Source organism: Phyllobates terribilis, unplaced genomic scaffold, assembly GCF_046119375.1.
Source record: "Phyllobates terribilis strain yellow unplaced genomic scaffold, ASM4611937v1 Scaffold_11__3_contigs__length_659146591, whole genome shotgun sequence".
NCBI lineage: Eukaryota > Metazoa > Chordata > Amphibia > Anura > Dendrobatidae > Phyllobates > Phyllobates terribilis.
Window position 1 is genome coordinate 458,708,230 of NW_027362771.1, and position 288,358 is coordinate 458,996,587.

At 44.3% G+C, this 288,358-nt stretch overlaps 1 protein-coding gene, 1 long non-coding RNA gene and 1 other non-coding gene across 15 annotated transcripts; 2 read left to right on the forward strand and 1 right to left on the reverse strand.

The window, feature by feature from the left end:
- Nucleotides 1-66,294: 66,294 nt before the first annotated feature.
- Nucleotides 66,295-106,144, reverse strand: LOC141166541 (uncharacterized). The gene is made up of 3 exons (XR_012251321.1): nucleotides 105,784-106,144; nucleotides 71,412-71,465; nucleotides 66,295-66,660 (listed from the first exon to the last, which is right to left on the reverse strand). It is a non-coding gene; the product is annotated as an uncharacterized lncRNA (long non-coding RNA).
- CHD2 (chromodomain helicase DNA binding protein 2) lies at nucleotides 104,203-234,193 on the forward strand. 13 transcript variants are annotated; one of them, XM_073653315.1, is made up of 39 exons: nucleotides 104,203-104,436; nucleotides 106,849-106,973; nucleotides 155,628-155,856; nucleotides 159,013-159,099; nucleotides 162,063-162,121; nucleotides 162,245-162,361; nucleotides 165,693-165,833; nucleotides 167,995-168,128; nucleotides 171,311-171,536; nucleotides 177,428-177,528; nucleotides 178,089-178,133; nucleotides 178,519-178,697; nucleotides 179,670-179,794; nucleotides 181,239-181,455; nucleotides 181,546-181,635; nucleotides 182,549-182,739; nucleotides 183,258-183,446; nucleotides 183,530-183,692; nucleotides 188,875-189,027; nucleotides 192,376-192,447; nucleotides 192,600-192,749; nucleotides 200,744-200,892; nucleotides 201,002-201,098; nucleotides 205,240-205,332; nucleotides 205,462-205,635; nucleotides 206,382-206,557; nucleotides 206,651-206,692; nucleotides 206,780-206,919; nucleotides 209,556-209,694; nucleotides 217,537-217,687; nucleotides 218,497-218,616; nucleotides 218,723-218,845; nucleotides 220,008-220,130; nucleotides 221,090-221,224; nucleotides 224,341-224,519; nucleotides 225,198-225,297; nucleotides 226,492-226,696; nucleotides 227,997-228,243; nucleotides 228,757-234,193. In XM_073653315.1, exons 2-39 carry the CDS (start codon nucleotides 106,912-106,914, stop codon nucleotides 229,067-229,069), a joined length of 5,436 nt encoding a protein of 1,811 aa, XP_073509416.1. In that variant the 5' UTR covers nucleotides 104,203-104,436; nucleotides 106,849-106,911; the 3' UTR covers nucleotides 229,070-234,193. The 13 variants fall into 13 exon arrangements, with proteins under 13 accessions (XP_073509416.1, XP_073509412.1, XP_073509411.1 ...); XM_073653311.1 differs by lacking the exon at nucleotides 104,203-104,436 and adding an exon at nucleotides 105,950-106,163 and having other exon boundaries at nucleotides 106,839-106,973; XM_073653310.1 differs by lacking the exon at nucleotides 104,203-104,436 and adding an exon at nucleotides 105,950-106,163.
- Nucleotides 225,813-225,941, forward strand: LOC141168046 (small Cajal body-specific RNA 14). Its single transcript, XR_012251801.1, has one exon.
- Nucleotides 234,194-288,358: the final 54,165 nt, after the last annotated feature.

The following is a 288,358-nucleotide window of genomic DNA, read 5'->3' on the forward strand; positions in this document are numbered from 1 at the left end:
TGGCCCATATGAATCGGAAGTTGAGAATAGTTGTGAGCGGCCGAGGTGACCCACATTGACCAGTGCGGCCCTCACAAGAAATGAAGATGGAGGACCCCAAAATAACCTGCTCCTTCAATGCAACAAGCATCAACAGAAATGTGCCACCACGTATAACCATCAAGCTTATCCCTCTGAAATGTCTAGAAGATGAAAAAAAACAGAGAAACTAGGAGTTTCTTGTACAAAAATATAACAAAATCTTTATTAAGTACACATGTATACATATTAGCAAGAAGACAATATGGGTAAAAGCAGTGTGCATAAAGAGCAGTGTCAGAAAAAAAAAACCCAGAACAAAAAACTGGTCAGAGGTTATCTATGATTGTATACTAGGTATGGGCCGGGAAAAGCGGAATATTTAAGGCTAATCATAACAGGTTAATCTAGGTAGTGTATATAAAGCAAGTAATAGGAGTATAAGCACACAGCGTGCCTGCTAAAATACAAACTCCCAGGGCCACCATCAACACATATATAAGTATCAGAGTATTGTACTACAAAGCCTAAGACCGCTTACCCTAATTGTAGTGTCCCAAAGATCCTCAGACCCAGTGGCGTACCGCCAATGGCGGCAGACCACGCCACTGCTATGGGGCCCATGGCCGGAGGGGGCCCGTGAGCCGGGAGGGCCCCAAGCAGCGTGGGAACGAGGAGGATAGGTGAGTAGGAGGTTGCGGGACTATGGGCGTGGAGAAGAGGGAATATTCATTCTCTTCAGCAGTGGGCACGGAGGAGCGCTGAGCCGTGGCTCCTGTCAGTGCCCGCTGCTAAAGAGAATGAATATTCACGCTTCTTCACGCCCATAGTCCCGGCGTGGAGAGGAGTGAATGTGCCAGCAGCAGCAGCTCACCTCGGCTTCTGAGAGCGCACGCAGCTCAGATGCCGACATGAGCAGCAGCAGACAGGACTCAGCGCTGGAGCAGAGGCGAGGAAGGAAGGTGAGTATAAGTGTTTATTGTTTTGTGTGCAGTGATTGGGGGATGAGGAGGCCACACATACCAAAATACTTGGATTGAGGAGGCCACACATACCAGGAATGGGGGATTGAGGAGGCCACACATACCAGGATACTTGGATTGAGGAGGCCACACATACCAGGAATGGGGGATTGAGGAGGCCACACATACCAGGATTTGGGGATTGATGAGGCCACACATACCAGGATTTGGGGATTGAGGAGGCCACACTTACCAGGATTGGGGGATTGAGGAGGCCACACTTACCAGGATTGGGGGATTGAGGAGGCCACACATACCAGGATTGGGGGATTGAGGAGGCCACACATACCAGGATTTGGGGATTGAGGAGGCCACACTTACCAGGGATTGGGGGATTGAGGAGGCCACACTTACCAGGATTGGGGGATTGAGGAGGCCACTCTTACCAGGTATTGGGGGATTGAGGAGGCCACACATACCAGGATTTGAGGATTGAGGAGGCCACACGTACCAGGATTTGGGGATTGAGGAGGCCACACATACCAGGAATGGGGGATTGAGGAGGCCACACATACCAGGATTTGGGGATTGAGGAGGCCACACATACCAGGATTTGGGGATTGAGGAGGCCACACATACCAGGATTTGGGGATTGAGGAGGCCACACTTACCAGGATTGCGGGATTGAGGAGGCCACACATACCAGGATTGGGGGATTGAGGAGGCCACACATATCAGGATTGAGGGATTGAGGAGGCTACACATACCAGGGATTGTGGGATTGAGGGGTCCACACATACCAGGGATTGGGGGATTGAGGAGGGTACACATACCAGGGATTGTGGGGGCCACAGATACCAGGGATTGTGGGATAGTGGGGACCACACATACCAGGATGGGAAATTTAGCTGCTGCTGCATTTCCCACCCTAGGCTTCTACTCAAGTCAATAGGTTTTTCCATTTTTATGTGGTAAAATTAGGGGCCTCGGGCTTATATTCGGGTCAGTTTATTTAAAATATACGGTATTTTAAAATCAGTGAGTACGTGGTGCCCATAATACTGCAGGACTATGGCGTGCATTATACAATATGGGGGCTGCATTTTACCCTATGGGGTGTGTAATATACTGTATGGAGGACTATGGGGAGTGCATTATATTCTATGGAGGACCATGGGAAGTTCATTATACTATATGGAGGATTATGGGGGGCGCATTATACTATATGGAGGATTATGGGGGAGCATTATACTATATGGAGGATTATGGGGGGAGCATTATACTATATGGAGGATTATGGGGGCGCATTATACTATATGGAAGATTATCGGTGGTGTATTATACTATATGGAAGGCTATGTTGGGCTATTATAATATTTGAGGGCTATGTGGGTGGCCATTATACTGTATGAAAGCAATTATAGAGTGTGAAGGTTTGTGTGGGGTCCATTATACTGTTTGGAGGGCTGTGTGGGGGCCATTATACTGTTTGGAGGGCTGTGTGGGGGCCATGAGAGTGTATGGAGGGCTCTGTGGGGTTCACAGTTGGGGGATTATACTGCGTTAGGGTCACCATACTTTGCCGTGGGAGTTGAAGTGGGGTACAATAGGGTCATTATACTGTGCATGTGGAGGAATGCACCACAGGGGTATCATACTGTTTGGGGGGCACTTTTGTTGGCATCATACTTTATGGGGCAATGAAAGAGGAATCTACGACTTCAGAAGGAGGAAAATTTCTATGTAAAGGCTGGAAAGTTATGAGATCTGCTCTTCTGTGACACAGACAAATATTTATTTATTTTTTGTGGGGGGGGGCGCAATTAGAGCTTCTGCTATGGGGCCCCATGACTTCTATGTACGCCCCTGCTCAGACCGGTAGCTGGGGTGGATTGGCGTCTTCCCTTTTTCCTAATTGTAGTGTCCCAAAGACCCTCAGACTGGTAGCTGGGGTGGATTGCCGTTTTCCCAACGCACGTTTCGCGTTGCCTGTGCTTTGCTTTCTCAAGGGAAGACTTCCCTTGAGAATGACTTCCCTTGAGAAAGCAAAGCACAGGCAACGCGAAACGTGCGTTGGGAAGACGCCAATCCATCCCAGTTACCGGTCTGAGGGTCTTTGGAACACAACAATTAGGAAAAAGGGAAGACACCAATCCACCCCAGCTACCGGTCTGAGGGTCTTTGGGACACCACAATTAGGGTAAGCGGTCTTAGGCTTTGTGGTACAATACTCTGGTACTTATATATGTGTTGATGGTGGCCCTGGGAGTTTGTATTTTAGCAGGCACACTGTGTGCTTATACTCCTATTACTTGCTTTATATACACTACCTAAATTAACCTGTTATGATTAGCCTTAAATATTCTGCTTTTCCTGGCCCATACCTAGTATACAATCATAGATAACCTCTGACCAGTTTTTTTTGTTCTGGGGGGGGTGGTTCCTGACACTGCTCTTTATGCACACTGCTTTTACCCATATTGTCTTCTTGCTACTATGTATACATGTGTATTTAATAAAGGTTTTGTTATATTTTTGTACAAGAAACTCCTAGTTTCTCTGTTTTTTTTCATGTTTTTGGAGTTACATGGGCACACTCTTACTTATGCATGCTGTTGTGCCCTAGTCTAATATGATCTTGGGAAACCTTTATAGAAATGTCTAGATGTATTGCTTAAGTGCTTTTACTGCTACCAAATGTAAAGATGATCATGTACAGATGTCTGTTTTATAAGTTTTGTTTAGTAAAGTAAAGTGCATCTTCCTACTCTAATCTCTCTCATTCATCTCTATTTCATAGCGTCCTTGCCTGCCTTGCCAAGCCGCAGTATGCGCTCTGCAGTCGAATCTATAAGAGTTAGTTAACAACACACACCCAGTCAGGTACCCTGCTCTGTATTGTTTGAGGACACAGAAACAACCCTCAACCAGGGTGTCCCCGAGTGCTACATAGTACCACCTGTACTATTTTGGGTGCAGCTCTGCATTCATGTAATGAGTTGTTACCTTGAGTAAGACTCAAAGCTGAAATGTTACTTTCTAGATGATGAAGACACTTAGGTGCTACATTACTATAACAAAACTATGATCACTGTAGTTTTCTTTACAGCATTTTTTTAAACATGTATCTCTAAATTATGTGAATTTCATCCTGTATTAAATATTGTATGAGTACTTTGCTTGTTACCACTAGAGGTCAGTACGTACACAACTAAAATGTTCTGCTTTGATCATAAACTGAAGGATTCACACACATTTTCTGAAAATGTCCCATTCACCTGAATGCAGTTTACATAATCTCATGTGTTTAAAGGGGTTGTCCAGGTTTTTCAGGTTTATGTGACGGCAGACTTGTGAATCCTCACATTGCGAGCAGGACGTGATGTGAGGATCCTCCGGTGCCGGTAGCAAGACCGAGCGGTCATATCACCACAAGTATACAATATGCATATTCTTGCCCACATTCCAACTGGACACGCATAGCCTCGCTCAATTGACTTGTATTGAGCGAGGCCAGGCACATTTAGAAAAATGTGGCCAGAAGTATGCATATTGCACATGACCGCTTGGTCTCGCTGCCGGCACCAGAGAATTCTCACAGCGCACGCTGCACACAGGGATGCCATCTTGATTTATTTTATTTTTTCTAGACAACTTATAAAAAAATTACGGACAGACAATATTTTATATGGAGACAATGTAAAACCATAATGAATCCTCCTGATAATACAATAAGTGATCCATGTTTACAGCCCATAATTCTGATATGCAGATGTTAGCTGCATTCACTGTAAACTGTAAAATAATGATAATTACAGTCAAAATAATCTGTATAAGTTTCTGCAGCTTCAACAAATTCACGAACACCTTTAAAAACATTTACAGACAAGGCAAAAAAGTGCCCTATTATTAGAGACTGTCCTGAAATTACTGGATGGTTGGCAACCCAGGCTGCTGCCGATGTGAGGATTCACAAGTCTGCAGTCACAACCCCTTTAAATTCATGACCTTGTGCGTGAACAATACAGGCACAGTCCTCACCTAGCTATATGAGAGTACATTTATTGGGGAGGAGGGTAAAGAGGACCTGTCAAAAATGGCCAGGTTTTTCTCTTATTTTTTTCCCGCTGCCTCGAATATAATATATATATTTTTTTTTAATTTGCAATATGGTTTCAGAGATAAGGAACTTTTTATTTAGTGCTAATATTTATGCTCTTTGCATAAGGGTTGTTGCTCACAGAATTTTCAGGGGGTGCGTCTTTGGGCTGCTCTGCATTATTATATTGTGCAAAGGTATTGTAAGGTGCCCCAGCGAGGTAGTCGTGGGCGAGCTGTGGCCCCTGCTCACCATGGCACCCTACAGACAAGGTGTGTCCTCCCTCTGATGTGCTGCAGTGTATGTGGTACTTTTCACTTACTTCAGACCAGCCAGTCGTGTCTGTCTCCAGGCATTTCTCTTCTGGAACCAGGCCAGCAATAAATTCAGAGGACACGAGATTCATAACCATAACTGGGACTTTACTTGGCGAAGAGGAATATGTACTATATTTACAGGTAGATATAATGGATGAGGCACAATGGGTTGTCATCTTTCCCAAAGGTACTTGTGCAACTTCAGCCCTGGTTCTCTCTTTAAGTGAAGCATCCCTGTTGCTATGTTCTCTAGCCCTAGAGAATGTTCCCAGTGACAGTATAGCCGGATCCTAGTTCTTCTAGCCTTGAGTCCTAGCTTCTACTGCAGCCTGCAGACAGAATGTGCCCCGGGGTCCTCAATGACTCTGTTGAGTTTCTCCAGCCGGCTAAGGGAACTCTTGTGTAGGGAATCTTCGCTCTTGTGATCTTACTGTCTGGGGTATGGGGCTCACGTCTGCCCTAGCAGCCACTATACTCAGGCTGCCCGTACTGTTCCCAGTCCAAACTCTCACTGACTGTTTTTGGAAACTCACCATAGGTTTCCTAAAGTGCCCACCCTCTATGCGCTGTCTCCCACACACAATTAACCCCTTCACTGTCATACATGTCTGCAATCCTACTGGCAGACATAACCTGTCAACTGCACCCAGGACAGTGGCATCTTGTGGCTGGTTATCAATACTACAGCCCACAAGGAAACATTATCAATAAGGCATTTATTCACATTATTCACATCTTATGCCTAACCAAAGCACTGGGTTCCCCTTTACTCTACTGGTTTGATTATCACAACTAACCCCTTAACTGGACCTAACTGCAGCCCAGAGAGATCTAACGATCAGGAACATTCTCTTTTAACTCTTTCAGTGCCAGAGGGAAGCTATGTCCTTCCCCACTACTACATTCCCCCACACTTTAATGATAGTAATCCTCGACCATGCTAGGCAACCAATCACAAATTAACATTTATAACAACTTATCACATTACTAAAACATTTTAGTACGAGACTGGTCCTGATGTCTTCTTCTTATGTGGGTACCGTCCCTTCTTGGTTAGGGGCCCCGGAACAGCAATCAGGACAGTTCATTGTCACAACGTTCAAAACTTTTTCAAAAGTGCCGGTTGGTAAGGACCCCGGAAACACAGTGTCCATGTCCATTTTATTAAGACAGGTCAACGCACCAATAGCCCTTAATCTTCTTTAAGGGCTGCATCCTGAGGCACATGGTCACAGGGAACACCCCATGAGTCTCTTTCTTCCTGGCTCTAGCGGGGGTCACCGGTTCTTCCCTCTAGGCCGCAAGTCTCTTAGTATCAGAGGATGCCCATCCTCTAGGTGTGCCTCAGTGCTGCAAATTCCAGCAGAAAAAGGCATAACAAAACTAAAAATAAAAAGTAAAATAAAAAAGAGCAGCTCACAGGGACACACAACTCAGTACTGCTTGAGGCCTCCTTGGCCTGGGAGGTAGGGAAACAGTCCTCCTACTTCTTCTGGACCTTAAGTCAACATAGGGCGATCCGCCCCCATTGGGAAACAGTCCTAGGTAAGAACCACCACCAGTGGGTCTTATTTTTTTAAAGAAACTGAAAGGTCAACGGACCTTTTTGTAGATGTGCTCACTTCTTCTGGACCTCCCTCGGCTCCTTCATGAAGGTAGCCCAAGCGGTAGAGGAAGGTGGTTTCTTCCAGCTCCAAGGATGGTCAGGTACCTGCTGGGCCCAGGGTCCTCATCCGAGGACGTAGTGTTGCCACAGCTGACCTGGGTAGGGCCATAGCTTGTGACCCTAAAATTCTGGACCATGTGACTGGTGCCGGGTTGTGAATTCCCAGCAGCCCCCTGACCAGCTCTCTCAGCCCCCTCCGGGTGTTTTGGCGGGAGGCTGACAGTGCGCTCCTCACTAGGAGAGTCAGCTGCCTTGCAGCTGGTGAAGTCTTCTCCTCTTCCTCTTCAGACTCCTCCCATCGGCGTCTCCTCTGCTCTTCCTCGCAAGGATCTTCTGCTGTAGGCGGGGGCAGAAATCCCCCGGGGGCTTCCCTAGCCCAACGCTGTAGAACCTCCCTCCTCGCCGGGCAGCGTTGGAACCCTCCAACCAATCCCGTAAGAAGGTGTCAGTCCACTTTCGGCCCTCCCACGGTGTCATTGGGGGATTGCGCATTGTCAGCCGTGTCAGACTGGGCTTGAAGTGTCGCTTAGCAGGAGGTGTATTCAGCACGTCCTATGCCATTTGCCACCAATTAATATGTGCGACTTTTCTCTTGGGGGGTTTCTCCTCCGTCGCACCACCTTCGGGTCTGGGAGTGTCCACCGTTTCCCCGGAGATTGTTGCCAGGGGCGTCGCGAGTGGGACCAGCCATAAGGGGATACATGCCTCACCTACATCTGGCCGTGCTGCGGCTGCTGCCTCGGCTCCGCCGGGATGTTCTTCGCCCTCTGCCACGGGGAAAGCACCTTTCGGCATCCGGCTCCAGCACCACACTCGTAATTCGTGGACGAGCAGGCCTACCTCGGGTTGAGGCCTAGTTGACCACTGGACTGCCACCGGTAGTAGCGGTGTTGGTCCACGGGCAGCGCTTCCGGCTGCGGCCCCTGGGGTGATGATCTCAGGGATATCCTCCTCATCACTCATCTCCATGAAACATTCAGATCCTCCGGCCATAAATTCTATTGGGGACTCGGTTGCAGCACCCCCTTCTCCAGTGCCGAACAAAAAATGGCATTGGTCGCTTACTGGTGACGCGCGTCCTGTGTGTCCGATTTCTCCTCGTTCTGGGCAGGTCTTCTGACGCGACCGCCGCGTCATGCATCACTCTCAGTGGCTCCTCCTTTAGCCGCGCATCCTTTCCTTGACACGCTGATACTCACTGGGCCGGACTTCACTCTGCACTGTGCCCTCTTCTTCACCGTATCTCCCATCCTGGGACGAACCTTCACTGCTGGAACTGGGCCAGAACTCGTAGGGGCTGGACACCTTTTCACGCTCTCCAGGGCCGTCCACTCCCACGATAGGTGGTTCATCTCCTGTTCTTTACCGCCATTGTCGCCATCTTGGAATCCATGCTTTGGGCCGCCATCTTGGGCCGTATGTCTTTCAACACTTTCTCTTCAGTGTTCTGAGTGTAACATACCTGGCGGCGTCCTTGCATAGTGGTCCATCTCCCACTGTGCAAGAGCGCGCACTTGATCTCCAGTCCAGACTGCCACTCTGGCTTCATTCCATGTTGTCTGCTTTGCTTTGCTCTTGCTGTTTAGGGTGACGCCCGCCGAGCTTCCTGATTCTTGTAGCTGCTGCAGACACACCCCTAATGCGTCCTCAGCCTATTGCTGTCTGTCACCTGGTATTTAAACCAGCTGCTTCTTGGAATCCATGCCTGAGCATCTTGTTCTGTCAGTTGGCTTCTAGTCACTGATGTGCCAGGTCCTGTCTATGTTTCCTGCCTTGCGGTATCAGTTCCCGTGTCTGAACTGTGTCCTGTCAGTGTACTCTAGCCAGCTGTCTTTCAGCCTTTCCTGGAGGCTGTATTTCCAGGCCCGTGTGAACACGCTCTTTGCCTGTTAGTCTCGCCCTCTGGGGGCCGCATACCCAGACTCGCTCCTGTATTTGTTGCAGTACAGTCCTGTCTGAACTGTCTCCTAGCTTCCTACCTGTTTTGTCTTTATGTCCGTTTGTTCCCTTTTTCTGCAGTGTCTGAACCAGCACTTGGCTTTACCTAGGCTCGTTCCTGCATTTTGTTGCAGTAACTGTTCTTGTCTGAACTGTCTCCTACTTTCTTCCCTGTTTTGTCTTTATGTCCGTTTGCTCCCTTTTTCTGCAGTGTCTGAACCAGCACTTGGCTTTACCTAGGCTCATTCCTGCATTTTGTTGCAGTAACTGTTCTTGTCTGAACTGTCTCCTAGCTTCTTACCTGTTTTGTCTTTATGTCCGATTGCTCCCTTTTTCTGTAGAGTCTGAACCTGCACCTAACTTCTACTCGTTGTCATTGTACTTCTGTTTGTGAGTTGGAGTCCTTTCGCTACTTCTTTGCAAGTACCTTGTGTGTAGCTGGTTCTGCCTTTCTCTTCCAGTCTGTTCCGTGTGAACAGAGCCCTGTCCCCTTTGCTTTGTCTTTGTTTACCGCTTCGGCGATTTATCTCTGTTCTGTCTTACTTACCGCTTCAGCGGTTCCTGCCCGCTTGGCCTTGTCCGCCGCGCTTGCGGTTTTGCTCTGCTCGGCCCTGTCCACCGCGTTTGCGGTTTCGCTCTGCTCAGCTTTGTCTACCGCGTCTGCGGTTTCGCTCTGCTCAGCCTAGTCTACTGCGTCTGAGGTTCTGCTCTGCTCAGCCTTGTCTACCGTGTCTGCGGTTTTGCTCTGCTCAGCCCTGTCTACCGCGTCTGCGGTTTCGCTCTGCTCAGCCCTGTCTACCGCGTCTGCGGTTTCGCTCTGCTCAGCCCTGTCTACCGCGTCTGCGGTTTCGCTCTGCTCAGCCTTGTCTACCACACCTGCGGTTTCGCTTTACTCTGTTTGATTACCGCATCTGCGGCTCTGAACTCGTCTCCCAGTCTGTACTGGACCCTACCCAGCCTGCGCTCTAGCCTGCCTGTTCCTGTATTCCCCGGTGTGGGTCAACAGCCGTGTCCGGAGTCTGACCTGGAGTAGACCCTAGTCCCTCTGCTCGGTTCCTCCCTGGTGCACTGGCGTCGTATGCCGTCGTGTGACCTTGGTCGGATCGAGCAGATACTTAGTTACGCCCCTCCAGGCACTCTCCGGTTTATGGCACAGTGGAACCACTAAACATGCACACGACAGTCAGTCCGGGCGTGTGCATTACAGCATGCTCAGGCCATGGTTCCCGTTGAGCCCCATGGCCTTCGCTCTCTGAGACGTTTTTCAGCAAATACGTGCATCTAGAAGAAATTTATTTATTTTTATTTTTTTTGCTACCAGCTGAGTTCCAGGCGAATTACGCACCCGTCCAGATGGATCTATCTGCACTCATTCCTGCGGATCCGCCACGGTACTATGGGGATCCAAGACTGTGTCGTGCATTTGTGGAGCAATGCTTGCTACACTTCAAGTTCTACCCTCTTTGTTTTCCCACCGATCGGGTTAAGGTGGGATTCATGATGTCTAACCTAGCGGGTGATGCCTTGGAATGGATCAACCCCCTATGGGAAACACAGGATCCTATCCTCCTGGACCTTCAGGCCTTCCTGGTGGCCTCTCTAATGGTCTTCGATGACCCAATATCCCGGAGCAGCCCCGATGGGTAATGTGTGTGGGTAGCGCACTAGTCCTCCTGCCCGAAGAGACTACTGCCCACCCAGAATCCACACAGGATGACTACGCTCTCCGGAATACTTCTCCCAACCTCAAGAGGCAGTCCAGACATGCTAGGCGTAGAGGCAACCCGTCACGCCAGGGTCTGTCCTCCCAAAGACCTCCTGACCCCAACCTAGAAGTCCCTGCTGAAGCTTCACTTCCCAGTATCCCGGAGCAGCCCCGACGGGTAATGTGCGTGGGTAGGCACCAGTTCTCCTGCCCGAAGAGACTGCTGCCCACCCAGAGTCCACACGGGAGGACTTCCTGCACCCGGTGTCTGATACTTCACCCACTTTAACTGGTGAGCCTGTCCAAGGGTACTCCGAAGCAGTGATTACCTCCGAGTCCGTGCACCTCTACAACCTGGCGGAGGACCCTCTGTTGCCTCCTGAATCCTCCGGGATACCACTTGATAACAAATGGAGTGAGACTTCCCTACACCCGGTACCTGATACCTCGCCCGCTTCGTCCAGTGAGTCCGACCTAGTGTACTCCGAAGCAGAGGTTACCCCCGAGTCTCTACACCCCTCCGACCAGGCGGAGGACCTCCAGTTGTCTCCTGAACCCTTCGGGGTGCTACCTGGTAGCAAATGGACAGAGACTTTCCTATACTCTGCACCTGATACCTCGCCCGCTTCATCCAGTGAGTCCGACCTAGTGTACTCCGAAGCAGAGGTTACCCCCGAGTCTCTACACCCCTCCAACCAGGCGGAGGACCTCCAGTTGTCTCCTGAACCCTTCGGGGTGCTACCTGGTAGCGAATGGACAGAGACTTTCCTATACTCTGCACCTGATACCTCGCCCGCTTCGTCCAGTGAGTCCGACCTAGTGTACTCCTAAGCAGAGGTTACCCCCAAGTATCTACACCCCTCCGACAAGGCGGAGGACCTCCTGTTGTCTCCTGAACCCTTCGGGGTGCTACCTGGTAGCGAATGGACAGAGACTTTCCTATACTCTGCACCTGATACCTCGCTCGCTTCATCCAGTGAGTCCGACCTAGTGTACTCCGAAGCAGAGGTTACCCCCGAGTCTCTACACCCCTCCGACCTGGCGGAGGACCTCCAGTTGTCTCCTGAACACTTCGGGGTGCTACCTGGTAGCAAATAGACAGAGACTTTCCTATACTCTGTACCTGATACCTCGCCCGCTTTGTCCAGTGAGTCCGACCTAGTGTACTCCGAAGCAGAGGTTACCCCGAGTCTCTGCACTCCTCCAACCCAGCGGAGGACCTCCAGTTGTTTCCTGAATCCTCCCGGGTACCACCAGATAACAAAGGGACAGTGACTTTTCTACACCTTGTACCTGATACCTCGCGTATTTCATCCTGTGAGCTTGACAAGATGTACCCCGAAGCAGAGGTTACCCCCGAGTCTCTGCACCCCTCCAACCCGGCGGAGGACTTCCAGTTGTCTCCTGAACCCTCTGGGGTGCTACCTGATAATGAGTGGAGAGAGACTTCCTTGTGTGCTGTTCCTGGTATTCCATCCATTTCGTCTGGTGCTGAGGATGGCTGGATAGGAGGTAGCATCCTAGCTACCCAGATGAGACCAGTTTTGTCTCTTCCTGTGGACAGTAGAAGTAATCTCCTTGAAGAGAAGGATTGGCCCTAAAATTCCCTGCGGAAGATTCTGGCAGGCCTGAAGAAGAGGGGGCGTAAGGGGGGGCGGTACTGTAACATACCTGGCGGCGTCCTTGCATAGTGGTCCATCTCCCACTGTGCAAGAGCGCGCACTTGATCTCCAGTCCAGACTGCCACTCTGGCTTCTTATCATGTTGTCTGCTTTGCTTTGCTCTTGCTGTTTAGGGCGATGCCCGCCGAACTTCCTGATTCTTTTGGCTGCTGCAGACACACCCCTAATGCGTCCCCAGCCTATTGCTGTTTGTCACCTGGTATTTAAACCAGCTGCTTCTTGGAATCCATGCCTGAGCATCTTGTTCTGTCAGTTGGCTTCTAGTCACTGATGTGCCAGGTCCTGTCTATGTTTCCTGCCTTGCGGTATCAGTTCCCGTGTCTGAACTGTGTCCTGTCTGTGTACTCTAGCCAGCTGTCTTTCTGCCTTTCCTGGAGGCTGTATTTCCAGGCCCGTGTGAACACGCTCTTTGCCTGTTCGTCTCGCCCTCTGGGGGCCGTATACCCAGACTCGCTCCTGTATTTGTTGCAGTACAGTTCCTGTCTGAACTGTCTCCTAGCTTCCTACCTGTTTTGTCTTCATGTTCGCTTGTTCCCTTTTTCTGCAGTGTCTGAACCAGCACTTGGCTTTACCTAGGCTCGTTCCTGCATTTTGTTGCAGTAACTGTTCTTGTCTGAACTGTCTCCTACTTTCTTACCTGTTTTGTCTTTATGTCCGTTTGCTCCCTTTTTCTGTAGAGTCTGAACCTGCACCTAACTTCTACTCGTTGTCATTGTACTTCTGTTTGTGAGTTGGAGTCCTTTCGCTACTTCTTTGCTAGTATCTTGTGTGTAGCTGGTTCTGCCTTTCTTTTCCAGTCTGTTCCGTGTGAACAGAGCCCTGTCCCCTTTGCTTTGTCTTTGTTTACTGCTTCGGCGATTTATCTCTGTCCTGTCTTACTTACCGCTTCGGTGGTTCCTGCCCGCTCGGCCTTGTCCGCCGCGCTTGCGGTTTTGCTCTGCTCGGCCCTGTCCACCGCGTCTGCGGTTTTGCTCTGCTCGGCCCTGTCCACCGCGTCTGCGGTTTTGCTCTGCTCAGTCTTGTCCACCGCGTCTGCGGTTTCGCTTTGCTCAGCCTTGTCCACCACGTCTGCGGTTTCGCTTTGCTCAGCATTGTCCACTGCGTCTGCGGTTTTGCTCTGCTCAGCCTTGTCCACCGCGTCTGCGGTTCTGCTCTGCTCAGCCTTGTCTACCGCATCTGCGGTTTTGCTCTGCTCAGCCCTATCTACCGCATCTGCGGTTTCGCTCTGCTCAGCCCTGTCTACCGCGTCTGCGGTTTCGCTCTGCTCAGCCTTGTCTACCGCACCTACGGTTTCGCTTTACTCTGTTTGATTACCGCATCTGCGGCTCTGAACTCGTCTCCCAGTCTGTACTGGACCCTACCCAGCCTGCGCTCTAGCCTGTCTGTTCCTGTATTCCCCGGTGTGCGTCACCAGCCGTGTCCGGAGTCTGACCTGGAGTAGACCCTGGTCCCTCTGCTCGGTTCCTCCCTGGTGCACTGGCATCGTATGCCGTCGTGCGACCTTGGTCGGATCGAGCAGATACTTAGTTACGCCCCTCCAGGCACTCTCCGATTCATGGCACAGTGGAACCACTAAACATGCACACGCCAGTCAGTCCGGGCGTGTGCATTACACTGAGTCGGCTCTTCCCTGTTTTCTTCGTGCGAGGAGCTCGCATCTTGCCGACTATGTAAGGTGCCACAGCGAGGTAGTCGTGGGCGAGGTGTGGCCCCTGCTCACCATGGCACCCTACAGACAAGGTGTGTCCTCCCTCTGATGTGCTGCAGTGCTTTCTACTTACTTCAGACCAGCCTGTCACGTCTGTTTCCAGGCATTTCTCTTCTGGAACCAGGGTAGCAATAAATTCCGAGGACACAAGATTTATAACCATAACTGGGACTTTACTTGGCGAAGAGGAATATGTACAATATATACAGGCATATATAATGGATAAGGCCCAACGGGTTGTCATCTTTCCCACAGGTGCTTGATGCAACTTCAGCCCTGGTTCTCTCTTTAAGTGAAGTATCTCTGTTGCTCTGTTCTCTAGCCCTAGAGAATGTTCCTCACCAGTGACAGTATATCCAGATCCTAGTTCTCCCCACGTCCTAGCCTGGAGTCCTAGCTTCTACTGCAGCCTGCAGACAGAATGTGCCCCCAGGTCCTCAATGACTCTGTTGAGTTTCTCCGGCAGGCTAAGGGGTCTCTTGTGTAGGGAACTTTACTCTGGAGATCCTATTGTCTGGGGTATGGGGCTAACATCTGCCCTAGCAGCCACTATACTCAGGCTGCCCATACTGTTCCCAGTCCAAACTCTGACTGACTGTTTCTGGAAACTCACCACAGGTTTCCTAAAGTGCTCACCCTCTATGGGCTGTCTCTCACACTCAATTAACCCGTTCACTGTCATACATGTCTGCAATCCTACTGGCAGACTTAACCTGAGAACTGCATGCGGGACAGTGGCATCTTGTGGCTGGTTACCAATACTACAGTCCACAAGGAAACATATTATCAATAAGGCATTTATTCACATCTTATGCCTAACCAAAGCATTGGATACCCCTTTACTCTACTGGCTGGATTATCACAGCTAACCCTTTAACAGCCCAGAGAGTTCTAACTATCGGGAACATTCTTTTTTAACTCTTTCAGTACCAGAGGGAAGCTACGTCCTTCCCCACTACTACAGTATATCTAGGTTTTCTGGCACCTGGGGCAAGAATTCAGTTTGGCGCCCCTCCCCAAGTGGTTTGAGTAATTGTCATGTGTAAAATCATTCATATGCGATTTGCACACTTGCAGTCATGTGCCCACTAGCTGCTCTTCCTAATTCTCTCAATGTTCAGTGAAAAGCTGAGAGAAGAAGAAAAGTTAGTTTCACATGACTGTAAGTATGAAAATCGCATATGAGTGAAGTGACCATGTGATGGCTGCTGGAACTAGCAAGCAGAACTGAATCCTGACAGTGAGTATATTACACTCTGCTAATATTGGCATGCCATAGTGCTTCATTTTATAATTAAAGTGCTTGTCCAGGTTTGGGATGAAACTCTGCAGTCACTCTAGGTAACTGCAGACTTCTTAATTCTCACAGCGTATGCAATGCACACTTTTAGGATTCTCACTTGCCGGTGGTAAGAGTCATGTGAGCACAAGTGTGCAATTTGTATACTTCTGGCCACATTCTGACTTGACATGTCCGGCCTTGCTCATTTCATTTTCATTGAGGGAGGCCACACATGTCTAGTCGACACGTAACCACAAGCATGCTTGCAGCTTCGTAACCTCCCACTCTCACCACTGACACCAAAGAATCCTGACAGGATGCAGTGAGCACTGTGAAAATTCAGAAGTCTGCAGTGACATAGAATGACAGCAGACTCATCACAAACTTGTACAAGCGCTTTAATGCTCCTAACAAAAATAAAAATATAAGCAAAATAATAACTTGTGCTAGACCCAGGCTGGCGGTCCTCAGATGTCGGGTCTCACAGGATGCGGTGGTCAGGCTTGTGGTGGTTCCGCAGTTTGCGGCAGCTTGTGAAGCGTTGCAGACCCTCAAGTGAGTGGTCTGAATTGGGAGTATGAGAGGTAGCTCATACCTTGAGAGGTAGCTGTGTAAAGGACATATTAATATTCATGCTATCCAAGTGTAAAGGACATATTGATACTCATGCTAGAGCAACTCCATTTTGTCTGCTTGCTTTAAAATCATGTTATTATCACTCCTTGCATAACATACATTCTTTCCTTCTTTTCTCATGCAACTTTCTCACACTAACCTTTTCTCACAAGAACATTCTGTGTGACACCCTGTTCCCGTTATCTGACTAGTCTGAGCCAGGATGGGTAACCTTGTAAATTTCCATCCTGCGCCGAACTAACGATAATATGACCATATGTGTATTTCCGTAATAATTGTACTAACATTGGTTTAAGCCGGTAGTATGATCGTAGGTGATTGGCTATTGATATACTCAAAACAATATGAAATGCTAAGTAGAAATAAACGGTATTAGAGATTCTCTGAATCCTCCCATACAGAGCATTGCCTCCGTCTGGTTTTCTGTTGGATTGCGCAATCAACATAATAATTTGACACTCACTTGGTCAACCGTGGAGGTACTTTGGTGCCCTCCATCAACAGCTGCTACCTTATAATAAATGACAACCCAACACTACGTATATAAAGGACCCCATGCCTAGTCTGGATAAACCCTGATGAAGGAAACTGCTATAGTTTCCGAAACGTGTAGGTTTTGGTCACACTAGGCTTCCGTACAAGCTTGTACCACGTGCACGTCATGTGCTCTGACTCACCGCAGGTCCTCTCCTGACCTGCCACCATTGTACTCACGAGGCAGACATCGGAGCATCCGAGAGCAGGAAAAGAGCAGGACAGCATCCACTTCAGGGTGTCATAGAGATATAAACCTTGTTTATTCCGCCATGTCAAAAAGATAGGGATAGGAGGTGGTGATAGGTTCTTTAGTGTCCATGGAGATGAGGCTTCATGAGGGGATTGGTTTATTTTTCCCATGTAACCAGGTGAGACATATTTTTTGTATTGAGGTTGTTCATCTATGACCCTACAGAAAGGGATTGGTGATCTGTATCCAGGGTGATGATACATCTCACTGATTGGTTGTTTGGCGTCTTACACCTATGGTAAATGTGTTTACATACTTGTTAAGCATTGTATTTTCCATCTATTTATGTAATGATATATTGTTATAATGTTTAGATGTATTTTGAAATACTCTAATGTATGTTATTTAATGTGTATGTGATGATATTTTAATGGGTGGGCCTTGTGTAGTGATTGTTTTATGTCCATTGACCACACTATATAAGGCCACCATGTTGGATTATGTGTATGCACTTGATAAAGACTCTTTTGAGTCGAAACGTTGTTTAGTCTTTTTGACATGGCGGAAAAAAAGGGTTATATCTCTATGACACCCTGAAGTGGACGCTGTCTGTTTTTCCTGCTCTTATGCTGTTGTTATCAAGTGGGTTCCTTGGACTGTGGAGACGTGCATCCCATGTGTGGAGTGCTGCTAGCTATACCTTTTTTCTGAAGAAATGTTGAGAACCTGTGCCGGTGTGCACCTACTTGTAATGACAGAACACAATATGAATCTGGATATGGGTGAGCCAGAAACCACTGCTACTTTCTCATATACTAAGGATGATGCATTGAGATACTGTCAGGCTCTACTCTTGATATTGCTTTTTTGAATAAACCCACGGTTGATATGTTGAAAAGGTAGTGGGAAAATGAACAAAGGAGATTGATTTCTCTTGATTTACATGTGGCCACGCTGATTGAATACCACAAAGCACATCGGATTCCACGTGGATTGCGTCCACATTTACGACCTACACTATTACTGAATAATGTATAGTTCTGTGCCAAGTTCGAATTGATGTCAAGCAAATATTCATTTGATATAATGCTCCTCAATATTGAATTTCTGAGAGAGGAGATGGAGGTGGTGAGGAGAAGTATTGGTGAACAGGAAAACCAGTTGGTTGAGCAGATGACAGTGCAGGAGTGGAATTCATTGAAGTCTAAATTAGAAGAAAATCTGGTTAAATTTTGGAATGATATTGAACAAACGAAACGCATGAAATGGTTTCGTGATTCTGAGGACTATAGATTGGGCCGTGTGTTCAACTAGCAATTTTCCAATTATACACCATCAAAGAAAGGCAAATTTATACAAAGAAGACAATGTAGACCGCAGGATAGGAATCTACAGGAGTTTGGTTTTACTACAGCAGATTCGGAATCAACTGATGACTCCAATTTGGGTCCTTCTTCTTCCGGTCATTTTTTGGGGAAAAAGAAAGGAGACTTAACCACAGGTCAAGTAAGCACTGGAGAGGAGGCCGCAAGCATAGGAGGCACGAGATGTGGAGGGCAAACAGAAGAACAGATAGACCATGAAAGTTTGGTGGTAAACATTTCGTCTATTTCATTGACTGATGTGGAATTAAGTGTATTGTCCAAAGGCCTCACATTTTGCCCAACCAATTTGGTTGACTGGTTTTAGATTGAATGTGGTCTACAGTGCTTCTTTAGAAGATTACGATTGGCTACATTTTTTGGAGGGTCGGCCGGGGAGAGTCCAGTTTCCCTACTCACGTTACGGGACACTGGTCTCTATAACAGAAGCCATTTTCAGCCACCATCTAATAACCATTTTGTAGAATCTTATATACAATTTGTGAAAAGAGATATTGATAATCTGAGATGGAGAAGGGTATTAAGACCTAAGCAGAATATGACGGCATTAGAACGACGAGCCTTGTTGGGTCTTGGTAATAATAAAAAAATAACTATTAAGTCTGCCGACAAGGGAGGAGCAGTGGTTGTTATGGACACAGAAAAATACAAAGCAGAGATTCTACAACAGCTTGATCATTTAATGGTTTATGAGAAATTATCCTGTGATCCCACCTCTTGATTTCAAACTGAGCTACAGCTTCTGGTCAGTGAATCTTTAGATAATGGACTCACTGACCAGAAGCTGTCTGAATATTTAACTGTTGAGCATTCAGTAATACCGGTACTGTATGTATTGCCAAAGCTCCATAAGCATTTAGTGAATCCCTCGGGGCGCCCAATTGTGTCCGAGAGAGATTCTCTAATTAGTAAATCTGCTATCTTTTTGGACTGTGAGTTGCCAGGTCCTCTCCTGAATCTTGCCTGTTTCTGCCACCCTGGGGGCTGAGTACCAAGGCCCGTTACCTGTATCTGTGACTTCTAGTCTATTTCTGCTACCCTGGGGGCTGAGTACCCAGGCCCGTTACCTGTATCTGTGACTTCTAGTCTGTTTCCGCCACCCTGGGGGCTGAGTACCCAGGCCCGTAAATGTATTTTGTTCCTGTCTGAACTGTGTCCTAGCCCGTTACCTGTTTGTCTCTATGTCCAATCCTTCCCTTTTCCTGCAGTGTCTGAACCAGTACCTAACTCCACCTCGTTGTCTCTGTACTTCTGTTTGTGAGTTCTGTGTCCACTCGCTACTTCATAGCAAGTACCTTGTGTGTATCTGGTTCTGCTTGTCCCATTTCCCTGCCTCCATATCTACCTCCTGTGTTCTACCTATCTTCCTGTGTTTTCCCGTCCCTGTCTGTTCTATGTGAACAGAGCCCTGTCCTGTCTGTCCGCACCTGCGGCTCTGCTCTGCTCTGCCCTGATCCTCTTCCCATTCGCACCTGTGGCTCTGCTCTTCTCTGCCCTACTCCGCTTCCCGTCCGCACCTGCGGCTCTGCTCTGCTCTGCCCTGCTCCGCTTCCTGTCCGCACCTGCGGCTCTGCTTTGCTCTGCCCTGCTCTGCTTCCAGTCTGCACCTGCGGCTCTCCTCTGCCCCGCTCCGCTTCCCGTCCGCACCTGCAGCTCTGCTCTGCTCTGCCCTGCTCCGCTTCCTGTCCGCACCTGCGGCTCTGTTCCTGTATCCCAGTCTGTACTGGTCCCTATTCAGCCTGTTTACCTACCTGCCAGTACCTGTCTGTCTGTATACCTGCCGTGCCTGCCAGTACCCGCTTGTCTGTATACCAGCCGTGCCTGCCAGTACCCGCCACTCTGCATACCAGCCAAACCTGTCCATTCCTGCATTCCTCGGTGTGGGTCAATAGCTGTGTGACTGAGGTCTGACCTGGAGTATCACCTGGGCCTCCTCCCCCATCCCTCCTCGGACCACGGAGTCTATTAAGCCACCGTGCATCTGTGGTCGGATCTGGCGAGGCCCCTATTCATGCCCCTCCAAGCACTCCTAGGTTCGTGGCCCAGTGGGCCACTAATCACACTCACGCCAAACAGTCCGGGCGTGAGCGCAACACTCTATACGTCAATTGCACACGAGAAGGGATTATGTGCTGTGTCTGGAGCGCTATCGGGCTCGGGCATGGAATGGGGTTGTGCACGGTTCGTCCTGGCGCTGCTGGAGTTCATCCTGGGGAGGAATTATTTCCTCTTTAGGGATGAGTTCTATTTGCAGCGCAGGGGTATCGCCATGGGGTCCAATGTGGCCCCCACTTATGCTAACATCTTTATGGCGGTATTCGAGGACGAGCACGTGTACAGCTCCAGTTTATGGTGCCATGCCCAAGCCTGGTGGCGTTATATTGATGACATCTTTGTGGTCTGGTATGGTGATATTGACGCAATTTATGCTTTACACACATTCTCTCCACTGGACCATGACCCTTCCAATGCACCAGGTACTGAAGGGAACGGCGAACAAAACAAGAATCAAAATTTTTGCTACCTGAAATTCCAAATTTCAGCATAGAAAACCTATAACCAGCACAGGAGAGGAGATTAGAGCCATATGGGATTCCAGCAGGATCAAACAGGAACTCTTCAACCCTTCCACACCAAGTGAAAATCAATTCTCTCCACTCAAGTTAAACGCTGAGCGGACTCCAAAGAGGAACTGCGATCTGCCAATCGCTGCGACCTTCTAAACTCAGATACACCAAAGGTGTCAGTAGTATGCAACACATTCATTCTACGAGGGGCCTCCTGACACTCAGGACCAGGTTTATCCGGATGAGCTGCGTGGAAAGAATGAACCAACCTACTGGCATTTACTTCCAATGCTGGTATCCACATTCTCTTCTCTGGACCATAACCCTTCCAATGTACTGAAGGGAACGGCGAACAAAACAAGAATCAACAATTCTTGCTACCTGAAAATCAAAATTTCTATCCACCATGACCGGATGAGTTGGTAAAGGTGACAATTCAGATTATGCAACATATTTTTTGAGCAACGATCTATGAAACACATTGTGGATTTTAAGTGCTTGCGGTAACTCAAGGCGAAAAGCTACAGGATTAATGACGGCGACGACCTTATACAGACCAATGAACCTGGGACCCAGTTTCCAGGAAGGAACTTTTAATTTAATATTTCTAGTAGTAGACAACCACACAAAGTCATGTACACACAGATCCGGACCTGGCATAAGTTTTTTAGCAGCAATGCATTTATATCTGTCCCTCATAACCTTCAGGTTGTTCTGTACCCCTAGCCATACATAAAAGAGCGACAAAGAAAAACGTTCCTCCTCAGACACTTCCCTTCTGAAATTGCAAAACTGAGGGTGAAAAACGTATGCACCAAAAAATGGTGACTTACCAGTGGTCTCATGACAATGATTGTTTAAAAAAAATTCTGCCAAAGGTAAGTAAGATGACCAATCTTCCTCATTCTCCGAAACAAAACACCTAAGGTAGGTCTCTAAGCTTTGATTTATGCGTCCGTTCTGACCGTTTGATTGAGGATGAAAGGCTGAGGAAAAAGATAGATGCACCCCCAGGCGAGAACAAGAAGCCCTCCAAAATGTAAAAACAAACTGGGTCCCCAATCTGAAACCACATCAGCGGGGAAACCCTTGAAGCTTCATGATCTCACTGATAAACACTTGAGCCAAGGTTTTGTCATTCGGAAGAGCCGATACGGCAATGAAGTGTGCCATCTTGCTAAACATGTCTAACACCACCAAGATCACCGTTTTTTCCAGCAGATGAAGGAAGGTCGGTAATAAAATCCATAGAAAGATGTGTCCATGGTCTATCAGGAATAACTAATGGTAGGAGAGACCTGGACAGACGAGTATGCGGGGTCTTAGAACGTGTACAAATATTGCTGATAGACACAAAATCAACAACATCCTGATGTAACTTTGGCCACCAAAAACGACGAGAAAGAAGGTCCAAAGTTTCTTTGCTACCCCAGAGACCTGCAAGAACCGAGTTATGATGTTCTCCTAAAATTTTAAGTCGCATATTTAAAGGCACAAACAATTTTCCTGAGGGACAGGAAGCAGGGGCTCCCCCATGAGCCTTCAACACCTCCCCTTCAAGATCTGAGCAAACGGTGGAAATGACCTCTTTCTCTTGTAGAATAGGAACAGAGTCATCTGAACTACCTCCCCCAGGGAAACTCTGAGACAATTCATCAGCTTTGACATTCTTAACCCCAGGACACTAAGTAACAATGAAATTAAACCTAGTGCAAAATAAAGACCATCTAGCTTGTCTCAGAGTGAGACGTTCACAGATTCCTGGCACAACAGATTTTTATGGTCAGTAATCAGCATGACAGCGTGAGCTGCCCCCTCCAGAAAAGGACGCCACTCCTCAAAAGCCAACTTAATAGCCAGAAGTTCTCTATTACCAATATCATATTTTTTTCCAGCTGGCAATAATTTTTTTGATAAAAAAGCGCATGGACGCCACTTACCAGGAGATGACCACTGTGATAAAATGGCCCCAATCCCCCCTCAGACGCATCAGCCTCAACAATAAACGGTTGAGGTGCCATAGAAAGACATTTCTTCAGGAAAATAAATGCCCGGTGGGCAAGGACTGACCAATTTGAAAAATCTGTGCCCTTTTGGTCCTGTCAGTGAGAGGTTTGACAATCGAGGAAAAGTTCTGGATAAATTTTCTATAGTAATTGACAAACCCCAGAAAACGTTATAAGGCTTTCAGATTTTGTAGAGGATCCCAGTCCAGTACTGCATGACGGACCTTGTACCTCCTGTATGGCGAATACACATTTTTCAAGTTTAGCATGTGGTTGATTTGTCCGTAATATCTGTAGTATCTGCCTGACATGTACCTGATGTGTCTCAAAATTGGGGCGAGTAAATCAAATCTCATCGAGATATACCACCACAAATCTGCCCACCAGATGACAAAAAATGTCATTGACGAAATGTTGAAAAACGGCAGGAGCATTAGTCAGACCAAATGGCATGACAAGATTTTCATAATGCCCTTCAGGAGTGTTAAAGGCCGTTTTCCACTCATCCCCTTCTCTGATTCTAATCAGATTATAGGCCCCCCTTAGGTCCAACTTGGAGAAGCATTTAGCACCAACAATCTGATTAAATAAATCTGGAATGAGCGGAAGGGGATAAGGGTCTCGGATTGTAATCTGATTTAACTCATGAAAGTCTAAACACGGACACAGACTCCCATCTTTTTTCTTGACAAAGAAGAACCCTGTCACCACGGGAGAAGAGGAGGGTCTAATATGTCCCTTAGCAGGACTTTCGGTGATATAATCTTTCAAAGACTGCCTTTCAGGGCCAGAAAGATTGTACAATCTGGTTTTGGGTAGTTTTGATCCAGGGAACAAGTTAACGGGGCAATCATAAGCACAATGGGGGGGGTGGCACCCCTTTTCTTAGAAACATCGTCAAAGTCGGACAGAAAAGAGGGTAAGGTTTTAGAGAGAAGAGTATTCAGGCAGTTATTCTTACAGAAATCACTCCACCTAACTATCTCCCTGGACTGCAAATCAACAATAGGATTGTGCATAACCAACCAAGTAAGGCCGAGTACAATAGGGGTAGGATGGCCTTCAAGAACATAGCAAGAAATTAGTTCATTGTGAAGGGCCTCTATTAGAAGTTACAGTATGCACAATTTGCATAAAACACCCCTGACCAAGAGGCGCAGAGTCAATAGCAAATATGGGGATGGGATTCACCAGAATACTGCAAGAGAGACCGTGGGTCCGAGTAAACCAAGCATCCACCATATTGGCCTCCACCCCACTATCCCACTATCCCAAAATAATTGAAACAATTTCATTTTTCGTACCTACGACAACCTCTGCAGGCAAGACAAACCGAGACACACAGGCGGAGGAGTTATGTACGCCTAGGTTGTAATCCTCCACACAACCTGGGGTCAGAAGTTTTCCGACGACTTTTTTCTGCTTATGAATGGAGGGACAGACTCCATTGAAATGACCCCTTTGACCGCAAAAGAAACAAACCCCAGTCTTATGGTGAACCACAGGAGATCCAGGCGGGAGAAAGGTCCCCCAACTGCATGGGTTCATCAGAGCATAGGGGAGGGATTTCACTCCTAGAGAGTAACACTGGGGAAGGGGTCATCACAGGTCTATCCCTGAGGCATCTATCAATCCAAATGGCTAAGGCCATAGCGGCCTGTAAGGACTCAGGAGTTTCACTCAAATAAGAGCATCTTTTAACCTTTCTGATAAACCCTGACAAAAATGACTTCTAAGGGCAGGGTCATTCCATTTGGTGTCAGTGGCCCATCTCCGGAACTCTGAACAAAACTCCTCCATGGGCCGATGCCCCTGCTGAAGCTTAAGTAGTTTGGACTAAGTAAGGGAGACTTGATCAGAATCATCATATATGAGGCCTAGGGCCACAAAAAACTCATTTACTGACCGGTGCAACTGTAAGTCGGTCGGAACTGAAAAAGCCCAGGATTGAGGATCCTTTTCAAGGAGAGAGACAACAATCCCCACCCGTTGTTCCTCACTTCCAGAGGAACATGGATGAAGCCTGAAGTAGAATTTGCAAGCTTCTCTAAATACCACAAATTTATCCTGCCTCCCCAGAAAACCTGTCTGGGAGGGCCACCTTTGGTTCAGGTTAAGTCTGGCTGGCTGCCGAGACCACTAGACCCGAGGTCTGCTGTTGCTGCTGCAAAACCAATTACCGCAGATCTGTGAATTCCAGAGACAGACTCTGCATTTGTTTTGCAAGAGCTGTGACAGGATCCATGTTAGAATCCTGAAAAGAAAATTGGCTGATTATAATGTCATGCCGGAACAAGGAAATGCCAGGCGTGCAGAGCAAAAGAGGTAAAGAAGGTAAAGGGTTCCCTAACCAAAGGGAAAGGGGAGTGATGAGACACTTAAACACTCACTTGAGACTGCACCCTGTGCTCCCTAATGTCCCTAGACAGGTCCTTCCCTCCATGCGTCGTTGTGTGCCTAATCGCTGGCTGGCCCTGAACTAGCCGTAACTAGTGAGCAGGCCAGCAAGATGCTAGTCACACTGCTAAAATAAGGAAACACAGTGAAAGAGACAAACAGGGAGAAATCAAACAACGACTGGAGCTCCACAGCTTAAACAGGAACAACCTCTCCAAGGAGGTCAGGATAGAATACCTATAACCGGCACAGGAGAGAGTAGGAGTGAGTTTAAATAATGTAAGGGAGTGGTAGCAAGATGCAGCAGCTGAGATTAGTGCCATATGGGAACCCAGCAGGATCAAAAAGGAACTCTTAACCCCTTCCACACCAAGTGGAAATCTATCCCATCAACTCAAGTTAAATGCCAAGCGGACTCCAAATAAGACCTGTGATCTGCCAATCGCTGCTACTTTCTTATACCAGATACCCCAAAGGTCTCAGCAGAATGCGGCACACAGCATCATCATCATGGCACACAGCATCAAAACCCTCATCAGTACAGGAATACATCATCAGAACCAAGAACAGTACAGGAATTCATCATCATACCCATCAACAGTACAGAAATACATCCGTATGACCCTCATCAGTACTCAAATACAGCATCAGTACCCTCACCGGTACAGGACTACATCAAAAGAATCACCATCAGTAGAGGAATACATCACCAGGACCACCATCAGTACAGGAATAAATTACCAAAACCACCATCAGTACATAAATACATAAATACATCACTAGGACCACCATCAGTACTTGAATTTAGCACCAAAACCACCATCAGTACATAGTACATCAATTGTAGTGTCAGGTCAGACCCATATACATTAGTATCACATGAACCTACAACTTCCAGTACATCCTTAACAAAGGTAAGGAGATACTGGAAGTTGTTGCTATCAGTCATCATCAGACTGCGGACTATACAGGAACCACAATACTTCATTATCATAAATAAACATATACCTCCAGGTACCTTGTAGATTACTTTTTGTCTGATTGGAGTCGTTCTCTTTCTTTCCTTCATCTTGTCCACACCATGATGACTTTTCACAGCCACAGCTTGTCTCTGCTTAGGTCATCTTCTCCGGTCTTGTGCAACACATTCAAAGATGATGCCCTTAAAAATAGCAGTGTCATTATAATTCTCCTGAATAAAAATATCTGCACTATACTGTGCCTCTGAATAAATAATTGATCCTCATTGTGTTCCCTGCACAAAATATGACCTACACACTTATCTCTTATGGTACATGTCCTCCACACTGCCCTCTCCTTTCTATACCATTCCCCATCTTCACACTTTCCTCTCACACTGTCCCCTAATACTGCCCAGTTCCTATACTGTGCTCCCTCATCACTCTCCCGCTTCTCGGCATACTGTCCCCTCCTTGCTGTGGCCTAACATTGTCCCCCCATGCTGCTTTCTCTCCATACAACCCCTCTCACACTACCCAGTCTCAATTCTGTGCCCCCTCACATTTTTCTTATCCCATACTGTCTCCTCACACTATTTCCCTCAATAGTCTCCTGACACATCCCCACCACTCCCCATACTGTTTCCATACTCATCCCCCCTCGCTCTGCACACTGTGTCTGCACCCATCCCCTCCTCGCTCCCCTTACTGTGGCCACACCCATTCTGCCCACTCGCTCCCCATACTGTGTCCTCAAATTTACTCCCTTGCTTCCATACTGTCCTCAAATACCCCCCTTCTCCCAATACTGTGTTTGCACCTATCCCCCCTCACTCCCCATACAGTGTCCGCACCCATCCCCCCTCACTCCCTATACTGTGTCCTCAAATTTCCCTCCCTCGCTCCCCATTCTGTGTCCGCACCTATTCTGCCCACTTGCTCCTCATACTGTGTCCTCAAATTTCTCCCCCGTTTGCTCCCCATACAGTGTCCACTCAAACTCCCCCTCTCGCTCCCCATACTGTGTCTGCATCCATCCCCCCTTGCTCCCCATATTGTTTCCGTATATATTCCTTTCACCCTCTCTCCACATACTGTGTGCTCAAATGTAATCCTAATTACAGTTGCATTAACTAGTTTTACAAATGCTCTCTCTGTAAGATATACAGTTTTAGGATTTCTTTGCTTAGTTTCTTAGCATATTGACATGTTTCTATATATTTTTTCAGATATGCCTTGTTCTTGCATTAACAAAGTGGATAGTTATTGCTACATATGTAGAGACATCACTTTGTGTCACAAATGTGAAACTTGACTAACATGATAAGGAAAGCCTACAACCTGAATTTTGACTGCAGAAAAGGAGATCAGGACAAGAGTTGGGCTCCACAAATATGCTACAATAGATGTGCATCACATCTTACCCAGTGGTTGCATGGTAAGAGGCAATCTATGTCTTCTGCAGTCTCAATGATCTGGAGAGAGCTAACTAATCACACTACCAATTGCTATTTCTATATGGTGCCTCCCATTAGGAAAGGAGTTTCAAGGAAGAAGTGGACTTTTCAGCATCCAAACATTTCCTCTGCTATACGCCCAGTACAACATACAGAAGAACTGCCAGTTCCAGTAGCGCCAGAAACATTTTCAGTCAAGTCAAATGAGGAAGAAGAGGGTGCTTGGTGTCATGAAGCAACTTCCTCTCACGACTCAGACTTTCTGTCAGCCAACTCAACTGAACCACACCTTATAACACTAAGTGAATTGAACAATCTTGTTAGAGATTTAGATCTGCCCAAGAGTAGGGATGAGCTCTTAGGTTCCAGGGTACAGCAGTGGAATCTCCTAGCAGGCGGTTTGGATTTCTTAGTTCCACAACCGTGATAAAGATCTTGTCCAATACTTCTTCATGAAGGGCGATCTTGTGGCATGAAACAACATCAACAGTTTAATTGAAGCTCTTAAGATAAATGATAATCCAGAGGAATGGTGGCTCTTCATCAATTCGTCCAACAAGCCTAAAAGCCACCTTGCAGCATAATGGCAACGTGCTACCTTCAATTCCAGTTGGTTATGCAGTCCACATGAAAGAAACCTTTGACAACATGAAACAGATGTTGAGGTGCCTGAACTATGATCAACATTTGTGGCCCCTCTGTGGTGTCTTAAAGGTGGTTGCCCTCTTACTTGGTCTCCAGGGTTGATACACAAAGTACTGCTGCTTTCTGTGTGAGCAGGATAGTCGTGCAAGAGAATAGCACTACAATAAAAGAGACTGGCCTTTCTGACATTCACTTCATCCAGGGAGTAAAAATGTCCTGCATCCAGCACTTGTTGATCCACATAAGATTTTGTTACCACCATTGCATATCAAGTTGGTCCTAATGAAGAACTTTGTAAAGGCAATGGATAAAAATGCAAAAGCCTTCAAGTATCTCATTGATAAATTTTCAAGGTTGAGGGAAGCAAAGATAAAGGAAGGAGTCTTTATTGGACCTCAGATTCGTAAGCTTCTTCAAGATGAGGAGTTTCTTCGTTTGTTGCAAGGAAAAGGCTGTATGAGGAGCATTCACATCAGTGGTAACTAATTTTTTGGGAAACTCAAGAGCAGATTATTATGAAGAGTTGGTGGAAAATCTCCTCAAAACATATAAGGATTTTGGCTGTAACATGTCCTTAAGATTCATTTCTTACATTCACATCCAGACCTCTTTCCACCAAACTGCGGAGCAGTGAGCAACGAGCATGGTGAAAGATTTCCCCAAGATATTGTAACTATGGAGAAAAGATATCAAGGTAAATGGAATTCATCAATGATTTCAGATTACAGTTGTACAATTGTAATAGATGATCCGTGAAGGAGTACAAGAGACAAGCAAAAAAGAGTTGTTACTGAATGAGGACCAAAGTTTGTAGTGCAATTTCTGTAACTGTTTATAATTCGCAATACTGTTTAGACATGTTTTAGTTATTTCAATTGTTGCTAAGTTTCCTCTAAATAAATATCAGAAAATTGGAATAACAAAATATTCTGCATCTTTATATATGCAAAAATAATAATGTTTCAAAGTACTGAAGCGTATGCATTAATTGTATGTAGCAGTAAAAGGAAAACTCTTTGATATCGTAGAACCAAGAGCCAAATAAAAAATGTCATTGTCTGATTTGAATTTAGGAGGTCAAAATGTCTCATTTCATAACTGAACCTGACAATGTTTAAATATATGTAGAAAAATGTGTAATTAAGCTACATACCTCTTTCACTAATTACAATAAATTTTCGGCGTCTTCAGCAAGCTCAGAGAACGGCCCACTTCCACTATGGGGGGTGGCAAAATGCAAACATCGGTGAGTCACTTTAGACCGCCTTATCAAGCAGCCCGACACCCCCCCTCCTGCTGGCTGCGCCTGGGGCAAATGCCCCACCTGCTCTCCCTGGATATGCTCCTGACTCGTGAACAAAGATGTAGAAGCAAGTAGAAGTGAAAGGAGTGAGTTTTTTCAAAATAGTTTTATCTGTCTTATTTTGTATGTATTATTTATTTATTTTACTGACTTATGTAGGGTAGTGATGGGCGAGCAATAAAATGCTCGGGTGCTCGATGCTCGGGTCAAGCAAATTGGAATGCTCAGGCGCTCGACCTGAACAACGAGCCCAATATGTCTATGGGAAACTCGAGCATTTTTCAGGCGGCTCCCCTTGGCGAATCGATGGGAACAGTGCTCAAATGACATGGGAACAGCATGGGGAAGACCCCTGAAAACATTTCTGACTCCCAGGTCACTGCTGTCAACAACGTTGTCAGAGGTATTACGCCACTTTTACGGACTCACAATAAAACATGCAAAACCGAAACCCAAATGGATTTTCCTGGGAAATATTAAGGAACATCCTTTCCAGGGTAATGATTTGTATATAAGGCAAAATAAATAACCAAAAACAAAAATACTCCTCCACACCTTGGGCTATGTTCACACGTAGCGTTTTTGATGCGTTTTTGCACTTTTGAATTGCTTTCAACCATGACAAATGCAAATGCATTCACCGGGAAATGTCATTTTAACATTTTAAAACCTTATCTAACCATCTGATGTGTGAGACATGATCAGACACATCCTGTTTCATTTATGAAGAAGGGACTCTGAAAGTCACAAAACCTATTTTTATAGGGCCATCAGGCGGCCATTACTATTCTTAAAGGGCCAGCAGTCAGCCCTCGCTATTCTTATAGAGCCATCAGCTGGCTATGCTTTGTTGTTCCCATTACTAAAGTTTGGGTCTCCTAAACTGTTATTGCATAAGTAGTGAGTGGCAGGTCTGCCCAAAATTTGGACGCACCCCAATACCCCTTTGAAAATTTGGACGCACCCCAATACCATTTTGTAGAGACTTAGAGGAGGGCCTCCTGAGAACAATGTTCCCATTATTAGGAAGTGGGTCTCCCATACTGTTTGCCTATGCAGTGAATGCAAGGGCTGCCAAAAATTTGGACCTACTCCAATGCCCCTTGGAAGAGACGTAGAGGCCTATAGAAAAAAATGTTCCCATTATTGGGAAGTGGATCTCCTATAGTGTTTGCCTATGCAGTGAATGCAAAGGTTGCCCAAAATTTGGAGGCACTCCAATGCCCCTTGTGTGACGAAATGGACCCCTTTTATATTCAACATAGGATGATTTCTTATTTATCCTGCACTCTCCACCTCAGCACTCACAGACACCGCTGCCACCAATTGTAAGGACACGGGGTCAGTGGGTGCTTTCGTCCGCTGGCCCAACTGCCTTTAGAAAGACAACGTGGACCAGGGCTCATCCCCAACTGAATGCCCGAACTCCTCAACCGTGGGCGGAACACTACTCAGACAAAACAGGGTGAGGGAATCACAATATTAAGGCATTATTGGATCCCCAACAACTAACAGCATATAACACATAACCAGCACAGCACAAATTGTAACAGGCAACATAGTCTCACCCTTCCGCTGGCTCACCAGGGTTTTAGATTCTTCGTATCTCAGATCTTCCAGGACTATTTACTCCAAACCAGTGGTCCCCTTCTTTTGGCAAGCACCCGCCCAGAAAGAAATAATGCCGGAGTTTGGAACTGAGACAGAACGGCAAAGTCTGTAACCAGGTGACCGAAATGTCCCAACCTGGGTTGCGTCCTAGGCAGTCGTTGTTCTCCCATTCGAATCCGAAGATCCTAAATTAGCTGCCTGTCTTCAAGCTAGTGCACCTGCAGTCGGGACCGACATCCCTAGGCTGAGGGCAGTAGACAAAAATCTCCTGGTCAACTGAACAGTCCTCCTGATATACCCTCAGCCCTCATTGCAGGATACCGGGGACTTCACGATTGGTGGAATAAGACTGTCTTTTCATTGGCTTGATCTCAAGTCCCATATAACCATTTTTGGTCGTATTGCAGTCCAGGCAAGGGAGAGCCACATACTGATTGATATAGTCCTACAATGGAATGCTAGTAGGAGACATTCGGTTTGCAAGTTATGACATTAGAACAATGGTGGCTGAGGCAATTTACATAGAGTCAACAATCCACATGGTAATACAATGGCATTCTAACAGAATTAAATTCCTCAGACCTTGCAGAAGAGAGATAATTGCATTACCTAGGTTAACATCACCAACATCAACAAGATTCTAGAAACAATGGGTATACAAAATAGTGTCCAGCTAGATTGTAAGAACTTAACCCATGAGTGGCATATTACGAGTTCGCCACAAAATACCAAATTGTCCGGATAAATAAGAAATCATTCTATGTTGTATATAAAAGGGGTCCATTTCGTCACACCTTGGAAGAGACGTAGAGGGCCTCATGAAAAAATGTTCCCATTATTAGGAAGTGGGTCTCCCATAGTGTTGTCCTATGCAGTGAAAGCAAGGGCTGCCAAAAATTGGGAGGCACTTCAATGCACCTTGGAAAGACGTGGAGGAGGGCCTCATAAAAAAATGTTCCCATTAGAAAGGAGCGGGTCTCCTATACTTGTAATGCCCATGCACTAAGTGTATGGGCTGACAAACATTTACCCCTGGGGGGTATACATGAACATACTGTATAAAAAAAAATTTTACGGACATCATAAACCCCCTTTAAAAAAATTATGTGGGTGTTGCTTCAAGGACCACGGTCACCCTGGTGATATGGTGGTGGAGGATGAGGATGAAGAGAAGGAGGAGGACAAGAGAAAATAGCCAAAATCAGGAAGCGTATACCCATGTGTGGGAGTGAAAAGGTGCATGGGAATACACCTCCCAAAAATGACACTGAATTTGAGTTTGTTACGCTGCTATCATTCGGTGGTGTTGAGAAGTCTGGCTCAGTTATAATTCCACCAGCAGCACTAAAAACCCGCTCTGATAAAATGCTAGCGGCAGGGCAGGCCAGAACCTCCAAGGCGTAGAGAGCCAGTTCATTCCACATCTCCAGCTTGGATACTCAATAATTATAAGGCACAGAGGAATCATGGAGGACATTGGTACGGTCGGCAAGGTACTCCCTCAGCATCTTCCCAAACTTTGCACTCCTTGTGAGAGTAACCCACGCCTCAGGGCCTGTGCGATGGGAGGGTCTGAGAAAACTCTCCCAGAACTTTGACAGTGTTCCCCTGCGTCTGCTGGATTGAAGTTGCGTCTCTCTCGGCTGTACTCCTTGGTTGTCCAAGGAACTGTGACCTCTGCTGCCAGCGTTTTCAGATGGGAATTTTTTTAATAGTTCCGCAACAAGGGCCTTCTGGTACTGCCACATTTTTGTAGACCTGTCCGCCTCTGATATAAAGTTCTCCTTGTAGCGTGGGTCTAGAAGTGTCACCAACCAGTAATGACTGTCACCCAAAATTTGGAGAAGCGAGGGTCACGGGAAAGGCAGCGTAACATAAACTCAGCCATGCTTGCCAGACTGCTAACAGACAAGATTTCCGTGTCCTCACCAAGAGGACGACTGACCATGCTCTCCTCCTCCCTGTCCTCAGGCCATCCACGTGGAACAGATGGTATGACAGTTGTGCAGGTAGTACCGTCTATAGAGCATGAAACTAGCTCCTGTTCTTCCTCCTCCTCTTCCTCATTGTCACCCAATCCACATTGGGATGACATGAGGCTGGGCTGTGTGTAATCTCCCTGTATGGTTCCTTCCTCCATCTCATCGTGCTCCACCTGCAATGCATCCTCTTTGATTGTGAGCAGAGAGAGTTTCAGAAGACAGAAAAGCGGGATGGTTACGCTAATTATGGTGTCATCGCCGCTCACCATCTTGGTGGAGTCCTCAAAGTTTTGGAGGATGGTACAGATGTCTGACATCCATGTGCACTCCTGAGGTCTTATGTGTGGAGTCTGAACTGAATACCGATGGCTTTGTAGATGCTGGTAGTCAACAGCTGCCCTCTTCTGCTCACAAATCCTTCCCAACATCTGCAGTGTAGAGTTCCAACGCGTGGGGACATCGCACACCAGTCGGTGAGCCGGAAGCTGCAAATGCTGCTGAAGCACGGCAAGAGAGGCGGAAGCTGTAGCTGACTTTCTAAAATGGGCACACAGGCGGCGTACTTTGACAAGAAGATCCGGCAGCTCCGGGTAGCTTTTGAGAAACCGCTAAACCAGGAGGTTAAGCACATGGGCCAGGCATGGTACATGTGTGAGCTCGCCTCGCCTCAGAGCCGCCACCAGGTTTCGGCCATTGTCCTACACGACCATGCCTGGCTGTAGGTTCAGTGGTGTCAGCCACAGATCTTCTGCCTGCTCTTTCAGAACTGTCCACAACTCTTCAGCATTGTGCGGTTTGTCACCTAAGCATATTAGCTTTAGTACAGCCTGTTGCTGCTTGGCCGAGGCAGTGCTTCCAGCTTGTGACTGATGTGGTCATTTCGGAGTTGGAGGCTGAAGAGGAGGAGGCTGAGGAGGATGAGGTGCAGGAGCTGTAGACCGTGGGGGCAACCCTGATTGACCTAGGGCCCGCAATCCTTGGCGTCGGGAGGACGTGTTCCGTCCCAAGGTCCGACTGGGTCCCGGCTTCCACTATGTTAACCCAGTGTGCCGTCAGCGAGATGTACGGTCCCTGCCCACAAGCACATGCCCACGTGTCCGTGGTTAGGTGGACTTTCACTGTAATTGCATTGTTGAGGGCACAGCTAATGTTGTGGGACACGTGCTTGTGTAATGCGGGGACGGCACACCGGGAAAAATAGTGGCGGCTGGGGACCGAGTACCGAGGGATGGCCGTCGCCATCAAGTTGCGGAATGCTTCCGTCTCCACGAGCCAAAAAGGCAACATTTCAAGAGCAAGCAATCGCGAAATGTGGGAATTTAGTAGTGTGGCCTGTGGGGCGTTGGTTGCGTATTTGCTCTAGCATTCCAAAGACTGGGGTATGGACAACTGAACGCTGTGCTGGGACAAGGACGTGCTTGCTGATGGTGCTAGTTGAGAGTGTGCAACGAAAGGTGCAGGGCAGGAGGCATCTTCGCATGCACTATGGACAGGGGATTGGCTTGCACGCACAACAACGGAAGAACGAGTGGTGTCACCCACAGACACTGTTCCTGGACCCTGGGGTTCGGCCCACAAAGTCGGGTGCTTTGCTGCCATGTGCTTGATCATGGTGGTCAGGCTGGTCGTTTTGCTACCCCTGCTGATGCTGGCCTGGCAGGTGGTGCAAATGGCCTTTTTGGGGTTATCGGCAGAGTCTTTAAAAAACAACCAGACTCTGGAAGACCTAACAGTTGTACTGGCAACGTCCATCGTGTTGGTGTTACGGGGAACGGTTGCCCGCCTTCTGTCTGCGGCCACCACACTGCTTCTTCCTGCCTGTTGGAGTGCCCTGCCTCCCTCCCCCTGTGTACTGCTGTCCTCGCTCTGCATGTCCTCCTGCCAGGTTTGGTCAGTTACTATATCATCCACCACCTCGTCTTCCACTTCCTCACCCTGGTCCTCCTCCTGACTTTCTGGCAATTGTGTCTCATCATCGTCCACCTCTTGTGACACTTTCCCACCATCGCCTTCGTATGACCGTGGCTGCTCAAATATTTGGGCATCGCTACATGCGATCTCCTCTTGCCCCGCTTCAAGTGGACCAGGCGAGAGGCCCGAATCTATAAATGGAAAAGTGAACAGCTCTTCAGAGTGTCCAAGTGTGGGATCAGTTGTCTCTGGGCACTCGACATGGTGGGAGGAAGGAGGATCAGGGGGAGGAATATGCGGTCCAGACTCACGGCTACTGAGACTTGACCGTGTGGAAGACAGGGTGGTGTTGGTGGTGGCTACGTGACTGGAAGCATTATCTGCTATCCAACCAATAACCTTTTGACACTGCTCTATGTTCAATAGTGGTGCTCTGCGGTCCCCTATTAATTGGAACAGGAAGGTCGAGCAAGAAGATGTGGGTGTTTGTTGTGGCGCAATTTCAGCTTGCCCACAGCCTCGGCCTCTGCATGCACCATCACCATCACGTCCAGTTCCCCGTCCCTTGCCACGTGCCTTGCCCATTTTAAATGGAGGACAATATCTTCCACGCTCACTACAAATGGCTGAATTTACATGTGATCCATGTGACGACCTGTAGGTAACTATTTTTAACAGCGCCGACCTCCTGTCAATGAGTTCACTGACAACACTGCAACAAAATTTAAATGGAGGCCAGAAATGACAATATTTACAGCACAATTATATATGATCCGTGTGACGGACAAACCACAGTTTTAAATAGCTGGCCTGTAAGTAACTATTTTTAACAGCAAACCGGTGTCATTAACTTCACTGACACACTGAAACAAAATTATAATGGAGGCCAGAAATGGCAATATTTTCAGCGCAATTATATGTGATCCGTGTGATGGATAAACCACAGTTTAAATAGCTGGCCTGTAGGTAACTATTTTTAACAGCGCCGACCTCGTGTCAATCAGTTCACTGACACACTGCAACAAAATTTAAATGGAGGCCAGAAATGGCAATATTTTCAGTGCAATTATATATGATCCGTGTGACAGACAAACCACAGTTTTAAATAGCTGGCCTGTAGGTAACTATTTTTAACAGCAAACTGGTGTCAATGGCTTCACTGACACACTCAAACAAAATTTCAATGGGGGCCAGAAATGGCAGTATTTTCAGCGCAATTATATGTGATCCGTGTGACGGACAAACCACAGTTTTAAATAGCTGGATTTTTAGCACTGTAATATGGAAAGGACCTGGCTGTATTCTGCAGTGCCAACAAGCAAATGGCGCAGATAAACGGTGTTCTCTGGATTGATTTTTAAGCAAATAATCAGGATTAAGATAAAAAATATATATAAATATATTCCCGGCCCTGATAGCTGGGCCTATTTCTACAAATATCTGTAAAAGCACCAGCAGACAGAACAGGAATGGACCATCTTGCTATGTGGACTGCAGTCTGCTATATACCCTGCCTGCCTGCCTAGCACTGATATCTCTGCAGCTGGATTAGTCCTCAGAAGGACTGTTAGTTGAGATGGATATGTGTCTCTAATGTAGCCTGGTATACCTACACTACACTTTAGAGTGCCAAACATGCAGGCAGGGGACCCGAGCAGTGAGATGCTCGGGCGAGCACCGAGTAGTAGCGAGCATGCTCGCTTATCACTAATGTAGGGTTATTAATTCCATAGCACTTTACAGACATCATCATTATCACTGTACTCATTGGGGCTCACAATCTAAATTCCCTATCAGTACTATCAGTATGTCTTAGGAGTACAGGAGGACACTGGAGTACCTGGAGGAAACCCATGCAAACACAGGAAGAACATACAAACTCCTTGCAGATGTTGTCCTTGCTGGGATTGAAACCCAGGATCCAAGACTACAGTGCTAACCACTGAGCCACCGTGTTTCTCATTAAAAACATTAGGATCATTACTATAGTTAAGAATGTGAAATGTAAAAAATATACTAGAGATAATGATTTACTTCAACTTTTCTTTCTTTTATCACATTCCCAATAGCTCAGTATTTTATGTTCACATGGTTAGTATTGGGAAGCATTGCCTTGTCAATCTTGGGTCACTCATTTTGGGTAGCCTTCCACAAGCTTCTCATAATAAGTTGCTGCAATTTTGGCCCTTTCCTCCTGGCATAATTAGTGAAACTGAGTCAACTGTATATGTATCCCTTTTTTCCATAAAGAAACCCACGCATACACCATACATACAATCTCAAAGATAGTGGTCGGATTTGAACCTGGCACCCAAGTGCTAACCACTCAGCTGTTCATATCTGTCTGTCTGTCTATTTATATAAAAAAAAAAAAATTGAACCAGTACTATAAGTTGTTGGGTGCTGCAGGGCTGGCTCCAGGTTTTTGTGTACCCTGGGCGAAAGAGTCTCAGTGGGCCCCTTTAACACATACCACGATTCATGATACACACATACCGCAGAGAAATATATATATATATATATATATATATATATATATAGTACAATTCCAAAGATTTCACTTCTTACATTATATGACCGATATCTATTGTAAATTCCACAATAGCTCAGAAACCGGCGAATCGCTCCATACAGAATACTCGCCTTCATGTAACGCTCCATACAGGATACTGGCCCCCATATAACGCTCCATACAGGATACTGGCCCCCATATAACGCTCCATACAGGATACTGGCCCCCATATAACGCTCCATACAGGTTCTTGCCCCCATATAACGCTCCATGCAGACTGTGCCCCCACATAATGCTCCATGCATTACCAATCACGAGCAGAAGAAGGGAGCAATAGATCAATATATTTTATATATCACAAGTTTATTTTATCAAAGAAGTTTTAAAACCATGATAGAAAAAGTTATACATATACATAGGAATAGGACATAACTTAATACAATGGAATAGGAGAACAGTGAGCAGGACTACAGTGTTGTTTAACCCCTAAGTCTAGGGTATAGGGTAATGGGTAATAGAGTAAATATAAGAGGCTACCTTATAGTCAATATGGTGAATCTCATTGAAATAAGTGGTAATAGAGATGTATATATAGTATGTACTATAGGTGTCTCAAATATGAAATTTGGAAGGGTAGGTTACCTGTCAACATTAGGTGTAGTCCTGGATGGTAGATTCTCTCTCTCTTAAACAACACTGTAGTCCTGCTCACTGGTCTCCTATTCTATTGTATTAAGTTATGTCCTATTCCTATGTATATGTATAACTTTTCCTATCATGGTTTTAAAACTTCTTTGATAAAATAAACTTGTGATATATAAAATATATTGATCTATTGCTCCCTCCTTCTGCTCGTGATTGGTAATGCTTAGACTGGAGAGGATCCCCTCCACAACTTAAGGCTGTTCTTTTAGTATAATGCTCCATGCAGGCTGTTCCCCCCACATAATGCCTCATGCAGGCTGTTCCCCCCATATAATGCCCCATGCAGGATGTCACCCTCCCTTATAATGCCCCATGCAGGCTGTTCCCCCCTATATAATGCCCCATGCAGGATGTCACCCTCCCTTATAATGCCCCATGCAGGATGTCACCCCCCCTTATAATGCCCCATGCAGGATGTCACTCCCCCCATATAATGCCCCATGCAGGATGTCACTCCTCCCCCCTTATAATGCCCCATGCAGGATGCCACCCCCGTCCCTCCCTTATAATGCCCCATGCAGGATGTCACTCCTCCAATATAATGCCCACATGAAGGATTTCACTCCCCCCCCCTTTTAATGCCCCATGCAGGATGTCACCAACCCCCCCTTTTAATGCCTCATGCAGGATGTCTCACCCCCCCCTTTTAATGCCCCATGCAGGATGTCACACTCCCCACCCTTATAATGCCGCATGCAGGATGTCACTCCCCCCCCCTTTTAATACCCCATGCAGGATGTCACCCCTCCCGTTATAATGCTCCATGCAAGATGTCACTCCCCCCCTTATAATGCCCCATGCAGGATGTCATATCCCCCCCTTTTAATTCCCCATGCAAGATGTCACCCCTCCCCTTATAATGCCCCATGCAGGATGTCACTCCCCCCCCTTATAATGCCCCATGCAGGATGTCACACACACCCCCTTTTAATGCCCCATGCAGGATGTCACACACCCCATCCCTTATAATGCCCCATGCAGGGTGTCACACCACCCCTCCCTTATAATGCCCTATGCAGGATGTCACTCCCCCCATATAATGCCCCATGCAGTATGTCACTTACCCCCCCTTTAATGCCCTATGCAGGATGTCACACCTCCCCCCCTTTTAATGTCCCATGCAGGATGTCACACCTCCCCCCTTTTTAATGCCCCTTGCAGGGTGTCACCCCCCCCTCTCCCTTATAATGCCCCATGCAGGATGTCACTTCCCCCCCCTTTTAATGCCCCATGCAGGATGTCACCCCCCTTGTAATGACCCATGCAGGATGTCACTCCCTCCCCCATATAATGCCCCATGCCTCCATACATTAAAAAAAAAAATCAAATACATACCTCACTTCTCCTCACCTGCTGCCGCTGCTCCGGACTCCTCAGTGTCGCCGGCGTCTTCCCGCTCTGCGTCGTGACGGCTCAGGAGAGAGAGCAGTCTAAAGACGTCACCGCGTCCTCTGACCTGAGACGTCACAGTCAGAGGGCGCGGAAGAGACCGGAGCTGCTGCGGAGGCACGGGGAGAGGTAAGTATTGTGCCGACTGCCGGGGCCCTGAGCAAGCGGGGGGGAGCGGGCGCTGACACCGCTCTCCTCCGCTCACGGGTCCCATAGCGCGGCGGGGTGCCCGACAGTAAGTGGGCCCCCATGCCTGCTCAGGGCCCTGGCACTTGCCCGGGTGTGCTGGGTGCTGACGCCGGCCCTGGGTGCATGCCTCCTTGCTGATAACCATTCACCTCCATTTGAAAAATGAAAAAAAAATAGAAAAAAGCAGCAAAATGCAATTATGGAGCTACAACACCAACAGGAACAAAAAGAGACAGGTTTGCAAGAATATACTTAATATTATAGCTTTATTAATATCAAATGCCAATCATTTTTGTCAGTATTGTCATACCTCCCAACTTTTACAGAGCAGAAAGAGGGAAAACCATGCGGTGCACACAGCAAATTTTGACCACGCCCTAGCTACACCTCAAGCAATACCCATTTACCATTTCTTTCTACCACTGCAGGGGGAGATGTCAGACAGGGCAGTAGTTATTGCATTTTCACTGCGTTTTTGTACGTGTTTTCCCCCTTATTTGATGCATTTGTGGTGCAGATATGAAGCAGCATTATTAATCTGTTTTTTATAGCACAGAAAAGGTGATTCTGAATGTAAAAAAGAAACTGCAGTTTTTTACATGCTTGTTTATCTAAACTCCACATTGAAACCTCTAGAGAATAAAAAGCACCAAAACAGCACAGATTACCAGTGTCTCTAGACACACAGTAAGCACAGTTTTCATGAAATAGCATCCACTTTGCTTGCACAGTTAAACTCAGCAGAATTTCTGTGCAAAAAAAAAAAGCTGAAAAAATTCATCATTTACGCTACTTTTGAACACAGCCTAAATGTCCAAGCAAAGTAGATGTGGTTTCATGAAAACTGCCCACTGTGCTTCTAAAGATGCTGCTGAATTGTGCAGTTTTGGTGCAATTTTTCCCTATAGGCTTCTATGTGGAGCCTGAAAAAAACGCACGCAAAAAAATACCCAAACCGCATCAAATAAAGGGGAAATCTCTTTAAAGAAACATAGCAAACACTCAATAACTAGAGAACATTGTTATTGTGTCGTGTGGCGCAGACACCTGTGTGGGCTGTTATGATTACAGAGACACCAAATATGTCCATTAGTGATGAGCGAGCACTAAAATGTTCGGGTGCTCGTTGCTCGGGTCGAGCTAACCGTAATGCTCAGGCGCTCGACCCGAGCAATAAGCCCAGTGTAAGTCTATGGGAAACTCGAGAATTTTTCCGGTGCCCTCCCCCTGGAGGTCTGCAGGGGGCCTAAAAATTGCCCAAATCGATAAGAACAGTGCTCAAGTGACATGGGAATAGCATGAGGAAGACCCCTGGAATCATCTCTGACTCCCAGGTCACTACTGTGAATAAGGTTGTCGGAATACTATGCCACTTTTACAGACTCACAATAAAACATACAAAAATGAAAGCAAAATGGATTTTCCTGGGAAAAACGTTAAGGAACATTCTTTCCAGGGTAATGACTTGCATATAAGGCAAAATAAATAACCCCCCAAAAAATGCTCCTCCACACCTTGGCCTATGTTCACACATAGTGTTTTTGATGCGTTTTTGCACTTTGGCATTGCTTTCAATGGTGAAAAATACCTTCACTGGTAAATGTCATTTTAACATTTTACTACCTTATCTGGCCATGTGGTATGTGAGACATGATCAGACACATTCTGTTTCAATTATGAAGGAGGGACTCTGAAAGTCACAAAGCCTATGTTTATAGGGCCATCAGGCGGCCCTTACTATTGTTAAAGGGTCAGCAGCCGTCCCTCACTATTGTTAGAGGGCCATCAGCTGGCTATGCTTTGCTGTTCCTATTATTAAGGAGCGGGTTCCCTATACTGTTATTGCGTATGCAGTAACTGCAAGACCTGCCCAAAATTTGGAAAAACCCCAATACCCCTTTAAAAACACATATAGGGTCTGATTTAAAAAAAAAACATTATTAAGGAGCGGGTCTCCTATACTATTATTGTGTATGCAGTAACTGCAAGGCCTGCCCAAAATTTGGAAAAACTCCAATACTCTTTTGAAGACAGATAGAGGGCCTGATTTAAAATAAAAAATTCCCATTATTAAGGAGCGGGTCTCCTATAGTGGTAATGCCCTTGCAGTGACTGTAAGGCCTGCTCAAAATTTGGAAAAACCCCAATACACCTTTGAAGACACATAGAGGGCCTGATTTAAAAAAAAAAATTCCCATTATTAAGGAGCAGGTCTCCTATAGTGGTAATGCCCATGCAGTAACTGTAAGGCCTGCCCAAAATTTGGAAAAACCCCTTTGAAGAGACATAAAGGAGGGCCTCAGTTAAAAAAATGTTCCCATTATTAAGGAGCGGATCTCCTATACTGTTATTGCATATGCAGTGACTGCAACGGCTGCCAAAAAATTTGACGCACCCCAATACCCCTTTGAAGAAACATAGAGGAGGGTGTCAGTAAAAAAATGTTCCCATTATTAAGGAGCGGGTCTACTATACTGTTATTGTGTAAGTAGTGACTGCAACGGCAGCCAAAAATTTGATGCACCCTAATACCCCTTTGATGAGACATAGAGGAGGGCCTCATTAAAAAAAATGTTCCCATTATTAATGAGCGGGTCTTCTATACTGTTATTGTGTATTCAGTGACAGCAATGGCTGCCAAAAATTTTGATGCACCCCAATACCCCTTTGAAGAGTCATAGAGGAAGGTCTCAGTAAAAAAAAAGTTCATATTATTAAGGGTCGGGTCTCCTATACTGTTATTGCGTATGCAGTGACTGCAAGGGCTGCCAAAAATTTGGATGCACTTCAATACCCCTTTGAAGAGATGTAGAGGAGGTCCTCATTAAAAAAATTGTTACCATTGTTAAGGAATAGGTCTCCTATACTGGTAATGCCCATGCAGTGACTGCATGGGGTGGCAAAAAATTGGACACACTCCAATCCCCCTTTGAAGAGACATAGAGGAGGTCCTCATTAAAAAAAATGTTACCATTGTTAAGGAATGGGTCTCCTATACTGGTAATGCCCATGCATTAAGTGCATGGGCTGAAAACATTTATCCCTGGGGGGTATTCATGAACAGAACATACTGTATAACATACAGAATGTTAGAGGTAGGCCTCTAAAAAAATTTCCTACGGGCATCATAAACACCCTTACAAAAAAATTATGTGGATCTTGCATCCCGGTCACCCTGGTGATATATTGGTGGAGGATGAGGAGAAGGAGGAGGACTACAGAAAATAGAAAAAATCAGGAAGCGTATACACATGTCTGGGTGTGAAGAGGTGCATGGGAATAGACACCCCAAAAAAGCCACTGGATTTGACTTTATGTTCCACTGCTATCATCCGGTGGAGTTGAGAAGTCTGCGGGATGGTGACGCTAATTATGGCATCATCTGCCCACTTCTCAGTTCTTATATGCGGAGGCTGACCTGAATGCTGACGGGCGTGTTGAAGCTGGTACTCAACAACTGCCCTCTGCTGCTCACAGCTGTAGGCGACTTTCGAAAATGGGCACACACACGATGTACTTTGACAAACAGATCCGGCAGATATGGGTAGGTTTTGAGAAACCGCTGAATCACTAGGTTGAGCACATGGGCCAGTCATGGTATGTGTGTGAGGTTGCCTAGCTTCAGAGCCGCCACCAGGTTCTGGCCATTGTCACACATGACCATGCCTGGCTGTAGGTTCAGCGGTGACAGCCACATATCTGCCTGCTCTTTTATAGCTGTCAACAACTCTTCAGAGGTGTGCTGTTTGTCCCCTAAGCATATTAGCTTCAGCAGTGCTTGTTGTCGCTTGGCTGAGGCAATGGTTCAAGCTTCCAGCTGATGTGGTCATTTCAGAGATGGAGGCTGAGGAGGAGGAGGTGCAGAAGCTATAGAATGTGGAGGCAACCCTGATTGACCCAGGGCCCGCAGTCCTCGGAGTCAGGAGGACGTGTTCCGTCCCAGGGTCTGACTGAGTCCCAGTTTCCACTATATTAACCCAGTGTGCTGTCAGCGAGATGTACCGTCCCTGGCCACAAGCACTTGTCCACATGTCCATAGTTAGATGGACCTTCCCAGTAACTGCGTTGTTGAGGGCACGACTAATGTTCTGGGACACGTGCTTGTATAATGTGGGGACAGCACACCGGGAGAAATAGTGGCGGCTGAGGACCGAATACGAGGGACAGCCGCCGCCATCAGGTTGCAGAAAAATTCTGTCTCCATGAGCCTAAAAGGCAACATTTCAAGCACAAGCAGTCGAGAAATGTGTGAATTTAGTAGTGTGGCATGTGGTGCGCTGGCTGCCTATTTGCGCTTGCGTTCCAAGGACTGGGGTAGCGACAACTGAACGCTGCGCTGGGGCAAGGACGTGGACGGTGATGGTTGCAAGTGTGCAACAACAGGTGCAGGGCGGGAGGCATCTTCGCCAGGGGAATGGCGTGCACGCACAACAGCGGAACAGGCAGTGATGTCACCCACAGACACTATTTCTGGACCCTGGCGTTCGGCCCACCTAGTCGGGTGCTTTGCTGTCATGTGCCTGAGCATGCAGGTGGTGGTCAGGCTAGTAGTTTTGCTGCCCCTGCTGATGCTGGATCAACAAAATAATAGAGATCCAAATAGTGTCTCTTTCCTTACGTTCTCACACCCCTTCCTTCCCCCCCTTCCTCCCCTCCTCCTCCCCCCTCTCCACTATTCCTTCTAATCACTTTCGATGTATTCAATTAGCTCATTTTCATTCCACATTTTATATTCAATCCTGTTTTTACATTGTTTTTCACACCATTACACACTTCCCATTCACAACCCTTTTCATCACAACTCAATTTTTGTCCTTAAACACTCTTACAGTCATACACTCATGTATACTCACACATTTGTTTATTACCTTTGCTTAATACTTCCACATATTCATGATCCCCATACACCGCACTTTGCACATTATCCCATTATTATTTTGTATACAACATTTCACAACTCACAATCTCTGACAAACTTGGTATCTCATTTAGCGTCTTTTATGATTTTTTCATCTTGGCCCCTTTTTCTCTTTATTTACACTTATCGGGTCTCTCTATTCCCTTATTGAGGTTGTGGGAACATGCCCCTTCTGTACACCGCTGCCACAATATAGCGCTGCAATGCCAGTATAGTGATCAGCACAAGCACATGCCCAGTTCGATCCTCCCTCGACTTCCGGTCCTGGCAATACAACACCATGCGTTCCATGCGTGCGGTTCAGGTGAGTCTTCAAACACCGCATGTGCTATATCACAGCTGACCACCAATTATTAACCTATGGGAGCGCAGCCAGGGGATATAAAAAGGGCAGGGACAGACTATAAGGTTACGCCCCTTTTGAAAAAGCCAGGGCAAAACGTGCGTCGTCGGGGTGGTGGCCGGATAGCAGGCCTGGCGTCAGCACCCGGCGCACACGGGTAAGTGCCGGGGCCCTGAACAGGTGGGGGGGGGGCACTCGCCGTCGGGCACCCCGGCGCGCTATGGGACCCGTGAGCGGAGGAGAGCGCACTTGCTTAGGGCCCCGGCACAATACTTACCTCTTCCCGTGCCTCCGCAGCAGGTCCAGTGTCTTTCGCGGCTGCTGCACTGTGACGTCTCAGGTCAGTGTGATGATGTCTTTCCACCACGCCCTCTACTGAGCAGTCACAGCGTAGAGTGGGAAGACAATGGCGCAGCTGAGGAGTCCGGAGCAGCCGCAGCGGCAGCAATGAGAGCAGCGGCAGCAGGCAAAGAGAGGTGAGTATTTGATTTTTTTTTTTGTATGGAGGCATGGGGCACCTGCATGGGGCACCTGCTTGGGGCATTATATGGGGCATAATATGGGGCACCTGCATGGGGCATTATATGGGGGCCCAAAGGGCATGGGGCATTATATGGGTGCCCAGGAGGCATGGGGCATTATATGGGGGCCCAGGAGGCATGGAATATTATAGGGGTACACAGCCTGAATGTGGCATTATATGGGGGCACAGCCTGCATGGGGCATTATATGGGGGCACAGCCTTCATGGAGCATTATATGGGGGCCAGTATTCTGTATGGAGCATTATATGGGGGCCAATATTCTGCATGGAGAATTTTATGGGGGCCAGTATCCTTTATGGAGCATTATATGGGTCCATTATTCTGTATGGAGCATTATATGGAGTCCATTATTCTGTATGGAGCAATATATGGGGCCCATAATACTGTATGGAGGACTTAGTGGTGCCCATAATACTGTATGGAGGACTATATTGTCCGGTCTGCACTGTGCGCTGCTAGGATTCGCCGGTTTCTGAGCTTTTGTAGAATTTACAATAGATATCACTCATGTAATGTAAGAAGTAAGTGAAATCTTCGGCATTGTACTATATATATATTTCTCTGCGGTATCTGTGCATCATGAATCGTGGTATGTGTTAAAGGGGCCCACTGAGACTCTTTCGCACGGGGCCCACAAAAACCTGGAGCCGGCCCTGCCGGATAGCAGGCTCCTCAACCACAATATGTAAGTGGCATTATGCTTAACTTTTGACAAACTTACTCTTTCTTTACAAACTTCCCTATGTGCAATATCTTGACTAGCTGATAGTATGTGTCTAATATAAATGAAATATAGGCACTTGCATCTTATTTATTTATTTTTTGACACACTATGGCACTTTGCACTTTTTTTAATTTTGCTGCTATCATATATATTGAGTACTGATATCTAGGCACTAGCACTTTTCAATATTTTTTTACATGTTGCACATTCATATTTATTGGCATTTAAACTCATTTAGGGGTGATTAGAAAATATTATATACTAAAAATTTAATCTGTTATATGCCTTGCTATTTGATTGCTACATATTTTGATACCTTTACTTAATTTTATGTACATTTTATATTTACTTCTAATAAAATCATATTTTTTATTTATTTATGCCTCATTTTAATGGAGACACTATTTGGAGCTCTATTATTTTGTTGATTGATTATTGTTATAGAGGCTATTCCTTTTGATGACACTGTGTATTAATCCCTGCTGATGCTGGCCTGGCAAATGTTGCAAATGGCCTTTTTGGGGTTTTCTGGACACTTTTTAAAAAAGAACCAGACTCTGGAAGGCCTAACAGTTGTACTGGCACCTTCCCTCGTGTTGGTGTTCCGGGGAGCGGCTGCCCGCCTTGTGTCTGTGGCCACCACACTGCTTGTTGCTACCTGTTGTGGTGCTATGCCTCCCTCCCCCTGTGTGCAGCAGTCCTCGCTCTGCATGTCACCTTGCCAGGTTGGGTCAGTGACATCATCGTCCACCACCTCGCCTTCCACATACGCACCCTGGGCCTCTTCCTGACTTTCTAGCAATTGTGTCTCATCATCGTCCACCTCTTGCGACAGTTTCCCACCATTGCCTTCGTGTTACCGTGGCTGCTCAAATATTTGGGCATCACTACATGCAATCTCCTCTTGCCCCGCTTGAAGCTGGCTGGGTGAGAGCCCCGAATTTATAAATTGAAAAGTGAACAGCTCTTCAAAGTGTCTAAGTGTGGGATCAGTTGTCTCCGGGCACTCGGCATGGTGGAAGGAAGGAGGATCATGGTGAGGAATACGTGGACCAGACTCAAGGCTACTGAGACTTGACCGTGTGGAAGACAGGGTGGTATTGGTGGTGGCAAAGTGACTGGAAGCATTATCTGCTATCCAACCAACAACCTTTTCACACTTCTCTGGCTTCAAGAGTGGTGTTCCGTAGCTCCCTAGTATTTGGGACAGGAAGGTAGTTTGACATGATGTGGGTGTTTGTTGTGCTCCCTCAGCAGGCACAGATTCATCTTGCCCACGGCCTCGGCCTCTGCGTGCACCATCACCATCACATCCACTTCCCCGTCCCTTGCCACAAGCCTTTACCATTTTAAATGGAGTGTAATATTTGGCCCGCTCCACAAAATGTCTGTATTATTACCGCAGTAATATGCGGTCACGTGTAACGACCATGGTTTTAGGCTGTGGCCTTGTAGTATAGTATTGGTCACCCCCACCAGTAATATGTGCAGCTGGATTAGTCCTCAGAAGGACTGTTAGTTTACACATATATATATCTATATATATAGATATACAGTGGTGGCCAAAAGTATTGGCACCCCTGCAATTCTGTCAGATAATACTCAGTTTCTTCCTGAAAATGATTGCAATCACAAATTCTTTGGTATTATTATCTTCATTTAATTTGTCGTCAATGAAAAAACACAAAAAGAATTGTCCTAAAGCCAAATTGGATACAATTCCACACCAAACCTAAAAAAGGGCATGGACACTGTTTGAAAAATCAAGTGATGCTTCTCTAATTTGTGTAATTAAAAGCACCTGTAACTTACCTGTGGCACCTAACAGGTGTTGGCAATAACTAAATCACACTTGCAGCCAGTTAACATGGATTAAAGTTGACTCAACCTCTGTCATGTGTCCTGTGTCTTCCGTGCACAGTGTCATCAAGATATTTAAAGCCCATGGCACTGTGGCTAACCTCCCTAGATGTGGACGGAAAAGGAAAATTGACGAGAGATTTCAACGCAAGATTGTGCGGATGGTGGATAAAGAACCTCGACTAACATCCAAACAAGTTCAAGCAGCCCTGCAGTCCGAGGGTACAACAGTGTCAACCCGTACTATCCGTCGGCGTCTGAATGAAAAGGGACTGTATGGTAGGATACCCAGCAAGACCCCATTTCTTACCCCCGAGACATAAAAAAGCCAGGCTGGAGTTTGCCAAAACTTACCTGAGAAAGCCTAAAACGTTTTGGAAGAATGTTCTCTGGTCAGATGAGACAAAAGTAGAGCTTTTTGGGAAAAAGCATCAACATTGAGTGTACAGGAAAAAAAAAGAGGCATTCAAACAAAAGAACACGGACCCTACAGTCAAACATGGTGGAGGTTCCCTGATGTTTTGGGGTTGCTTTGCTGCCTCTAGCACTGGACTGCTTGACCGTGTGCATGGCATTATGAAGTCTGACGACTACCAGCAAATTTTGCAGCATAATGTAGGACCCAGTCTGAGAAAGCTGGGTCTCCCTCAGAGGTCATGGGTCTTCCAGCAGGACAATGACCCAAAACACACTTCCAAAAGCACTATAAAATGGTTTGCGAGAAAGCACTAGAGACTACAAAGGTGGCCAGCAATGAGTCCAGACCTGAATCCCATAGAACACCTGTGGAGAGATCTCAAAATGGCAGTTTGGAGAAGGCACCCTTCAAATATCAGGGACCTGGAGCAGTTTGCCAAAGAAGAATGGTCTACAATTCCAGCAGAGCATTGTAAGAAACTCATTGATGGTTACCGGAAGCGGTTGTTCGCAGTTATTTTGGCTAAAGGTTGTGCAACCAAGTATTAGGTTGAGGGTGCCAATACTTTTGTCTGGCCCATTTTTGGAGTTTTGTGTGAAACGATCAATGATTTGATTTTTGCTTCATTCTCTTTTGTGTTTTTTCCTTGCAAGCAAATTAAATGAAGATAATAATACCAAAGAATTTGTGATTGCAATCATTTTCAGGAAGAAACTGAGTATTATCTGACAGAATTGCAGGGGTGCCAATACTTTTGGCCAACACTGTATATATATATTGCTGTGGAATACCTGACTAAAACCACCAATTCTGTTCCTCACTCAACAACAGCTCTCCCTACTTTGCCAGTTTCCGGGATACACTGTCACAAGCATAGGGTCACTAGGTCTTATATAGACTTGATTGACGCTATGCGGACAGCCAATCACTGTAATGCCACAACCAACATGGCTACGGCATTACAGTGAGAGGCAGGCAATACCTGCATGTTAATTGGCTGTCTAAAGAGCGCCAAACATGCGAGGTGGTGAGCCGAGACTTTGAATAGTCTGCGGGAGGAGGTGGTGGTCCCAGGGGAAGAGAAAGAAGCAGAGGAGGATACGGAAGGGTTAACAATATCTGTAAGTTCCGGTCTGTCGACTCACAGGCGGTTGCCATGGGAGGAACAAATGGAGGAGGATGAGGAGAAAGAGGTGATGGACGTGCATCAGTTAAGAGATGAAGAGGAAAATGATTCCGTCTCTGTTGTCCGTGGTTGCCAGGAGGGGATGGAGGAAGCAAGCTTGAGTGTAATCCCACCACCAACACACTATGGACTTGGACCTCATGAAAGAGACCAACCCATTAGCGCCTTCTTGCAACACTATCTGCAACATGATTGTTGCCCGTATTGTTAGGATTCAAAATAGTGCTGACTACTGGGTTGCCACTCTCTTCGATCCGCAGTCCAAAAGTAAAGTTGCTTCCCCCCCATAGAAAAGGATACGCCCATGCTGCACTATCAAAACATGCTTGAAGACAATCTTGAGAGTGGTTTTCCTCAAGACAGCAGTAAGGCACACAGTGTGCAGGGCTGCCACCAGGAATTTCAGGGCCCCATGCTGGCAAAATTTTCGGGCCCCCTGGAGACTCCGACCAGGCTCCACCCCAGCTCCATATTCACCCCGCGAACCTGCCACAGTCCCATCGCCCACTCTTGGAAAAACTTCACTTCTGCACCACGTCCTTACCAATTACATATTAACAGTTCCCATCAAACACCATATCACATACATAGCCATCAGATTTTGTTTTGGCCAAAAGATTTTTTAAGCCTGCCACCACAACAAGGTAAACTCTTCTGGCAGGGCCCTACTCTACTATAATCTATTAAACATTTGTTAAAATATCAAACACTCTGTTTAAGTTTTTTTAAATTGTTTTTTTTTTTTTTAAGGGAATGTGTCACATACATTTTTTAAAATTACCAATAATACCACATACAAGAAACAAATACTGTCACACCATAGCCAGACCACATATTACCACCACATAGTGACTGAATAATACCACATACAAGGGACAAGTACCTTCACACCATGACCAGATCACATATTGCCACCACATAGTGACTAAATACTGCAATACTGATCATTAATAAAAAAAAAACACATTACTAATATTACCATAAGTGCCATAATACACAGGAGCTCTATATACATAGTATACAGTGTATAGTGTCAGTGTACAGGTAATAGTGACTCATCAGTGACATTATACACAGGAGCTCTGTATATAGTGTCAGTGTACTCAGTGTACTGGTAATACAGGGATCACCGGTGACATTATACAAAGGAGCTCTATATCTACTGTCAGTGTACAGGTAATACAGTGATCACCAGTGACATTATACACAGGAGCTCTGTACATAGTATACAGTGTATAGTGTCTGTATGCAGGTAATAGTGACTCACCAGTGACATTATACAGAAGAGCTCGGTATATAGTGGTAGTGTACAGGTCATACAGTGATCACCAGTAAAATTATACACAGGAGCTCTATACATATACTATATAGTGTATAGTGTAAATGTACAGGTAATACACTGACTTACAAGTGACGTCTCTAGTTGAAGATATTCATCTTCGCTTTGCTTCTTTATCCAGTGCAGACCGCCATCAATTTTCCAGACAGGACTCGTCTCTGCGGAAAATAACACAGTTATCTAGAGCACATTCCCCCATTTTTTCTCCAACTTCTACACCAGATGAAGAAAAAAAGCGACAGAGTGTCGCCCTGCACAGTAACAGGACCCCCCCACTGAAAACAGTATCCTCAAAAATAAATTACATCAGAGCAGTAATAATATCCCTTAATTATCCCCTACAGTAATAATGTCCTACATCCTGGCTCTTGCTTTAATAACATCCCCCATCCTGGCCCCCATGTGTCTCATTCCTGGCCCCATGTGTCTCCATCCTGCTCCCATATGTCCTTCCATCATGGCCCCATGTCTCCATCCTGCCCCTCATATATCCTCCCATCCTGGCCTCATGTGTCTCCATCCTGCCCCCCCTCCCTATATGTCACCATCCTGCCCCCCATATGTCCTCCCATCCTGGCCCGATATGTCTCCATCCTGCCCCCACCCCCCATATTGCGTATTTCAGTAGAAAAAAAAAGTTTCTCCTTACCAGGCTGCGGTCCAGCGGCGTCCTCTTCCTCAACCATTTGAGGCACTGACGCACCGGCACATGACAGTGAAGTCACACGCTGCCAATCTGTGATTGGCTGGCGGCTCCTATTGCAGTGCAGGAAGCAGGTCATGCAAAGCAATAGATTTCAACTGCACGTTCAGTTACTAAACCAGCAGAATCCTGCCTTGGGGCCTGGTGAGCAAAGCGCAGAAGCAAAAAAGTGGGGGGCCCGGTCTGGGCCCCTCCTTGCTTCTGTTCATTAGGCCCCATACGCCAGTAAGGAAAGTAATACTTTCATGGCGGTCCTACGGCAGGAAAGAGAAACTTATCTAGCACAAAATCCAGGGAATTAATTAAAAACTTGAAATTTATTTAAACATGATTAAAAAGAGTACATGTTAAAAAATGCTCTAAACAGCATGCTATCTGACGCATTTCGATCTGTGTATTCTTATTTATAGTATAACAAGTGTTAGCACAATAGATCAAATATATACTGGCTGAACAGGATGTGACATATTAAGACAATTAGAATTCATGAATATGCATGAGCATGTGAAGAGGGACGTTCACATTCACTAATGAATATACAATAAATAATTTTTTATTTTCATGCCATTTGGCATTCTACAATTTAATTTAAGAATCCATGAAGCCTCCTTATATCTTAAATTTTGTAATCTGTCCCCACCTCTCTTAGGGGGAGAATTTTTCTCAATAGCATTAACCCTAAGGTGACTGATATCTCCTCCATGTTGTCTGAGGAAACGCTGTGAGACATCTGATAAACTCCAAATAGTTTGATTTTGTGCATCATACACATGTTCAGAAATTATTTTCTGTAAGGTTCTTGCAGTGCAACCTACATATTGAATTTTGCACTGTTCACAGGTAATTGGCTGGCTGCTCCTATTGCAGTGCAGGAAGCAGGTCATGCAAGGCAATAGATTTCAACTGAACGTGCGTCCTCAGACACACGTTCAGTTACTAAACCGGCAGAATCCTGCCTTGGGGCCTAGTGAGCAGAGCGCAGAAGCAAAAAGAGGGGGGCCCAGTGTGGGCCCCTCCTTGCTTCTGTTCATCGGGCCCCATACACCAGTAAGGGAAGTAATACTTTGATGGTGGCCCTGCCCGCATGTATATTATGAAAGGCACCAGCACCAGGCCAGCATGTATACTATAAAAGGTACCAGCACCAGACCGGAATGTATACTATAAAAGGCACCAGCACCAGGCCAGCATGTATACAATAAAAGGAAAAAGCACCAGGCCAACATGTATACTATAAAACGCACCAGCATGTATACTATGAAAGGCACCAGCACCAAGCCAGCATGTATACTATAAAATGAATGAGCACCAGGCCAACATGTATACTATAAAAGGCACCAGCAGCAACAGCATGTATACTATAAAAGGCATCAGTGCCAGACCAGCATGTATACTATAAAAGGTACCAGCAGCAACAGCATGCTTACTGTAAAAGGTACCAGCAGCAACAGCATGTATACTATAAAATGCAACAGCACCAGGCCAGCATGTATACTATAATAGGCACCAGCACCAGGCCAGCATGTATACCATAAAAAGCATGCTGGCCTGGTGTATAATTCTAAGTATCTCCTCTGGCGCCTATTCTGGTAATTTTGGGGAGTGATTTTTAGGGGGTGTGGTCTTTATTGAGTGTGGTCTTTAGGGGGCGTGTCAAATGTCTGTAAAAATTTTAGGCCGTTCGTGAATTTGAGTCCAGAATTTTTTTTTAGGAGGTTGGCAACCCGGCTGTGTGGCCACGATGAGTTCTGGACGCTGTGTAATTACGTCAAAACGCACCATCCTATAGTTCCAGCAAAGTGGATGAGATTTGTAGAAATCTCATGCCCACTGTGCTTTTCTTTTACTCAGCGTAAACTGACCTGTGATGCATGTTTCGAATCTGCAACATGTCGATTTCTCTTGCGGGTACGCAGAGTTTTCTGTGCAGATTATTACCATAGAATTCTATTAGATGCAAGGTAAAAACACACATGCGCTATTAGTGCATTTCCACTGCGGCAATGCACTAAAAACACATGCAATCTGCACATGACTGTTTCAATAAAGTTTTGTCAAAGCCAAATGCCAGGAAGTATTAAAAACAAAGCAGCTTTTTTTAAATCATGACATACCAACAAGGGACAAAAAATGCAGTGTCAAAAACATGATAAAAAGGCATGTTAAAAAAAAGCACCCAAAAACGCAATGAAACAATGCAAGGAACTTTACTTAATAAATGCAGAACATCTGCAACATCAAAAAGTCACCAAGAGCTCATCGTGGGAGCATAGCCTTACGATGATTTCCACCCCAAAAAGTCAGAATCTTGTTATATTAGTAAATCAAAGATTGGAACAGTATAAAATAAATGTAAAAAAAAAATCTGTAATTATCTTACTACATAAAGAGCTTAATGTTGAGGTGAGTCCGAGAAAAACATCAGCTGACGTTGGAGTGATGACTCTGTTGTCGTAGATGACGACGATGAAAGGGAACATTTTCCTATTGAATTTTTAAATAGCTTAACCCCATCAGGCATGCCAAGTCATTGCCTTAGACTTAAGGTGGGCAGCATTATTATGTTGAGAAATTTGAATACAAACGAGGACACTGCAATGGTACAAGATTAGTTGTAACATCATTGAATAGAAATGTTCTTATAGAAAAGAACAATACCAAGAACCATGATAATAGCCCCATTCAAGCTGCTAGTGCCCCTGCTGTAGATAGTAGCAATAAGACCAGTATTTCCCAAATGCGGGAAAGCCTAACAACGGGATGGTGTAGATGGGCACTCAGTAGAGTTGTTAGGCTTTCCCGCATTTGGGAAATACTGGTCTTATTGCTACTATCTACAGCAGGGGCACTAGCAGCTTGAATGGGGCTATTACCATGGTTCTTGGTATTGTTCTTTTCTTTATTTGTATTGATTAACCAGACTATTGTTATGTGTCTATTTGGGCTGATTTGGGATTCCTGAAGAATATAGGGTCAGGTTATAATAATACAATACCTTATTCCCCATAACTGTATTGTGCACAGGTCACTTTAGTTACAGTGCGTTCCTGGCACTATTGGTGGCTATTAGCCATTTATGCATTATGCAATATTGATCACCAGGGACAGCCTGCGTTTAAATTATATATGCTTTCATAATGTACTTGATTTATTGTGATCATGTTTTGGGATGGTTTCTGAAGTAGATGGGCTCTCTATCAGTGATTAATTCCACTATAATAATTTTTACTTGTGTTTTAATGAATTGGATATATCTGTGACGTTGTTATTTGTATTGACATGAATAAAATTTACATGTGTAATTTTTGTAAGCTATTGGTGTATTGTTTATATTGGGTGATCACTGCATATTAGCATACCTCTTTTCTTTTGGTTACTGGTTATATGGAGCTGGTATGTTGCATGTTGATCCCAAATAGATTGGATGGTGCCCTCCATAGCTTGTACTTTATGGATCTGATGAGAGTTGTCATCACTACTTGATGCCTGTGAATAGCAGAAACTTTACTGCTATTCACTGTCGCCGAAGACATTGGGGAATGAGGACTACATTGGAGGAACTTCATGGGAACATTTTTGATAATAAATTGGTGAATGAGGGTTAGTGTGGGGTAGTCTTTACTCAAATAAAGTATTTTTTCCTGTGAAAAAAGGGGGGACCCCACGTCCTTTTTTTAATTTACTAATTTATTTATTAACATTCACAAAAATATTTGAGAACCAGCCATGGTAAAGCAGACAGCTAGGGGCTCAATATTATCAGGCTGGGAAATTCCATGGTTATTTGGCTCTTCCCAGCCTAAAAATACCAGCCCGCAGCCGCCCCAGAATTGGTGCATCACATTATACAGGTGCATCTCACTAAATTAGAATATCATCAAAAAGTTAATTTATTTCAGTTCTTCAATACAAAAAGTGAAATTCATATATTATATAGAGTCATTACAGAGTGATCTATTTCAAGTGTTTATTTCTGTTAATGTTGATGATTATGGCTTACAGCCAATGAAAACACAAAAGTCATTATCTCAGTAAATTAGAATACTTTATAATGTTGAGGAGGGCCATAGGCTCAAATACTTAATTAACCTCAATACATAGGATATTGAGAGAAAAGACCCACAAAGTGTATTATTTCACCTTACATAAGGTTGTTTAGATCAAAAGATGGCTGCCATTTCCTGTTTTATCACACCATGCTCTGTTCTGGGAGGAAGCTGCATTCTATAGAAGGACTAACCCACCTTGATGACCTCATGGACTACGCCCCTTGATGACCTCATGGACCAACCCCCCTTGATGACCTCATGGACTAAGCCCCCTTATGACCTCATGGACCAACCCACCCTGATGACCTCATGGACTACGCCCCCTGATGACCTCATGGATCACGCCCCCTGATGACCTCATGGGTCACGCCCCCTGATGACCTCATGGACTACGCTCCCTGATGACCAATCAATACATCTGGTTACTCACATTCTGGGCTAACCGAGCCCACATACAGTGTTTATATAAGTCTATGTTAGGGTTGAATTAAGAGACTTGGAGCTGTGCCATAGCTGATCAAGGAGAGCTTACATCCGACTGTGTGTGTCTGATGGTATTCTTTCTTGAATGCACTTGATCATATCCATTAGGCCAGGAGCAGGCAACTAGTGAACATACCAAAGTGTTCACCCTAACAATAACACCAGCTTGAAAAATGTTTTTAAAATCCGAAATGTTGGCCTACTGAAATGTATGTTCAGTAAATGCACTCAATACTTGGTCGGGGCTCCTTTCGCATCAATTACTGCATCAATGCGGCGTGGCATGGAGGCGATCAGCCTGTGGCACTGCTGAGATGTTATGGAAGCCCAGGTTGCTTTGATAGCAGCCTTCAGCTCGTCTGCATTGTTGGGTCTGGTGTCTCTCATCTTCCTCTTGACAATACCCCATAGATCTCTATGGGGTTAAGGTCAGGCGGGTTTGCTGGCCAATCAAGTACAGTGATACTGTTGTTTGTAAACAAGGTATTGGTACTTTTGGCATTGTGGACAGGTATCAAGTTCTCCTGGAAAATGAAATTTCCATCTCCAAAAAGCTTCTCGGCAGAGGGAAGCATGAGATACTCTAAAACTTGGATTGTGTGCCTCTCCACTCTTCCTCCAGACTCTGGAACCTTGATTTCCAAATGAAAATTGGAACTCTGGGACCTTGTGGAGTGTGTCAATGACTGCTTTCTGGACATCTGTCAAGTCAGCTGTCTTCCCCATGATTGTGGAGCTTACTGAAACAGACTAAGGGACCTTTTTAAACGCTTAGGAAGCCTTTGCAGGTGTTTTTTGTTAATTATTTTAATTTACTGAGATAATGACTTTTGTGTTTTCATTAGCTGTAAGCCATAATCCTCAACATTAACAGAAATAAACACTTGAAATAGATCACTCTGTTTGTAATGACTCTATATAATATATGAGTTTCACTTTTTGTATTGAAGAACTGAAATACTCTAGTTCACCTGGTTCACCAATTTATGAAGAAAAAAAAGCCATGCAGATCCGAAGTCGTCCAAAGATTCTGCCAAAGTCCACAAATGTAAACCTGAAAGACATAAAAAGAGAGAAATAAAGACAAGACACTGTCCCTCGTTCATCAATTTATTCTAAAAAAATAAATCCCGCAGCTCCGACGTAATCCATGACGTTCCCATAACGTCCACTGATTTTGGAGTAAATCCTATGGATCCTCGTTCTGAGAACGACGCTTCGTAGGTCACTCCGGGTCAGGCAGCGCTCTGACATACCTGGCGACTGACATCACCACTCTAGCAGGGTCACACAGAGCACAGTCTAACCGGGAGTGACCTACGAAGCTTCATTTTCAGAACAAGGCTCCATTTTTTGCACTACAGAATTGGTGGACATCGTGGGAACGCCATGGATTACGTCAGAGCTGCGGAGTTATTACATTGGTGAACGAGGGACTGTCTCTTGTCTTTAGCCAAGGGGTTAGTAATTGAGAGGTGTCTATGAGACACCAAATTACTAACCTAGTTAAAGTTAAACAAAAAAAAACACAGAAAAAAATACTTTATTTGAATAAAGACTCCCCACACTATCCCTCATTCATCAATTTATTATCAAAAATGTTTCCACGATGCTCCTCCAATGTAGTCCATGTTCCTCGCATCCAGCTCTGGTGTCTGTGAATAACAGTAAAGTACAGCTATTCGGAGGCACCGGGTAGTGACTACAACGACCATCAGAGCCGCCGAGTCTTGCTGCGCTCATCGAAAGCCAGCTGCTCTGATGAAAGTTGTCGTCACTACCTGGAGCCTGTAAAAAGCTGTTCTTTACTGCTATTCACAGATGCTGGACCCAGATGCATGGAATGTTGACTACATTGGAGAAGCTTCGTGGGAATATTTTTGATAATAAATTGGTGAACAAGGGATAGAAAAGTCTTTATTCAAATAAAGTAATTTTTTCTGTGTGTTTTTCTTTTCTTTTAACTTACTGGGTTAGTAATGGGGTTGACTGAAAGACACCTCTAAATTATTAACCCCTGGGCTTGATACCAGATGACACTACACAGCTGACATCAACCCCAAAAAATATTACCCCAATTGCCAGCACACCAGGGCAATTGGGAAGAGCCAGGAAAAGTGCCAGAATTGGTGCATCTAATGGATGCGCCAATTCTGGAGTGGCTGCGGGCTGGAATTTTTAGACTGGAAAGGGGCCAATATCAATGGCAATGCGGACGCACTGTAAAAGGTCCACTGTTTGATAGCAGAAGTTGCCAAGCCCCCCGGCTTTGGGCGGAGGGGGGGTATGTAAGATGGCCGCTGTACAGGTCCTTGAGGGGAGATATGTATCATCAAGGTTGGTAGCTTTGGTGATGTAAGCCCGGAAAAGCATGCTCCAGCATGTATAGTGCTGAGAGGGTTAATAGGGCGTATCAGGGCCGGTTTTACGAGTAGTTATAAAAGATGGGTGGGAATGGCTGCTCACATATACCCACCCCGGGGGCGTGGTTTGGTAAATAAAATAGAGACCAAGAGTTTTATTCAGTGTATGTGTCTGGAGATGTGTGTTGTCTGTGCTAAGGACTTCAGAACTGGTCACTGACCGAAGTGGGCGAACCCGCAATGTTGTATGGACATTTTACTTTGTGTTTACACTTTGTGCCGGAAAAGGCTGTTTTTTTGTTTCACTTCCTAATTCTAATGAAAATGCTTCCTGTGCCTACCTCAACTGCTGCTGAGTGAGTACAAACCCTACAATTGGTGTTAGAAGCACGGGCACGAAACCTAAGAGGCAGTGTGACTGACAATTCCGCATGTCCGGGGTGAAAGCGACTGCAGGACCAAAAGTCATGGAGCAGCTGATAAAGCAACTGGTGCAGGCTAATCTCCAGCAGCAATGATGTATAACAACTGATTCAGGAATATTATGCAGATACTTTAGCAATAAATCAGATAAATAAAATGTAACTTTTAATTGTCTCAATTTTTAAAAATTCTTATACATACAAAAAGTGGAAGTGCTCAACAGACAAAACAAATTTTCAATAAAGGAGAGAGTGACCCGCTCACTCCGCATTCAAAAAATCCAAATTATTTGGACCAGATGGTGATTGTCATCCAGACAAGACAAATAGGACTGTATAACTCAGGAAAGGAAGTCTTATTGCATTGAATGCTATCCCACTATCTCAGACTTTGACCCTTTATTTTTAATAATTGAGACAATTAAAAGTTACATTTTATTTATCTGATTCATCTCCAGCAGCACCATATATGGCGACAGCAGCATCAACAGCAGCAGCAGCAGTGGCAACAGTAGTAGCAGATGCAGCAGCACAAGCAGCAGATGGAACTCCTAGCTGAAGTGATCCGCCCCACCCCCAAGTCCAGGTGATGACACACACTTGAAGAAGACGGTAAGAAGAGCCTTACAAAAGATGACCCCGGATGATGATGTCGAGGCGTTCCTGACGGTTTTTGAGAGGGTGGCGAAGCGGGAGAATTTGCCTCTGAAGCAGGGTGCGGATGTTCTGGCGCCATATTTAACAGGGGAGCCGCAGAAGGCCTATTATGACTTGGCTTTGCAGGACGCAAAAGAGTACGCCAAATTGAAGACTGAGATCTTGGTGCGCTTAGGAGTGACTCTGACTGTCAGGGCGTAACGGGTGCACCACTGGGCCTATTGCAGTGATAAACCTCCGTGGTCCCAAATGTTTAACCTCCTACACCTGGTCCAAAAGTGGTTGCAACCTGAATCTTCCTCTCCAGCACAGATGGTGGAGAGGGTCATAATGGACATGTTCATACACTCCCTTCTGAGGCTGGTGCAATCCTGGATTGCCCAGGAAGATTCCCATAATGCCGATGACCTGGTGAGGTTGGTGGAAAGCTGCCAGGAGTTCGAGAGTGCTTTGGGGAAGCAAGGGGTCGTAGCATCTCCATACTGGGTTTCAGAAAGGGGGGGGGGTGGACACCCTAAAGAGGAAAACTAGAGCCACATTGGGGTGATCCTAGAGCTCAGGAGGGGCCTGAATTGCTGCTAAAGGCACCATCCAATAACATTATTTATTGGAGCAGTCACACCATGGGTCACATAGCCGCCCGTTGCCCCATGACCAACGAGCCAATGGACTGCAGCATAGGATCGCGCTGCTCATATTTTGAATATCCCGCCAGCAGTGCTGTCCCTCAATTAGGCAAGGGATGGCAGGCATGCCCCGTGTCAGTGAATGGAGTGCAAATGACTGGTCTGTTGGACTTGGGGAGTTTGGTAACCCTAGTAAGGGCCACAATTCCTCATCAGCTGATTCTGGGGAAAATGGTGTGCATCCGCTGTATATATGGGGACGCTAAGGACTACCCTGTGGCCCGAGTGGTCATAGACACAAACTGTGGCCCTCAGTTCCATGAGGTGGGCGTAGTCAATGACCTATTGCACCCCGTTATAATAGGGCGGGACTTTGCCTTGTTTTGGGACTTGTGGGGGAAAGGGAGGATGCCAGGTTGCCCGGACAACAGCCAGGACACTCCTGAATAAACCTTGTCGCAGGCTGCTGCTGAAGGGTTTCCCTTTTGTGTGCTTGTTGGCGATGAGGACGAGGCAGCATCCCTGGAAGCCCACATCACTGAGCTGGAGGTGTCCAAGGGAAACTTTGGAACAGCCCAACTCCGGGACTTAACTCTAAAAGGGGTGTTTGATAATGTGTGTACTTAATGCTGTTGCTCAAGAGCGGGGGCTGACACCCGATACCCGTACTTTGCCGTAAATGGGGAGTTGCTATATTGCTATATCGGATCACCAAGCTGATAGGGGAGGTAATTAAGCAGTTACTGGTGCCAGGGCCATACAGACGCAAGGTGTTCGACATGGCCCATACACATGTGTTAGGTGGTCATCTGGGGGTAGAAAAAAAACAGGAAAAGATCCTCCAGAGGTTCTATTGGCCCGGTTGTCACTGAGAAATTGAAAATTATTGTAGGTCATGTCCCACCTGTCAGCTGACCTGCCTGGTGGCTCACTTCCGTAGCCCCTTAATGCCATTGCCGATCATTGATGTGCCATTTGATCGCATAGCCATGGATCTAAATTATTAACCAGAGGGCATCAGTATATTCTGGTACTACTGGACTAACCCGGAGGCCGTACCACTACGTAACTTCTCTGCTAAATGTATAGCCTAGGAGTTGGTCCACATCTTTTCTAGAATGGGGTTGCCTAAAGAGATCCTAACAGACCAAAGGACCCCTTTTATGTCAAGGGTGATGAGGGAATTGTGCAAAACCATGCAAATCACACAACTCCGGACCTCAGTCTACCATCCCCAGACAGATGGCTTTGTAGAAAGGTTTAAAGCGCACCTGTCAGCAGGATTGTGCTCAGTAAACTACATACACTTTCAGGTGGGCGACATTACATTGATTAAAATGATAGCTTGGTTGATGAAATCCGTCCTGTAGATCTTGTGTAATCTTTACTTTCAGTTTGGACATAATGATACACCCGTGCTTAAGGGCGGTCTCTGAGGTGGGCTCTAGCAGGTGCTCTGCTTACATATTCATCTGTATGCTCTTATGACAGCTCACTGATTCTTCAGTGACCAGCCTTCTATTTTACACAATGCATCTAGTAGTACGGGGCTAGGTAAAATAGGAGGCAGGTCAGTGAAGGCACAGTGAGCTGTCAAAAGAGCATACAGAAGGATATGTAAGCAGAGCACCAGATAGAGCCCACCGCACAGGACCGCCATGAAGCACGGGCATATCATTATCGCCAAACTGAAAGTAAATATTAAACAAGAACCACAGGACGGATTTCATCAACCAAGGTATCATTTTAATCTGTGTAATGTAGCCCAGATGACAGTGTATGTAGTTTACTTAGCACAATCCTGCTGACAGGTGTGCTTTAATAAAACTTTGAAGGCCATGTTGAAGAAGGGTGTAGAGAAGGACGGCCGAGACAGTCCATCTATTGCCGTACCTTCTGTTCTCCATCAGAGAAGTCCCACAGGCCTCTACTGGATTCTCCCCTTTTGATATGTTGTATGGCCGACACCCCCGTGGACACCTGGACGTAGCGAAAAAGACCTGGGAGGCGGAGTTTACACCCTACAGGAGTGTAATCAAACATGTGGTCCAGATGCAAGAGAGGATTGCAGAGGTGATGCCCATTGTGAAAGAACACCTCCTCAAAGCACAAGAGGCACAGTCAAGGGTATACAATAGATCGGCAAGGGTGAGACACTTCAACCCTGGAGATCGGGTACTGGTAGTACCTACAGTGGAGAGCAAATTCCTGGCCAAATGGCAGGGCCCATATGAAGTAGTTGAAAAGGTGGGCGACGTCAACTATAAAGTTCACCAACCAGGGAGAAGGAAGCCCTACTGGGTGTACCACGTCAAGATGATTAAGCCATGGCGAGATAAGGAGCCCGTTCAAGCTCCGTATTTAGTGGTTAAGTCTGAAGCCGACGTGAAAGAAGTCAAGGTGGCAGAGTCGCTGTCACGTGCCCAAAAGCAACAGGGCCGAGAGTTGCTACATCAGAACAGAGACCTGTTCTCAGAACTACCGGGTTGTAACCAAGTCATAGAGCATGAGGTTCTCACGTAGCCTCATGTCCGGGTAAACTTGAAGCCATATCGGATTCCCAAAACCCGCTGAGAGGTGATCTCGAAAGAGGTGAGGTGGATGCTGAGTCTGGGAGTCATTGAAGAGTCCAAGAGTGGCTGGTCCAGTCCCATAATCTTAGTGCCGAAACCAGATGAAGAATGGCGGTTTTGCAATGACTATAGGAAGCTGAATGAGGTCTCTAGGTTTGATTCGTACCCAATGCCCAGGGTAGATGAACGGATTGAAAGGCTAGGGCTGGCCAGGTACATTACTATCCTTGACCTCACGAAAGAGTATTGGCAAATTCCTATGTCCCAAGATGCCAAGGAGAAGACGGCTTAATGCCAGACGGTTGTTTCCAGTTTACAAGGATGCCGTTTGGGTTGCAAGGAGCTCCGGATACCTTCCAGAGAGCCATCAACAGACTCCTAGCTTCCCACAAGAAATACGCAGCGGCCTACCTGGATGACATGGTGATCTACAGCCAGGATTGGGTAAGTCATCTGAGCAAAGTCCAGGCGATATTTGATGCTCTACGGAAGGCGAGGTTTTCCATCAACCTGAAAAATTGTGCCATGGGCATGGAGGAAGCCAAATACTTGGGCTATGTCATAGGCAGAGGCGAAATAAACCCACAAATAAATAAAGTTGATGCAATCCAGAGTTGGCCACAACCTCTTTCAAAGAAGCAGGTCAGGGCGCTCCTTAGCATAGTGGGATACTACCGTCGGTTCATCCCTAACTTCACCATGATAGCCGCCCCTCTGACGGACCTCCTTAAAGGGACAAAGTCGGCTATGGCTAAGTGGTTTCCAGAAGCTGAGACGGCCTTCCAGGAACTCAAGCTAGTCCTATGTAAACAGCCAGAGCTGGTGGCTCCAGATTTCTCTAAGGAGTTTGTGGTCCAGACGGACGCGTCAGATGTCAGACTGGGTGCTGTCCTATCACAAGAGGTGAATGGGGAAGAGCACCCCATAATGTATTTAAGCCGGAAGCTGACATCCTGCGAGAAAAATTACTCCATAGTGGAAGGAATGTTTGGCCATCAATTAGGCGTTGGACACTCTAAGGAACTACCTCTTAGGTAGGAATTTCAGGCTGGTGTCAGACCATACCCCACTAAGTTGGATGAGGTAGAAGAATTGTAACAATGCCCGAGTGACCAGCTGGTTCCTAGCCCTTCAAGATTTTAGTTTCCATGTAGAGCATAGGCCCGGGAATCTGCATGGCAAAACGGACGCACTGTAAAGGGTCCACTATTTAATAGCAGAAGGTGGGCAGAGGGGGAATATGTAAAATGGCCACCGGACAGGTCCTTGAGGGGAGATATGTATCATCGAGGTTGATAGCTTCGGTGATGTAAGCCCGCAATAGCATGCTCCAGCACATATAATGCTGAGAGGGGCGTGGTTTGGTAAATAAAATAGAGACCAAGTGTCTTATTCAGTGTCTGTGTCTGGAGATGTGTGGATCTGTAGTGTGTTGGTCTGTGCTAAGGACTTGAGAACTGGACAATGACCTGAGCGGGTGAACCCACAATATTGTATGGACATTTTACTTTGTGTTTCCACTTTGTGCTGGAAAAGGCTGTTTTTTTGTTTTGCATCCTGAGTGGTATATGCTGTCTTAATAAACTAGCCTGGATATTCTAATGAAAACGCTTCCTGTGCCTATCTCAACTGCTGCTGAGTGAGTACAAACCCTACAGGACCTTCCCAGCCTGATAATATCAGGCCATGGTGAGTGGCCATCCCGTCCATCTCTTACAACCACTCACAAAAAAACCAAACCCTGTCCTGGCTGATTAACCTCTCAGCACATGACATGCTGGAGAGAAACTTCTGGGTTTCACATCACGGAAGATAGCAATCTTCGTGATACATATCCCCCCTCACATACATTTCCAGTGACCCTGTCACAAGTTACAGTGGGCATGCTTCTAAAAAAAAACAACTCAGATCCTGCTGAAAATGTGATCCGATAGGAGAATGAATCAAAAGTGACAATTAATATGAGTCGCTGACGTCACTTTTTCCTGTTATCACTTTGCAAAACTGGCCATCACAACTAAATGTAGAAAACACTTGCCAAAATTTTGCTGATCACTTTACCTCTTCATTAATATATGGAAATCTGTTTTAAAGGAAAACTTCAGTGAAAACTGATGTTTGCTATAAAACCTATTATTGTCAATAGACATTAGATTTTTGGTTCCCTTTGTGATAGTTGAAGAAAAAGTGTTGACCAGTTTTGATATACCTTCTTTTTTTTTTAAAAGCATCTTCTCCCTGAGATATCCCTTTTTGAAATAAAAAAGAATGCATTATAAGAAGCCAAGCAGGTTTCACCTACCAATTATTGTTAGTGTGGATTTAACTAATCTTTTTTTCTCCATATTGTATCAGGCGCTACCAAGCAGATTTTGCTTGTTACATGAAACATTCAGTAGAGGGCGCTCTTGTTTTATATTTTGTGGTTCTATTCGTAAGTGCCCCATACTCCCTTGTTTCTATACTTGTTATACACAGACTGTGAACATGAGTTATTTTCTGATTTTATAGCCCTTACTGAATTATTTACGGCACTTGGATCATAAATTCCATCTTGTCTATCGACTATCCCCTGATAGCTTTCATGTTGAGGTACTGTTCAAAGACCACACAGCATAAGATATGCCTCACACCTTTTAAGATGGTGAACCAGGGATACTTGTAAAAATAATTCACTTTTTCATGGATATTTATACACTTCAATAGATTTACATTTACACATTTATACATTGTTGTAAATATTTGGTCTAATATATGGCTAGAAATAAAACAGGTGCTTTCAGGATCATGAGCAAAATATGGTTTACTAGTAATGAAACCCCTTCTGAGTAGGAGGAAATATTGAGTTTAAGGGGGTTAACTTCATAAAATAATATAAAAAAATACATATTTAAAGCATGGACACATTTGTTTGTTAGCTTCTTTATGGCATTTTTGTTTGTACATGCTGCAATTTTAAATAGAATGGTCCTGCTGCACTGCTCCCAGCACCCCAAACTATGGGGCCAATTTCTCAAGATTGGTGTTTTTTAGACGAGTCTAGATCCATGGTGAACTAGAGAAAGATTAAAGGGGTTGTCCAGGTAATCTTTCTGGTTTGGCTTCTTATCCTAAGACATGTGGCAAGGCTCATTAAAGGGTCAATATCGACTTTTAGGATTACTACCTCCAATAGGTGTTACTAGAGTTCTAGTACGCTCCCACACTGAAGAGGTTATAGGCATTATTCGGACTCCATAACTAGATTGAGTGTGTGGGATGCTTGAGAGACTGTTTCCGTGGCTCTCTATGTACTGTTACTCACAGAGTGATTTCATCAGATAGCTTGAACTCAATTGCAGGAGGAGTTTTATTTTCCAGCAGAATTCTTGTAGTTATGCACAAGTACAGTAGGTAAAAAGAACTTGTTCTGAACCAGAGATGCAGACACATGTGCTTCTTAACATGACTGATACAGAATGAGGAAGAAGAAGGGAGGGGTTACTGACATCAGTCACATGGAGAGAGGGAGGGCAATTTCTAAAAGGGGTAAACCCTATTGCAAGGAGGCATAACAACAACACAATGATAATATAATACGGTCTGTATGGTTCCTAAATCATGGTATATGACAATCCCTGTCTGAATTCTTTAGATTTCAAGATAATTCCATTTTGACACGATGTCTTCCAACAATGTCCGCCGCTATTTTTGGGACCTGAAAGACAAAGAAGAAACAAACATGCAACAATAAAACTGTAGAAAACTGAAAAGTCTAATTTACGGTTGGTGGCCTGTAGTCTACAACAATAGTAGGATAATTTAAGTCCAATCGGAAACCCATCTTCGGATTGGGTAAACCGCAACATGCCAACACTTCCACCACCCCAATAATCCAAGTAGAGAATGTTTGAAGTTCTAACAATGTAATAGAAGGAGAAAAGTATTTCAGAGAATCAGTGCGAGATATATGTAATAAGGAGAAAGAGCGCCATCTGGTGAGCATTTCAAGTTTGGATGCTGGACCCGGTCAGGTGACCTCCAGCAGAGAATTTCAAAATTTAACGGTCAAGCGCACAGTGCCTGAGGTGATTTCGGCGCCAGACACAGAGAGAGACGTGACGCAGGCCGGATGCGCTGAAGAAACCAGCGAGAGAAACCGGGGTGAGAGACCCGTTAGGCAAGACGGGTGGCTGCCGGTGAACAAGTGCGGGATTCAGCGCAGCGGTTCCCCGGGTGTCACAGCTACGGAAGAGGACCGGGACTTAGATTCGACATTAAGGAAATGTACAAGACCCTCCTACCCACGACGTGGTAAACCGCCCCGATTGACAGGACAAAGAGAGGATAGAAACTAGTCATGCCGGAGAGATCACGTCAGCAAAAGCCGACGAGTGTCATCACTGAATAGGGCTGTCACTTCAACCGCTCCCTCACGGTACCAGGAAAAATCGGGTTTAGGGTATCAGGTTGGGAGGGGGACGGGTGAGGTGCAACAAGCCAAACGGGATCTAATTGACTTTGTCAGAAAAAGATTTAAAGGCCTAGCGGGAATAACCGGAGACCCCCGCTAGGGCCATTTGCAGAATCGATGGACTTCAGTGATTAATCCCATATTTGGGTTAGATAGAGTATTTTAGAGAAGGATTTTATTGCTATTGTTATTGCTATTGTGATGTATTGTGTGTTATTGCTATTGTTATTCCTATTGTGATATTGTTCTCATTGCTAATAATTTTACATATATAAATTGTTATTTATAGCTATTTGACGGCCCTCATTTTGTGACTCGGCGCATTGCATTCTGACACCTGCATTACAACACAGCTGGAGGTATGTGGAGGTATGCTTGCCGCCGTGAGCTGTGTCTAGCCATAGAGTCTTACTCAAAGTGATATCCTCTTTTGACAGAGGCAGAACAAGTTCAGTAACAGGTTAAAGGAAAACATGTGGCGAGCCACCTTTTCTCCCCTTAATCCCACCTCTTGAGTCTTCCCATCATAGCTAGGCATAACCTTGGGGATAGGCATAACCTTGGGGATAAGACCCATTGGCCAGTCATTATGATGAGCCTCTTTATCTTTAAGAAGGACAAGGTCTCCTTCTTGGAGGTTAGGCCTTGACGTCTGCCATTTGTGACGGCCTTGAAGCATATGTAATTATTCAGTCTTCCAGCGGTGCAAAAACACATTGGACAGGTGTACTTGTTCCACTGGCATCTGAGAATGTCACTGTGTTCAAAATTCCCTGGAGGGATTCTGCGCAAGAGTAAGAATTATTGGAGCATCAGGGTCCGATGATACCTGTACTAATGGTCTTGGATTTATAATAGTAAAAACTTTGGTTAAAAATGTGACCAGAACTTCATGGGTGACAGGCAACTTGTGGTCCAGCAACATCAAATCGATGATTCTTCATGCGATACCAATCAAACGTTCCCAGGATCCCCTCATATGTGATGAATGTGGGGGGTTGAACACCCGAGGTGCACCCATTGTCAGTCAAGAAGTTGTCTGCTGCAGTTCCTTACTAGCTCCTACAAAGTTAATGCCACAGTCAGACCTAAGTTGTTTGACAGGATGGAAAAGAACTTTCTGAGAGCATTAATGAAGCAAGAGAAATTCATGGATTCAATCACCTTATTGAGAACTGATCGGATGCTAAGACAGGTGAACAGCATAGCCCACTGCTTAGTGTTTACGACTCCACCATGGGTCTTTCTCATAACAACCAACCATGGGCTAAAGATGTCTACACCTACGTGTGTGAGTGGCTGGTCTGTACTTAGCCGATCTGCTGGGAGATTCGCCATCTGTTAATGTTGGTGTTTTCCTCTTAACCCTTGACACTTAACACATCTATGGAGCACTGAGGAGACACATCTCTTCATTCCCATAATCCATAATCCAGGTGACCTGATGGCACATATAGCAAGCTGTTTTCCTTGACGCTGCACTCATTCATGGTAGTGACGGACAAGTAAAGTAGAGATGTATTTCCAACCTGGAATGATGATTGTATTCTGCTCTTTATTGCATAGATCAGACTTCTCTATACGACCACCCACTCTTAGCAGTTTGTGATGATCAACCACTGGGTTCAATTCAAGAAGTGTTCTGTTCTTGGACAGGCTGGTACCCTTTGTGATACTGTCAATCTCAGGAGGATATTCCTCTTGTTTTACACACTTGATGATGACTCGTTCGACATGTTCGATGTCGGCAACAGTAGGGAGTCCTTTACACATATGCCAGCCACAACACTCTGATGATTTGTCGCTGGTAAAGCATTGAGTGATATGAATAGGATGAGCTATAGCCCGCACAACAGCTGGCCAACTTGAGAAATGCCCAAAGCGATAAGACTTTAGCTTCAATTTTGGTATCACAGACCAAGGCTGCGTTGCATGGGAGGAACATCAAAGCCCAGAACGAGGTTCTTTAAAGGGGTATTCCCATCTCCATCATCCTATCCCAATATGTAGTAGGTGTAACAATAATAATATTAGCAAATACCTCCAATTAGAAATGTAGTATAGTATTTTTGATTCGCTATGTCTCTTTCCTCATGTGCAGGCATTGCAGGACCTTAGGTATCCATGGTTACATCCACTGATAAAGTGACAGTTAGTTAGCTAGCTGCTAGTGGTCGTACCCGTGGATACCTAAGGTATTGCCTGCACATGCGGTAAGTGACATAGCGAATCAAAAATACTATACTACATTTCTAATTGGAGATATTTGCTAATATTATTATTATTACAGCTACTACATATTGGGATAGGATATTGGAGATGGGAATACCCCTTTAAAGAACCTCGTTCTGGGCTTTGATGTTCCTCCCATGCAACGCAGCCTTGGTCTGCTGTGGGACATTAAACAGGACACATTCACATTTCAAGTGTCCACCTGTGTCTTATGTGTTGTGAATAGCATCTATAATCCTCTCGGGTTTATAGCACCCATCACCATTCAAGGCATGATACTGCTGAGACAGTTTACCACCGAAGGCACGGATTGGGACACTCCGCTACAGTCCTAGAAACAACGTTTTTTCAGCATTTTTTCACTACCCATTACTTCCAATGGGTGAAAAAAACTGAAAGAAGTGACAAGCTCTATTTTGCAAAAAAAAACATGCAAAGCACAAAATCCTGATGAAAAAAACAAGATGTGTGCATGAGATTTCTGGAATCTCATAGACTTTGCTGGTACTGTAAAACGCAGCTGCAATTTTGCATGAAAAAAGCATCAAAAAACGCTGCAAAAAACAAGATGTGTGAACATAGCCTTACTGTTTTGCTGCTGCTGGAGGTGGAAAAAAATCTTTTTCTTCCTGTATATTACAAAATACAATCTGTTCTCACATTCCCTAATAGCTCAGTGTGTTATTAGGTTGATTCCCAAGTGAAAGGTTACTGGTTCGAATTGAGTAGCAGCCATGAAGAAGATTTCCTAAGAAAAGAGAAATAGCATCGTCCAGCTCAACGATAGCGGACAAGAAAATTGCATCATGTGAGTGCCATGACAGTTGGAAGAATATGAAATGAAGTTCATCCATCCATTCAAAAGCCAAGAGGTGGACATCCAGGCAAAATATCGGAGTCAACAAGTTGACTCATCACAAGGTCTATCAGTTCTGGTGCAACAAACACTGCGGTGGAGGTGGCTTGTATGCTTCATAATAGTGAGATCACAGACGTCCATGCAAGATCGTGTGATGCACATTACTCAGGTCTGGAATGTTGGCTTGAAAAAAGGTGAAGAAGCCTCGACTTCAATATCTTCATAAGAAGCGTAGTCTCGAGTTTGCAAAAAAGTATGAAAAGTGGACAGTAGAAGATTGGAAACAGGTGATTTGGAGCGATGAGACGATGAGACTAGGCTATTATGAGTGCTAGTGGGTCTGGAAGAAACAAGGGAAAAAGGGCTAACGGATCAAGAAATTGAAGGAACTGTCAAGTGCGGTGGAGAAAGCCTGATGATATGGCGTTGTTTTATAGCCAAAGGTGTTGGATACTTGAACATTATCGATGGTGGTCTCCATGCTGAGCTATATCCTACAAGATGAGTTACTTTGTACACTCGAATACTTTGGCTATGAAAAGGGCGACATAATATTGCAGCAGGACAACGACCCGAAATATACGTCAAGATTGGCGAAGAAATGGGTCAATGACAATGAAGTAGAGGTGCTGTATTGGCCCCCACAGTCCCCAGACCTCAACCCAATCGAACACTTGTGGGTAGAGTTGAAGAAAGAGCTGTATACATACCCAAGTGAGTCGACCAACTTTGGGAACGTGTAGAAGAGACCTGGGATCAGATTTCGGTCAAGACATATTTGAATCTGATCTAGAGCATGTCCAGAAGAATTTAGGCAGTGTTGAAAGCTAAATTTGCAAAATACTAACAAAATACCAAAAAATTAAAATTGGCCAAAAAGAGAATAATACACTAGTATACTTACAAAAGAATGGCACAAAAACAGCTGCTGGTAGTGGGACAGGCTCGGTGTGTCAACCTGTCAAAATCATAGATAGATGAAAGTAGGTTAAACTAAAGCACTAATAAAGATAAAAAGGAATAAAAATAGAAAGTACGGTGATCTAAGGAACCAATATGTAGATAGAGCACGTATGAATATAAAGAGCTAGTGCTACACAAATACAACGCACAACACAACTTAACTGAGGCACCCTCCAATGGGTGTATAAATTTCCACTGGTATAAAGCAAAAGTAAATGCCCGGAGTAAATAGTCGTACGATGCAGGGGATCTCAGGGTCCGACATATCCCCTGATCAGTTGAAGGGAGACTACTGGATAACTTGTCTGACACAGTAGATACTGTATAAAGAAGGCAGGTGTGATGCCTGCTGTAAGTGAGCTACTCACTGTTCACAATCATGCAGCTCCCGAGATGGCGTGGTGCTGACAGCAGCTCCAGTAGGCTGAGGTCCGTCGCGGGAGTGCCGTCCCGTAGATTCACCTCTTTGTGTCTCTCAAGATGGTTGAATCACAGCACGCTCCGGCCAAAAGCGCTACTGCTGAGTGGCAGCACGAGCGGGGGGCATGGCCAAAAGTGACGTCACAGCCACAAGGGCTCACGGGAACTCAGTGCGTCCACAAAACCTACATGTTTTGAAGGAGATACAGTCCTTCTTCATCAGGGTGGGGGGCCCACCCAGGTAGAGCAGGATAAAATAGCCTAGCTAATTGGGAGTTTCCTGTCTAGCCAGTTAGGAGTGCATGAGAGGAGGGAAAATTAAACGGATCCCATAGATAAGGTGTGGAGAGAAAGCTGTTAGGAATCATAAAGTGACAAGTGCACATTAACCCTGATGTTCTGTTCGGTCAAAAATGACCGAATTTGAAAGTTGATATTTTTTTAAATATTCATTATGCGGTTCTGAAACTTTTGGTTAATTGACATTTCCTCATTTGAGGGGTTCTTACTATGGGTATTTTTTTTTTGTTTACTTTTTGCTCCACGTTTTTTTTACACTTGTACTGTGTAAAATGACAGATAGCCTTTTATACTAATTTCCAGCCATTTTTTGAGTAAAATAAAGGAATTATAATCTTATTTTGGACTATATTGCATCTACTACTATTTATCAATTTATCTAGGTCCTTTTGGTCCGTGCAGATTTACACATACATACATTTTCAAATTACGATACAGCAGATGGATTCGCTTCCAGTATAGTTATGTGCAAAAATGTTTTGCTGTATCTTATTTACCCTGCTGTTCATATAGAAATAGTTCAATTCAGTTGTCAACATTTCACATTGTAAATGAAAAGATTTTCTTATTTCCTTGTGTTAGCTTGTTCTACTGTATTACTGTGCAATGCTGACCTGAAAAGAGCACTAATAAATTCTGACTGTAGATGAACAACTGGTGTCATTCAGAGGTAGGTGCCCATTCAGACAGTATATTCCAAGTAAGCCTGCAAAAGGCAGCAAAAGTTCATACGCTGTAAAGGCTCAGGTATACATAGGAAAAAACACTGAAGAAAGAGCTGAAAAAAATCAAGGTATGCGAGTAGTTTTGTATTTGACACACGTACTCAAAGGAGAAAATGTTAGATGCGACAATTTTTTCACATCATACCAACTGGGGCAGATGTTGCTGAAAAGAAAAATGACCATACTGTTAGAAAAAATAAGCCAAAACTGCCACAAGGTATCCTCAGTAAGAGAGACATTTATAGTTCTATGTTTTATTTTACTAAGGATACAACAGTAGCTTCTTACGTCCCCAAAAAACACAAACAGGTCATTCTGATGCGCACAGTGCACCATGATAGTGCAATCAGTAATCGAGAAGACAGAAAGCCGGACATGATTTTACATTACAATGCCACAAAAGGGGCAGTTGATACGCTAGATCAACTCATAGGCACTTACACCTGTAATTGCAAAACAAATCGGTGGCCAATGGTTGTTTTTTAACAACATTCTTGATGTGTCGGCATACAATGCATTCGTGTTATGGCGTAAAATACACCCAAATTAGAACAAAAATAAACTATATAAAAGAAGAATTTTTATAGACGAGTTGGGAAAATCACTGGTTAGCCCATATATCGAAGAAAGAAAAGTAACACCCAGAGATGATGGAGCGGCAGCCATTGTCCACAGGATCCAACAGCACGTTAAACAAAGTGAACCAACGGCTTCCACCGGCACTGCTACGATACCCACGGCCTCCACCAGCAATGCAACCAGCCTAAAACGGACACGATGCGCCTTCTGTCCAACATCAAGTAATTACAAAACAAATGTGATATGTTGCAGTTTTGCAAAATACTTATGCAAAAGACATGTAAATTATACGAATGCAAAGAGTAAATTTAGCACCGTGAACCTTATTTACCATTTTATATAGAAAAAACTGTACTTTTTATTTATTTATTTTTTAAATATATTTACATACAGTTTGACGTTATTAGTTATCGTTTACAGTTATATAAAGAATTTTTTTTTTATGTGTAAATGTGCAATATGCATGAATATTGCAATAAGGCCATGTAACATTTTTTGCTACAAAAAAAAATAAAAATTAAGTTTTTGATTTTATTTTTCATTTGTTTATGAACAACCATGTTCTCATACAGTATAATAATGCAACAGGTATTCAAATAAAACACTTACATTAGCTAAAAATCAAGACTTTAATAGGTCCGGTCAAAAATGAGCGGAACATTATAAGTGTATAGTAGACCCGAACATAACAGCAGGGTTAAATAGTTAAAATATAACAGTTTATTTGTGTTTATTTAAAATATAGATACAATATTCTCCCTAAAGTGTACTTAGTGCATTGCTATCCTTCCTTACTTAAAAATGTACACTGCTCAAAAAAATAAAGGGAACACTTAAACAACAGAATATAACTCCAAGTAAATCATACTTTTGTGAAATCAAACTGTCCACTTAGGAAGCGACACTGATTGACAATCAATTTCACATGCTGTTGTGCAAATGGAATAGACAATAGATGGAAATTATTGCCAATTATCAAGAAACCCTCAATAAAGGAGTGGTTCTGCAGGTGGGTACCACAGACCACATATCGGTTCCAAAGCTTTCTGGCTGATGTTTTGGTCACTTTTGAATGTTAGTTGTGCTTTCACACTTGTGGTAGCATGAGACGGACTCTACAACCCACAGAAGTTGCTCAGGTAGTGCAGCTTATCCAGGATGGCACATCAATGCGAGCTGTGGCAAGAAGGGTAGCTGTGTCTGTCAGCATAGTGTCCAGAGGCTGGAGGCGATGCCAGGAGACAGGCCAGTACACCAGGAGACATGGAGGGGGACGAAGGAGGGCAACAACCCAGCAGCAGAACCGCTACCTCCGCCTTTGTGCAAGGAGGAACAGGAGGAGCACTGCCACAGCCCTGCAAAATGACCTCCAGCAGACCACAAATGTGCATGTGTCTGCACAGTTAGAAGCCGAGTCCATGAGGGTGGTATGAGGGCCTGAGGACCACAGATGGGGGTTGTGCTCACAGCCCAACACCGTGCAGGACGCTTGGCATTTGCCACAGAACACCAGGATTGGCAAAGTCGCCACTGGCGCCCTGTGCTCTTCACAGAGGAAAGCAGGATCACACTGAGCACATGTGACAGACGTAACAGAGTCTGGAGACGCCGTGGAGAGCGATCTGCTGCCTGCAACATCATTCAGCATGACCGGTTTGGCAGTGGGTCAGTAATGGTGTGGTGTGGCATTTCTTTGGAGGGCCGCACAGCCCTCCATGTGCTCGCCAGAGGCAGCCTGACTGCCATTAGGTACCAAGATGAGATCCTCAGACCCCTTGTGAGACCATATGCCGGTGCGATTGGTCCTGGGTTCCTCCTAATGCAGGACAATGCCAGACCTCATGTGGCTGGAGTGTGTCAGCAGTTCCTGCAAGATGAAGGCATTGAAGCTATGGACTGGCCCGCCCATTCCCCAGACCTGAATTCGACTGAGCACATCTGGGACATCATGTCTCGCTCCATCCACTAACGTGACGTTGCACCACAGACTGTCCAGGAGTTGGCGGATGCTTTAGTCCAGGTCTGGGAGGAGATCCCACAGGAGACTATCCGCAACCTCATCAGGAGCATGCCCAGGCGTTGTAGGGAGGTCATACAGGCACACACAATACTGAGCCTCATTTTGACTTGTTTTAAGGGCATTAAATCAAAGTTGGATCAGCCTGTAGTGTGTTTTTCTACTTTAATTTTGGGGGTGACTTCAAATCCAGGCCTCCATTGGTTAATAAATTTGATTTCCATTGATGATTTTTGTGTGATTTTGTAGTCAGAACATTCAACTTTGTACAGAACAAAGTATTCAATGAGAATATTTCATTCATTCAGATCTAGGATGTGTTATTTGAGTGTTCCCTTTATTTTTTTGAGCAGTGTATAAGGCTATGTGCCCACGATGCCGAATTGCTCCGGATTTTTCCTGACCATTTCTGCATCTCCCTGGCAGAAAAAACGCATGCAGATTTTACATGCGTTTTTCCTGCCAGGGACAAACGGAAGTGAAGCGTTTTTCACATGCATTTCCGCATGCGGGTTGTCAAGCGCTTTCCAAGCGATTTTAGCATCACTTGGAAAGTGCTTGACACCTTGGTCACACTATATAAATCCATGCAAACGGCATGGATTTATATAGTGTGACCGAAAATAAAAAATAAATATTATACTTACCTTCTGATGGCCCCCAGTGTCCTTATCCGATCCGTCTTGGCTTGCCGGCAGCTCGCGGTAGACTAAAAGGACCTGCCATGACAACATTTAATCATGTGATGGGTCACGCGACCGCCGACGTCAGCGGTCGCGTGACCCGTCACATGACTAAATGACGTCACCGCAGGTCCTTTTAGTCTACCGCGAGCTGCCGGCAAGCCAGGACAAGGACACCGGGGGCCATCAGAAGGTTAGTATAATGTATATTTTTTATTTTATTCTTTTTTTACAGGTACTATGGTACCCGGGTCTGGAGGAGAGTCTCCTCTTCTCCAAACCCGGGTACCATCCGCACATTGAACCGCATGTTATCCGCATGTACAGATGCAGTTATGCGGATGAAATGGGGTCCAATGCAAGTCAATGGCGGGGAAAACGCCGAGATTCCGCGAAATAATTGGTAGTGCTGCGTATTTTTCCGCAATGATAATCCGCTGCAGAAATTTCCGTAGCATGTGCACAGCACATGCGGATTATCATTGGGGAACATGGCAGACCTTCTACCAAGCGTTTTTTAAGCGTTTCTGCAGCGGAATTGCCGCTGCGGAAACGCTTAAAAAACGCAGAGAGGGCACACAGTCTTAATATCATCTAAATTGCATCTGGGGATATATGTAAATAAAAAAATATATATATACAGTACAGACCAAAAGTTTGGACACACCTTCTCATTTAAAGATTTTTCTGTATTTTCATGACTTTGAAAATTGTACATTCACACTGAAGGCATCAAAACTATGAATTAACACATGTGGAATTATATACTTAGCAAAAAAGTGTGAAACAACTGAAAATATGTCTTATATTCTAGGTTCTTCAAAGTAGCCACCTTTTACTTTGATGACTGCTTTGCACACTCTTGGCATTCTCTTGATGAGCTTCAAGAGGTAGTCACCGGAAATGGTTTTCACTTCACAGGTGTGCCCTGTCAGGTTTAATAAGTGGGATTTCTTTCCTTATAAATGGGGTTGGGACCATCAGTTGTGTTGTGCAGAAGTCTGGTGGATACACAGCTGATAGTCCTACTGAATAGACTGTTAGAATTTGTATTATGGCAAGAAAAAAGCAGCTAAGTAAAGAAAAACGAGTGGCCATCATTACTTTAAGACATGATGTTCAGTCAGTCTGAAAAATTGGGAAAACTTTGAAAGTGTCCCCAAGTGCAGTTGCAAAAACCATCAAGCGCTACAAAGAAACTGGCTCACATGTGGACCGCCCCAGGAAAGGAAGACCAAGAGTCACCTCTGCTTCTGAGGATAAGTTTATCTGAGTCACCAGCCTCAGAAATCGCAGGTTAACAGCAGCTCAGATTAGAGACCAGGTCAATGCCACACAGAGTTCTAGCAGCAGACACATCTCTTCAACAACTGTTAAGAGGAGACTTTGTGCAGCAGGCCTTCATGGTAAAATAGCTGTTAGGAAACCACTGCTAGGGACAGGCAACAAGCAGAAGAGACTTATTTGGGCTAAAGAACACAAGGAATGGACATTAGACCAGTGGAAATCTGTGCTTTGGTCTGATGAGTCCAAATTTGAGATCTTTGGTTCCAACCACCGTGTCTTTGTGCGACGCAGAAAAGGTGAACGGATGAACTCTACATGCCTGGTTCCCACCATGAAGCATGGAGGAGGAGGTGTGATGGTGTGGGGGGGTGCTTTGCTGGTGACACTGTTGGGATTTATTCAAAATTGAAGGCATACTGAACCAGCATGGCTACCACAGCATCTTGCAGCGGCATGCTATTCCATCCGGTTTGTGTTTAGTTGGACCATCATTTATTTTTCAACAGGACAATGACCCCAAACACACCTCCAGGCTGTGTAAGGGCTATTTGACCAAGAAGGAGAGTGATGGGGTGCTATGCCAGATGACCTGGCCTCCAAAGTCACCAGACCTGAACCCAATTAAGATGGTTTGGGGTGAGCTGGACCGCAGAGTGAAGGCAAAAGGGCCAACAAGTGCTAAGCATCTCTGGGAACTCCTTTAAGATTGTTGGAAGACCATTTCCGGTGACTACCTCTTGAAGCTCATCAAGAGAATGCCAAGAGTGTGCAAAGCAGTCATCAAAGCAAGAGGTGGCTACTTTGAAGAACCTAGAATATAAGACATATTTTCAGTTGTTTCACACTTTTTTGTTAAGTATATAATTCCACATGTGTTAATTCATAATTTTGATGCCTTCAGTGTGAATGTACAATTTTCATAGTCAAGAAAATACAGAAAAATCTTTAAATGAGAAGGTGTGTCCAAACTTTTGGTCTATACTGTATAATGTTGAGATAATGTAATAAAAATAAGGATAAAATGTGAATAAAAATAAAAGTAGATGTTCCACATTTTATAAATCACTATAACTAAAAACTGTTAATCCTAAATGAACATAACAAATACAGTGAATGGTAAAAAATTATAAAATAGTTAAAGTTGGACCCCCTGTGGGACAATGGAAGTTACTGCATCTGTTCCCATTTCACATCCGCCCTCCCAAGAAAAAAAATGTTTTTGTTTATATAGCATCCAGAGTTAAATACATGAAGCATTCAACTCTGTATTCATAAAATAATATCAAATAAGTATATATATATGATGTTGTTCCTATTATGTATTCACATAAGTGACTAGCCTGCACTCGCCAATGGTCAAAAGGCATACAACTCAGTCTCATGGTTTAGTCCCTTTGGGGGGAGATCGTCCAATGTGAAGATCCAATTTAATTCAATTCAAGGAATTTGTTTTAAAAAGTCTCCCCGTGTCCAATTCCCTTGGACTGTTTGTATCCCACAAAAATGGATGTCAGTGCATGATTGGTTATGATTTTCAGCAAAATGGTGTGACAGCGGGTGACCCTTATAGCCCTTACTGATGTTGTCTAAATGATTCCTTATTCTTTTTGATAGTTGTCTTTGAGTGCGGCCTATGTATATTTTATTACACGGACATTGGATCATATATGTTACTGCGGTCGTGTAGCATGAAATTGCTTCTTTGATGGCAAATTGGTTTGTGGCACTTGTGTAAAGGTGGTTTGAAGAATTTTCCTCATTTTGGTTCGAATGCAGCAGGAACATTTTCCGCATGAGATATAGCCTATTTTTCGGGATAGAGAATTAATTGGGTTTGTAGCAGATGTTCCTTCTGTATTGATTCCCGATTTAATTGAGGGGGCTACAAGGTTGCCTACAGTTTGGGCCTTTCTGTATACAAACTTTGGGCGGTCTGGCAGTAGGTCACCTATGGTTTTATCTTGTCTAAGGATTGACCAATATTTAAGGATAATGTTCTCAAAAATCATGTCTTCTTTATATGCACTTTGTCTGACAAGTTATTCATTAGTCTCCCTTCAACTGATCAGGGGATATCTCGGACCCTGAGATCCCCTGTAACTTACAACTATTTACTCCGGGCATTTACTTTAGCTTTATTCCAGTGGAATTTATACACCCATCGGAGAGTGCCTCAATTAGGTGTAGTGAAATGAAAAGAATCTGCATAACTAATCATATGTAAAATAGTTGCAATTCAAATTTAGGTATGAGATAGTCAAGATGATTGTCTATAAAATGATGGTAGTCTCACATTTGAAGAAGTAGTGGATGGTGAGATATGGAGCCTGAAAGTCAAAAGTTAAAAAATTGGTATCCTTTTACTTGTCAGTGTACCTTCATCCGGTAATCTGTGACCTCATTGTGGATGTCATTGTCCTTGTGCCATAGGAACTTGATGTAGTTTCTACTGTCTTCCCTGATGATAAAACATGACAAATAATACCCCTTTCTGTTTTGGTGATTGTGCCCAAGCTTATTTATGTCGCCAGATGAACCCCAAACATTAACCCCTTTTTGGCATGAGGCGTAATAATACGTCTCTGTGACCTGGGCCTTAATGACCAGGTAAGTATTATTACACCTCACCGATCGTACCCTCACAGAAGCTGTGCGGGCGTGATCGCAGCCGGGTGTCAGCTGATTCTGACACCGTTCCCGGCACATTAACCCCCGAAATGCTGCGATCAAAGTCGATCGTAGCATTTTGGGAGCTGGGAGAGGAAAAACAGCCTCTCTTACCTTGCTAACAGCGCGGGGTCTCGATCGTTGCCATGGTGACCCGATGTTGCCGTGACGACATTCAGGTCACCAGGCATCAGGAAGTTAGTTAGATCATGCGCAGTGCACGATCTAACTAACTTGTGCCAGTGCAGAGCTGACAGCCTGAATAGCACAGGGATGCTGCTGCTGCATCCCTATGCTATATAAGCGATCAGCATGCAAAAAATGAAAGTCCCATAGTGGGACAAAGTGTAAAAGTATCAAAAAGTGAAAAAAATGAAAGTACCATAGTGGGACAAAGTGTAAAAGTATCAAAAAGTGAAATAAATGAAAGTACCATAGTGGGACAAAGTGTAAAAGTATCAAAAAGTGAAATAAATGAAAGTACCATAGTGGGACAAAGTGTAAAAGTATCAAAAAGTGAAAAACAAGTGAAAAAATTGTAAAAATATAAAAAGAAATGAAATACTAAAACAAAAATAAAAATAAACTGTACCCATAAATGAATATTATGAAAAAAAACAAACAATAAAAGTACACATATTTGGTATCGTCGCGTCCAGAACGACCTGACCTATAAAACTGTCCCTCTAGTTAACCCCTTTAGTGAACATGGTAAAAAATAAAAAACAAAGCAAAAAACTATGCTTTATCATCTTCCCGCCAAGCAAAAAAATGTATGGTGTGGGCCATAATGGAAAAGTTTGCGGAATACCTGTCCGGATCGGAAGTAAATGTACGAACCGATAACAATACAATCGCCCACCTGAAAAATGCGAAGCTGGGTGCAGAGGTGGGTTGCGAGAATGTCCAAGTACCAGTACAAGATCTCCTATCAGTTGAAAGCTGAGAATACGCACGTAGACACACTGTTCAGAGTAACCCAGGAATGTCCAAAGTATGATGCAGACAAAGAACTGGAAGGTGACAAGACTCCAGACTTCAAATGATTCACAACAGCTGTAGTAGCTGCTCAAAAATCAGGGGAAGAATACCAACCCACTCGGATCTTGGGATTCCCAAAGGATGAGTAGGTGCAGTTACAACAGTCTGATCCTGAGTTAGTAGAGTTGCGGAAGTGGGTCACTCTAAATCAGAGTCCCATAAGGGAGGCAAGAGCAGCTTTATCCGCCAGTGGCAAGTGGTGGTCCCAGAAGGAATGGCAGTAAGCTTAACCAAAGAAATGCATGAGAGAGAAGCGCACTTTGAACCTGAAAGAACCTTCCGGTGGTTGCAGCGGCTGGTATATTGGCTCCAACCACGCCGAGCAGTGGAAGAAATTTGCTGAAGGTGTCGAGGGTGTGAGCTGACCAAACCCCAGAACAAATACACCACTAGACGTATTGATGGTCAACTACTTAATAATTGGTTTGTTCTATAATGGCTACTAATTCTGCCTGACAATGACTGATCACTTCACCAAGTCCGCAGTAGTGACTCCAACCAAGGATCAGATGGCAAAAGCGGCCGTCAGGGCTATATGTCGGGATTTTATCCGTGTGTACAGGTGCCCGAAGAGGATACACTCGTACCAGGGAGCCTGTTTCCAAGGAAAAGTGATGGAAGAATTACACCGACTCTACAGCATTGATAAGTACAGAACAACAACGTATCATCTACAAAGGAATGGAGCCTGCGAATGCTTCAATAAAACGTTGCTGCAAATGTTGGAACGTTGGAGGAAGACTGGAAGATGAGGTGGCCAAATTTGCCTCTGAGTTGGTGTGGGTATACAATTATCGGGTCCATACCACCACCAGGTACACTCCATATATGTTGCTGTTTGGTTGCAATGGAGAAGAAATCACTGAATTAGAGATTGATCCTGAGGACGACTGCATGCGTAACAGTCCGAGCACCTGGGTCCGGGAACATAAATATTGGCTTCAGACGATGAGATGACTGGTAGAGCAAACATTTTGGGAGCTGGATCATCCGGATGTAACCCCAGGAACTGCTCCAGCCAGGAGATTGGGTGCTGGTACGAGCCAAAGGGCCTAGCAACAAACTAGATTATTGCCGGGAGGCTGTGTCCCACCAAGTAACGAGGAGAGTCCACCCCAACAACCTGGTGAACGAAGTCTGACCTGAAGGAGAAGAAGAGGCTGCTGGCCGAGTGTTGCACCCTATCTCTCAGAAACAAAAGAAACTAAGAAGACTGAGTCCCCAAAAGAACAGCATAATGCCGCAACGGGAGGGCTGTCAGCAACAAGGATGAATGGTTTTTCGTGCCATCGGAACCGCAGGAAACAACGTCACCGCCCACAGCAGAACCAGAAAACGGGCCTGAGGATGAACCTCCGAACAAAGCGCTTGAAGTTTGGACATCTGAAGATCCTTCTTGCCCAAGGATTGGCGAGCTAAAAGAAGAGAGGAATGTAAGGGGGTAGGGAGTCGAAGATGTGGTTCATCAAAGTTTCACGGCACTTGTGGCCAAATGTCGCCATCTACCGAGGAAGTCAAATAAAGTGGAACTGGAAGATGGAGGAAGTGTTTCTGGAGGGAAGAATTTGAGGAGAACACGGGGTCAGGTAGTAGCTGTGGCACAGTTATCAAATAGAAAAGGGCAGCAGGGCGGGAAGGCACCTGGCGCCAACCAGTGAGAGAGTAAGGACATGTGAAAAGTGGAACGCAGAGGCAGAGCGACCGAGGAGTGGCTGGGGACCTGGACCTTCGGGACATTGTGGGTCAAGCACTGAGGCCCAGACTGTGTCGGTCAAGACCCGAAGATCCAAAGCTGGACGTCGCCGGTCAAGCACCGAAGATTGAACTATGATCACTGTACTGGGAGTCTGTCATGGTGACCAGGAGATGCTAGTGAACCGGGCCGTTACTTCCAGCGTAGACTCACGGTACAGGGATTGGGCCGGGGCGGTGCAGCGGAAGTGACCGGAGCTGGCCAGTGTGCAGAGCGCACAGAGTAATAAATGACTGGCTATTAAAGACTTGCAGCTTAGAGAGAAATACTGGTGGCCTTCTTTAGTGCCAGTATAATAAAACCTATTATAATGATGGGCCTATTGCTGTGAGTGCCGCACGTGAAAGTTAAGGCAGAAGGACATTAAAGCGCTGTTCACACTGAAAGAATAGAGAATAAGATATTAAGTTAAATTGTTGTTATTGCCGTTACTGCTAATATTGTGTGACTTAATCCCCTGTACCCAAATAACTGTTTCCGTAATTAACACCTTTATTACTGTGTTGGGAAAATACAGAGCTTAGTTGGTTACTCCCACCTCATCTCTATCTGCGTGTTGCATCCTAGTACCCTGTTCACAAATACACTATGTAGCAGCAGAATAGTGATTGCGTCTCTGGAAGTGACTGGAATATAAAACATGATTTCCATTCTTTTTTATGGCAGCCCCAGCTTCTCAGTCAGCTGTGTATTTGTACTAAGTATGTAAGTGTATGAGCAGTGCTAACTTTCACAAAGAAAAAAAAATCATGGACAGTTCTTTTTTTCTGCCAGAGACTACAGATGGCACCTTTTTTTTTGGGAGCTGTCTCTGAATTTACATACGGTTGGCATCCCAGGATCTGGCTCATAACATACGGGTGTTCATTACAGACTTTGCACTCCAGACCAATGACAACAGCCAAATCAGTAGTGATAAAGAGTATATTCTGTCTATGAAATTCAAAAATTGCCCTGCAGAATCTCAAGATTAAACAATTCTATATTGTGAATCACTTGTAATTCACTGCAGCGTACAGTAGGGGGCAGATCTGCTCAAGCACAGGCTTTTCAAAAGTGCATTAACTAAATCAGATCATGCTTAAAAATCATTGTCATATCTCCCACGTAAACCGGAAATGTCGCTGACAACATGCATGATGCCTGGGGACCAAATGATCATATTAACAATCGTTCTGTCCCCATAAAGTTTGTATACACTAGTGTAAAAGGGCCTTTAAAAAATAGCTGATCGATTTCTTATATTATCAATCAGAGATCTGCCCATGTGACAGATTTAAGTTATATATTATGCATGCAATGAAAAGCAATCGTGAAAGTTATACCAACATATACCATCCAAATGTATGCCAAAAAGACAGATATATAGGTCAGGGACATTCTCCAACAAAACTGTAGAGCCCGTAAGTGGTGAGACCCTAGCCTTATGAAAATGGAGTACTTGTATGGCAGGGTACAGGGTTAAAGTGAAGCTATATCTCTAGGATATGCTGTCACTTTCCAATCAATTGGGGTCCTGAGAATAATGGGGTGAAGATCTGATTTATTGCGACGGCCCCTTCACTTTTTTCCTTTTTACAACAGAGACCCGCTGCTCATATTCACTTGATTGAATCTGTGGGTGGCAAGGGTTTCCAGGGCACCACTGTGCACGAAAAGACTGTGAAGGGGCAGCAGCCTTGAATCTACAATGCAGACACTTTCTTCTCAAGATTGGGTGAGGGTCCCAGAGGTTCGATCCCCCCACCGAATATAAAGTGATGCCATATCCTTGTGGAATACAAAACCTAGACCTCTAAATAAGGATTCAAGTGCACATAAAATAACATGGAGGCAATTCAGATTCTCGCTTAGCTATTTCTTAGGGCTCGCTCCCACTTGCGTATAAAAAGGACAAGTACAATTCGATAAAAAATCAGATTTCTCTCGGACCAATGTTATTCAATGAGGCCGTGCAGATCTGCGTATTTTTTTCTCAGCTGTATTCTGCATGAGAAAAAAATCGCAGCATGCTGCCATTTCAATCCAAAATCAGTACAGTGAGAAAAAAATCGGGTGCCATACGGACCATCAGAGTGCCATCCGATTTTTATGGATACATTACAATTCTGTAACATAGTAAACTGTAAATTAATAGCTGCTGAGCAAAGAAACGTATTGTATACGGACAGCACACGGACGACAAGTGAGAAAAAGTCGTCCCACTCTCATGGATGAGAATGAGACCGATTATTTATACGCGTGTGAGAAAACCCTTATTGTAAGGAAAAAGCTTTGTAACTCAAAAAAATGGCTGGATTTTTCAGTCTTACTTTCTCCTCACAAATCCTGAATATTCCTTCTAGGTATAGTTTAAGCTATAAAAAAAAAAGATGCCGGCGCAGCAAAACTGACAAGAAAACCATCAGCGAAGCCGCTTCAGGAAGAAGACCACCAGCTTTTTACTGAAATGTCATAAAGACGTTGTGCGCACACACCATAATGGGGCAGATGGATTTACTTTGGCCTCCATATTGGTTGTGTCCATCTTTTTTAGGTGAACACAGAAGAATGGGATATACTAGAAGAAGGACACCACGGGAATGGAGGCCAAACAGTGTCAAAAGTGACACTATCTGCCCCATTATAGTGAACCCCATATAGTCAGGGGTTCCATTTCAATGCCTGTTTTTTTGTGATTTAGGGCTTGTGCACACACTGCATTTTTGCAGCATTTTTCAAGGACAAAAAAGCTGCACTTTACAACAGCAGTAAAGTGAATGAGATTCCTGGAATCTCATACTGCTTATTGTTTCCTTTTGGATTTGAACCGTCAAAGCATTTTTTCAGATCTGCAGCATGGTAATTCTTTCAGCATTTTTACATAGTTTTTCACCCATTCAAATAATTAAGAAAAAATTGCCAGTAAAAATCATCAAAAACTCACTTATTTTACCCAGTTTCCATGCGAACACTCAGGTTTTTGGTAAATCTACTGCCAATACTCAATAGGTGCACATACTCTTGGACAGAAAGCCTGACGCAGTCCTCATGGTAGAGTGCAGGAAGAATGTGAACTGAGCCTTACTATTTATCAGCCAATAATGACTACATACAATATAACTATCTGTAAATGGCCATCACAATTCTTTCTTTCCGGGTGAAATCATCTGTTTAATTTAAAATGTTTGCTCATTTATATAAGAAGGACTGCAGTATATGAACTGTGAAGCCGACAAACACTCCATTACGAAAAATGGCGTTTTTGTGCTTCAATGGGCATTTAGGGAATGAAGTAACTGAATGTCGATCTGAATGCAGACAATATTCTAATGGGGAATCCAGTTTTACAAGTATTTAAAGACTAAACAAGTATTTCTTGGCAGTGCAAGGGTTACGTCCGCTGCTGCAGTAAACAGGGCTCAGACATGCCCCTTATTAGGAGACACCCTGCAGTAAATATCATCCAATCAGCAGCCCAGGCCACGTGGCAGGATTTAGTAATGTGTTACTGGTGCATCATGGGAGATGGGCTTGGCCTGTGCTTGGACCTGCGGTTGCTAGGTGACCGTTTTTGGTATGCAGCCTGTGGGGGCACTTCTGTGCCTTTTACACTACAATTTCTGCTTGTTCAAATTAACTCCTTAGATGCCGATGCAGCTGACATAGTGCGTTGCTGTGGTACGGTACAAAGTGGGAATAAATAGGGCTTTTTAGATTCAGATGTCAGATGTATATTCTATAGTGATCCTTGTTCTGTCAGCAGAGCCCGGCGAGGTCCGGGTTTTGCATCTGTAACGTGTTACCATCAGCTGAAAGCAGATTTAGATTCTTTTTTATCTATTTTATATACATATACAAATTGAAAAGAATGACTGAAAAAAAGTGATGATAAACTTACAATGCCAAACATATCTATAGGCATCAAATCTGTGTCCTTGTGACATAAGCTGAGCCAGTATGCATTGGCATTAGAGATGGGCAAAAAGATTAGAACTATACTGGTCCACTTACTAGGCCCCTGCAACGTCATCCTGGGCACATCTGCCATTTACTAGGCCCCAGCAACATCATCCTAGGCACCTCTGCCACTTACTAGGCCCCAGCAACGTCATCCTGGGCACCTCTGCCACTTGCTAGGCCCCTGCAACGTCATCCTAGGCACCTCTGCCACTTACTAGGCCTCTGCAACTTCATCCTGGCCACCTCTGCCCCTTCTTAGGCCCCTGCAATGTCATCCTGGACATCTCTGCTCCTTACTAGGCCCCTGCAAAGTCATCCTAGGCACCTCAGCCACTTACTAGGCCCCTGCAACGTTATCCTAGGCACCTCTGCCACTCACTAGGCCTCTGCAACGTCATCCTGGGCACCTCTGCCCCTTCCTAGGCCCCTGCAATGTCATCCTGGACACCTCTGCCGCTTGCTAGGCCCTTGCAATGTCATCCTGGACACCTCTGCCCCTTACTAGGCCCCTGCAACATTATCCTAGGCACCTCTGCCCCTTACTAGGCCCCTGCAACGTCATCCTAGGCACCTCTGCCCCTTACTAGGCCCCTACAATATCATCCTAGGCACCTCTGCCCCTTACTAGGCCCCTACAATGTCATCCTAGGCACCTCTGCCCCTTACTAGGCCCCTACAACGTCATCCTAGGCACCTCTGCCCCTTACTAGGCCCCTGCAACGTCATCCTGGGCACCTCTGCCCCATACTAGGCCCCTGCAACATCATCCTAGGCACCTCTGCCCCTTACTAGGCTTCTGCAACATCATCCTAGGAACCTCTGCCCCTTACTAGGCCCCATGCAACGTCATCCTAGGCACCTCTGCCCCTTACTAGGCCCCTGCAACGTCATCCTAGGCACCTCTGCCCCTTACTAGGCCTCTGCAACGTCATCCTGGTCACCTGTCACTAGGCCCCTGCAACGTCATCCTGGGCACCTCTGTCACTTACTAGGCCCCTGCAACGTTATCCTAGGCGCCACTGCCACTTACTAGGCCCCTGCAACGTCATCCTGGGCACCTCTGCCACTTACTAGGCCCCTGCAACGTTATCCTGGGCACCTCTGACACTTATTAGGCCTCTGCAACGTCATCCTAGGCACCTCTGCCACTTACTACGCCCCTGCAACGTCATCCCAGGCACCTCTGCCACTTACTAGGCCCCTGCAATGTCATCCTAGGCACCTTTGCCACTTACTAGGCCCCTGCAACGTTATCCTAGGCACCTCTGCCACTCACTAGGCCTCTGCAATGTCATCCTGGGCACCTCTGCCCCTTCCTAGGCCCCTGCAATGTCATCCTGGACACCTCTGCCGCTTGCTAGGCCCTTGCAATGTCATCCTGGACACCTCTGTCCCTTACTAGGCCCCTGCAACGTTATCCTAGGCACCTCTGCCCCTTACTAGGCCCCTGCAACGTCATCCTAGGCACCTCTGCCCCTTACTAGGCTCCTGCAACGTTGTCCTAGGCACCTCTGCCCCTTACTAGGCCCCTGCAACGTCATCCTAGGCACCTCTGCCCCTTACTAGACCCCTGCAATATCATCCTAGGCACCTCTGCCCCTTACTAGGCCCCTACAATGTCATCCTAGGCACATCTGCCCCTTACTAGGCCCCTGCAACGTCATCCTGGACACCTTTGCCACTTTATGACGTTCTGCCCTTTTAAGTGGCTGAAGCGCCCGGGATGTTGGACACAGAGTTGCCACCTCAGAAGTGGACTCTTAACTCTGGCTACAATAGAGAACCGAACTGGACTCAGGAAGAGTAGTTTGAATCTATTTGCTTACCTCTAATCAACAAGTCTTTTTTTCATGATTTGTGTACTATATTGGTAACTGCTGTCTTATAATAAAATATACATTACAAAGATGTATACAGGGGCTGGGAACCTCAGGACAGTGGGCAGATTCCTGGGGACCGCGGTACTGAGGCTTGCAGCTGCGCTTTGACAGCTGCCGGCTCTTTAATTTCTTCTTGCTGTATGAGCACACGCATCACTACTGAACGCTGCAACGAGTGCAATGAAAGATTATGTCCGAACACTAGCCATTGTCTGGACGTACAATTCCAGGGAAGGTAGGCACCACGCTGTAAGTTGTGGTGCACGTGGAAAGCAGCACATAGAAACAAAAAATCCCGGCACTCACGAGTAGATTAATGCTCTTTAATAGAGATCCACATTCGTATGTGAATCTCCATTAAAGAGCATTAATCAACACGTGAGTGCCGGGATTTTTTGTTTCTATTGTATGGACATACTCTGCGGGTGGAGTTATCACGTGATGCGTCATGGCCCACAAAAGAAGACAGTAGCGGCAGCGTCTCCTCTGATGTCTATGCCACAGCCTCAGTGTCTCCTGTGATGTCTATTCTACAGCCCCATGTCTCCTGTGTTGTCTATAGCGCATCCCCAGCATCTCCCGTGATGTCTATACTGCAACTCAGCATCTCCTGTGATGTCTATACCGCAGTGCCAGTGTCTCCTGTGATGATTATACCGTAGCCCCAGCATCTCCTATGATGTCTATACCGCAGTCGCAGTGTCTCCTGTGATGTCTATGTTGCAGCCCCATGACTCCTGTGATGTCTATACTGCAACTCACCATTTCTTGTGATGTCTATACCACAGCCCCAGCGGCTCCTGTGATGATTAGCACATTAAAGCTGCACTCTGAAATGCTATAATATGTAAACATTGAATATATGAAATTGCATTACTGCTGTAGAAAATGTTAAAAAATGAAGTCACTTAGCACATAAATTGGTCAATTCAATTCAATTCTCCTGTGATTTCTATACTGCAGCCCCATGTCTCCTGTGATGCGTATACCGCAGCCCCATGTCTCCTGTAATGTCTTTACTGTAGTTCCATGTCTTCTGTAATGTCTATTCCATAGCCCTATGTCTCCTCTGATGTCTATGCCGCAGCCCCATGTCTCCTGTGACGTCTATAGCGCAACCCAGCGTTTCCTGTGATGTCTATTGCGCAGCATCTTCAGTGATAATTATACCGCCGCCCCAGTATCTCCTGTGATGATTATACTGCAGCCCTAACATCTGATGTGACGTCTATACCGCAGTCTCATGTCTACTGTGATGTTTATATCGCAGCCCCAGCGCATCTTGGCACTCCCGGCCCAGAAAAGAATACAGCAGTGGAAGCTCCAGCGTCTCCTGTGATGTCTATGCCACAGCCCTAGTGTCTCTTGTGAAGTCTATGCTGCAGCCCCAGCGTCTCCTGTAATGTTTATACCGCAGCCCCAGCATCTTCTGTGAGTCTACACCGCAGCCACAGCATCTTCTGTGAGTCTATACCGCAGCCACAGCGTCTCCTGTGATGTCTATACCGCAGCCCCAGCATCTACTGTGATCTCTATACTGCAACCCAGCATCTCCTGTGATGTCTATACCACAGCCCCAGCATCTCTTGTGAAAATTATACCACAGCCCCTGCGTCTCCTGTGATCATTATACTGCAACTCCAGCATCTCTTGTGACGTCTATACTGCAGCTCTATGTCTAAGGGTCTCCTGTGATGTCTATACTGCAACCCGGCATCTCCTGTGATAATTATACTGCAGCCCCAGCGTCTCCTGTGATGTCTATACCGCAGGCCCATGTCTCCTGTAATGTCTATACCGCAGCCCCATATCTCTTGCAATGTTTATACCACAGGCCCATGTCTCCTGTGATGTCTACACCGCTGCCCCATGTCTTCTGTGATGATTATTCAGCATCCCTAGTGTCTCCTGTTATGTCTATACTGCAGCCCCAGGATCTCATATGACGTCTAAACCGCAGATCCGTATCTCCAGTGATGTATATGACGCAGACCCATATGTCCTGTGATGTACAGTACAGACCAAAAGTTTGGACACACCTTCTCATTTAAAGATTTTTCTGTATTTTCAGGACTATGAAAATTGTTGGTCTACTGAAATGTATGTTCAGTAAATGCACTCAATACTTGGTCGGGGCTCCTTTAGCATCAATTACTGCATCATTGCGGCTGGGTTCTAGTTGAACAATTAGTACAAAAATTCCCATCTGACAACACTGGCGGCAAAGGTCATAGTTCTTTGGACAACCTAGGAACAGAGATGAGGGAGACACACACCAGGTCCAACAGAGGCAAAGGAACACTATCAAAGGTCTTGGACAGTTTCATTAGACATGCCCAGCACCCAAGCCCTGATGTGTGGGGTACTCCGACAAGCACGGAAAAGTTTTAGAAGATGGTCAAGGAGTACCTAGCCGACCATACCAGCGTCCTCTGTGATTCTTCTGTGCCGTACAACTATTGGGTATCCAAGCTGGACACCTGGCAAGAACTGGCCCTCTACGCCTTGGAGGTGCTGGCCTGCGTTTTGTCCGAGTGGGCTTTTAGTGCTGCCGGGGGGCATATGCCTGTCAAATGAAAAGGCTGACAGGCTGACTCTTATCAAAATGAACAAGGCCTGGATTGGCCCAGACTTCTCAACCCCACCGGATGACAGCAGCGGAACATAAAGCCAAATCAAATGTTCCTTTTTTTTCTGGTGTATTCCCATATACCCCTTCCCACACAAACAGGGGTATGCGGTTCATGGTTTATTCTTTTTCGTGTCCTCCTCCTCACATATCAACAGGGTAATCATGAGACCCTCGGTCCTAATTTTTACAGGGTGTGTTTTATGCCCTCCTTCATCATTTTTAGAGACGACAGAGGAGCCGGGTCCCAGGAGGCAGGGTCGCTGCTGAAGGAAGCTGGCGGCGGCAGCAGTGGGGCAATGCCGCGGGCCCCAGGCTGGCAGGAGGCGGTGTTCGGCGGAAACAGGAGTGGGGAGATGCTGCGGGCCCCAGGCTGGTAGGAGGGGGTGTTCAGCGGAGCTCAGCGGTGCGGGGGCTCCGCTGACATTTTGAGAAAGCCGGAGCGCTCGCACAGTTGAACACCCCCTCATACCAGCCTGGGACCTACAGCATCGCCTTACTCCTGCTGCCACCAGCTTCCTGCAGCAGCGACACTGGGACTCTGCTCCCAATTATTTGTACCTGTGTACCTGAGATTGCATCTGTTGAAGGAGTTTCATGATTCTGTCTTAAGTGGTCATCCTGAGGTCACAGCTACGAGGAAAACTATTGCTAGACGCTTTGGTGGCCGTATATATATATAATATTAAAGATTTTGTATCTGCTTGTGAAGTTTGCACACGCGCTAAAGAATGTCATAACCGGCCGGCCGGGGAATTGGCTTCATTGCCATATCCAGAAAGACCGTGGACTTGTCTGTCCATGAATTTTATTATGGATTTGCCACTGTCTACTGAGAAATCTGTTATTTGAGTGGTGGTTGACTGATTCAGCAAACATGCTCATTTTGTTCCTTTGACGGGGTTACCAGTGCCGAGACACTCTCTACGTTGTTCAGTTGTCATGTTGTGAGATTGCATGGAATTTCTCTTAACATTGTGTTTGATTGGGGAGTGCAATTTGTCTCTAATTTCTTGACAGCTTTTTGTAGGAAACTGGGGATTGACTTATCCTTTTCCTTTGCCTTCTATCGTGAAACCAACAGTCAGACAGAAAGGACAAATCAATCTTTGGAACAAATTTTAAGGGGTTTTGTTGCGGCTCAGCAGGAGGGCTAGTCTTCATTTTACCTATTGCTGAATTCGCTCAGTGAGGTTTCAGTGGGTCAGTCAGTCCATTGAAATCTCACCGTTTTTTGTAATTATGGTTTTCATCCCCATTTTGCTAAATGTTCTAGAATAAGTTTTGAATGTCCTGAGGTGGAGGCTGCCATACAGAAACTTGGGAATGTCTGGAGTGAGGTACAAAAGAATATTGGGGCCGTTAAGATTCACCAAAAATGGAAGGCTGATAGAAAACGTTTGGCGGGTCCTGTCTTTAAAGTAGGAAATAAGGTTTGGTTTTTGTCCAAAAACATCAAACTTAGGATATGTGCAGACTATCCAGAGCCGGCTGCAGCCCCGAGGCTGCGGAGGAGCCGCCTCCGGCTTCAGCTCATTATGCAAATGAGCGCCGGCTTCCTTTTTTTTTTCACATGCAGACTTTCCTCATAGAGATTAGGTCTATCGGGAAAGCACCGCATGCGGACCCGCAGGAGAAATTGACATGCAGCGGCCTGGAAAGACGCGCCGCATGTCAGTTTCCGCGGGTGTGCCGCAGACGCATAGTGCGCATGGGATTTGTATAAATCCCATCCACTATGCTGTAACATCTGTCCGCAGCCCATTGCACTTGCGCTGCGTCCAATCCGCAGTGAAGACTGATCGTGTGCACATACCATTATTAAAGTACCATTGGTGAAGTTATGTCCAAAGTTTATTGGTCCCTATGAGATTCTAGAAGTGGTCAAACCGGTGGCTTTTAGGTTGCAGCTTCCTCCATCACTTCACATCCCTAACGTCTTCCACAGATCCCTGTTAAAGGAGTTTGTCCCTTCAATTTTATCTCCCTCATCCCCGCCTCCTCTGGTTTCTGTCGACTGCAGTTCAGAATACGAGGTACAGAGAGTCGTGGATTCTCTGAGGGTCCGAAATTCCCTCCAATAACTCATCCATTCTTTCTATGAATTTGAGTGCATTACTATTGTTCATTGACAGGTATTACTACCAGTGTTTGTACTTGTACATCTGTTCTTCTAGCATCCTCAGACATCTTCCGGCTATAGAAATGTTTGCCAGTAGTTTCAGCGAAGCACATAATTCAGATATCAAGATGTTCCCCAAAGAACGATGTAAGCTGAGGAAGTTTTTGATTCTCTTCAACTCTGATTTTCATGCATCCTAATAACCAATTTGTGATATTGGTCTGAAATCTTTGATAACCTCAAAACACCAAAATTATATTAAATTCGAGAAATATTCCACAACTAAATATAAAAACCTTAATCTTATTTTAAGTGATCATAAAGTTTTACAAGTGTCTGTGTTATTGTAAATGTATCCAAAAGCCAAAATGTGGATGAAATTAAAAGAGTCTGTATCATCTTTTTCCTTCAGGGTAGCAGGACTCTCCTGCCTCCTGCTCCCTGGAGGGGGCCAGTGCATTTCTGAAGATTGACAATTATATTTGCGCCACTGTGCGCTCTCCATTGCTGCTAGCAGAAACAGCTTTGCCTCTGCAGCACTGGAGAAGCACAGGGGCACTGAAGCCGGCAGGATCCAGAGATTCAGCCAGCTTCAGAGCAGCCTTTGCAGACTCTAAAACATAGAGCGAGTGTGTTCCTTTCCTAGGGAACTGCTTACCTCTGAGACTGCAGAGGTGGCCGGTAGCCTAAGCTTGTCTCCAATCCTGTTATAAGGTCCCCTTGTCCTGTAATAATGTCCTCTGTTATGTAATAATTTCCCCAATCCGGTAATAATGTCCCTCACCTTGTAATAATGTCCCTTGTCCTTTAATAATGTCCCCAAGCTTGTAATAATGCTCCTTGTTCTGTAATAATTTTCCCCGTTCTGTAATAATGTCTCTTCTCCTGTAATAATTGTCCCAGTCCTGTAATAATGGTCCTCAACCTGTAATAATAGTCTGTAATAATTTCCCTCGGCCTGTAATAATGTCCCCTATCCTGTAGTAATGTCCCCATCCTGGTCCCATCAAATAGTAATGTCCCCATCCTGGTCCCAACTTATCATAATGTTTCTATCCTGGTCCCATCTTATAGTAATCTTCCCATCCTGGTCCCATCTTATCTTATAGTAATGTCCTCATACTGGTCCCATCTTATAGTAATATCCCCATCCTGGTCCCATCTTATAGAAATGTCCCCATCCTTTTCACCTTCTTGTAACAATGTCCCCCATAATGCTGCTCTTTATATACACCTAGAAAAATTATTCTCATCTGACCTAGCTCGGCGAACAGCATCCTCTTCCTCCTCCACAGCCGGGGCGCTTAGCAATGACGTCATGTGCGGCCGCACTGGGACACCGACGTCAGTTTCTGGCTACTGATTGGCCAGTTGCTGGTATTGAGGGGCACAGAGCCAGTCTCTCTTGGATGCTCATTCCGTTGAAAAGGAGCAGTGTCATCGGCGAGCCCCTGGCTCGCTGGACCCGATTGTCTCAGGGGCCCGAGGGCCACACAAAGGAGTCTCAAACCTGCGTGATTTAGACCCCTGGTTTAGGACATAGGCAATCTGCTACTTTTGGTTATATTACATTCACAGTATTTTCTATTTTTACCTCGGTAACCTGAAAAAGAGGACTGCTTTGTTATTTCCTCTCCTGCTGCTCTTTGGTACAACCCTGCAGAGTACTGGCTTGTTGTGAGAATGGGAATGATAACTATGGTACCTGTAAACTTATTATGTTCAAAGCATATTATCAGCACTGGGGTCCCGAGCTCAAATCCAACCAAGCAGAACATCTGCATTGAGTTTATAAAAAGGTAGCACCCTATGCCCTGATGCAATAGTCAAACTGTCAAGGATTCTCAACCGGGGGGGGTCATGCAGATCCCACCACTGTTACCACTTTGTCACACATGACACCAGAGAGATAGAATCATAGAATGTGAGAGTTGGGGCTCGCTCTCACTTGTGATGCAATCAGACGAGTGCAATCCGATGAAAAATCGGATTGCACTCGCCCCAATGTTACCCAAGGTGCAACTCACATCTGCTATTATTTTCTCATGCCGATTCGGCATGCGAAAACAATCGCAGCATGCTGCGATTGCATCCTCAAATTGCATTGCACGCACCCATATAAGCCTATGGGTGCGTGTGAAACATCGCACTACACTCGGATAACACCCTAGTGCAGTGCAAGTCCCGCAGATGCCAGCAACAGAGGAGATGGAGAAATTGATTTCTCCGTCCCCTCTGCAGCTGTGCTGCGATCCTCTCTGTGCGAGAGGAGAGGATCGGAGCACTGACATTCGGCTCCCGCTTGCAGCAGAGCAGGAGCCGAATGTCGTTAGCATATCGCATCGGATGCCATACACTAGTGGGACCCCTGCCTTGGAAGGGATCTCTATGTCCAATCCCCTGCTCAATGCAGGATTTACTAAACAATCTCAGACAGATGTCTATCCAGCCTCTGTTTCAAGATTTCCATTGAAGGAGAACTCACGACCTCTCGAAACAGCCTGTTACATGACTGTGAGGTGCTCATTGAACACGCTCACTGTCAATTTTTGTTTTCTAATATCTAATCTGTATCTTTCTTTTTCTCCCTTCAAGAGGCTTCTGATAGCTTACTGGAGTGTTCTTGACATTGATATTGTCGACTATGAGTGTGGTGATTTAAAATATCTAAACCCCCATTAATCCCTTTTCCTAATCCTCCACTTGCCCAACCCCCATCAAAAACCCATACCAAAGAATAACAGACTCAAAAGGTTGGATAAATATCGGCCACAGTGGCCTTTTATTATAACATTACAAACATGGATAAACATTATAAACGTGCTTAGGTCCTTGAAGTTCAAAAATTTGGTGACCACCTCTTTAACCAATCAGCGATTACTCACAGCCGCTACACACAGGCTCAGGAGCACCAATAACCCCAAAGGGGTTGTAAACGGATAACCGCCAACCAGGGGCATGACATTTCTTTGCCTTAAGCCCCAGAAATCACCAGACCCAAAAAGGTATCACAAAGGGATCAAGGCCTGATGAATTGAATGAACCAATTTCGTAGAAGAAATTTTAGAACCACTCTCCATAATCTTTGAAAATTCTTGGAGAACAGGAGAAGTCCCAGAAGACTGGAGAAGAGCAAATGTTGTTCCTATTTTCAAAAAGGGGAAGAAGGTGGACCCAGGGAACTATAGGCCGGTGAGTCTGACTTCTATACCAGGAAAGATCTTTGAACAAATTATTAAACAACATGTATGTAAGTACATGGATAAGAATGAAGTGATTAACCAGAGTCAGCATGGGTTTGTAACTAACAAGTCATGTCAGACTAACTTAATTTCCTTCTATGACAGAATCACTGACTGGGTGGATCAGGGAAATGCTGTAGATATAGTATATCTTGACTTCAGCAAAGCATTTGACAAAGTATCTCACACCATCCTTATTGAAAAAATGACCAAGTATGCAATGGACCAGGCAACTGTTAGGTGGATTCATAACTGGCTTAGTGATCGGACTCAAAGGGTGGTTGTAAATGGCTTCACATCCAGCTGGATGAATGTCTCAAGTGGGGTACCACAGGGCTCCGTCCTGGGACCTGTATTGTTCAACATCTTTATCAATGATTTAGATGAAGGAATTGAGGGTAAACTGATTAAATTTGCTGATGACACAAAGCTAGGAGGGATAGCTAATACTAGAGAAGAGAGAGAGAGGATTCAAAAAGACCTAAATAAACTGGAGCAGTGGGCAGCAACCAACAGAATGGTTTTTAACAGGGAAAAATGCAAAGTACTACATCTGGGCAATAAAAATGAAAAAAGCATATACAGAATGGGTGGAATAGAGCTAAGCAACAGTACATGTGAAAAAGACTTAGGTATACTAATAGATCATGAGTCAACAGTGTGATGCAGCAGCAAAAAAGGCAAATACAATTCTGGGATGTATTAACAGAAGCATACAGTCTAGATCACGTGAAGTCATTATCGGTCTTTACTCCTCTTTGGTCAGACCTCATCTGGAATACTGTGTACAGTTTTGGGCACCACATTTTAAAAAAGACATAGACAAACTGGAGCAAGTTCAGAGAAGAGCGACCAGAATGGTGACTGGTCTGCAAACCATGTCCTATGAGGAACGGTTGCAGGATTTGGGATTGTTTAGCTTGCAAAAAAGAAGACTGAGAGGAGACTTAATAGCTGTCTACAAATATGTCAAGGGCTGTCACATTGTAGAAGGATCATCTTTATTCTCATTTGCACAAGGAAAGACTAGAAGCAATGGGATGAAACTAAATGGGAGGAGACACAGATTAGATATTAGAAAAAACTTTTTGACAGTTAGGGTGATTAATGAGTGGAACAGGCTGCCACGAAAGGTGGTGATTTCCCCTTCAATGGACGTCTTCAAACAGAGGCTGGACAGACATCTGTCTGAGATGATTTAGTGAATCCTGCTTTGAGCAGGGGGTTGGACCAGATGACCCAGGAGGTCCCCTCCAACTCTACCATTCTATGATTCTATGATTCTATGATTTAACACCACCTTCAAGGACCCTGATACATGCCACCACGAGAGCATTTGAATCCTCAAATACTTGAGACTCCCCCTCTCCTTGAAGAATATGGCTTGCTAAATGCAATGCTAAAGTCCATATATTTATACCTATGGCGTTCAGATGCACGCCATCTGCTAGCCAAAAATTCCCCGAACTGTCTTTTAAATCCCAATGCCTTACTGCAACCCCCCCCATTTCTAGACACGAAATTCGAAATTGCTCGATTCACCTTCTTCCAGGCTTTATTAATCTTTTCTACCGACCGTGCATTTTGCCATACTCTTTGTGGAACGATCTCCGACCACACTGTTACTAACCCCGGAAATGAAGTCCGAATGCAAAGAAAATCGTGCTTCATATTCTTTATCAACTCCCTACATTGATGAACCCCCAAGTCACCACCTAAATGCAAGCATAATATGTTAGGGGTGCGGTAAAAGCTCACAAACTTATGCACTTCCTGTAGCAACTTGTCCCACCCCATACCATGCAAACCGAGCCATCGAACCACAGCCTTGTCTCTTGAAAAACCGATCGAGCCGATGTGCGGAGCGACAGGAGGCAGAATAGCGCCCCAATGAACATACAAATGGCCCATTATCCAAACCAAAAGGGTGGAACCTGTATAGAAAACAACGCATTAAACACAAAACACAAAATACGATCAGTTTACTGTGACGACTGAATCCAGACGGAATTATGATAAGAAACGACGTGATTCCCACCTACCAATTCTTTTTACACTCTCTGGACTCAAACCACATACTGCTGACTCCGTAGCAGCCCCTATCCGGAATGAACGCGGAGCGAAACTAGAGGGGTCTAAACCCAACCGACTTAAACAGCTCCTAAAAACTTACGTGAACTGGTACTTATATAAGAAGGTCCCGTCCTCATGGCACAGCAATGGGCCCTCCCATCTCCGACTAACACCCTTAGTCATAATTCCAAACTTTTTCCTGTGGCCACTATGTCCTGAGTGAGCTAATGGCACCCAGCTTTTTTCCTAACCGGAGCCACCAACTCGCCTACTCTTAAAGCGCCAAAAAATGCCAATGAAAAAGCTAACTGGAACTAAAACACTTCATATTGTGAATGACAAATCCTCTTTAGCTCTGTTCCTAAGCATTCCAATAGCTCGAACGAAACCGAGAGCCGACTGTCCTTCCGAGCTCTACCCCTACTAAAACCTTTCATGGCTTGTCGAACCAGGAAGTGTTTTGTAATGTCCGTATACCGTCTAGATTTTAACCCAATAGTCAAACCTGGAACCAGCCGATTCATCTTGGACAGAGACCAATCTTCTAAAGCTCCCTCGCTTAACCACAACAGCAACAGTCCTACCTTATCATCGTCAGACGCAACCTGATCCACACAACCGAGACGTTTTTTCTACAAATCCCACACAGATTGATAGGCAGACCAAATACTACTCAACAGCGATGCGCCGATCAATGGTTGTGCTGCTCGAATGCCAAACTTCATAAATCCTGTGGGCACTCCAGACCTTTCTCTGATGCGTTGGGAACCAGTGACCGGAAACTATGCCACTGGAAATGAGAGAGAGCATCAGTGACCGAGTTCTGTACACCGGGCACATGCGAAGCAGTCACACAAGCATTCAATCGTAAACATTCCAAAACTAAACAACGCAATATCCGAATTACAGGAGGGGAAGAAGCCGTTATGATGTTTATTGCTAGCACCACGCCCATGTTGTCACAATTGAACCGCATCTTCTTATTTCGAAAATGCCCTTCCCACAAACTTTACCGCTACCAAAATTGTGGAAATCTCCAAAAGAGTCACGTTTTTAACCAAACCCTCTGAGCGCCACTTCTCCAGCCACTCACTTGCCCTTGAAAATAAGCTCCAAATCCTGTACTCCCCGCTGCATCGGTAAACAATTCTAAGTCAAAGTTGTACACTACCTCATCCATCAATAACGAACGACTGTTATACAGCTCCAAAAAGATCGCCCACACCGCCAGATCATCTTTATGATCCTTCAACAACCAGATATAGTCGCACTAGCCAATCTATGAGAAAAGACATGAGCATAACTCTGCATGCAAAATTGAGTTTTCCTAGAAGTAATTGCATCTCTCTCAACGTTAGCTTCTTTACCCGCAGATCCCTTAGCAACTTCCACTTTCAATGCTGAAGCCCTTTCTTCCGGTAAATGAAACTCCCACCTCTCTGAGTCAATCAAAATGCCTCCTAAAAAACGGATACAAGATGTTGGGCCTTCAGTCTTTTCTAGAGCCAACGGGACTCCAAAGAGTTTCGCCACCCACTCCATGGTACCCAACGTTGACTCACACATCTTCGAATCCCCTGGACCAAAACACAAAAAATCATCCAGATAATGAATGATAGGTGCCCCACCGGACACATCCCATACAACCCACCCCAAAAAACTGAAAGCCTCAAAAACCGAACAGGAAAGGGAACAACCCATAGGCAAGCACCGATCAACAAAATAAACGCCTTCCCAAAAACAACCCAAAAGCCGCACGCTCTCTGGGTGGACTGGTAACAATCTGAAGGCAGCCTCAATATCAGTCTTTGCCATGAGCGCTCCCCTTCCAAACTTACGGACCCAACGTGTCGCCTCATCAAACTAAGTATACACTACCGAACACAGTTCAGGCGCAATGCCGTCATTAACCAACCTTCCCCTTGGGTATGAAAGGTGATGAATTAGCCGATACTTGGCTATTTCTTGGGTACTACTCCCAAAGGGGAAACAACCAAGTCTTTAAATGGTAATTCGACAAACGGCCCCGCCATGTGGTCCAAAACAACTTCCTTTTTACATTTTTCTGACACTACCTTCGGATGGCGGTAAGCAGACTGTAAATTCTTCCTGTTGCATGGTATTTCAAAGGGTGGGGGTGGTATCCCAAACCCTTCCTCAAAACCTGAAATTAAGAGCTCCGCCTTAACCCTGTCTGGAAATCTACTTAGAAAAGGAAGCATCTCGTGCAGTTTCACTGGAATTACCGGGAGGGGGGGGGCTTTTCCTTTTGCTTTCCTGAACCTTTTCACCCCATGAAGTGACCCGATACAGTAGGAAAATACGTACTTAAATTTACAACTGGTTCCAAACTTGCACTGGCTTTCAATGAACTGCCAGGATACCCCCTGATTTTTGACAACCGGTCTGCTCTGATTGATTAGTGCCCCCTGTCCATTCAGTGTGGCCGGAGAATCCGCCCCCCCCCCCCCGAAAGGGATGGCCAAACCTAGCTGGCGCCATAACTCTCAACCATAGGTCTATATCCTTCTGATCCCACCTGATTGCTGGCCTAATCGCTTTCCTTTGTCAAAACTGTTCGTTGTAGCTCAACCAGGTCTGACCCTCGTAAACTCGGTACGCTTCCCCTATAGAGTTAAGATAGCAAAAAAGGCCCGAATAGTTCTCCAGTGATTTTTCCCCTATAACACTTGCCAAAATGGCGAACGCTTGCATCCAATTGGCAAATGTCTGCCAAATCAAACGCCATCTCCGCTTTTTCTCATCGTTTTTACTGCCAGTAGCTACTATAGATGATAATCATGCATACTTCTGAAGGGGCTCTAAAATCATATCTATCAGCCTCAGAAATGAGGCCGGGGCCCCATTTAACCCAAAAAGCAAGACAACATAATGATAGAGACCGTCCGGTGTAATGAAGGCTACCTTTTCTTTTGCCAACTCTATCAGAGGCACCTTCCAGTAACCCTTGGTCAGATCGAGCGTCATGAAATACTGGGCCTATCCCAGTCTCTCAAACAGCTCATCTACCCGGGGTATTAGATAAAAGTCAAACTTTGACACTTCATTCAATTTAAGGAAATCGTTCCAAAACTGTAACGATCTGTTCGGCTTTGGAATCAGTACAACGGGGCTAGCCACTCACTCCTGAACTCCTCTATGACTCCTAGCTGGAGCATTTTTTTTTACCTCCTCCGCGATGGCTTGCCTCTGGCACATGGTACAGTTTCATTCACACCCTTACCTGAGGCTTAGTGACAATGTCATGTCGGATCAGAGATGTACGGCTGGGCAGTTTTGAGAATATGTCCTTACTCTGCTGCACTAATATCCGATCCTCCCGTTGCTGCTGTTTAGAAAGAGCTTCGCTTATCTTGACCTCGTTCCCGGCCTATTCCCGGGCCAGTGTCAGAGGATCCAAAGTAGATACGACCGGAGTTGCATCGGTAACCATACATTCCCGATCTATCCACGCCTATAACAAATTTACATGATATACTTGCTAGGGTTTCCTCTTCCTGGGCTGATATACCCTGTAATTCACCTCCCCAACCTTTTCCCTGACTTCATATGGCCCTTGCCACTTGGTCATGAACTTACTTTCGGCAGAGGGCACCAAAACCAATACCCGATCTGTTTTTTAAAGGACCCGACTGTGGCCTTCCTATTGTACGCTCAGCTCTCCACTGCCTGGGCACTGATGAGATGTTCCTTTACAATAGGCATCACAGCCACGATCTGCTCCTGCATATTCGCAACGGACTCTAACACGCTTTTATGGCAGGTAGGCTCCTGTCCCTAAGTCTCTTTGGCAATGTCCAGCAGGACCCTGGGATGTTCGCCATATAATAGTTCGCATGGAGAGTTCCCTGTTGAGAACTGCGGTACCTCCCGGACGGCAAACATTAAATAGGGCAGTAACATATCCCAATTCTTAACATACAGTTGAGTGTTTTGTTAAATCTCTCCACTAAGCTATCTGTCTGGGGGTGGTTCACCGACGTGCGCAATTGTTTGATCTGGAGTAGCTTACACAGTCCCTTTGTCACCTTGGACATAAAAGGAGTCTCCTGATCCGTAAGGATCTCCTTAGGAAGCCCAAGACAGTAAAACATGGCGAACAGCATGGCATGGCAATAAGTTTTGCCATGGTATGACGAAGCAGAATTGCCTCCAGGTAATGAGTGACATAATCCACTACCACTAATATGTGTTGGTGGCCTCAGGCTGAATTTACTATTGGCCCTACCAGATCCATGGCAATCTGCTTAAAAGGTATCTCTATAACAAGCAGAGGAACCAGTGGACTACGGAAATATGCAGTGGGTGTGGTCAGCTGACACTCTAGGCATGACACACAAAACCTCTGAACCTTGACATAAATCTCGGGCCAAAAGAACCACTGCAGAATACGCTATTACGTCTTTTTAACCCCTAGGCAGCCTCTCAACACGTGTTTATGGGTCAACTCAAGCAGAGCCTTGCGGTAAGATTGGGGCACTACCAGCTATTCTATGACTTCATCCCGGATTTTGTCAACTCGGTATAGCAACTACGGGTTGACAACCATACAAGGAAAAAACTCCTCTGCCTCAGGTTGCTGAGCCACCCCATTTATTTCTATCACCCTTTCCTGTGCCAGTGTGGGATCCTGGAGCTGAGCTGATCCAAAAGTATCCCGGATACCTACAGCTCTGGGATGGATGTGGTTTCTTTGAATTCTGCTGCCAAAACATCTAGGGGAAACCTATTGGGATTACACTCTTTCTTTACAAGTGAAGGTGACCCCTACGGCAGGTATCCTTGACTCTGAATCTTTGGGCTCCGTGCCCGGACAGACCTTTACCATGGGACGGTTGGCTTTGTCCTCCCACAGAGACCAGAACAGGGGCAAGTCTCTTACTAATATAGTCCCATAAGAAAGGATCTTTACTAATGCCAGTACGTTTAATCTCCCCACACGGGGTGAACAGGGTATCCTCTGCCATGGGATAGTCCCAGAGTTCCCCATGTATACAGATGACCCCAATTTTCCCTCCAGTGAGTTTTTCCCCAGGATCAATGACCCGTGAACGAGTGTCACTAGGCTCCAGTAGACATAACAGCAGACGCTGGGGCTGCGATATAGACAACATAGGAGACATGGGACTGCGACATAAACTTCACAGGAGAAGTTGGGGCTGCGACATAGACATGACAGGAGACGCTGGTGCTGTGGCTTAGACATCACAGGAGACGTTGGGGCAGCGGCTGCTGGTTTCTTCTGTGGGCTGGGAGCACATCACGTAATAACTCAGTCAACATATGTCCAGACACATGCTCATGTCCGGACGTAATCTTCTGTTGCCAGTCTGACAGCGTTCAGTAGTGAACACTGCGTGCGCGTGCTCGCTAACAAATTAAAAGGACGACAGCTGTCAAAACACAGCTGCCAGCCCGAGCCCTGAGGTCCTTGGGAATCTGCCTGAGGGCCAGAGAAAAGGTCATCACATGCCGTAAATGGCTTCCGGGCTGAGGTTCCCCAGCCTCCGTATGTATGAGGGATATAATTGTGAAAGAACAGTATCGTGTGGACAGTATGCAAAGGTGAAAAAGTACGGTTCTAGGTCAGTATTCATCTACTGGCGGTGGTTTTGTCGCTACATTCATTTATCAATAGTGGTTCTGGTGCGGATTCATGTACTGCTGGTGGCTCTCGTGATGCATTCATGTACCGAAGGTGGTTCTGGTGTTGTATTCATGTACTTATGGTGGTTCTCGTGCTGCAGTCATGTACGGACTGTGGTTCTGGTGAAGTATTCATGTACTGACAGTGGTTCTGGTGAGATATTTATGTACTGAGTGGTCCTAATGCTACATTAATGTACTGATGGTGGTTCTGGCGCCGCACTCATATGCTGACGGTGGTTTTGATTACTTGGTTCTGGTGATGTATTAATGTACTCATGGTGGTTCTGGTGATATATTCATGTAAATACCCTTTTTTCTGCTGCCCATGGGATTGGTTCAGTATGAAAATGTGGCTCTTGAACAAAAAAAATGTTGTGCAACCCTGAGTTAAACTGTGCAGTAGTGCAGGGAGACTACCGCTCTCTGTTCTGTAGACTGCAGGTCACTTTAAGCCAGCAGTTTACAGAACTGATACACTGCACGTAGACGATGTCAGAGACTATGACAGCACGCTAGTCTGCCCTGTGGACTCGTCAGTATCCTGGATTAGATGAGCATATGATGTTTTTTTTTTATTAAAACTTGAGGTGTGACTGTGGGGGCATCATACAGTATGAGGTTTACTTTAGGGGGGGCCTGAACCAGTGTGGGGGATCCTCATACATTGTAGGGACTACTGAGAGGTCCATTATATAGTTTGGGGGCTAATGCGGGGTCCATTTTACAGTTTGGGGGCTAATGCAGGGTCCATTACACAGTTTAGGGGCAAATGTGGAGGCCATTATACAGTCTTGTGGCTACTGTGGTGGTCATTATACTGTTTTGGTGAACAGTTGGGACATCATACTATGTTTAGGGGACCTGTGAGAGTATCATACTATGTATAGAGAACCTCTGGGCTCACCATACTACATATAGGGAAGCTGTGGTGGCATTATATTGTGTATATGGAAGCTGTGGGCCACCATACTCTATATAGGGGAGCTGTGGAGACATCATACTCTGTATAAGGGAAGTGTGCACATGGCCTCAATCATGGCTTATGTATACCTGCGCCAATTATCTACATCCCATTTCCCCCATGATGGTGTTTCCATGCTTGATGTCTTGTGCTGCTCGCCAGATCACATACTTCACTTATATGACTGTATTTCTCCTTTAGTCACTAGCTTCTTAGACTACGCTGGCTTGTTTTCCTTTGGTTACACCTTATGGCCTGATGAAGGTCTGTCACACAACGAAACGTTATTTGTGTTGCATTACAATTCCTAATTGCTTCTTACCAGTAGTGTTAGCTTTCCTCTGTACACTAGCCATGGTGGTCCCTGTCTCAGCACCGCATTCTACACAGTGATGTGTATTCCTTCCCACTGGAGAGGGGTTTACCTCCCCCTTCAAGGAAAATAGACATTTTAAAACCTTTTCCTCACAAAATGGCTTACTTCCTGTCCAGAGAGGAAGTGATGTATCCCGGGGATTGCAACGTTTACTGAGGGATGGAGACAAAGGAGGCTCCTTGGCTGCAGTGTGTGGCCAGAGCAGGGTGCAGAGCCCTGTCCCGGTGTCGGGGTGGCCCTCTGCCCTCCTGGGGGGCCCCTTCCTAGGCCTGTGGTAATGGTGGCGAGGAGGGGGTGGGTCCTCAGTGCATCACCTGAGTTCTGGGGTAAATGTACAGAGTGTCAATCACAGGCAGAGCTCAGAGCTGGGAAGGAGCTACAGATGGCGGCTGTGCCTTAGAGCCTCCGCTCCGCGCTTTCCCTTTCACTTCAGGGGAACTTTGTGGAACTTGTGCCCCCTCCTGAGCGCCCCTCATCCTCCGGGACCCCTGCAAGGACCTGAAGCCCCGAGTGTCGCCGCTTTTCTCGTGTTTTTTCCCCGCCGCTCCGGAGCCGAGGAGTCTCGTTGTTTTCCAGCTCATGGCGCACCTCCATATTTGTGCGCTGTGATCGTCTGCCTCCCTCCGCCTGCCGCCGACCCCCGGGATCGCGCTCTCACCCTCTGCCGGCCTCGGCGCTCGGATTCTGACCCTTTTTACTCTGTTTTTCTCCTTTTTATTTCGGTTTCGTGTATTTCCCTCGTTTTCCCGATGTCCGCAGTCCGCTTCCCCCGGGTGTCGGATCATTACATTTTCTGTAATCACAAATCTCCTGTCCGGGCGGGCGAGGCGGCCGATGTGGAGCTGTCGGCGGCCTCCGGTGCCCGATCCCCGGCCTTCAGTGCTGGTGCTTCCCCTAGCAGTGAGTGTGTGTGCTCGGAGGGTCTGTGTGTACATATGAGGGGCTGCGGATGTGCCCGGCGCTGCCGCCTGCTGCAGAGGGAGACTTTACCTCTCTTTCAGCCTTTGACAGCAAATACCTGGGCATCCTCATACTAGCAAGGCCGGCAGCCTGCCCCCTGCCCCGGGCACAAAGATGATGAAGAGCACGGAGGAGGAGGACGGCGGCGGCGGCTCAGCGCGGAGCAATGCATCCAGGTAAGGGGATTATGGGGGTGATACTGCTGCTGGCATCACATCCACTGCTGCCACCGTCATTACCCCCCCCCTATATTTCTCTGTAGCCCCGAGTGAAAGCACTACAACTCCCAGCATGCCCCGAGAGTGACTGCTATGACCTGCTGGGGATTGTAGTCCCACTGTACCTGCAGAACCACAAGGTGCAGACCACTAGGTATATTTTGTACCTTTATCCCAGCTCTGACCTTGACTGTCATTGCCACACCCTAATTTTGCTGGGCACTATAGAGGCCCAGAGACCCCTGCAGCCTCCTCGCCCCTGCCAGGGGTTATTACCTGTGCAGTCATGTTTGGGGGGGATTGCTGCTGGTTACATGACCTTGTTACATTGGTGGTCTCTGCTGCATTGCACCATTTCTTCTCAGTAACACTTTATATGGCCTCGTTCAGTATTTGGTTAGTATGTTACCTCAGTATTTGTAAGCCAAAACCAGGAGTGGGTGATAAATACAGAAGTGGTGACGTGTTTCTATTATACTTTTCCTCTGACTGTTCCACTCCTGGTTTTGGCTTATAAATACTGAGGTAAAATACTGACCAAATACTGAGCGCGTGAACGTGACCTAGATGTTACTACAGACCAGGCCACAGATCGAGCCTGGGAGTAAAGTAGCTGCTCTTCCAGGCCCTGTCCTGTCTCCTGGGAGCATCATGTACATCCAGCTCCTTGTCAGTGTTCCCCGGGGCTGATACTTGTACCTGCCGTGTATGACGGCCTATGGCGTGTGCAGATGGAGGCGTATTTTTATTATTAGTGCCTGCTGCCTATTTTCCTGTTTGCTCATTATATATATATATATATATATATATATATATATATATATATATATATATATATATATATATATATATATATTTTTTACTCAGTTCGACGTCTGTTGTATCTGTTTATTAATAGTTAATGTACGTCTATTACCCCTATATCTAAATGTTATGTTTTCATTATTATATTTTGCCATGAAATATGTTATCATTTATAGTATTTATTTGTACCTTTTTTTTAATATGTAGACTATAAACCTAAAAATGGCACATCCCCCATTTAGTATGTATCCAGGCTTTTGGCCCGAATACTACCATGGTTAATCATCCAGTACCATTGACTATTATCCTTGTTGCCCATGGGTACAGGGATGAGATCTGTGGGTCTTGTGGTACATTTCTATTTTCCTCTCGGCTGCTTCCTTTTTTTATTAAAGAATTTATTTGTATTTATTTTTTTTTAAATCAAATGTTTATTTAACAAATCATCAAGAGAAACAACAAATATTTGGAAGAAATACGATTATACATCTCATACATATTTGCACAAGCATTTGCTTTAAATCCCCCCCCCCCCCCCCCCCCCAAATAAAGCAAAACAAAAAAATAAAACAACAAAGCTCAAATTTAACTCAGTTACCCACCTCCGTCCACCCCTCCCTTAGCCCCAACAAACTTTCCCTCCCTTTCTGGTGCATATCAAAACAAAGAATTAAAATTTTAATATAAAGCTCATTTCATGTGAACCCAAAATATTTCCAACATACATGTGCTTGGTGTATTATGGCTGAATATTGTACATTACACCGCTATTATAGAGATATCAGTATGTTATTGGTGTATTATAGCTGAATATTGTACATTATACCGCTATTATAGAGCTATTAGTATGTTATTGGTGTATTATGGCTGAATATTGTTATTATACCACTATTATAGAGATCTTAGTATGTGGTACTGGTGTAATATGGCTGTATATCGTTCTACTGCACCGCCATTATATAAAGCACACGGTGACCAGCTGTGCAGCCGTGCTTCATGTTATCCCACACTTCCTCTAATGATACATACACACTTTTATACACTGTGGCTATGGGAAGCTGTGATATAACACACCTGACATATTATGGCAGGAGTATACAGGACATGTCTGAGGTAATGTGCTATGTAGCCTACATATATAACACTGGGCTTTCCTGCATCAGAGCCCTCACTCTCCTCTGTCCTTGGCGTACATTTTGTGACTGGCAGCCATTTTAGAGAAATGCCTCAGATGAAGCTGTAGGTGTTTGTCATGAAGAACGGGTGTTTTCTGTGATATATGAGGAGAGAAAACAGATGCTTGCGAAGAGGCATTGTTACCAGTGAACATGTGAGAATGCATATTGAAAAATATATCTATTAAGTTTGCCGTAACATAATTATATTGCCCAATTAGAAAAAAATACACAAATATGTGCCAATTCACAAAAGGAGCTCCGGGTAGAGCAGTCGGTAAACACTTAGGGCCTAGTGCTACAGAAATCCCTTTTAAAGGGAACCTATCATGTAAACTGTCCCCAGGTCATAATTAGTGGTGTCATGTGCATCACTAACATGCTTTTTTTTCATGAAAATCAGCGCTATAATCATTTGCCAAAACCACTTTATATAGTTATATCTTACTTGCTCGTTCAGGGATAGGGGTGTTTGAATTCTGTCCCCGTGTTTGCGGTGACGTCACCTGAATACTGGAGTTCAAATTCCGCGCTTGTGCAGTGTGTGCGCCACTATCCGCGCTTGCGTAATGTGTATTTCTAAGCCGCGCTTGCGCATTGTCCATCGGCTCCCCGCGCATGCGCTGTGACACTGTGAACTAAACACTGCTTCATGGCGCATGTGCGGGGAGCTGGTGGACAATGTGCAAGCGCAGCTTAGAAATACACATTACGCAAGCGCGGACAGTGGTTCACACACTGCACAAGCGTGTAATCTGAGCTCCAATATTAAGGTGACGTCACCGCAAACACGGCGACAGCATTCAAATTGATTGGACGGTGACCACCATGACTGAATGCAGTAATGAACACCCCTATCACTGAACGAGCAAGGAAGATATAACTATATAAAGTGGTTTTGGCAAATGATTATAGCTCTGATTTTCATGAAAAAAAAGCATGTTAGTGATGCACATGGCACCACTAATTATGATCTGGGGACAGTTTACATTATACAAATGACATGACAGGTTCTCTGTAAGGCCCTATAAATAGTCGCCTGCCTGACCGTGGAGATTGGCGCCCTATGGACGCAAATTATTATTATAGCGCCATTTATTCCATGGCACTTTACATGTGAGAAATGGGTATACATAGCGAAAACAATTAAAATAATCTTGAAGAAAACGTGACGGCGACTTGTACAGGAGGAGCGAGGACCCCGCCCACGAGGGCTCACAGTCTACAAGATATCGCCCTTGCTCAGTGTCGATTTGCCTTGAAATCCCTATTGGTCCCTATCGGCTCCTATACTAGAAAAATATCCGCCTTTACATACCAGGCCAGGAGGAAAAATACCATATATCTTAATCTATACTTCTCTGGATAACCGAATACTTTAAAGGGAATCTGTCACCAGGTTTTTCCCATATAAAGTGGGGCCAGGACCTGTGTGCCCTCATATATACAATATTCTAGAATGCTGTATAATTTCTCAATGTGCTCTGCATAACACAAAAAAAGAGCTTTTATTATACTCCCCTACAGTGCGGTCTGATGGGCGTCTCTGGTCTTGATCCCACACCACCTCTTGCCATCGCCTTACTTCTTGCTTAGTATGGTTGACTTGTCCTACATCATACACAGTCCCCAATCGCTCTCCTGTGCAGGCGTACTTCTCTGCCCGCCGAAGGCAGAGCAAAAGTTCTGTAGTGTGCCCTTTTCCCGCGCATGTGCACAACAGTACTTTGCTCTGCCCTCATCAGGGCAAAGAGGAGAACACTGTGTGGACCATGCAGTAGGGGAGTATAATAAAGGCTCTTTTATTTTTGTGTTATGTAGAGCACATTGGCGACTTATATATTGCATTCTAGAATACTGTAAATAAGGGCATACAGGTCCTGGCCCAACTTTATATGAGGAAAACCTGGTAATGGGTTCCCTTTAAAGAAATGATATTATAATGTGGCCCCTATATCAACTAATCCCATCTAACACTTACTGCCCCTTATTTGCATTAGATAACACTATGGCATAAACCACCAAAGAGGATATTCAGCCACTGGGCATTATTCAAGGTGTCAGAGAAATTCACGTGTTTTTATCTGGAGGCAGCGTTATTATACATGAAGGGGGAGTTACCAGTGTGAGAGAAGTAACCAACACAGAACAGGAGAAATGAAATTTGTCTTCATACAAACACATTTTTGCAGCTTTCTGAGCTCTGCTGTATTGTAACAATATTACAACCCTGTCTGCCTGTGATATGGAAGCTGAGCGGAACCTGCAGATGTGTGAGGTATAATCACACACAGCTCTGCAGTGAGATCAGGAGAGCAGAGAAGGGTCATCACACATCACACTGGTATCTCCCTCCTTCATGTAAAATGAGCATCTTCCCCAGAGCCTGGAAGAGATCATTTATATCAAGTCATAAAAGATGATTTCTCCACAACAAGGCATCTGATATGAGGCACACAGGGATCACTCTCCCCTGCAGTCTGTAACCTGTATGCCCATATTAATGGGTTGGAGAGCTCACATGTGGGGACAGATTCCCTTTAAAGTATTCAGTTATCCAGAGAAGTATTGATAAGGATATATAGTATTTTTCCTCCTGGCTTGGTAAACTAAGGGGGATATTTTTCTAGTACAGGGGCTGATAGGGATTTGAGGAAAAATCAACACTGAGCAAGGGCACCATTTGAGTCTATCTGCCAACCTCTGCAGTCAGGCAGGCGACTATAGGGCCTTAACAGGGATTTCTGTAGCAATAGGCCCTAGGTGTTTACATGCTACTCTACCCTGAGTTCCTTTTGTGCATTGGAACATAGTTGATGTGTATTGTTTTTAATTGGACAATATTGGAATTATTTTAAGGCATGCCTAATAAATATATTTTTTAATGGGTAAATAAATTCTGTGATTGTCTCGAGAGGTTTACCCTGTACTGTTAGTCTTTAATTTGATATGTGAGAATTCCATGGAGATTAGGGCAGGAAAGCTGCTACTTTCAGCGTTTTCTGCATTTCTATTTCAGTCACAAAATGGCTTTTCCTTTGTGCTGCAGCACTGGGCTGCCATTCTGTGATGCTCTGCGCTCTCCACACGCAGGAGGAGGAAGTTGCTTTCTAGGAGTTCAAAGGCCATCTTGTGCCTGCTGCTGCTGTGATTGGTTGCTGGGCCTCCTGGTAACTGTGGCGTCAGCAGTGCGGCGGCCTGCCCTCCCCCGTGTGATATCAGCTGTGCCTGCCACTCCCAGCTCAGTCAGCCAGCTGGAGGCAGCCTGTGCTCCTCTGCAGGGTTATTACATACATGGACCGCAGGCACCAGTGCACACATGCTGCATGTCTTATCATACACATGGTAGAATTGTTCCGTATCTAGTTTTCATGACACTTTTTAGGCTAAGTGCACACGATGCAGAAATGTTCCGGATTTTTCCTGAGTGTTTCTGCATCTCCCTGGCAGAAAAAACGCATGTGGATTGTACATGTGTTTTTCCTGCCAGGGGCAAGCGTAAGTGAAGCGTTTTTCACATGCGATTTCGCATGCGGGTTGTCACACGCTTTCCAAGCGTTTTTAGCATCACTTGGAAAGTGCTTGACAACTTGGTCACACTATATAAATCCATGCTTTGCTTCATCCCGGCCCCGTCTCTCTGTTCACTGCGCTGATCAGGGAGCACAGTGCACGTCACAGGGCCCTGTGACGTAGAGGGGGGGAATATGATAATTAAGCATATAGGCAGTGATTGCTTGGCGTCCCCCGGACGCCAAGCCTGTACAAAATAGAATTGATTAAAGCACTTTTCTCTGCAATCAAACCTCTACTATGGGCCATACAGGTATGTATAGATTTACTTTTCTATACCCTGTATGGCCATAGTAGAGGTCTGATATCTCCCAGGGGGTGACAGATTCCCTTTAAGTGTAACTTGTCCATGATTGTTAACCCTTACCACAGCTTTAACACTGAACCTGGTTAAAAAGGGTGTCCGGTTTAAAATGAAAAGACATGATCATGTTAGCTTCTGGCAGAATTAGTTTTCTCTGCAGAGCTCGGAATGCTGAGCCCTGTATAACCCCGCCCACACCTTTTGATTAGCAGATTTTGGTGTACATAGTATATAGACAGTAAGCTGCTAATCAGTGCTGGAGGCCTGGTTGGACCAGAAGGCAAGTGGGCAGCTCCTATAAGTGACACATCACTGTAATAAAGCTCTCTTTCACTACATTATGGTGTCCTCAGATTACATAGCAAAAACCTGCTGACATATTGCCTTTAAGAATTCGACTTTCCTCCTGAACAAGGATCCTATAATAGCTATTGACACTGCAGTGAGCATTACAGATCTGGATTCTCCACCAGCTCTGTATCACTGCCTCTTAAGCTGAAAAATGTATCTGGATGTATAGTTTATTAGTAATAATCTCTGATGCATCCCTAGGAATGCACTTATTATGCAGCACAATGCTGCTGTGCTGCAGGCGCACTCCAACAGTAGGTTACCTGTCCTAATTTCATGCAAAATATGTTTTCACAGGGAGTGGTGTAATAAGTGACCTTGAGGCTCCATACTGAGAGTGCAATGGGACCTGACTCCAGCCTGATTGCTGACCATTTTAAGCAGTAAGTTTAGAACATGACAAGCTAACAATCATTTTAGTCTTCGTAAAACACTAGAAATATATTTTAATAATACGGAATAGTAGAATAACCCAGTAATGTCACAGTGCAGGAATACTACACACAGCGATGTCACAGTACAGGGATACTACACACTCTACCCCCTGAGCAGAGCCCCGTCCTTCGGGGTCAGGTGATGGTGACGTCAGGGAGGCACTCAGTCGTTAGCATGTTGCCGCTGTACGGTGATAGGGAGGCAGCACAGCTCGGAGAAAACAGAAGTGCTGAGATGGACGAGGCTGCAGTAAGATGGCGGGTGGAGAGAAGGGCAGTAAACACAGGCAGGGAGCCCTAAGTTCTCAGTACTAGAGTTGGAGACTTGGGGTGGGGGCTCAGGAGTAGATTGTGGGGTTTAGGGGATGCGGGATGGGACTCCCCGGCTGTGTGTGAGGGTGAGGACTGCATCATTTAATAGCGCTGGAGAAGGAGGCAGCAGCCTTTGTTCACAGCTCCTCACCGGATAGTCCGGGAGCTCGGTTTGGTGGTGACTGCTGACCTTTCCCGGAGCCCGTGCTTTTGTCCCCTCCATATAACACTGCACATGTCACACACTGAGGGGGCGACTGCTGACTCTTCACCTGCCAGGTCTAATTTTTATGTATGGAGATCTCCCCATTATGTTTGCAGTTAAGATCCAGGGGTGCTGGGTGCCCCCCAGCTTTGTCTGCGCTCTATTACATAAAAAAAAAAAAAAAACTAGTATCCCTGACTCTGGAGGGAGGGTGGGGATATCATTTTAGCTTTTGGTGGATAATGAATTTTCTGCTTCTATTTTAGAGGAATTATTTTAAAAAGGCCGGTCCAGATTGTTCTGTTTTGTACCTCCTATTCCTATGTCGTATTTATGGTTAATGTGATGTTTCTTGTTCATTATATAGTTTCTAGATGGGTAGGACACTTTATATTCCATATAATGTAGAGCCCACCCCCAGTGCAATATCTGCCGTATTTCCTTGGATAGACCAGTAATATGTATATTTACAGGATTTCTTTTTTTTTTCTGTTTTCAGGTGGATGCACATTCTCAGCCTTTATTTGTAGAAGTGAGTATATGATTGTTCTTATTACACCTTTTATTTGTTTGGAATAATGTTTTTGGACCTTCCAGCTTTATATTAACGATGATTTCTTTATTCGCAGCTAACCAAAAAATAGATGTACGATTGACTGCAGAGCGATGCCTGTTACCAGGTGTGTCTTCATTCTAGAAATGACAGATTATCTCTTCTATAGAAAAATATATTTTTTATTTACATTTTATACAAAGTAAAATATTTGAGAAAAATATATACTTTTAAACTTATTTAATTTTTCAGTAACTTAGTAAAAAATAAGACTTTATTTAGTAATTTGTTAAAGGTTTACAATTACTGTTTAAGTTATTCTCACAGTGGATGTTTTACAGATCCTCAGAATATTAAGTACACATTACAATCTGTATGTATTTTTTTTTTCTAGTAATGAAATATTTATGCAACTTTTATTTACCTGTATTGATATAGGGTCTTGAGGTTTATTTTGACTCTATTTCCATGAATAATGGGGTGCCCTTTGTGTCTTTCTGCACTTTGTCAATTATCCAGGCTATTACTATTGGGGTTTCACTTTCCACAATTATACAGGGCGTCATAAATTTACATTTTGTTTTTTTCGTACAGATCTGATAGTTTACATTTTTTTTGGTGGTTTAGATGTTTTCTAGAATTGCATATTAATGTGCCAGGACTTGGTACAAACATTTCCAGCAGAAACCATATGACTGCAAAATTATCAAAAGTCCAAAACTATAGTTATTAGCTGCGAAATGGGATGTGGAGCAAGCATCTTTTTTTTTTGTACAAAAATGCCTGTAGTAATGTGAACACATCAAAAACTGGTGTAAACCAATCATTGCTTTGCGTACATGCAGACAACCATTCAATATTTGATTATACATTGTGTATAATATATACTATATTAAAGTACAATATATAATTTTGTATATAAAAATAGTGTTTTTGGTTTTTTTTTTTGTTTAGAAACAACTGTTAAGAGTTTTTGAAATGCCTATTGAAATGTTGTTTCAGTATCGAAAATGCCTTTTAAGTGGCCTAAATATACAGAACATTATTGAAAATGGCGCTATACTATAAATTGCCAGGTTATCCATTTCAAAGTAATAATGTACAGGGGAGGGACATGAAAGGTTTCATCCATCTATCAAAAAATACTGATTACACAATGTGAGGTATCTGCCCTACTACATGCCCAGTTTTAATTACTAATTTTTTTTATGCAATTTGCCTCTTCAGAGAGGAGGACAACTTGAACCCAGAGCCACCTATTGGAAGTAGCAATCGTTAAAGTCAATCTTAAGCCTTTAACAAGCCTTGCCATATGACTTGGGATAAACGCCAAAGCAGAATCTCAATTTGCAAACGCGGTGTTGCCTCTTATCAGTGCAAAGCATGAGATCTGATTTTGCTATATGCAAATTAAGATTTTGTTTTGACTTATCCTAAGTCATATAGCAAGGCTCTATAAAGGGTCGATATTGACTTTTAGGATTGCTAATTCCAATAGGTGGCACTAGGGTACAAATCCTCTTCCTCTCTGAAGAGGTACTAAGCATATTTAATTTCCCAGAGGAGCATTGCAAGGCTTATAAGCCTTCTAACATTGGCATGCCAGGCTAGGCTTGTCACACTCTACAAGGAGAAACCTTACCCCCTTAGATCCTACTTTTTTTAAAAAAAAAATTTAATTTTCCATGTATGCATCTTGCTCGCGCTTTATGAACCTTACCCAAAATGCAAATAAAATAAGTATATTTACATTTCTAAAATACATATTTAATGTGTATGAATGACTCCGGCTAAGAACTTGTGGACCACTTGTGTCATGAATTTATGAAACATTACTTTGGTATTGAGTTTAATCTCTAAACTAAATACAGTGAATGCGTAAAATTGGTGTGCTTTTTTTTTTTTTTTTTTTTTTTTTTAATTTACTTACACATTTTATTGTATTATCAAATGAAATCGTACTTTTAGAGTAATCATTTCTCATTCTCTACTAAAGAATCAAATGCCTGAGACCTTTTGTGAAGAATGTCCTCTACTGCCCCTGGCATAAGGCCACTAAGGTCACACAGCTGGAATCATGAGGCCTTCGTTCTGTTCAAAACTCTTGAGCCTCATTACAGTGAGTTTTGTCTCAAACTCTAAATATAGTCTGTCGGGTTACAGGAGGGAGGTGGACCTTTTCAAGTAGCAGTTTTCCAACCCATAAGCACTATTGTATTAAAAAGGGGGGTTATTCCACACATTAAAAAATATATGTAATTTTTTTTTTTTATATTTCTATTACGGCTCTGGAGTAATCCAGATTTATTTACCCCTTATCCATGCAAAAATACACAATCTCTTAAATCTAAATTCTCACCCTTTTTAATCATTATTTATTCCTCTACAATTGTTGGTCTCGTGTCTTCCTATGGTGGGAACAGCTTGTCCCATGTGACCAGGAAGCAACAATTTCCCAGCAGTGCATTGTAGTCATCTTCTGCCAACTCCTGTGCTCCTATCTTCTTCCTGAGACTATTAGAGAAAATGGTTCCTCACACCACCTCAGTGATCCCGGTAATAAACAGTTAATCGGTGTAGATGTATAGATAATTATTTAGATACTGTAATTCTCCACATTGTATTGGCCTCCTGACTGTCAGATCACTATGCAGCATGAGCAGAGAAGTTACTGAGCATGTGCGTCCACCACTGTGTGGTCACCGGAGAAATGGCAGTACACTACTACAGATGAAAGTGTAATGTATCTTCCAAACACACTTTTTTTTTTTTTTTTTTTGAAAACTACTTCTATTGAGAGAAACGCTGTAAGTGAATCTAGACCTGCTACTCCCAAGCTCTATACGAGAGCCAAGTTAATGGTGGAGTCAGCAGTATCTGGGACATCATGAAAAAAGTTAAAGTTGTAATGTTTAAGTCTGTGTTAAAATGATGTCGCTATTGGAACAGCTGATACTTTTTCTTTAGTTAAGCTGCGTTAGACCTTATGTGGCAGTGCCATTTTAGTTTAGTGGATTCCAGATGGGACTGATATATCGCATCAGTCTTTCTAGTGTCTTCCTTTTCCAGAAACCCAGTCCCTACTAGTCACTAAATCTCCTGGACATATCCATAAGATTACCAGATTCTATGAAAACAGCCGAATTTGGTAAGAATCAACAGTTAAATAGGTCTATGGCCGTCAAAAAAATGCTGTAGTTGTCATCAAAAGTGGGGGGGAGAAGATGTGAGAACTGCTATTGGCAATGTGCCTCAATGTGTTCAACTAGTAAAGGAAATCTTTATCAATACTAATACTTAGCTGAGAGTCTTAACATGTGTCTTATATAGTATCTACCCCCAAAATGATATCCATGCAAAAAATAAGCCCTCACACAGCCCTGTATCCTGAAAAATGAAAATGTTAAGGGTCTCTTTTGTTAAGGGTCACTTTTCAGTTTCAACGCACTTGAGTTATTTCCCACTTTCCAGTGCATCACATGATAAAATGAATTGTCATTCAAAAGTACAACTCGTCCTGCAAATAACAATCTCTCATACGGCTATGTGGGTGGAAAAATAAATTCTGGCTTTTCAAAGGAGGGGAAAAAAAAAAAAAAAAAAAAAAAGGGAAATGGCCATGACATGAAGGGGTTAATAGCAGTGGATCATGTCTTCAGCACCAGACTTGTGAATGTCCCTGACTGCCAAGGTCATGAGCAGAGGAGATGGCTCCTCTATAAATAGGCCTAGATAGAAGAAGCACAATTGTTTAATATAGGATAGTTATGAAACCATCGCCCCGTGGACACTTGCATTTATTTATTAATTTTGTCAGTAATTTTTTTTTTTTTTTTTTCTTGCACCTTTTAAATACTTATGAGCGTGTGTGGCCTTGTTTCCACATATGTGGCTTGCTGTATTTTGGTGGTATGTCTGTGCAGATGGATACATGCCTTTTATATGTGCAGCCAGTATTCTACAGAGCTCCATGCAATATAATCTTTAGGCCGAATTCAGACCAGTGAAACATACACGTCTGAATGAGACCTTTAGTGTTTTCCTTGTTTGGGAAAAAAATCTTTGTTCATCTGACAAGCATCAAAAGCCCATTCCTTGCTACCTCTTGGCTTTAAAGGGAACCTATCACATGATAAACGCTATTAACCTGCCGATTTGGGGTTAGTCTGCAGGTTAATAGCATTCTGAACCTCCCCGCTGGCACTTAGACCCCCACTGCCGGGAGGAAATTAACTTTACTACTCCTAGTAGCGTTCGGGGTGGCGCCGTCACGGTTTCATTCACCACTCTTTGTATAATGAGCGGCGGCTGTAACTGTGTCCCCGGCCCTGACTGACAGCGGGATCAGTATTGGCTGTCAGTCAGTGCTGGGGTGCAGTAACAGCCACCACTCTCTATACACAGAGCAGTGACTGAACCCTCTCTGGCACCACACATGTGACTAATACCCAAAAGCTACCGGGAAGAGTAAGGTTCATTTCCTCCCAGGGGTCTAAGTGCCAGCACCAGACAGGCTCAGAATGCTATTAAAGGGGGTTATCCACTACTAGGACAACCCCCTTTTGAACTAAATGTTTGTCCCCGATTTAAAATAAAAACCTACACTCCTCCTTTGCTGGTGTCGGCACTCTAGGTCCTGGGGCTCTGGTGCGGTGGAATGTCACGTGGTGCCCGGCGTCCAATCAGTTCTTGCGTCACTGACCCCACCTTTCGGGCTTTTTGAACATGAAGAGGAAGCCAGGGCTGCAGCTGATATCTCACTTCCACTTCATGTTCAATTCCGTACAAAGGCGGGGGACAGTGACGCCAGCGCTGATTGGACGCCGGGCACCACGTGTCATTCCACCACACCAGAGCCCCAGGACCGCGAGTGCCGACACCGCTGGAATGGTGCCTGCACGGTAGGTGAAGGCGGGGGAAACAAAATTTATACTCTCCTCCCGTACTGACGTCGTTCCAGCGGTGTCAGCACTCGCGGTCCCGGGGCTCTTGTGCGGTGGAATGACACATGGTGCCCGACACCCAATCAGCGCTGGCGTCGCTGTCCCCCGTCTTTGTACAAAGTTGAACATGAAGCGGAAGTGAGATAAGCTGCAGCTCTGGCTTCCTCATCATGTTCAAAACGTCTGAAGGTGGAGCCAGTGACGCTGGTTCTGATTGGGTGCCAGGCACCACGTGACATTCCTCCGTACCAGAGCCCCGGGACCTCAAGTGCCGGCACCACTGGAACGGTGCCTGCACAGGAGGGGAGTATAAATTTATTTTTTTATCGGGGTCAAACATTTAGTTCTAGAAGGGGTTGTCCTAGTAGTAATAGTGTTTTATTATGTGACAGGAGCCCTTTAAATAACTTGCACGCAGCTTATGTCACTTGTGATATTTTCATTAGCTTAGGTTCTCTACCCTGAATCTAATTGCTGTGTTCTAGTAGTCGGTTTTCTAACTTTACTTTATTTTTTTTCCCATCAGACCAACGTGGATCCTCTATTTCGGTGAGTTTCATTTCCTTGTCTACAGTTTTATAACATGCTGTCTGTTTTTGAGCTGTAACCTTCTTTTTTTTATCAATAACTTGAATATTGGGGCCGATGTCAAGAGTAACTCCTCACAATGTGACTGTCTTGCGTTGTTCTTCCTTATACATGGTGCAGTACAGCCCCTACACTGCAGCAGCTGGAGGCCTTGTTACCCCTCCCCATATGGCAGCAATTGTCATTGTACTCTACTTTTGTAACCTTTCTGCAAATCAGGGCGTTGGTTAGCAGGCTTAGTCTTGTGACAACAAGGCTGTGGTTGAATGGGAGAGGCTCAGATTGTCATTGGAAATGAAATCATTTATTTTCGGACTCATGATGTGGCTGGCCCCCTCACTATCAGTATAATTGGGGACCACGAAGTAATAAGTTATGACTGGAGTTGTTCTTTGACCACATCCCTCTATACATCTACGATTTCTATGTTAGATTGTTGTAGCATTGAAATATTCTGTAGTGTAGCTGGGTAAGGGCTGCCGTATACACAGGGCTGTCATCTCACTACACAATCATGGTTGGTGGGGATTTGGCCAAATGCAAATGAAAGCTGGAGTGATTGAGCTCCGCAATAGGTGGCTCTAATACGTACAGAATCCTTTGTATGTTGAGCTCTGTGTATAGGGCAGTCCTTTCAGTTCTGTTACCAGCCACCGGCTCCATGAGAACTGGGCTGTGTTGGCAGCTGCTAGTATGCGGTTTACTAGCTTCTGTCATGAATCACTGGGCACTTAGTCCAGGTTGTAATCAGCATAGTAGTGTAATTACCGATTTGCCCTTTTGCTTTTGTATGTCTCCTAAAGGGGAATTGGCAAAGGTACTTATTCTTAAAACAGTTTATCTAGTGGCAGCATATCCTGCAGGGTTTACAGACTGTCCCCAGGGAGGCTCACAAGTTCCCTATTGTGTGCATAGTTGGGGCCACATGTCAGACATTTGACTCTTCCAAGAGTCATATGTACTTGGGTTCTGGGTTGCCTTATATTTTGCTAATAAAATTAGGGCTGTGAAATACAGGTAATTGTTAGCTGATCTCTGCAGCAGTGAGCTGAAGTCGCATCCAGAAAAAGTGGTGGCTAAATGCCACAGACGGTTCTGACAAATACTCAATTAATATGGGCACTAAATGTGAAGTGTGCGCTCTGGAGTGCAGACACCAGCGGTGCCGAACACACTGATAACTTACACTGGGTACTGCCAAGGTGCCCAACAGATTCATGGAGCAGATACGACCAGTGTCTTACAAAATCTGCTGCGTAGGCTCAAATTTCTGTGTGAGCTCTTCAAAGGATTGTGGATTTCTTAATGTGGCAGTGATTGAGGCAGATGTATTTTTCTCTCAAACACTACCACTTCTGACCTGTCTCATGTTGTAGCAACTCTTCTAAATTGTAAAGGAACAGAGTGGAAAATGATCCAAGCAGCTCCTCATCCTCCTGTTACCTCAACCTGCCTTGTACTGCATTTAAATCTGAGAAATATACTATTCTATGTTTCAGGAGTCTGGTTCTTTCCTCTGTTTCTGTTATTATTTCACAAACTTGAAATAATAATCTGAAGTTGCTAAGTCCACTTCTTTGTAGTCTGCCAACCAAAAATGGGGCTTAATGTTACCCCAGTGTCTTATATAGAAAGACGTATACCTATCTTTATTTCTAGATATTCGATTTACCTTTTAGCCTCGTTTCTCAAACCTGAAATTGCTGCGTACAGAGGACAGCAGACGGTATTTAAGTGCACAGCCGAAAGGGTTAAAATATACGTTCAGGTTTGGCAGCCATTTAATTTGCGCTCTTCCTTTGGAGTAGGTGGATTTCTGGATGTGTTATGGTTTCTACTACATAAGATCTTTTAACATATTTCTTATTTAATTGTTGGTGGTCCTAAAGATTTTTGCCTTGTAAATATTGGTCAGTCATATTTTGTGCATCCCTTTCTCTTTGAACATGACTTGCTATACTTTCCTAAAATGTAATTGACAATATTACTGGATTTAAAGGGAAAAAAAAAAATGGAAGAGACCAATGTAACCTGAAGATGATTTACTATAAGTATCCGGTGTGCGGGCTCTTACTATGTCCTTGTAGCACTTTCTATAGTTGGGGTGTGCACACAGTGACTCTGAGATGTATCAATGCGTTTGATTCTTATGTGATCCTAATGCTTCAGATTTTAGTGGTTTGTGCTTTTTAAGCAATCTGTCTAATTTTAAGACTTAGTATGTTTTTGTGCCACTTATTAGTTTGCTTACTTTGTAAGAAATGTGCACCACAATTTTGGCACATGGTATAGCACGTTAATCCACACTCCCTAGAGAGACCATTTGTAAAGTATCTAAAACCCCTCATAAATTTGTTGCATGTCATTGAAAGTTGTCTTTTTTGTGTAGCTTAATTAATATGTAGTCTACCTAGTAACTTCAGCCATGCAAACTCTTAAAGGGGCTGTTCACTGCTAGGACAACCTCTTCTCATCCCTCATGTTTGGCCCTGTTAAATTGAAAACGCCTATACTCTCCTCCGGCTCCAGTGGTGTCGGCAGTCACATTCCCGGTGCTCACGTGAGGCTGTCATGTGAGCCCTGTGCCCAATCAGCACCAGTGTCACTATCCCCGCCTTCGGACGTATTATCAGCAGGAAGGCAGGGGCAGTGACGCCAGCACTGATTGGGCACCGGGCTCGCATGTCACAACAACCTCATGTGAGCCCCCGGAGGTGTCGACATTGCTGGAACAGTGCTGGATCGGAAGGCGAATACGTGAGGGTTTTTCTTTTGTTTTTTAACAGGGCCAAAGGTGAGGAATGAGAAGGGGTTGTCCGAATAGTGGACAGCCCCTTTAATTGCTTGGCCACACTGTTTTGCAGGTTGCTATAGTTTGAAAACTGGTGGCTTTCATGGCCTCCTGTGCGCTCACACTTTTAGTACTTTAGCAAGATGTTTTCAGAACCTGCCTGCCACTATAATAGTTGTTTGGTTCATAGAAACTTCAAAGCAACATGAAGTGGCGCAGTCATAGGACAATGTTTATGATACTACTAGTTGGTAGAACCAGCTGTTTGCATTAAATGTGCCGTACATATTATAGTGGTTCAGAAGCTGTCATTTCAGCATGAATGATGTTTTTGAGGCCCTCCAGGAGGATGTAATGTAATTTGAATGTTCATGGGGGATGTGGGTTAATTTTAGAGTCTATTGGATTTCATACTCTTCAGGTGTATGTGCCCCTTCAGTAGTTTGATTGGCATTGCCAGAAATGTTCTTGGCAGTGCCGCTTGTTAGTTTCCTGATATAGATAGAGATAGATATATATATATATATATATATATATATATATATATATATATATATATATATATATATATATATATATATATATATATATATATATATATATATATATTATATATTATATATTATATATTATATAAATTTTCCTCCTCAGATGGATGCCTGGTTCTGTTTTTTTGTATAGTGGTTTTGAACATGAAGTTTAACTTTATAGTGTGCTTTGTATAAAGGCTTTGCCTACTAAACTCTCCAGTGTTGTGCCTGGCGAGGTCTGTCTTTTTAGAGCACCTTGGTTGCTAATGCAGATTTTTGTGCATGTGTCCATTGCAAGGCTAGCAGTAAGCACCTTGAAGCTTCCTTCTGCTGTTCAGTACCAGGCTGAATCCTCTTCCTACCTTGTTAATGATGCGTATTCAGCCGGCTTACGAATTCGCTTGTGCAGAGCACTCTCCTTGATTGAACACGGCTCTGGCATGTTTGTGCTCCATGTTGAGGTTACCATGACTGACTGCTGGTCCACAAGTTGCGTTCACATATCTGCATCTAGCTAAAACGCTTGTTTGGTTTATTGGGATGCATCAATCTGGTTCCAATACACAAATATGGTTTCATTAAACTTTTAAAACTTAATTTATACTAATGGCGTTTTACGAAGATGGTGAATTGTAGTTGGAACTCGAATCTTCAGTTGAGAACGCGCTGTACTACTGATTACGTGGCTGCCGCACTGGTATTGATGTGGTGCCAACAACACTGGGATGTGTGAAGTTGCAGTCTTATACTGGATCACCCTCCCCAGACGCTTGTGTGGGTGCTCTTGCATACTCTCATTTCAGTTGTGTACTTTTTAGCTGCGTCCCTTATTTTGTGTACACACACTGCGTTTTTGCTTAGTTTTTTTCATTGCAGGTTTTGTCCCAAAACCTGAAGGGTTTCCTTATGCCAGCAAACTGAATGAGAACACCTTGCTTATTTGTGACTTGCAGATTTTTGGGGAGATGTAAACCTGCAGCATGTCAATTCTTTCAGCATTTTTGCTGCAGATTTCACCTATAGTACTGAGTGGGGAAAAATCTGCAGCAAAATCACACATTTTTTGCCACTGTGTTTTTCCTGCCAAGAGATACAAAAACTTCTGCACCAAATATTAAATGTGTGCACATACCCCAGTAGTCAATGTGGTCACCAATAACTTGGGAGAACGGCTGTCGGAGCTTTGGAAACCATGATGGGTGTGTGATAGAGCTGAACTCTTCTGTGCACACTTCCTGTCAGGTGATCTCTACTCAGGACCCCCTCCACATATACATGAGCAAGGGTCACATGACAGGAAGCCAGCTGCTATTGTCCCTGGCCTTCAGCAAGAAAATATTTACATTGTTTCAGCCGGAGAGCAAACAAGGTGCTAATGGACACTGTCCTGCCACAAAGTCCCCCCACTTCTCACAATTATTATTTTTAGATTTACTCTGGTAATGGTATTCTTGTTTTAGAGATTCACGCGTTGTTGGCCTGCAAAAGTCTGTGTGGAATGTACATTAGTTTGAGAGTAAATCCTATTACGTGGTCCAATATCTAATGCCTGGCCTCATGTTGTGCTCATTGGATACCCATAAAGGGGTTGTACAAGGCTGGAGAAACATGGCTGACCTTCTCCAGAAACAGCAGCGCACCTCTGCATGGCAGATCAGTCATACAACATGTGGACAAATGTGCTACTATTTATGGCAACCAACATTTCTATTCAATTTATAGTCCTTAAAGGGGTTTTCCCACGAGCAAAAGTTCATTTTAATCAATCGATTTTGGGATAACTTCCACAATTGTATATGTTTTAAATAAAATATTCCTGTGCTGAGAATCTTATAAATGTGCCCCTGCTGTGTACTGTGTAATGGCTGTGTCTGACCGTACAGGAACATGGTCTGATTATACCACATCTCCTGGGGAGGAAGCAAAAGAGTATACAGACAGGACAGCAGGGGATCACAGCTGCTGCTTTTTGTGAGGTAAAACATTTCCCTGCTTGTTTTTAAACAATGTTTTACTTCAGAGAGAATCATTTGCGATCCCCTGCTGTAATGTCTGTACACACCCCCCATCCCCAAGGAGATGTGGTGTGATCAGACCATGTTCCTGCACGGTCAGACACAGCCATTACACAGTACACAGCAGGGGCACATGTATAAGATTATCTCAGCACAGGAACATTTTATTTAAACATCCAATTGTGGAACTTATTCTAAGATCTATTGATTAAAATGAACTATTGTTCGTGGGAATACTCCTTTAAATGCCCCTAGAATGTTGGAAGGATGGGATATCCATCTCAAAATTGTGCCACTTCTGTTCATGCACTGTGTCTGATATTGCAGCTCTGCAACAATGATGCTCTATGGTGATTTATAACATTTGAGCTCTAGAAATTATTTCTGAAGGCGAGAATTGCACTACTAGGTTTACGTTCGACTATGCCATATGAGACTAGACTGAACTATACCACTATGCACGTTCCACATTCACTTGCCTCTTAAGTTATTTTATAAAAGTGTTAACCTGACCAGACACATTGCCTGCCATCTTTGGTTAAAAAAAAAAAAGTCTGCACATTAGACCCACAAAATAAATATGCCTGCTGGGTGTGCGCAATTTATATTGTTCTGGATGTGAATGAGTCCATGATGCTGTTAGACAAATTTTTGTCTAGAGATATTTTGAAGACCTTCTTTTTTTGGATGACTGCTTTAATAACGGGTAGAAATGTATCGACAAACTTTCCAAAAAGTTAGGTCCAGTATCTTGGCCATCTGACTCCTCGTGGTCTAAGTTTTTCTTGACTGCAGTTCTCATGTAACCCCAACAGGCCATGATTTACCCTATCCCACAGGGCACATGGGGGCAATTATTTGTGCACTGATTTATATTCCCGATGCTATCCTAAGGAAGTGCTAAAGACGTGACTTGTTGGGGGAAGGACTGAAACTGAGAAATGTTAGTCTTACAGATTTGCCCATTTAATGAACATTCCCTAGAATGTGTACTCATTAATTTTGCGCTTTAACCAATCATGATCAGAAGTCCTCTGTAGCTAAAAATTATGTATTAAAGAGTGACCAAATTGTTAAAGATTCAGCATTCATTTTGATAAAGCCAGAATCAGGGTGGACCTCAATGGATGCTGAAAAAAGAATAACAAAATTATAGACTGCACCCTTAATGTCCACCTCCAGATTGGGAGGGGTCAGGGTCCTGAGACCTCAATCAATGGCCCAAAACTGATCTGAATGGTGCTGCACAGCAGTTGTACATTCAGAGCTCCTGCATGAGTGAGTGCACATAGTGTATGGGCTCATACATCGCTCTATGTGGGAACTTGGCACGTCTGCTTACTGAGCAGCACGCTCCAGAGACGTTTTTGAGCCATCAGTGGGAGTCTTAAGGTCCAGGACTCCTGATTTGCTGCTCATGTGAGGAGAGAAAGATATTTAAAGAAGCACTCTCATCAAAGTTTTTATCCTATTAGTCATATTATATGGCACTGTGTACAATTGCTCATTTTGCCTTCCTACCCAGTAGATTCTTCTTTTCTCTGCTCTATGTAGAAACAGGAAGTCTTTTTTTCTGTACAAAACTGACTCCCATCTTCAACCCCTGACCCATCTGCCCTGCCCCTCCCACTGCCAGAGACTTTTGTAGTGATTGGTACAGGGAAAATGTACCTCCTGTTTCTACATAGAGCTTAGAAGGATTCAGCTAGTCAGTTTATAATCACGTGATGTCATAGACCTAATGGAAAAGATGAGAATTAACTGGGTAGAAGGGCGAAATGAGCAATTGTATGTACACAGTGCTATATGATTGCAATATATTAAGAGGATAGAAACTGATGGGAGTGCCTCTTTAAGGTTGTAACAAAGCGAGTAGCTGTGATTGGTATTGGTAACTGTTCATTAGGAGAAACTTCCTAATGTGTTGAAATTCCCCCTCTACATTCGTTTTTGGATGGTCCCAGTTATCCGTCCCTAATTTTTCAGTAACAGAAATTTCTGCTGCAAAATCTACAGCTTGGGTGTTCAACTTTAAAGTGTTGCTCTGGTGCTGATCATATCCCACTGATGGGGGCATGCATGGTCGGCTCCTGCCCTAGTCATTAGACTGTTGGTGGGATCAGCAAAGATCAGCCCATGATGCTGAAGAAAGCGGCTCTGGGGCAGCCCTCTAATGCTGCATATACCCATTGTATGGCTTATTACACGGAGTGCCGGGAGGGTATGGTATATTTCAGTAGAATGGATAAAACTAATTTTGTGTAAGATTTCCTGTGGAATACGTCCCTCTGCTTCACTTACACTTGTCTGATGGCTGAAAAGACGTGTTGAACCAATAACCGACTGCTGTTGTTGGAGCCAGCTATAGACCTGATCCGTCACCTGTCATCACCCCTGCTATATCGCTTTATTGAAGGTGGATACACCACAGCTATTACAGAATAAAGCCTTCATCCATTCCTGTACAGAAATAACTTTCATTTGTGACTGTATGGGATTGCTTGGTTTGGTTTTTTTAGTGTTTTTTTTTTTTTTATGTACAGTGTTTGTGATTTCTAAATGAAGGTGTAACCTAAATCTGGCTGTAAATATGAAGGCTGCTACTGAGGGTCACTTGCAGAGTACCTTCCTCCCCAGTAGGGAGCATCTCTGCCACAAGTTTTCCTTTACTAAACCCTCAGGGCAGATGGAAAATATGAGGATCACGGTTTAACCAGTTTCTTAACGTTTCCATTCAAGTATGGCCCATAAACGAATTTCTTGCACTGCCTATAGGTCCTAACTTGTGTTCAGTTGGAAGCCCAGAGGTGTAATGAAGCTTCTGGTCCCTACCGTGCATCATTTATAAACATGTCTTGGCTGATGAGCTTTCAGGATCAGGGGCAACTGCAAACCTTGCACCCTTTTTATATAGCTACACCGCTATTGAGCGCTTCAAAGAAGGATTGTTGGGTGTCCCTCCCACATCAGGAGGTGAGTGGCGGTGTCCCCACATACGTGCCAGGGCGCTTATGGTTGCTGCTGCTCATCTTCTGTGTGGCCATGAGTGCCACTGGGAAACCCCCTTGTATGGTGTAGAGAGGCAGGTCTTACAGGGGGCCTGACTGCAACCCAAAGAAATGTATGAAACTGTCCTGTGAGTGACTTGTCCCTGGTAATTCCCACATGCCAATGGCCTTTCTTTTTGATTTTTCAAAGACCTCAGAGACCGTGTGCAGTTGAGTGGAGTCTACTGACGAGAAGTGAAGGACGCTTGTACTTGTGTCAGCTGCTTGGGGCTAAATGGACTCGATAAACTCAAGACATAGTGAGCTTCTCTGCCAAAGTGCCAAGAACGTGGAGACCTGGAACAATACTACCTGCCATGACCTTGTGTTGTAAATATTTTCTTTTCGATTTCTTATTGCCGACTGTCACGACTGTTCAATAAAGAGAAACTTAATTCACCGTAGCAGTCTGGTCTCATTCTTGGTAGTGTGTACGTGGGCCAGTGTTGGCCACCATTACTCCATTGGTCTTCAGTGGGTCAATCTTGGTTTTAGGGCACAATGTGTTACTTGGTGCTCCAATTTAGCAATTATGTGGGAATATGTATAACTGGTAAGAGATGGGCACCAAGCATCTCATGGTGTATACAAATGGTAGTCCGTACTGTACAGTGTCACTGCGAGACATTCAGGAGCAATAAGGACCTGGTGACCGTGTGGAGAGCGTGAAAGATCTGAACGTGCTGCCTCTGTCTTCGGAAGCCACCAGCACCATCAGCACAATGATAAAATGAACCTGTACTGCCCCATGTTGGCAACTTGTGAGTCTTGTGCCCAGTCCTGACTCTACTGTGGTCATCTGTATGGGATGACGGCCATTACAGGGTCTCCTCCAGAACAGAATTATTTCTACGTTCTTCCAGGTGGGCGCTACTCTGTTAGTATGGCTCTTCAGTACCCCATGGTGTTGGGAGGCCATTATGGCTTGACCACCCTACCACACTGGCACAGCATGAGTCTGTGGGGTGGGTATAACTCCTCCCATTGGTGCCCATTGTATACCCATATACCATCCATTACTTGGAGAGGGGTTTACCTCCCCCTTTAAGCAGCCATTTTAAAACCCTTTCCTTACAAAATGGCTTACTTCCTGTCCAGAGAGGAAGTCATTAATCCCAAGGACTGCAACGTTTACTGAGGGATGGAGACAAAGGAGGCTCCTTGGCTGCAGTGTGTGGCCAGAGCAGGGTGCAGAGCCCTGTCCCGGTGTCGGGGTGGCCCTCTGTCCTCCTGGGGGGCCCCTTCCTAGGCCTGTGGTAATGGTGGCGAGGAGGGGGTGGGTCCTCAGTGCATCACCTGAGTTCTGGGGTAAATGTACAGAGTGTCAATCACAGGCAGAGCTCAGAGCTGGGAAGGAGCTACAGATGGCGGCTGTGCCTTAGAGCCTCCGCTCCGCGCTTTCCCTTTCACTTCAGGGGAACTTTGTGGAACTTGTGCCCCCTCCTGAGCGCCCCTCATCCTCCGGGACCCCTGCAAGGACCTGAAGCCCCGAATTTCACCGCTTTTCTCGTGTTTTTCCCCGCCGCTCCGGAGCCGAGGAGTCTCGTTGTTTTCCAGCTCATGGCGCACCTCCATATTTGTGCGCTGTGATCGGCTGCCTCCCTCCGCCTGCCGCCGACCCCCGGGATCGCGCTCTCACCCTCTGCCGGCCTCGGCGCTCGGATTCTGACCCTTTTTACTCGTTTTTCCCCTTTTTATTTCGGTTTAGCCTTTTTTCTCCCGTTTTCCCGATCTCCGGAGCCCGCTTCCCCCGGGTGTCGGATCAGCCCATGGAATAGACAGGTGAGCGTCCGATCACTGCTGCCGCTGGGAATCGCTCATTTCTGCACATTTTGAGCTATTTTCTGGCATTTTTCTCACTTTTCTGTCTGATGACGTAATCACAAATCTCCTGTCCGGGCGGGCGAGGCGGCCGATGTGGAGCTGTCGGCGGCCTCCGGTGCCCGATCCCCGGCCTTCAGTGCTGGTGCTTCCCCTGGCAGTGAGTGTGTGCTCGGTGGGTCTGTGTGTACATGTGAGGGGCTGCGGATGTGCCCACCATGTGCCCGGCGCTGCCGCCTGCTGCACAGGGAGACTTTACCTTTTATTCAACTTTTGACAGCAAATACCTGGGCATCCTCATACTAGCAAGGCCGGCAGCCTGCCCCCTGCCCCGGGCACAAAGATGATGAAGAGCACGGAGGAGGAGGACGGCGGCGGCGGCGGCTCAGCGCGGAGCAATGCATCCAGGTAAGGGGGTGATGGGGGTGATACTGCTGCTGGCATCACATCCACTGCTGCCCACCTGTCCTGCTGCCCCTGCCCACTATGTGCTACCTTACCCCCACCCATATTCTCTGTATCCCCGAGTGAAGACACAACAACTCCCAGCATGCCCCGAGAGTGACTGCTATGACCTGCTGGGGATTGTAGTCCCACTGTACCTGCAGAACCACAAGGTGCAGACCACTAGGTATATTTTGTACCTTTATCCCAGCTCTGACCTTGACTCTCATTGCCACACCCTAATTTTGCTGGGCACTATAGAGGCCCAGAGACCCCTGCAGCCTCCTCGCCCCTGCCAGGGGGTTATTACCTGTGCAGTCATGTTTGGGGGGGATTGCTGCTGGTTACATGACCTTGTTACATTGGTGGTCTCTGCTGCATTGCACCATTTCTTCCCAGTAACACTTTATAGATGTTACTACAGACCAGGCCACAGATCGAGCCTGGGAGTAAAGTAGCAGCTCTTCCAGGCCCTGTCCTGTCTTCTGGGAGCATCATGTACATCCAGCTCCTTGTCAGTGTTCCCCGGGGCTGACACTTGTACCTGCCGTGTATGACGGCCTTGGCGTGTGCAGATGGAGGTGTTTTATTATTATTAATGTCACTTATTGTCATTTTTGCCCATATTGTCATGACATTATGATACTTGCATACATACAGCCACCACTTGTGTTATTTATCTGGTTCCCACGGTTCATATCGGAGTTTTCTTTTTTTATTTGAGAGCATTGATTTATTTTAATCACACTAGTTAAGTGTATTTGTGTGTGTATGTAATACATAAATATATATATGTCATGAACAGATATTATACATATATACATGCATATAGTACTCAGTGTGATGTGTATTGTATTTGTTTATTGATATAGTTATGTACATCTCCTATGACCCTTATTTCTAAATGTTATTTTTTCATTATTTTGCCATGAGATATTTTATTTATCATTTATAGTATTTATTTGTATGTTAATATGTAGAGTATAAATATAACATGACACATCCCCGTTAGTATTTATCCAGGCTTTTGGCCCAAGGACAAACATGGTTAATCATCTAGTTCCATTAACTATTTATTTTCCTTTTTACCCATGGGTACAGGGATGAGATCTGTAGTTCTGTGGGTCTTGTGGTACATTTCTATTATGCTCTCGGCTGCTTCCTTTTTTCTTTGAAAGAATCTCATTTTTAATATAAAGCTCATTTCCTGCAAACCCAAAATATCTTCAACATACTTGTGCTTTTTATAAGAGAGTAATTGGTGTATGCGTTACTGGCGTACGCCTGAATATTGTATATTATACTGCTATGAGAGATATTATTGTATTATTATTTAAAGCACCATTAATTCCAGGGTGCTGTACGTGTCTTACATACATAAAGTAAAACTGACAGACTTGTACTGAGAGAAGTAAACATACAGGAAGGCCATGCTGACACATCAGTATTTGGTCAGTATTTCACATCAGTATTTGTAAGCCAAAACCAGGAGTGGGTGATAAATACAGAAGTGGTGACGTGTTTCTATTATACTTTTCCTCTGATTTGTTCCTCTCCTGGTTTAGGCTTATAAATACTGAGGTAAAATACTGACCAAATACTGAGCGTGTGAACGTAGCCTTCCACTGAATATTGTTCTGCTATTATAGAGATCAGTGGGATAGTGGTGTAATAATGCTGTGTATCAGTATATTAAACCGCTATTATAGACATATAAAATGTTACTGGTGTAGTAATGCTGATAGTTGTTGTTCTTACACTAATATAAGAACGGTATAATAAGAATATTTAGACATAATACACCAGTAACCTACTGATTTCACTATAATATACAATTCTCAGTCATACACCAATATTGCTAATATGTATATAATGGTATATGTGATATTGCTGTATGGTTGTATATTATAGGGATATTAGTATGTTATTGGTGTCATGGCTGAATATTGTACATTATACCGCTATTATAGGGATATTGGTGTATTATGGCTGAATATTGTACATTATACCGCTATTATAGAGATATTAGTATGTTATTGGTGTATTATGGCTGAATATTGTACATTATACCGCTATTATAGAGATTAGTATGTTATTGGTGTCTTATGGCTGAATATTGTACATTATACCGCTATTATAGGGATATTGGTGTATTATGGCTGAATGTTGTACATTATACAGCTATTATAGAGATATTAGTATGTTGGTGTCTTATGGCTGAATATTGTACATTATACCGCTATTATAGGGATATTGGTGTATTATGGCTGAATATTGTACATTATACCGCTATTATAGAGATATTAGTATGTTATTGGTGTATTATGGCTGAATATTGTACATTATACCGCTATTATAGGGATATTAGTATGTTATTGGTGTCTTATGGCTGAATATTGTACATTATACCGCTATTATAGAGATATTAGTATGTTATTGGTGTATTATGGCTGAATATTGTACATTACACCGCTATTATAGGGATATTAGTATGTTATTGGTGTATTATGGCTGAATATTGTACATTATACCGCTATTATAGAGCTATTAGTATGTGGTACTGGTGTAATATGGCTGTATATCGTTCTACTGCACCGCCATTATATAAAGCACACGGTGACCAGCTGTGCAGCCGTGCTTCATGTTATCCCACACTTCCTCTAATGATACATACACACTTTTATACACTGTGGCTATGGGAAGCTGTGATATAACACACCTGACATATTATGGCAGGAGTATACAGGACATGTCTGAGGTAATGTGCTATGTAGCCTACATATATAACACTGGGCTTTCCTGCATCAGAGCCCTCACTCTCCTCTGTCCTTGGCGTACATTTTGTGACTGGCAGCCATTTTAGAGAAATGCCTCAGATGAAGCTGTAGGTGTTTGTCATGAAGAACGGGTGTTTTCTGTGATATATGAGGAGAGAAAACAGACGTTTGTGAAGGGTCATTGTTACCAGGGGACATATGTGAGAATGCCATGGAGATTAGGGCAGGAAAGCGGCTACTTTCAGCGTTTTCTGCATTTCTATTTCAGTCACAAAATGGCTTTTCCTTTGTGCTGCAGCACTGGGCTGCCATTCTGTGATGCTCTGCGCTCTCCACACGCAGGAGGAGGAAGTTGCTTTCTAGGAGTTCAAAGGCCATCTTGTGCCTGCTGCTGCTGTGATTGGTTGCTGGGCCTCCTGGTAACTGTGGCGTCAGCAGTGCGGCGGCCTGCCCTCCCCCGTGTGATGTCAGCTGTGCCTGCCACTCCCAGCTAAGTCAGCCAGCTGGAGGCAGCCTGTGCTCCTCTGCAGGGTTATTACATACATGGACCGCAGGCACCAGTGCACACATGCTGCATGTCTTATCATACACATGGTAGAATTGTTCTGTGTCTAGCTTTCATGACCCATTTTACTTTTTAGAGATTTTTTTTACTGATCCGTAACTTGTCCATGATTGTTAACCCTTACCACAGCTTGAACGCTGAACCTGGTTAACTAACTGGCTGCTATTAATTGCTTTATTTCCTGTGTGACACGACTTCCGTTTCCTAGAACGCTTTCCCCATGTGCATCGAGTTCAGTATAAATGAACCCATTGACCTCTTTCTATTCACTCATTTTAACCCTTGAACTGAACCGTCCCCTCACCTTTGTCTGCATTTCCAATTTGTTTTTGTTTGTTTTTTCCATACAGACTCGTGACTTTTTGGATTTTTTTTTTTCTATTTTTTTTTTTTAAATCACAATATATCAGAAAGCTAATCCAATTATTTCTATGAGACTCTAACACTGGAGTTAGGTGAAGCGCACACAAAGCAGGTGTAATTTGTGGTGGACCGGATGTCAGTAGTAGGCGACCAGCACACACCGCCACGTTGTGCACGGGCGCACAAGCTATGGGCGCATAACATTTTACAAACTTGTGCGAACCCGCAGTATTCCATAAGGAAGACTCCTCAGGACACATCAGCAGTTTTTGTCTTGAAGTTTTTTTTTTTTTTTTTTTTGCAGCATTTTTTTTTTAGATTCCCGAATGCTGGTTTATTATTTTTGACCATTGGCGTTTTTCCTAGCAGTTTTCCATAGCTTTTGTTTTCTCGTTTTTTTTCTGTTTACTGCCATTCTTCAGTCCTTTTGAATTTTTCCACTCAACATTTTAAGAAACTCTCAAAAAGATGCATGGGGTGTCTTCGGCGCGGAGACGCCTGGAGATTACCCGCTCACTTTGTGTATCCGCTCGGCGTAGTTTGCAGATGCACAGCAAGTCATTTACACTGAGAAATGCTGCTTATGTTCATTCTTTGGAGTGCTTTTTGGTCAGGTTACAGAGGGAATCCACCTGAAAAAGAGGTGGTGTGCACATACCCTAATTTTTACATAGCAGTTTTTGTTTTAAGCTTGTATTTAAGTTCCTGGGGGAGGGGAACATCTAATTAAAGCACCAAAACATCACTAAACCGTATGTGTTTAGGTTTCCTGGGCCTTTTGTTTTTCTGTGGAATTTCTGCCCTTAGGGGCTTTGTAGTTTTCCTTGAGGTGCATGAACCCTCTACTGCCCTCTGACATTGGCACAGGTAAGCATGCAGACAGTGTTGTGCAGAGGCTTTGTGCTTTTCTCCAATCTCCGACACCATATGCATTAGCCTGCAAACATAACCGTATGTTGTGGAATCTGACCATCACTTATCATGGAAGCTTTAGTACAACTTATAAACGTTCCCTAATTTTTTATTTTAATGTCGTAATCTCCCTGAGGGCCTCTGTACACGTTGCAGATTTGTCTTTTTTTTCAGTGCAGATTTGTCAATGAACCTGAAGGGTTTCCTGATGCCAGCAAAGTGAACAAGAATCCTGAAGCCTCATGCACATGTTGCTTATTTGTGACTTAGCGGGTTTAAATCTGCGGCATGTCAATTCTTTCAGCGTTTTTGCTGCAGATTTCACTAATACTAATGAGTGGGGAAAAGTCTGCGCCAAAAACACTGCAAAAATATGGTTATTGTACTCTGCGCTTTCCTGCCTGCTGAGAGATGCAGAAATTTCTGCACCAAATACTTAGTGTGCACATACCCTAAGGATTGGTTTCCCACACGAGCTGATTTACCTTTTTTTTTTTTTTAATGAGAATTGTGAAGTCTCATGGACGCACATTACCTATCTCACATGACTAGCTTAGATAATTGGTTCAGCGGACTGCATCACATGATTGGCTTAGAAACATGGCTTAACAGACTGCATCACGTATAGCGGGCTTAGATACATGGCTCAGCACACTGCATCACACATGACTGGCTTAGATCCACGGTTCAGAGGACTGCATCACGCATGATCGGCTTAGATACACAGATTCACCACACATGAAGGGCTTAGACAATCCGCTCAGCGGATTGAATCCTGCATTACTGTCTTATATACAATGCTCAGTGGACTGCATCACACATGACAGGCTTAGATAATTGGCTCAGCAGACTGCATCACACATGATAGGTTTAGATACACAGCTCATCGGACAGCATCACAAGACCGGCTTAGATACATGTCTGCATTACATATGATGGGCTTGGGTACATGGCTCAGTGGACAGCATCACATGACAAGCTTAGATACATGCCTGCATTACACATGATGGACTTAGATACATGGCTCAGCGGACTGCCTCACACATGACTGGCGTAGATACATGACTCAGCGGTCTGTGTGACACATGTCAGGCTTAGATATATGGCTCGATGGACTGCATCTACTAGATGCATTATGTAAAATAGGAGGCAGGTTGGTGAAGGATCAGTGAGCGGTCATAAGAACATACAGATGAATATGTAAGCAGAGCACCGGATAGAGCGCCCCCCCCCCCCCCCCCCCCCGGAGCACGAGCATATTATTATCTCCAAACTGAAAGTAAAGATTACACAAGAACCACAGGACGGATTTCATCAACCAAGGTATCATTTTAATCAGTGTAACGGCACCCACCTGACAGTGTATGTGGGTTACTGAGCACAATCCTGCTGACAGGGGCGCATTAAATGTCGTGCACAGACACTTAAAACACCAACAAGTTAAAATGGAAGCGCCCAGCGGCAGAAAATATATAAATAAATATGTAAACACGACATTTTATATTGTTTTTCAAATAAATTATTGTAGAATTACTAATTCAAAAATCTAAATGACAACACATTTCCTTTAAGGCATTAATATCCTGTTTACACAGGCAGACTGCGCTTCAGATGTGCACAGAACAATCAAATAGATCGCTCAGTGCACATAGGTTGCCTTGTTCTCGGCAGCACAGGTCCTGTTCGCATCAGACGATGTGCTGCCAAGAACAATGATCCTTTGTGCTGGCCAGAAAATCATTGCACCTGACGAATGAGCATTTATCTTTTCGTTCCTGGGTTATCAGCAGCTTGTTTAGACTGCACAATTATTGGGAAACGAGCGCTCCTAGGAACACTTGTTCATGATAAGTGTAGTGAAAAACAGGCTGTTGGTCACCTGACGACCGATGATACTGGTTTATTTGGTGAAGTGATCTTTTGGTTTGCCCACAAGATTATTGATCTGTGCACTGTCATATGTAAACAGAACCTCAACTGGTGAGAACAATGGCAACCTATGTGCACTGATCCATCTATTACAGATTGTTCAGTGTACGTGTGAAGCAGGGCTGTGGAGTCAGTAAACCAAACCTCCAACTCCTCAATTTCCATCACACTGACTCTGACTCCCTCATACATGGCTCAGTTTAAGTTAGCATGTGTTCACACTGATTTCTTTGGAGCAGAAACGCTCCAAATCCTCCTTAAATACTAAAAACTTGATTGTGGTGATGTATTAATGTACTGATTGTGGTTCTGGTGATTTATTCATGTAAGTACCCCTTTAAATTTTTTTGCAGCCCTTGGGATTGGTTCGTTATGGCATTGTGGCCCTTGGCAGGGCTGTGGAGTCTGTAAGCCAAACCTCCGACTCCTCAATTTCCATGACCACGACTCCGACTCCCTCATACATGGCTCATGTTTAAGTGATAAATTTACTGTAGCTCAGATTAATCTCAGCTAAAAGTCTAGACCCTTAGATCAGGAATAGGACAGACATTTATAGGACATTTCATAACTTTCCCAAATAATTATGAAAAAAATATTCCCCACCAACTGCATTGAACTACTGTACCCAATTTATTATACATTTTAGAAGTTTGAGTCGGTCCATTTTATTTAGTCTCTACCAAAATGGACTCAGACTCCGCCTCCCTGATCTGAAGAGGTGTCGGCCTGTTTGAACAGGCTATTAACGACCATTGACCAGAAAACATGTTTTCGGTTGGTGGCGTTCTTAATGCACATCACACAGTGTAACTGCCCCCTCAGGCCTCCTTCACACGTCTGAAAAACCGGTACCGGTGTCATCAGTGTTTTTCTCGTATGGATAAAGAAAGAGGTAAATTGCAAAGCTTCACCTATACTTTGCAATGTTAAACATGCACAGCACAGACACATGGATGCCATCCGTGTGCTGTATGTGTTTTATATGGACCCATAGACTTGTATTGGCCCTTGTCATTCGTGCTGCCGGGAAAAAACGCACATGTAAAGAGCACCATAGATTATAATGGGAACATGTGGTATCCGTGAAAGAAGCTGATACCACATATACTGAAAACACTGACATGTGACGGAGGCCTTACATAAATGCACCCATACATATATATACAGTGGGTACGGAAAGTATTCAGACCCCTTTAAAATTTTCACTCTTTGTTTCATTGCAGCCATTTGGTAAATTCTAAAAAGTTCAATTTTTTTCTCATTAAAGTACACTCTGTACCCCATCTTGAATTAAAAAAAAACAGAAATGCAGAAATTTTTGCAAATTTATTAAAAAAGAAAAACTGAAATATCACATGGTCATAAGTTTTCAGACCCTTTCTCAGTATTGAGTAGAAGGAGAGGCTTCCGTCGGGCCACTCTGCCATAAAGGCCCGACTGGTGGAGGGCTGCAGTGGTAGTTGACTTTGTGGAACTTTCTCCCATCTCCCTACTGCATCTCTGGAGCTCAGCCACAGTGATCTTGGGGTTCTTCTTTACCTCTCTCACCAAGGCTCTTCTCCCATGATTGCTCAGTTTGGCTGGACGGCCAGGTTTAGGAAGACTTCTGGTGGTCCCAGACTTCCTCCATTTAAGGATTATGGAGGCCACTGTGCTCTTAGGAACCTTGAGTAATGCCGAAATTCTTTTGTAACCTTGGCCAGATCTGTGCCTTGCCACAATTCTGTCTCTGAGCTCCTTGGGCATTTCATTTGAGCTCATGATTCTCATTTGGTCTGACATGCACTGTGAGCTGTGAGGTCTTATATATACAGGTGTGTGCCTTTCCAAATCAAGTCCTATCAGTTTAATTAAACACGGCTGGACTCCAATGAAGGAGTAGAACCATCCCAAGGAGGATCACAAGGAAATGGACAGCATGTGACTTAAATATGAGTGTCTGAGCAAAGGGTCTGAATACTTATGACCATGTGATATTTCAGTTTTTCTTTTTTAATAAATTTGCAAAAATGTCTACATTTATTTATTTTTTATTATTCAAGATGGGGTGCAGAGTGTACTTTAATGAGAAAAAAATTTAACTTTTTAGAATTTACCAAATGGCTGCAATGAAACAAAGAGTGAAAAATTTAAAGGGGTCTGAATACTTTCCGCACCCACTGTATATTAGATATATATTTTTCCCTTACATTCAGACGTTGAGTTATGATTGTAGCTGCAAAAACACTGCATGTTTTGGTGAAATTTCCTGTAGTTTTCAATGTTTGTGTTTTTCTACAAGTGAAACATTAATTTTGCATTAAAACATCACGCTGGTACTTTGTGGCAATCTTTTTTTAAACTGCACCTCAATGTCTGAATATACCCCAAAATCTCTCACATACACAGGTTATTTCTGTGCTTCAACTCTATCTCTGATCACTTCATTTATTTAAAGCCACAGCTGCAATCATGGCATTTAATGTTTACTAGTGTGACAACATAAATCACAGTATTGCACACACTGTAAATGACTATTGTTAGGGAATAGTTTGCATTCTGTAAACTTTCTGTTTATGTGAATATCAGTGTAATGTAAAATATGAATCATAATTCATCAAAGCTTTTCCAGTTTGGCATAAAAAGCTTTGAAAAGTCAACATTTTTGAGCAACTTTTGGTGTTTTCACACCACTTTTGCCCAGCTGTGACAGTGTGAGGGGATGGGTCACGTCGAGCGGTTCGGTACCTTATGTCACAAATCTTACTGCAATCCTTGACTGGAGTAAGATTGGTAGCGAGACGCACACAAAGCTGCATGCCACTTTTCGCCTCACCTAAGCCCTGTCACCACTCTCTCAAACATACCCTGACAGGCCTGAAAAACTTTTGTTTTAAGCCAAACATTTTAACTCCTGCCACACTGGTAGAGATCTAGTTGTTACTGGTTATTTGTTTCCCTAGCAGATAAGATATCTGATCTTCAGGGTCAAAAGATTTGTCTGTAGCTTTTCAAAGGCATTATCCAGTGTGATCCACACGTGGGTAAGTTTCTGTGAAGTCAATCTGAAGATGGATGCAGATGAATTTTGTTTTAAACCCTCCTGAACTGGCCTTAGGCTGCGTTCACACATTGCGTATTTTCGCGCGCTTTTTGAAAATACGCAATGTGCTTTGTGTCTGCCAGCAAAGTGAATGGGAAATTCACTTTGCCGTTCAGACACTGTGTAATTTTACGCAGCGGGAAAGCGCTGCTGGGTAAAGAATTGGCATGTCAATTCTTTACGCAGCTGCGTCCTGCGCTTTCTTTCTGTTGTGCCCATTATAAGCGATGGAATTACGCAGCGGTGTTCACACACTGCGTAATTCCATCGCTTTTTTACGGAGGCGCAGGATGGATACTCACCTACCCGATGTCAGGGGAGAGGCGCCCGGTCCGCTCCAATCCCGCGCTTCCAGCATCTGCCGGTGAGCTGATCAGCTGTTAGCTAACCGGCTTGTAACCGGCTTCTGGTCAGCTGATTACAAGCCAGTCAGCTGATCGCTTCACGGCAGATGCTGCAAGCGCGGGACCGGAGCAGACGCGTCTCTCATCCATCGGGTAGGTGAGTATCCATAGTCTGTACATACACTGCTAGGGACACGCACACGACACATAGACACAGACAGTACACACACGACACACAGACAGTACACATGTCACACTGAAATGAAGTGTGACATTACACATGTCACCCTTCATTTTCACACTGCGTTTTTTGCTGCGCTTTTTTACGCAGTGTGTGAATGGAGGTGCTTTTTTTACCTGCTTAAAAAAACGCAGGTAAAAAAAGCAGGAAAATACGCAGCGTAAAAAAACGCAGGGAAATGCGCAATGTGTGAACGCAGCCTAAGATTGTGTTTGTTATGTTAGCCCCTCTGATAAGCAGCTCACTGTCCATATACAGTGTATATAGAAAGCTGTGGTGTGGGCGGCGTTAGCTTTCTGAGCTCTGCTACATCTAGAAATTCTGATTGTGTCACAATCGCTGCATGCATGAAAACTTGCCATGCATACCAGGATGGAGGTCAGGGGTGCCATGCATACCAGGATGGGGATGAGGGGTGTCATGCATACCAGGATGGGGATGAGGGGTGTCATGCATACCAGGATGGGGATGAGGGGTGTCATGCATACCAGGATGGGAATGAGGAATTCCATGGATACAAGGATGAGGATCAGGGGGAACCATGCATACCAGGATGGGGATGAGGGGTGCCGTGCCCACCAGGATGGGGATGAGGGGTGCTGTGCACACCACGATGTAGTATTGGGATGCCATGCATACTGGGATGAAGGGTGCCATGCATACCAAGATGGGGATCAATGGTGCCATGCATACCAGGATGGAGGATCAGGGGTGCCATGCATATCAGGATGGGGATGAGGGATGCCATGCATACTTGGATGAAGGGTGCCATGCATACAAGATGGGGATCAGGGGGGTCGTGCACACCAGGATGGCGATGAGGGGTGCCGTGCGCACCAGGATGGCGATTGAGGGGTGCCGTGCGCACCAGGATGGCGATTGAGGGGTGCCGTGCGCACCAGGATGGCGATTGAGGGGTGCCGTGCGCACCAGGATGGCGATTGAGGGGTGCCGTGCGCACCAGGATGGGGATGGGGGCCACTTATAACAGGAAGGAGGGGCCATATATACCAGGATGGAGGATATTAACAGAAACATTATTCCTATACCAGTGTCAGCAACAGACCCCCCTCCCCCGTAACAGTGCATCATGACCACATTTTTTCCTTAATTTTTTTTCCTATTTTCCTCCTCTAAAACCTAGGTGCGTCTTATAGTCCGAAAAATACGGTGATTGATAAAACTTACAAATATCTATCTATATTAAACTACACTGCTCAAAAAAATAAAGGGAACACTTAAACAGAATATGACTCCCAAGTAAATTAAACTTCTGTGAAATCAAACAGTCTACTTAGGAAGCAACACTGATTGACAATCAATTTCACATGCTGTTGTGCGAATGGAATGGACAATAAATAGAAATTATTGGCAATTATCAAGACACACTCATTAAAGGAGTGGTTCTGCGGGTGGGGAACACAGACCACATCTCAGTATCAATGCTTTCTGGCTGATGTTTTGGTCACTTTTGAATGTTGGTTGTGCTTTCACGAAAACTCGTGGTAGCATGAGACGGACTCTACAACCCACAGAAGTTGCTCAGGTACTGAAGCTCATCCAGGATGGCACATCAATGCGAGCTGTGGCAAGAAGGTTTGCTGTGTCTGTCAGCGGAGTGTCCAGAGGCTGGAGGCGCTACCAGGAGACAGTACACCAGGAGACGTGGAGGGGGCCGTAGGAAGGCAACAACCCAGCAGCAGGACCGCTACTTCCACCTTTGTGCAAGGAGGAACATGAGGAGCACTGCTAGAGCCCTGCAAAATGACCTCCAGCTGGCCACAAATGTGCATGTGTCTGCACAAACGGTTAGAAACTGTCTCCATGAGGGTGGTATGAGGGCCCGAAGTCCACAGATGGGGGTTGTGCTCACAGCCTAACACCGTGCAGGACGCTTGGCATTTGCCACAGAACACCAGGATTGGCAAAGTCGCCACTGGCGCCCTGTGCTCTTCACGGATGAAAGCAGGTTCACACTGAGCACATGTGACAGACGTGACCGAGTCTGGAGACGCCGTGGAGAGCGATCTGCTGCCTGCAACATCCGTCAGCATGACCGGTTTGGCAGTGGGTCAGTAATGGTGTGGGGTGGCATTTCTTTGGAGGGCCGCACAGCCCTCCATGTGCTTCCCAGAGGTAGCCTGACTGCCATTAGGTACCGAGATGAGATCCTCAGACCCCTTGTGAGACCATATGCTGGTGCGGTTGGCCCTGGGTTCCTCCTAATGCAGGACAATGCCAGACCTCATGTGGCTGGAGTGTGTCAGCAGTTCCTTCAAGATGAAGGCATTGAAGCTATGGACTGGCCCGCCCATTCCCCAGATCTGAATCCGATTGAGCACATCTGGGACATCATGTCTCGCTCCATCCGCCAACGTCACGTTGCACCACAGACTGTCCAGGAGTTGGCGGATGCTTTAGTCCAGGTCTGGGAGGAGATCCCACAGGAGACCATCCGCAACCTCATCATGAGCATGCCTAGGCGTTGTAGGGAGGTCATACAGGCACGTTGAGGCCACACACAATACTGAGCCTCATTTTGACTTGTTTTAAGGGCATTACATCAAAGTTGGATCAGCCTGTAGTGTGTTTTTCCACTTTAATTTTGGGGATGACTCCAAATCCAGGCCTCCATTGGTTAATAAATTTGATTTCCATTGATGTTTTGTATGATTTTGTTGTCAGCACATTCAACTTTGTACAGAACAAAGTATTCAATGAGAGTATTTCATTCATTCAGATCTAGGATGTGTTATTTGAGTGTTCCCTTTATTTTTTGAGCAGTGCATATACACACACGCAGTGGGAAAAATAAGCATTTGTTACACTGCCGTTTTTGCATGTTTTCCCTACCTACAAAGAATGCAGAGGTCTGTAATTTTTATCGTAGGTATACTTCAACTGTGGGACAGAATCTAAAAATAAAAAAAACAGAAAATCACATTGTATGATTTTTACTTAACTAATTTGCATTTTATTGCATGAGCAAGTATTTGAACATCTACCAATCAGCAAGAATTCTGGCTCATAGACTTGTTAGTTTTAGTTTAAGAAACCCTCCTACTCTGTACTCATTACCTGTATTAATTGCACCTGTTTGAACTCGTTACCTGTATAAAAGACACCTGTCCACACAATCAATCATACTCCAACCTCTTCACCATGGCCAAGACCAGAGAGCTGTCTAAGGACACCAGAGACAAAATTGTAGACCTGCACAATTCTGGGATGGGCTACAGGACTATAGGCGAGCGGCTTGGTGAGAAGGCAACAGTATGTTGACATAATTATTCGAAAATGGAAGAAACACAAGATGACTGTCAATCTTCTTCGGTCTGGGGCTCCATTAAAGATCTCGCCTCGTGGGCTAAGGATAACTCTTAAGAAAAGTCAGGAATCAGCCCAGAACTACATGGGGAGGACCTGGTCAATTACCTGAAGAGAGCTGGGACCACAGTCTCAAACATTATAGTTAGTAATGCACTACTCCACCATGGATTAAAATCATGCAGGGCACACAGGGTCCCCCTGCTCACGCCAGCACATGTCCAGGCCCATTTGAAGTTCGCCAATGACCATCTTAATGATCCAAAGGAGGCATGGGAGGTCATGTGGTCAGATGAGACCAAAATAGAACTTTTTGGTATCAACTCGACTAGCCATGTTTTGAGGATGCTTGCAACCTTAAGAACACCGTCCCAACCGTGAAGCATGGTGGGGGAAACATGATACTTTAGGCATGCTTTTCTGCAAAGGGGACAGGATGACTGCACCGTATTGAAGGGAGGATGGTTGGGGTCATGTAATGCGAGATTTTAGCCAAAACCTCCTTTCCTCATTAAGAGCATTGATGATGGGTTGTGGCTGGGTCTTCCAGCATGACAATGACCCGAAACCTACAGCCAGGGCATCTAAGGAGTGGCTCCATAAGAAGCATTTCAAGGACCTCGAGTGGCCTAGCCAGTCTCCAGACCTTAACCCAATAGAAAATCTTTGGAGGGAGCTGAAACTCAAGGTTGCCTAGCGACAGCCCCGAAACCTGAATAATCTGTATGGAGGGGTGGGCCAAAATCCCTGCTGCAGTGTGTGCTAACTTGGTCAAGAACTACAGGAAACGTCTGACCTCTGTAATTCCAAACAAAGATTTCTGTACCAAATATTAAGTTCTGTTTTTCTATTGTATCAAATACTTATTTCATGCAATAAAGTGCAAAATAATTGTGTAAAAATCATACAATGTGACTTTCTGGATTTTATTTTTAGATTCTGTCTCTCACAGGTGAAGTGTACCTACAATAAAAATTACAGACCTCTCCATTGTTTGTAGGTGGGAATTGGCAATGTATCAAATACTTATTTCCCATGTGTGTATATATGTGTATATATATATATATGTGTGTATTTACGGTGTGTGTGTCAAAGAAATCTATATATAAAATCTCATCTGAATAGCAAAATCCCGACTGTAGCAATTCTTCCACTTGTCACTGTATACACAGGCATCTGAGTATCCACAGCTCCAGATCTTTACTGGGATATCAATGACAAGAAATACTGACTAGAGTATCCAGTTATAAGAAGTTCTGTAGAATCGAGGAGATGTTTTCTGCTCAGCTGGTGAGCATGGCTGTCTCGATGACTTAGAAGGGGTATTGAGCATGCACAATTCCTTTTAATGCTCGTTGGCACAATTTATTCCAGGGGTGCACAACCTTTTGTAATCTAAGAGCCACAGAAATTGAACTTTTCCCTAAGGCTCACAATAAAAAGGGGCATTCCTCTTGGAGACAATTATGTTATACCAAAAGTATATGACATAAATGTCTGATTGGTGGGTGTCAGTGGCCCCAACTGTCAGGAGAGCAGAGGTCTCCTGGCATTGAAGAGCTTGTTGAAGGACACACAAGAAAAAATTGAAGGAACTTACACCCTATTCTGTGTGTGCACATGACTAGCTATGTGTGACAGTCACTAGCTGTTTGGTCCAGTTCCATACCAAAGCCAGCCCCCTTCTCTTCATCAACAGTGATAGAAAAAGGGGGCTGAAATGGGGACACTGTTCTTATAACTGGATACTCTAGTCCGTATTTCTTGTCATTGATATCCCAGTAAAGATCTGGAGCGGTGGATACTCAGATGCCTGTGTAAACAGCGACAAGTGGAAGAATTGCTGCAGTTGAGATTTTGCTATTAGGATGAGATATAAGTAATTGGTGAGCACAAGGGATTGGTAGATGAACTGGAACTGTAAGGTCAGGGTTGATTAGGGCCTTGTTTAGTTTTAGTGCTAAAACTAGGAGGAAATCTGGATAGTGCTTTATGCTGAAGGAACATAAAGTGGCAAAAATAGGGTTCATTCGTTGATGGTATACTGGTGAGCATAGCTGCTTCCCAAGCAGTTGACCTGGCCTCCATTCCCGACTAATGCAATACTTGATTTTTTGGGGGTTATAGTTAAATTAGTGACAAAATGTACAATTGGGGGAGGAAGGTTGAACTTGGGGACTTAGATGTTTATTCAACCTATGTAATTGTAACTATGTAAAAATCTTCAATAAAACAGGCTTACTTGGTAAACATATTAAGTGCATATTAATTTGCACAAACATTTTGAAACTTTTGGTATTTTCACACCGAAGTAGGCGGGGTATGGCCGGGCCTGGAAAACCCCACCCAACAATTCTTTAAATGTTATGCTAAAAATGTACTGCAGTCCCCGACTGGACTATTCCTGCCAGGTAGGTGATGTGTATACAACACCAGTCTTCAGAGGAATTTACACTGCAAAATAATCATGAAGCGTTGTTAAAAAATACCTGTTTCACGATTATCTTCCCGTGTAAACAGGATGCCTATCACCCTATTAGGCCACGGCCCCACTATCCCTATTTGGTCAGTATTCGGTCAGTATTTTTTCTCAGGAGTGGGAGACAAACCAGGTGAGGAACATTCAGAGAAAAGGTGTAATAGAAACAAGTCACCAATTCTGCATTTATCACCCACTCCTGGTTTTTGCTCACACTCCTGAGAAAAAATACTGATAGTGGGGCCTGAATGAGAAAAACGCTTGTTCATAGGGTGAAATGATCTTTTGTGCTGGACAAAAGACTATTGTTCTCAGCAAGGAATTCGTCCTGTGTAAACAGGATTAGCCCCGCAGAGAACAATGGCCTATGTGCATAGTCTAGTGTATCGTTTACTTTGGTCTGCCTCTTCAAATAGGCATTCAAAGGACTGCCGATCTTTAAAAGTTTACCGATCTGCGGTCATATTGTGCCACCGGATGGTCTGTGTAAATGGATCTCTACTGAATCAGGCTGGTTGTGTGTAAAGCCCCCGTCTCACATAGCGAGATCGCTGCTGAGTCAAGGTTTTGGTGACGCAACAGCGACCTCACCAGCGATGTCGCTATGTGTGACACTTTGCAGCTATCAGGCCCCTGCTGTGAGGTCGCTGATCGCTGCAGAATGTCCTGGACCATTTTTTGGTCTTTGCCCTCCCGCTGGTCAGCACACATCGCTGTGTGTGACCAGCGGGACCAGCGATCAGGCTGGTAACCATGATAAACAGCGGGTTACTGGGGGCACACGCGCACTTAGTAACTCGGTGTTTATCATTGTTACCACTCTGCTACGGTGAGCGGTAACCTCCCGCTCACCGTAGCAGGCTCGTAACCATGATAAACAGCGGGTTACTAGGTGCGCGTGTGCCCCTAGTAACCTGCTGTTTATCATGGTTACCAGCCTGCTCCTGCTTCAGCAGGCTGGTAACCAGGAGCAGGACATCGTGGAAAGATTATTTCCACAATGTCTCTGCTCCCCTGATCGCTGGTTAGCCTGCCTGTTTGACAGCTCACCAGCGATCACATAGCGACGCAGCAACGATCCCTGACTGTAGCGTCGCTAAGTGTGACGGGGCCTTAAATAAGGTCACCTAATCTTTGATACTAAAAAAAAGCCACAGCACAAATACCTGTGTAACCCTTCAGTGGAACATGCATCTATGTAGTTGGACTGGGCTGTCGTTTGGAAGGGTAAGTTTTGAGACTGGATGAAATGCAATACCCACACATGAATAGTCTCAGTCTGAAGGAAGGGGGCCTTTATTAGAGAAAATAACTTTGTAGTAACTACAGGGATTGGACTCTAGGGCCCTGAGTTAAAGAAGTTGTCCAGTACTTTTTATGATTGCCCCAATGTATTTACCCTGTGATTATAAGTCTTTTTGTAATTACCTTTGGTAATCTTTATTGCCTGTGAGCGGCGCTATCCTTGGCCGCTCACAGTCGTCTCGTGACACCCGTGGTCCAAGAGCCAGGGCTGTGGAGTCTGGAGTCTGAGCCCATTTTGGTGGAGTCTGTATAAAACAGACCAACTGCAACTCCTAAAATATATAATAAATTGGGTACAGTAGTTCAGTGCAGTTTATGGAGAATATTTTTTCATAAGAATTTGGGAAAGTTATGAAATGTCCTATAAATGTCTGTCCTATTCCTGATCTAAGGGTCTAGACTTTTAGCTGAGATTAATCTGTGCTACAGTAAATTTATCACTTAAACATGAGCCATGTATGAGGGAGTGTCGTGGAGTCGGAGTTGGAGTCTGCGTCATGGAAATGGAGGAGTCGGAGGTTTGGCTTACCGACTCCACAGCCCTGCTAAGTGCCATATTGCCATACTGAACCAATCCCAAGGGCTGCAAAAAAAAATTAAAGTTGTACTTCCATGAATACATCTCCAGAACCACAATCAGTACATTAGTGCATCACCACAATTAAGTTTTAAGTATTTGAGGAGGATTTGGAGAGTTTCTGCTCCAAAGAAATCCGTGTGAACACACTTTAACTTAAACTGAATTTTTGGAGCAGAAACTCACCAAATCCTCCTATAAAAATACTTAAAAATTAGAGATTTGAGATTAAGCTTTAACATAGCCACGAAGCACGTTATGGATTGCTATATGTGTTGAAGATCAAAATCACTACCAGTACATGAATGCAGCGCCAGAACCACCGTTGGTACAAGTATACAGCACCAGCATAGTGGAGTGATCAAATGCAATGTCAGGTAAGCCTCATATATAATTGTATTGCTTGAACCTACAACTCCCAGTGTGTTCTTAACAATGGTGAGGAGATACTTGGAGTTGTTACCAGCAATCATCGAACTGCGGACCATACAGGAAGCACATCACTGATTAGATAGTCAGTATCACAAATAAACATTTAAATCCAGGTACCTTACAGGTGACATCTTCTCTGATTGGAGTAGTTCCCATATCTTTTGTCTCCATGTACTACAGACACCATGATGAGATTTCATGCCCAGATCTTCTCTCTGCAGACCAGGGCTGTGGAGTCTGTAAGCCAAACCTCTCCTCAATTTCCATGACACCGACTCCACGACTCCGACTCCCTCATACATGGCTCATGTTTAAGTGATAAATTTACTGTAGCAGAGATTCATCTCAGCTAAAAGTCTAGACCCTTAGATCAGGAATAGGACAGACATTTATAGGACATTTCATAACTTTCCCAATTCTTATGAAAATATATTCCCCACAAACTGCATTGAATTACTGTACCCAATTTGCTATATATTTTAGGAGTTGGAGTCGGTCCATTTTATACCGACAACGACTCCACAGCCCTGCTGCAGACTTCCCTCTTTTCCGTCCTCAGCAGCACATACCGACATGGTGCCCTTATTAAAAATAAAATTATCATTATTTTGCCCCATAAATAAAAATATCTCCCATGCTGTGCTCCTGAATAAATTCCCTTCACTGTGCTTCCTGTACAATATATCCCACCCCCCACACTGCTTCTCTCTATAATATAACCCTCTCCATAATATTTCCCCCCCACACTGCCCCTCTCATCAATGTTCCATTCCCACACTGAGCCTCTCAATAGTATTCCCCACCCACAGTGCCTCTTTCTATCATATCCCCCCACAGTGTCCCACTCCATAATATACCCCCACTGATTCTCTCCAAAATACAGCCCAAATTGACCCTTTCCATAGTATTTCCTCCACACTGCCTCCCTCTTCATAAAGTCCACCCTACTGCCCCCCACTATATTGTACCCCCTTTCACAATTCCACCCATAATGTGCCTCGGCAGTTACACAAGACCCTCCCCTGGCCCCTTCATGTAAAATGATGAATAAACATGTTTAATCTTTGGTTCCTTCATAGAACTCTTACTAAGGTCCAACGTCTCCGATGCCTTTGCGGCTCCGGCAGCAATGTGATGACTGTCAGCAGTGTGCTGACCTCATCACACTGCTACACGTCGGGGCCGGGACTGACAGGCGCTCCTCTGTCCCGGTCTCAGTGCCGTCTTTCAGACGTGAATTCATTTGTTCATAAAAAGAAGGGAGCGGAGCCTCCCAGACAGCTCCGCGGGCCACAACACAACATCCTTTGGCGGGCCGTTGTTGTGAAGTCCTGTGCACTGAGACAACTGTAATGTATCATCCAGTGCACATAAGCTGTCATTGGGCTTGTTGGCATAGGACAATGCGTTGCCGAGAACACTGATTTTTTTTTTGTTGTGCAAACCAAAAGAGAATTTCCTTCGATTGGGTGATCGGCAGCCTCTTTAGACTGCATGGTTATTGTGAAACAAGCGTTAACATAAGTGCTTGTTCACAATTGCCGTAGTGTTAGGCTATGTGCTGCACATGTTGAGTATTTGATTTCAGAAATTACTGCAACGATTCTGCATCTCTAGGAATTTTTTGGCAGCAAAAGACTCAATGGAAAATATGCCTGTTTTTGGTGCTTTTTTGACTGATTTAAGTGAAGTGAATGGTGAAAAATGCAGGGCAAAAATGCACAGAGAATTGCCATGCTGCAGATTATTTTCTGCACCAAATCTGCGAGTCACAAATACTCAACGTGTGCATAAGGCTGAGTTCACACGATGTGTATTTCATGCGTTTTCGCAGTTGCGGAAACGCCGCGGAAACGCATGAAAAACGCATGGTAGAAGGGAAGCAATGTTCCCCAATGGAAATCCGCATGTGCTGTGCCCATGATGCGGATTTTTCCGCAGCGTGAACGCTGCGGTCAAAAATCCGCAGCATGTCAATTAATTTTGCGGAAACGCGGCGATTTCGCCGCCATTGACTTGCATTAGAACGCGCCAATTCCGCAAGACAGCATCTGTACTTGCGCTATTGGCGCGTTCTAATATGCGGATGGTACCCGGGTGTGGAGGAGAGGAGAGTCTCATCCACACCCAGGTACCATTAAAAAAGCTGTAAAAAAAGAATAAAATAAAAAATAAATGTATTCTTACCTTCTGTCGGCCCGCGTAGCGCTCCCGCTTGGTTCCCGGCACTTGCAGTGAGTTGTAGGACCTGCGCTGACGTCAGAGTCATGTGACTGGTCACGTGACGCTGACGTCGGCAGGTCTTTCAATTCAAAGTTGCCGGCAGCCGGGAACTTTGTAAAGCAGGACAGCGCGGGCCATCGGAGGTAAGTATATACACTCTCTCGGGTCACACTATATAAATCCATGCTGTTTGCATGGATATATATAGTGTGACCTAGTTGTCAAGCACTTTCCAGGTGATGCTAAAATCGCCTGGAAAGCGCTTGTCAATCTGCATGCGGAAACGCATGTGAATCTGCATGTGGATCCGCATGTATTCTGCAGGAAAAACGCATGCACAATCTGCATGCGTTTTTTCTGCCAGGGATATGCAGAAATGATGCAGAAATTTTCTGATTCATTTCTGCATCGTGTGCACATACCCTAACACTTCAGGGTTCTCATTCACTTAGCTGGCTTCAGGTTTTGTCACAAATCCGCGCAGAAAAAACGTGACAAAAACCCACCAAATCTGCAACGTGTACACACAGCCTTATTCATGTCCTGTGAACTTCTCATCCGGTCTTTTACCTTGGTAAGCCTGTACATTTTTAAGCAATGAGCCTGATGGCCTTGCTGTATATGTATCTAGTTATTGGTTATGCTGGCAAATTCCTGTCTTCAAGCTGAATGTTTCTGGCGTCATAGCTTGTACTTAAAGACGTTTTCCCACGAACAAAGTTAATTTTAATCAACATTTTAATCAATAGACGTTTGAATACTAAGTTCCACAATTGGATGTTGAAAAAAAATGTTCCTGTGCTGTGAACGTGTATATATATATATATATATGCCCCTACTGTGTATTGGCTGTGTCAGACCCTGCTGTCCTGTCTGTATACTCTCTTCCTCCCCTGTCCAGGAGCTGTGGTATGATCAGACCATGTTCCTGCAGGGTCAGACACAGCCATTACACAGTACACAGCAGGGGCACATTTATAACATTATCTCAGCACAGGAACATTATTTTTTAAATGCATCCATTTGTGGAACTTATTTTTATTCCAAAAACCATGAATTAAAATGAACTTTATTTGTGGGGAAAACCCCTTTAATGCACTTTGTTTTTGGTCACTGTCTGGCGTTCATGAGGTATATGTCTGACATTGGCCACAATCTGAATTGATGCCCTCCACTGTAGGGACCCATTGAAAGAAATTGTGACACTCTGTATAGGAAAGCACAGTCTGTTGTGCTTTTCGTGCTGTGGAGTCGGTAAGTCAAACCCCAGACTCCTCAATCTCCCTGACTCCTGACTCCACAGCCCTGCCTCAATACTGAGCGTGTACATAAAGTGCAGCACTGCCTCGCTACTGAGCGTGTACATAAAGTGCAGCACTGCCTCACTACTGAGCGTGTACATAAAGTGCAGCACTGCCTCACTACTGAGCGTGTACATAAAGTGCTGCTCACATTCATCTCAACGAAAAGCCAAGATCCTTAGATCAGGAACAGAACAGACATTTCATAACTTTCCCAAATTCTTATGAAAACATTTACAGCACATTCTGCATTGTACTATTGTACCCAATGTATTATATATTTTAGGAGTCAGTACATTTTATTCCGACTCCACAGATTACTATACAGTTATAAACTGTATGCAGACGGGACACCAAAAGGACACACATGGCCTCTCTATAGTAAGTGTGACCTATGGGAATGTTAGTATATGTCGCTAGCTTTTTCTGGTGTATACATTCAGGCAAGTACAAAAACATAGTGGCCATTAAACGACCACCGATCGGCTATACACAAGCCATTTGGCAGTCATTTATCCGACCAGAATTCTGTCACATAGAATACAATCGCTGTTGCGGCACATGTCCTGTTTACATGAGCAGTTGGTGAAGAAGTTCTTATGAACACTGGTTCCTCAGTATTGGCTCACGTAAGTGGGCCATTAAGGAAAGAATAACTGAGACGTTAGGTTCTCCATACACTTTAGATGGCTGTCAGTCGATCCATGGCTGTCTCCCTCTACTTTTCCATGCACAGGAGCACTCAGCTGGCCGAGCGCTCCTGTACTCTCTATGAGAGCTGCTGCCGGACACCAATGGTGGCTTATCTCTAGAGAACAAAAGGATAAGACATGCCAAATCCTTCTGTCTCCCAATGTCATCTGTTGGGGGGACAGCCGGGGTCTTCCAAACTGTTGGTATCAGCGGATTCGGCTGCCATCTAATGTGTATGGGGACTTTACCTTGGTTATGAGGCTGTAAAACATCAAACTTGCTAAAGGGGAAAGTTTATGTAAGATCACATCTGTCGCCCTTATATATAATATACACATACACCTTATTACATACTAGTGAAGTATAACAATATAACTATTTAATCTGACTTGTACCATCATTTTTTTGCCTTTGTTATTTGTAATTGATTTCTGAGATGTTTAGTATTTAATGTTGGAGACTTTCTCCATTTTGAGAGGAGCAGCAACAGCTGCTGGAGCAGAATAGTCTTGAGGATTATATTACAAAATGGCGCTGGTGTCGGCTGTCTACAGTTCCCTCATGAACCTCTAGTGTGCTTCTCCTGCCACCTGCTGGCAGTAAGCTGTATAGCGGAGCTGAGCGCACTATGCTCAGTATGGGGCTTTAGTCAATATCTGAATAATTCACCTTTTGAAAAAACCTGCTTTTCCGAATGAGACAGTCCAAAGGCTCATAGTGAGACTGTCCAGTGCAGTCAGGTGACCGGCTATATATATATATATAAATATATATATAAAGACATACTGATGGGGAATCTAGATTGTGAGCCCCGATGGGGACAGCGACGATAATGTATGTAAAGCACTGCGGAATATGTTAGCGCTATATAAAAATAAAGATTATAAAGGGTTGTTTCCATCCTCTAAATAATGGCATATGGATAGATCATGGATTTACTTTATAATATCAGAGGTCCGACTTCTGGGACGCTCATTGATCCTCAGACTAGAGGAGATACAGAGCTGTGGAGTGTAGCTGTGCAGGGACCTGCAGCCAGCCCCCTTATACAGGGCCACATGGCCATACCCCTTGCAGAATGTGTCCGTGATGCTACTGCTCAGTGGACATCAAGGGACTCAGGGCTATACCAGATCAATGTCCCCTTCAGACCCCCACAAATCATACTGTGATGATGGATCTTGGCAATGTTAGATAGGAATATGGTAATGTAAAAATGTCCTTCGCTGTTGGAGTTTTCAACTCAAGAGCTTAGTTCCCCATAGTATTATTATTTCCTGTTATTTATAATGTGCCGAGATATTCCACAGCACTGCATAGAGATTGTCATCCACGTAAGTCCATGCCACCATACACCAATTCTCTTCTCATTATGTATTTGGAATATGAGTTGAAGTATCCAGAAAAGCACAGGTAGAGAGGAGTGTCGTATTCCTATAGGGTTATGTGCACATGGCATATCTAAGACGCTGGCGGAATGGCCAAGTTTTCCAAGGCAAAAAATGCTTCGGGAAACTGCCGTCATTCATTTTCCTGAAGCGTCTTTGCCAGGTATCAGCCATTTTTGCCGCAGAACCTGTATTGGCTGGAGCCAGCGCTGCAGCCTATCGCTGAGCTCAGTGGTTCTGCTGATGTAGATGGTAATGAACGTCTGCAGCGCTGTAGATGTGAAGTCACTGCTGCAGCCTATACACAATCCACTTGGGCAGCGGCAGAGACTTAAGGTTGGATCGGGAAGAATGATGAGAGTCGGCTGATTTTCTTATTTTTATCATGGCAAGCATGTTTTTTTTTTTTTTTTTTTTTTTATACAAAACCATGAAAGTAAGAGCCCCTCTAAAGTTGTGTTAATGTCCCTGTGGAGTAAACTAAACCACACTGCAGTACATACAGTTATGTCAGGGCACACATACGTTGGAGCGCAACATGGAGGCATCCCAAACTGAATCCAAATGGGCCGTACTGTAGTAGTTGGGGTCTATCTGATGAGAGTCGTATCCGTCACAGATGTTTGTTTTTTTTTTTTGCATCACTTCTGGAACAGAAAAACATCACCAAACACTAGTGTGAATCTAGCCTGACATAGGTATTTTGCAGATATCTGTGTAGATTAGCACTCTGTAAACTTTCAGTTACGTCTTACTTATACATTTCACCTCCCTGATATAGCCATTCAGCATCGGAAGAGTCCAATCACTCTGCGTCAGAGTCAGGCAGCCAATCAGAAAGTGAGCAGGCAAGTGAGCAGGCCAGCGGCGAATCCAACAGCAGCTCTGAGTCCTCAGGGAGCCAGTCTGAGTCCGAGTGTGAATCCAATGGATCCAAAACACAGGAACTGCTCTCCGATGCGAAAGAAAAGTCTGTTCCCAAAAAGGAGAGGCTGGCCGACGTGAAAAAGGTAAGATCTGTGGTAAAAGCACATCTTAAAGCAAACCTGTCATCGGGATTGTGCTAAGTAAACTACAGTGTCAGGTTGGCGCCATTACATTGATTAAAATGATACCTGGGGTGATGAAGTCCGTCCTGTGGTTCTTGTTTAATCTTTACTTGCAGTCTGGAGATGATTAGATGTGCTCCAGGGCGGCCTGTGGGTGGGGCACTGTTCTTATATTCATGCTCATGTGTTTATATGTCAGGTCACTGAACATTCAGTGACCTGCCTCCTATTTTAAATACTGCGCTTAGTTCAAATTGTGGTAAATAAAAATTGTTTTCAACCCCAGGAGAATGGTGCTTGCACTGAAGCATCTATCGCTTGCCGTGGCCCTTTTGCTGGAGCGAAAACATTTTTTTGCTCCAACAAAATGGCACGCGTCACGGCCATTTTGCTGGAGCCAAATTTTTTTCTTTTGCTCCAACAAAATGTCCGCGCACGTGTGCAGTAGCATTTATCTGTCAGCGATAGATGCTCATGTGCGGGCGTCTCTGCCATTTGGTTGGATCAAAACATTTTTTTTTAGCTCCAGCAAAATGGCTGCAGCGCGTGCGCTATAACATCTATCGGCAAGTGGTAGATGCTACAGTGCATGCGTTGGCGCCATTTTGCTGGGGTTAAAAAAAATGTTATTTACCACAATATGAACTGCGCAAGCGCAGTATTTAAAATAGGAGGCAGGTCACTGAATGTTCAGTAACCTGTCATGTAAGCCCATAAGCATGAATATAAGAACAGAGCACCACATAAAGCCCCACCCACAGGTGCAAATTAAGATTACACAAGACCTACAGGACTGATTTCATCAACCAAGGTATCATTTTAATCAGTGTAATGTCACCCAACTGACAGTGTATGTAGTTTACTGAGCACAATCCTGATGACAGGTTCGCTTTAAAGACATTTGCTTTTCTATAGATGCTGATTGAAGTAATCGTTCCTAAAACTGCTTCTTTACGAGAAAGTAATGACAAAAGCGCCTATATTAAAACATGATTTTTCCACGCTTTTACAATTGTGTATACTAAGGTTTATTAGACTAACATCAAAAATTGTGGATTGACGTTCTGTATAAGTGAACGGTCACATGGAAAAATTATAAGTTACTTGTAATGTTGGAGCAATTTAGGTAAAACTGGCAAGAATATATTATTTAACCCTAGAATGCATACCTGGGGCCTCGCAGGCCCGCCCTGTTAATTGTTTTCTATTTTCTGCAAGATTACTTTAGTTAGAATTTTGAAACTCTAGGTATTCCTCAGGTATATAGTTGTTTGTCATTTCCAGTTGTTCATTTATTTTTATGTTACAGGCATTTTCGGTATAACAACTCTTTTTTGAAAATACCCATTTTTATGGTCATGCGTTCTAGGGTTAATACACTGTGTTCCAAATTATTATGCAAATAATATTTTCTCAGATTTTCCCAAATTACCTATATGAGTTGCAGTCATTGTAATTTTCCAGTCAAATAACTATTAGAGTACAATTGAAAGGTTTTTGTACAAACTGCCTATGATAACAGTATATTTTTTAAAAAATAAAACACTCAAACTGCACTCAAAATGCATGTTCCAAATTATTATGCACAGCAGAGTTTTCAACCTTTTCATTTTAATAAAAAACAAAAAAATGGTCATTTTTGAAATTATAAGCATTAGCAGGTTATTACAAATTGAAATCAAACAGTTTTCAACTCAAAACTTTATTCTAGGTGATGTTACATTTGCACATAGGACCGCTTGTCCGAAAGGAGCTTCTGAACTCTCTCGTCCATTGAATTTGTCAGGTTTTGGATGGTTTCTGCTTCAATTGTTTTGCATGAGGACAGAATACCCTCCCAGAGCTGTTGCTTCGATGTGAACTGCCTCCCGCCATCATAGACACTCCTTTTGATGATGCTCCAGAGGTTCTCAATGGGGTTGAGGTCAGGGGAGCATGGGTGCCACACCATAAGTTTGTTCCCTTTTATGCCCATAGCAGCCAGAGATGCAGATGTGTTATGTGCAGCATGAGACGGGGCATTATCATGCATGAAATGATCTCGATGGTCTAGATGGATGGAGTGGAGGATGGCTGGTTGATGGACACCCCATGCAAACACTCCTACGGCGCTAACAAGGAGGAGGTGGAGTAATGTTTTGGGCTGGAATCATGGGGAGAGAGATTGTCGGCCCTTTTAGGATCCCTGAAGGGGTAAAGATGAACTCCATAATGTATGTTGAGTTTCTCAAACAGCACTTCCTTCCATGGTTCAAGAAGAAGAACCGTGTATTCCACAGCAAGATCATTTTCATGCATGATAATGCCCCGTCTCATGCTGCACATAAAACATCTGCATCTCTGGCTGCTATGGGCATAAAAGGGGACAAACTTATGGTGTGACCCCCATGCTCCCCTGACCTCAACCCCATTGAGAACCTCTGGAGCATCATTAAAAGGAGTGTCTATGATGGCGGGAGGCAGTTCACATCTAAGCAACAGCTCTGGGAGGGTATTCTGTCCTCATGCAAAACAATTGAAGCAGAAACCATCCAAAACCTGACAAATTCAATGGACGAGAGAGTTCAGAAGCTCCTTTCGAACAAGGTGTCCTATGTGCAAATGTAGCATCACCTAGAATGAAGTTTTGAGTTGAAAACTGTTTGATTTCAGCTTGTAATAACCTGCTAATGCTTATAATTTCAAAAATGGCAATTTTTTTGTTCTTTATTGAAATGAAAAGGTTGAAAACTCTGCTGTGCATAATAATTTGGAACATGCATTTTGAGTGCAGTTTGAGTGTTTTATTTTTTTAAAAATATACTGTTATCATAGGCAGTTTGTACAAAAACCTTTCAGTTGTACTCTAATAGTTATTTGACTGGAAAATTACAATGACTGCAATTCATATAGGTAATTTGGGAAAATCTGAGAAAATATTATTTGCATAATAATTTGGAACACAGTGTATATTGTCTTTTTACCCTCATATTAGTAACTGTATGATACGATTCTGAGTTGGAAACAAATTCTGGAATATCGCATTCAGAAAGACCAAGCCCTAGTCATTGTTATTTGTCCATTTGTGCCATTAGGCAGTATAATAACAAGCAGGTCATCTTCCCAATATTTTTTTAGATGTGGGAAGAATACCCTGATGTGTACGGTGTAAGAAGGTCTAATAGGAGCCGACAAGAGCCTTCAAGATTTAACATTAAGGCCGAGGTAAGAAGCGACATCGCAGGAGAGGAGAGCAAATGCAATGTAATTCTCCATCATTTAAACTATGTGAGACAATGATTTCCCTGCTCAGAGGCCGATAATTTAGGATTTATGTTAAGGCATACAAGGGGTGCAGACCTTTCCATGATATTTTTATGTGTTCCTTCCACTTTTGGATTTGGCTTATTATACTAATGTAAAACGCTGACCGACATACTGGTGTGTGAGAGTGAAGTTAACAATATTGGATGTCGTTGGCTGACAATGGAAAGTTGTAGGTCAAGTAGTAATATATTGATTTTTCCAAACCTTAAAGGGAACCTGTCATGTAAAATAACACTATTAACCTGCAGATATGTGGTTAATCTCCAGGTTAATAGTGTTCTGATACCGTGTGGTGCCAGCACTGAGAGCTCCGCTGCCAGGAGGAAATAAACTTTATTCTTCCTGACAGTGTTCAGGTTCCAGTCATAGGTGTGGTCCTGACAGCAGGATCAGCATTAGTCCTGGCTGTCAGTCAGAGCCGGGGGCGCGGTAACAGCTGCTGCCCTCTATACACAGAGCGGTGACTGGAACCGTGCTGGCGCCATACCTACGACTGAGTGCTGCTGGGAGGAATAAAGTTCATTTCTTCCTGACAGTGGAGCTCTCAATGTTGGCATCGAATGGTGTCAGAAAGCTATTAACCTGCAGATTAACCCCATAGCTGCAGTTTAATAGTGTTATTTTACATGGCAGGTTCCCTTTAAACAGATTTTATGCTTGTATAATTTTGACGCTATTTCACACAAGTGTAACACCGTTGCATTTCTGTGTCTGTATTAGGAGTGCTAGTCCCAGCCCATCTGTAGATTTAATGACCTGAAATACCTGCATTGTATGGGATCCATGATGTTGTATGTTCAGGTCAATACATCTGCAATTGGTCTCGAGCTCGTAGCTGTAATATGGGCACAGAATTGTGACTGTATATTTCTCCTGTGACATTGGCCTCACAATATATGCTCACGTTTGCAGACTCACTTGTGACTAACCATGTGGCAGGGCGGCATCTGATCCCAAAATGGCGACTATGCAAGAGAAAGCATTTTATGTTTTGTTTTTTTTGAGTATGATAAGTGTAAATCAGTTGCATGACAGTATGAAAGTGAGCCCCCATGTTTCCCGATCTCACTTCTTCCTTTGTGGATAAGTTAAAGACATTGTTTACGTGCCGCCTTTGCCAGCAATGCTGGGTGAGCTCCGGGACCGCATTACCACCGCTCTAATGGCCATCGACTGGGACAGGCTGCAGAGTGTTTGGGTAGAACTGCATTACTGCATAGATGTGTGTCGTTTGACAAAGGGAGGACACAGAACATTTGTAAACATTATGTGCTAAACTTGGAGAGTTTGTTCGTTATCCTGTGCCATTCACTATTCTGTATGTAATACATTTTGAAATAAACCTCTTTATTTCATCTTTTATGATCATCCTGTATATATTTGTCAAATTGACAACAGCACACTGATCTGCTTTCAGGGAACATATACAGCTGGTGAAATAAGTTGTATGACCTACATGATTTTTAAGAACAGCACCAAGTCTTCTAGGCATGGAATGAACAAGTTGGTGACATATTGCAGCATCTATATTTTTCTATTCTTCAAGAACGAGCCCTTTTAGAGTCTGGATGCTGAGTGATGCTCGATTTTGTCTCTTCAGAATTCCCCATAGATGTTTCGGTTGGATTCAGATCAGGAGACATACTGTTGGGGTGTACTCATTGCAACACCAAAAAGGAAAAGTCATGGGATTATGGAAATGACAGGATGGATAGACATGTTATTGATATGCGAATGATGAAAAAATAGAAGCTGAATTCTCAAAACATCTCAATTTATTCAGTATCGAGTATGAGTGCTATGGCAGAAATACACGCACTTACACACCTTATCTGCTATTAATGAGGTTATTAATTGTTGTCTGAGGAATGTTCTGCCACGCTGAATGCACTTGGGCAAGTTCATAAAGATCTGCTGCTGTCAGCTACCCTGTAAGTGCCGACCAATAATGTCCCAGATTTGCTGGATGAGAGACGAGTCCTATCCGGAGGCCATGGTAGTGCATTTAGGCTGTGCAGGCTGCTCACAGAAGCATGAGCATCATGCGGCCTGGTGTTGTCGTGTTGATAAAATACCTCATGGGACACTTTGGAGAAATGGCCATACCACTTGTTACATGACCAAATCAGTGTAACTCCGACCTGCGTATCTGAAATGAAGACTAGAGGGTCAGGCTACCCTACATTTTGCCAGCCCATAACATAATCCTAGGAGTCAGACTGTTGTGACATTCCCTAGTGAAGGCTTCTTCATGGCATTGTCTACATGGTTTTGTCAGATATGAAGAATGGCATGTAGTGATCCTTCTGTACTGCAAGTGACATTAGATGCCACATACCAAAGCGAATGCATGCCATTGAGACAGATGTCCAGCTACAGGTTTTCAATTGACTTTACACCACCGCTCTCAAAGATTATCATGGTGCTATCCTCTTCAGAGACCCACTTTTGTTTTGGATGCTATATTAGCCGAGATTGGTCTGGAGACTATAGACAACTCCATGAGAAGTCTTCACAAGGGATTGTGAAAGTGTCCCAGGAACCATTTTTCAACAGGACAACACTAGGCTTCATGTTGCTTGTGCAATTGTGAACAGCCTGCGTTGGTCTAATTGTGCTTCCATGGTCTGCAATGTAAGTGCTTGTATTTCTGCCCGTCACAATACTAAATAAATTGAGATGTTCTGAAAATTTTGTTTCCATTTTTTCATCATTTGCACATCACTAACATGTCTTTCGATCCTGTGATTTCATTAATTCCACGACTTTTCCCTCTTCTTAGTGCTGCAGTTTCAAAGTTGAAGAGTGGATGTATATGTTACATGTATGTGCCTATTATTTACTTTGGGCTGTTTTTTTAGACTACAGATTCTGAAAGTGAAAGCCCACGGAGGAGGAGTACAAGATCAGCCTGCAAGAAGTGAGTATTTCTCATCCCCAGCCATATGGCATGCATTGCAGCCTTTACTATTCCAGCACTCAAAGTTTCATCTCTTTGTCTTTTTAAATTGAAGTTAAGTTAATACTTGTGCTATGTTGTCAGGGAGAAGAAAAAAGTTTCGGATGAAGATGATGATGAAGACGATGATGATGATGCTAGCAGTGGCGAGAGTGACATTGAACTGCCAAAATCTAGATCTAGACAACTGCCTTCTAGAAAGTATGTGTGACTATTTTATGGTTTCCAATGACTCCCATCTCTGATGTGGAGTTAGAGAAATTGTCCCTAGCACATATCTCTTAATATTTACAACCAAAATAAAACTATACTCGTAAATGGAACATTCCTAGTGGGTATAATTCATGTAGGGGTTATAATTATATCCACTATATTCGGATAGGTATAGTAATGATGTCGTCATATTGATGGATCTGTCATAGTGATACTTTTGTCTCTCAGATATAGTATATACTGTAATTACACAAGTATGCAGAATTTGGGTTTATGAAAATATTTTCAAATCGAATGACTGATTCTTATGTTTTCTTATGCCCTGATTTAAAAAAACACTTCTTTTTTTAACCATCACGTATGAATTTTGCACAAAACATGCGTGACATTATGTACAAGCGAGATGAACAAGAACAATCTTTATTGTAGCCAAAAATATACACAATATTTATATATAAAATGTGTTTTCTCTTTAAAGCTTCTCTTGCTACATTTTCTCTTGTAGAAGGCCTGCGGATCTTCCATGTGAAGCATCCAGCAGTAGTCTCTCATCATGTTCACGTTCCATTTCCTTGATATCCTGATGAAATCTTTCTCCTTGCTCTTCACTAATAGCACCAAGGTTTTCAGGAAAGTAGTCCAAATGGGAATGTAAAAAATGTAACTTCAAATTCATCAGACAACCCAAGGTTTTAAACGTTTCAGCATGTTCTCGACGATGTTCTTAAATTTTGGATCTTTGTCATTGCCTAGAAATTTCTTCAAGACTTCTTTAAAAGAATCCCAAGCCCTTTTCTGAACAGCTTTCAATTTTGTTTTGAACACGTCGTGTTTCATGAGTTTCGGAATATCTGGACCCACAAAAAAAATGCCTTCCTTCAGTTTTACTTCAGACAGTCCCTGAAACTTGGTACACAGGTACTTTAAAAGTCTCTCCTTCTTTCGGTAGAGCTTGCACAAACTGCTTCATCACTCCAAGCTAAAATTGGAGGGGTAGCAGGAGAACTTTAGTGGAATCAACTAGACTTTCTGCAACTATGTTCTTGAGTCCAGGTTGCAAAGATGTTCACGTTGGCCAACTTTTTTGGCTCCAGTGATGAGTTCTATCCTGGCTGTTCCATTCACACAAAAAGCATGGGTACTTCGTGTTTCCTTCTTGCTGCCCAAGAAGCAAAGAGAGAACTTTCAGATCACCACATATTAACTGTCCTTGATCCTCGTAGTTAAGTTTCTTGAGAATAAAGTCTAAAATCTCATAGCTTTCCTTCAAGTGCACAGAACACCCTACAGGCACTGAAACATACTTGCTGCCATTGTGCAGTAGCACAGCTTTCAGACTTTTTTTTGGATGAATCAATAAAGAGTCTCCACTCGCTCACATTATACTCAATGTAAAATTTTTCCATCAGCCCAGGAACATCACTGCAATGCACAAGAGCACTGTTTTGAGAAAAGTGTGGAAGGAATTCCTTTTCTCTGCTTTTGCATCCTGAAAACAGGGACCAGGAGCTAGCAAGTTTTTTTCTTTTAGTCCAGAGCCTAAATGCTCTGCAGAATGTTTAGGAAGGTCCAAGTCTCTGACCAAATCATTTAATTTGAGCTGTAAAAAAAGCTGTGGTTCATTGGGACAAGCGTGAAAGTCTTCATCGGAATCCTGCTCTTCATTTTCTGAATCAAGTGAATCTTCAGGATTCTCCGGAGGTGAAGGGACAGGTATTCCTGGACTGTGAGGCACAAGGCGAATCACTGACGGGAGGTCCGGGTATATAATTTCCTTCTTATTTTTAGCATTAAATCCCTCCACATTGCTTGTACAAAAGTAGCAGTCACCGCTATGATTTTGCAGTTCCCCCCAGGTCATAGGTACGTCAAAACGAAAGCTTTCTTTCTTCCCTTTAGACAACTGTCGTAGTTCCTCTACACAAACAGAACACACTACATGTGGAGCCCACAATTTGTCCTGGTCACCTAGGTTTACACCAAAGTACGCATAATACACTTTTTTAAAGAAGTCTGTAATGTTCCTTTATTGTTCACTACAAAACAACTGCAAATGTAGCAAAAGTTGTCGGGTGAATTACAACACCCCCTTGTAGCCATTTCGATAACATTGTTAGAAACAGAAGCTTAATCCACCACAACCACTAAATACTGAAAGGAATTGTGTTAAGCACGCCACCACACTCTTATGAACTCTTTCAAAAAGAAAATCTAGAGAAAAAGATAAATTCCAGGTTTATAAAAAAAACATAAATGTATTTGACAGAATTTAAAAGCTGATTGCATAAATCCATGGTGTGATCCAAGAGCAACGCGTTTCAGACGCTCTCCTGCGGTCTTTCTCAATGCGCGCCAGAACGCCGGAGAGCGTTTCAATTGTGTTGCTCTTAGATTACAATCAGCAATCACAATAGATTGTGAGCCCTCGCGGGCAGGGTCTTCGCTCCTCCTGTACTAGTCGCCGTCACATTGTGTTCAAGATTATTGTAATTGTTCTTGTATGTATACCCCTTTTTCACATGTAAAGCGCCATGGAATAAATGGCGCTATAATAATAAATAATAATAATAATATGCATAATTTTGTCAAATACATTTTTGTTTTTTTATGAAGCTGGAATTCTTTTTCTCTGTATTTTCTACGTGAGCCACACGTTTTCGCTGCTTCTGCATGCCATGAGCCATTTAGGCGAGAGAGTTTAATTTCTCTACTGAATGAAAATATGCCTTTGCTCCCCATAGCAACCAATCACAGTGCTGCTTTCAGTTCTTATACTGCTGAGGTAAAATGAAAGCTGTGCTCTGATTGGTTGCTATCGACAACGCCACACTGTTTTGAATTGTGACTAAAAAAAAAAATCTGTCTTTACTGCCCATAACAACCAATCACAGCGCAGCTTTCATTTCTTGTACTGCTGAGGTAAAATGAAAGATATGCTATGATTGGATGCTATGGACACCCCCACACTCATTGGAAGCTGGGTTAAGAAAATCTGCCCATAGCAGCCAGTTTGCAGCACAGAGTCCATTAATTGCTTACCAATCTAATGCCACCAAAATCATCCACCAAAGGTCACGCAAAGGGGTCAAAGTATGGTGCAAGAAAAAGCCTATGAATCAGTGTTTGTGAAAAAAACGTACGTGATGGAATTTTTTCGATATTTTTACTGAGTTCAGTGATCAAAGGTATATCAAAATCACCTCTTTTCAAACCATTTTACCCTTGCAGACCCGTGTTATCATACAATTGTATCCGTTTATAGGTTACTGATTCTTGAAAAGTACTAAGTTAAAGTTATTTTTTCTTTTTTTAAAAAAAGATCATTAAGAGGACGAAATCTAAGGAAACCACAGCGGGGGAAGAGGAGAAAGGCCGATTCCAGCGAGGAAGATGATGATGATGATGATGACGATGATGCTCCAAAGAGACAGACACGGCGAAGCACAGCCAAAACTGTTAGGTGGGTACACCTCTTAAATTGCCTGCCCATAACTTGGTTTACGTGCTTACTAAGCAGGGGCAGATACACTTGGAGTCAGCCATGGACATGCGATAGCTGTGGATTGAACAGTCAGCCACAGCTACCAATGGTGGGATGTAGATAATGGCTACCGGTCTCCCAGAGGACAAACCAATGGACTGCATTTAGTAGAACACAACCCGTCCAACTCTAATTTCTGTCAGGTTGTCTCTATAGACATATTCATGGTAGAAATGGTCATCATCTTTGGGTTATGCTGTTGTAAAAGACTTATGTTTCCTTTAACACGTACGTGATTGTTACTTGGAGGAACACTATACAGTGTTGCATAACAGGAAAAGAACTTTGCACACAGAAAAGTAGGATCTATATGGGCACCAGCATGGATAAAATAAAAAATATATTTATTGCATAAAAGACTACGCGTTTCAGAACCGGTCTACATGTACCCAATGTCGGAGAAAGCAAATTTGAAGTTAGTGTTCCTATTATTCTCAAACTAGCTGCTTATCTATTGTTAGAAACATCATTGAATCAATAAATCTCAAGTAACCGAGAATATTTTTATTTATATTTAACCCCTGATGCAGCTGTTGTGAAACACATGTTGGGTCTGTTGGTGGGTGAGCTGTTCATTTCCATGTACTATTGACCTTTAGTGAGTATATTTTATGTAATCCCTGGTATATATATATCCACTACCTATTGCTACTTAGCATTATTTACTCTGTTCTCTTACTAGGGACTCTTCTTTATCATTGCATCTTTAGAAATTTTATACATTGAAAATACTCTATATGCATTTTATACATTGAAAATGCTCTATATGCATAGTTATGGGTTATGGGCATTGATTAATAAATTTATTTATATGTGATGCATTTACTTTGATTCATTAAATCTATTCATTCACATTCATGGATACTTTTGAATAGCTCACCCACCAGTTGTCATTGTTGTCTGCTCCTGCATTTCGGTTCTGCTTTGATTACATTGTATGATTATTTTAAACTAAAATTGTTTCATTAAAAATATTGTTTTTCATAATAGTCTTGTACTTTGTTCCTGCCATTTTGTTGTTCTTTCTTTTTCATATTAGAAGCATCAGTAACAATAAAACCATACAAACATGTTACATAAAAAGTATTAAATGTAGGCACCAAAACATAAAATAATATATTCATGCGTGGTTTTACCACAGCCTTAAAGGGAATTTGTCAGTAGGATCAACCATCCTAAGCCATCTATATGTGCTTATAGGTCAAAGTAAGTTGACTAAAATGATACTTTCACATCTGCAATCTGATGTCTTATTGCAGAAAAAGCCACGTTTTTCTTATATGTAAATGAGCCATTAAAATCTATGGGCCGGACATAGAGCTCCCTGAGAATATGCATCCAGAGCTTATTTTTAATTAAAGGGAAAATTACTAGTGTGAGACATGTAATGACTGACACTTTTCTCTCATAATCACACAGTGAGATCAGAACTAACAGTATAGCAGACGTGAACTTGTTACAAACATTTGCCGGAGCACTTGTACTCCCATAGTGCTGGCAGGTCTTCTGCAGAGCTGTGCCTGATTATAACCAACACAGTGCAGCAGAGTTGAACTTCATCTCATTGCAAACACATTCACAGTGATGTCAGCTCTGCTGTACTTCCCCTCCCCCGCACTGGCTGCCTGATTATAACCAACACCGTGCAGCAGAGTTGAACCTTATCTCATTGCAAACACATTTGCAGTGATGTTAGCTCTGCTGTACTGACCCACCCCCCACACTGGCTGCCTGTGGAATGGAAGCGGGTAGCCCTACAAAAGGACACCTTTTGTGCAGATGTGTCAGTACAACAGAAGTGAACTTTGTCTCCTTACAGTGTTAGCTCTTTTGCATGTAGAGCATGCATATAGGAAAATAATGGATTTGTCTCGAATAAGACATTGGATTGCAGATATCAAGGTAACATTTTATTCAACTTCCTGTGACTTACATGCCCATATAGACTGCTCTGGAAGGTTGATTCTACTGACAGATTCCCTTTAACAACATATACTGTATGATAATAGCATTTAGTTAATGTGATTTGAAACACAAAGATTTGTATTCATTTACCAATGTTATACTTCTAATATTGCAGCTACAAAGAAGATGATGACTTTGAAACAGATTCTGATGATCTGATTGAAATGGCAGGAGAGGAAGCAGAGGAGCAAGAAGATAATCATGAGACTATTGAGAAAGTATTGGAGTCCAAGACTGGGAAGAAAGGAGGTATATTTAGCAAACACAAGACGCACCACTGCTTTCTATTTGTGCCCTGTATTTGAAGGAGTCTATCCTTAGGATAGAGCATCAATGTATGATCGGCCGGGATCCCGCACCTGGCACCCCCACCGATCAGCTGTCATCGGTGCAGGTGGCCGCCGGCAGGAATTGCTTATCTGCGGTGCTTGGCCGTCAAGTTGCAGTGGCCGGCGCTTGTTACTGCACATCTGCCTCTTATTCAGTTCAATGGGAGGCGGATGTGCAGTACCCCGCGGTGGCCACTACAGATGGACGGCCAAGCATCACAGGTAAGGACTTCCGGCCAGTAACCGCTGCCGCTGGCACCGAAAACAGCTGGTCGGCGGGGTGCTGCATGTGAAAGTAGTGCAAAACCCCTTTAAAGAGACGCATAGGAGGAGAACTGCTGATTTCTAATTGTGCCCTGCTTTTGCAAGACACACAGGAGGAGCCCTATTGCTTTCTATTTGTGCCCTGCATTGAAAGAGACAGGCCTAGGAGGAGCACTGCTGCTTTCTAGTTGTGCCATGCATTTAACCCCTTAAAAACATCTGACGTACTAATACGCGTCTGTGCCCTGGGACTTAAGAGCCAGACCCGTATTAGTACGTCATCGCGATCGCGCGCTCACACAGGCTGTGCGGGCGCGATCGCCGCCGGGTGTCAGCTGATTGTCACAGCTGACACCCGGTACTATGTGCAGGGAGCGGTCCTGCACCGCTCCCAGCACATTAGCCCCTGCGATGCTGCGATCGAAGTCGATCGCAGCATTGCGGGGGCAAGGGGAGGTGATCGCAGATACTCACCTCCTCTTCCGGCTTCCAGCGCTGTCTGCAAAGGCTTCCCGGGTGTTGCCATGACGACCCGATGACGTCATGACAACATCCGGGTCACCAGACAGCAGATTCATAAATATGAAAAAGTTTTTTTTTCACTTTTTCATTTTTACGAATCAATTTGTGAAGCACCTGAGGGTTCCAAGTGCTCACTATGCATCTAGATAGGTGCCTTGGGGGGTCTAGTTTCCAAAATGGGGTCACTTGTGGGGGAGCTCCAAAGTTTGGGCACACAGGGGCTCTCCAAACGCGACATGGTGTCCACTAGCAAATTGAATGGAAAATCGGCTCAAATTGTTAGCGGACGCCATGTTGCGTTTGGAGAGCTACTGCGTGCACAAACATTGGAGCTCCCCCACAAGTGACCCCATTTTGGAAACTAGACCCCCCAAGGCACCTATCTAGATGCATAGTGAGCACTTGGAACCCCCAGGTGCTTCACAAATTGATTCGTAAAAATGAAAAAGTGAAAAAAAAAACACTTTTTCATATTTATGAATCAATTTGTGAAACACCTGGGGGTTCCAAGTGCTCACTATGCATCTAGATAGGTGCCTTGGGGGGTCTAGTTTCCAAAATCGGGTCACTTGTGGGGGAGCTCCAATGTTTGGGCACACAGGGACTCTCCAAATGCAACATGGTATCCGCTAACAAATTGTCGGCTCAAATTGTTAGCGGACATCATGTTGCGTTTGGAGAGCCCCTGTGTGCCCAAACATTGAAGCTCCCCCACAAGTGACCCCATTTTGGAAGCTAGACCCCCCAAGGCACCTATCTAGATGCATAGTGAGCACTTGGAACCCCCAGGTGTTTCACAAATTGATTCATAAATATGAAAAAGTGTTTTTTTTTTCACTTTTTCATTTTTACGAATCAATTTGTGAAGCACCTGGGGGTTCCAAGTGCTCACTATGCATCTAGATAGGTGCCTTTGGGGGTCTAGTTTCCAAAATGGGGTCACTTGTGGGGGAGCTCCAAAGTTTGGGCACACAGGGGCTCTCCAAACGCAACTTGGTGTCCGCTAACAATTTGAGCCGATTTTCCATTCAATTTGTTAGCGGATACCATGTTGCATTTGGAGAGTCCCTGTGTGCCCAAACATTGGAGCTCTCCCACAAGTGACCCCATTTTGGAAACTAGACCCCCCAAGGCACCTATCTAGATGCATAGTGAGCACTTGGAACCCCCAGGTGCTTCACAAATTGATTCATATAAATGAAAAAGTGTTTTTTTTTTTTCACTTTTTAATTTTTACGAATCAATTTGTGAAGCACCTTGGGGTTCCAAGTGCTTACTATGCATCTAGATAGGTGCCTTGGGGGTCTAGTTTCCAAAATGGGGTCACTTGTGGGGGAGCTCCAATGTTTGGGCACACAGGGGCTCTCCAAACACAACATGGCGTCCGCTAATTATTCAAGCAAATTTTACAATCAAAAAGTCAAATGGCGCTCCTTCCCTTCCGAGCCCTCCCGTGCGCCCAAACAGTGTTTTTTCCCCACATATTGGGTATCTGCGTGCCCAGGGGAAATTGCACAACAAATTTTGGGGTCCATTTTTTCTTGTTACCTCTGTGAAAATAAAAAAAATTGGGTCTAAAGTAACATTTTTGTGAAAAAAGTTAAATGTTCATTTTTTTCTTCCACATTCAAAAAATTCCTGTGAAGCACCTGAAGGGTTAATAAAGTTCTTGAATGTGGTTTTGAGCACCTTGAGGGGTGCAGTTTTTAGAATGGTGTCACTTTTGGGTATTTTCTGTCATAAAGACCTCTCAAAGTGACTTCAAATGTGATGTGGTCCCTAAAAAAATGGTTTTGTAAATTTTGTTGGAAAAATGAGAAATTGCTGGTCAACTTTTAACCCTTATAGCTCCCTAACAAAAAAAAATTTTGATTCCAAAATTGTGCTGATGTAAAGTAGACATGTGGGAAATGTTATTTATTAACTCTTTTGTGTGACATCTCTCTCTGATTTAAGGGCATAAAAATTAAAATTTTGAAAATTGCAAAATTTTCAAAATTTTCGCCAAATTTCCGTTTTTTTCACAAATAAACGCAAGTGATATCGAAGAAATTTTACCACAATCATAAAGTATAATATGTCACGAAAAAACATTCTCAGAATCAGGGGGATCCGTTAAAGCGTTCCAGAGTAATTACCTCATAAAGTGACAGTGGTCAGAATTGTAAAAATTGGCCCGGTCATTAACGTGCAAACCACCCTCGGGGCTTAAGGGGTTAAAGAGACACATCTAGAAGGAGCACTGTGTTTTTCTGTGTGCTACAATTACTGTTTTGTTCTTCTGGAGAAGTAAACCAATTCAATATTTGATTTCAGTTACTGGAGCCCCGACAACTGTGTATGCAATGGAAGAAAATGGGGACCCCTGTGCTGACTTTAATCCTGAAACTGATGAAGGAGAACATCAGTTTCTTATAAAGTGGAAAGGCTGGTCTTACATCCACAGCACTTGGGAGAGCGAAGAGGCTTTACAGCAACAAAAGGTTAAAGGCCTGAAGAAGCTGGAGAACTTTAAGAAGAAAGAGGATGAAATTAAACAATGGTAAATTTGGATAAATCTATAAATGCTTGGTACAGCTTCTTTCTTGTGATATTGATGTTGTGTGCAGCCTTTTTTGTTTCCTCACTGTCTGATACAGAACCTTCTGATCAGCCAATAACAGCAATTTCAAATGAAATTGCCTGATGTCCAGCTATGATGGATGCTATAACTGCTCAGATCATAGGTTGGTGCTAGGTAACAGCAGTGTTAGCAGCCTCAGCGCTGATTGGTGCGATCAGACGATGGTGTCCAATCGACCAGTGATCAATAGGGCAGTTTGACCGCACTGTACTGCCTAATTTCAGTTTGGAGAAGTGTACCGAGCAGTCATTGCGTCGTTCTTCTGGTCACCTGCTGGGACTTGTGGTGCCACTGACTATTTTAGACTGTGCCATCATTTCTGCTGCTGCCGTTTGAAGAACTGAGGATTGAAGACATTCCTGATCTGTTCCTGTTCTCTTCTTTTTTCTAATCCACTTCAATCCCTCTCCCTCCTTTCGCCCCATACCACCTGTCCCTAACCCCTTCCCCAACCCCCCTTCTGCCTTCTGAGCAGTACTTGATCGCTCTATTTTTGTCATTTTTTTCCTTTCCTTTACCTCCGTGCATGTGTCCTGCAGCTGCTGAGTGCTTATCAGTGACGCACATCACTGACCAGCATTTATGCTCACTTTTGGCTTAAGACTTTTTTTTCATGTCCATTCCCCCCACCTGTCTGCCACCTCTGTGCGAGCATCCTGCAGCTGCTGAGCACTGATCAGTGTATATCCCCCCTCTCCCCACCACCTTTGTGCCACCTCCATGCATGCGTCCTGCAGCTGCTGAGCGCTGATCAGTGTATATCCCCCTTCTCCCCACCACCTTTGCACCACCTTTGTGCATGCGTTCTGCAGCCACTGAGCACTGATCGGTGACGCACATCACTGATCGGCATCCGGTTGATTTTTGTTTTTCAAAAAGTGCAACAAGAATCATCAAATAGAAATAATAATTTAGATTAATTGAGAGCTCTATATTAGGGACAGTTTAATCCACAATAAAAATATACTGTAGTAATCAGTTTAAGCTACAGTATTTTTTACTAAAAATGTAAGCACAATTAATGTCAGTTAAAATTTTAGTGGAAATTATTGTAATTATTATTTTCTATTAATATATAGAATCAGAATTAGTGTAAGATAGTTGCAAGCGCTCAGTAATTTATTTTTTTTTTTTTACTGATGTCCGTTTAGTAATTGTTTCAGAATTGTAGAGAAAAATTATTGTAGTAATTATACTACAGTCTTTTTCTACTACATAAAATTGTTTTTACTGTCATCCCTTGAGTAAGTTTTTTTTACAATTTTTTACAAAATTTGTATTATTTTTTTCTATTTTTAGCTTTTTATTTCTAGATATGTTTATCCCACACACACACACCACCCACATGAAAAATAAAATGCCCTGCTCTTCCCAAAGACTGTATTCAGCCAAGGAGGCATACGCCTTCCTTGCCTCCGACACTGATAGTGAGGGAGAGGATGCCACATTCCTTTATTTTTCCTCCTCTTCGTTCTCCAGTGATAATGAAACCCCAGGACAGCAAATGACCCAGTGCCCATCGTTAGTGACCCCCTATGGACCTCACCCCCCCGAAGATTATGATCCACAGATTGCTGAATTTTGTGGCCTGATCAGGAATCCGATTTGACACTGCCGTCCTCACACAAATCGACTTTTTCAAAGTCTTCTTCTCTGAGAATTTCGTAAATCTTATTGTGGCTCATGGAAATTTAAATGCCCAACAATTTCTTGCCCAAAACCCCACTTCATCATTTGCCAATTGGACTCCCATAGATGCAGTAGAAATTATGACGTTTTGGGGCCTTGTTCTTCACATGGGGTTAGTGAAGAAGCCAGAAATTCAGCAATATTGTGTTGACGTTTTGTATAACACTCCAGTATTCCGCATGGCTATGACCCGTGAGGCTGAGTTCACACGATGCGTTTTTAATGCGTTTCCGCAGCGTTTTTGCAGCTGCGTAAACGCCGCGGAAACGCATTAAAAACGCATGGTAGAAGGGCAGCAATGTTCCCCAATTGAAATCCGCATGTGCTGTGCCCATGATGCGGATTTTTCCGCAGCGTAAACGCTGCGCTCAAGAATCCACAGCATGTCAATTAATTTTGCGTAAACGCGGCGTTTTCGCCGCCATTGACTTGCATTAGAACGCGCCAATTCCGCAAGACTGCATCTGTACTTGCGTTATTGGCGCGTTCTAATATGCGGATGGTAACCGGGTGTGGAGGAGAGGAGAGTCTCATCCACACTCAGGTACCATTAAAAAATCTGTAAAAAAAGAATAAAATAAAAAATAAATGTATTCTTACCTTCTGTCGGCCCGCGCACCGCTCCTGCTTGGTTCCCGGCACTTTGCAGTGAGTTGAAGGACCTGCGCTGACGTCAGAGTCATGTGACGGGCCACGTGACGCTGACGTCGGCAGGTCTTTCAATTCAATGTTGCCGGCAAGGGAGAACGGAGTGTAAAGCAGGACACCGGGGGCCATCAGAGGGTAAAGTATACATTTATTTTTTTATTTTTACCATTCTCTCGGGTCACACTATATAAATCCATGCTGTTTGCATGGATTTATATAGTGTGACCTAGTTGTCACAAGCACTTTCCAAGTGATGCTAAAATCGCCTGGAAAGCGCTTGTCAATCCGCATGCGGAAACACATGTAAATCCGCATGTATTCCACAGGAAAAACCCATGTACAATCCGCATGCGTTTTTTCTGCCAGGGAGATGCAGAAATGATGCAGAAATTTTCTGCTTCATTTCTGCATCGTGTGCACATACCCTGACGCCTTTGAGGCCATTCACAAATATTTGCATTACAACTTCAATGCACAGTGTCCTCTCCGACACTACACCAATTTTGACCGACTTTTATTCTGCGTGCCCACGTAGCGTTTTTCAAGCGTATATGCTGCGGAATTTCCGCAGCGTAAACGCTTGTGAAAAGCTAGGTAATCCGCTCCCCATGGTCCTCAAGGGGATTCCGAAAGTTCTATGCACATGCTGCGGATTTTTCCGCAGCGTTTATGCTGCGCTCAAAAATCCGCAGCATGTCCATTAATTTTGCTTTTCCGCAAGCGGAATTGCCTTGTGCAATGCATTAAAAAATGCAAGGCAATTCCGCATGTGTAAAATGCGCGATAAACGCACGAAAAACGCGCAATAAACGCGTGCGGAATTCCGTATGCGTTTTTCCGGGAGAGGACTTGCAGAAATGAAGCAGAAATTTTCTGCTTCATTTCTGCAACGTGGGCACATAGCCTTAAAAATTCAGCCGGTCATTTTTCACTTCAGCAACAAGTTTGCTGAGGTGTGCGCTCCCCAAAGGGACATCTGCTTAGATGATACCCTAGTGCACTTCAAGGAGGGGGTGGGCTAAAATTCCTGCCCAGTAAGAAGGCAAGGTATGGTATAAAATTGTACAAACTGTGTACCTCAGGGTACACCCAAAGATTTAGGGTTTATGAAGAGATTGAACCCCTCCCCCACTTTGTCCTGGGAGTGAATGGGAAAATTGTGTGGGAATTGGTGCACCCACTGCTTGATCAAGGTTATCACCTCTACGTAGATGACATTTATACCAGCATCCCACTTTCCAAATCCCTCTCAGCGAGCTATCGCAGTCTGCGGTACTGTACGCAAAAATCAGAAAGGCCTTCCTAAGACACTAATTGGGTAGCTGCTCTAAAAGGTTGAGAGCAGAGCCCATTGTAGCGACAACATGCTGGTGGTCGAGTGCAAGGACAAGAGGGATGTCCTTTTCTTGACCACTATACATGGTGATGGCAGCACCCCCACCACTGTACGAGGTACCTCTACAACTTACCAAACCAGACGGTGTCCTAGGGTACAATAAGAACATGGGGGAAGTCGAGCTCTCTCATCAAGTCCTCCAGCCGTATAGTACCATGAGAAAAGCCAAGGTGTGATACAAAAAGCTGGCGGTGCACATTGTACAGATGGCAATGTGTAACACTTTTGTGCTATCACAATGTGCAGGCCAGACAGGGACCTTCCTTCAGTTCCAGTAGGGGAGGTAGTGATCAAGGCCATAATATTTGCAAGACAGGGGCAGGTCCCAATACTTCTGGAATTAAAGGTGCCCCTATAGTACAAGGGCAACATTTCCCCTGCAAGGTCTCTCAATCTGGAAAGAAAGAAAGGTCATAAAAAAGGTGAAAAGTGTGTTACAGAAGGGGAATAAGAAAAGACACCATTTTTCAGTGTGACACCTGCCTTGACAATTCTGGCCTGTGCATAAAAGACAGTTTCAAACTGTACCACTCATCCATGGACTACTAAATTTAATTCTGATTTATTCTCATTTATTGCCTGACTTGATGTACTCTACATAACTTACATATGCCAACCTGATGTAATCTACACAACCCATATATGCCAATACATTATAAAATTCACATAAAAGCTTCACATGTAAAGCGCCATGGAATAAATGGCGCTATAATAATAATAAATAATAATAATACAAGGAAAACCAGATATAAAACTATCGTATTTTTCCGACTATAACACACACCGTACCATAAGACGCACCCCAAATTTCGGGGTGGAAAATAGGAAAAAAAATATTTTTATAAGATCGGGGTCCATTTTATAGTCTAAATAGGTATCTTACCTGGAGGGTAAGGGGTCACAGGAGGCAGGGTCCATTAGTGGAGGAATGCTACGGACCCTGGATGCAAGAAGCCGGTGCTCCAGCAAGGGGGAGTTACGGTGGTGGTGAAGCAGGGCCCTCCGTTCCCTCCCTCAGGAACCCGGCAGCTGCAGCAGAAGAGGTGAGATGCTGCGGAGCCAGTGTCTGGCTGTTGGCTGGGGACCTATTACCTGGGGCTGGGTACCTGGGACTGGTACCCGGGCCGGTGTCTTGCTGTGAGCGGCGTGGCGAGCGGCTTCCGGTGCCCGCGGCCATCTTTCTGAAGCTGTGATCTACAGGAAAATGGCTGCCGGCTCGGCAGAGCTCATGCGCCGGCTTCGGCGGCCATTTCCCTGTAGATCACAGCTTCAGGAACATAGCCGCGGACACCGGCCCTGTACCCGGCCAGATACCGTCCCACCTCACCTCTTCTCCTGCTGCCGCTGCCTTCCTGATGGAGGGAGGGAACAGAGGGCCCTGTGATACCGCTCCACCACCACTGGTAAGTTACGTTCGGACCATAAGACGCGCCCCCCATTTTCCTCCCAAATTTGGGGGGGAAAAGTGCATCTTATGGTCCGAAAAATAAGTTATATATCAATACACCACTAGGTCAATTTCAATATAGGGTCACTTGAGAGGGGGGGGGGTTTCTTCTGTTTAGGCACCACAAGGGCTCTGCAAATCCAAATTTTGATATTTTCACAAATGCAAAAAATATCGACCTAAATTTGCCACTAACATGAAGTACAATGTGTTACAAAATACAATCTCAGAATCACTGGGATATATTGAAGCGTTCCCGAGTTATTACTACATAAAATGACACTGGTCAGAATTAAACAAATTGGGCTGAGCAAGAAGGTCAAAACAGGCTGGGCGGTAAAGGGGTTAAAGTGATGGTATAACTGATCTCTGCTGTGTAACTTTATGGTTGCCTAATTATCGCTACATTTAGCAGGAGAGACCAAGAGGCATCATCCCAGGTTGTCTATGTATCAAATATAGCACCTACATAAAGCACAAGTCATCCCCACAAAACAAACTTGTCCATCAAAGAAAAATGTAAAATGTTAGACTGCAAATAGAAAAAATAAAACTTGTATTTTTCTGGTCTTTAAGGGGTTAAACAGCAGGTCCCAATGTTTAAAATCAATATCTATGTTTTATTGTTAGGATAGCAAAGATTTCTCCTGAAGATCTGGAGTATTACAATTGCCAGCAGGAGCTAGCCCTGGAACTGAACAAGCAGTACCAGATAGTTGAGCGGGTCATAGGTAAGTGCATTTATACTAGCGACAATAGGGGGGCCTAGCAATGAACTCCCTTTATTGGTTGCTGACATGCGTCCACAGTGTTTTCCAGAAATCACCACTAGGGATAAAACAATGCTCTGTACGGAGCTCCCCCTAGTGTTGACTGCGGGCAGACAGTTTTTTTCTATAGCCGAGAATTTAGGATTTATGGGAAAGATCATGAGGGTCATTCTTATAATGCGCCTGTTAACATACAGGTTTGTGTAAAGTGGCCGGGGTGGAGAACTTCTTTTTTTATTTAAAATAAAATCCTCCTGTTTTAAGGTCCGATCAGGTGTTGTTAAGACGAGCAAGATTCATCAGCAGGTTGTTCCAGCTAGGTGAGGACATTACAGGGAGATACCGGCGCACGTCCTGTACCGTGCATTAGCCCAGCACATCTGTACAGTTACAGTGATCCTTTAACATAATAAAAATGCAGATTAATGTGACTTATAACTGGGTTCACCACAGATGTGGATTCTGGGGCCTGGACTGCAATGCCAGCATTGATAAGTAATGCTCTGTATGTTGCTTTACAGCTGTGAAGACTGGTAAATCTGCCTCTGGACACTCTGACTTCCCAGGTAATATATCCTACCACAGCATGTAGTATATAACACAATACCATCTGGTACTAGTTTTATGTCTTTCTCTGCTGTAAATGTTCTTGATTTTTAACTTCCAATGTTTTGGGGGTACTTTATACTCGTATAATTGTGCTTCTTATTTGACTTCGGCTTGCCATGTTTTTCTTCTATTTTGCATGTATTTGTTAATTAAATTTATAAATTTCAATAAAGATTTTATTACGATTTTAATACCTTCTTTTTTATTCTGGTTTTCTTGGCAATTTAAGTTGGATAATCTAATTTATAAAATAAAAAAAAGTCTAGCTGCGTGATATTGTGTTTTGTGTGAGTAGTATAGCTGCCGTCTTGGCACATTAAACACTTATAAATTGTATTGCAGTTCACAGCAGGAAGAATTCCTCCTCCAACGAGCCCGACTACCTCTGCAAGTGGATGGGTCTGCCTTATGCTGAGTGCAGCTGGGAGGATGGCGCCCTCATAGGAAAGAAATTCCAACACTGTATTGATGGCTTCAATAGCCGGAATAACTCAAAAACCACCCCTGTGAAAGACTGTAAGGTGGGTACAGTATTCTGTGCAAGTTACACTGACAGCTGTCTCATTGTAGACCATTCCCTTCTAGTCTCCATCTGCTCTAGCTGAGCCCACACTTTACACAGTGGATGCTTGCTGTGTTGTACCGCTGGCATCTGCCTCTGATAGCAGTGACTGGAGTTCGCTCCAATTGCTGCTGTTCAACCATTGACATCAATATTTAAGTAGATCCTTACTGCCTGCGTGACATGATACTGGGGTGCCAATGCTTTGTCTCTGCCATCTTGGTGCTCCTATGAAAGCCAGTCACCTTTTCCATATTCAAAAATTAACAAGTTAAAAAATATATTCGATATCGCCTTCTATGAAAATATAAAATTCGTACTGTAAATGCCATTAAAAAAAATAAACACCAGAATTGCTGTTTTTCGTCCAGTAAGAAAATCCAATAAAATGTGATCAAAACATCATATGTATCCAAAAATGGTACTAATAAAAATGAAAGCCCCTCAAAAAAAACAAAACAAGCCCTCATGGGTCCATCAATGGAAAAATGAAAAACAAATTACAGATTTAAAAAAATGGTGACACAAACCAATTTCTTTCCTCTATTTTTTTCTTTATACAAAGTGCTAAATATCTATGACCACAGATACACATATATACTGTACTATAAAAGTTTGATGTCTCTGTAATTGTACTGACCTAGAATTAGGTTTCTAGGTCACTTTTACCATATAATGAATGCCATACAAACAATGGCAGAATTGCTTTGTTTTTTTTTCACTACTTCACCATGAATGGTGTCATTCAAAACTACAACTTGTCCTGCACAAAAAAACAACTTTGTCAACCGAAAAATAAAAAAGTTATGGCTCTTCGACAAAGGGGAGGAAAAATAAGAAGCACAAAAATGGCTTTAGCTTGAAGGGGTTAATGAGAGTGTTAGATGAATTTCTAGGTATAATAATTTCCTCTCTTTGCTGTTTTGGACAGGTCCTAAGACAGAGACCACGGTTTGTGACATTGAAAAAGCAGCCCTCCTATATTGGTGGTGAAGGTCTTGAGCTCCGTGATTACCAGCTTGAGGGTCTCAACTGGCTAGCGCATTCTTGGTGCAAGTATGTGTCGGTTTTCAGCTTTGTAATATGTGCTAGGTTTGTGTGCACACCTTGGTTCATTCTGCACAGTTTTAATTGTATGTGATAAAAAAAAAATATGCGACTTTCCTGTATAACATTCCTCTGTTTTGGACTTAACCCTTACACCCCCGGAACAATTTTTGTTTTTTCTTTTTTTCCTCCCGTTCTTCCCAGAGCCGTAACTTTTTCATTTTTCATCAATATAGCCATATGAGGGCTTGTTTTTTTGCGGGACGAGTTGTACTTTTGAATGACACCATTCATGTTACCATATAGTGTACTGGAAAATGGGAAACCCAAATACGGTGAAATTGCAAAAAAAAAAGTGCAATCCCACTATTTTGTGTTTTGAGTTTTTTATTTACCATGTTCACTACATGGTAAAACTGACTTGGCAATATGATTCTACTGGTCAGTATGAGTACACAGATACCAAATATGTATATATATTTTTTTTATTTAAGTGGTGAAAAAAATTCAGAAATTTGTATGAAATTTTTTTTTTCTTTTGTCGCAATTTTTAAGACACGTATAATTTAAATTTTTCATAATATGGGGCTGTGTGAAGGCTTATTTTTTGCGCCCTGAGCTGATACCATTTTGCCCTCCCGCAATTTATAACCAAACTCTGACAGAGGCATTTAGCAAGCAGTGTCATGGGGGCACGTCATTCCATCCGCCCATTGGTGCGGCCGTGACGTGATCGCGGGTTGCCGATGGGTTGCTATTACAGCCGGGGGTCTGCTGAAGACCCCTGTGCTTGCCATTACTGAGCTCCCTTGAAACTGTCTGTGGCTGGGCTTCAAAGCGGACCGTGATTTCTACCATATGCAGCGATGCTGTGGCATTGCCGTATATAGCAGCAAGCGATCGGATGATCGCAACTCAGATCGGAGAATCAAGAATGCCAAAATTACGTTTTTTTTTGGTTACTGCAATTCCGCTAAAAGTGCTGTAATAAGTGATAAAAACATCACTTCTATCCCAAAATAGTATCAATAAAAACGTTGTCTCGTCCCCCCAAAAAAATAAGCCGTCACACAGCTCCATGGACTGAAAAATGAAAACGTTACCGAAAATGGCGGACATGTTTAGAATCGCCATAGTTGTACTGATGAGCAGGACCATATTGTGAGATCATTTTTACCACTAAATGTACCCCGTAAATAAAACTCCAAAAAAACAATCTCTGAATTGCGTTTTTTTCACTGTTTTTTCCAATATACTATGTGGTAAAATGACTGGTGTCATTCAAAAGTGCGACTAATCCCACAAAAAAACAAGCCCTAATATGTCTATTTGGACAGAAAATTAAAAGAGCTATGGTTCTGGGATGAAGGGGAGGTAAAAACTGAAATTGGTCCCATCGTGAATGGGTTAGTACCTGAAAATAAATGTATTTTTCCCTTTTTTTTGGCCACAGGAATAACAGTGTAATCCTAGCAGATGAGATGGGCCTGGGAAAAACTATTCAGACAATTTCCTTCCTCTCCTACCTGTTTCACCAGCATTTGCTTTACGGCCCATTTCTTATAGTGGTGCCCTTATCTACTCTAACATCCTGGCAAAGAGAATTTGATGCCTGGGCTCCTGAAATAAATGTGGTGGTTTATATAGGAGATGTTGGAAGTAGAAATACGGTAAGTAATGAACCGCACTACAAGAATACATCTGTCCGTAATACATGTCTCGGTGAATAAACCAATGTGACTGTCTTTCACCTGATACAGATAAGGGAGTATGAGTGGGCTCATCAACAGAGCAAGAAGATGAAATTTAATGCACTGCTAACAACATATGAAATTCTGCTGAAGGATAAGGTGAGCAGTGCGGACACTTCTATCTCCTAGGTGTGTGCTCGTACTGGAGACATGGCTCCACCGATCTGTAAAACATCAATGTGCGTTTGATGGATTGATCTGTTTGATGTTTTTCACTAAGTGATGTAAGGCCATACACCTTAGATTGGGGTTGGCAGAATGATGCTTTGTACAATCCTTTGTCCGGCAGCCATCTCAGGTGAACCATTGCTCTTGTTTCTGTATGAGAAATCCACCAACTAACATGTCGGCTGGATGCTAATTTCCTGGAGAATGGTATGATCTGGAGTCTGCCTATTGACATCCCCCGGACAATCAGTTGACTGGCGCTCCCATATACATTAGACTGGCGGCTGTACGCATCATTATTAGCAGGTTCAGCTGGCATTAGTCTAATGTGTATGGGGACACTTAGGCCCCATTAAGTGTGATTGGTGATCTGTGTTTTTCACGGATAGATCACATACCCAAGTATAGTCTATGGGCATGTTCATAGGAATCACAAGAGACTTGTCCGTTTTAGATCTGATTTGCAGATTAAGCTCTACCATTCAGGGCAATCGGTCCATCAGAAAACGGACAAAACATGGATAACCATCAGTGTGTCATATGAATGCTGTTTGTTTTTTTTCTGTCAAATGGGTAGGAGACTCTTGGAAATGTTGTGGTTTTTTTTGCATGTGATTAAACCAATGATAAATCTCACATGGATTGTAAAAATGGACACACAGACTGAAAATAGATCCAGAAATACGGTCTGCCTTATCTTATGTGCAAAAGTGGGACATCTGAATTAGGCCTAGTTACGAGTTTAAGAGTGCAGCACCCAATGTTAATTTAGGTGTCAAAGAGCAATAACAGATGAACAGATCCCAATGTTATTTTGTAATATAACTCCTTTTTTTTTCTGAAGGCTGTTCTGAGCAGTATTAATTGGGCTTTTCTTGGCGTTGATGAAGCACATCGGTTGAAGAATGATGACTCCTTATTGTACAAGACCCTCATAGACTTCAAGTCCAACAATAGATTGCTGATTACTGGAACGCCCCTCCAAAATTCTTTGAAGGAACTCTGGTCACTCTTGCACTTTATTATGCCAGAAAAGTAAGAACTGCATCTTGTCCATGAGCCCTAACTCCTTGCACTCTAACTGCCAATTTGTAATGGCATCCTAAACATTTCGCAGTTCTTGTACTTTTAGCAAAACTGTCCATTTGTAGAATCTAAATTTGGGAGGATGAGGGGTTTAGTTATAAAATGTACAGTGCACCTTTATTATCTAGCTAGCTGGCAATATGTCCTGGCTCTTCACACATATATGAAGTGGTACATTACCTCTTTAGTGACTGTTCGTCTTTTATGTGCACTTACTATATGGAACCAGACCTGAACCCACTCCTTACGGTGCAGGTGCTGGCTGTGTTATACAGCCGGCACCCCAGAGTAACTCCTGCAATCGGAGCTAGCTCCAATCACAACAGTTTCGCCTTGACAGTGACATTTTTAAGGTTAGGAACAGAGAGATGGGGGTTATTGCTCTTGGAGGGTGAGAAAGACAAATTAAAAATAAATAAACAATGTCTGTGTTTCTAAGGGGTTTAACAATTGTTCTTTATTTTCAGGTTTGAATATTGGGAAGACTTTGAGGATGAACATGGAAAAGGAAGAGAAAATGGCTATCAAAGTCTCCACAAAGTTCTGGAACCATTTTTGCTGCGAAGAGTTAAGAAAGATGTAGAAAAGTCTCTTCCAGCTAAAGTAGAGCAGATCCTCCGCGTAGAGATGTGTGCTCTGCAGAAGCAGTATTACAAGTGAGTTTTTACCTTTTATCATTTGTGGCACTGTGCCATCTCTTTCCTGCTCACAGCACCTCTTTTTCCATATTTTCATGAAGGTGGATCTTAACAAGAAATTACAAGGCTTTGTCTAAGGGAACAAGAGGTAGCACATCTGGCTTCCTTAACATTGTAATGGAACTAAAAAAATGCTGCAATCACTGCTTCCTTATCAAATTCCCAGAAGACACAGAAAAAGAAACCAAGCTTGAAGGGCTACAGGTCCGTGAATTATAATGTGTAGTGCATGCCTGCTATAGTACCCAATAAGCTGCTCCTCCTTAGGCCTTCAGTTTGTGTTGTGAAGTCTGATGACAGATCTGTTTTTTGATCCCTACAAAAAAAAAAAAAAAATAGATTACCATTAAGAGGATTTATTACATTAAATGTTGTGTACATGTTTTTGTAATGTGTATCAAGGGAGCAGCATTTTTCTTTTTTAAGTTGTGAGCTAAAGTATGAAGGTTCTATGCATCAGAGAATAAGTCAAACCTATTTTGTTATATAGTACTGTAAACTGAACGTGTTCACTCCTCTACCACCTGTACTGAGGAGAGTGCAGAGCAGAGGCGGGCAGCCTCCACATCTCAAGACATGGTGCATTTCCATGCTGCATGTGTGCTTTTCCCACATGCTGAAATAGTAGGGAGTCCTTGAGAAAAATAGTGTTAGCATATCGGAAAAATGGGGATTTTTTGGTACTTACCATAAAACCCTTTTCTCGTAGCCTTAATTGGCAGACTCAGGAAATCATGGGTGTATGCTGAAAGTTGCTTTAGGTAGAAAGGAAGATACTGGATGGAGACCACTTCATCATGGAGAAAGACAAAAAACAGAGAGCGACAGGAGATCTGCCAGCTGGAGATTGGTCTAATGGAAGTAATTGCTACCAGGAAAGCAACCTATCGGAGTAGCAGAAGCGAGATGTCTCGTATTGGTCAATGGAGAAGCCTATAAGATGTCAAGATCTGGATGAGATCCAATGGATCCAAGAATGACTGTCAAAGAGGAACCAAGTGAGCTATACCCTGAAGGAAAGACCTGACTAGGGACCTAGAAACCAGATACTTTTAAAAAGAAATAGTCACCAGAAACTCATCCCTTGTGGAAACTGAGAACCAGGCCAAACTCAAGACCCAGCTGCAAGAAAACTAGAAGACCCAGTAGAGAGTGGCGACATGCTTGGATACACACGAACAAAAAAGTTCCAAATACGAAGATGGGAATAAGACGGGGAGGGCATCCGAAAAACTGAAGACTTCAGAAATATGGCTTCAACAGCCATGTTGTTAAAGTGAATAACTGCAAATACGGGTAGATGACAGGTTCTTGTAAAAGTAGGTCTAGATGATCTGGCAATCCCCACGTAACATCTGTGGAAAGGTTTGATTACTTATTCGCCCCAGTTCAGGGCCATGAGGATGACGTGAACACCTTCCGACTTGATGTTTTTGAGCTTGAACAATTTTGGTTCAGTCTGAATGGCATCAGATCGATGTCTGGAGTACCCCAGCACAGAAAAATCTAGGGGAAGACTTCCAGGTGAAGAGATTGCTTCCCCACGTATAGCCCTTTGTGGCTTAGGAAAGCTGCAGCATAGTAGTGTACTTCAGGTATGTGGACTGCTGAGATTGCTGGAATTTTTCACTTTGCCGAGACAAGAACCAGGATTGTTGCCATGGCTGGACGACTTCGCATTCCTCACTATGGATCGTGATTCTTTTAGAATACCCTGAAATGTGGACTTTGGGACTTCTCACCTGAGAAGACTGGCGTCCGTCATCACCCTCTGCCTTAGATAGGAAGAAAAAGAGCAGCCAATGCGATGGAGGGGAGAGCCCTTCCACCAAAACAGAGCTTGCCTGATGCTAGGCAGGGGGAGAATATAGTCTTGTCCCAACGTGAGAGGAGGGCAAGCTGCAATGGCATGGTAAGTAAATTGAGCAAAGGGAATATTCTCAATCGCAATAACCATCTTCCCTAGGATGATCAAGGGGTAATGGCAATGGGCGCTTCAAGGAACGGATGCTGTTTAGAGGAGCAGACATGGAAGTTTTCAATTTGTCAAAGACAATCCATCTGAAGCGAGAAAGTGTTTCAAGGATGGTCTGCAAACTCTACAGGTTCTTTGAATAAAAGGGAACCTAGCTAAGAATATTGTCCAGGTAGGGAATCCCAGTTCTCTGGCACACAAGAGGGTCATGATGGCGGTCCTGATCTTTGTGCTTATCCTTGGGCTGTAGTGATCTGGAAATGAATATGATGGACAGCGAAACGGACAAAAAAACCTCTGATTTAACTGTGAAACATGCACAGTGAGTGGATATAGTTATCTGACTGTCCATGGAACCTGAAGAATTTCTGTCCTCTTTGAAGGCTACCACGGAGCGAAGAGACTCCATCCTGAAGCTGTGTAGTCAGGTCCTTTTATTCACAGCTTCAGATCCAAAGTGGGCCGAAATGAGATGTCTCACTTGGGACAACAGAGGGTTGAATAAAAAAAACCTGTAAAGCACATTTCCTGTGCATCCCTTCCCCGCCTAGTGTAGGGTCATGCAGATAAACGCTCTGCTTATTTGAAGGGAGGAAACGACCTCTGATCCAAGTTTCTTTAGTCTCGGGATCCATGCATCTCGGCCGGAAGAGGAGAAGATGACCGCTTACCCAAAAAGGTTCTCAGGTGGGGGTGGTTTGTAACTGTGGAAAATTGTTGCCTCTGCAAATGGAGGAATTGGATGCTAGGAAAGACTTGCTTGCAGGACGGTCTCTTCATCCCTTAAGGGGTGGCGGCCTCTCTCGGCTGATGGAAGAGATAAAGATGACACTGATGTAGTTTTCGTGTGTTAGCAATACGATTAGACCAGCCTTTATTAGTAGTGTGCTCTTGGGCTGTCCGAGGTGATCCTTGTCTATTTTGACCCCAATCAGGCAAGAGACATGAAAAGTTAGTAAGAGATCCTTTGGATCAGATCATGCATTTTGACTTGAGCAAAGAACGTGATTATATTGCCACAGTGTTGTTTAAAGAAGAGTCAGCAACATGTAAGCGAAATAAAGCAGAGATACTTACCCACATATGTAATCTATTCTGTGAGGTTCAACAACTCAGTTAGTTGTAGGAGCCCTGGAAAGGATGCCTTGGCACAGGATACTGGCCAAGCATTAACAGCCCTGCCAACCCAAGTGGCAGTGAGACCTAGGAACAAAGCCCGACCTTGCGACTTTACTGGCAAGGGCAGACTCAGCCAAGGATTCCACATGTGTAGCTTTCCCTGAGAAAAGCCACTTTCAAGCATGAGAGACTCATGGTCTTGGATTACTGAAAGACCAGGGGAACACCTAGGAGGGTTAAAACCTGCACGCGAAGAGAAGCACTGGAAAAGAATACAAAATTTTCATACAATCCTGTCTGTGCAAACATTTGAGCACCTGACCATTCTGAAGGACACAGTGTCTGCAGGAGAGGAGGGACCCGTTTTCATGACATTCATGGCCTGCTTCACCACTCTGACAAGGCTGTTGTATCATGTCTCTAGTTTGAGCGCTAGGGCAAAGTCCAGGTCCGACTCCAAGTTGGAATGGTGGTTCAATTCTGTTGTGACCGAGCCTTGGAGAGAGGAGAGCAAGATAGTTAGTGCCAACAAAGAGGCATAGAGAGATGGAGATCAAGACGATGAATTTGCTCAAAGCAGCTTGGACTACTGCCACGATCAGCAATGTTGATTCAGAATAGCTAGTTGGTCTGACTCACTCAGGGTAGTGGACAGCGTATCAGATGATTGCCGGCATAGGTAAATGCACCATACCTGTGGCCAAGGTATGGACACAATGGTTGAATTGGACACTGATGGGGGCAGAGTAATTGCACTACAGGGAAAGGACACGCTCTCAACGTAAGCTATGGGAGAGCCGGCCAAGTGTAAGCAGGTCTCAACAGTTGGCCCGATGTGATTACTTCGCTGACGTGGGATGCAGACAATAATGTGACCGTGGCAGTCTGGTTGGGCTGGCTTGCCCTGTCCTCTTTAAGAAAGGACATGGCAGGACTGAGGGTTCTGCAAGGAAGGGGAGAGCTGATGCCAGGTGGTTGGGGGGACACTTCTTGGATACTGCGAGTGTCGGTCACTGGAGGGGCAGACTGCCTACTTGCTCCTTTGAAGGAGCTCTGCTGGACATGGATAATCCCTCTCATCCAGGCTGAGGACCTAGTTCAGAGGACAGCACACAGAAGCATTAGCTCCCAAAGAGAACGGAAGGGGCGGACACAGGCTGAAGAGAGGGAAGTGAGCCTGCTCATGAGCCCGAAAAGGGCTAGGAGAGCAGGTGTGTGGCCCACTGGAGCAGGCTAGGTCAGAAGTGAACCAGGAGCCAAAATTAATGGACCGGCTCCAGAAACACAGAGGCCCATATGCACAGACTAGGCCGCAACTGAAGCTGGAGCCTAAATCAGAGGCAGCTAAGCCGCAACTGAAGCCAGGGACTAAAATACTCCCTGCCCTGGGAATGTATCGGAGAGTCATCAGGGAGTGCTGCAAGTTCTGAAAACGGGCCAGAAAAACAGAAATCACCAGTATGGAAGATCCCACATCAAGGATTGGTAAATCTGTATAATTTTTTTTATTGTTTTGAGGAAAAAACGAAACAGGAAAAACCGCCAGCAGCGAAAAAAAGCTAAAGTGTGCCAGTCCAGTGGGGAACGTGGGCCAGAAATGCCAGTGCAATGCAGAAGAACGCAAGCAATGGGCTATACTCGCCTGTCCTGAACAGACTTGTTCCTGTGGGATCATGATGGATTCCGGGTGTTAGGCTTGTTTTTGCTCTGTGCAGTGTGCCACACTTTAGAGGGCAGGCAGGAGACTAATTGCAAAAGATTGTTTGCATCGGTATCTGCTCACCAGCTGCGTCAATAAAGGGTCCTGTGATCTAGATGGAAGAGTGACCCTTCTGTACCTCCACCCCCCCCCCCCTTCCCCATTATCACATTATAATGGACTCCACACAGCCCTCCATACAGTATAATGGACCCCACACAGTGCTCCATACAGTATAATGGCCCCACATAGTCCTCCATACCGTATAACGCACACCTTATGATGTCGTCATTGCGTCCGCTGCGCTGAGACATCAGATACAGAGGGAGAATGATTGTGTCCCCCAATGAGGTGACTGAGAAAACTCACTTTTTGTCCCATAATCTAAAAACTTATATTTCATTATATATATGGTTTAAATAATGTCTTCATTGCTGATACACTCCCTTTAAGACTACAATATAGAGCCAAGAATCCAGCATATACACTTTTGTCAGGCACCAATAAGCCAAGTTTTAAGAGATGAAGTTATCTAAAAGTTTTTTTTTTAATGAAAACATTTGATAATAAACAGCTTTTTCTTTTTCTTACAGTCCTTGATAAGGAGCAGTGGGAAACTCATACTTTTAGACAAACTGCTGACTCGACTGCGTGAAAGAGGTAACCGAGTGCTCATCTTCTCTCAGATGGTGCGCATGTTGGATATCCTGGCTGAATACCTCACCATTAAACACTACCCTTTTCAGGTACGGCAACGAAGAAAACTTTTGTTAACATATTTGACATTTGTGAGACTTGTCTAGTGTTCAACCGGAATAACATTCGACATGGCTGTATTGGGAATTCCTATAAAAGTGAATGTTGTGATTCTCGCACGCAGAATTACCCCTCTACCGATGGTAGCGACCATGGCACCTGGCAAGAGGGGAGGTCTAGAGACCCCCTGTTGTTGAGGTTCTACTCCTAGCTGCAACACCCACATTTATCAGACATTAGGTCATGCCGCAGTTTCTCTAATCCTGGCTGTCATTTTTGGCAGATGTTAAGGCATTGATAGTTGCAAGCAGAGATTTGGCAAACCATGGGGAATAGATACAGAAAGAATATTAGAAAATGGTAGAACTTTTTTTATTATACAAAAAAAAATTATTTTGCTTTTTCCTGTAACCATAATGCCCTATACATGCCAAGTAAATTGATTGTTTGTTTTTTTTGCAACAAATAAAAACGCCTAAGGCTGTGTGCCCACTATGCGTTTTTTAAGCGTTTCCGCAGTGGCAATTCCGCTGCAGAAACACTTAAAAAAACGCTTGGTAGAAGATCTGCCATGTTCCCCAATGATAATCCGCATGTGCTGTGCACATGCTGCGGAAATTTCCGCTGCGAATTATCATTGCGGAAAAATCTGCAGCACTACCAATTATTTTGCGTAATCACGGCTTTTTCACCGCCATTGACTTGCATTGAATCGCATAATATCCGCATGACTACATGTGGATATTAAGCGATTCAATGTGCGGATAGTACCCGGGTCTGGAGAAGAGGAGACTCTCATCCAGACCCGGGTACCATAGTACCTGTAAAAAAAAAAGAATTAAAATATACATTATACTTACCTTCTGATGGCCCCCGGTCTCCATAGCGATGCGTCCTGGCTTCCCGGCTGCTCGCGATGGTCTAAAAGGACCTACCATGACGTCATTTAGTCATGTGACGGGTCACGTGACCGCTGACGTTGGCGGTCGCGTGACCCGTCACATGACTAAATGACGTCATGGCAGGTCCTTTTACACAACTGCGAGACACCGGAAAGACCGGACGCACCGGAGAAGGAGACCGGGGGCCATCGGAAGGTGAGTATAATATTTATTTTTTACCATTCTTTTACGGTCACACTATATAAATCCATGGCGTTTGCATGGATTTATATAGTGTGACCAAGTTGTCAAGCACTTTCCAAGTGATGCTAAAATCGCTTGGAAAAGCGCTTGATAACCCGCATGTGAAATCACATGATCAAAACGCTTCACTTACGCTTGTCCCTGGCAGGAAAAACGCATGTGCAATCCGCATGTACAATCCGCATGTACAATCCGCATGTACAGTCCGCATGTACAGTCCGCATGTACAGTCCGCATGCATTTTTTCTGCCAGGGAGATTAAGGCTGTGTGCCCACGTAGCGTTTTTCAAGCGTTTATGCTGCGGAATTTCCGCAGCGGAAACGCTTGTAAAACTCTAGGTAATCCGCACCCCATGGTCCCCAAGGGGATTCCGCATGTTCTATGCACATGCTGCGGATTTTTCCGCAGCGTTTATGCTGCGTACAAAAATCCGCAGCATGTCATTTAATTTTGCGGAAACGCAGCGGAACTCCCGCCATTGACTTGCATTGAGACGCATAGAAACCGCGACTGTACATTTTTACAAGCGGCTTCTATGCGTCTCTATGTGCGGATGGTACCCAGTTCTGGAGGAGAGGAGACTCTCATCCAGACCTGGGTACCATTGTACCTGTAAAAAAAGAATAAAATAACAAATAAAGTTTATACTCACCTGTCCGGCATCTTCTCTCTGAATGCCGGCATCGCTTGAGGACCTGCGGTGACGTCACAGTCATGTGACCGCAGGCCCTTCACCGCTCTGTCTCGCGATATGCCGGCAGCCGGGAACCAGCCAGGAAGCAGCGCTGCTGCACACACCGGGGCCTCGGGGGTGAGTATAGCTTTATTTGTTTTAATTTTGCGGTTCACACTGTATAAATCCATGGTGTTTGCATGGATTTATACAGTGTGACCTAGTTGTCAAGCACTTTCCAAGTGATGCTATCGCCTGGAAAGCGCTTGTCAGTCTGCACGCGGAAACGCATGTGAATCCGCATGTGGATCCGCATGTATTCTGCAGGAAAAACGCATGCACAATCTGCATGCATTTTTTCTGCCAGGGAGATGCAGAAATGCTGCAGAAATTTTCTGCTTCATTTCTGCATCGTGGGCACATAGCCTAATTCTCCCATTATCTGCCCATTTAATTTAGACTGAGGACCTCCTGCTATTGCCATTGTTCCACTGATCATGGAACAGTTAATAGTAATAATAATAATCTTTTTATTTATATCGCCAACATATTCCGCAGCGCTTTACAATTCAGACAATTTACAGACGGCACTGTCTCCATTGGGGCTCACAATCTACATCCCCTATCAGTATTTCTTTGGAGTGTGGGAGGAAACCGGAGAACCCGTGAGAAACCCACGCAAACACAGGGAGAACATACAAACTCCTTGCAGATGTTGTCCTTGGTGGGATTTGAACCCAAGGCTGCAGTGCTAACCACTGAGCCACCCTGCTGCCCTAGTTCTTTTTATTCTGTACCTCCGACCTTACAATGTCATGCCCCCGTTAATAAAGGTGAAAATTTTCCCTTCAACTAACTGAGTATATATCACAGAGCTTCTCAGTGGGCGTTTGCTTTCTCTCCTCGGATGCTGGCCAATCAAAAATGACCACGCCCACAGAGAACCTCTATGGTCTACGCCCAGTTGGTTGAAAAGAAAATTAGCACCTTTATTACAAGAGGCATAACTTTGTAATAGAGGGGCACAGAACAAAAAGGAAAACTGCTCCAGAATCAGTGGAGCACCACCAATAGGAGGAGGTACTCCGTTTAAATGTAAAAAATCCAATATAAAGTCCTCTTTATTATTTTCTTGGGGTTTAGGAGATAATGTTTGTTCCACGCAAAATACTCTACCTACCTGGTCTGTCCTTTCACATGTGATTAGAGGAGAGGGCAGGATTTTTGCAATTTAAACTAACTGGTAATAAAAGAATAGTTTAATTCTGACAGAGGACCCCCAGAATCTTGAATTAATCACACATGCTAAACCTAAATGTGAGAGCGGCCGGACTGAGCAGCAGTAGTCAGGAGCTAGTTGCCCAGCAGACTGTAAGCTGATCTGTGGTCACAGGGTGTCTGTCTCCGGGGGGTTCATCAGCTGCACGCAGCACCAAGGTTATTTTTAATCCTTCAGTGTGATACGCTGGCATTGCAGCGCTCCTGTCATCCCCTGAATCACATTTTTGTTTATTTGCAGAGACTGGATGGCTCAATAAAGGGAGAGCTTCGTAAGCAAGCACTGGACCACTTTAATGCCGAAGGCTCTGAGGTTAGAGAGTGTTTTATCTTCTCCCTGATCTGTGCTTGTAGCATGGCAGGCAGCATGATGTCATACTTTGTCAGGCATCTTCTGTCTTGTGCTGCAATAAGGTAACAGGAAAATCCCACAATGTAATAACAGTGCCTTTCTTTAATATTTAGGATTTTTGCTTTTTGCTGTCTACACGTGCTGGTGGGCTTGGAATAAATTTGGCTTCGGCTGACACTGTAGTTATCTTCGACTCCGACTGGAATCCTCAAAATGACTTGCAGGCCCAGGCCAGAGCACACAGGATTGGTCAGAAGAAACAGGTAGCAAGCTGGCACATTCTGCAATAGATGCCATGTTAATGTGCCATTTCTTGACTTATCATAAAAATGAAAAAGTAATACAAATCCTTTTAACAGACAGCGGTTACATATAGACTAATGAGCTTAATAAAATGGGGATCCTTGATTCGTTTTTACCATCTGGGAAAGAAGGAAGGAAAGAATATTGTAATACTGTTATGAATCATTTGTCCACCAGAGGGCACTGGTTAGCTGACTATGTGGAGATGATACAAGACTTGGTAGTTCTCCTAGTCTGAATCAAGGTTACACTAAGTAGGACATGTGAGGATCGACACGTTAATAGTACGGGTGGATTAGTATTGTGGATTAGATGTACTGTCAATTTCTTTAGCTGCTCCAACATGTTGATGGGAACAGCAACAGAAAAAAAAATATTTTAACTCAAAACACATGAGATCCATAATATCAAGGTAACACATCACACTGTGTGACATTCAACACTATTGACACTTCTGTGCATGGTTCAGTCAGTATCACGACTTTAAAGGGGTTGTCCACTACTCGAACAACCCCTTCTCAATCAGCAAAATAACAACACTTCTACTCACCTCCGATGCTGATGCCGTTCCAGTGGTGTCTGCACTGGCTCACCCAGGGCTCACATCACATATCACATGTTATGTCACCCCAGCCCTGCAGCCAATCAATGCTGGCTTCGCTTTTCCGCCTTCACATGAATCAAAGTCAAGAGGAAGTGAGCGGCCAGCCTCAGCTCTAAGTTTTTTGTTTTGATGTCTGACTTGTCCGAAAGCAGGGTGAGAGAAGCCAGCGCTGATTGGCTGCAGGGCTCGCGTGACATAGCCATGTGACACAATCCCTGGGAGAGCGAATGCCGACACCACTGGAATGGCATCGCAGGAGAGAGTAAGTGTTATTTTCCTGGGGGCAAACGTGTTAATTGAGACTGGGTTGTCAGAGTATTGGGGACAACCCCTTTAAAGAGAACCTATCACACATTGTACTTGCAGTCCAGTCTGTGGACAGCGTTGTAAAGAGAAGGAGAAGTTGCTATATATTTTTGTTGGAAAAGATTCAGTATAAGTTCTCTTTTATTCTTTGAAATCCCTGATGTGTGTATGAATGAGTCAAGTGGGCGGTCCTATTCAGTGATTGACAGCTATCTCTGCATGCACAGTCTTACAGGGAAGACTGTCATTCACTATCTGCCCACTGGACTAATGCCGACAAACATCAGGGATTTCAATGACTAAAATGCAAGTTTTACTAAAACTTTTCTCTATAACATCCTGCCTGCAGATCAGCATGATTTTCAACATAACAGGTTCCCTTTGAAGGGAGTCTGTGAACACAAAAAAACACTGTTCAAATCAGAACCTTATATGGGGACATAGCCCTAATAAAGCGTGCACCTTTAGTGTTCAAGTCCATTACTGTGTTTGGCACAAATCGCTCTTTATTCAGATATGCTAATGAGGTGCTCAGTGCACTTAGGGTGTGGCCAAGCAGTTCAGTGCACCTTTTCACCTACTTGCTTTTTTTTTTTTTTTTATCTATCTCTGTACTACTCTGAGGGCTGTAAACCCAGAGCTGTGAATCAAGGACAACGAGGGTGAAGATACAGATTTAACATGTAGGTGGGAAGATGCACTGAGCTGTTCAGCCACACCCAGAGTGCACCAAGAACCTCATTAGCATATTTGAATAAAGCTCGATTTCTGGCAAATACAGCTATGGATTTAGACATTAAAGGTACAGTTTGTATTAGGCCTTTCTCCCACACAAGGTGCTGTGTTTGTTGTGAATAGTTATTTTGTGCTCACAGACTCCCTTTAAGATGGAAAGGCAGATAATTAGCGTATCCTCTATCTATATGAAGGAGGTGCTGATGAAACGGACAATTAATGCCCTGTAATTGCATACAGGATTAATTCATCGCACACTCGTAAGCTGCTGTAGTTTATTTACAGGCAAAAAATCAAAACAATGGTGGAGGCGACAGTAAGGGCTTATTAATTACATCGCTACTGCAAAAGAGATACATGACATCAGAATAAGAGCATAACAAGTGGAGCAATAAAAAACAGTGAGTACAAACCACATCCAAATGGTGGGAGCCAGAGGGAAGTGACCATGGGGAGGAGAAGTGGGGGTGGGTGGGGAGCATGGTAGGGGAATGGGGGAGGAACAGGGGAACAGTACAAGCGTAAACAAAAATATATAGATAGTATGTACATTATTAAGCAGTCACAGAGTACCCATAGAGCAAGGGGTTAATAGAAAAAGGGGTATCCTTACTTGTGCTTAGTTTTGACCATGAGCCAGGTATAGGGCAAGTGCCAAGGCGTGTGGTTCAGAGCAGAGCAGTAAGGGAACATGTATTAGTGCCATAGAGTATACTGCTAGGAGCACAGGTGTAAATGGCTGCGAAAACCTTTTTTAATTTGTACCAAAGCCTCTCTGCCTGTATATATCTATAACAAAAGTGGCATAGGTTAGAGGGGCGTTCAGTGGTAATGGGTGACCATGGTAAACGCTTACAGGTGAGGGCAGATACCTGGAAGAAATTGGAGTAGGTGCTCCTGCGTCTGTGACGTCTGACTGGTGGAGGTCCCACCTGCGATTGCTGGGGCCTAGCTCCTTCCAGGATTGGAGTTAGTGAGGTACTGATGGCGCCATTTGTATAGGGCGCCGTGCGCTCCTGGACGTACGGCACGGCCGGGTGCGTGGCTCCGGAAGTGACGCGTCTGTCCGGAGTTAGGGGGAGGGGGGCGGCCGAGGGTTGTTATGATTATAGTAAACAAAGTACTGCCCTAGGGTGGCGCATGTGCGGACCGTAGTCAGTGGGAGGTAGTACTGGGGCAGCGTAAGCGTGGAGTTACAAGGCGCACTCAGGGTGTACGGAACCACAGTACCATGGTAGGGGAGATACAATAGAAGGACCTAGACACATGTGGAGGGGGAGTGGGGCAAGATCATGGCATGGGGGATACAATTTGTAGCAAAACCTGGAGCACATATAGTTCCAGGTATCTGCCCTCACCTGTAAGCGTTTACCATGGTCACCTATTACCACTGAACGCCCCTCTAACCTATGCCACTTTTGTTATAGATATATACAGGCAGAGAGGCTTTGGTACAAATTAAAAAAGGTTTTCGCAGCCATTTACACCTGTGCTCCTAGCAGTATACTCTATGGCACTAATACATGTTCCCTTACTGCTCTGCTCTGAACCACACGCCTTGGCACTTGCCCTATACCTGGCTCATGGTCAAAACTAAGCACAAGTAAGGATACCCCTTTTTCTATTAACCCCTTGCTCTATGGGTACTCTGTGACTGCTTAATAATGTACATACTATCTATATATTTTTGTTTACGCTTGTACTGTTCCCCTGTTCCTCCCCATCCTCCCCCATTCCCCTACCATGCTCCCCACCCACCCCCACTTCTCCTCCCCATGGTCACTTCCCTCTGGCTCCCACCATTTGGATGTGGTTTGTACTCACTGTTTTTTATTGCTCCACTTGTTATGCTCTTATTCTGATGTCATGTATCTCTTTTGCAGTAGCGATGTAATTAATAAGGCCTTACTGTGGCCGAAACGTCTACTGTCGCCTCCACCACTGTTTTGATTTTTTGCCTGTAAATAAACTTGCACAATTATAGCAGCTTACGAGTGTGCAATGAATTAATCCTGTATGTATCCCTTTAAGATGGGACCGTATTATAAACATTAAAATATCCAGTTATTTACTCAGGACGTCTGATCGTAGATCCCAAGGAATAATAATGGCTGGTATATCGCATTTATCCTTTTTAACACAGTGAGTGATTGGGGAAATGTACGCTGCCTACTGAATATAAGGATCATAGTTGTTCTGACGTATAATATAACCATATACAGCTGCCCAACGCCCCTATGCACGTAGGTGGATACAGCGTGCTTATGCAGTGTGCGAGACATGGGACTGGCAGCCATCCCATATGTGTTAGGTTAGAGAGAGAATAAGGTCTAATTTGGATGGGGTTTTTGTGTACAAGAAAAACGGTCCACTTTTCATCAGTATTGTTTATTGGATGGGTAGCCATTGTTGGTCCGTGCGTGCATTTCTAACACCAGTGTGTTTTTTTTTGGGTGTTAAAGAAAAAAAAATCAATGGTTCTGCGCATTAAATAGTAAAATTAATTCAGTACTCTGATAACATGCCGATTTTTCATGGACAAATTCACTTGAACAGACAAGTTTGATGTACAAATAGGATCGAAAATGGACATATCTCTGTTTTCCATTTGTTTTTTTTTTGTTTTTTTGCAAACATTTGATTCCCTAAATGCGGATATGTGAACATGCCCCATAGACTTTAACCCCTTTCTGACGTATGACCTAATAGTACGTCTTGGTGACCTGGACCGATTGGACCAGCGGTGCGGGGCAATCGCCGCCGGGTGTCAGCTGATAGTCACAGCTGACACCCGGTGCTATGTGCAGGGAGCGGTCCCGCACCGCTCCCGGCACATTAACCCCCTCAATGCTGCTATCGAAGGCTTCCTGGATGTTGCCATGACGACCCGATGTCGTCATGACAACATCCAGGTCACCAGACAGCAGGAAGATTCTTTGGTCATGCGCAGTGCATGACCAAACTATTTTCTCCCTGTGCAGCGCTTACAGCCTATATAGCACAGGGATGGTGCTGCATTCCTGTGCTACACAGGCGATCAGAATAAAAAAAGTGAAAGTCCCAGAGTGGGACACAGAATAAAAGTCCAAAAAGTGTTAAAATTTTTTTAAAAAAAATAAAATAAAAAAAATAATCCACCAAAAATAAAAATATAATGTACCCATCAATAAATATTATTATGAAAAAAAAAAACAATAAAAGTACACATATTTGGTATCGCCGCGTCCGGATCGACCTGACCTATAAAACTGTCCCACTAGTTAACCCCTTTAGTGAACACGGTAAAAAAAAAAAAAAAAAAAACGAAGCAAAAAACAATGCTTTATCATCATACCGCCAAACAAAAAATGAAATAACACGCGATCAAAAAGACGAATATAAATAAAAATGGTACCGCTGAAAACGTCATTTTGTCCCGCAAAAAACAAGCCGCCATACAGCTCCATCATCTGAAAACTCAAAAAGTTATAGCTCTCAGAATGAAGCGATGCAAAAAAATATTTTTTTCTATAAAACAGCTTTTATTGTGTAAAAGCGCCAAAACATAGAAAAACAATATAAATGTGGTACCGCTGTAAACGTACTGACCCGAAGAATAACGCTGCCTTATCAATTTTACCACACGCGGAATAGCATAAAAAAAAAACATAAAAACCAGCAATTCCACAATTTTTTTTTGTTTATTCTGCCTCTGAAAAATCGGAATAGAAATAATAAAAACATCAAGTCATCCCGCAAAAAACAGCCGTCACATGACTGTTGGCCAAAATATTGAAAAGTGATAGCTCTCAAAATATGGCGATGCAAAAACTAGATTTTGCAAAAAAATGCGTCTTTTTGTGTGTGATTGCTGTCAATCATAAAAACACGATATGATTCTAGTATCGCTGGAAGAATAAAGTTGTCTAATCACTTATACCGCACGCGGAACGGCGTAAAAAATAAACTCTAGGGTTAGGGTTGTGATGGGGTTGGGATTTTTTTCAGAAGAAAAAAAAAGATGGCGATATGGCGACTAGTGTTGAGCGCAAGTGCTCACTTCTTGAGTTTGCATCAGGTGCTCAGGAATGCACAGGAATGAGTCTCGCGGGTGCTCAAGTGACATGCTCGAGTCTCTGCCCCATATGCTTCGTGGCCAAAAAAACCTCGCGGGGATTGCCTGCCATGCACGAGTGATCCCCGCATGTTTTTTTGGATGTCTCAGGGTATGTGCCCACGATGCGCAAATGAAGCAGAAAATTTACGCTTCATTTCCGCATGTACTTTGCCGGAAAAACGCATACGGATTTTGACATGCGTTTTTCGCGCGTTTTGCACATGCAGAATTGCCTTGCGTTTTCTACTGCATTGTAGATGGCAATTCCGCATGCGTAAACTCACAAACAATTGACATGCTGCGGAATTTTCCGCACATCAAAAACGCTGCGGAAAATTCTGCAGCATGGGCATTACAATTGCGGAATTACATAGGGGACCATGGCAGAAGGCTTAACATGCTTATATCATGCGTTTACACTGCTGAAATTTCCTCACCAAATACGCATGAAATACTTATCGTGGGCACATACCCTCATAACCATGAAACATGCGAGCGGGGACTCGAGCATGTCACTCGAGCACCCGTGATACATGGTGCATACCCGTGCACCTGATGCAAACTCAAGTAGCGACCACTTGCGCTCAAGACTAATGACAACTTATTCAATATGATGACCTAATGTTATCAAATTCTGTGTCGTACCTCTGGATTCAAAATGTTCACTATACCCCTTGATAAAATCCTTGAGGGGTGTAGTTTCCAAAATGGGGTCACATGTGGAGGGGTTTCCACTGTTTAGGCACATCAAGGGCTCTCCAAACGCGACATGGCGTCCGCTCTCAATTCCAGACAATTTTGCGTTCAAAAAGTCACACAATGCTCCTTCCCTTCTGAACTTTACCATGCGCCCAAACACTGTATTTTCCCCACATATGGGGTACTGTCGTACTCAGGAGAAATTGCACAACAGTTTTTGGGGTTCATTTTCTCCTCTTACCCTTGTGAAAATAAAAAAATTGGGGCTAAAACATTATTTGTGTGGAAAAAGTTTGATTTTTTTTATTTTCACGGCTCCATGTTATAAATTTCTGTGAAGCACATGGGGGTTCAAGGTGCTCACCACACATCTAGATAAGTTCCCTGAGGGGTTTAGTTTCCAAAATGGTGTCACTTGTGGGGGGTTTCCACTGTTTAGGCACATCAGGAGCTCTCCAAACGCAACAAGGCGTCTTCTAATTATTCAAGCAAATTTTACATTCAAAAAGTCAAATGGCGCACCTTCCCTTCCGAACCCTGCCGTGTGCCCAAACAGTGGTTTTCCCCCACATATGGGGTATCTGCATGCTCGAGGGAAATTGCACAACAAATTTTGGGGTCCATTTTTTCCTGTTACCCCTGCGAAAATAAAAAAAATTGGGTCTAAAGTAGCATTTTTTTTAAAAAAGTTAAATGTTAATTTTTTTCTTCCACATTTCAAAAATTCCTGTGAAGCACCTGAAGGGTTAATAAAGTTCTTGAATGTGGTTTTGAGCACCTTGAGGGGTGCAGTTTTTAGAATGGTGTCACTTTTGGGTATTTTCTGTCATAAAGACCCCTCAAAGTGACTTCAAATGTGATGTGGTCCCTAAAAAAATGGTTTTGTAAATTTTGCTGTAAAAATGAGAAATCGCTGGTCAACTTTTAACTCTTATAGCTCCATAAAAAAAAAAAAAATTTTGGTTCCAAAATTGTGCTGATGTAAAGTAGACATGTGGGAAATGTTATTTATTAACTATTTTTGTGACATATCTCTCTGATTTAAGGGCATAAAAATTCAAATTTTGAAAATTACAAAAAATTTTAAAATTTTTGCCAAATTTCCATTTTTATTCACAAATAAACGCAAGTGATATCGAAGAAATTTTACCACTATCATGAAGCACAATATGTCATGAAAAAACAATCTCAGAATCAGGGGGATCCGTTGAAGCGTTCCAGAGTAATTACCTCACAAAGTGACAGTGGTCAGAATTGTAGAATTGGCCTGGTCATTAACGTGCAAACCACCTTCGGGGGTAAAGGGCTTAATTGGTACTTGTTGTATACATGAAACACTGGCATCTGCATGAGAACTGCAGCGTTTTCTGACTTTATTTCCATGGACAGTTTTATTATTCGAGTTCTCTTATTGTGACACAAGTGCAGTGCCTCATTAGTGGTTATAGATCTGTTTTAATGTCACTTACCTTTACCTATAGGGACTAACAACATGTAATTCTCTTACCGTACAGGTGAATATTTACCGCCTTGTAACAAAGGGAACAGTAGAAGAAGAAATCATAGAAAGGGCAAAGAAAAAGATGGTTCTTGACCACCTTGTAATCCAACGTATGGACACCACTGGTCGGACTGTGCTGGAAAATAACTCTGGAAGTTCAAAGTAAGTACACCCCAAACTCATGAGATCTGGTCAGCATTCTGTGTTCTCTTTCTACGTGTGGTAACCATCTATGTATTAGCCAACAAATGACAGTGGTTCTTTGTTCTAGCTCCAACCCATTTAACAAGGAGGAGTTAGCTGCTATTCTTAAGTTTGGAGCAGCAGACCTCTTTAAGGAACCAGAAGGAGAGGAATCAGAACCCCAGGTTAGCGTCACTTACTGTTTTGTGTTCGACGTAAATGGGCTGATGTGTTTTCAGAGTAATTCTTATACAAGCCCAGTCAGAATAGCACAAATATCATCCCTATTGTGCACAGAGGTCCAGAAAGTCACGTGGGAATCTCTTGATATGTGCTAATTTATAGACTATATCAGGAAGTAATAAAGCTACCGCAAAGTATAGCAATTACTTTATTTGCTGCTGCTAGTATGAATTGGGCCTTATTGTGTGGATAATCTAGTAATTTCCGCCTTGTGTAAAATCAGCCTTTTTTTTTTTATCTAAAGCTAGTCAAACACATGGATATATATCGACCAAACTCCGCAAGACCAGCAGTTTAGATTGTGTATCCGAATTCTCTTATGATGGCAGTTAGTTGAAATCATCACCAGTTTGGGGCTGCTCTTTTTACATAGTGGATAGCCTCAGACTGGTGACTCTTCTAAATATAAGCTACTGTGAAAAGTGCACAGAAGTAGCCCTAATGCAAGCAAAGTTTGGCCCGAACTTCTGGGCTGTGGGAATCCTGGCATGTAAAGAGGGAATCCACAACCCTCTGAAACCCTCACCCCCTCTCCTTTGCTTCGAGAGAGCAAGACCTCTAACTCAGCGCTGCCGCGTACGTCGACCGGTAACATTATTAGAGCGGTTATCGTTCAGCAACATCTTAAAAAAGTATTAAGCAGAAGTCGGTTAGAGTAAAAAGCGCGATCTTGCTCTTTCACTGTGAAAAGGGCATCTGAGAATTGTGGAATCCCGCTCTGCACTCTGGAACCCCACTACCCAGAAGTTCGGGCCCTTTCGGGGGTCATTAGGGTTGCTTTTGAACACTTGACAATAACTTATATTTAGAAAAAATGTCACCAGTCTGGGGCTGCCCACTGGCCTATTAAATAAATGTGCAGCTCCAGAGGGATGATTGGTACTCTTTACATATACAGTGGATATAAAAAGTCAACTCACGTAAAAAAATCATACCAAGAAGAATCATTTCAGATTTTTTTCCACCTTTAGGCTGTGTGCCCACTATGTGTTTTTTAAGCTTTTCCGCAGCGGCAATTCCGCTGCAGAAATTCTTAAAAAAATGCTTGGTAGAAGGTCTACCATGTTCCCCAATGATAATCCGCATGTGCTGTGCACATGCTGCTGAAATTTCCGCTGCGGATTATCATTGTGGAAAAATCCGCAGCACTACCAATTATTTTGCAGAATCGCGGCGTTTTCGCCGACATTGACTTGCATTGGACCGCATGACATCCGCATCACTGCATCTGTACATGCGGTTAAATGTGCGGATGGTACCCGGGTTTGGAGAAGAGGAGACTCCTCTGCACCCGGGTACCATAGAACCTGTAAAAAAAGAATAAAATAAAAAATAAATATTATACTTACCTTCTTATGGCCCCCGGTGTCCTTTGCGATCCGTCCTGGCTTTCCGGCAGCTTGCTGTGGTCTAAAAAGGACCTGTCATGGCGTCATTTAGTCGTGACCCGTAGCCGGTCGCGTGACCAGTCACATGACTAAATGACGTCATGGCAGGTCCTTTTAGACCACCACGAGCTGCCGGCAAGCCAGGACGGATCGCTAAGGACACCGGGGGCCATCAGAAAGTAAGTATAATATTTTTTACCATTCTTTTACGGTCACACTATATAAATTCTTGCCGTTTGCATGGATTTATGACAACCCGCATGTGGAAATGCATGTGAAAAACGCTTCACTTTTGCTTGTCCCTGGCAGGAAAAACGCATGTAAAATCCGCATGCGGTTTTTCTGCCCGGGAGATGCAGAAACGCTCAGGAAAAATCCATTAAAAACAAACTGAAGTCTTTTTGAGGACAAAAATAACAAAACTGAAATAATGTGGTTGTATGAATGTGAACACTCACTTATAATTGACGATGTGGTTGTGTTCAGAATTAGCCAATCGCATTTAGACTTTTGTTTAATAGTAGTCCGTACACAGCTGATATCATTTACAGTGATTCTCGTAACTCCATATAAAGTTTAGCTGTTCTAGTAGGATTTTCCTGACATTTTCTTAGTTGAATTTTACTGCCAAAGCCATGGTCCGTAAGCCGCTTATAAAGCCCCCGTCTCACATAGCGAGATCGCTGCTGTGTCACGGTTTTGGTGACGCAACAGCGACCTCACCAGCGATGTCGCTATGTGTGACACTTTGCAGCGATCAGGCCCCTGCTGTGAGGTCGCTGATCGCTGCAAAGTGTCCTGGACCATTTTTTGGTCGTTGCCCTCCCGCTGGTCAGCACACATCGCTGTGTGTGACCAGCGGGAGCAGCGATCAGGCTGGTAACCATGATAAACATCGGGTTACTAGGGGCACACGCGCACTTAGTAATCCGCTGTTTATCATGGTTACGAGCCTGCTAAAGTGAGCGGTAACCTCCCGCTCACCGTAGCAGAGTGGTAACCATGATAAACGGGTTACTAGGTGCGCGTGTGCCCCTAGTAACCCGATGTTTATCATGGTGACCAGCCTGCTCCTGCTTCAGCAGGCTGGTAACCAGGAACAGGACATCGTGGAAAGATTCCTTCCACGATGTCGCTGCTCCCCTGATCGTTGGTGAGCCTGCCTGTTTGACAGCTCACCAGCGACCACATAGCGACGCAGCAACGATCCCTGACAGGTCGTATCGTTTTCGGGATCGTTGCAGCGTCGCTAAATGTGATGGGGCCTTAACACAGCAAAGGGATCTCGTTGAAAGTTATCAGTCAGTAGATAAAATTTCCAATGCATAAGATATACCATGGAACACTGTGAAGAAGAGGCTTAAATTGGGCACAACATGACATTAACCTATAACCGGACGTCTCTCAAAAATTGATGAAAAGACGAGAAGAAAATTGGTCTGTGAGGGTGCCAAGAGACCTTCAGCAACATTAAAGTCGCTACTGGAATTTCTGGGAAGTACTGAATGTGATGACAATCTTCATATGTCTGGACTGTGGGGTACAGTGGCATGACAGAAAACATCCAAGCGCGGCTATGTTTTGCAAAACCTACATCAAGTCTGCCAAAACCATGTGGGAAAGCAAGTTATAATTTGATTGGGTCAAGGTAGAATTTTTTGGCTATAATTCCTAAAGATATGTATTGCGCAGAGCCAACACTGCACATCACCAAAAGAACACCATAGCCACGGTGTATCATGGTGGAGGCAACATTATGCTATTTTGGTGGAAACTGAGGCTTTAGTCAGAGTGAAGGGAATTATGAACAGTTCAAATATCAGACAATTTTGCATCAAAACTTTCAGGCCTATACTAAAAAGCTAAAGATGAAGAGGAATTTCACCTTTCAGCACAACAACCCTAAACATACTTACACATTAACAAAAGAATGGGTTCTCCATAAGAAAATCAAAGTTTTGGAATAGCCCAGCCAGAGCTCAGATCTGAATCCAATTGAAAATCTGTGGGAGATCTGAAGAGGGCTTTGTACACTGGAGATGCTCTCACAATCTGACAGATTTGGAGCTCTACTGCAAGGAAGAGCAAAGATTGCCAATTCTAGATGTGCCAAGCTGACTCCTACCCAAAAAGACTGAATGCTGTCATAAATTTAAAGGGTACTTCAAAGTATTAGTTTAAGGGGGTGCATATTTATGAAGCCTCATTATTTTAGTTCTTTTGTTTGCGAGTTTTTCCACCTGGAAATATTTCAGTTTATTTTTCAATTGAATTGTACAGATTATGGGCGACATTGAAGGTGGAAAAAGTTCTGAAATTATTCTTCTTGATATATATTTTTTAAATACTAAAAATCTGGCATTTTAGCAGGAGTGTGTAGATTTTTTATATCAACTGTACATGTGATATACATTTTTTACTGTGTCCCTCTTAGTAGGAAAGCTCCTTTCTATAGAGTATGCTGATGTATGTAGCCCAGTGCATGCTGAGAAACATGTGGGGGCACGTGGATTCGTTCTGTGTGCGATGACTCTTCAAGTGTGAAGTAAAGACAAGATGTACAAATCTTTATTTCTACTGTTCTGCACTGGATCTAGTGTTAATGACAGGATCTTTGCAATCTCTCCAGTGTATCACTTCTGTCATCTAATCCAATTTTTTATGATTTCTCTTATTTTGTATTATTCACCAATAGGAAATGGATATTGATGAAATTTTACGTCTAGCAGAGACCAGAGAGAACGAGCCGAGCTCTAGTGCAACCGATGAGCTGCTGTCTCAGTTCAAGGTAAGCTGCGACTCCAGTATCGATTGATGGGAGTAATGTCTACTGCACATTGTGCTGTCAGAACCACGCATATAAGGCCATTGGGGTAAGGACTTGTAGTGGATAAGGTCATTCTGCGTCCTATTTCAGGTGGCTAACTTTGCAACCATGGAAGAAGTGGAACAGGTGCCAGAAAACCAAGGGCAGATAGATTGGGAGAATATCATTCCCGAGGAGCAGAGGAAAAAAGTAGAAGAGGAAGCCCGGCAGAAAGAGTTGGAAGAAATCTACATGCTTCCTAGGATTCGAAGCTTAAATAAAAAGGTAGAGCCTGGACTAAAGATCTTAACCCTTTCACGACTTGGCCATTTTTCATTTATTCGCTTTAGCCTTCTCCTCCCTTTCTTCCAAGAGCCATAACTTTTTTTTTTTTTTCTGGCGATATAGACGTATGAGGGCTTGTAATTTGCTGGACATGTTGAAAAAAAAATTCACTTAAGTGGGGTAAAATGGTGAAAAAAATAAAATCCTGCCAAGGATTTTGGGTTTTGTTTTTCCAGCATTCATAATACAGTAAAAAATAACCTGGTGATGATGAGTAGTTAAATACAATTCAGAAGTTTGAGAAAAGAAAAAGAAAAATGGTTTATCTAATTTCTGAGACCTGTCACATTTTTTACGGTTTTGTCGATGTAGCTATGTGGGGGTTTGTTTTTTGCATGGTGAGCTTATGTTTTATTGGCACTATGTTGGGGTACATATGATGTTTTTATTGCATATTTGGGGAAGGTGCAATGGTTTGAAAATTGCAATTCTAATGTATTTTGTTTTATTTCTCTTTCCAATGTTTATCGAATGGTATAATTAATTTTATATTTTCAAAGGCTGGACTTTTTGTGGACACGACAATACCAAATATGTATATCTTGTATTTCTTTATGTTTATTAGGAAAAGCAGGTGATTTTTTCTTTTTAATGTTAAAACTTTTTTATAATGTGTGAGTAACTTGTATAAAATGTCATAAAACAGAAAGGCTAGTTCAGCCCAGTTGACATCAATATATTCATAGGCCCAGGCAAATGAAAGCGAGTCCGATCAGGAATCCAAGCAGAAAGCTCAGCGATCCTCTGGCTCCGATAGTGATTCTGATGACTCGGATGATGACCGAAAACCCAAACGCAGAGGACGTCCCCGCAGTGTTCGGAAGGACACGGTGGAGGGTTTTACAGATGCAGAGATTAGGAGGTATCAGAACAAGCCTTTATTCTTTATGATGCTTAGCTGATCTATCTGAAAATATGATTTCCAATTGTACATTGTTGATTTTTTTTCTGTTAGGTTTATAAAAGCCTATAAAAAGTTTCCCACTCCACTTGAAAGGTATGGGTCTTATTGTTGCATCTTTAAAATTGAATATTCACTTTCCATGGCACTAAATTGATTATTTTATTTTTATGTCTGTTCAAGGCTTGAGTGCATTGCACGAGACGCAGAACTCGTGGAGAAATCGGTGGCAGATCTGAAGAGATTGGGAGATCTTTTGCACTCTAGCTGTGCTTCAGCTATGCAGGAGTTCGGAGAACAATTGAAAGAGAATCCAACTGATGGTATGCGGCTCCCTAATAGATAAAGAAATCTATATATATAATCGTCTTATCCCGTCTGTCTGTCTGTCTGTCTTTCTGTCTGTCTGTCTGTCCAGGAAATCCCGCGGCGCTGATTGGTCTGGCCGCGGCCAATCAACGATGCGGGATTTCAGAAAAAGATGGCGGCCGTTAGCGGCTCATCTGCGGGACGGAGGTCAGCGGCGATGCAGCGGGGAGATGAGCGGCGCGAGGCGCTCATGTCCCCGCTGCTGGCAGCACAAGTACCCCGACAGGCAGCGCCGCTCACCTCCATGCGGCTAACTTCGGGAGATCAGCGGCTTGGCCCACTGATCTCTGGAGGGCAAGTGTGAACGGAGGACCGGGGAGCGGCGCTGCGGGTCGGGATGCTTCTGCTGCGAGTAGCCGCTCATCTCCCGGCTTCTCGCAGCAGAAGTAGCCGCACAAGCAGCGCCGCTCCCCGGTCCTCACTAATACGACGCTGATTGGTCGCTGCCAGCTGCGACCAATCAGCGAGATTAGCGCCAAATTTAAACAACGCTCTGCTGATTGGTCGCGGCCGCTAGCCGACAGAGACCAATCAGCGAGATTGGCACCAAATTTAAACAACGCTCTGCTGATTGGTCGCCAGCCGTGACTAATCAGCGATTTTGGTGCCAAATTTAAACACCGCTTTGCTGATTGTTGCCGGCTGCCAGGCGCGACCAATCAGCGAAATTGGCGCCAAATTTAAACAGCACTCTGCTGATAGCTCGCGGTTGCCGGCTGCGACCAATCAGCGATTTTGGCGGCAAATTTAAACAACGCTCTGCTGATTGCGCCCAGTCGGCTGCATACATATTCTAGAATACCCGATGCGTTAGAATCGGGCCACCATCTAGTGTTTTAATAACTGTGGATATAGTCCATCGTAGCCAGTCAGATTACATCTTTCACTTTGTAACATGAATTGAAAAATGAATGATGATTGGGGGTTTGCACATAACTGATTCAGTTTGTGGCACTAGTTTTTTCTTTCCCTAAATGTATAGTCATTTCAATTAGTGTCTGTCTAAAGCATCACACTCATGTCATCTCAGTCTAAGGCTATGTTCACACGTTGCGTCTTTGCTGTGTTTTTTTCCTGCTCTCTAGGCAGAAAAGAATGCATGTCAAAAAGGCTGGTGTTTGGTGCGTTTTTCAGGATCCCAAAGTTCAGCTTTGCTTTCACCACAGAAGCATGACAACAGATCTCTAATGCAAGACATATGTGAAACCATATTAACCAGAATTACAAATGTAATAGTGGGGGGAGGTGAATTGTTCAGGAATATTTTACCCAAGACATTGACAGTGCATTGAGTATGTAGAACACGGTTTGCTTTCACACTTTGGTCTGCCTTTGAGTTGCTCAGGCATTGTTTAATTTCACACCTTGGTTGGCCACAGGTATTGCTCAATCTCACGAAAAACGCTGCAAAAATGCTGAAAGAATTGACATGCTGCAGATTTAATAAATAAAATGAAGCAGTTCTCAAATTCAGTCAAAAAAAAAAAATAAAGTCTGTGTATGGGATTTCTGAAATCTCATAGCTTTTACTTGTACTGTGAAACACAGCTTCTTATTTGCATAAAAAAACGTTGCTAAAAGGTTAAAGGAGTTGTCCACTATTTTCACATTGATGCCCTATCCGCAGGATAGTGCATCCATGTATGATCAACCGGGGTCCTGCAGGCGGCACCCCCGCCGATCGGCTGTTATCGTTGGTGGTGGCTGCCGGCCGGAAGTCCTTACCTGTGGTTCTTGGTCGTTAAGTTGTAGTGGCTGGCGCTTGTTACTGCCAGGGCTGTGGAGTCGGAGCTCATTTTGGTGTAGTCGGAGTTGGTATAAAATGGACCAACTCCGACTCCTAAAATATATAATAAATTGGGTACAGTAGTTCAATGCAGTTTGTGGGGAATATTTTTTCATAAGAATTTGTGAAAGTTATGAAATGTCCTATAAATGTCTGTCCTATTCCTGATCTAAGGGTCTAGACTTTTAGCTGAGATGAATCTGTGCTACAGTAAATTTATCACTTAAACATGAGCCATGTATGAGGGAATCGCAGGTGGAGTCGGAGTTGGAGGTTTGGCTTACCGACTCCACAGCCCTGGTTACTGCATATCTGTCTCCTACTCAATTGAATGGGAGGCGGATGTGCAGTACCCTGCGCTGGCCACTACAACTTGCCGGCCAAGCACTGCAGGTAAGGACTTCTGGCCGGCTTCCGCCGCCGCCGTCACCGATAACTGCTGATCGGCAGGGGTGCCGCATAAACCACGGATAGCGCTCATACGAGAAAATCGGTCCTGTGCACGAGCCCTAAATCTTCATCATGTCAATTCCTTGTGCAAATTTTGAGTGTGGATTTCACACTGTACATTGCAGAGGATGAGATACTCGCCAAATTAACGGATCTACACCAAAATCCGAACATAATATACACTTTTTCAGTCACGTGATCATACCCTTAATTACCCGTAATTTTGTGATAAATCCGCATATTATTGACTGCGCCACTGAGCCTTTTTGGAGGGTAATGTAGATCTGATTAGGGAGGTTCAGAGGTAATTATGAGTATAATTATTTTTTTGCTGTTTTTGTGTATTTGCTCTAGGTAAAGGTCCTGGTAAAAGAAGGGGCCCAACTATTAAAATTTCTGGCGTTCAAGTGAATGTGAAGGCTATTATTCAACATGAGGAAGACTTTGAAATTCTTAATAAATCCATTCCTAAAGATCCAGAGGAAAAGAAAAAGTGAGTAGTGTTTTCCACATTGCTTGTAATTTTATGTGAACAGGATGGTCAGGTGTCTTGATAATGTGCTGTTTGGGACTGCTTGCCTATAAGCTACAGTATTGTGCAAATGTTTCAGGCAGCTGTTGGGAAACAATTCTGCAAAGTAAGAATGCTTTATTTTTATCAATTAACAAAATTATTTGAACAAAAGAGAAGTGAGCGCCTTTCATCTTCAAAACCGCATCATTTCTTCTAGGTACACTTGTACACCGTTTTTGGAAAAACTTTGCAGGGAGTTTGTTCCAAACATGTTAACATACCACATATCTTTTGTGGCTGTAGGCTTGCACAGATCTTTCTGTCTCTCCATGTAATCCCAGACAATCTCAATGATGTTCAGATCAGGGCATCACTTCCAGGACTCCTTGTTCTTCTTTCATGTCACAGGTCATACACCATGGCAAGTCTGAGCATAGTTTCATGACACAAGGTAGCTATACTGCATCCACAATATCTCTTCCAGGCAAGCATTTCCAAGCAGACTGGCTTCAAGATGTGCTGTTCAAACTCTTTGAAGCACCAAGAAATGGACAGTAGACACAATGGTCGTTCAGTGAAACTTATTGCAGCAGATGAAAGACATATCTTGTTTACTTCCCTTCGAAATTAGAAGATGTCCAGAAGTGCAGAACTGGCAGCAACTAATGGGATATCTGGCAATAATTGGTTTACATGGAACAATTGTGGCCAAAAAGCCATATCTTCAACATGGAAAGAATGCCAAGCAACTAAAATATGGACAAAAGCATGGGAACTTGTGTGCTGAAAAATGTCAGCAATTAAAAATGAGTGTCTGCATGCAACAGTTAACCCCATAACGCTCAATGACAGACACTGCACGGCATGAGCGGGTGTAAGTTAATGCTCCTTGCCGTGCAGTGTCCGTCATAGCTTTGAACTGGCACAGCGTTTAAACACGCTGTGCCAGTTCAGTGCCGACAGCTGTCTGTGACAGCTGAGCGGCACGAGAAGGGGTGCAGGGACCCATGCCGTCAGTCCCTGCACCCAGATCGCTCCGATCGGTCAGTCAATCTGACTGACCAATCACAGCATGATAGAGCAGGAGACGCTGAAATTTGCGTGTCTGCTGCTCTATCAGTGCCAGAGCTCCGCGCTGCCAGTGGCTGAGCTCCGTCTCTAAACAGCCAGGAGCAGTGACAGCGCCCCCTCCTGGCTGTTAACCCCCTGAATACTGCAATTGAGCGCGATAAACAAAAAAGTACACTTATTTGGTATTGCCGCGTCCGGAACGACCCAATCTATAAACGTGTCACACTAGTTAACCCTTTCAGTGGACAGCATGTAAAAAAAAAAAAAAAACACGAGAAGCTATGAGTTTTCATCATACCGCTGGAAAAAAGTGGAATAAAACACGTTCAAAAAGACGGATGTAAATAAAAATGGTACCGCTGAAAACGTAATCTTGTCCCACAAAAATCAAGCCACCATACAGCTCCATCAGCCGAAAAATTAAAAAGCTACAGTTCTCAGAATAAAGCGATGCAAATATAATTATTTTGTCTATAAAAGTTTTATGTAAAAGCGCAAAAACATAAAAAAATTACATAAATGTGGTACCGCTGTAAACGCACTGACCCGAAGAATAAAGCTGCCTTATCAATTTTACCACACAAGTAACAATAACAACAAAAAAAAAATCCTGAATTGTTGGTTTTTGTTCATTCTGCCTCCCAAAGATCAGAATAGAAAGCGATCAAAAAATGTAATTTGCCAGAAAATGGTACCAATAAAAACGTCAACTCGTCCCGCAAAAAGATAGCCGTCACATGACTGTCGGCCGAAATATGGAAAAATTATAGCTCTCTAAATATGGCGATGCAAACATTCGTTTTTGCAAAAAAAAAAAGCGTCTTTTAGTGATTGACAGCTGTCAATCATAACCCGATATGAATCTGGCATCGCTGTAATCGCACTTACCCGAAGAATAAAGTCGCCTAATCACTTATACCGCACGAGGAACGGCGTAAAAGATAAATAAAACCAATTCTTCACCTGCTGCAGATTTGTTTATTCTGCCTCCCAAAGATTGCAGTATGGCTCGGCGCACATTTATCCTGCACTCTGCATTGAGCGCTTACACCGGAGTTTCCGTGTAAATCTCTGAAATAAGTGATTTAGACGGAACCCATGACGGAAGATTCCCTGTAATGAGGCAGATGGAGGCACTGTGGACGCCGTCTGGCCTATGATCTGGCAGTGTCCATCATTTTAGGCGTGCATAAAAGCGCGGTCAGCCACAGTTTTGTGCACCTCTGAAAAAAAGGATAACGCTGAACAGAGGCCAGACGAAGTCCAGAGTAACTCTGCTGCCTCATCTCATTATAGTGAATGGATCCCTCAGGGGTTTCATCTGAATCCCGTCATTCGGAGATTTAGATGGAAACCCCAAAGTAAGTGCTCCGCGTAGAACGCCGGATAAATGTGATCTAAAATGTTATGTAAAATGTTCCCAATAAAAACTTCACATAAAACCCCCTACTCATGTCTGTCATGTGTTAATGGAAATATAGGGGGCTTCCACGTTACAGGTAGTACAAAGGCTCTGGAAAAGCTAAATGGCTCCTCGCCCCCCAAAAGAAATTCAGCAAATTCTGCCCATCCAAATTCGCCCTCCCTTCTGAGCACCGCTGTGTGTCTAAATCACATTTAGTGTCCTCATGTTTGGCAGGGGTATTATTTCCAAAATGAGGTCACTTGAGGGGGGATTCTGCTCTTCTAGCATTTAGGGGCTCTGCATATGGAGTCTGCAAACTATTCTAGGAAAATCTGCGCTCCAGGAGGCAAATAGCGCTCAGTCCATCCTGAGTGTCGCGGTGTGGCCAAGTAGTACTGTACAGCCACATATGAGGTATTGCCACATTCAGCAGAAATTATGGGACAAATTTTGGTGCCATTTTTATCCATTATCCCAGTGTGAAAATGTAAAATCTGGGGCTAAAACAAAATTTTTGCGGTAAAAATGTAATTATTTTTTACTCACTGCCCAATGGAATAAAATTCTGTGACACACGCTTGGTGTCAGTATGATCCCTGCATCCCTAGATGAATTCATTGAGAGGTGTTACAGCACCTCAGGGGATCTCCCAGTGGGTCATGGCACCCTCAAACCATAACCGTAAAATCTGTACTATAATATGGTGCTCTATCCTTTCTGACCTTTGCACTGTGCCTCAAAAGTAGTTGCCAATTACATGTAGGGTATTGGCGTACTCAGGAGAAATTGCACAACAAAATGTTACCTGTTACCCTTGTGAAAATATAAAGTTTGGGGCTAAAAGAAAATTTGTGATTTTTATTTTTACGGCTCTACGTTATAAATTTCTGTGAAGCACCTGGAGGTTCAAAGTGCTCACCACACATCTAGATAAGTTAATTGAGGGGTCTAGTTTCCAAAATGTGGTCACTTGTTGGGTTTTTTCGCTGTGTAGGCACATCAGGGGCTCCCCAAATGCAACATGGCATCCACTAATTATTCCAGCAAATTTTGAATTGAAAAAGTCAAATGGTGCTCCTTCCCTTCCGAACCCTGCCGTGCGCCCAAACAGTGGTTTTCTGCCACATATAGGGTATCAGCGTGCTCAGGAGAAATTGCACAACAACTTTTGGGGTCCCTTTTCTCCTGTTACCCTTGTGAAAATAAAAAATTGGCGGCTAAAAGAAAATTTTTGTGTTTTTTTTTTGTCACGTCTTTATGTTATAAACTTTTGTGAAGCACCTGGGGGTTCAAAGTGCTCATCACACATCTAGATAAGTTCATTGAGGGGTCTTGGTTCCAAAATGGGGTCACTTGTCGGGGGTTTCCACTGTTTAGGCACATCAGGGGCTCTCCAAACGCAGCATGGCATTCGCTGATTATTCCAGCAAATTTTTAATTCAAAAAGTCAAATGGTGCTCCTTCCCTTCCGAACCCTGCCGTGTGGCCAAACAGTAGTTTTCCGCCACCTATTTGGTATCTGCATGCTCAGGAGAAATTGCACAATACATTTTGGGGTCCATTTTTATCTGTTACCCTTGTGAAAATAAAAAAAAAATTGGTCTAAATTTAATATTTTGTGAAAAAAGTTAAATGTTAATTTTTTTTGTTCCTCATTGCTTCAGTTCCTGTGAAACACCTGAAGGGTTAATAAACTTCTTGAATGTGGTTTTGAGTTCCTTTAGGGGTGCAGTTTTTAGAGTGGTGTCATTTTAGGGTATTTTCTGTCATATAGACATCTCAAAGTCACTTCAAATGTGATGCGGTCCCAAAAAAAATGGTTTTGTATATTTTGTTGGAAAAATGAGAAATCGCTGGTCAACTTTTAACCCTTATAGCTCCCTAACAAAAAAAAATGCTGGTTCCAAAATTGTGCTGATGTAAAGTAGACATGTGGGAAATGTTATTTATTAACTATTTTGTGTGACATATCTCTCTGATTTCAAAGCATAACAATTCAAAGTTTGAAAATTGCAAAATTTTAAAATTTTCTCCAAGGTTCGTTTTTTTTCACAAATAAACACAAGAGTTATAGAAGAAATTTTACCACAATCATGAAGTACAATATGTCACGAAAAAACAGTCTCAGAATCAGGGGGATCTGTTGAAGCGTTCCAGAGTAATTACCTCATAAAGTGACAGTGGTCAGAATTGAAAAAATTGGCCCAGTCATTAACCTACAAAGTGGCTCAGTCCTTAAGGGGTTAAGCATGGTTGGAGGTTCCTTGTAAGTTTGCGTCTGCATTTCATCAGATGAAGTTGGGAATTTGGTCAGGATTAATGGTGTCCTCAGTATAGAGAAATACAGGCAGTCACCATCATGTAATACCATCAGGGAGGAGTCTGATTGGCTCCAAATTTATTCTGCTGCAGGAAAATGACCCCAAGCATACAGCCAATGCCATTAAGAGCTATATTTAGTATAAAGGTGAACAAGGAGTCATAGAAGTGATAATACGGCCCCCACTGAGCCTTGATTTCAGCATCATGCCGTTTGTCTGGGATTACATGAAGCGACAGAAGAATTTGCACAAGCCTACATTCACAGAAGATCTGTGGTTAGTTCTCCAAGATGTTTGGAACAAACGCCCTGCCGATCCTTCAAGAATGTGTGCATGTGTACCTAGAAGTGATGCTATTATCAGGGCTGTGGAGTCGCAGTCGGTGCTCATTTTGGTGGAGTCGGTATAAAATGGACCGACTCAGACTCCTAAAAAATAGAATAAATTGGGTACAGTAGTTCAATGCAGAATGTGCTGAATATTTTTTCACAGGAATTTAGGAAAGTTATGAAATGTCCTGTAAATGGCTGTTCTATTCCTGATCTAAGGCTACATTCACACACAGCGTTTTTGCTGGGTTTTTTGAGGATACGTTTTTCAGCTGCAAAAGCAGATCAGCTTTTTAAAAAACCGCATCACCTGAAAGGTTTTTGAGCTCATAGATAATGTTTTCAATAGCGAAAGCGGATTAGAAAAACGCTGCACAAACTGACATGCTCATTCTTTGTGAGGATCCGTTTTTGAGCCCAAAAACGGATCCTCACAAAACGATGTGTCTGAATATCATATCTTGAAACCCATTGACTTTGCTGGGATACCCAGAGTCACTGCATTTTATTGCAAAAAACGGATCCGCAAAAAACGCTGTTTGTGAATCATGGCCGTAGCCAGCGAGGGGCAGCTGCCCCCCCTAGAAGCAGGGGCACGCACCTATCAAAACTCACTTGTATGCTGCACCGGCTCCAGCCTGCAGGGGTCAATCTCCCCTCCTCTGTCCTGTCTTCTGCCATCTTCACCAGAGAGAGGAGGGGGAGGGGTGCCTGCCTTGCCCAGGATCCGATTCCTGGTCCCCGAGCTGGAGAAAGTGAGAAAGTGAAAGTACTACTGCTCATCTCTGTCACAGGAAGGTAACTAATGCTAATATTGTAGGTGATTATTATGTGCTCTCTGTGCAATGTGTGAACTATATGTGCGATATGTGCAATGTACTATTTGCTGTCTGTAGCTGTCATCTGTCTATCACACTCTATCCCTCCATGTATTCATCCCTCTATCTATCCATCTAACTATCCCTCCATCTATCCGTTCATCTATCCTTTCATTTATCCCTCTATCTATCCATCCATCCCTCTATCTATCTATATATCTATCCATCCTTTCATCTATCCCTCCAGCTATGCCTCCAGCTATCCATCCATATGGCTATCTATCATCTAGCTATCCATATATTTATCCATCCATCCATGTATCTATCTATCTCTCCATCTATCCATCCCTTTATTATTTTATCTATTCCTCCATCTATGTCACTATCTATCTATCTATCCATCTATCCATCTATGACTTTATCTATCTATATATCCATCCTTTCATCTATCCCTTCATCTATCCATCCATATGGCTATCTATCATCTATCTATCCATATATTTATCCATCCATCCCTGTATCTATCTATCTCTCCATCTATCCATCCCTCTATCTACCTATCCATCCCTCTATTAATCTATCTATTCCTCCATCTATCCCTCCATCTATCCATCCCTCCATCTATCTATCTATCTATCCCTCTATGACTTTATCTATCTATCCATCCCTCCATCTATCTATCTATCCCTCTATGACTGTATCTATCTATCTATCCATCCATTTATCCATCCATTTATCCATATCTGTCTATCCATATCTTATCTGTACCAAAAAGAATGAAGCTCTGACTGAGGTAGCAGTTGGGATGAGTGGCCTACAGGAGGACTGCCAGGCGCAAGAGGACTTGGGTCCTGACAGTGCTACTGCTGCCATATCTTCATCCTCATCAGATGAGGAGTTTGACTTTGACAAGTATTTGGATGACATGGAGCTGGCAAAGCGTTGCCGCAAGGAAAAAGATTTCACTCCTTCTCCTATAGCCAGCAGATTGACCATATTTCAGCAAAATTTTTCACTTGCTCTCAAATAAATAGAAAAATGTAACCGTTCATCAAAACTGACTGTGCATGAGGCAATTCCTTTATACCCTGAAATTGTTAGAGATGTGGCCCATGTGGTTACGGCTTTGCCTCCAACCCAAGTTAGTGTAGAGAGGTTGTTCTCTAGCTTTAATATTATTAGGTCAGTTTTGAGGTCATCTATGAAGGAGGATCTGATGGAGGCAATTCTATTTCTTAGAACAAATTCATAGACTGCACAAATGTTATTTAGTATGTTTTTGTTGAAAACAGTTTTTTGCCACTTACATAGTTTATTACATATTTACAATTTATTAGAGTTTTTTGTGTTCTAAAGTTGTATTCCAATAAATATATATATTATGTTCTATCTAAATATCTTGATTATTGTATCATAAAAATGATTAAATGTCTGATGTTCACATTGTACTACAATACATTTTTCACTTAAATATAAGCAATGTATGTTGGAGTCTGAGTCGGTGTAAGGGAAATTGAGGAGTCTGAGTCGCAGGTTTGGCTTACCGACTCCACAGCCCTGGCTATTATGAAGGCAAAAGGTGTTCACGCCAAATATTAGTTTGATTTAGATTCATCTTTTGCTCAATTACTTTGCATTTTAATTGATAAAAATAAACTATTAACACTTCTATTTTTGAACTCATTATTAGTTTGTAGTGTTTTTCCACACCTGCCTAAAACTTTTGTACAGTGTTGCATCTAGAGTATGGGGAGCATAGAGTATGCTTCTGAACAGTACCATGCTCATAGACTGCTCATGAAAAATAGAGGTGTCTCCCAATAGTATGTCCCCACTCATGGTGCTGTTTCCATGCCTTCTGCCTTTTATCATCTCAGGTTCCAGTTATCTAGTCGGGTTAAAGCTGCTCATTTTGATGTGGATTGGGGTGTAGAAGATGACTCCCATTTGCTCTTGGGAATTGTTGAACATGGCTACGGAAACTGGGAGCTTATGAAAAGTGACGCAGAGCTGAAGCTGACAGATAAGGTAATAGTTTTATAGTTTTTGCCTTTTTTTTGCAAACTTTTCATTAGGGATTCTCACGTGAACGTGAGAATTTATGTACCATGGTTAATCGCTTTCTAGCAGAAAAAGCAGCACATTTTTATGGTTTTGCCACTGCCTTAGTCGGCTTTATGTCTCACGGAGAGACGTAACCTGTCCATATGCCCTATTCAGCTATAAGAATATCATAGAAGGGGTCTGATGAACTAGAGCCCTCCTTGTATTACATGAACAGCAATTCCTTTGATTGTCCACCATGTAATACTTCATTTCCACTGCAGGGGAATTGCCTGGCTGGCAGCAGGAGAATAAGCTGTGGCAATCATAGCCCCAGCGGCAATCATAGCCCCAGCAGCCTTACTTTGAGACAGGTTGTCTATGATGAAACAGCCCATTGAAATAGTTGCAGTGGTGTCAATCACAGCAATGAAATTCAGTGGAGTAAGTTTTCAAAAAATCAGAAGGCTGCTGTACCTAATTGTGGGACTGGTTGTTTGCGGCTAGTTGTAGGCATATTCCCATTTACTATGTTGGCAGTGCTGATCATAGCTAAACAATCTGTTTATATACCAGTATGTTGTTGTGGAAGCATTATTCCAGTAACTGAAGTATATTGTATTAATACAATAAGGGTTTTTCCATCTAAATTGATGACATGTGCTAGTTATAAGCCAACACTTTACAATATAGCAAAGTGCCTTTCAAATCATATGCTAACTATAATAAGGAGAAATCTAGATGTGCTTCATGTATGAATTCTTCATATATTAATAGTAGTCTTCTGTGATTAGATCTTACCTGTGGAGACTGAGAAAAAGCCTCAAGGAAAGCACTTACAGACCAGAGCAGACTACCTACTGAAACTCCTTAAGAAAGAGACAGAAAAAAAAGAAGGCGGTCCGACAGAAGAGGTGAGAGCGTTTGCAGTCATGTTATTTTGGTATGTCATGTTGTGTGTGTGTGTGTGTGTATATATTTTGTTTGCTAGAAGTTTAGGCATATTTGTCTATTTAATAGGCAAAAAAGAGAAGAAGGCCACGTGCAAAGAGAGATAGTGCAGGCAAAGTGAAGGATGAGCATGGCAATGAGATCTCTTCACCTAGGCTTTCTGACCACCCATCAGAAGATGCAGAAACCAAGGTGTGTACACTTCTTTGCTGTCAAAGTTGCACATAGGCATAACTTGAGACAAGCATGTTTTCTTCCCCCAACACACAAGTAAAGTCTCCAGACTCGGCTGTGGGGATTGATGTCCCTTCAGTCACAGGAGTGCGGTTGGCTACTAGTGCTGCGTGGTTAGGTTTGGCGTTCAGACAGCATCTCTGTTAATCTCATAGCTATCTAATCTGACAGGTCAGTGCACGGTGTAGGTTATTTACGTTCTTGCACAAAAAAAGTTAGAAATTTGTTTTCCCAAACTGTTCCCATGAAGCTGAGAGCACACGTCTCTCTTGAATCTCTGCCATAAATGTGTAGCAATAGGATTTCCTTTAATCAAGACTAGTGCATAAAGTGGTGCCAGCCCAATAATCCTCCTCCTGTGCAGATGGCAGGAATACGTCTTGTGCTGACATTACCTCCAGAAGTAGTGAGTGTAAGGACAGCACTGTCTTTACGCTTCAACCCTTTCTAGCACGGGCTCTTACGCTTTTTGTATTGAACTGTTTTTAGCACTTGACGTTGATGTGGCAGACCTGAATAATTGTGCCATCCTATGGCAGTGCTCCATGTCAGTGTGGCCATTCTCCTGTTAGTGTTTAGTTCTAGCCAATACATTGCTTGATTTTATGGCTCTCATATAGTGCAGCGGCTTCAAACCTTTAGAATTAAAAACCCGCATTCGATACAATGGTAGATAAAAATCACTCTTCAACTGTGTAGACCAATTTGCCATAAAGTAGAAAATAAACTCTTCCTGCCCCCTAGTGGCGATACTTGGTGCTGCAGACTCGCATTGCATACTATAATTTAGTTTATATAGATAATTACACCCAAATTATTTTCCATTGTAGACTGACAGACTAGTGATGAATGTTTTGTCATATAGCTGCTTCCTATTTAGCCAGTTTATCAGGACACCTTGTAGGGATATTTCATCCTGTACAGTGTTATCTCCTGTGAGGATAGAATGGATGAACATGCTAATCAGACGAGGTGCTAATACTTTTGCATATGTGGTGTATGTAGGTCACCTATGAGCCTTTCTGTGACATTAAAGTGTGCAGCTTTTGTTTGTCTGTGCCTGGCAGTCAGCGATCTATCTCAGTGCTGTTAGACTAATGTAAGACTTTCTTTTCTCCAGGACGATGGCTCTCTAAAGAGTCCAAATAAGAAGAAACAAAAGAAAAAAGACAACAAGGAAAATAAGGACAAACAGAACCAAAAAAAGGACAGCACCAAAGAGAAGAGGAAGCCAAAGGAAAAGGTATACTTTATGGTAACATTTTGTAGCCACTATTAAGCCCCCCTCCCCTCCCATACACATTAGGCTGTATGGCTGAGTTTGGCTGATAGTCGAATGTGTGTACAAACCCCAGATAATTTCTTGTTATGGAAAATATTGATAGGGCATGTCCGATTTTGAACTGCCGATTGCATTGTCTCCTGGAGATAAGCCGTTGCCAGACATGTCTGACAGCGACTTTCTTATAGAGAACATAGGAGCACTCATTCGGATGAAATGGCTGCTGCCTGAATAATTAGCAGCCTTCTAATGTGCATGGTAAAAGTTACTGTCCAGCACCCCACAAGGCATCTCACAAATGATTGACAATACTATGACAGTTACTACCTTCATCGATGAGTTACAGAAGACCTAAACTGCAGATTTACAGCAGAGGTCGTGAAAATAGTAAAACAAGGCTAAGTACAATCTGCATCTGTGCAATTAGTTTACTTACGCGGCCGGAGATTTTCTTGACATATACTGTAATGTTTACATACACCCCCATTCACCAGACAGAGGCCAAGAGTGTCCTTTCAGCCCATTTCTGGTCTATATACATCTGTATAATATTTGGGTTTAGTGAACAGGAGAGTCAACAGTCTGGGCTTTCTGAAACAGAAGGCCGGTACATTTTAATTTTTACAATGCTTTCCTATGGTGAACGAATGCCTAGGCATCCACCCTGATTGGCCACTGTGGGGTGTATGTCTCTTGAGTGTACATGCCCAACAGGGACTCAGACGCAATGTGTACCTAGCCTTAGACTGGAAAGTCCCATAAAGCTTGCATGATGCTAAAAGACTAATTAGAGCTACCTGTAGTCTGCGGTGGAGAATGTGCTATAAGTTCTGGGTAATGTTCTGCCTGGTCATTTATTTCACCTTATTAACGTTAGTTTTGATGACTGTCCACTAATACGTTTTTCTCTTTCAATGTAGTTGAAGCGGGCTGATACCAAGGGTGGTGCCCGGAGTAGAAAGAACCAGGGACCCGTCCACATTACGGCCGGGAATGAGCCTGTCCCCATTGGGGAAGAGGAGGAGGATGATCTTGATCAGGAAACCTTCAGTATTGTAAGGATTTTTTTATTTGAGATCTGTAATCTTGTAATTTGTATTACTAGGTAATAACTAGGTAACAACCTTAGAGGTGACACTTCCCACCATAGTTATAGCATTCACTCTTTGGTGGATACTTCTCTGGGTGCTATGTTTAGTAGGCCGCCATTCCTTCACAACACAGAAAGATAAATGCGACTAACATTGCTCACTTCACACTTTTGGTCATATGGATGATTCAATGTAGTGATGATGACTGGTAGGGTTGAGCGAGTATGTTCTGTCCCGAGTATGCTTGGGCCGAGCTCCGAGTATTTACAGCTGCTCGGTGATATGGTTGAATCGCTCCCGTGTGCATGATTTGCAACTGTTTGACAGTTTTATTACATGTGAAGAATGTCTATTTCTAACACATTCCTCACAAGTAATAAAACTGTCAAACAGTTGCAAATCATGCACACGGGAGCGATTTAACCTTATCAGCTAGCAGCTATAAATACTCGGAGCTCGGCCCGAGCATACTCGGCAAAAGGGTTAATAGAACATACTCGCTCAACACTAATGATGACCCGTGTTCACACAACCTTGCAGCATAGAGGAGTTGTTTAATACATGTGTATGTTTTTTTTTTTTTAATTAAATGTGGAGGACTGGATCAATCTGTAGTGGTTCGCCTTTTTGGAGTTTTTCTTACATAATAGAACAAAAGAGCAAACAGTATTTCTCATTGCTCACTAATGCTGTCTGGCAAAGTTAACCTTGCCCTTAACATACTATGGGTCTAATATCTTAACCAAAACCATACAACACCCATGTCAGGCACCAGATATCACATACTTTATCATGAGAGAATGCTCCTCATCACCTGGGGACTAATGTGGGTCAAAGAGGAATCAAACCAAGGTTTCCATACCATATCAAATTTTTCAGGACAATGTCTATAATTATATACCACCCACTCATAGGAAGCTGCAGTATTTACCATATTGACCCAGTGTGAAATTCATTGGGTCTTCTATCCATCCATCTCATGGCGATAGCCTTGTGAGCCAAAAACGATGTTTCCATGAGAAGAGTGCAAGGGTAGTGAGGCCAGGTCTCCTCATCAAGGATTCCTAATAAACACAACTTAGGGCAGAGTGGTGTATGATTTCCATGAGGATAGCTATGACCTCATTCCAAAAGTCTGCAATAGGAGGGCATTACCATATCAGGTGTATAAAATCTGCCGCCTCTTCCCCACACCTATGGCAATCCGCAGTGGTAGATATACCCATCTTACTACATAAAGAGCTTAATGTTGAGGTGAGTCCGAGAAAAACATCAGCTGACGTTGGAGCGATGACTGTTGTTGTAGATGATGACGATGAAAGTGAACGTTTTCCTATTGAATTTTTAAATGGCTTAACCCCTTCAGGCATGCCAAGTCATTGCCTTAGACTTAAGGTGGGCAACATTATTATGTTGTTGAGAAATTTGAATACAAAACGAGGACTCCGCAATGGTACAAGATTAGTTGTAACATCATTGAATAGAAATGTTCTTGAGGCAGAGATTTTAACAGGATCAGCTGAAGGTGATAAGGCATACAGAGATATTTCCATGTGATCTGCCCTGGACAATTCACTTTTTGAATTGGCAAACATCTCTATAATCTTCTAAATTTTCCTTAATGCCATTTACTAATTTATTAATTATGACAACTTTGTTGTTTATTGTGTAAAATGACTGAAAGTAGATAGACATGGGTAATTTGAGTTAGTTTTTATTATGTAGAGCACACTTTTCTAGCTCCGAAACGTATTTGTTTCGGAACTCGGGCTACTAGTTTTATATAGCCTGATAGGTGTCAGGTAGCTTTAATGGACTATATACATTTGGACTAGCTTGTTATTAATTGCCGGTGAAACAGATCGTGGGGAGGTCAAGGCCTCGCTCCAATTCTCCTCTGATGGAGAGGTTAATACTGTCCTCCATTTGGCATCAGCCAACAATGGCAATGAGGAGCATCTTGCTTAGCAACTGGGTGTATCAAAAGGAGATCAAACCTTTGGGTCTGTGGCTCCTTAGAATGCCTATCAGGGGCTATGAGGATATAAAAATATTTCCAATGTCTGGGAACTGGGTATTTAGGGCATGTTTTAGGGACTTGATAGAGCTGTTGACATTGATCGAAGGAAACAAGAACACCCTGGATATATGCACCAGTGTCTTGAACCCTATGTTCAACCAAAGCTGAGCATCTTGTGAATGTAGCAATTTGGGAAGAGCACTGTTATGTCATAAGGGGGACTCAGCTACTGTGTCCTTGAATTGAAAAATCTTTTTGGTGGCTCTCCACACTTGAACTGCAAGTCTGTGAATTGGCAAGAAGGAGCTTCGAGTATTGCTCTGGTGCCTCCAAGACCCCCATAGAATCAAACAGTGCTCAAGGTGGTGTTCAGAATTAGGCAAATGAGTATTTGCTATCCAGTGTTGTAGAAAGCGAAGTTGGCCAGCTGAGTAGTATAAGGAGAACTCTGGGAGTGCCACACCTGCCTCATCCCTGGGTTTCTGAAGAGTGGTCAGTTTAAGTTTGTGTCGGTTTGAGCCCCATATGAAGGATGCTAAATGGGAATTGATCATGGTAAAGACCTTCTGTGGAAGTGTGGCGGCTGAATGTGCCAGAACATATAGGAATTTAGGGAGGACTATCATTCTGACATTGATTCTCCCAGCTCCTGACAGAGGGAGGGCTCCCCATATCCTGATTTTCCCCTGCAGGTATGACAAAAAAGGGGTTATGTTTGAATCACGTAGTTGCATGTTATTTCTTGCTATATGTATGCCTAGATATTTAACGTGGGATACTATTCGTAACCTTCTTACATCTTTAAGAATAATGTTCCACAAGGTTACATGTTATGAAGATGTTTTCAATCAAGACGTTGTTCAATCCAAAACAAAAAAGCACCCACGTCTTCAGTCCCCCCAATTCAACAGTCCCCTGCAGGTCTTTATTTACAGACTACTTGTGATCTAGTGACCCCTGTAGCTAATCAGTGGCATTAGCGATCACATATTGTACTACTGACACTTTTGTTTAGTTTTTTTCCCTTTTTAAGTTTTTCTAAGCTATTCTTTATTTTTAGTGCAAGGAGAGAATGAGGCCTGTGAAGAAAGCCCTGAAACAACTGGATAAACCTGACAAAGGCCTGACTGTCCAAGAACAGCTAGAACACACAAGGACTTGCTTACTGAAAATCGGAGATCGCATCTCTGAGTGCCTTAAATCCTACTCCGATCAGGAGCAAATTAAATTATGGAGGCGGTAAGTGTATCCTCTGCTGCTTACTGCTGGCTGCTCATTTGTCAGAAGTGTTGCTTTTTACTTTATTTTGAACTGAACCCCTGGGGATGTCTGGTGGTCTTCAGTGTTGATTTATCAGATTTTCTAGTCATAGTAAATAATAAAACTCTACAGAAGATCTATTGTCAGCCTGCTATGCTCAGTGTACCCAGCATCACCACACTTTGTCTGCCATTATATATAACTTTATGAAGGATCCTGTTATATTGCAGGACTTGCCTTGGCCCTTACTGCATGGTATAATATTTGGCAGCAAAGCAGGCTCTTATAGGAGATTGGAGAAGGTTCCTGAAGTTTTTCTCATGTCACTGCGTCCTGTCAGGTTAATATGTGACTGGATGAAGAAGAGATCTTCTGATCACAGAATTGGGGTCTCCAGTTTTTTAGTGGGATCAGTTTGTCAGTTTTTCATCATCTTACAAGGTGTACAGTAATGCCTTGTGTGATATCGGTGATGGGGTGATAGTGGCAAATTGAGACCACAACAAGAAATCGCAAGCAGTTTCCGACAGGTTGAAGGATTTCTAGCGATCCACTATTAAGTAACCTGACTTGAAAGATATTTGCATTGCTGGTTTCTCTAATGAGATCTGTGAATTTGGTTATTTAATCCGAATTCTTTATCATTTTCCTTTATAGGAATCTCTGGATTTTTGTCTCAAAATTCACTGAATTTGGCGCCAGAAAGCTACACAAGTTGTACAAGATGGCTCATAAAAAGAGGTCACAGGAAGAGGAGGTAACTACTAAATGCAGAATATATATTTCCGTATGCTCCAAGGAAAATGTCTGCTGCTTTCGGATGTGCGGTGTCCTACTTGAAGCCATACTTGCCTCTGATACAACTAGAGGGGACAATGTCTCCAAGCCTTCCAGCTGAAAATGACAATATTGTTAACCTTTAGATGTAGACGTACAGTCTGATACCATGTGATAGGTTTTCCAGGATGGTTTATGATCGGAGCATTACTGATTTCTTCCAGATATTGAGCAATGACCTGCGTCCCTGTAGGGTTATATGGGAATGCTGGTCAATGAGTCTTTGTAAGGCGTGCTTTACAGATGTAAATAACTATGGCCCTAAAGTTCAGAAGCTGCTGGTGTCCATTGTGTCTGGCTATTGTTATGCAGATGAAGGGCTGCATAGAGAACACAGTGTTGGTTCCCAGCCTGCTTTGTGGAGCAGTGGTGGCTCAGTGTTAAGTGCTCTGCACACGGTGTCCACAGTCCAGAGTTCGATTCCCCTAGTAAGACGTGGCAGACTTTGCATTGTTGCATTAATTAGCGGTTTAATGTGACTTCAGTCTGCCACATAAATGAAATGGTTCCTGCCGACAGGGCCTGTATAGACATCGGGCTTCCTGTGCGATGGCTCCAGACATAGAAATTAGCTCATCTTTCCATTTTTAAATCCACAGATTATTCATGTTCAGGTTTGTAAACGAAATACGGTGCATGGCAGTAGAGGTAAAACCTGTGCTGACCAAAGCCGGGATATCAGATTGGCTTCACATGTGTATTACACACAGAGAAGGAAGAGCCGCTGGCCACATCCTGTGCTACACGTGTCGTCGAAAGAAATATATCCCATCCAAACCCTCTTGTCGTTATGGCCTGTGGGGTCTGGTAACACTTCTAGATGTCAGAGTTCTGCCAATGATTGGTTCCAGGACCAAAGTCTTGTGTCTCTCATGGATAGTATCCATATACCCCTCCATATAGTATTTTATGACCTATCCTAGGATAGGCCATCAATGTAAAAGTATCAGGACAACTCCACTAATGCAGTTTATCCATGATGCACTGCTCTCCCTACTTCGGGAAGCGCAATATTGTACTGACGTAAGTCTAAAAGCTGACGATACTTGAGTACCTGACTGTAATATAACAGGAGCTGGGTTTTCATGGATTTTTACACTACTTTGTTTCCAAGGAGCAGAAGAAAAAAGATGCACAACCAAGCAAGAAACTTTTCCGGCCCGAGCCATCCAGCTCCAGCCATGACTCTGTGACCTCGCAGCCTCATGGTCTCCATATGCCACACAAGCCTCATGTTATTCTTCCACCACCACCCCAGATGCATGGGCACCAAAGAGAGAACTACGGCAACCCTAACAAAAGGCCGTTCAATAACGCAGGTGAGTGAGAACTACACAACAGCTGCCGGTACTCCGCTGACAGATGGTGTTTTCCCGCTGATCAGCAACTACATTTGCTTTTAACCCCTTCACGACCGGACCAATTTCCATTTTTTGCGTTTCCGTTTTTTCTTTCCCTTCATCCCAGAGCCATACCTCTTTTATATTTCTTTCCATATAGACATGTGAGGGCTTGTTTTTTTGCAGAATGAGTTGTACTTTTGAATCACACCATTTTATTTTACCACATAGCGTACTGGAAAACTGGGAGAAAATTCCAAGTGGGGAGAAATTGGGGAAAAAACGCAATTCCAACATTGTTTTTTGGGAATTGTTTTTATGTTGTACATTTTATAGCAAAAATGACCTCGCAATATGATTCTGCTCAACAGTATGATTATGGCGATGCCAAACATATCCAGTTTTTATATTATTTTAGTGGTGAAAAAAATATCTGAAGTTTGCAAAAAAAATAAAAAATAAATGTTTGCGTTGTTTTGCCATTTTCTGAAGTCAGTAATGTTTTTATTTTTCTGTCGATGGAGCTGTGTGCCAGATTATTTTTTTCAGGGTGAGATGACATTTTTATTGATACGTTTTGATCACTCGTTACAGCATTTTTTGTGGAGTTGCAGCAACCAAAAAACTTAATTTTGGCGTACTTGAATTTTTCCTGTTTACAGTGTTTAACCATTGGGTTAATTATTTTTATATTTTGATAAATGGATTTTCCTGAACAGGGTGATACCTCATATGTGTGTATTTTTTTTAATGGGGGAATAAGGGGTAATTTGAACTTTTAGGTTGTTTTGTTTTTTTTTTTTCATATTTTTTCTTTTCACTGTTCTTAATAGTTCCCTTAGGGGACTTGAAGCTTTGATCATCTGATCGCTTGTGCTATATACAGTGATGTCTCAGCTGACCCCCTGGCTGTCATAGCAACTCATCGGCGACCTGTGATCACGTCATGGGCGCATGGAATGACGCTTCCCCATGCCAGTGCGTGTTACATTCCGCTGTCAGAGATTGACAGCGGCATTTAATCCACCCGCGATTGTTAGATGCAGGTCCTGGCTGTAACACACCGCCATGACCTGCCGAGTATGGGGTGATCTCACCCTCTGAGCCCGCTCCATACACCCACTTCCAACTTGCTCTGTACATGTACAGTGCATGTTGTGAAGTGGTTAATGAATCTTTTGCGTCTTCTGGGTGACGGTCACGAATGCAATTTGAGAGATAGACATAATTATTTATCTTTGATTCATTTAATTTTTGTTAACCATTTTCTTTTGCTCAGATCGAGGCGAGTGGAGAGATCGGAAATTTAATTATGGGGGCAATAATAACCAGCAATGGAGTGGGGACCGTCACCACCAGTATGAGCAGCACCGATACAAGGATCATCACTATTCTGACCGGCGCCCTCCTGGTGATCCTCGCAGGAATTCTGCCAACTACAGGCCCAACACCGCATCTCGTAAAAGGCCCTATGAGCAGTATAATAACGAGCGAGATCACAGAGGTCACAGGGAATATTACGACAGGTATTGGTCATTGATCTACCATATTCTTTCTACTTAAAGGCGTTCGCCGAAAAAAAACAAGTTATCACTTATTGACCCAACAAGTTAACACTTATTGACCCAACAAGTGATAACTTGTTGATTGGTGGGGGTCCAGCCTTTGGGACTTGCACCACTTTTATCGGAGCAGCAGTGCGCATGATTGCCCTCTACTCCATTAATCCTTATGGGGCTGCTGAACGTTGCCACCTTATGCAGACTGAATGGAACAGCGGTAAGGGAATCCATTTTGTAACAGAGATAAAAGTGAGAATAAAATTTCTCCATTATGTGAATCGATGTGGCTCCCAGTGCATAGACCCTACCAATCAGTAAGTTATCAACTATTCTGTGAATAGATGATAACTTGTTTTAACTGGAGGACCCCTTAAATATTTCCTTTTTTTTTACAGTATCATCTCTAGGAATAAGAACTACAAACTGTATAAAAAAGAGTGACTATTATTTTCTGACGTTTTATTTATGTTTCCACAGACATCACCATGACAATAAGCGGAGGCGAGCAGATGAATTTCGTGGTCAAGGTTATCATCAGCAGGACTTTAGGCGAATGGGGTCTGACCACAGGCCACCTATGGGATACCATGGCCAAGGACCTTCTGATCACTACCGGTCATTTCATCCAGAAAAATCTGGAGATTATAAAGGTTCTTCCCAGCAGTCGTCATCTCTTTCAGACCCTCGATCTCCTCCTGCTCAGAGATCCCCTCATGATACAAAACCTCCCTTGGACAGATCATTAGAGCAGAAGGGTACAGACTACAGTTGGAATTCCCGGAGAACATAGGGAAGACTTCTATTACAAGCCCACAATGGCCACTTGCTAATGGTGGACCTTGCTGCTATAGACTGTGCTCATCTGAGAGGCCGGAGTCCTGGTATACTAACATGTGGCATATGGCTTCCTCTTCCGGAGATCCCACCTGTGCCAAGCATATAAAGTGAACAGATACATTTCGCTTGTTGGGTTTTCGATCATTTCAGTTCTGTTTCCCTTTGGGGGCTTGGGTGGTATATCAGACTCTTGCATTATAAAGTATTCCTTGAAGAATGGGCGGCAGAGTCAGCAGAATGGGATTCCTGTTGATGTGTAGTTCAGGGCTGTGAAGACTTGTCCATGAATGAAGTCTGATGCGTTTTATTGACATAGCAAGTGTCTATCAACTATACTTGTGCACAAGTGCTCACATCATCGTGCTTTCTAATAGATGTGGATACAGTGAAGAAAATCCACCAGATGGTTGTACACAATAGGGTGAAAGGGAAAAAAATGCTGCGGACCGGACAGCAAACCTCTTTTACCCATCTAACACCGTAGTAATCCCCCCCCAAGATTGTAGATGTATTGGAAGGTTTCTTGAACATATTCACTGATACCCGCACACATTACGTTCCCACATCATATCTACTTACCACTTCAGTATTTTCTACAATCCGGACCAGGGTAGCCATACTTCAGTATCCATCACCCTGTGTGTAGCCCCTGATAATACTGTACGGTTCCTATAATTGCACATGGACATAGCTGTGCAGAATAATCCTGGCCATATAGTTTTACTAAAACTCTGCTGTATCGCCCTAGTATGACCCTTTTTAATAACTGGCACCAAATATGTAAGAATATGTGGCCATCCCTTTTGCTTCGACACTTTTTTATGGCACCTTTCATTGAAAGTGAAAACTTTCAAAATATCTATTTGGAATAAATGGTGTACTGAAATCCCCAAAGTGCTGCTGCTACTGCCAAAAAAAATCCCATGTATATAGAATATATAACCTTAAAGGGATTATTCAGTGTTAGAAAAAAAATGGCTGCTATATTCCAGAAACAGCGCCACACTTGTCTGTAGGTTCTGTGTGGTATTGCAGCTTGGATCCACTTAAGAGAAAGGGTCAAGCAGCAATACAATACACAATCTATGGACAGGTCCAGTACTGTTTGGGGAGAAATCAGCCATGTTTTTCTAATCCTGAACAATCCCTTTAATGGCTTTGCAGTATTAGGAGGCTGGTATTACCAGACGTATGGCTGTATGTGCCCGTGCGTTCTCTGTCCTTCAGACATCTGGGGCAGGGAGCAGGTAATATTTCCAATCATGCTAAATGTTGGGCTAATCTGGATTAAACTTGGCAAATATTCTCTCCTTATTACTTTCCATACTTATTATCTTCCATATTTCATTTCAGTTGCTAGAATAGTTTTCAGCAATGATGAAATGGAAAAATGTTTTTTATGTTCAGGTGTGGAATATGAAGGTAAAATAGACTTTTGGAAGAGTCCGTAGGGTATGGTCTACAGAACTGTAATTGGACGATTGATGATATATTACAGTAACAGCATTGTGGATACAATTCTATCAGATTTCATCCTCACATTGCTGAAAGATGCCATATTGATGTGGTGCAGATTTTTAATCCACAATGTCAATTTTTGTTGCAGATTTTAAATGTTGGATTTTACCCCCTTTAATGAGCGAGGTGAAATCCAATGTGAATCCGCAACAAAAAAAAATCTGCATGAAACGTTTGCTATTAACTTCCGCTCATTTGCACCATTTTTCATTACTTTTATCTAACCAGGGCTGAAGTTCTGTTCCAATATAATTTCTTATTAAATCTTCATAGCGATCAGTTCAAAATATGATAACTGGCTAGTACTTGCGTCTGCCACTAGAGGGAGCCTGGGAGCTTACCACATATTGTGTTTGTATTGAGTTCATGGCTCCCTCTAGTGGAGACTGCCAGTAGTCAGAATGCTATCCTTTAATTCTATATTTCTGGAGAAATAGATTAAAACTAAGTGATGAATTTGCCTGGTTCTGGCAGCAGTTCTAATTAAATATTCTGAGCCATTCTGCCTGAATAGACCAGAAGATTTAAGTAGAGGCACATCTTCTTAATTAAATTGGAGGGCAGGCTCAAGAGACTATTTTTTATGTGTGTGTGTGTGTTCATCTTTGCATTATTTGTATTCGCTGACTATAGTGTACATTTGTATAAGAAGTCTGTTAAAAAACGACTCCATGCTCCTATTCCTATTTTCATCTGTAACTGACAGTAGGATACATCCTATGTTGGACTGTCAGATTGAGGGACTGCGCACTTTAAGTGCAGGTGGAGCAGACCTCCGCTTGATCTGATGCAGGGTGAGAGGTTGCAACCCTCAAATAATGTCATGTAATATACTGTAATATAATACAGTACATGCAGATGCATCTCTTGGCTTCTTGCATATAAGTACATTTAAATTAATGGGAGTTGCATAAAAACCCTCAATGAGCAAACCTCAAACCGTAGATGGTTACTTGGGCTTTTTGATGCTTTTTTATAATTTTTTTTTGTTAGATCTGTTTGCTTCCAGGAACAGCGCCACTTTTCTCTACAGGCTTTGACTGGTATTACAACTCACCCACTTGGCTTGAACTGGGGTGGCACTGTCTGTTGCACCTTCCACATATTAGTATACTACTATGTTCCACTAACATATAATGAACAGTAAATTAATGGACTATAATCAAGACTTTACTGTGTGTCATCCTTGTATAATTTGCACATTAGTATTAGACTGAAATAATTCAGAGATAAATGATTAATATTCTCCCACTTCTGCAACTACAGCAATGAAAAAATCCTAGAGATTGTATTAATGAGGTATTCCTACATGGCCCGGTATTAATCTGGAAATGGTCACAATAAGTGTACAAGTGCCTTAGTAATCGTGTCATACCGCTCTGCTGTAGAGAAGCCATGACTAGCTGCCATGTTCACCGCTCATCTTGTGTTCTTGTGCTGTAATCTGTATGATCATAAAGAATCTTCACATCAAGTATTTTAAGTAATCTGCATCTTAAAGGGAACTTTGTATTTTCCCGTGATCGCTGCATGTTTGCGTTGCTGTGAAAAAAGGTATCTGATGTATTGTGAAGGCCGTGCCGGTATACCAGTGTCCAGCATTGTGAAGGCCGTGCCGGTATACCAGTGTCCAGCATTGTGAAGGCCGTGCCGGTATACCAGTGTCCAGCATTGTGAAGGCCGTGCCGGTATACCAGTGTCCAGCATTGTGAAGGCCGTGCCGGTATACCAATGTCCAGCATTGTGAAGGCCGTGCCGGTATACCAGTGTCCAGCATTGTGAAGGCCGTGCCGGTATACCAGTGTCCAGCATTGTGAAGGTTGTGCCGGTATACCAGCGTCCAGCATTGTGAAGGCCGTGCCGGTATACCAGTGTCCAGCATTGTGAAGGCCGTGCCGGTATACCAGTGTCCAGCATTGTGAAGGCCGTGCCGGTATACCAGTGTCCAGCATTGTGAAGGCCGTGCCGGTATACCAGTGTCCAGCATTGTGAAGGTTGTGCCGGTATACCAGTGTCCAGCATTGTGAAGGCCGTGCCGGTATACCAGTGTCCAGCATTGTGAAGGCCGTGCCGGTATACCAGTGTCCAGCATTGTGAAGGTTGTGCCGGTATACCAGTGTCCAGCATTGTGAAGGTTGTGCCGGTATACCAGTGTCCAGCATTGTGAAGGCCGTGCCGGTATACCAGTGTCCAGCATTGTGAAGGCCGTGCCGGTATACCAGCGTCCAGCATTGTGAAGGTTGTGCCGGTATACCAGTGTCCAGCATTGTGAAGGCCGTGCCGGTATACCAGCGTCCAGCATTGTGAAGGCCGTGCCGGTATACCAGCGTCCAGCATTGTGAAGGCCGTGCCGGTATACCAGCGTCCAGCAGTACTTCCAGGGATTGTCACTACTGTGCACAGTGGCCAGCTTGGATTGTAGCTGAATGCCGTGATCCCATTGCTCGCTATGTGCAACGAACGGTTGGGCTGTTTCGTCTGCAGCTTTTATAAACGGTGATTTAATTTTTTATCTTTTTTTTGTGACTTATTCATACATGGTGATTGTTGAAAAAATTCTGAATTATGGGATAATGAAATGCAAAAACATTTGATATTTATCGGCTTTCTGAACTGAATGCAAGCTACGTATAATAGACTGATAAAGGCCTCATAGAAACCCTCAAACATTTCTATGTCCTGTTCAGAAATCAGATGCAAACTTTAATTGGTGCATTATCCAGTATAAAGTTTATTATGGATTTGCAGGCTCTTGGTCCATCAGCCTAGTCTGTAGTCCACAGTCACCGGATCAGAGCCCTACGAACTTCGTACCTCTCAGCATCCACGGTACTTGTACTGATTAGTAGGCCCGACATGACATCATGCGTGCAAATCTCCACAAATAACATTGTGCTGGGTCTACTAATCGGATGAGGATGCCAGCAAGGAATAGGTCTGGTTGTAATCTCATGATGGGTCTGCTGGACCAGGGTTTTCGGAATCTTTTTGCTCTGCTCTAATTTACATATAAATTCAGGATATTCGCTCTGCATCAGATGAGCGCTTTGTTCACCACTTTTAACAGCTGTAGCAGATTTGTCACCGGTTTTTCCCAAACCAGCTTTGGATCTAACAGGTTCCCTTTGTATACAAAAGCAAAACAACACAGGTTGATCACTATGTTCTATGGCTATACTGATGTTATATCACCATATAAGCTTATAGTGACCCAAGTCCAGTTTATTTAGAATTGCAGGTGTTGCAGTAAATGACATGCATATTACAGCCGTGTAAAATAGGCCTTAAAAACACTAAGGTCCAGAACAGATTAACTCATTTAACCACAAAAATGGAAGTATTTGAAACCTATGAGAACCTAAAACATTGTCTTAGCGCCCTCTCTAAATACAGACACGACTAGTAAGGTATGTTGTTAATAATTTATATTTGTGAAAAGGCCATTTTCTTTGTGTTTTCCTGTGTAAATAGATTGTTTATATAGTATGTATTAAATTTTCCTACATTGTAAACTGCTGTACATTTCATTCTTGTATATTAAAATGTGATTGAAGTTTTTTCACTTTGTGTTTTACTTGTTTTGTTGCTTTTTTCAATTTTTGATGTAATGATGCAAATGGTCACATCTTGAAATGCATTATTAGCAAGTGTGCCAAAGGGCTGGAGTCAGACCAAGGAGAAATTAGTATAACCTGTCCCAAATCTTGCCCACTGGCATTAATTGTGGGTAGAAGTATCAGTCAAGCTGCTGGAAAGTGAGCCTTGTCCCTGTCTTCTTAGAAAGAAGGCGCTCTTTGATTCTTTGGACTATCAGCTTCACAGAGGGGACATAAATTTATGACAATCTTTATCAATGACATAATTGTGAAGGTTTATGTAAGGCACTTCACATGTCAGTCTTCAAAACAGGGCTTCTCAAACCTTTTCTACTGAGGCCTTACTGGACAAAGATAATGCCTTACACCTGACTGACCAAGAGGATAATTGAAAAGATGAGCAAATCGATATGCAAGGCACTAATCCAGTGGCCGCGGAATTTTCCCAGGTCAGATCCATCCTTGATCTACGGGTTCAACAGATTTGTGCGGGTCTGAAGTTTTCGCATGGAATCCTTCTGGTCTGTAGTTGCCACTGGAGTTAGGAGAATTTCTGTCTTCAGTTGGTATATGCAACATGGCTCCATTGCTAAGTTCCACCAACATTTTCATGATAAATGATCTGGTCACTCCATAGGCTGAGTTCTCTTATCTCTTCTTACCTCTCACTTTTCTGGTCTGTGTTGGATGTTCCAGTGATCCTCGTTGCATCGGTCTGGCCTTGTTGAGCATGGTGCTCTGATCTAATCCAACTAGTTGCAGATGCCCATGGCCTTTTCCCCCTCATCCCAATGTTTTTTTGCGAAGCCCTACTATAGCTCATCTGCTTTTAAAAATTTTCTTTCATCAGTTTAAGCACGTTAAACTACCACATCATGGAATAGTGGCTGCAAAGCTCTGTAAAACGTAGTTTCTAAATTATTTCTCTGTTGAGGAGATATTAGCTTGTAAAGTTTAGGTTATAATCTATGATGGGTTCAGCTGGGTGTCACTCAGAGATTTGACCAATCACAAGCAGGAAGCAACACACAGGTGGAAAAAGGACACACCCTCCACTCCTCACTGATCTCTTACAAAGCCTTCCAGATGTTTCACAGTGCTGTCAGCTCTCAACACCCACCCTCGCACTAAATGGGGAACGGTTTGTAGTGATGCATAACTCTGTTCTGCTTTATCTCTACACAGAAACTGCAGAGATTAGTGAGGAGAATACGGCTTGTTTTTTGTCTGCCCTGCATGACCTGCCTGGAAGAAGTACATAGCCCCAGAGACATATCTGTGGTAACACCCAGTTGAACTTAACATAAATGATAACTGAAACTTTACAAGCTTATATCTTCACAATGGAGTGGAAAACTTTTAAAAATAAAACTATGTTTTACTCAGCTCTGCAGCCACTATTTAACATGCTAGACCTGATGAAAGATCCTCTTTAACAGCGCTGTTGTTTAAGCCTAGGGCTCTGAGATCTTAAGGTCTGTCCAACTTGGTTGTTCAGACCATGCTGAAGGCTCGCAAGACTTGAGCTGCCAAGGTTTATGACTGTACCTAGAGGTCCTACTTTGCCTAATGTGAACAAAAGGACTTCCATCTCGTGTTTTTTTCCATTCTTAGAATTCTCTCATTTCTTCAGGCTTCCCTGGATGCAGGTCTAATCTTCACCTCCCTGAAGGAGCAAGTTTCCACTCTCTATTCTTTCAGCAGAAGCTGTTCTTTCGCAAACATTAAGACTTTCCTTCAGGTAGTGGCTCATTACGCCACTTCTTACAGACACATTTAGGACCTCAGTCTTGTTCTGTTTGTGCACAAGAGTCTCGCTTTGAGCCTCTCTACAGAATTTCCCCAAGATTCCTTTTGTGGAAGGTAACATTTTTTGTGACCATTTGCAAGGTGTCTCAGCTTGCTATTCCTTTTTGGAGAGCTCCCTTTCTTCATTTTGTCCATCTACTGTTCGTCCCCAGGAGCGTTTTGTCCATTAATCTAGAGTTATCAGGGCCTATATTTCGGTTACGGAGGCCTTTCAGTGTTATCTTTTTGTGATTCCTGAGGGGCCACACAAGGGACTGTAAAGCCTCCAAAACAACCATTTCAAAATAGATCAGATCAACTGTTGTGGTAGAATACAAGACCAAGGGCAAATCTGTGTACTTTCAGGTCACTGGTTATTCCAGAAGGGCAGTTGGGAGCCAATTTGGTGTGTATGGTACCAGTAGCATTGTGTGCCATAATGCCAGTCTGAGGCATAGGTTATTGCCAGGCAGTCTGCATGGTTAGCTATTGTATTGTTTCCCACTCTCTGGGACGGCTTTAGGATGTCCCACTGTCATTTGTGTTAACGAGAAAATTGGATTTTTGACATACTGTAAAATCCTTTTTTCATTGAATACTTTGGCGGACAAAGCTCCCACCCTATTCCTGGTGTTCCTGCCTAGGGATCACTTCTTGTTGCCTGTGGCTTATGTGTTGTTCTTGCCCAGGTTCAGGTCAAGTTGGTTCTTGCTTTTTTTTTATTTTAGAATTGTTTCTGGTTTTCGGCTTACTCTCCTACTTCCTTTGGCACTACACTGAGCTGCTTTGTGTCTGAGGAGAGGGTATAGCCAAGCCTCTTTACGGCAGAGTGTATACCTGAGGTTCTGTGTCCCCCAATTTATTCAATGAAAAAAGGATTGTGCAGAATATGATTACTGTGAAAACTGCCAAACTGCCTCGCCGGGTGCGCCTCACCAACAGCTAGTTGTTAGCCTCACAGTTTGAGAATCACTGTCCTAGGGTAGAGGTAGCCAATTCACATTAATAGTATAGTACTATCGGAGTATGCCAATTAACAGTACCATCAAAATGCTGTCATTTGACGTATCTCGGAGCCAGCTTGATAAAATCTCTCTGCTCTTGTCACACATGGTGTGTGAAAGACTAAGTGCAACACAAAGGGAGGGCGAAAGGGGGGAGTGGAGACCTCTTAGGCTGATCTGATATCACCCTGTCTCCACTGACGTCCCTATATTGGTTCCTCACCAATCGCCGCACGTGAACCTAAACCCTGTATTTCCCTAGCGCTTGGCCCTGGATAGGGAAGGGGGGATGAGCACTAGTCGATCCCCACTAATGACTAAAAACAAGGGAGACAAACACAGGGGAAAGTAGGTTAGCTTTAGCCATCTTCAGAGAGAGATCGCCAAGCATCCTCCTAGCACCACAGAGGAAGATACCAGTCTGAGAGCTCAAAGCATTCACAAGGAAACATGTGAGTATCACCGGCACCTTCCTGCTGCATAGTGAAACTATTTAAACACCCAGGTTAGGGTGTCAATTAGAAGGAAGGAGGTAGCTGCTGGGTCCTAGACTGAAACCACTAAGAAGGTGTCTGTAATGCCAAACGAAGAGATCTTCTGCAACCAACTGCAGGGCGACTGTCTGTCACATCTGACACACCCGTGATAGCTCTAGTGAAGCCTCAGCATTTCATGTCTTAGTTAAATGCTTTGCATTGAATTGTCTACAGTGTTGGAGAAAAAGCAAAAAATGCAGGTTTGCTCATGAACTACTCCGGTACCCATCCATGCCAACCTGGGTCTGATGCACTGACAATATTGATGTCACTTGTGCAAAACATTTTATATCTGTATATGGTTAGTTTGATTTCTCTATTGCTTCACTGGGAGACACAGGAAACCATGGGTGTATGCTGCTGCCACTAGGAGGCTGACACTATGCATAAAAAAGTTAGCTCCTCCCCAACAGTGTACACCCCACCAACTAAGTTAATCAGTTTAGCTTAGTGTCAGTAGGAGGTGGACTTTGGTCTTTCTCTAGACCCAGATCTACCTCGGCTTTCGTAATTTTCCAGTAACGTCTGCACATCTTCGGTGTAGAGAATTGGACTGCCGACTTTCTCAGTCTCGAGGGTCTCACGGCGGGAGAATGGTCCCTTCATCAGGACGACTTTCTTCAGATTTGTCTGAGGTGGGGCACTCCGGATGTAGATCTCATGGCATCCCAGCTGGACAAAAAGGTTCCACAGTTGGTCTCCAGGTCCTGCGACCCTCTCGCTGTGGTAGTCAACACACTGGCGATACCCTGGTCGCAGTTCGTCCTTCCTTATCTGTTACTGCCTCTTCCCCCTTCTCCCCAAGCTGTTGAAGAAAATCAAAGCAGAAGGTGTGCCTTTCATTCTGATAGCACCGGATTGGCCTAGGAGGTCCTGGTATGCAGAGGTCGTCAATCTTCTTGGAAGCTTCTAGACAGACCAGATCTGATTTCCCAGGACCCCATCTTCCACCGGATTTTTTGGTCGTTTGATTTGACAGCGGGTCTGTTGAAACTGCGGTTCTAAGAGCGTATGGGTTTTCGGGTCGAGTAATTCAGACAATGATCCGGGCTCGGAAGAAGTCTTCATCTCGAGTGTATTATCGGACTTGGAAAGCCTTTTTCTGTTGGTGTGAGGCTAATCACACCACGCCTATGACCTTCTCCCTTTCTTTGATTCTGACTTTTCTTCAGGCAGGACTTGACGCAGGCCTTGCTCTCAATTCTCTGAAGGGTCAAGTTTCTGCACTATCGATTCTCTTCCAGAAGAATTTGGCTTCTCGCTCTCAAGGCAGAACTGTTCTTCAGGGTGTGGCCCACGCAGTTCCTCCATACCGAACGCCAGTTGATCCCTGGGACCTCAACCTAGTTCTGGAGGCCCTTAGGAGTTCCCCCTTTGAACCTCTATGAGAAATATCTCTGTCTTTTCTTTCTTGGAAGTTGGCTTTCCTGGTGGCCATCACTTCCATCAGGCATGTTTCGGAGATGGCGGCTCTTTCTTGTTGCTCGCCTTTCCTGGTTCTCCACCAGGACAAGGTGGTTTTGCGACCGGTGCCCTCTTTCCTTCCCAAAGTGGTTTAACACCTTTTATCTCAATAAGGACATCATCCTCCCTTCTTTTTGTCCACCTCCGACTGACCCTCTGGAATGCTCCCTGAATAGGTTGGACCTGATCAGGGCAGTTCAAGTTTACCTTGATAGAACCACCCCCTTCCGGAGTATGGATTCTCTTTTTTGTTATCCCTGAGGGGGCGTGGAGAGGCCTTCTGGCTTCCAAGGCTACGATTGCTCGCTGGATCCAGATGGCAATCTTGGAGGCGTAGCGGACTAAGAACAGAACGCCTCCCCCTGGGATTAAGGCCCACTCTGTCCAAGCGGTGGGTGCCTCCTGGGCTGTTCGTCATAAGGCATCCGCCTTACAGCTCTGCAAAGCGGCGACCTGGTCTTCCGTTCACGCATTGGCCAAATTTTGCAGGGTCCATACCTCTGCTTCGGCAGATGCCAGCCTAGGTAGGAGAATTTTACAAACGGCAGTTGTTAGTTCTCCGACCTGAATGGAGTTTTCTGCTGTTTCCCTCCACAGGGAATCTTTGGGACGTCCTATGGTTTCCTGTGTCCCCCAATGAAGCAATAAAGAAAACAGGATTTTTAGTTACTCACTGTAAAATCTGTTTCTCGGAGGCTTCATTGGGGGACACAGCACTCTCCCATGTTTGACAGCTTTTACTGACTCTTGTTATATGGTTACAGTTTGTTTTTTATATATTTCTCTTTAAATGTTGCTTCTCCTACTGCTTGTACACTAACTGATTAACTTAATGCCGGTCGGTGGGGTGTACACTGCTGGGGAGGAGCTAACTTTTTTTTTTGTGCATAGTGTCAGCCTCCTAGTGGCAGCAGCATATACCCATGGTTTCCTGTGTCCCCCAATGAAGGCTTTGAGAAACAGATTTTACGGTGAGTACCAAAAATCCTGTTTTTGTTACAAGCACATTGATACAAGAAGGATAATTGTTGGATACAAGTCAATTGCAAATTTTGATTTTTGATTTTAACGAGCAAATTTTAGGAATATTTTGGTGAACATGATCACAGTATCAATGCAAGTCATAGTTTGTCCACCAGGGGGAAGCATACGCCCATATTCAAACTTGTGAAAGTCAGACGGGATGAAAAGAATTTCACTGGGCCTGCGGAGCGGTCTTTATTTCATGACGGTATAGCCAATGTTAGTCAATGCTATTCAATTTTTAACTTTTCCCCATTCCAGAAGAGATGACTAATAAAAAGTAGTCCAACTGTATGATTAGTGTGGTGTTACCTGTAGCTTTTCCCATCTCGCACCAGTATTTAGAAGTCTGGATGAAGTTATTAAGGTCCTGTAAATATTATATTTTAATCAAAAACTCTTTTTACAATAAATGATCTAAATTTATTGCATAAAGCCCCAGAAGATAAAATTCTACACATCATCTATAGTATCATCATGGTGGTAACAACCGGTAGAATAAGTTTATAACATTATTTATGTTGGTCGGTGTATGCTGTAAAAAATAATACAAAGTGTAGCAGGATTGCATTTTTTTTTTATATACTAATCTTTATGTGCTAAAAACGCAGCTTGTGCCATGGCAAATCACAGCCTCAAGCAGAAACATTGAATAAAATATTAAAAACTGACCAAAATAGCAAATTACTCATGCGCTGGAAGTTTAATGGGAACCTGTCACCAGATTATTCCCATATAAAGTATGGCCACCACCATTAGGACCTTTTTTTTACAGCATACTGGAATGCTGTAAAAGAAAGTCCCCAATCCAGTCTGCAGATCCCAAAAAAGGTCTTTTATTATACTTAAAGGACATGGTCCAGTCCAATGGGCGTCTCTGGGCTGACCTGTCGTCTCCTCTCTTCTTGTGATCGCCGTCCTTCTTCCCTGCTTCGTGCGGATGACGTGTCCTACAAGGATGATCCACACAGTGTCCTACAAGGTCCTAATGGTGGTGGCCGTACTTTATGTGGGGAAAACCTGGTGACAGGGTCCCTTTACAGCCTTGAAGAAAAACAGTTAAAATCAATAAAAGAAATACTGACAAATTCTAAGTTGGTCTCATTTCCTACCATTCAGTTCATTGGGCAAAAAGTGGTTAATAGGCTGATGCTGAACATTTTGTGTGTTATTTTTTTGCTCATTTCTACAACTTTCGATTTGAAATCCGACATATAAAAAGTGCAACCCACTGTCCGGGTTTGTGAAGTGGGTGAAAAAGTGGCAACACTGCTTACAAAGTTTGAGCATTGCACATCAGCTATACAACTGTGTATCTGCCATTAAAAGATTGGAGCAAACAATGTTTGGAAATACTTTGGGTCCAAAGTTTGAGAAGAGGAAATTAAATGTAACTAGGAAGTATCCGCATGGTAAACAAGACAGAGGGAATTTCCCTCAGGGAACAATGGTAATAGTCAGAAGGATCCATTTCAGAGACCTGAAAATACTAAAATATGTCTACCATACCATTTACACAGACTGACTGCCGACCAGCTAAATGTAAGCCAATTGGCAGTGGCTTAGTGGCCTACAGGCTGACCATGCTTCTCTGTGTATTTCGTTAAAGAAGCCCTCCCATCAAAATTTTTATCCTTTTAATATATTGCAATCATCACATTATACAGCACTGTGTACTTACAATTGCTCATTCTTCCTTTCTACCCAGCTAATTGTTCTCTTTTCCATTAGGTTTATGACAGGGGCGGACACAGACTGTAGTGGGCCCCTGTGCAAGAAATTTTGGGGGGCCCCCCCTGCCCTTCATAAGGCAACAAAGTTATGTAAACATAACCCCCCATGTGCATCTCTCACCCCCCCATGTGCAGCTCTCATCCCACCCATGTGCAGCTCTCACCCCCCGTGCATCTCTCATCCCCCCCATGTGCATCTCTCATCCCCCCCATGTGCATCTCTCATCCCCCCCATGTGCATCTCTCATCCCCCCCATGTGCATCTCTCATCCCCCCCATGTGCATCTCTCATCCCCCCCATGTGCATCTCTCATCCCCCCCATGTGCATCTCTCATCCCCCCCATGTGCATCTCTCATCCCCCCCATGTGCATCTCTCATCCCCCCCATGTGCATCTCTCACCCCCCCATGTGCATCTCTCACCGCCCCCATGTGCATCTCTCATCCCCCCCCCATGTGCATCTCTCATCCCCCCCGTGCATCTCTGATTCCCCCCACTCCTAGTTAATTAATTGTATTTAAAAAAAATAAAACTTGTTATACTTACCCCCATGCAATCCCTGCAGAATCCTGGCGCTCGTCCACGTCGCTGCCACCAGGTTCTCCTGACGTTCGGCCATGTGACGGCGCCACATACATAGCCATCAGCTTTTGTTTTGGCCAAAAGATTTTTAAAGCCGCCACCACGATAAGGTAGACTCTTCTGGGCGGTCCCTACTCTAACCTATTAAAATTTTCTTAAAATATCCAATACTCTTTTTAGATATATTTTTATTTAGTTTTCTTTAAGGGAATGTGTCATATACATTTTTTTTTTAAATGACCAATAATACCACATACAGGGAATACCGCCACACCATGACCAGACCACATATTACCACAACATAGTGACCGAATAATACCACACAGAAGGGAGAAAAACTGCCACACCATGACCAGACCACATATTACCACTACATTACTAATATTACCACCACATTACTAATATTACCATAAGTGTCATTATACACGGGAGCTCTATACATGGTATGTATAACGTAAGTGTCCAGGTAATCTAGTGATCACCAGTGAAATTATACACAGGAGCTCTGTATATAGTGTCAGTGTACAGGTAATACAGTGACATTATACACAGGAGCTCTGTATATAGTGTACAGGTAATACAGTGATCATCAGTGACATTATACACAGGAGCTCTGTATATAGTGTCAGTGTACAGGTAATACAGGGATCACCAGTGACATTATACACAGGAGCTCTGTATATAGTGTCAGTGTACAGGTAATACAGTGATCACCAGTGACATTATACACAGTGTACATGTAATAGACTGACTCACCGGTGACGTCTCTAGGTGAAGTCCTTCATCTTCGCTTTTCTCCTTCATCCAGCACAGACCGCCATCACGTCTTCCAGCCAGGACTCGTCTCTGCATAAAATAACACAGTTATCTAGAGCACATTCCCCAACTTCTACATTACGCAGCTGAATACAGACGTGCATCCACCATCAATATATGGTTAGTTATTAGGCAACCTACCATTCCAAATATAAATTGTAATCCACCACTGTGCCCCCATTAACTGTAAATAGGCACTTAATATATAATTTAATTAGAACCTCTACTCTTTCCGCCAATTTGTTACCAGTCACACTCCTGCATCCGCAACGCCCCCTACTCTATACTTCCTGCTCCCCGCATTCAATATTTACATGCACCCCCTGCCCCAATTCATTATATCATGTCCGTGCTCTCCCCACCCCATCATCATTTATCATTTACTCTCCCCCACCCCACATTCGTTATGTGCAGCTCATTATCCCCCTACTCCCAATTCCCCCATGTGCAGCTCTCAAACCCCCCCCATGTGCAGCTCTCATCCCCCTCCATGTGCCCCTCTCTCACCCCCTCCCCCCCACATGTGCCCCTCTCTCATCCCCCTCCCCCACATGTGCCCCTCTCTCATCCCCCTCCCCCACATGTGCCCCTCTCTCATCCCCCTCCCCCACATGTGCCCCTCTCTCATCCCCCTCCCCCACATGTGCCCCTCTCTCATCCCCCTCCACCACATGTGCACCTCTCTCATCTCCCCCCACATGTGCATCTCCCATCTCCCCCCCCACACATGTGCATCTCCCATCTCCCCCCCACACATGTGCATCTCCCATCTCCCCCACACATGTGCATCTCCCATCTCCCCCCCCCACACACGTGCATCTCCCATCTCCCATCCCCCCCCCACATGTGCATCTCCCATCCCCCCTCACATGTGCATCTCCCATCCCCCCCCACACACATGTGCATCTCCCATCCCCCCCACACACACATGTGCATCTCCCATCTCCCCCCCTACACACATGTGCATCTCCCCCCCCCACACACATGTGCATCTCCCATCTCCCCCCCACATACATGTGCATCTCCCATCTCCCCCCCACACACATGTGCATCTCCCATCTCCCCCCCCACACACGTGCATCTCCCATCTCCCCCCCACACACATGTGCATCTCCCATCTCCCCCCCCACACACATGTGCATCTCCCATCTCCCCCCCCACACACACACATGTGCATCTCCCATCTCCCCCCCCCACACACATGTGCATCTCCCATCTCCCCCCCCACACACACACATGTGCATCTCCCATCTCCCCCCCCCACACACACATACACACACACACACACACACACACACACACATGTGCTTCTCCCATCTCTCCACTCCTAGTTAATTGTATTTTAAAAAAAATAAAACTTGTTATACTTACCCCCATGCGATCCCTGCAGAATCCTGGCGCTCGTCCAAATCGCTGACAGCAGGTTCTCCTGACTTCCGGCCATGTGACGGCACCGTCACATGACCGGAAGTCAGGGGAATCATGAAGGCGCTGCTGCAACAGCGCAGCTCAGCGCTGAAATGTCCCGGACCCGGCGCATAGCATGGGGCCGGGGGCCCCATGAGGAGAGAGACGCACAAGAGGGGGGCCCCCGAGGGGGCCCCTACCGGCCGGGCCCCATACTAGAGTCAGGGCAGTCATGCCCTGATGGCGGCCCTGCTGGAGGCTGGAGGGGCCCCCTCTCCCTCGGGGCCCCCGTTCAATGAACCGGCTGCACGGGCGGTAGTTCCGCCCCTGGTTTATGACATCGCATGATTAAAAACTGACTAGCCGAATCCTAAGCTCTATGTAGAAACCGGAGGTCAATTTTCCCTGTATGAGTCATGAGTCACTGCAAAAGTCCCTGGCAGGGGGATGAGGTAGCAACTGGGTCAGGAGGGGAATGATAAATAGAGGGACAGGACTTCATGTTTCTACATAGAGCAGAGCAAAGAGAAGAATTAGCTGGGTATAAGGGCAAAATGTGCAATTGAAAGTACACAGCGCTATATAATATGATGATTGCAATATATTAAAAGGATAAAAACTGAGATGGGAGGGCTTCTTTAATACTATCGTTCATTGTTCTCGGCAGCACATCTTCTGTTTATACGGAGCAATGTGCTGCCGATAATGGGCCCATTCAGACTGTCTGACTGGCTAAATACAAGCTGATCAGCAGTTATTTAACAACTTGCTTAAACAGACTGATCACGCTTCTATGTGCACAGAATTAATTCTATCGTTATGGGTACATAGAATATCATTGTTCTCGGAAGCATATCTGTTTACACAGAGTGATGTGCAGCCAATAATAACTTTTAAACTTGCTTAAAAATCATCTCACTCAATTGAGCATTTTGCTTGTTTATTGGGTAATTGTCTGTATGTTTAAGTTGATAATTGGAAAACAAGCATTCTTAATGGGCCTTAACTCCTTCCTGACATTAGACGTATAGTTTCATCCTATGTCATGTCTCCATGTATGATGCAAGCTCAGTAGCTGAGCCTGCATCATACCTGGCAGGTGATGACTGTGTTAAATAGCCAGCATCTGTCTCTAACAGCATTGAGTTGCCCACTGCTGTTTACCCTTTCAATGCTGCTGTCAACCTCTGCATCGCTCTAGGTGTCCACTGGCACCCTGCAATGGGATTGTGGTATGCCGATGAGTTGCACAGCAGCTGGTGCTCCCGTGAAGGCCAGTCTGTGGCTGACGTTCATAGGAGACCGTGATTTTTAGTATATACTGCAATACTGTGGTACTGTAATCTCTGGTTGGGAAAAGGTTAACTAACATTGATCTTACAATCTACAATGTCCTTGGGCACCTTTTACATTGAGGGATTTGATTTATTAGCCAAAAGTGGACATTGATTTATTGTCAAGGAATAGGCCTCTAAGAAGGGAAGAGTCTTGAAGGAGTATATGACAAAGAAACCAGCACAGCAGATAATATGACACCTTCCTGTTTTAATGTCATCTAAATTAAAATCTAATGTTCATATAGTTGGAGCTGTGGAAAACAATCATGTTTGCTTACTATCTGATAGGTGGGGATATGGATCCTGGGACCCCCACAGATCACTTAACCCGGTGGGCATAAGTACTCCCTTGAGAGCATGTAAAGCAATGTACGGGCTCAATGGAAAGTCTATGGTTGTGTTCAGCACACTGCTCACACTGGTGGATAAGCTCAGCGTTTCTGCCCCTTTGATAGATTGATATATTAGTGAAAACATGCACTGACTGACAATATTCCAAAAAATTGGATTTATTTGTAACAATAATCTCACGTTTTTTAATACATGTTTACACTAGGAGGTATTACAGTACGTCTACAAGCCATCACTTTTAAGCTGTCATAAACATTTCAATCAATGGCAAAAGATCGAATTATCGATGGTCGTGCTGTTTCACATAGTTAAAATAAGGAAGTTCACATATTTTAAAACATTATGTAAGTTACCTCTAAATATTTAACTCTTTTTATAACCCAGATGAAAATAGCTGTCATAAACTATTTTCGCTGGACCACACCTTAAAATTTTTTAAATAATAACCAAATGCATCCTGATAATGCACCACCATGAGAAATCTATTTTATAGGAAACGTCCATCATCTTGGAACAAGTTTTTTGTTTGCAACAGTATTAGCCTCAACCAAGTGATTCCAGAAATAGAGATGGGGTTACTAAAGTATATCTTATTGCTCTAATAGGCATCTAGTCATTCAACAGAGGCTATTGACTATATATTCTACATGCAGGGCTTGTAGATTGTCCATTATCATAATAAATAGTATATAAAGTACAGTTCAGGAGGCGGCGGCAGTGGCAAAGAACATGACTAATACCCCCAAATATTAATAACAGTATGTAAAATAATCGCAGGCTGCAATTACCCGCCATGTATTTTTTTAAACAATTAAATCAACTTTTTCTTGCAGTTGTAAATTTGAAACAACAGTGACAGCTATGATGACATCACAAAGCACATGACATCACAATTGGAGTAGAATGTATAAAGTTCTGTGCCGGAGCCATCTTGTATCACTAGGACCTAGGACCTGACAGCTGGAAGTGGACAAGTCCAGGTAGGTAGCTCTTTACTTTTAAGCTTTGGTGTGCTTATAGCATATCCCCCAGATTTATCATAGATTCTCTGGAACACCCTGTATTAAGACATTTTCAGGACAACTCCTTGCCTAAATGAGGAGTCACTGACTATCAGTTGATATTAACTCCTTAAGGACCCTGGGATTTTCCGTTTTTGCATTTTCGTTTTTTGCTCCCCTTGTTCCCAGAGCCATAGCGGTTTTATTTTTTGGTCAATATGGCCGTGTGAGGGCTTATTTTTTGTGGGACGAGTTATACTTTTGACCAACATTACTGGTTTTACCATATCGTGTACGGGAAAACGGGAAAAAAATTCCAAGTGTGGTGAAATTGCAAAAAAAGTGCAATACCAAAGATGTTTTCTTTTTTTTACCACGTTCACTGAATGCTAAAACTGACCTGCCATTCTTATTCTCCAGGTCAATATGAGTTCGTAGATACCAAACATGTATAGGTTCTTTTTTATTTAAGTGGTGAAAAAAAATCCAAAGTTTGCTTAAAAAAAAAATATGGCACCATTTTCCGAGACTTGTAGCGTCTCCATTTTTTGGGATCTGGGGCCGGGTGAGGGCTTATTTTTTGCGCGCCAAGCTGATGTTTTTATTGATACTATTTTGGGTAGATCCGATTTTTTGATCGCCCGTTATTGCATTTAATTGCAATGTTGCGGCGACCATAAAACTTAATTCTGGCGTTTAGAATTTTTGTCTCTTGACGCCGTTTACCATTCGGATTAATTCTTTTTTATATTGATAGATCGGGCGATTCTGAACGCGGAGATACCAAATTTATGTATGTGGTTTTTTTTATTATTATTATTTTATTTTGAATGGGGTGAAAGGGGGGTGATTTAAACTTTTATATATATATATATATATATATATATATATATATATATATATATATATTTTTTACACTTTTTGCTTGCTTCTATAGTCTCCATAGGAGACTAGAAGCAGTAACTGTCCGATCGCCTCTGCTACATGGAGGTGATGAGCAGATCACCTCTATGTAGCAGAAATGCTCCTGTGCTATGAGTGCCAACCACTAGGTGGCGCTCATAGCGATCATTACATGACAACCACTGGGGTCTGCTGCAGACCCAGGGTTGTCTTGCCCACCCATCAGTGACCCGCGATAACATGACGGGGTCACCGATGGGTGGTGTAAGTGACGTGCTTCCGGCGCGGCGCTGTTAAATGCCGCTGTCAGAGATTACCAGTGGCATTTAACTGGTTAACAGCCGCGGGTGGATCGCGATTCCACCCGTGGCTGTTGCAGGCACATGTCAGCTGTATAAATCAGCTGACATGCCCAGTCCAGTATAGGCTTGACGCCGGAGCCCTCATTGAACGGGGGGTGATGGCCTGGGGCGTACTAATATGCCCCAGGCTTTAAAGTGGTTAAAGGGTATGGCAGCTGAAACCCTTAGCAATTAGCCGCTATATTGCTGGGGAATTCACACAACAAACGAAAAGGAGTATATGATTTAAGCAAAAAATTAGAAAATGTTTATTGATAAGCGTACATATAATTTTTGACAAATTTGGTTAAAAACGGGACAGCAAGGAGTAGAATGTAGAAATCTCGCACACAAATGGGGTAACAAAAAGTGCTCAGGAAAGAGTCACTATGAACCAGCATGTATGGTCTGCAGGTGGCATCTAAACAGTGTAAAAAATACTCATGCACAGACAGGCATAATGCATTTAGTCTCTATAAGCAGAATAAAACTAATGCTTCCAAGTTAATATAAAAGGTGCTTGCACAGTACAACATGCTAGTGGAGCAGCCAGCAGGGTCATAAACGCATATACATATAAGTAAACATTATAGGACCCAGTGGTCAGATAAAGACAATCATGAAGCCCTTGGTTTATCTTACCACAAGATGTGTGCAGAGAGGGTGGTAGAAGATAAACCAGGTGCAAGGCAATCCCCACACGAACCGCCAACAATTAAACAATTAAATCAACTTTTTCTTGCAGTTGTAAATTTGAAACAACCGTGACAGCTATGATGACATCACAAAGCACATGACATCACAATTGGAGTAGAATGTATAAAGTTCTGCTTCGGAGCCATCTTGCATCACTAGGGCCTGACAGCTGGAAGTGGACGAGTCCTCTTTACTTTTAAGCTTTGATGTACTTATAGCATATCCCGCAGATTTATAATGGATTCTCTGGAACACCCTGTAATAAGACATTTTCAGGTCAACCCCTTGCCTAAATGAGGAGTCACTGACGATCAGTTGATATTAAAGGGTATGGCAGCTGAAACCCTTAGCAACTGCTATATTGCTGGGGACCCGTTTTATTTCGACATATAATCACGAATGGCATAACGAGAGCTATATTAGAAAAGCATTGGCCCATTCTTAAGACAGAGCCTTCTCTCCAATCGAGTCTTCCCACCGCATCCCTGATGACACCAAGATGTTGTAGAAATTTAAAAGACTTACTTGTCAAAAGCCACTATACACCTCTAGCGGCAAATTTGTTCGGGAGTAGTTGTCCCACTTTGGGGTTTTTTCCATGTGGCCGCTGCCTGGCCTGCAGCAATGTCATCCGTAGTTCCTCATTCTCTTCAGCGGATGGACTCCGCCATTTTGAAATAAAACATCATATTACATGCACCAGTATGAAAGTAATTTATTACGCAACTTGTGAATGTTCTAAAATTTACATTGGACTCACGTCCCGGGAACTAAGAGTACGTGTGAGGGAACACTTGAGGGACATTGCTGGGGCCAGGTCAGTGTCCGACATGTCAGAATTAAAAACGATTCCCCGACATTTCAAGATGCATCATAACTGTAGCCCCATATCCTTTCGGGTGAGAGGAATTGATCTCATCCATACTGGTATATGGGGAGGAGATATAGGCAAACGCCTGGCACAATGCGAGACCAGATGGATTGTCACTCTGGGGACGTTGGCACCATCTGGTCTTAATGAGTCACTTAGCTGTTCGTCCTTTTTATAATATTGACACATTTGCCATCACTACCACTTGGATGTATATCTATGCGCCATTTATTTTTGTTTGTTTTTAATATCTATTTTAATACTTTGTTGTGATTCTCTCTATTTATGATTTTTTCTGTTGATTTACCTGCAGTTCCTTTTTATTGCTCTAGATCATATTTTTTGACCGACCTTCACACGGTATTGGCTGCATGTTTTGGTGAATTATGGATTTATGATATCTACATGGAGGATATATGGATGATGAGTCGGGATGGACATCAGCGACATTTGCATCAATTTATATATACTGTTATTTATACAGCAGGCATGTTGAATTGACAATCATATATATGTAATTTTTGCTTAATGGAATGTATTTATACTGTCAACATGTTTTTCTGCTGTTTTATGTAGCTCTTTATTCTCCTTTCCTTCTTGTTCTCTTTCCTCCTCTTTGTCTTCATGGTGGCCCATGACTTTAGGGCTTGATAATGCTTTGGACTTAATTGTACCCTGAAGCAAATCCCTATATTTGTCTTGTCATATACTCACCGTGGGAGCAGTGTGCGTGCCTCTTTTCTCCTCCCCTGTGGGCGCGCCACCCCCCGGCGTCTCTATGTTGATCCCGGCAGGCGCAGATGTCTTTGGGACTCCCGGCCTGCTGTGATTGGCTTGACAGCTGGAGTGGGCATGTCGCGGGTGCGGCGATCGGCGCACGCGCCGGGCGGCTGCTCCTATTGGTGAGCGGGAAACCATGTGGTATGGTCACATGGTATGAAGGTCCTGCAGGTAATTCATTTTCCTCACTTCCCCTTGAGAAAGCATGCGGGCGGCACGCGAAACGTGCGTTGGGGCTCAGTATATCCCAGCCTTCTGCATTCCGCGCCGGGCCAGACTTCCCCTGACTAATGGGTAAGGTTACTAACTCATGGGGGCGCAATATCTTCTAGCCTTTTGCACTCCGGGCCGGGCCAGACTTCCCCTGACTAATGGGTAAGGTCACTCACTCATTAACTCCTTAGGACTATTTGGGACACAATTATTATAAATCAGATAAAAGATATACTACAAAAAAATGTATTATATAAATCTCTATCTATGTTTGCCCCATATCCTAGATTCGCTGACAATGTGATGACCAAACTTTTGGTCATTTGGATCTGTACCCGGAATATGTATTTCATTACCACTTTTGTCCATCATGTTTATTTCTTTGTGATTTTTAATCAATTTTTTCAATAAAAACATGTATACTTTTTAAAAAAAGAGAGATACTCCTTTATTTCTCCTGTTTGATATATAATTTGTTGGAGTATATAGTTATATATTATATGCACAAATGATCTACAAAGATCTTATTTAGACCAATTAATTATGCCCATGGGATTTTCTTTAATTATATTGCTGGGGAAGTAGCGACCCCTACAGGACACAGTTTTACATGCCCCCTAAAGTAGGATGACAATGTAATAATACATATGTCTGGGTCAGCCTCCACCGAGCCAGGAAGTAATGGCGGCCAATGGCCAGCAGGCCGTCCTCAGCAGAATAAAAAGGGGTAAGTTGTAGAAGAGATACAAGATCAGCCCGTCTCAATAAGCAATGTCCAGACTTCAGGTGCAACAGGAAAAAAAAAATCGCTTTTACTGGAGCAGTTTATGATAATGATTACAGCTCTCCTCAGTTATTCATTACACTCAGCCAACAGCCCCTCATGGTGTGATGAATCCAGTTCTTTTCCGGCAATGTATAGCAGCTCTCCTCACTCCCGCTGCATATAGCACTAAACGTGCACTAAAACTTCTCCTCTCAGCATGGACCTTAGCATCCAGGGCACCTCAGGCTTACAGGAAAGTACCTCATTTTTCTTCCCACCGCAGGCAACTAATGATAATATCAAGACATCCCACGTCTGATCCCTAACTGACGTAGTCTGGCAGTTGGGCCCATCTTGAACCGTGCAGGACACTATGTCCCATGCGGCTGCACAGATTTTGCTGTTGTCCCAATAGCGACCACACCAAAGGCACTGGCTGGCCTCCTTGATCTCCAGCACCACTCACTCCCAGGAGAGCAGGGTTGCTTCTCCTGGGCTTGGTTGTTCTCCTGTGGGGGGGGGGGGGGCTGCTACCCACCACACTTCACAGTAGCCCTTACACTAATTACAAGTGTGTCTGGAAGAAAAGCTGAAGAGCTGGCTTCTCACACCATCAGAGTTCACAGACATTTGTGACGCCTGACTCCGCAGGGCGCCACACTTGTTGGGAGTCTTCCAGCTCTTTGCATTGGCTCCTCACTATGGAAGTCTTCAATGGAGCTCGCCTTTTATGCTATCTCTATGCTATAGTAAGGCATGTAGACAGGGGATGGTCAAGTTTGGGACATCTTTATGTGGCTCCCATTTTTGGGTAGCTTTGCCATTTACGTGGACAAATTTTATCTTTTTGTAACAGGAATCTAGTTGAAAATGCTATCATTCTCTGTTGTCAGCTCTTTTGTTCCTGTTGAATAAGAAGGTAACATTGAAGTTCTAGCTTACTGCGGTCAGGAATGGCAGTATGGAGTCCTGTGTTTCTTTTAGTACATAGAGCAGTAGGTAATATAGATAAAATAAAATTTTTAAAATGAGGTAGGGGTTTTGTCTTTTTATTACATTTTTTTGTTGATGTTGTAAGCTGGATCCACAAAAGAGCAGTGACCGTTCTGATAACATCACAGGGCATGTGACATCATCGACATTCCATGACATCACAATTGGAATTGAATGTAAAAAATTCTAAACCTGAATCATTTTGTGTGTTAAGACCCTAACAGCTTGAAGGAGACCGCTCCAGGTAAGCATCTCTTCACACAATCTTGGGGGCCTTTTTACCCATCATGTAGCTGAGGGTTATTGTTGTGAAGTTCAGAACTGTACCATTTATCCCGCAAAAAATCAGAGCCAACACCTCTGTGTGATGTGTTCATTCCTGTGAATGTGAAGGTAATGCCTTTACAGAAAGACATTTCTAAGAAATGTCTCATAAGCCTCATTCAGTCTTTAAGGTGTTTTTTTTTTTTTTTGCGTACAGAAAAAAAATCGGACCATACCGGGTCCAATTTTCAACCAATTACGGTCCAAGTCTCTATTCAGATTATCAATGTGGAAACAGTTTTCTCTTATGAAAAAAAAAAAAGATAGTTACTTACGGCAATTTGATTTTCCTGAAACCCATAAAAGCATCTGAGAGAGTGGCAGCCACCCCTATCACTGGAGAAAGAGCCAAGAGCACAAAATAAAAAGTCAAATCCCACTTCTTCCTTTCCAAGAAGTCAAGTAGGAGTCATCATTATTCTTGTTATTATGTATACATTACCCCAAGCCTATTCTTCATTGTGAAAAGAGAAGATTGATAACCACCACCAACTACAAGTCAGAGGGAGGGAATAAATAGGGGTGTGGCATGGGTTTGAAGAAAATCAAATTACCATTAAGTAATTATCATGTTTCCCCTCATCAAGGCTGTATTTGGTGTACTGCTGCCCTAGGCACTTTAAGTGGGCATGCCCCCTATTGGTTAAGTCAGACTAAGGCCTCATGCAGCAGTCAGTGTTACACATATACAGTAAGTTCTATCTGTGTTTTTCACGGATACAACAATTACCCATTGTAGTCTATGGGGCAGTTCACATTTCCGTGTTTTTTTCACAGACTGTGTGCCCGTGTAAAACTCAAGGAGACATGTCTGTTTTTTTACAGTATAACATATGAAAAGTGCTAATACCAGTCTAATAGTCCAGAAAAAACACATATATCGCACGGATGACATAAGTGTACAGTCAGCGTGATTAACATTGCAAACTATAGGACAAGTTTTATAATGTATTTATCCATCTGTGAAAACCACCGATGATACTCATGGTAAAAACAGGCACACGGACCGTACACTAATGACACCAGTACCATTTTTACACGTATGTTTAAAGTAGTCTGTTCCCTGTCCAAACTGCACAATGTTCCTGCACATGGCCTCCACACTGTCCACAACTTCAGTGCCCCTCCCCACGTTGTCTGTGCCCCCTTTAATCACCGTACATAATGTGCCCTCATGCTGTTTCTCATGTACGGCTCCCCCGTTCCTGTGTCCTCAAACTGTCCTTACTTTTGTATACTGCCTCCTGAACTTTGCCCTTACTTTGTAAACTGAGTGAACACCGTTATTCACGCTTCCACAGTTCACAATAAAAGCTCCTCACATCTTCAGCTCCACTATGGAGCACTTACCTTTTCCCTCGTCTTCACCTCCTTTGTGGTGCTCTATCACACAACAAAGCCTGCACACCCACGCAACTCTCTGAGATCTCACATAGCCTGATCTTCATGCACCCCTCTCTCACAGTCTGCACCTATTACACACACCCTCAACCGACAGAGCCTGCACCTCCACACATCCCTCTCACAGTCTGCACCCCTCTATTTCACAAACACACACACCCTGCACCCTCATATCCTACACCATTCTATCTCACGCACCCTGCACCCTCAGGCACCCCTCTATCCCACACATCCTGCACCCCCATGCATCCCTCCTATCCAACACACCATGCACCCCCATATCCCACATAGCCTGCACCCCTCTATCTTACAGCCTGTACATGCACCACTCTCACAGTCTGCACCACTCAATAACTAAAGCACCCTGCACCCCCTTGCAACTCTCTATCTTATGCACGCTGCACCCCCTTGCAGCCCTCTATATCATATAACCTGCACCACCTCTATCTCACGCTGCACCCCCTTGCAACCGTCTATCTCACACACTGCAACCCTTCGCACCTGTCTATCTCACACACTTTGCATCCCCTGGCACCTGTCAATCTCACACCACCTTCACCCCCTCTCACCCCTCTTTCTCCCACACCCTGCATCCCTCTTACACATTATCCTGCTGCCCCTCTATCTCACACACCCTGCACCCTCTGCACCCCTATATCCGACACACTGTAGACCCTGCACACCCCTCTATCCCACACACCCTGCACCCCCATATCCCACATACCTGGCACCCATCTATCTCACAGCTTGTACCGCTATGCACCCCTGTCACAGTCTGCAACCCGCTATCTCACTAACTCAAGCACCCTGAGCTCCCTCGCATCCATCTATCTTACGCACCTTGCACCCCTCTATCTCATGCACCCCTGACACACCTCTCTAACTCATGCACCCCCTCGCACCTCTCTATCTCACACAACCTGTACCCCCCTCTTACCACTTTATATCATGCACCCCTCGCACCCTTCTTTCTTACACACCCTGTCCCGTCTATCTCACAGACCCTGCCTCTGTCTATCTCACGCAGCCTGAACCTTCTCATGCACCCTGCAGCCGCTCACATCCCTTTACCTCATGCACCCTGCACCCTTAGTGCCTATCTCACGCAACCTGCACCCCCTCGTACCCCTTTATCTCACACACCCTGCACTCCCTCGCACCCCTCTATCTCGTGCACCCTGCACCTCCTCACACCCCTCTATCTCACACACCCTGCACCCTCTCGCACAACCTCTGTCTCACACACACCATGCTCCCCCTCATAACTCTTATCTCACACACCCAGCATCCCTCTATCTCAAACACTCTGCACCCCCTTGGACCCCTGTATCTCTTGCACCCTGCAACACCACACACCAATCTATCTCAAGCACCCTGCACCCCCTTGCATCTCTCTATCTTGCACCCGTCTTTCTTACGCACCCTGAACCCCTCAATCTCACACACCCTGCACTCCCTCAGTCAATCTATCTCATGCACCCAGCACCCCCTATCACCCGTCTTTCTCATGCACTCTGCATACCCTTGCACCCATCTATCTCACGCACCCTGCACAACCTCGCACCCCTCTCTCACACACCCTGCACCCCCTCACACCCATCTATCTCATACTCCCTGCACCACCCTATCTCACACACCCTGCACCCCTCTATCTCATGCACTCTGCACCTTCTCCCAACCATCTATCTCACACATCCTGCATCCCCTCGCACCTGTCTTTCTTACGCTCCCTGCACCCCTCTATCTCACACACCCTGCACCCCCTATCACCCGTCTCTCTCATGCACCCTGCACCCCCTCAGATTATCTATGTCACACACCCAGCACCCCGTATCACCCATTTATCTCATGCACCCTGCACCCCCTCGCACCCCTCTATCCCATGCACTCTGCACCCCCCCGTACCCCTCTATCTCATGCACCCTGCACCCCCTTGCACCACTCTCTCACTCACCCTGCACCCCCTCACACCGTCAATATCACACACCCTGCACTCCCTCATACCCCTCTATCTCACACACCCTGCACCCCTCTATCTCAAGCACCCTGCACAACCTAGCACCCCTATATCTCATGCACCCTACACAACCTCGCACCCCTCTGAGATCTCACGCACCCTCCACCTCCACACACCTGTCAATCTCACATGCCCTCCACTCCTTCGCTCCCCTCTATCTCGTGCACCCTGCATCCCCTCGCACCCTTCTATCTCATGCACCCTGCACAACTTCGCACCCGTCAATCTCACAAACCCTGCACCCCCTTTCACCCCTCTTTTTCACACACTCTGCATCCCTCTCACACACCCTGCTCTCATTCTTTCTCACGTGTACACTCTGCACCCCCTCTATCTCGTATACCCTGCACACCCCCATTACCCACACACTCTGTACTCTGCGCACCCCTCTATCCCACACACCCTGCACACCCATATCCCACATAGTCGGCACCCCTTTATCTCACAGCCTGTACCCCCATGCACCCCTCTCACAGTTTGCACCCTTCTATCTCACTAACTCAAGCACCATGAGCCCCCTCGCACCCCTCTATCTTACGCAACTTCACGCACCTCTCTATCTCAAGCACCCTGAACCCCTACACACCTCTCTATCTCACAGACCCTGCACTCCCTTGCACCCGTCTATCTCACACACCCTGCACCCCTCTATCTCATTCACCCTGCACCCCCTTTGCCCCCTTGTTCCCCTCTATCTCCTGCACCCCCTCACATCCCTCTATCTCACACACCCTGCAACCCCTTTCACCTCTCTATCTCACGCACCCTGCACCACCTCGTACCCCACACCCTTCTATCTCATTCACCCTGCATCTCATTGGATTCCTGTATCTCACACACACTGCACCCCCATGCACCCGAGTATCTCACGCACCCTGCACCTTCTCCCAACCATCTCTCACACATGCCGCACCCCCTCAGACAATCTATCTCATGCACCCAGCACCCCCTATAACCAATCTATCTCATGCACCCTGCACCCCTTCGCACCCCTCTATCTCATGCACCTTGCACCCCATCGCACCTGTCTATCTCACGCACCCTGCACCCCCTTGCACTCCTCTATCTCACACACCCTGCACCCCCTCACACCCATCTATTTCACACCCCCTGCACCCCACTATCTCACACACCTTGCACCCCCTCACACCTGTCTTTCTCACGCACCCTGGACCCCTTTATCTCACACACCTTGCACCCCCTCTGACCATCCATCTCATGCACCCAGCACCCCCTCGCACCCGTCTATCTCATGCATCCAAGACCCGCTTTCACTCGTCAATCTCATGCACCCCTCTATCTCACAGACTGTGCCCTCACACACCCCTCTCACAGTCTGCACCTCTCTATCTCACTAACTCATGCCCTGCACCCCCTTGCACCTCTCGCTCATTCATCCAGCACCCCTTTATGTCAAGCACACTGAACCCCACCGCACCACTCTCACACACACACTACACCCCCTCAGACCCCTCTGTGACGTATCCTGATCCCCTCGCACCTGTCTCTCCCGCACACCCTGCACCCCCTCTTTCTCGCACACCCTGCACCCCCTTTATCTCGCACACTCTCCCACCCGTCCCTACACCTTCATGCAGCCCTCTATCCCAGACACCCTGCACCCTATATTTCACATAGCCAGCATCCCTCTATCTCACAGCCTGTACTCCCACGCACCCCTCTCACAGTCTGCACCCCTCTATTTCACTAACTCAATCACCCTGAGCCCCCTGTATCTTACTCACCGTGCACCCCTACGCACACATCTGAAATATCTCACGCACCGTGGATACCTCTATCTCATGCACCCTGCACCCCCTCAGACCACTCTCTCATGTATCCTGACCCCCTCGCACACACCCTGCACCTCATCTATCTCACACACTCTGCACCCTCAATCCCACACACCCCGTGCAACCCTCTCTCCCACCCATACCTACACCTTCATGCACCCCATATTCCACATAGCCGACACCCCTCTATCTCACAGCCTGTACCACCACGCAACCCTCTGTCTGCTCCCCTCTATCTCACTAACTCAAGCACCCTGAGCCCTCATGCACCCCTCTATCTCACGCACCCTGCACCCCTACACACATGTCCATCTCACGCACCTTGCATCCCACTATCTCACACACCCAGCACCCCCTCGTAACCCTCTATCTCACGCACCCAGCACCCCCTCGCACTCCTCTATCTCACGCTTTCTGTACCCCCTAGTAACCTGCTATCTCACACACCCTGCACACCCTCGTACCCCTCTATCTCACGCACCCTGCACCCCGCTATCTCACACATCCTGCACCCCTCTGTCACAGACCCTGCAGCCCCTTGGGCCATCTATCTTATGCAGCCAGCACCCCCCTCACACCCGTCAATCTCATGCACCCTGCACCCCCTTGCACCGCTCTCACACACCCTACACCACCTAGTACCCTTCTATTTCATGCACCCTGCACACCTTTGCACCCTTCTATCTCATGCACCCGTCGCCCTTCTATCTTACACCCCCTCGTACCCCTCTATCTCACACACCCTGCACCCCCTTGGACTTCTGTGTCTCACACACCCTGCACCCCCTCTCACCTGTCTATCTCATGCCCCCAGCACCTCCTCGCACCTGTCTCTCATGCCCCCAGCACCCGGCAATCTCACGCACCCTGCACCTCATTGCACCCCTATATCTCACACACCCTGCATCCTCTCACGCAACCTCTATCTCACAGACACTATGCTCCCCCTCATAACTCTTATATCACACACCCAGCATCCCTCTATCTCACACACTCTGCACCCCCTTGGACCCCTGTATCTCATGCACCCTGCAACCCCACACACCAATCTATCTCAAGCACCCTGCTCCCCCTTGCATCTCTCTATCTCGCACCCCCTCGCACTCTATCTCACACACCCTGCATCCCCTGGGACAATCTATTTCATGCACCCAGCATCCCCTCGCACCTGTCTATCTCACGTGTAGCACCCTGAGGACTCGGCTGCTACAGGGGTATTGCACCTCAAACCAGAGGTGTGGTATTCCACTCCCGGGTAAGGATGGAGTGTGGAACTGAGCTCAGTAGGCTGCATGCACTACATACATCCCATTTCCGGGGGACAGATCAACGGTACTCCCACCAGTATATGTGCAGGTACGACAGCGTCTGTCCCTGGCTGGAGTGGGAGGGGGATGGAACATCCCAGTAGTGTAGGGGCAGATAGGGGGAGTAGTCTGGGTAAAGATAGGAGCTCATTGGGTGCTGGTCACCTGAGCTCACACATAGAGGGAGTATATAAGGTGGGCACCATCTTAGGACAGGGTCAGTCAGTCAGTCAGTCAGTGAGTCAGCAGTAACTCCAGGAGAGGAGAAGGAAGAGAGACCCAGAGGCGCAGGACGAGAGGGGACCCCAAGATCCCAGAATAAGGACAAAAGGGTGAAGGGTCGGCAAAAGGGTACCGGATCCCAAGCTGGCGGAGGCCAAAGCAAACCTTAGCCAGGAACCGGAGGTCGTGGGCAAGATTTGCCACGACCCTCACCAAATCCACCAGAATGGCACACCGAGCATAGGGTCAGGGAAGCCAGAGAAGGTTCAACCACCAAGAGACCCGAGGGAGCCGGACATAGGTGGATCCCTGGTGAGAACGGCAGAGAGAGAGAGAAGAAGGGAGCTCAGGACCATACTCAGGAATTGCCCGGGAGTTGACCGAGTCCCGCACCTGGTGGACGCAGCACGGCTTGGGTGGTCACTGCTGTACAGAGTGACCCGAGCAACACCAGTGAGTAAAAACCCTGAAACTGCATTTCATGCCTCTGAGTCTCCTTGCTGCACCTTCACAACCACCATCCTCCACGTCTGACCCCCTGAGGCTATACCCCTCCCGTTGGGGGTTATACTACTACAGCTGCACACACACCACCAGCCTCAGCGGACCATCCTGCAGCGGCGGCCTTTTGACCGCAAATCAACGGGTGACGTAGTCGACACTAAGAACATCTGCAAGGACTGCCGCACACTGAGTTTGACACCCTGGGCACGGACCGGGTCACCGCCACAAGGACTACTACCCCCATCGAGATCCGGCTCCGGGTATCCCCTACAGCACTGGCCCAGGGGGCGCGTCAACTTTTGGCGTAGTCGGCAGGATCACGTGCCCGCAACCATCGGGTACTGCGTGCCTGAAGAAAAGTTCGCATTTACCTCAAAAAGAAGTCTCCCGCCGGTTCCGGAGGGTCCCCGCCATCGGACGCCATCTCGGATCAGTTCCCGCCGTTTGTCCGTCATCTGCAGTCTTTTCCCGCCATCTGCAGTGTTTCCCGCCACTGGGAAGCGGTTCCCGCCATCTGAGAAGATTTCCCGCCTTGGCAGAGCGGACGCCATTATGGGCGTGCCAGAGGATGGCAAGAGGCCACCTCCCATCGTGGGCCAGGATCGGAAATGGCGCCAAAAGTGGAAACCGCCCCCACCAGCAGAGACTGTGATGATTGATATGTCCATCAGCGTGAGGGAACTGCCCCTGGAACTGGCAATCACAAAGTTGCCCCAGGACGACCCCCAATGTGGGCGGATACAGAACAAAAGGAAGAAGATGGGAGCAGCTTGGAGGAGTCTGGAGAGGAGTCTGGAGAGGAGTCTGGAGGAGCCGTACCCGGAGATGGAGGGAGAGGCAGGCAGCACCGACCCAGTGGTCAGGAGCCTGTTGCAAGCGACAACCCCAGAAGGCCTGGTGGAGATCCTGGCGCAGCTCCCCAGAGATCGGGAGCATGCACAGACCGCGCTGGAGGGCCTCGCACGAAGGATGGCCCGGGTGCAGCAGGAAACACTGGCGGAGTGGACTCGAGAGATGGCCCTGCAGGCTGGAGCTTGCCAGCGAAGCATGCCACCCGCAGCGAGGAGCAAGTCCACCTCTGAGGACGGCGAAGGAGGGACGACGGCCGGAGACGACGCCGCGGAGGGAGCCGATGAGATGAAGGCAGGTAATGGGGACGACAATATCCCGTGCCCAGAATTCGTAAACCTGCCCCAGCTCCCCGTCGCAGAGCCCGAAGCCCCACTCACCGTTCCCGTAGCCGCTGCGTCATCGCTCCAAGCTAGGCCTCAAGCGGCCGGAGCCGCGGCCACGCCCCCTGTGACGTCACGCGCCTCAACCCTGAGCGCGGCCAAGCAGGAGACGCCACCGGCCTGGTCGCAAGGCCGAGTGCCCCCGGGCGCCGCAGTGCCAACAGCGCCCTCTACCTCCACTGAGCCACCGGCCTGGTCACTGGGCCAAGTAACCCCGGGCGCCGCCGTCTTCACGGTGCCCTTTACATTCAGGGTGCCCCAAGCCTGGTCGCAAGGCCTGGTGAACCCGGGCGCCGCCACAACAGCGCCCTCAACGTCCACAGCGCCACACCTGGGTGAAGACCTATTTGCCCAGCACACATGCCCGGATGGGCAGCCCTTTGTGTGGCCACCGGAGTATTACCATCCCCGACTCCGGAAGGAAAGACCCCTGGATGAGCCCCTGATCCCGGCTCCGGCGCCCGCCAAGATCACCCCACTCTCGTTGGAGGAAGCACAGTTTGCGTGGGACCCCACCGGAGAAGACCTCATCGGGTTCACTGAGGAGACCCGGGCAGCCGCAGCCCAGCGTGCGGAGTGCTGCCAGCAACAATTGGAGGTTTTTGCTAGAGAGCGACGAGAGAGGCGGGTCCGCGAGGAGCGGCTCCAAGTGAAGAGCGCCGAGCAGAAGAGCCGAGCCCGCAGAAACCCCCGTGCTGCCCACGGTCCCCGTGCCAGCGGGACTGTAATAAAATTCCAGTTGGAGCACGGGTGGGGTTTCATCCGGGACCACAAGACCCCCGGCGACGTCTTTGTCACCCGCAGAGACGTTGAAAGTCATCTGCCGGAGGGACACAGAGGTCGTGACCTATACCTGGGTGATGAGGTCACCTTCACCCGGCATCAGTGCGCCAAGGGCCCGTATGCCCTGCACGTGCATAGACTTACTGAGAAGGAGCTACGGGGTGAGGAGGATCAAGAGGACCCGGACGGGTCTAAAGATTACCCTCAGCCAAGAGCACACCGCCACTGATGAACTGTAAATAGAATATGTAAATAGTTACCCGTGTGGGTACAAAAACTGTTGCTACCAAAGTGTAGTCCCCGTCGGGACCAGCAAGTGAATACCCATGTGTCCCTATCCCTTAACAGGCTGAGGACTGTGAACAGCCATTCCTTTTCCCCACTGGCCGAGGACTGAGAGCGGCTATATTCCCCTTTGTACATAGTTGCGCTTCTTAAAGCGCCCCCTACCGGTTTTATAGGAAAGCTGTGTTTTTCTTTCCAGAGGAGACTGTTGCACTTTACCCGGTCACAAGTTGCACCGTGGCCGGAGGAACAAGAATGTTTATATGAAAAAGTTTTATGCTGATAATGTTTATAATGTTTTATATGGTTATGATGTTTTTGAAAAAAAAAAATTTGTATGTTTGTGATGTTTTTATTCTTTTACAGCCCGAGGACGTGCTGTGATTTACCAGGGGGGAATGTAGCACCCTGAGGACTCGGCTGCTACAGGGGTATTGCACCTCAAACCAGAGGTGTGGTATTCCACTCCCGGGTAAGGATGGAGTGTGGAACTGAGCTCAGTAGGCTGCATGCACTACATACATCCCATTTCCGGGGGACAGATCAACGGTACTCCCACCAGTATATGTGCAGGTACGACAGCGTCTGTCCCTGGCTGGAGTGGGAGGGGGGTGGAACATCCCAGTAGTGTAGGGGCAGATAGGGGGAGTAGTCTGGGTAAAGATAGGAGCTCATTGGGTGCTGGTCACCTGAGCTCACACATAGAGGGAGTATATAAGGTGGGCACCATCTTAGGACAGGGTCAGTCAGTCAGTCAGTCAGTGAGTCAGCAGTAACTCCAGGAGAGGAGAAGGAAGAGAGACCCAGAGGCGCAGGACGAGAGGGGACCCCAAGATCCCAGAATAAGGACAAAAGGGTGAAGGGTCGGCAAAAGGGTACCGGATCCCAAGCTGGCGGAGGCCAAAGCAAACCTTAGCCAGGAACCGGAGGTCGTGGGCAAGATTTGCCACGACCCTCACCAAATCCACCAGAATGGCACACCGAGCATAGGGTCAGGGAAGCCAGAGAAGGTTCAACCACCAAGAGACCCGAGGGAGCCGGACATAGGTGGATCCCTGGTGAGAACGGCAGAGAGAGAGAGAAGAAGGGAGCTCAGGACCATACTCAGGAATTGCCCGGGAGTTGACCGAGTCCCGCACCTGGTGGACGCAGCACGGCTTGGGTGGTCACTGCTGTACAGAGTGACCCGAGCAACACCAGTGAGTAAAAACCCTGAAACTGCATTTCATGCCTCTGAGTCTCCTTGCTGCACCTTCACAACCACCATCCTCCACGTCTGACCCCCTGAGGCTATACCCCTCCCGTTGGGGGTTATACTACCACAGCTGCACACACACCACCAGCCTCAGCGGACCATCCTGCAGCGGCGGCCTTTTGACCGCAAATCAACGGGTGGCGTAATCGACACTAAGAACATCTGCAAAGACTGCCGCACACTGAGTTTGACACCCTGGGCACGGACCGGGTCACAGCCACTCGGAGACTACAACCCCCATCTGATCCGGCTCCGGGTATCCCTAACAACATGGCCCAGGGGGCGCGTCACACGCACCCTACACCCCCTTGTACCTCTCTATTTTATGCACCCCTCTATCTTACACGCCCTTACACCCATCTATCTCACACACCCTGCAACCCCTTGCACCCCTATTTATCACGCACCTTGCACCACCTCATACCAGTCTATTTCTCACCCCCTGATCTCTAACACACTCTGCACTACACTATTTCACACACCCAGCACCCCATCTGACCCCTCTATTTCACACACCCTGCATCCCCTAGCAAACATTTATCTCACGCACCTCACAACCCCACACACCCCTCTCTCATACCCTGCATCCCCTCGGACCCCTCTCACACCCTGCACCCCTCTATTTCACATAGCATGTACCCCCACACATCCATCTGTTAGTTTGCACCCCATAGCCTACACAACCTACACCCCTCTATCACATACACCCTTCACTCCCAATGTAACCCTATTCCCTCATTATCTCTCACAAGTGACTCAATCTCCTCCATCTTCTCTTTTACCATATTGCTCCTTCTAAGCGACAAAACTCTGTGGTTCTTCCCCCTCAAATAACAGGATCATGACGTCATCACAGGTCCTGTACCACTCGGATGTATTTTCTTCCATTTGGGCAGGAAGCTAATCAGTGCCCCTCTGTCCCTGCTGCGTATTTGCACATAGAATTCCCCCTCTCCCCTTAGAAAAAGACAGGTTTTGCTACTTGGCCCAGCGAAGAATAAGGCGGTTTAAAAAATAATATATTTTTTCCTTCACGATGGCAGTGCCGCCCCCCGAAACCTGCCACCCTAGGCACCTGCCCTCCAGTGCCTAGAGGCTAATACTTGCCTGGATGTTATAGATTAAAAATTGCAATATATCTGCTTAGTGGCAAAAAATTGTGCCAGGCATGCGCCTCTGGAAGCATGCACCCTGTAAATTAAGTAGGCTCTACAGCAGGGATGGGCAATTAATTTTCCCAAGGGGCCACATGAGAGATCGTGACTGTTGTGGAGGGCCGAACCAATAGGCTAAAATTAATTTTGATCAATATTAATATTAACATATGAATATAATCATTAATATAATAATTAATATTAATTGTATCACTTAATACTGAGCAGAATTAAGTATGCTGACATCCTGCTATATACCATTTGAACCCCACAAAGCCCCCCCGTGTCCAGCACGGGAGCCTCCCTCCATGTCCAGCCAAACATTCAAAACACATAAAGAAGAACACCACATACTTACCATTTCCCCGGCGCTCTGCCTCAGCTCCTGTCTGTGATACACTGATTCTCCGCAGTGCACAGCTGCCACGATGATATGACGTCATCGCGTCAGCTGTTTCTCACGCTGATTGGTGGAAGAGGGGGGCGGCGGCCCCTCCTCCACTAATGCATTCACTGAGGACAGATATTCACCGCGGATGAAGACAGCTGAGCGGTTACAGTGGGCGGGGAAGGGCACAGTGCAGTCCGTGGGCCACTGTTATCAGCCCCTTGGCTGTCTCGGTCCGCGGACCGGACTGGAACAGCCAGAGGCTCGGATGTGGCCCGCGGGCTGCACTTTGCCCAGGTCTGCTCTACAACAATCCTAAACATGTGTATGCTAACCGCAGTTATGCACACTGTGGGGCTCAGAAGGAAGGGGAGCAGGCGTAGCTAGGGTTTTGGATTGGGGGGCGAAACTTCTGAGTGGGACCCTAACCAGGTAACCCTGATTACAACTATGGTGGTGCACCCTGATGGTGGGTTTAGGGGAACCTCTGCAGATGACGATGCTGTTACTTTAAAAAAAAATCTCTATACAAAGATCAACATTAAATGGCCATATCGTGACTATATAGTTCTAGATACTGGTGCTGCAGAACATGTAAGAGATTAGAGTACAGTTACAGATAGTGACTTACAGCTGACACTCTTTCTGGTGGAGTCATTCACTTTTCCTGTCTTTTTCAGCTGGCCTAGACCAACATGACAACTTCTTCCAGCCAGGACTCTGCTGAGGAGATTACAACAAATATGTATATGACTTCTCACATTTCCAGCACTGTCCCCATCTATCCCCAACCTGCACAAACGCCTTACCCTGCTGATACCCCAATGCTGAGCCACTGCTGTTGTATGTGTCCCTATTACTGCACCTACTGTGTGGTATTGTGTACCTTCTAGATGGTAAAACAAACCTCTAGAATATGCACTGCTCAAAAAAATAAAGGGAACACTCAAATAACACATCCTAGATCTGAATGAATGAAATATTCTCACTGAATACTTTGTTCTGTACAAAGTTGAATGTGCTGACAACAAAATCACACAAAAATCATCATTGGAAATCAAATTTATTAACCAATGGAGGCCTGGATTTGGAGTCAACCCCAAAATTAAAGTGGAAAAACACACTACAGGCTGATCCAACTTTGATGTAATGTCCTTAAAACAAGTCAAAATGAGGCTCAGTATTGTGTGTGGCCTCCACGTGCCTGTATGACCTCCCTACAATGCCTGGGCACTCTCCTGATGAGGTTGCGGATGGTCTCCTGTGGGATCTCCTCCCAGACCTGGACTAAAGCATCCGCCAACTTCTGGACAGTCTGTGGTGCAACGTTACGTTGGTGGATGGAGCGAGACATGATGTCCCAGATGTGCTCAATCGGATTCAGGTCTGGGGAACGGGCAGGCCTGTCCATAGCTTCAATGCCTTCATCTTGCAGGAACTGCTGACACACTCCAGCCACATGAGGTCTGGCATTGTCCTGCATTAGGAGGAACCCAGGGCCAACCGCACCAGCATATGGTCTCACAAGGGGTCTGAGGATCTCATCTCGGTACCTAATGGCAGTCAGGCTACCTCTGGCGAGCATGTGGAGGGCTGTGCGGCCCTCCAAAGAAATGCCACCCCACACCATTACTGACCCATTGCCAAACCAGTCATGCTGAAGGATGTTGCAGGCAACAGATCGCTCTCCACGGCATCTCCAGACTCTGTCACGTAGGTCACATGTGCTCAGTGTGAACCTGCTTTCATCTGTGAAGAGCACAGGGTGTCAGTGGCGACTTTGCAAATCCTGGTGTTCTGTGGCAAATGCCAAGCATCCTGCACGGTGTTGGGGTGTGAGCACAACCCCCATCTGTGGACGTCGGGCCCTCATATCACCCTCATGGAGTCGGTTTCTAACTGTTTGTGCAGACACATGCACATTTGTGGCCTGCTGGAGGTCATTTTGCAGGGCTCTGGCAGTGCTCCTCCTGTTCTTCCTTGCACAAAGGCGGAGGTAGCGGTCCTGCTGCTGGGTTGTTGTCCTCTTACGGCCCCCTCCACGTCTCCTGGTGTACTGGCCTGTCTCCTGGTAGCGCCTCCAGCCTCTGGACACTATGCTGACAGACACAGCAAACTTTGCCACAGCTCGCATTGATGTGCCAACCTGGATGAGATGCACTACCAGAGCAACTTCTGTGGGTTGTAGAGTCCGTCTCATGCTACCATGAGTGTGAAAGCGCAACCAACATTCAAAAGTGACCAAAATATCAGCCAGAAAGCATTGGTACTGAGATGTGGTCTATGGTCCCCACCTGCAGAACCACTCCTTTATTGAGTGTGTCTTAATAATTGCCAATAATTTCCATCTATTGTCTATTCCATTTGCACAACAGCATGTGAAATTGATTGTCAATCAGTGTTGCTTCCTAAGTGGACAGTTTGATTTCACAGAAGTTTGATTTACTTGGAGTTATATTCTGTTGTTTAAGTGTTCCCTTTATTTTTTTGAGCAGTGTGTAATGACACAAGTGTGCAAGTGTGACGACACAGCTTCTAATCTTAATCAGCCAGACATCTAGATTTGTTAAGCAAAGAGAAATACACTTTTTTGTTTGTGTTGACTTGTGAATGTATGTGTATTTCTGTGGCTAGTCAAGAAGGACATACTATTATTTGTATAAACTTGAATGTTGATTTCTCTTCGTCTGGGAACAATAATGTTTGTTAATATGCTTATTACATATTAGAATGTAAGAGAATTGAAAGAGAAAAACAAAGATCAGTCAGACTCTTCAGAACAGCAGCTTGGTAGCATGGCTCGATCCAGAGAGACACAGATTTGGATTCTGCAGGATTCCAGCCTAAGGGTATACAGCCCTGACTGGAAGGATGCGGATCTGCTCCATTGACCAGCAGAGAACCCATGGATACATTTAGGGAGACCAGGTTGGGATGATGAAGTCACCTGGCCCCATGGATATGTTGTTTGGGGTTGCCAGGTGGGACCCTCCGGTTGCCTGGAACCCATGGAGACATTCGGAGAAGACAGATTGTGACCAGCCGGTCATCGGTCCCCATGGTCACTCTCGGAGAGGCCAGCATGGGACCCTCGGGTCTCCTAGCCTTGTACCTCTATTGACTGTCAGCTTCCTAAGCTTGACGCTTCCTCCTCTCTGTGGGGGCCCGCCAAATGCGGGGGACCACTGGTTGTGGTAGTTGGCCTTGTAAGTCCCAAAGTCGCAGTTGCTCTATTCTCGGCGGGCCAGAGGAAGGGTGAAACTTTGTAATGTTGTACCATCTTGAGTATTTGCTGGGACTGTTCTGTTTATTGTCCGTTTGGTGGTTCAATAAAATATTGCCACACTGTTTAACCCTCACCCCTGTGTTGTCTGAGTAGTAGTATGCCCACGGAAGACCCCGGGGATCTTCACAGCAAGTGCCCTAGAAAACAGTGCCCACATTTTTCCCCCTAGAAAGTAACAATGCCCTCTGTCTGCCCCTTTGACAGTCACAATAACCTGAGTTTCCCTATAACAATAAGTGCCCACTTAACATGTAATAATTTTCTAAGTCTCCCCTCTGTACAGATCACCTCTACACAGTATGATGCTCTCCTATACTCAGTTAAATTGCCCCCGCACTGTATAGTACCCCCTACATAGTATACTGACCCCTTAGTAGCCCACAAACCGTTTGATGGCCCCAACACCCTATAATGGCCCGCATACAGTACAAAGACCCCACATTAGCAACCACACTGTATGATGGCTACTTCACTGTGTGATGGCCTCCATATAGTATAATGCACCCCATAGTTCTCCATATAGTATAATGCACTCCCCATAGTCATCCATATAGTATAATGCACTCTCCATAGGCCTCCATATAGTATAATGCACTTTCCATAGGCTTCCATATAGTATAATGCACTCCCCATAGGCCTACCTACAGTATAATGCACTCCCCATAGGCCTCCAAATAGCATAATGCACTCTCCATAAGCCTCCATATAGTATAACGCACTTCCCATAGGCCTCTATATAGTATAATGCACTCCCCATAGTCCTCCATACAGTATAATGCATTCCCCATAGGCCTACATATAGTATAATGCACTCCCCATAGGCCTCTATATAGTATAATGCACTCCCGATACGCCTCCATACAGTATAATGCACTTCCCATATGCGTCTATGTAGTATAATGCACTCCACATAGGCCTTCATATAGTATATTGCACTCCCCATAGGCCTCTATATAGTATAATGCACTCCCCATAAGCCTCCATACAGTATAATGCACTCTACATAAAAAAAACAATACTCACCTCTATTCCTCGTACCCCCGCTGCTACGGCCTCTGCACATTTCAGCACATTGTACAGTCCATAGTCATCCATGAACTATAATGCACATCTCATAGTCATCCTTAAACTATAGTGCACAGCCCATAGTCATCCATAAAGTCTAATGTACAGCCCATAGTCATCCATAAACTATAATGCACATCCCAGTCATCTATAAAGTATAATGTAGAGCCCATAGTCATCCATAAAGTATAATGCACAGACGATATTCATCCATAAAGTATAATGCACATCCCATAGTCATCCATAAAGTATAATGCACAGTCGATAGTCATCTATTAAGTATCCATAGCCATCCATAAACTATAATGCACATCCCTTAGTCATCCATAAACAACTATAATGCACATCCCATAGTCATCAATAAAGTACCATAAACTATAATGCACATCCCACTCATCCATAAAGTATAATGCACAGACGATATTCATCCATAAAGTATAATGCACAGCCCATAGTCATCCATAAAGTATAATGTGCATCCCATAGTCATCCATAAAGTATAATGCACATCCCATAGTCATCCATAAACTATAATGCACATCCCAGTCATCAATAAAGTATAATTCACATCCCATAGTCATTTATAAAGTATAATGTGCATCCCATAGTCATCCATAAACTTAATGTACAGCCCGGAGTCATCCATAAACTATATTGCACATCCTATAGTCATCCATAAACTATAATGCACATCCCATAGTCATCCATAAACTATTATGCACATCCCATAGTCATCCATAAAGTAAAATGCACATCCCATAGTCATCCATAAAGTAAAATGCACAGCCCATAGAATCATAGAATCATAGAATCATAGAATGGTAGAGTTGGAAGGGACCTCCTGGGTCATCTGGTCCAACCCCCTGCTCAAAGCAGGATTCACTAGATCATCTCAGACAGATGTCTGTCCAGCCTCTGTTTGAAGACGTCCATTGAAGGGGAACTCACCACCTCTCGTGGCAGCCTGTTCCACTCATTAATCACCCTAACTGTCAAAAAGTTTTTTCTAATATCTAATCTGTGTCTCCTCCCATTTAGTTTCATCCCATTGCTTCTAGTCTTTCCTTGTGCAAATGAGAATAAAAATGATCCTTCTACAATGTGACAGCCCTTGACATATTTGTAGACAGCTATTAAGTCTCCTCTCAGTCTTCTTTTTTGCAAGCTAAACATTCCCAAATCCTGCAACCGTTCCTCATAGGACATGGTTTGCAGACCAGTCACCATTCTGGTCGCTCTTCTCTGAACTTGCTCCAGTTTGTCTATGTCTTTTTTAAAATGTGGTGCCCAAAACTGTACACAGTATTCCAGATGAGGTCTGACCAAAGAGGAGTAAAGACCGATAATGACTTCACGTGATCTAGACTGTATGCTTCTGTTAATACATCCCAGAATTGTATTTGCCTTTTTTGCTGCTGCATCACACTGTTGACTCATGTTCAGTCTATGATCTATTAGTATACCTAAGTCTTTTTCACATGTACTGTTGCTTAGCTCTATTCCTCCCATTCTGTATATGCTTTTTTCATTTTTATTGCCCAGATGTAGTACTTTGCATTTTTCCCTGTTAAAAACCATTCTGTTGGTTGCTGCCCACTGCTCCAGTTTATTTAGGTCTTTTTGAATCCTCTCTCTCTCTTCTCTAGTATTAGCTATCCCTCCTAGCTTTGTGTCATCAGCAAATTTAATCAGTTTACCCTCAATTCCTTCATCTAAATCATTGATAAAGATGTTGAACAATACAGGTCCCAGGACGGAGCCCTGTGGTACCCCACTTGAGACATTCATCCAGCTGGATGTGAAGCCATTTACAACCACCCTTTGAGTCCGATCACTAAGCCAGTTATGAATCCACCTAACAGTTGCCTGGTCCATTGCATACTTGGTCATTTTTTCAATAAGGATGATGTGAGATACTTTGTCAAATGCTTTGCTGAAGTCAAGATATACTATATCTACAGCATTTCCCTGATCCACCCAGTCAGTGATTCTGTCATAGAAGGAAATTAAGTTAGTCTGACATGACTTGTTAGTTACAAACCCATGCTGACTCTGGTTAATCACTTCATTCTTATCCATGTACTTACATACATGTTGTTTAATAATTTGTTCAAAGATCTTTCCTGGTATAGAAGTCAGACTCACCGGCCTATAGTTCCCTGGGTCCACCTTCTTCCCCTTTTTGAAGATAGGAACAACATTTGCTCTTCTCCAGTCTTCTGGGACTTCTCCTGTTCTCCAAGAATTTTCAAAGATTATGGAGAGTGGTTCTAAAATTTCTTCTACAATCTCCTTCAGTACTCTGGGGTGTAATTCATCTGGACCTGGAGACTTGAACTCATTTATGTTAGCTAAATATTCCCTCACAATCTTTCTGTTTACTGATAACTTGGATTCCTCTATTCCTTTAAAAGGACAGTGAAGATCAGTTGATGTTACATTTTCTTTCTGAGAGAAAACAGATGCAAAATAGGAATTAAAAAGTTCGGCCTTCTCAACATCCTCTCTTACCATTTCTCCATTTTCATCCTGTAAAAATCCTATAGCATCTTTGACTTTTCTTTTACTTTTGACATACCCCCAAAATCCTTTTTTATTGCTTTTGACATCTCTTGCAAGCCTTAATTCATTGTCAGCTTTAGCTAACCTGATACGTGCCCTGCAGGATCTGCAGACTGCATTATAATCTTCTTTAGATATGCCTCCCTCTTTCCATTTAATAAACATTTCTTTCTTTCTTTTTAGCATGTGTTTAAGTTCTGTGTTCATCCATCCTGGTTTCCTTAAATGCTTCCCATTCTTCCTACTTTTCGGGATTGTTAACGATTGTGCTTTGAGAATCTCATTTTTAAAAATTTCCCATCCTTCCTGGACATTTTTGTCCTTAAGGACATCCAGCCATTGGATCCCTCCTATTCTCTTTCTGAGTCTCTTAAAATCTGCCTTTCTAAAATCTAACCTTGAAGTTTGAGTCTTCACATGTCTTCCTCCTCTAGTTATCCAAAATTCTATAATAGCATGATCGCTGCCTCCTAGGGTCCCAGCCACCTTTACCTCCTCAACCATTTCCTCCCTGTTTATAAGGATTAGATCCAAAGTAGCAGATCCCCTTGTTTTCTCCCCTACCTTTTGGAAGATAAAGTTGTCAGCAAGAGAGGATAAGAATTTGCTTGACCTGTTAGTTTTACTTGAGAGAGATTCCCAACAAATGTCTGGATAGTTGAAATCTCCCATGACCACTGCGTCATATTTTTTGGAGAACTTGGTCATTTGATACATAAAGAGTTCATCCATATCTTCAGCTTGCCCAGGTGGCCTGTAGTAAATGCCTACAATGGTGTCCTTTCCGTTGTTCTCTCCTTGTATTCTTACCCAAACAGTTTCCACAGAACTCCCAGTCTCTGAAGCTTCAATCTCTGTGCAGATATACGCTTTTCTAACATACAATGCAACACCTCCTCCTCGTTTATCAAGTCTGTTTCTTGCAAATAAGTTGTATCCTTTTAGCCTTTTATTCCAATCATGTGTATCGTCCCACCAAGTTTCAGTGATTCCAATGACATCATATTCCTTTTCCTGCATTAGTAGTTCCAATTCTCCTTGTTTGTTGCCCATGCTTTGTGCATTTGTATAAAAACATTTTAGTTTGTGATTGGTTTCTCTTCCTCCCATATTTTTATTATTTAGATTTTTTGGTCTTTGTTCTTCTTTTCCACTTCCAGTAGCAGAGATCTCAATAGTATTTGTCAGCTGTATGGCTTTTTCTGGCCTTTTGCTTCCCTTCCCACATTGTTCTAGTTTAAAGCTCTTCTGATGAGTGTAGCAAGGCGACTTCCAAATACATGTTTTCCAGTCTTCGTAAGGTGCACCCCATCTCTAGCAAGTAGTCCATCGTATAGGTAATTCATTCCGTGATCCAGAAATCCAAATCCTTGTTGACGGCACCATCGACGTAGCCAGTTGTTCACCTGTAGAATCTTATTCCACCTCATTGTTCCATGGCCATCCACTGGGAGGATGGATGAGAAGACCACCTGCGCTCCCAATTCTTTCACTTTCTTGCCTAAGTCTTCAAAGTCACTGCAGATGGTTTCCAGGTCCTTTCTTGCGGTGTCATTTGTCCCCACATGTATTAGCAGGAATGGGTAGTGATCTGTAGGTCTGAAGAGTCTTGATATCCTGTCAGACACATCTTTAATTTTTGCTCCTGGAAGACAGCACATTTCTCTTGAGGTTATGTCTGGTCTGCAGATAGCGGCCTCTGTTCCTCTTAACAGGGAATCCCCCATGACCACCACTCTCCGTTTTTTCTTCACAACATTCTTCTTTCTCCATCCAGGAGGATTCTGAGGGCTTACAAGGTTATTCATAGTCATCCATAAAGCATAATGCACAGCCCATAGTCATCAATAAAGTATAATGTACAGTCCATAGTCATCCATAAAGTATAATGCACATCCCATAGTCATCCATAAAGTATAATGTGCATCCCATAGTCATCCATAAAGTATAATGCACATCCCATAGTCATCCATAAACTATAATGCACATCCCAGTTATCAATAAAGTATAATTCACATCCCATAGTCAACCATAAAGTATAATGCACATCCCATAGCCATCCATATACAACCCCTGGCAAAAATTATGGAATCACCAGGCTAGGAGGATGTTCATTCAGTTGTTTAATGTTGTTGAAAAAAAGCAGATTTCAGACATGGCACAAAACTAAAGTCATTTCAAATGGAAACTTTAGGGCTTTAAAAAAAACACTAAAAGAAATCAAATGTGGTACTCAGTAAGGGTAATTTTTTTCAGACCAAGCAGAGGGAAAAAATTATGGAATCACTCAATTCTGAGGAAAAAATTATGGAATCATGAAAAACAAACACACAAAAGAACACTCCAATACATCACTAGTATTTTGTTGCACCACCTCTGGCTTTAATAACAGCTTGCAGTCTCTGGGCTTTGGACTTAATGAGTGACAAACAGTACTCTTCATCAATCTGGCTCCAACTTTCTCTGATTGCTGTTGCCAGATCAGCTTTGCAGGTTGGAGCCTTGTCATGGACCATTTTCTTCAACTTCCACCAAATATTTTCAATTGGATTGAGATCCGGACTATTTGCAGGCCATGACATTGACCTTATGTGTCTTCTTTCAAGGAATGTTTTCACAGTTTTTGCTCTATGGCAGGATGCATTATCATCTTGAAAAATGATGTCATCATCCCCAAACATCCTTTCAATTGATGGGATAAGAAAACTGTCCAAAATATCAATGTAAACTTGGGCATTTATTGAAGATGTAATGACAGCCATCTCCCCAGTGCCTTTACCTGACATGCAGCCCCATATCATCAATGACTGTGGAAATTTGCATGTTCTCTTCATGCAGTCTTCTTTATAAATCCCATAGGAACGGCACCAAACAAAAGTTCCAGCATCATCACCTTGCCCAATGCAGATTCGCGATTCATCACTGAATATGACTTTCATTCAGTCATCCACAGTCCACGATTGCTTTTCCTTAGCCCATTGTAACCTTGTTTTTTTCTGTTTAGGTGTTAATGATGGCTTATGTTTAGCTTTTCTGTATGTAAATCCCATTTCCTTTAGGCGGTTTCTTACAGTTTGGTCACAGACATTGACTCCAGTTTCCTCCCATTCGTGCCTCATTTGTTTTGTTGTGCATTTCCTGTTTTGGAGAGATATTGTTTGAAGTTTCCGGTCTTAATGCTTTGATGTCTTCCTTGGTCTACCAGTATGTTTGCCTTCAACAGCCTTCCCATGTTGTGTGTTTGGTCCAGATTTTAGACACAGCTGACTGTGAACAACCAACATCTTTTGCAACATTGCGTGATGATTTACCTTCTTTTAAGAGTTTGATAATCCTCTCCTTTGTTTCAATTGACATCTCTCCTGTTGGAGCCATGATTCATGTCAGTCCACTTGGTGCAACAGCTCTCCAAGGTGTGATCACTCCTTTTTAGATGCAGGCTAACGAGCAGATCTAATTTGATGCAGGTGTTAGTTTTGGAAATGAAAATTTACAGGGTGATTCCATAATGTTTTCCTCAGAATTGAGTGATTCCATATTTTTTTCCCTTTGCTTGGTCTGAAAAAAGTTACCCTTACTGAGTACCACATTTTTAATCTTGATTTCTTTTAGTGTTTCTTAAAGCCCTAAAGTTGCCATTTGAAATGACTTTGTGCCATGTCTGTGATCTGCTTTTTTTCAACAACATTAAACAACTGAATGAACATCCTCCGAGCCCGGTGATTCCATAATTTTTGCCAGGGGTTGTAATATAATGTACAGCCCATAATCATACATAGTATTATGGCCACTGATTTAAAACATAAATAAAAAACACACCTTCCCTATGCTCCCCTGCCGTGCGGCGTCCTCTTGTGTAGCCAACAGCTGACTTCAGTGTACAACGGGAGAGCATGACGTCACTGCCATGTGTCCCTGCACATGCACGCCGGCGTCAGCTGCTGACCTCTGATTGGCAGTGTGTATTACCTCACAGGGACCCAATAGGTCTGTGGGGGGCAATACGCTTCAGCTGGATGTGCGTCCGAGGACGCACATCCAGTTGAAGTTTCTGCTGGCCTTGGCAGGCCCCTGACCAAGGCCGTTATGCCTCTGTTTATTAGACTCCTAATTCCTGTCTTTTCAGGAAGAGTTTACATCAGTTTCCATATTATCCAAGGCAGGAATACAATGACAGGTATTACCACTATATGCAGCTGATAACACAGGATCCACCTATCATGATAGGTGATGTCACAACTGACCCAGCTCCTTTCCCTTCACAATGACATTTGCACACACTCAGGCTAGTGCCCACGATGCAGAAATGCTGCATATTTTTCCGCTTCTCCCTGGCAGGAAAAACGCATCCAGATTTTACATGCGTTTTTCCTGCCAGGTAGAAGCGTTTGTCAAGGTTATCAAGGGCTTTTCCAAGCGATTTTAGCATCACTTGGAAAAGTGCTTGACAACTTGGTCACACTATATAAATCCATGCAATCGGCATGGATTTATATAGTGTGACCAAGTAATAGTTAAAAAAAAAAGAATAAGAATGGTAAAAAATAAAGATTATACTTACCTTCCGATGGCCCCCGGTATTTTCTCCGCTACGTCTGGTCTGTTGTATGGGTCGCGGTGGTGTGAAAGGACCTGCCATGACGTCATTTAGTCATGTGACAGGTCACGCGACCGCTGACGTCGGCGGTCACATGACCTGTCACATAACTAAATGACGTCATGGCAGGTCCTTTCACACCACCGCGCCCCCTACAACAGACTGGACGCATCGATGAGGATATCGGGGGACATCGGAAGGTAAGTATAATCTTTATTTTTTATTTTGAATTCTTTTTTTAACAGGTTCTATGGTACCCGAGTCTGGAGGAGAGTCTCCTCTTCTCCAAACCCGGGTACCATCTGCACATTGAACCGTATGATATCCGCTTGTGCACATGTAGTCATGCGGATATTAAGCGATTGAATGCAAGTCAATGGCGGCAATTACGCTGCGTGTCCGCAAAATTAATGGACATGATGCGTATTTTTCCGCAGTGATAATCCGCAGCGGAAATTTCCGCAGCATGTGCACAGCGCATGCGGATTATCATTGGGGACCATGGGGCACGTATTACCAAACGTTTTTTAAGCGTTTTCGCTGCAAAAATTCCACAGCAAAAATGCTTGAAAAACACATAGTGGGCACGCAGCCTAATTAGATGCTTATATACAAAAGATGAGAATGAAGTCTGTCCATTGTGGTTAATGTACTTGTGGTTCTCTGACACAAATATGAGTCTAAAAAAACCTCAGTAGCCAGTTTGAAAACTTCAAGATTTCTATTTTTCATTTTTAATAAAGATTGTGATGTGAAAAAAAACACTGCCAAATATATAAAAAACACACAAAACACAAAAGCCTGATTTAAACTATAATTAACTTTTGATGACACATTCACTTTAAGAAGAGACTGTTAAGTGCTTCCAGAAGTCTTCCTAGATAAACTAAGTGTTATTTGGGAAGGGACAGAGTACACTGAGAACTCAGGGAGATAAGATCCTGCTTTTGTTAGATAGAGAGCTGTTTATAAGGGTCTGAGTACAACAGTGTGAAAAAATATGCATTGGAAACTGATAAGCCATTCACAGCCTGGGGGTTCTTAGCTACTAGAGCTGAATGGAGCAAATTACCACCTGTACCTATACTCACATAATTTGTCAGCTATTTCTCTGAGTATTGCTTCCCAACCTGTCATTTTTCAATGCTACTAGGAAGAACAGAGGCTAAAGATCTCTTCTCACTGCTTTTACACTGCTGTCCTAAATGAATTCTTCTCATGACCTCTCACGAGTTTTCACAATTGACTATAGCTGCACACCACAGAAGAGTAGGGGCCTCACAGCAAAGATGAAATAATACCCTCATTATGCTGGGCTTTGAGACCCCAAACAGAAAGGTCTGATGTTTACTTCCTCCTCTTCATGACCCTTAGGCCATTTTCCCACCCTTTTTCTTTGGTAAGTGTGTGGGGCCAAGACTATTCTCTCACCAAGAGCTCCATATGAGCCACATGGGTTGCCCCTTTGGCAGCTAAACATTTGTGCACAGCAGTATGAACCCATAATCTTAAATATCAACTGGATTTATCTGCAAGACTAGCTACACACCACTCCAGGATCTTGTTGAATCTTTATGTGATCACCCTGTCTAGTACAAACTAAACAATTCTATCAACATCCAAAGATTTCAGTGTTCCTGGGGTAAAACAGTATTATAAATGGGGCCGCATTCTTTGCTATGACTATATGATCCAAAGTGGCTAAGCAATGTTGTTTCACCAACGTTAGTAATGCTTCAGGTGCTATCAACACCCTTATTTACACGTCTTCTTTTACGTCTTCAAAAGAAGGAACGTTTTTCAACAGTATGCTGGATCCATTTTTCTTCCGTTTTTGGTTGGTGAGTCCAAAGGTCACCTTTAATCAACTATTAAACATTCTTATCAAATTAGGATGATTCCTCCAAGATCATTGTATCAATACATTCCTTGCATAATGGTTTTGGGTAAAGAGGAAGACACTTTGACTCTACACAACACTTATTCCTTCAACTTAGTCCTAGCCGTAGCCTTCCTAGGACAATTCCTCTAAAATAACATATCAAAAAGAGTAAGGGGGGAAATGAGCATGAAACTAGAAAATGTAAGACACGTTTTATATAAGTAATATACAGTACATTACAAAAGTCTTAGGTAGATATGAAAAAAAACTGCAAAGTAAGAATGCTTTAAAAATAGAAGTGATAATAGTTTGTTTTTATCAATTAACAAACTGAAAAGTGAATGAACAAAAGAGAAATCTAAATCAAACCAATATTTGGTGTGACCAACGACTTCCTTCAAAATGTCATCAAGGCATCACTTCTTCTAGGTGCACTTGCACAGAGTTTTTGAAAGAATTCAGCCGGGCGGTTTTTCCAAACATCATGGAGAATTAACCATAGATCTTACGTGGATGTAGGCTTGTGCAAATCCTTCTGTCTCTACATGTAATCATAGACCGACTTGATGATGTTGAGATCAAGGTTCTGTGGGGGCTGCATCACAACTTCTAGGACTTCCACAATGTATGTTCCATCAAAAAGAGCCCCACTCCAAAAGCATGTACTTGTTAGCTCCTGGAGGACCATAGCAAAGAAGCAAATGAGCACTAACGAGGAGCATCAGGCAGCTAGACACTCGACCAGATACTGACAGTAGCAGCTATGTGAGGAATATGCACCCAGACTTCCAGGAAGGAAGATTATTCTCCTTCTTTTCATGAATTCACCCAGGCAGCACATGCGATCACACAAGACTCTCACCAGCATACGAAACCACTGAAGCAGAAGGAGAGGTTCTACCTTTTTATATTTGGGAAGGGTGTACCCTCTCTCCCTGTATCACGGGTGAAGGAAAAATCTGCAGCCTGCTTTACAAACCAAGATTGATGTCAATTGTGAAAATTTAGTGCAATGGCCAAAAACAGTGTGCTAGTAGAGGGGTAGTAATTTGATATATTAACCAAAAGAACGTAAATAACTTTATCTTGTGATAATAACACCTCTAGGGGTGGGATATATTAGGCAACAACTGAACAGTCAGTCCTTAAAGGAAATGTGTCATCAGAAAATGACCAGTAGTTTAAATCAGATTTTTGTGTTAACTGTAATTTTTTGGCAATTTTTTTTACATTACAATCTGTATTAAAAATAAAAAATGAGAAATCTTGCAATTTTCACACTGGGCCTTTTCTACACTCATACTTAGGCCATGGCCCCACTATCAGTATTCGGTCAGTATTTTTTCTCAGGAGTGGGAGCCAAAACCAGGAGTGGGTGATAAATACAGAATCGGTGCACTTGTTTCTATTATACCTTTTCTCTGATTGTTCCTCACCTCGTTTTGGCTCCCACTTCAGAGAAAAAATACTGACCGAACACTGATAGTGGGGCCATGGCCTTAAGGTACTGTCACACTTAGCGACGCTACAGCGATCCCGACGATACGACCTGGCAGGGATCGTTGCTGCATTGCTGTGTGGTCGCTGGTGAGATGTAGTGTTGAGCCACCCCCGTAGTGTTCGGGTTCGGTTCGGTTCGTCGAACACAGGGATGTTCGTAGAACTGTTCGTCGAATACCGTCGAACACCGTTAAAACCAATGGCAGGCAAACAAAAACACATAGAAACACATAGAAAACACCTTCAAAGGTGTCCAAAAGCTGACAAACTGCTCAGAAGACACTCTCTTTAAAAAAGCCGGCCGGCAATTCAGCGGCGGCATACACCGGTACACGACAATTTAGACAAGAAGGAATAGAGCATCACACATAGATTAGATAGATAGAAACATGTCAGTCACATATATAAGAAGTACAGTGACAGTGTTGGTTACTGTACTTGTCATTTAGTGTTAAAGGATTTATTAAAATAAATATTAGTGTTTTCATGCACCGTCTCTTTAAAAAAGCCGGCCCGCAATTCAGCAGCGGTAACCCGACAATTTATAACAGAAAGAATAGAGCATCACACATAGATTAGATAGATAGAAACATGTCAGTCACATATATAAGAAGTACAGTGATAGTGTTGATTGCTGTACTTGTCATTTAGTGTTAAAATAAAGGATTTATTAAAAAAAAAATTGGCGTGGGGTTCCCCGTAATTTTAGTCTCTAGCGGAGGTTAAGCAGACGGCTGGGGCAGATGTTTGAAGCCTAGGAAGGGGGTAATACCCACGGAGCTTCCCAGGCTACTAATATCAGCCCCAAGCTGAATACCTAGCCTTTACTAGCTATTAAAATGGGGGACCCCAAAAAAAATGATGTGGGGTCCCCCCTATTTTAATAGCTAGCAAAGGCTAGGCAGACAGCTGGGGGCTGATATTAATAGCCCAGGAAGGGTGCCATGAATATTGGCCCCCTCCCAGGCTAGAAACACCAGCCGTCAGCCGCCCCAGAAATGGCGCATCCATAGGATGCGCCAATTCTGGCACTTAGCCTCGCTCTTCCCACTGCCCTGTAGAGGTGGCAGTGGGGTAATAGGGTTGGGGTTGATGTCAGCTTATAATGCCAGCTGACATCAAGCCCAGGTTAGTATTGGAGAGGTGTCTATAAGACACCCCCATTACTAACCCCATAGTCAAAGTTGCAAAAAAACACAAACACCCAGAATAAAGTCCTTTAATTGAAATAAACACACAATTCTTTATTGTTCTAAATTAAACCATACTTACCGTCACGCCCATTCCAGCTGAAGCCAGCGATCTCCTGCAATAAAAGTAAAATAATAAAGCAACATCATCCTTTCCTTTCCATGGTTCCCACGACAGCTTCAGCTCTGCTACATTCATATGACAGGCTGGACCGCAGCAGAACGCTGCCATCCAGCTTGCCATGCCGCAGACACTGAGAAGCACAGGCATGCTTGCGCTCCTCAGTGTCTAGCTGTGACGGCATCATGATGAGCCGAGTTCATGTCCAATGAACTCAGCTCACCTCTTGCACGTCACTGACAGCATGGGAAAATTCTCCTGCACTCACCGCATGCGCAGGAGAATTTTCCCACGCTGTCAGTGACGTATATGAGGTGAGCTGAGTTCATTGGACATGACCTCGGCTCATCTTTATGCCGTCACAGCCAGACACTGAGGAACACAAGCATGCCTGCGCTTCTCAGTGTCCGCGGGATGACAGGCTGGATGGCAGCGTTCTGCTGCGGTCCAGCCTGTCATGTGAATGTAGCAGAGCTGAAGCTGTCGTGGGAACCATGGAAAGGTAAGGATGATGTTGCTTTATTATTTTACTTTTATTGCAGGAGATCGTTGGCTTCAGCTGGAATGGGCGTGATGGTAAGTATGGTTTAATTTAGAACAATAAAGAATTGTGTGTTTATTTCAATTAAAGGACTTTATTCTGGGTGTTTGTGTTTTTTTTTAACTTTGACTATGGGGTTAGTAATGGGGGTGTCTTATAGATGCCTCTCCATTACTAACCTGGGCTTGATGTCAGCTGGCATTATAAGCTGACATCAACCCCAGCCCTATTACCCCACTGCCACCGCCACACGGTAGTGGGAAGAGCGAGGCTAAGTGCCAGAATTGGCGCATCCTATGGATGCGCCATTTCTGGGGCGGCTGACGGCTGGTGTTTCTAGCCTGGGAGCTAGCCTGGCACCCTTCCTGGGCTATTAATATCAGCCCCCAGCTGTCTGCCTAGCCTTTGCTAGCTATTAAAATAGGGGGGACCCCACATCATTTTTTTTTGGGTCCCCCATTTTAATAGCTAGTAAAAGGCTAGGTATTCAGCTGGGGGCTGATATTAGTAGCCTGGGAAGCTCCGTGGGTATTACCCCCTTCCCAGGCTTCAAACATCTGCCCCAGCTGTCTGCTTAACCTCCGCTAGAGACTAAAATTACGGGGAACCCCACGCCAATTTTTTTTTTAATAAATCCTTTATTTTAACACTAAATGACAAGTACAGTAATCAACACTATCACTGTACTTCTTATATATGTGACTGACATGTTTCTATCTATCTAATCTATGTGTGATGCTCTATTCTTTCTGTTATAAATTGTCGGGTACCGATGCTGAATTGCCGGCCGGCTTTTTTAAAGAGACAGGTGCATGAAAACACTAATATTTTTTAAATAAATCCTTTAACACTAAATGACAAGTACAGTAACCAACACGGTCACTGTACTTCTTATATATGTGACTGACATGTTTCTATCTATCTAATCTATGTGTGATTCTCTATTCTTTCTATTCTAAATTGTCGGGTACCAATGCTGAATTGCCGGCCGGCTTTTTTAAAGAGACGGTGCATGAAAACACTAATATTTTTTTTAATAAATCCTTTAACACTAAATGACAAGTACAGTAACCAACACTGTCACTGTACTTCTTATATATGTGACTGACATGTTTCTCTCTATCTAATCTATGTGTGATACTCTATTCTTTCGGTTCTAAATTGTCAGTACCGGTGTATGCCGCTGCTGAATTGATGGCTTTTCATGTTTCACTGTGAGCACTGTTCCCATCGATTTGGGCAACCACTGTAATGCCACAACCACCATGGCTGTGGCATTACAGTGAGTGGCAGACAATCCCTGCATGATTGGTGCTCTAAATAGTGCCAGACATGCAGGACACGCTTTTGGTGCACAAACAGTTATCGAACATAACCTCGAACAGCCGAATTTGTTTGCAAATCGTTCGCGTTCGTCGAACGACTCGAACACCGCCCAAAACAGCTCAAATTTGAGATTGGCGAACAGTTCTAGTCCAACACCGCTCATCTCTAGTGAGATGTTAAACAGTCAGATCTTCCCAACGACGCAGCAACGATACGGCGACCCGTAGTGACCTGTATAACGATGCAACGTAAATGCACGCCTATGTGTCTCAGTTCAGAGTCGCCAACGAGGTCGTTGGTAAGGTGTCAAACACACAGATGCATGCTACCCAGTGGGACCTCAACGATCAAAAAATTGTCCAGGCCATTTCGACATGACCAGCGATCTCACAGCAGGGGCCTGGTCGCTGCTACGTGTCAAACATAGGAAGATCGCTGCTGAGGTCGCTGTTGCGTCACAAAACTTGTGACTCAGCAGCGATCTCGCTAGCGATCTCGCTTAGTGTGACGGGGGCTTTACTGTTGTTTCAGGAAATCCACATGTACATTAGCAGCAATAGATTGATTCAGACCTATCATTACTATTGAAACATCTAATGAGTGTGGGGAAAGGTCATCGTGAAAGGAGGGGAGCCGGGTCGGCTGTAGCATTAACTATTGTGAATGGCAGATCCTGTATTATCAGCTGTGTATAGAGCGATCATTATACTCAAGTCTCTGATGATAATGAGGATGTTAAAAAGTTTTCTGTAAAAAAACATGAAGTATGAGTCTAAAATATCCCAAGTGGCCATGGTATAAACAGCAAAACTTTTTTTTCTTTTTTTTTTTAATACAGATTTTGATGTGAAAAAAGCTACACTGACACTTAAAAAAATATGTAACAAAAACTTGATTTAAAGGAAACCTGTCATCAGGATTTTGCTAAGTAAACTACAGGCATTGTCAGGTTGGAGATGTTACACTGATTAAAATGATAGCTGGGTTGAAGACATCCGCCCTGTGGTTCTTGTTTAATCTGTGTTTGCAGTTTTGAGTTAATGAGATTCTCGGGCTCTGGGCTTCCCATGGGAAGGTCTTTTTTTGGTGCTCTGGCCTCTTCCTCATCATTCTGGGGTTAAAATGAAAGAAGCATCTATCGGCAAGCAATGTTCTCATTCAGCGAAAGTGCCGCCCACTGGTGGGCGCCGATTGTGAGTATTGCTTGCCAATAGATGCTACTGCGCATGCGCCGCCACCGGTGCCATTTAGCTGGAGCCAAATTTGTGGTTTTTTTAAGACTACAATATTAAATGCGCAGACACAGTATTTAAAATAGGAGGCAGGTCACTGAAGCTTCAGTGACCTGTCATTTAAGCCTAAAATGATGATGATGAGGCCAGAGCACCAAAAATGCCCCGCTCACAGGCCCGCACCGGAACTCGAGCATCTCATTAACTCCAAGCTGCTATCACAGATTAAACAAGAACCACAAGACAGATTTCTTCAACCCAGGTATCATTTTAATCAGTGTAATGTCACCAACCTGACAATGCCTGTAGCTTAGCTGATAACAGGTTTCCTTTAAATGATAGGTAATTTGTCTGATGACACCTTCCCTTTGAAGTTGTTGTGATGGGCAATCATAAGGATCATAGGCCCAAATGTGAGAGCTAACCAATAGTGATGAGAGAGCGTGCTCGCTCCTGCTCTGTACTCGTCCGAGCATCTCACTGTTCGAGATCCTCGGCAAGTACTTGCGGGATGCTCAAGCGTGAGCTCGAGTCCCCGCTCCGCATGTTTGGTGCTGCTTTATTCGCATTGCTGTATTGTAGAAGCAGAGAAACTTGTCCATCATAAGACGTAATCCGATATTACTGCCGTAATAATCGTGACATTTTTGGAACGTGCCAAATATTACACTCCGGTTAAAGTCTGACAGTTGTGTGTTGTTCAACCTATTGAACCGGGGATTGAAGCTTGAAGAGGCCAATTTGCATATTCCAGGTGCCTTCTGGGAAAAGCGAAGAGTCTCCTTCAGCTAGAAGATCGTTGGGTACAGCCGGGACCAGCTGCTTGGAAAGCATCGCCAAACCGGGGATTGAAGCTTGAAGAGGCCAATTTGCATATTCCAGGTGCCTTCTGGGAAAAGCGAAGAGTCTCCTTCAGCTAGAAGATCGTTGGGTACAGCCGGGACCAGCTGCTTGGAAAGCATCGCCAAACCGGAGATTGAAGCTTGAAGAGGCCAATTTGCATATTCCAGGTGCCTTCTGGGAAAAGCGAAGAGTCTCCTTCAGCTAGAAGATCGTTGGGTACAGCTGGGACCAGCTGCTTGGAAAGCATCGCCAAACCGGGGATTGAAGCTTGAAGAGGCCAATTTGCATATTCCAGGTGCCTTCTGGGAAAAGCGAAGAGTCTCCTTCAGCTAGAAGATCGTTGGGTACAGCCGGGACCAGCTGCTTGGAAAACATCGCCAAACCGGGGATTGAAGCTTGAAGAGGCCAATTTGCATATTCCAGGTGCCTTCTGGGAAAAGCGAAGAGTCTCCTTCAGCTAGAAGATCGTTGGGTACAGCCGGGACCAGCTGCTTGGAAAGCATCACCAAACCGGGGATTGAAGCTTGAAGAGGCCAATTTGCATATTCCAGGTGCCTTCTGGGAAAAGCGAAGAGTCTCCTTCAGCTAGAAGATCGTTGGGTACAGCCGGGACCAGCTGCTTGGAAAGCATCGCCAAACCGGGGATTGAAGCTTGAAGAGGCCAATTTGCATATTCCAGGTGCCTTCTGGGAAAAGCGAAGAGTCTCCTTCAGCTAGAAGATCGTTGGGTACAGCCGGGACCAGCTGCTTGGAAAACATCGCCAAACCGGGGATTGAAGCTTGAAGAGGCCAATTTGCATATTCCAGGTGCCTTCTGGGAAAAGCGAAGAGTCTCCTTCAGCTAGAAGATCGTTGGGTACAGCCGGGACCAGCTGCTTGGAAAGCATCGCCAAACCGGGGATTGAAGCTTGAAGAGGCCAATTTGCATATTCCAGGTGCCTTCTGGGAAAAGCGAAGAGTCTCCTTCAGGTAGAAGATCGTTGGGTACAGCCGGGACCAGCTGCTTGGAAAGCATCGCCAAACCGGGGATTGAAGCTTGAAGAGGCCAATTTGCATATTCCAGGTGCCTTCTGGGAAAAGCAAAGAGTCTCCTTCAGCTAGAAGATCGTTGGGTACAGCCGGGACCAGCTGCTTGGAAAGCATCGCCAAACTGGGGATTGAAGCTTGAAGAGGCCAATTTTCATATTCCAGGTGCCATCTGGGAAAAGCGAAGAGTCTCCTTCAGCTAGAAGATCGTTGGGTACAGCCGGGACCAGCTGCTTGGAAAGCATCGCCAAACCGGGGATTGAAGCTTGAAGAGGCCAATTTGCATATTCCAGGTGCCTTCTGGGAAAAGCGAAGAGTCTCCTTCAGCTAGAAGATCGTTGGGTACAGCCGGGACCAGCTGCTTGGAAAGCATCGCCAAACCGGGGATTGAAGCTTGAAGAGGCCAATTTGCATATTCCAGGTGCCTTCTGGAAAAAGCAAAGAGTCTCCTTCAGCTAGAAGATCGTTGGGTACAGCCGGGACCAGCTGCTTGGAAAACATCGCCAAACCGGGGATTGAAGCTTGAAGAGGCCAATTTGCATATTCCAGGTGCCTTCTGGGAAAAGCGAAGAGTCTCCTTCAGCTAGAAGATCGTTGGGTACAGCCGGGACCAGCTGCTTGGAAAGCATCGCCAAACCGGGGATTGAAGCTTGAAGAGGTCAATTTGCATATTCCAGGTGCCTTCTGGGAAAAGCGAAGAGTCTCCTTCAGCTAGAAGATCGTTGGGTACAGCCGGGACCAGCTGCTTGGAAAACATCGCCAAACCGGGGATTGAAGCTTGAAGAGGCCAATTTGCATATTCCAGGTGCCTTCTGGGAAAAGCGAAGAGTCTCCTTCAGCTAGAAGATCGTTGGGTACAGCCGGTACCAGCTGCTTGGAAAGCATCGCCAAACCGGGGATTGAAGCTTGAAGAGGCCAATTTGCATATTCCAGGTGCCTTCTGGGAAAAGCGAAGAGTCTCCTTCAGGTAGAAGATCGTTGGGTACAGCCGGGACCAGCTGCTTGGAAAGCATCGCCAAACCGGGGATTGAAGCTTGAAGAGGCCAATTTGCATATTCCAGGTGCCTTCTGGGAAAAGCAAAGAGTCTCCTTCAGCTAGAAGATCGTTGGGTACAGCCGGGACCAGCTGCTTGGAAAGCATCGCCAAACTGGGGATTGAAGCTTGAAGAGGCCAATTTTCATATTCCAGGTGCCATCTGGGAAAAGCGAAGAGTCTCCTTCAGCTAGAAGATCGTTGGGTACAGCCGGGACCAGCTGCTTGGAAAGCATCGCCAAACCGGGGATTGAAGCTTGAAGAGGCCAATTTGCATATTCCAGGTGCCTTCTGGGAAAAGCGAAGAGTCTCCTTCAGCTAGAAGATCGTTGGGTACAGCCGGGACCAGCTGCTTGGAAAGCATCGCCAAACCGGGGATTGAAGCTTGAAGAGGCCAATTTGCATATTCCAGGTGCCTTCTGGAAAAAGCAAAGAGTCTCCTTCAGCTAGAAGATCGTTGGGTACAGCCGGGACCAGCTGCTTGGAAAACATCGCCAAACCGGGGATTGAAGCTTGAAGAGGCCAATTTGCATATTCCAGGTGCCTTCTGGGAAAAGCGAAGAGTCTCCTTCAGCTAGAAGATCGTTGGGTACAGCCGGGACCAGCTGCTTGGAAAGCATCGCCAAACCGGGGATTGAAGCTTGAAGAGGTCA

Coding starts and splice junctions, on each gene's coding strand:
- CHD2 (XM_073653302.1), top strand. CDS start 106,672: ATGTGGAGCTGTCGGCGGCCTCCGGTGCCCGATCCCCGGCCTTCAGTG. Junction 162,122..162,244: donor ACAAGATCAGCCTGCAAGAA/GTGAGTATTTCT, acceptor CTATGTTGTCAG/GGAGAAGAAAAAAGTTTCGG. Junction 225,298..226,491: donor AGAGGTCACAGGAAGAGGAG/GTAACTACTAAA, acceptor TTTGTTTCCAAG/GAGCAGAAGAAAAAAGATGC.